The sequence below is a fragment of the Ciconia boyciana genome, chromosome 1 (genome assembly GCF_034638445.1).
Source record: "Ciconia boyciana chromosome 1, ASM3463844v1, whole genome shotgun sequence".
Lineage (NCBI taxonomy): Eukaryota > Metazoa > Chordata > Aves > Ciconiiformes > Ciconiidae > Ciconia > Ciconia boyciana.
The window spans coordinates 102,339,533-102,604,568 of record NC_132934.1 but is presented as its reverse complement, the minus strand read 5'-3'; the positions used below and the strand labels follow the sequence as shown (position 1 = coordinate 102,604,568).

The following is a 265,036-nucleotide window of genomic DNA, read 5'->3' as shown; positions in this document are numbered from 1 at the left end:
TATTAGTTCTATTTCTTAATGGATGGAGTGCAAATTCAAGACCAATTAGTCAATATCATTGGATTAGAATAATTCTTTAGTGGCCAGTGTGACTTTAAACAAGCGCTTTATTTCTTCTTTAATAACCTCCTTCCCCTCTTCTGCATGTGGAAGATAGAATTTCGGTGCATAACAGTCTCTCCCCAAAAAATGATGGGGGGGGAGCATTGGAGTTATGAAGAGCTGCACTACGTGAATTAAAGGTGTAACAGTCTCGAAGGTTTGCTCATAATCTGTCAATTCCAGCCATGAGGAATTTGAGTGGTCATTCAAGGCAAAAAAGCAGACTTTCTATGGCTTGGAAGAAATGCAGTGGCAAATTTATCTATCTGTTAACGTTGTTTTAGAGGCACAGACTATATACATTGAGGACAACTACAACATAGATATTTTTTTTTCCTTTGCATCAGTTTTCTGTATAAAAAAAAATGCATGTCCCTCAAACTTACAGACTGAGGAGGAGTGTAGGTGTTATGTTTTTTTTTTCTTTTTGAAAGGAGTATCAAATTCTAACTGATATATTAATCTGCAGATATAATTTCACAAGTTTAGTCAGGCTGGGTAGATACCAGTCATAATTATTTGAGGGCACATAAAAACCAGGAGACTGATGTATCACTAGGAACTTAGATGTTCCATTTTATGGAACTACAAGTCTTGGACTAGTCCCCAAAAAGTTGTCTGTTGTCTGAGCCTCATCCTTAGTCCATGTGTCTTTAAGCAACTGATTCTCAGAAATAAGAGCTTGCTTTTTTTTTTTAGTTATCTCTACATTTTGTTCCAACAGAGGTCCAGTTGTGAAATACTATTTCCATAGCAACTAACTGTGAGAAGACACTTTTCATTCCTTGTAGGAACTGAAACTCAAAATTAGGTAGTTCATTCTTTTGGGTAATAGGGAAAAAAAAACCCACAACCAAACCAACCAAACAAAACCCAAAACCCAACCAAAATAAGAGGTCAACACATTTATGAATAAACTCGAGCATGGTGATCCATATGCCAAAAAAAGCTAATTGCTGGTTTAGTTGGAAACCTGTTACAGTTGCTGTATGGCCAGTTGAGGCCCTTCTTCCAATATTACAGGATCACAACCATTTTGATGCCTCTTACCTAACAGTTTGCCTATATCACTGAATTTTCTTGAATTTTCTGTATTTCATTCCTTTGAGGCTGTTTTTCTACCTGCTAAATTTCACCAGATAAGGGACAATATACCTCTTAAGAATGAGATTTACCAATGAAGCATCTGGGAATGTTATAACAGAGTTAAGAGTGTCTATTTAGTAGTGGTAAAGGCTTCTCTGCATTGGAATAGAGTTGTTTGAGTTTTAAGTTTCTTAACTGACAGCCATTGCTGCATTGACATTTCAGAACACACAGAACTGTAATCTTTGAATTATTTTCAGAGGTCAGTGTTGCAATAAACGTTTCGCGTTTCAGTTCTTACAAAGAAGATAATTCATTATTATTAAAATATTTATTCAGTATCAGTGTAAATACAAAAACCTAAGAGCATTTGTTACTATGCTTAAGGTATTATATATCTTCAAGACTGAGATAAAGAATCTGAGCAGAAATGGAGAAATACAGAGTTAGGGTTCCATGGCATGTCTATACCTTATCACCTGTAACTTAAAATAGTATGTAAACTGTAGAAGACCTACAGCTGTAGACCAGCTCACATGCTGTAGGCAGTGGGCTGTTAACTAGAGCAATAACTGTCTTACTGTAATACCAACAACTTGTGATGTGTTTTGTAGTGAAAACTGTAAGATCTATATAATGAAAATGACTACCCTAACTTGATGTAGCCCATTTAATACTATTATTCTGCATATATTGAGGGGAATCCCTAACAGCCATTGGAGGATGATAGAAAATTCTTTCATTTTGGAGCTCTGCTTCCCTGGCTGTTTTGCTATTTGAAACTGTTTGATTTCTTGAAAAATAAATTGGGCTTAACAAACACAATACAGTAATGCTTCTCTCCTTTAATGGAAAAGTAAAGATGAGGGAAAGATGGTGACTTACACCTTAGCACACTTCTTAAGTGCAAGGAATAGTACTGGTAAGGCAGAAACTGTGGGTCAAAATCAGAACAAAATTCTCCCGATTTGCATGACAAAATTCTCAAGGGGAAATAAAAACAAGTAAAGGCAGAATAGCTCTTGAGCAGAGTTTGAGTAATGCAGCCTGGGAGCTTTAAACATGTACTTTCCACATGGTAAAGAGTAACTAACTTAATATTCTCTGCATATGGGTGTATAGGTATCATACAAATTGAACTGTCTACAGAGTTGTATTTGTAAAGGAGACATCTAACAGATTTTATCAGACGTGACTTTCTGTCCTCCTATTAGTGTAGCTTACTCAGTGCCATGATGGTAATGGGTAAAAGTCATCCTGGCTTTGCATATGCATTAGTTAATAGGTATTTTTGTTCTTGTTATATGACTAAGTAGATGAATTGTGTGTTACTACTCTCTACTACAAAGGTTTTGGCTAGGAGAACAGTTGTCTGAGGGTCATGAAAACACAATGGACTGTGGTGACAACTTTGCTGATCTAGTCTATGACATCAGTATATTAACGTGTGTGATCTCATACTCCTGTTACATTCTATTCAAAGAATATATAAGTGATATTGAAAAATAAAGCATGTTCATGTAGAGTAAGCAGAAGTTACTGCTTCTGTGTAGTAGAAGCTATGAATTCAACTGTTACTTGTGCACTTCTGGCTTGTCCACCGTCTCCTTTCAATACACTGTAGAAACTAGGTATGCGGAAGAAGTTCCTATTGACCAGTTTCTCTGCCCTAGCTAATACTCTTATCAGTACCTTGTATTCTGATTTAGCAGAAATGTTCTCTTAAATATATACCTATATACTGTAGATACAGTAATACCTGGTTTTAATGTCTTTAATTTGAAATCTGTTTTGGAAGGCTGATCTTACCAGTAAAGATCAAGGTGAAGAAGGCATTTAGTCCTTTGACCCTCTCCTTGTCCTTTACGACCAGGTGCCCATTCCCATTCAGGTGCACCCACGGAAGTCCTTGTTGCCCTTCATGTGCTTCACCAGATTTAGCTTTGGGTGGGCTTTGGCTTTCCTAACCCCATACCTGCACATTCACACAGCATCTCTGTCTTTCTCCCAGAACACTTGTCCCTGCTTCTACCTCCTGTATGTTTCCTTTTTATGTCTGAGTTGTTTTGTCAGAAGCTCTTTGGTCAACCTCTGCTTGTTTTCCTGTTTATCTTGGAGGAGGTGATACTTGAAAAAGCAACAAGTTTGCCTGGACCACCTTCTCTTCAGGACCATGGGATTCTTCCAAGCAGATCTCTGAACAGGCCTAAGACTGCTTTCCTGAGGTCCAGGGTTATGTGATCTTGCTTTTTGCTTTTTTCCTTTCTCTTAGGATCCCAACTCCACTATCTCATGGTTACTGAAGCTACGTTTGCCCCCTAGATTTCACATCCCTGACCAGTTCTTTCTTTATGAGGTTCAGCAGAGAGCGCCTCCCCTCCTTGACTCCTCAGTCATTTGTATGAGGAGTGTCAGACTTCTTCCAGTTGTCTGAAGAAGGCTTCATGTACTTCTTCCTGATAAGGCTGTCTACAGCAGGCACCCACTAGAATCACCTGTGCTGATCTGCCCTCTATTCCTGAGCTGTGAGCTCCTGACTGGCTTATTGTCCATCTGCAGGCAGAGCTCTGTGTGTTCCAGCTGCTCTCTCACATAAAGAGCAACTCTCCCTTCTCACCTCCCAGGTGTGAGAAAACAAGCTGGACAGTAAGTGATGTGTGGGAAGGGAAGCCTAGTAATCTCTCTACTATTGAGGCGGTAGGCTCAACACTTGTGCCAGTTTCAAGATCTGCATTTTAACTAGTTAAGTTATCAGAGAGTGTTTGCTGTGTCTAAAGTAAGATTAATCTTTTTACATCTTTATCAATATGTCAGTTATCAAAATCTTAAACGATTGAAGGAAGGCAGTAATTTGGTGGGGATTTTCTGGGTGGAGGGTCTGTCAAATATTAGGTGTTGGATTTTGCTGTTCGCGTGCATGTCAAACTGGAGGAAGCAGTGCTGTGATCCTTGATCAAATGGCACAGTTGATATTCATTCCACTGGGTGTGTTCTTTGTCAGCCACCTAGGGTGAGGTCCATGCTGAGTCATACCCAAATAGAAAACTTGCTTCCATTTCAGGGACTCTGGGTCTTGAGCTGTCACAGTCAGATGGTGCTGTGCTGAGGGTCAGGTTGTTCCAAATAAAAATTTGTGTTGGGTGAATGAAAACCTGTATTCAAGGAAGCCCTGTCTGGATTTCCTTGCAAAATAGCTGTAGTTTTCTGTTCCTGATACCTTTTAAAAAACCTGCATAATTAATACAGAGGGACTGTGCTTTTTGACCTGTTAGTTGAATTAAAAAGTGCTAATCCTTTCCCCTAGCAAGAATTTCAAACTTTCCCCAAAACTTAAGTGATTCAAGTATATGTGTGAAACTGAGTTTTTAATTTCTGGTTGATAGATAGTGGTATATGTAGCTGACTGCAAAGGCTTTAACATCTTTCCATTTGGCAGAGTAAATGTACTGTGGTGGGGCAGGGGAATAACAAGTTTGTTACCTAGTTTCTGCCCTCTTGATATCTTCTGCAGGATTATCATCCCTCACTTCCACCCTAGAATGAGCTGACAGTTAATTTTTATTGCAGCGATTCAGTGAAATGAAGAAATCTGCAAACACTTTTATTAGTCTAACCCTGTATTATCTCTGTTCCCTCACTTTTCCTTGGTTCTGTCTTAGAAGCTTCCACAAGCTTCTCTAATTACCATTTTCAAATAATTCCCCTCACTCCCTAGTGAACAGGTGAAAGGCAGGAGAGAGAAGTTCTAAATTCCCTTATGTTGAGCTATAATAAATTTAGTACTAGTTCCAACGCATCCCAGAATTAATCTTGACGGTTTGCTCATTGTACTGTGAACTTCTTCAGATAGAAGACTGCCTTGATGTCTTTCCTGGAACAGATGATACAAATAAATAGAAAAGTAGTGCTGTTACTCTAGCAACAAGAATTGTGAGATTAACTCTTGTCTGTCTGATCAGTTCTGAACTGTGCATTATACTGAATCCTGTTAATATGCAGTGGCAGTGCTGGCTTTTGTGTCTGTATAATACTGGAAATACTTCTCCAAAGTCCTGAGAAGAGTGAGGAAGGCAGTGAGAGCAGACCTTGGGTTATGTGGGAAATGGGTAGGGGTGGAATCCCTGGGGGGGCAGCTCTGAAGATTAAAGGAGCTCATTAAGGTTGGCAGTTCATTAAGAACAGCATCTTCCAAATGCAAGAACAGTCCAGGAGTGCAGGTAGATCTATCAGGAGACTGCTTTGTCTTTACAGGGAACTCATGGCTGCACCCTAGTCCTAGTGCAGTATATGGGAGGTAGAAGCAGGTGTGGGGTACAAAGGAAGAATCCACAAACACTGGCCAGGCATGTAGGGATGTTTTTTGGAAAGCCAAAGCTCACCTGGAGTTGATGCTTGCAAGGGATCAAAGTCAACAATAAGAGTTTTGGTGACTTTGTTAGCAGTAAAAGACTGAACAAGGAAAAAGTGGTCCTGTTGCTGAATAGTGTGAGTGATTTAGTAACATGGCTGGAGTAACACAGATAAGACTGAGGTGCTTGGTACCTTCTTTGTTTCAGTCTTTACTAATAAGGTGTCTCAGATCTCTCTACTCAGGAAGGGTTCAGGGGGGAGAACACCAGTGGTGGATGAAGATCAAGTCAGGGATCAGCTGGGAGATCTTGACCCATACAAGTCCATAGGGCGAGATGGGCTGCATCTGAGGATGCTGAGAAAGCTGCCTGATATCTTTGCAAGGCTGTTCTTTTACCTTTGAAAGATCACAGAGTGTGAAAAGTCCACCGCAATGGAAGGCAAATGTTGCACCCATCTGCCAAAAGGACAATCTAGGAAACCATAGACTGCTCAGCTCCACTGAACTCCTTGGAAAAACTGTGGAGTGAGTCCTTGGAACAAGTTTTTGGGTATGTGAAGGAGAAGAGGGAGACTGGGAACAGTCAGCATGGATTTGCCAAGGCTAAATCATGCCTGACCAGCCTGAATGCTTTCCATGATAGGCTTGTGAATAAATGGAGAGCAGTAGTGGTCATTTACCTTGACTTTAGCAAGGCTTTCAATATGGTCTCTCACAGTATGCTTGTATCCAAGTTGGGATGTTACAGTCTAGATGGGTGGACAACTAGATGGGTAAAAATCTGGTCAAACTCTACGTGGAGGCCAGTAGCAAGTTGGGGTACTGTTTACTGGCCTGTTTAGTGTCTTTAGCAATGACCTGGAGAAGGTGATGGAGTTCACTCTTGCCTGCAGAAAATGCCAAATTGGAGAGACCAGCTGATACGCTCGAGGGCAGGACTGACATACAGAGGGACCTAAACAGGCTGGATGGGTGGGCTAATAGGAACCTTATGAAATGCAGCAACGTCCTGCACCTAGGAAGGAAGAACCCCTTGCAACAGTACAGCCAGAACTGGCAGGAAAGCAACTCTGCTGAGAAGAAAGCCCAAAACTAAGAAGTGAACAACAAAAAAAAAAGGGTATTTGGAAGGTGAAATAGGAACAAGGGTGTTAATGAGAATACTTGCCTTGCAAGGTGTATCAGCGGACTGAGAATCCTGACTCCTCTTTATCTTCATGCTTCTCCTGCATTGTGGTGATCTGTGTCTCCAGTTAGGTCACTTAACTTCTGTCTCATCACTCTGTCACTCATAAATAATAGCAATTTGCTTGCAACATTCAGTAGTCCTTTGAGTTCCTTGGATGAAAAGTGCCTAGATAGCTGTTAAGAGTTATTCCTAAGTGACTGGTATTAGGAACAAATAACATTTTTTTTCCCCCAGTAAGCCATATAGTATATTGCCTTCAGAATGTTACAAGCAAGTAAAAATGTTAATGTGAATGGAAACAATTAAATCTGGGAAGTGAAGGAGCAGTGTACTGGGGAGATGTTCCTCCCCTTTAAATACAAGAGGGAAATGTATTATAGTCCTGGTTAATGTAAATGCTTTGAGCAGTGCTGGGTGAGCCAATTTTTCAAATTGTGTGCAAGATTTCTGTCCTGCCTGCTTTTCATTAGGTTGCTAGACTGATGAAGTGGACTTCTTTGCTTCCTTCATATGCTTCATTATAGAGTAAATGGCCTGTTGCAGGTTGCTGAGGTAGAGAGGTCAGAAGGAAAAACGGGTAATTTTTAAATATCCTCTTGGTATGCTTGCGAAAACAAATTTTGTGAAGTAATGATGTATCGAAATCTTACTGTGTGTGTTATTCCACCTCGGGTAACAGATCTCAGCAGTCCTGCAGATGGGAAAATGGTTTGGTGAGGGCTTAAATCCTTGTCTTCTGGTTCTTCCTGTTCATGCACAGATAAAGCTTGTATGTACATATTCTTCCTTGTGAAAGTTGAACATAACTAAACAGTAATTTACTATAGGCTGTGTAAAGGGTAAAATAGGAATTTACTTTTCTGCCTGGTCATTCATTTTCTGCCTACTTCTCACCTTTTGAGGGAAGTGAATATTGAAGATGGATATACATACATTAATTCTTTGGTATTAAGTATTGCTAGCTTTCCCCATCTTCCCCCCAAATACATTAGTGCTTCTTTAATTTTGTTTAAAGTTGTGGGTATACTACAGGTTCTTGGAGTTATTCCTGCTTTAAAAGACAAACAAGATACACAAGTAATTAATTCAGTCACAGGAAAACCTTGGAGTAAGCTAGGAATTTGAACATGTGTATTTCTGTCTGACTGAGTTTAACAAATTGGTTGAGGAAAAACACATGTAACATTCTGATAAATATACAACTTCCAAAATGTTAGTCTTATAAAAAAAAAGAAAAAAATTATAAGCAACAGTGAAATATCTCAGCCGTCTCTCTATGTGCTATCACTTAGTTTATTTCCCAGTGTAGAACTGAGCTTAGCATTGCAGAACGTAAGTAGTTCTGCTTTAATGGTTGTCAAGTTTGACTTTCTCACTTTTTCTCTGCTAGTTCTTATGGAACCTGCTTACAGAGAATTTAATTCATGGTTTTGAGGGTCATTATGTAATCTCTTCTGTATTTTGTGGCTGGTTTCTTCAGATAACTTAATGCAGATTTGCTAATCTGCATCTTTCTGAATGGTTAAAATGACCAATGTGCAAATGTTACTTCAAGACTTCAGCTGACAAGCAGCAATTAAGCTTCACATGTCATAAGAGTGAAGAGTATGGGATAGGTAACACAGTGCTAAAATGCTTTGGAGGCCAGAGCCAGTTTCTGGCCATAAATACTTCTGATAATTCTCAAGTCCTTTTGCTGGTCTTTCCAATTAAGATCCTTGATGAGAATTCACACTATTATCCCTCAGCAGAAGCCCTCTTCAGCCCCAGGGTATAGGTGTTTGTGAGGGAACGCAGAGTGCTGACTAATGTCTGTAACATTTATAAAAGAAATAGCTTTTGTTTCACAGTAAAAACTTGTTACAATGCTAATTAGATAATTCCTACTATACTTGCTTGTTACAAAAGAGAATAAAACATGTATCAGCTCTGTTTCTGAGCTATGCACCTAACTTTTTATCTGCCTCCAGCTTCTGCATGCAAAATTCTTTTTTAGTCATCCATTTTTGCAATGTTTTGTCATGCATCTAAACTAAGCATGGGAATAAGTCCTCAGAATGTCTTGCTGAGTTGCATTTTAGGTTGTTCATTGCCAGAGAGATTTGGGGTTGTATGTACTTTGTAAAGAACTCTGGTTGTTGGTCTTTGCAGGTGTTATTAGTACAAATGAATAATTATATTTGAAGTACCATGTAAAACAAAGGCAGCCAGAAAGCAAGCCAGAATAACAATTCTGGTAGTCTGATTTGCATAGTTCAAAATCTAGAAAATGCTGCCCATGTGTAGGAGGATTGCTAGTTCTTCTTTAAAGTTATATTTTGGATTTTTGTTACAGATTTAAAAGTAACTACTTGGGGGTAAAGGGTATGTGGGAGGCATTGCAGTGAGTTTCTGAAACTCCTGAAGTCGAAGATGCAACAGAGAGCTTTGAAAGGATAAATGTTGTAGTGTAAGCCATTTATTGAACATGTCTCTTTTTTAAAAACAAAACAAAAACCAAACAGCTCTTGATTAGTTTTAATACCTTATTGATAGTCTTTTGGATAAAGACAGTCCATTCTCTTCCAAAGATAAGATACTAGTGATGGGAGTTTTCTCCACATTTCCACGTTTTGCACATACAGCGCTTCTGATTAAATGGTTACAATTTTTAATAAAAAGGTACTTTTCCTCCTTTTCGCCCTTTCTTCTTTCTTCTTTTTATTAAAGCGGCACTTGCCATGTACATGCTCTCACACTGTCATTTTTTTCAGAAGCAGCAGCAGGAGCAATGGACTATTTCTGACTTGTCCATGTAACAGTCAGGAGGAAAGGATAACGTAATGAAAATTAGTATTCAGGAACTCTCTGAGCTGGAACTCATAAGTTGACTGAATCTGACAGTATATAGGCTCCTAGACTGTTTCTAGATCTTATCAGCTGCCAATTACAAATCCATCTAACTTCTTACCTTATCTATTCCATTAGTATGCATTGTTGTTCCAAACAGGAGACTTCCACTGGTCCTCTGTGAATTTTTTCCATACTTTTATTTATATGTGCATGTATAATATATACAAAGAACACATTTAATGTCCTTAAAAATCAGCTTGCTTTGGTCTGCATAAAATAATTTCTATACTAGACAATGCTGTAAGCTGTGACATTTGCGTAACACCATAAACAAGACCACCCTTCCTTGATGACTTGCAGTTAGTGACCTTGAAGTCTTCTGTGGATCTGGGGATACAGCAGCAACTCTGTTCTCCAAGTAGACCTGACTGGCTTCTTTTTTCAGAAAGTGGGAAGTCTAGAAGACTGGTTATTTTTGAATGGGTGAAACAGTGCTTCACATGCATTTTTCTGCTATGAGGTTATGTATTAGTACTCATTGTACGTTAAGCACTTCTTTCCAGGGAGACAAGGATATTGTCTCCCAGAACTTGAAGGCAGAGCCATTAGCTTTCATTTTATTATTCCAAAAAACCTTCTTGCAGTAAGAAAGAGGGATTAATTTCTTTTCTACAGTGGTGTCTGTGCCTCAGCAAATCCTGAAGATGTCATTGGCCTCCTGCTTCTTTCTTCATTCATCTGCAACATCTTCCTCTGCTCCCTGATTCCTTGTAGCCATCTCATTGGGGGGTTCCTTTCTATCTTCTTGCTTCCTAAAACATTGTTCAGGAGTAGAGATGTTAATTAAAACCAGCTAGAAGTTTTACTGAAGAGGTTTTGTGCTAGAATAGTTTTAGACTGCTCTGGAAGTGCAGTCTGACTGCAGACTGACCTGGAAGTGTACCAAACTGAACTCTCTAAATTAAGTCTTGCTGGTGATGCAAGAGGTGTGTGAGCTACTTTTTTTTCCATAGTGTGTATGTAGAGAAAGGGTGACTGGTGTATCTTTTCTCATCCCACTTTTCTTCCAATGGTCTGTTCCCATCATGAGAATAAACAAAAGGTTTCTATCTTGGAGGGATAACTCTGAATGGTGATTTAGGCTAGCAAGGACAGAAGGCTAGCAAGGGCAGAAACAGCTATAGGGACTCAGAGAAATGAGAAACAGTCTGGGCTTTGCTTATCAAGTAGCTGTGCATGCTTAACTGACTTGGGCTTGCTAATTCAGTTCCAAGGTTTCAATGTTTGGGTTCTACCCCAGAGACCACAAAGGTGTCTTGTAATACTGGGCATATTCTGTGAGAAGAGATGGGAGCCACTAGGGTAGAAACTGAAAGGAGAAAGCAGTGCACAGTTTCCTTGATTTCTTTTTTCTCCTGTGCTTTTCACTCCATATGTTGATGCTGGAGGGAGAACATAAACCCTTTGTAAGTTCCATTCACTTTTCTAGAGAAAGGTACTTACGTCATCTCATAGTCCTTGTCCGCCCGACAGCAGCAGCAATAGGCTAAAATACCAATAACTATAATTGCAGCAACAGCTCCACCAATGATGCCAGCGTAAAGAGCAATGTTCATGGATGCTATACGGGAAGAAAAGAGTTATCCCTTTGCAGTGTGAATGATATCAAATGCAATCAGCACAATCACTGGACTTCAAATCCCACTACCAGATGTCAGATTGCACTACCACATCCAGACTGAGTGGAAGCCACATTTATTTGACTACAGCAACAGGAATTAATTCTGTGCTGGGTAGCTGATAAGTCTGCAGGAGCAATTAGTTAGATAAAGATAGGGAGGAGCCCCTGGATCTGAACAACTGCTGTACTTTGTCAATAAAGTTTAGTTTCAAACTTTGAGGACTCAGGCCTGTCTCACTCTACGCATTTTTTTGTCATCTGTGAACTAACCCTGAGTTAGTGAGTGCTCTATGAGCATGTAAACGAATGCAGAGAATCTGTCTTAAAGGTAAAAAAAGTGTGCTGCTTTTTTTTTTTTTTTTAGAATTTTATACTTCTATCTGCATTGCCTCTGTTAATCCTTTGCCACTTAGCTAGGGTACTTTCTCTGGTACTGCTCTTCTGGTAAGCAACCCCGTCTCTTACGTGGCACAACGCTGACCGTCATGTTGCAAAATTCCTTTCCCACAGTGTTTGTTGAAGTGCAGATGTAAAACCCAGAGGTATCTGCCGAGATGTTCTTCAGAGTTATTTGTTCCCCTGTTGTGAAACACAAATCCAGTCCAAAAAAGAAAAGAATTGAAGCAGGGAAGGAAGTGGGGACAGCAGCCCTTCAATTCTAGCCCAGGGTAGTGGGAGTGATGAGAAGTTATTAAAGCTGATGGATTACTCTGTCTTGCTCGGGAGCTGCCATGCTAGTCCCTAGGTTTTAGTGTGATCTGTGGGAGGACAAACCGAAGTGTGCTGTTTTGATTACAGGGAACATGGGGCATTTGAACATTCCTTTTAGAAAGAAAATTGTAGGTGGAGGGTAAAGAAGTATGTGTCCTTAGTGAAAGCTTTTTTTTTTGCACTGCATTTTGCTGCAAAATAGAAGGTGGCCCAAACCAGCATCTGGCTTTGAGAACTGGCCACCTGATGAATTAACTTGTCAAACAACAAAAAGCTCTTCAATCCTCCAGCTCTTAGGATTTCAGATCTGAATTGTTTAGCAATGGGGGAAATAGCTTTCTAGTCCTAGAGAGACCATGCAGGCTGTGAAAATAAATGAAGGACAAGAAATACAGTGACATGGCATTGTTATGACACTGATGTTTTCTGTCCAACCCAACAGAGCTCAGAACCATATACTGAAGCTTAGCTCTCTATGCTCAAGCAGTCAGTTTTTGTTTGTTACATTTCTAGCTGACATTTGTGAGTGTGGTCCATGCTTTTTACTTGTGATCTACTGATAACGGTCTAGATTCCTGCTCTAAAAGCAAAAGGCTCTGAATACTTTTCAGTGACTTTCCTGTTTTATTTTCCCTGTGATCTCTCACTTCTTTCCAGACCACTCGTGGGATTGAGATTCTGTTTAGTCTCTGCTGGCGCCTAGCGCCAGATAGTAAAAGAGCATGGTTTGGGGGTTTTTTGTTTGGTTGGTTTTTTTTTTTGGTTTTTTTTTAGTCTCTCCATACTGTCTGTGCTTATTTCCTTCTTTTTTTTTTTTTTTTCAGTGTGATGTTTATAGCTCTCAGAGTTGCAGTCTATTGCCGGACTGTAAATCCTCCTATATTAAATCAAAAGTACTTGACTGGTGAGTCAAATCGGGAAAAATGCGAGTCAGATACTATCAATATTGGAGCGGCTCCTAAGGGGATCCTGCACGCTCTGCAGCACTGGGACTTGCTTAGCACAGAAAGAAATTGCTTGTAGCCACAGTAGGGTGCCCAGCCAGCTTGGGGCAGAAGGGGACAGTCGGCACACAACTCGGACATCAGTGCTCTGATGAAAACAGAAATGAGGTGGAAATGGATCAGAAGAGACTCCTGTCCCAGGGAAGAACAGGATGATGGCAGAAGCAGGCGGCAGCTGCTGCTATAAGACGACAAATCCCGGTATGTTCAGGGCCGTGCGTGATGCGTTGGCACCGCTTAGTGGCCAGTCAAATGAATAAGGTTTGTGTCCCTGGTGACATTTTATCTTTTGCATAATTTATGCAAGAATCGGCAAGCGAGTGTTGAATATCCTATCGAGTCTGATCATAGTTAGTTTACCTCCTTAGCAATGCGACAGTAACTTAAACCAAAACGGGTAGGTGCAGATACTCAGTCTTTCTGGAGCTGAACATACCAGGAAGAAACAAAGTTGTTAAACGGAATAACTCGGAGTTCTCTGTCACTACTACACCTCAAAGACTATTAAACCCTCATTTCTGTGTAAATAGTTCTATGAAATGTCCTGTCACGGAAATTCAGTTCCTTTTTTTTTTTTTCAGATTCTGACTTAAAATAAAAGCAAATAAAATATTGCAGCCTGTGTGACAGTCCTAAAGAACCAGAAGCCTCTTTTATGCTCAAAGCAGGAATGGTGTAACTCCTTCTGATACCACCTTCCTCTAGGTGAGGAGTCATCTCTGGAAGGAAAGTGGCTTCCAGAGCCAACTTTTGTTTGCCTTCACCACAGAAAGTGACCTGGTCATTGTTGAGGGAGCTGGCATATAAAGACACACCAGTTAGAAACCTCAATGTTATTCCTCATGTTATGGCCCCCTTACATCCAGCAACTGAGAAGTAATTGTTTCTGGCTGCTTCCAGAGTGAGCCAGCTTTCTCACCAGGTGAGAGCTGAAGCAAAAAATCTTATTGACCATTTTTACTTCAGGTAACAGTCCTTTTCCGCCTGCTAAGTTAGTCGTGAGTGTGTCTTGTATCAAACGACAACTTTTCAAAATCCTGGTCAGAGAACTTCCTAGAAAAAGCCTTAAGTGTGTTTTTTGTATTTGCATTTCAAAATATTTCCAATCCTGATCTACAGAGAGCTCAAAGACTTGATGTCTTTGAATTTCCCATACCTTCTGTTGTTTGTAGTACACGGGGCTCATTTTGTACATTGAAGCTTTGCCAGGTATATCTGGGCTTTGGGGAGCCCTCATGAGAAATGCAGGTCAGATTGATTGTCTGTCCATATTCTGCTGTCCCCAAAATCTTGCATTCTGGCTTGGATGGTGCAACTGAAGGAAGAAAAAAGCGAAGAATTTTATTAATCAGAAGTAGTGTTTTATTTCAACCCATCTCCTGCACCTGTGGTTTTTATTCTTGCTAAACAGAGGCTGGTCTTGCACCTACCACCTTCTCAACAGAACTGGAGTGAACTTGTCTGTAATTTGTTTCTCCCTTCCTGGCACTGATCAGCCAAGAAGGAATTGTAAGATGCTTTTTGGGATATGTCTAATAGAGTTGGGTAACTCCACCTTTGATAACTGGAGTATGACAAGCCACAAGGGGAATGAGGAATGCCCTGGAATGAGGCAAGGGTTATTAGGAAAATGAACTATACAACTCTAAAGACTATTTTCTACAGTTGGGTATCTAAGGGAGTTGGGTGCTCTAAGCCTTCCAACCTACTTCCATAGGAGTAGGAAAAGACCACAGATGGAATTGTGGATGATGACTTCCTGGAAAGTTTTTTTTCTGTTAAAAAATCTATTGTATAAACCAACGTGGATATTAGAGGAAGGACAGCGTTTTATCTAATGGGTCTGGTGTTGTCTCCATCATGCTTACCAAGGACTAAAAGAGCCAAGGTTGCAGTCTGCCTGGGGGGGTCATTTCGTAGACGAACGTTGCATGCATATGTCCCGTTGTCTTCCATGGTCACTGCATTGATTGTGATACTGATGTCCCTTTTGTTTACATCACCACTAAACTGTATACGGTTTTCATAGCCCTTGCCATACTGTACAAGTCCATCAAAATACCTAGTGACAACATCATCCTGATAGAGAGGGAGGGAAAATGATCAATCTTCTGTGTGAGTCTACAACCTAACTCAATGGATTAGCCCACTCTTAAGAGAAGAGCAGCTTGGAAAAGAGGGCCTTAAGCTGCCCCAGTTTGCCAAAAAGCCAAGAAAAACATAGAAATTCAAAAGGGTCTGCGTTTCTGTCTGGAATCCCCTTCCACCTTATCTGAAGTCAGAGACAACTGATTTCTTTTGCTGGGGCTTACTCACCTTTCCTCTCCATGACAGGACACCATGAGACTTGTCTGAGATCCATATGTCAATCAAATTCCCCTATGATTACACAAACTCCCTTGCTTTTGTCCAGCAAGAAGCTTCAGAGAAGAAAGCCTTGACAGTTACTGCAAGGAGATCTTCAAAGGCTGCTTCCTCTCTCACTAATTCCCAAGAAGTCAAGGAGAACTTTAGAGGTCTCTCTACCTTCAAATACTCCACATGAATGTAGGAGACCTCAAGAATCTCTCCATGTACTATTATCATCTATTTAAAACTTTTTATACAGTATCAATGATATGTATATATATAAATATATATGTATAATATATATACTTAAAATATACATATCTTTTTATAAAGTATCTGAGTATTTTACATATGCTAATAGACGTAAACCCACAGTACATACAGTGATGTATCCTCAATACACAGATGCAAGACCAAGAGAGAGAAAAGAGAAGGATGGGGGCTTGCCTAGCATCATGCAATAGATTTGGGATAAATTGCATCTAGAATCAGAGCTTCTGTTTGCATAGTTCTGAGATTAAAGAAAGTCTTGAAGGAATCTTTTTCTTCCAGGACACATTCCCACCCACAGTTCTGCTTCCATCTCTCCTTCCACCCCCCTCTTGGATGCCCTATTGTATTCTTTATGCAACTTGATTTACCACGCTATTGATTTTCCTCCAGTAAACAATGTCTCCTGAGGCAATAGAAGCGTCTGTTTTAAAATTGCAGCGGAGAGTAACATTGTTCCCTCGTGCCACCTGTATTTCCTTGGCAGGTGCTTCCACAATCAGGGCATGAGCAGTCACTAGAACTAGAAAGAGAATAAATTCTGCAGTCAGCAAAATTAACGATGTCTGGATTCCACGTTTTGTCTCTTTGGCTTTCTTACATGCCACAATAACCCCACATCCCCTCTGTCATCCTTGACATTCCCCACTGAGCAAGAGGTGATGTATGGTGTGGCTGATTGACTATAGAAAGCTGCTGCACAGGATGGCTAAGAGCTAAACTCTGCTTTCCGTTCCTTGCTTCCCTCTTCTTCACCTGGACATACATTGCCATGGAGTTTATAAAGATATATTTCTTTTTTTCTGAGCCCTCTTTCAGTGTGACTGACATCCTTTGACAGTTCTAAATGTACAGAGGGAGACAGATAAACAGATAATACAAGTGCATCAGCAGTCTTAAGGATTCAGGCTAAACTAACAAATTGATATTGTCAAATTTCAGGGATCAGAAAAACTGTCAAATAATGTGCCTCAATCCAAGTCCATAGAGAAGTGACATTTTGTGCTAGGGAATCAAAACCTGTTCATGTAATGCCCTGAAAAGAGAAAAACCTAGAAAAGCAAAGAGAGCTTGAAAGAAACAAGAGAAGAATAGCTATTCGTTTTTAAAAATGAGTAGGGTAGTAGTCACCTTTCTCCAAGAACTGTAGCTCCTGCCTGTGGAGCACAGGAATAGCTGAGAGTTGAATAAAACAGAAATCCCTCTGTTCCCTGGTGAAGCATGCAGGGCACAAGGTAGGTGTTTCTTGTACGCTGTATTCCATTTGACTTGATGCTTAATTTGTCATACCCCAGCATTAGCTAGTGTTAGGTCTTAGTTATTCTCAGAATTGGGCTGGAAGTTTACCTCTGCCCTGCCATAGATGACCTTCATGCCTGTGGAAACCTATGTTTAAAAACACCTGCTTTCTCCTTACAGTTTGTGTGGGGGTTTGTTTGGGTTTTTTTATGGCACCAAACTGAATCATTTGAAAAAAATCTAAGTCTAAAACCAGTGAAAGAGAGTGCAGGGAGGCAAGAAAGGGAATGCTGCTCAGAGGCACTCCCATGGCAAACAGGGGCATGGTCCAGTAAGGAGGAAAGTGGAGGGGGACAGAGATGTATGCTCTTCCTGTGAGGGGCATGCTGTGTGTGGTGGTGAAGGTTTGTGTCTGAAAGGACCAGGCTGAGTCAGTGTTCTCCAGAGAGGATTTGACTGAAAAGTTGCCATCTAGCAAGCTTTGGGTCCTCATTCTGCCACATCTCTGTCCCGATTAGATCCATAAGGAAATGTAATGTGTAAGGGAGAGAACAAAGGATATCTAGATTCCACCCTGAGTTGCAATTGTGAATACATGCTTTTTTAGTCAGGAAAAGACCACAGCCACATGCATTAGGTCAATAAAAGTAAGCCATTGGCAAGTTGAGCACTACCAAATCCTTGACTATAACAGCAGTGAATGACAGTGTCCCTTAGAAAATAACAGGCTAATAACAGGATAATAACAGGGACCCAAAAGGTTGTGTTGTCGCTGTGCTAGGAACCTGCTGGTAACAATTCAGGTACTTGCACAGGGTAATATGGGACAGTTGGCACAGGGATCTGCTCCCCCTCAGGAGAGGCAGCTTCCCAGATCCAGTCTGTTCTCCATAGCAAATGGTCCTTCAAGTCTCTTCTTAGGAATGGCCTATACTTACAGAACTGCTGCATCTTCCCTCTCCTGAGAGGAGTTTGATGGGACTTTTCACAGCAGCCAAACCTTTCCCTCCCCTGCACCCCTCTTTCCTTGCTGCCAGGCAGGGATGCCTTCCCTTTCCACAGCTGTCTTCAGAAGCAGCTGCAGACATTTTCAGCAGGAGTACAAAGACTGCCTTCTGCTCTTGTTAGCATCTGGTAAGGAGAGGCGTCTGAGTGACCAGAGCAGGATGCTTCTAGCCGAAGTTCCCACCTTTCTGTGTTCCCTGTCCCATAACCGAGTTGTTCTGTGGTCTTGCACAGTTAATTAGTTAAGCGTGCGTTTTAGCCTCTTCCTCTGTGACATGGCGGTAGTGGTTTCTGTTCTCTTGGGGATTAATTCATTTACAGCTGCTGACAGCTATGAGAAGGAAACCAGCAGGGCAAAGTACTTCTAGCATGGTTTTATTGCAGCCACTCCCAGGTCTTTCCCTGCTCTGGAGCACCCAGTGCAAGAGCCCCAGGTGTTTGCATAGCCCCAGGGCTCTTTCTCACTGTGTTTTTCATCGTGCTCTCTATAGGAGAGACACCTATGAAAGCTTTCTCGTTGCCTGCCTCAACTGGCTAGAAACACTTTCCTGCATTTAGGTAAAAAGCACCACTATCTGTACTAGGAGATGGAGCAAAACCCATTTCCTCATCCTTTTGCCACTCAGAAACTGGTTCCACCAGGCCGGGGTTCACTGACAGGTCATTAACTCAGCCCTGAGGCAGAGAAGAGACGGCCCAACCCTAAGGCTTCCCCTCACAAGTGCTTTTCCTTCTTCCAACTGGACGGCTCAAATCCTACAATAAGCGAGATCTTTGTTTTTTTCCAAACATGTCTTCAGTGCAGAGTCAGCTGAACTAAAGCTGAACTAAACACTGTGTAGAAGAGTCACAGCCTGTAACAAGCAAGACTGCTTATTCATCTGTTGCTCTCACCCTAATGCCCGACTTCTCCTGATGCTCTCCTGTTTTTCACCCATGACTTCTCTTTCTGTCTCCCACTCCTCCCTTGTTAGGGCTCCTTCTGGCTCTCAGGAAAGCTGCACGGTTTCATTCTGGATCGCCATGTACTCACTCTGATTTCCTCCTTCCTCCTTCTCACCACATTTCACTTCTTCATAAAGTCACCAACAGCCAACTAGTCACAGTCAGCATATCTGAAATTGGGGTTTATTCTTCAGGGTTGGGGTTTTTTTCTGAGAGGAAACAGAATCTATTCAAAGTACAGCTGAAGGGAGGAGAGGGCCAGTTCTGAAAGAACTTCAGAAAAGGAGAGAGGGCGAATAGCCTATATAGTACTAGAGGGATGGTGTCACCTAGATTTAAGCCTTAGGATTACTTTTTTGTGTGTTATTAATTAGTATGTCTATAGCATTTTAAGAAATTGAGAAATGTTTTCTCTCCCTCTGTTCAACTTAAACATTTGTACTTGTACAAACGAAGAAGAAAATCAAAGTGACGTGTCTACTTTCACATTCCTTACTAAGTGTTAATCAAAACAGAATAAAGGGCAATTAATAGAGCTGGAAACAATTAGAGGAATATTTTGTTTGCTGAAAAAAATTGAGATTCTGATCAATCAAAAGTATTATTGCTGTTTTGTCTTGGTGTATTTGGCTAGTGAGAAAAGTAGGAAAAGTGGAAATGTGTTACTTCACTTTTACAAGGAAATGCTCCAACTTTTAATTCCTCAATACTTTACTTCAGAATTTAGCTGAAATTTAATTCCAAAGTGGGAGAGGGGAAACCTCTTAAACGTGAAATTTGCATTAAAAGTAAATATTTTGTTTGATCCAGAATAACCATTAGGGGCTTTTCCTTCAGCAAGTACATGGTACCAGTTACACAACTGCAGTGAAAAGCTGTACAGCAGAAGATGTCAGCCCGTGCTGAGATCCTGATGCAGCTCATTCAGGGCAGCTTTGGCATCCCAACACGGCACTGCCATGGGCTGTGCAGTTTCTCCACTCTAGTGCAGTGCAAGAATCTACTATACCTTCTCAAAAAAATTTTTACAGGCCAGTATTTTAACAGCGAATTACTATTTGAGTCCTGTCCAAACAGGCAAGAAGAGCTTCACCCAACATACATATTTCTGTTCTGAAAAGTTTCCCATCTATAATTTGGATAGCATGAAAGGTGAGAATAGTGAAAAAGAAGAATGAATACCAATAGCATTACACAATTTACATAATGATCATCAAATCATGACCCAAGTCACATTTGTTGCATATGGACCACATCCACTTTGTCTAATTACGTTAAACTTTGTGAATTTCCTTCTTGTGGGTCTTATTGTTGTAGTGAGGTTTTCAGGATTTTTCGTAAAAAACCCCAAGCAATTTCCATGTCTTTAGCTTGCTTTGAAGCCTGGCAGAAGGTGTAGGAGCATTGGTATGAGAAGACAAGACAGGTCAAAAAGCAGTGGAACTGAGACTGCAGGCTCTGCAAGGCAGGATAAGAAGGGCAAATCTGTGATGAAGGCCAAGGGCGAGCTGGCTGATTTATATGCGTTAGTAGGGATTGTTGTGCATCCCCTTGACATGAATAATATATAGAGATCACAAGTTGTATTGGAGTACATATAAACAGTAGGATTTAAACTTACGGAGATGTATGCTACATGCAGATTTATGTATAAAAGAATAAAACCCAAGGGCTTTACTTTTCCACTTTCAGTTGAGGAAGTTCCTTCTTCAGAGATAAGCATTCTATTTACCAGAAGCTATTAAAACTGTTTTTAAAAAATATTTTCCAGCCTCATGAGGAATAGCATTCTTTTCCTCTTCCTAACACTGTCTTGCGGCTTTATGAGATGCCTGTGAGTCTGGACATTCAGCACAGAGATGGTAAACACACCTGCCTGATCATAAACATGAAGGAACTTTTACTAAACAAAAAAGAAACACACAATGTCCATTGGAATACTGGGACTTTGTAGTGCTGTTTCCTTCTACCTAACCCTTGAGGACATAACCAAATTAGTACTCACTTGCACTGAAAAAGAACAGCCCAAGTCTTTTCATTGCCGTCTTCCTCATCTCTCCTTTGTTTCACCTCAAGGTGCTCTTCTTTGTAATCTCTAGGTGGCTGGGTAAGTAATTGGCTTTAGCCGAAGGGCTGCTTCACCATGGCATCACAGGGTCACTTCCTCAGTCTCTTTTAAAGTACTTCTCTGGTCTGCCACTCCCCTCCCAGGCAGAATGACAAGCCAGATCACCAGTAGGCTTTGACATCGCTTGCTGCTCTCTGCCTAGGAGCAGAGAGGAGACTTGTGAACTCCTTCCCCAGTTGTGAACTTTCTTCCCCAATTAAACTTCTCCAACACGCAGGTACTTAAAGCGAGAGAAGAGGCAAAGTGAAGGGTGCGGTGACTGGGTGTGTACAATACAACAATTGGAGTAATGCATGTGATGACATGTAACTAGGGGAGGATAAGCTTCACTTCCTCTTAAATATTTATTAAGGGAGCTTAGGGCCAGAGTTTAAAAGGTATTGAAGTATTTCACAATGCAGGCAGCTTCCCACATCCAGGCTTTAAAGAACTGAGGTGCTTAACTCCACTTACTTTAACTACCTGTAAGAATATGTAATTTATGAGAATTTGATGACTAATGGGCTATCTAAATATAAGTGAGATGCATCTCAACCAGGTTCTTATGCTCTTATGCCTACTGTTCAGCTGTCCCACTGCGTGGCTTGCACAACAGCTGTATGTACCAAAGGTACTTTTTACCTTTCCGCTGAAAAAGGCTGTTAGATAAACTGATCAATGGCTTGTAGCATGCTAGCTACGTATCTGCCGAGGCATGCGCGGTGAAAGTCCAGCCACTGCTCACGGATTCTGGATAGGCACTTGGAAAGCACAAATAACTGCTACTATAACTGACTGAAGAATAAAAGGAGGACTGATGGCAGCTCAGGCAAATATCTGACATTACATTTAATTGAGTGCAGCTGGCTAGCATGTCTTTTAAACTCTTCACTGTCAATAGGCAGCAAGGGATGTCTCCATCTGGGATAGTAATCTATGCTCTATTTCTAGCCATTTGAGAGACAAAGTCACTTTTAGGGTGTGAGTGATCAATTTAGGCATCTTAGATGGGGACTTCATGTCTTCAGACATCATTTTCAGATGAAATGAATCATAGTCGCAATGCAGTGATAATACTGATGAACTCTGTTTTGATTATTGAAGGAGGCTACTTCAAAAGTGAGTGTCTACACCAAAGACAGCTGTGTTTAGTCCAGTAAAGTGGATCTGGATCTTGATCTTGTGCTGACCCCATACTTGCATGGTAAGCCTGCCCAAAGCCATGCTAAAGACCGCCTTTTTGTCTATATGGCTGTTGTTCAAAACACTTCCAAGACAATGAAACTTATGAGTGACTGAAAATCCAATCCCTCTGATAGAAAGGACAATCTATACTTCTGTGCTTGATATATAACCTCAGTTATCTTCCAACAAACTGCTAGCACAAAGCAAATTAAAGCACATCAGAGTACAGAAACTGTATTCTTTGGCAATCATCCAAGTGAGGACAGCCAGTAGAAAAATTCATCCTGCTGTATGCGTCTCTTCTTTGACAGGCTGCAGGCATTAGGAGATGGCAAGGACCCTGCAAAGAGAGGAGAGCCTTTTTCCAAAAACAGCTTTCTATCCTCTAAATGCTAACTAGAAATGACTTAAGATGTAAACAAAACTGGAGCAAGGTCAGTAGTCTCCTTTCTCCTCTTTGGAGCCCACAAGGATGAGGTTCCCCACAAGGATGAGGTTCTTAAATATTTACCTCCGTTGAAGACTTTAAGATCTTTGTGACATTATCCCACAGCCTCCAGGGAGAGACATGTAGGATCTTTACTCTAGCCTCCACACTTCTGATTTTGCTCCCATTTAATATTTTAACTGAATCTGATGGACAGAGATAGTGACAGAAATGCCATCACTGTACTGTTAATTCTCAGTTCTGTACATAACAGCTTTGAGTATTCACCGAAAGAACTTGGTTACAGTCCCTGACATACACTGTACCAACTTGGTAAGCTTACCATTATTCTCTTCACAGAAATAAGACTATCACTATAATGTATACAACTTCTCTTCTCCCCAATAATTTCAAAACCTACTTGACTGATTTCAGCTAAATTTGACAGATGAATAGTAACCTTAAAGATGGGAAGTTCCTTTCAGTCTCATAAAAATCAGCTATCCCAATCAGTTGGGATAAGAGAGAAGTCTAAGTTAATGGTACCTCTTAGGCATTAATCATTGTCTTCCATTCCAAGAATCTGTGGTTGCACAACTGACGCACCTAACTGTGGTCTGTCTCATCTCTTGCGCAGCCAGGCAGATAGGGAAATACGGTACAATGAGAAGTCACAGGGGGGAAGAGCTGATGACTTCGTGAGGGATGTTTATCGTGCTGGGGCACCTGGACTGCAGGACACATGTCCATTGGAAACCAGGCTTGTTAATCCCACTGCTTGTGGAAATACATGGGGTTTAGTCTGTTTTCTTAACTTCAGCAACTGGCTAGTAAAAACGCCACAATAGAGAGAACTTGCAGAGTTAAGCTGAAAACAGTGCCTATAACAATAGTTCCTCAAATACCTAAAGCAGGTCTGAGCTTAGTAACCTTACTGTCTAAAAGATGGTATGCAGATTAAGCACTGCATCTTAACCCTGAAACAAATGCACTATTTTCACACAAATTTGTTATTTAACTGTAAAAGTAACAAGGTGCATCCTCTCCAAGTATATTGGCATGTGTCTTGTTCCACTGCGCTGGGGAGGGAGGGACAGGCACTGGATCTCATCTCACGGTCCATAACTTGGACAGGCTGCCTTAACTGGTGTCCATGCAGAAATACTGGTGTGGAAACGATTCACTGTGGGAACAGTTTTACCCTGCCTCTATCAGCCACTCAGTTGCATTACAAGTAAGTAAGTTGGCACTGAGATTGATAATGTTCTGTTGTTTTGGAGACTTAGCTAAATAAGTCTGGTTTCCTAGGTATCATAAGGAACATATACTTCAACACCTGATACTTACATAAATCTGATATTGAGACACTTGTTTAGATGCACTTTATTTAGTGCTTTTGTTAGTTATTTAGGCCTAGATTGGAAAAGGTATTTAGGCACTTATATCCTTTTACTTTTCCCTGACAGCTCTCATTGGGAGCTTTAGGAGCTTTTGATAAATGCAGGAGACAAATATATAGTTTCCCCATGAGAAGTCAGTAGAGCTGCCCAAACAGAAAGACTGGGACAGCTGGCAATTTTAAGAGGTTTTAATTTTGTTTCTGGGTTGACTTTCTTTCCCTGTCTAGTGTGAGCTGCCAAAACTCACAGGCATTGGCACCACAGCTAAAAGAAGTGCCATAGGTACTGGCAACACTGCCAAAGCTTTGCCATGGCCCTACTTAGGCTGACGCAGGCCTATGTCTTAGCACAGGCTGACACACATTGACTTCTTAATGACTCACCCATGGGCAATGCAAACCCTTAAAGTCTTATTTTTGCTGATGGCTGAAGCTCTGGAGAATCTTTTTGCTGATATATAGGATTTTTAGGGGATATTGTTAGCTTATTTAAATGAAACTGCCATCGACAAGAAAAGCTTTACTACGAAACTAGGCTGGCTTTATTGTCTTGCCAACAATACACACTCTGATAAGGCTCACCTATAAAAGCCATTGAGGATTAATGCATAGGTAGCATAGCGCTAACACTATAAATGATAGTAACTCCTGTTAAGACAGAGGAAGAGGAACCTTCCACCAAGATCCCATCTTTCCCACCCAAGAAGACGCCATCTGGCCATGTTCAGTTCAGGTTCATCTACGAATAGATATATTAATCACCAATGACAGATGCCCAACCACTTACTATTTGCTGTGTTTGCATGTGCATACATTCATTAGCAAAGATTTCTAGCATCCTTGCCTCTGTTCTGCATGGTCATCTTGATCCCATAAAGCAACTTGTAACAAGCAGTGAGGAAGAGCTGCCAGGCTGCCTGCTGCCTGTGTATTCTCCACAAGTCTGCAGCATATGCGATCCTGTCTACATCTCTACATGTGAACAGTTGCGGTGGGCATGGCAGGGCTTTCAGGTCTAGCCATCATCCCCTGTTGCAGCTGTATCCTAAAGATTCACAAACAGGATTTTCAGAAGCAGCTCAGTGACTTAAAAGCATCAGTTTTTATTGGGTGTCAATGGTATATGTGCTCCCACAACATTCAGGTCCTTTGAAAACTCTGTTCTCCAATAATAAGAGAGTCCATAGGCAAATGTCTTTAGATCACTTCCTGCCTCAAATAGCAGTAATTAACAAGAGCACATGTGGCACTGCATTGCAGAAGTGGCTAAAAATTGCATTGCCCAGAGGAGGCAGCTGTAGGATCGACATAATGAATCCTCTTTTGGTACATGAAACTGTTAGGATCTCTTCAAACCTGTAATCAGTAATCCATTTCTCCCCTTGATATCACACTCAAGATTCAATATACCACTTTCTCTTGTTCCTGCTTGTTCACCCCAGTAACTGTATTAACACAAGTCTAGGCTATGAGCACACAAAGACTTGAGTTGTCCTGTTTCATGGCTCTTCCCTGCCATGATGTGGCATCCCTGCAGATGTGGCCCCATCCCCATGTGGGGGTGCAGCACTCAAGTAAGAAGGAAGGGGTGTATGCAGGCCCTGCCCAGCATGATGCAGCAGCAAAGGTATCTGTGGTATGAGATAGATAGCTCGGTTCTCTTTTCCACTTCCTTTCTTGTTTGCTTGGTGGTTTGCAAAAGGAATCAACAGTGGCATGTCACTGCATGACTCGGAACTGGAGCCCCCAATACAGGTAAATAGCACTTAGGCTTTCATCTGGTTCTGCCTCAGACCAGCCTGGCCCATGAGCTTTGCACGGGAGTCAAGAGATGGGAACTGGAGGTTTCCTCTTTGAAAAGGCATCGGATGAGACATAGTGTACCTCAGTCCTAGCTCTTCCAAGAACAAAAATCAGCTAATCATACAATCATAGAACCACAGAATGGTTTGGGTCAGAAGGGACCTTTAAAGATCATCTACTTCAACCTTGTGCCATGAGCAGGGATTTCTTCCACTAGACCAGGTTGCTCAAAACCCCATCCAACCTGACCTTGAACACTTCAATGATGCGGCATCCACAACTTCTCTGGGCAACCTCTTCCCAGTGTCTCACCACCCTCATTGTAAAGAATTTCTTCCTTCTATCTAATCTAGATCTACCCTCTTAGTTTAAAATCATTGCCCCTTGTCCTGTCACTACAGGCCCTGGTAAAAAGTCTCTCTCCGTCCTTTCTTATAAGTCCCCTTTAAGTACTGGACAGCCACAATGGAACCTGCTCTTCTTGAGTCTGAACAACACCAACTCTCTCAGCCTTTCTTCACAGGACAGGTGTTTTAGCCCACTGATCATTTTGGTGGCCCTCCTCTGGACCCACTCCAACAGGTCCATGTCTTGTGCTGGGGGCTCCAGAGCTGGATGCAGTACTCCAGGTGGGGTCTTACCAGAGCAGAGTAGAGGGGCAGAATCACCTCCCTTGACCTGTTGGCCACGCTTCTTCTGATGCAGCCCAGGATACAATTGGCTTTCTGGGCTGCAAGCACACATTGCCGGCTCACGTCCAATCTTTCATCTACCAGTATCCCCAAGTCCTTCTCTGCAGGGCTGCTCTCAATCCCTTCATCCTCCAGTCTGTACTGATATTGGGGATTGCCCCAACCCAGGGGCAGGACCTTGCACTTGGCCTTGTTGAACTTCATGATGTTCACATGGGCGCACTCCTCAAGCCTGTCAGAGTCCCTCTGGATGGCATCCCTTCCCTCTGGCGAATCAACTGCACCACTCAGCTTGGTGTCATCTGCAAACTTGCCGAGGGTGCACTCAGTCCCAATGTCTATGTCATTAATGAAGATATTGGACAGTACTGGTCCCAATACGGACCCCTGAGGGACATCACTTGTTACTGATCTCCATTTGGACACTTAAGCCATTGACTGTAACTGGATGCAGCCATCCAGCCAATTCCTTATCCATCAAATAACCATCCATCAAATCCATCTCTCTGCAATTCAGAGGTAAGAATGTTGTGGGGGGCCATATCAAAGACCTTACAGAAGTCTAGGTAGTTGATAGGTAGCTTGCTTCCAGTAAGCTTTGAGTGGCTCATCCTGCACCACATTTCCCAAGGACATCAGAGGTCATCCCACCATTTCAAGTTGCACCTGGTGGTGTCCCAGTTGCCTGGAGGCTCCCTGCAGGTGGAGGTCCAGCCGCACTGGCTCTGGGCTCTTCTCTGGACTCCTTCTGCAACTGGGAAATGTCAGAGGATCCAGCCCACAGCGGGGAAGGAGTTAAGTGCTTGACCAGCTGCCGTCTATGAGGCACTGAATTCTTTCCCCGTGCAATCCAGCAGCCAGCGTCAGGACAACGCTATATTTAGAAAGCTGATAAAGGTTTGGTGCCAACAGTTGTCCTGCCCCTTGATGAAGAAGCCGCAGAGAGAGCAAGAGGCGGCAGCTGATTTCTCTCCCCCCAGTACCGTTCCCTGCCAGGTTTCCTGTCCTCTTCACTGGACTCCTTTGCCGTGCCTCCGGCAGGGACCCCCAGCAGAGTCATCCAGGCACAGGGGTAAGTGCCCTTTCCTTGCTCCCCTGCCGCCCTGCTCGCTGCCCCGTGAGCGGCAGCCGCTCCTCAGCCCTCTTGGTGGCATGTGGCTGCGGTCCTCCTGTCTGAGGCCGGCTGCTGGCGCCCTTCGGAGCCACCACCAGCTGTTGTGGCATGGCGAGGCAGGAGTCGCTCCGGCTGGACCCGGGTAGGGGGCGGCTGCTGCGTTCTCATGCTCCTAACCAAGCTATGGCCCCCTCGCTCTCCCGCACCCAGGGCGGGCACTGCAGCCTCCCCACAAACGATTACAAGGACAAAGTCCTGAGGCTTAAAGTGCCTTCGGCCTTGAGCTTTAGGAGCGTTTCATTTTGGGGAGGCGAGGTCTCATGTTTCTTGCCCCCGACGCTCCTTCCAGTCCGGCTCTGGCTGTGTACAGCCCCTTCCAGCCACCACGCACGGGCTGAGTCAGCCGGGGGGGATAGAGTTTCTGCCCTGCCACCCCTTCCTTCCTGGCCTTCTTGCACGCTTACTCACAGGCAAGAAGGGCATCGGCACTCGCTGGGCACCAGCCAGGGAGCTGCACGAGGCCTCAGGAAGGGCAGGCACCCTGGCAGAGGAGCCAGTGCAGCTGGCTTGCAGCAAGGGCTGCTCACAGGGTTGTGGGAGCAAGATGTGGGAGCCCCTTCTGCCATACCCCACTTGCCACCACCACCCCATGGCCAGGGGATGGCCTCCCGTGCAGACCTCTGTAATGGCCCTCCCTCCTGCTGTGCTCCCCTTGTAGCGGATCCTCACGCAGCTGCTATGGCCAGTGGCAGAGATTCGGACAGCGAGCAGGTGGTGCCCGATGAGGAGGACAAGGGACCAGATGTGAAGGCTGTGCAGGCCCACTATCTCCGCAGCCCCTCGCCCAGCCGGTGAGTACGCTTGCTGTAGGTGCTGCCATGGCCTCCCGGTAGCACGTGGTAGATCAAGTTGCTTTCCCTCCTCTTCCACCGCCTCCTCTCCGCACAGGCACTTGGATCAAGCATGGAGCCCAGGGCTTCCCTCCCCTCTGGGGGCAGGGGTTAATGTGCCAGCGGGGAGAGAGACTGCAGAGGCAGGACTCACATGCTGATATCCATCCTGCTGACAGTGTATGTGCACACGGGGGGGATAAATGGCAGAAAGCATTACTATGGGGTGATATCGTTGCTCTTCCCTGTCTCATCCTCTCATGTCCACCCCCACTCTGAAACTTCTAATCCGGATTTCAACTCTTCCCAAATTCAGCCCCGTCTTTCTGTCCATTATAAGGACCTGTGGGGTTTTTTACGTTGCTATTAGCCTTTCCCAGCCCCAGAAAGACTGAGGGTCTTCGGATTTGCATTTGGTTCAGAGCCATCTTTAGCTACAGGCTTCAGGCACTGAACAGGAGGCTGTCACAGCGCAAGCAGAAATGGAGTTACCTCAAGCAAAGCAAGCATGATTTGATGTGTTTTCTCCTAATACAAGGAAAAATACATCCCTTTGTACTCTTTTCTTAAAGCAAAATGCTCTGCTGGGCTTTCTATACACTTTGAGATGCTTTAGCTGAAGGCAGGGAGTACGGATGGAGTTTGAAAAGAACCTGCCCCAGCGGCCTTCAACAAGTAGGAGGTTATGAAATGTTTTCCATTAACTGTGGGGCACTGCAGAAAAATGAAGACAGAGTGCTTATTTCATTTAACTGCATGCATTTAAAAATTGTTTAGGAAGTTCACTGAGCTCATGAAAAGTAAAATTATGTATTGAACTTGGTAAATCACTCTCCTACTGCTCATCAGTCACTCAAAACGAACAGAAGCACCTCTCCAGTTTATTCCCTTCCCTTCCCTTCCCTTCCCTTCCCTTCCCTTCCCTTCCCTTCCCTTCCCTTCCCTTCCCTTCCCTTCCCTTCCCTTCCCTTCCCTTCCCTTCCCTTCCCTTCCCTTCCCTTCCCTTCCCTTCCCTTCCCTTCCCTTCCCTTCCCTTCCTTTCCCTTCCTTTTTTTTCTCCTTTTTTTCTCCTTTTTTTCTTGCTGTCAATGCCAAAAGCAGTGATGAAAATGGCAAGGTACTTCCCAACCAGAACGAGGCCCTTGAAGCATCCAGGCTTGGGCAGTTCTGCACCTGTGTGTTTCATGGATGCTTGGGGCAGCTACAGGTAAAATGTTTTGAGCCTGCAGTGGCATATTATTACCAACTGTTATCTTTTTATTGAGCTTGGAGGCAACCTTTACAGCAAAAGGAATTTAAGGCAGGGCATAGCTGCAAATTTGTGTCAGCTCCTATAAATGAGACTGAGACTCCCCTTGCTCATGTTATAAACTCCTTTGAAGAGCTAGAAAAGGATTACTTTCAGTCACAGTTGACAAGTGCTGGAACCCAACTAAATGACCTAGACGAGCCCATAAGTGGTTTCCGATGGCTGTGCCCTCCATTTTGATTCTGGAGAATGAAAGCAGTTTAGCTCTCCAGACACTTTGCTGCACCCTGACTGCACATTAGTCACCCTCCCTCTCCTGCTGTAATTAAACAAAACCAAACAATGTGTTGTAAGTACTGCAAGCCTGCATTGCCAAATAGCTTCTGTGATGGCAGCAAACTTGTCCTAATGATCTGTACCATCTATTTGGAAGGAAATGTAAAGGGCGTGCATCACGGAAAAAGCTCTGTAAAATATTTTGTTAAGATAGTCTAAATAAGAAGAGAAGATTTACTTGGACTGTACAGGTGGACCCAGATGGAAATATATTTGTTTTCAAGATTGTGGCCTTTTTTGCTTAACAAAAACTTACGTAAATTACGCTGTGTCAAATAACTTCCTTCAAAGGTGTTTGTGGGTTTCATAGTTGTTTCTGGCCTGCAGTTAGACACCACTATGTGAGTGGAGAGACTGACCACAGATTCATGGTATGAAGTGACCAATGTACTGAGTACTGAGGGAGAGATTCAAAGGCTTCAATCTTAATGCTTGCATTGCAGCTTGTGATACTCAAAGGATGCTTGTAGGCAATTAGCGAACAGAAAAAAAACCCAACAGTTTTCTAGCATAATCTGTTTTGAATTGTTCAATAAATTGTAGTTAGGATAATGTTTATGTCTCAGTGAGAGCTACTTGTGAGACTATTCCTTGTGATCCATCCCCCTCCCAGTCTCAAACCAGACACTGCTCTTCTCTACCCAAAAACTCCTCCACCAGTCCATTCTCTTGCACTCCCAGTGCACTGCAGCTCCTCCCCATCTGACCTGTCTACATCCTGCAAACACTGGACACCAAGGCATATTTGAAGCCTGGAGCACCACGCTGGAGAGCAGGGTGGGGGTGAGGGCTGGGAGAAGAGCTGGGGCTTCCCTTCTACCATCAAAGGATCCTCACTGCTCCAGTTCCCTGCTGCTGTCTTCTAGAATGGGTGAAAAGGGCTAGAGTCCTGGAGTTGGGATTCCAGTGGAGGGCATTTGCCTAATAGGCAGTGTGATTGGTTGGCAGGTATTCAGTGATATCGGACACTGATACAGAGAGCATCTTTATGGAGCCAATCCATCTGTCATCTGCTGTGGCTGCCAAACAAATCATCAATGAAGGTAAGAGGAGGAAGGGTAAAATAACTGCATAAGTAATAGAGACTTGAGTTGCCCTTGTTTTGCCTTTCTCATCCAGAGATCTTAAAATTATAAAAAAGCCTTTATGAGAAAACCCCACCTGAGGCAGAGGTGAAAAACACAACGAAATAACAATTTACAGAAAGGTTTGGTGACTTCCTTTGAAGTTGTGCACTGAATCTGTGGCAGAATCATGTACCGCAGTGGTGAATACAGTTTGATTGCTGGTTGCTTGCTGCAACAAACTGAATAGAATAGAATAGAATAGAATAGAATAGAATAGAATAGAATAGAATGGAATGGAATGGAATGGAATGGAATAGAATGGAATAGAATAGAATAGGAGTAGAGTAGAATAGAATAGAATAGAATATTTCAGTTGAATATAATATATATTTAATAATAATATATATTTAATATATGGAATATATTTCAACAATAATCTAATCCAACTGCGTGACCAATTCAGGGATGACCAAAAGTTAAAGCAAATTATTAAGGGCATTGTCCAAGTGCCTCTTAAACACTGACAGGCTTGGGGCATCGACCACCTCTCTAGGAAGCCTGTTCCAGTGTTTGACCACCCTCTCAGTAAAGAAATGCTTCCTGATGTCCAGTCCGAACCTCCCCTGGTGCAGCTTTGAACCATTCCCACACGTCCTGTCACCGGATACCAGGGAGAAGAGCTCAGCACCTCCCTCTCCACTTCCCCTCCTCAGGAAGCTGTAGAGAGCAACTGCATTCTTCTGGGGCTAGAATGAGTGTGCCCTTAACTCCCAGGCCTTTGGCCACTGTGGCTCTCTGGACTGAGAGGACAGTGCAATATGCTTTTCCCATTACTAACTACCTTGAGGCTGCAGATAAGCATGTACACGCACACATTGTAGACAGGACAGTGTGATGTTACTGGGGAAAAAAGCAAGCCACAAGGCTTGTCCCAGGAACAAAGAATGATAGGTCATATATTTGCTTTGTGTTTACATGCTTTTAGTTACAATGTCAGTTTATTCCAGAACTGAAGACAAAGGACGCCAAGGTAGATTCAGTGTGTCCCAGGACGTTAGAGTCTGCGCAGCAGTTGATGGTGGAAGACCTGTACAACCGAGTTAAGGAAAAGATTGATGACACCAGCTTGTTTAACACGCCGTGTGTGATGGACTTGCAGAGGGCACTTGTGAAGGACAGGCTGGAGACCCCCAGGGATGCTGTAGATGAAGTCTGGCCTAATGTCTTCATAGCAGAAAAGTGAGTGTCAGCTTTTGTTATCAAGTTGCACAAGATTCCCAGTGCAGGGTCAGATGGAACCACTGAAGGCGTAACATATACTATATGCATCTCATACCTTTCATCCCTAGAGAGCTCCAAAGTTTTTAGGAATATGCTCACAAAGATCTCTGTGCACTGAAAAGTAAATACTTCTGGAACAGAATCAGCAGCTTAACCTATGTTAACCTATGTTATTTTGACACTTCGACAATTTAGGAGAAGAAAAGGTAAATGAGCCCAAATTACACTGTTCTGATTGGAATTTGGCCCTGAAATTGGGACTAAAGTCTTTGTTATGTAAAATAAAGTTAAAAAAAAAATGCCGTAGCAAATATCGAGTGGAAATGGTTAGGTCTTCTGTACCATGGCTCAGCTGTCTGAGACACCTGTGCAAGTGACCAGAACAGAATTAGAAGGGGATATAGTGTAAAGCATCAATTACGGAGTGATAAAAATCGAGAAATAAGTAATTGAGAATAAGCCTGAACCTGGGATAGCAGGATGAGCTTAAAATCAAGCTGGAGTGGACATTGAGCATGATGCAGGTCTACTGGTGAGTGCAGGCTTCTCATTTTCTTTTCCTGGTGAGTATTGGAAAGAAATACCTGTAGAACTCTCAAAGGACATTAAGGTCTGAGTGGAGCCGCATTTTGGATGAGAAACACAGACTGGGAGCTCTGTAGTGCTTGTAGCAGACAGCTTCTTTCCTACCTGAAATAGGAGCACCGATATCTAACCTTTTTCTTTATTTTCTGAAGAAGTGTTGCAGTGAATAAAAGCCGTTTGAAGAGACTGGGGATCACGCATGTCTTGAACGCAGCTCATGGTACAGGTGTATACACAGGACCAGGTTTCTACAACGGTCTGAATATCCAGTACCTGGGCATTGAAGTGGATGATTTTCCAGATATGGATATCTCCAAACACTTCCGCCCAGCTGCAGAGTTCCTTGATGAAGCACTGCTGACTTACAGGGGTAAGAGAAGATTACAGTGGTTCCAGAATGCTTGGGAATTAATGGGTGGAAGCATTACTCTGATAAACAGCCGATAACACATTTGTAATTGGGTAGAAGGCAGATACTTTGTTCTTTGCATCCAGTTACGGTGAACACTTCTTGCCCATTTCTGCCATGCCTCCATTCAAAACAGGAGGGGGCAAACTGGTGAGAGGAGACAGCTGCCAGCAGCCCCTGCTGCAAGCCCCATGTCTTTGGACTCAAACTGGCTGTGAGCCACCTCCCTCAGCTGCTTTGAAAGTACCCTACTATTGCAAAGAGGTGAAGCCCTGCTCCAATAAATATATATTTTTATATTGATGTTATATAATATAATACTATATATATGATATATTGCTGTACACTGCGAGCTTCAGTTTTGCCAGGATGCTCACTACAAAAGAACAGGCTGATTTACTAGAACAGTCCAAACAGCTGGGTTGAACGCCTGGATGTCTACACCCAAGCTACTGCATAATTTGCTGGACTGCAATTCCATGGCAACTGTTATTCTGTGGACCTCCAGTGCATACTGGCCATTTTGTTGCAGCTTCAGTGGACAGCTAGAAATACCTTTATGGAGTTTAATATGAAAATGATCACCACAATCAGGGATATCACTGATATTCTTCATATATGTATTCAGTGCATTTAATTGTTGTAGAGAGATGACAGGTTACCTCCTAGTAGAAGTGACCGTAAGAAAAGTGAGAAGTTTTGTTAGTATGCAAGAAAAGTTGAGCCAATTTTAATAGCTCACCACCAACAACACGAGGAAGGACACTCTACCCATCTATGTTCTTCCTCATAACTCCCATTGCTACCCTTGGCACAGCACAGATGCTTACTGCTGCTGGCATTCATCGACCCTTCAACTCACTAACCCAGCAAAAACAACAGCCCAGCAGGGAAGAGCTGGTTTTCCATTGGGTTAGTGAGCTGAACTGGCTCATTAAAGGGCCCGGTGAGTACCAGACCTGACACAGGAAAGGATGCACAAAGACAGAGGAGCCTTGAAAGAAAGCAGAGGAATGCGATCTCCTCCTTTCGGTGAGGCGTTAGGCTTTACAGGCTGTTAAAACACTTGGAAGGCAACTGAGACTTTTGATACTAAGAAAGGTGTAAAAGACATTTTGGGATTGTAGGAATAGGTACATTAGGTAAATACTTGTGGTAACATATCAGCAGTCAGAAAAGTGGTGGTTGAACTGGCTTCATTAAGTTTCAGTGCAAACAGTTTGATTAAACTGGAGTTTATCACACATTTAGAAACAGTCATTTAAGTTACTTGCAGGCTAGCAAAGCCTCATTTAAGCTCTCTTCATATTTACAAGCTTTTCTTTAACTGTAATTGTCTATAAAAGTAACTTTAAAAAAACAATTCTTCTGTGCCAAAGCTTAGTTTTGTGCAAGAGGTGGTTTCTGTGTAAATGCCATGAAATAAAGCAGATCCACCGCTTTGATTCTAGCTCTTGCAGTCACTATTTACAGAACGGTGGGTCCCGGTAGTTTGGAGCAGCTGTATCAGTTTGTCAGAGTCAAAATCAGCTCTCTTCTGCTAGTTGCTTGGTTCTGCTGTTCTGAGATATACTATGATTGTGGCCTCCAGCCAGTCTACATGTAACTGTTTGAATGTACCTTGCAAAACAGCAGATCTGGATTCTGGTAAAAATAGAATTAAATTAATATAAAATTTTATTTAAGTCCTATAACGTGTCTTATAAAAAAACTAAGTTATTTGCTTATCTTCCTGATACCTTCCTGGAGGCTAATGCTAATATCTCCCTTTTTACATATGGGGAAACTGAAGCACGGAAAGCTTAAATGTCTTACCCTACATCAGCCAGCAAGTCAAGAATACTGTATCACTTTCTAATACCTATTATAAACTTTTTTATTATTTGGGGAAGTGAAGTGTATAGGTGAAAATACAAATATTATTTAGATTGTTTTAAAATGTGCCTGCCCACAGCTTTTGAAACTAATGTGGTTTTTATTCATATGTATCTAGATTTTTATTATGACAAAGCTAACAAATATTTAGTATTGGTTTCAGTCACCGAAGCATATAATCTAATTTTTAACACTATTCAGAGAATGCCTTTGTGCTACATATCAAAGCAACCTCTCTATGTTATTGGAAATAGCTAATTACTTTTATATTCAATATCTGTAGGCAAAATCCTTGTCAGCAGTGAAATGGGAATCAGTCGCTCAGCTGTGCTGGTGGCTGCTTACCTGATGATCTACCACCATATGACCATTCTGGAGGCTCTGATGACTCTAAGAAAGAAGCGTGCCATTTACCCCAATGATGGCTTTCTGAAACAGCTAAGGGAGCTCAACGAGCAATTGCTGGAGGAACGAGAGTTGGACCATACTGGAGATGAAGAAGTCACTCCTAGTCAAAGTCCTGTTGTCAATGCAGGGACTTCTTCCCGGCTGTCTGGAGTTGGGGACTCAGAAAGCATCATGGGAGCCAAAGCCCACTCCATCACAGTAGAAGAAGAGGACACCAGCAGCCTGCTGGGTAGTCTTATGAGCTCTTCATCAGCAGGAAAAACTAGCTGGGTTTCCAAACACTCCGCCCTCATCAGTGAGGAGGAAGAGGAACAGTTGTATGAGGAATGGAGGAAGAAACAAGGCCTGCCTGCAAAGGAACCAGGAGTTAACCATGGAAGAACATCTCCAAAGCTTCTGGATCAGGAAGGGGAACAATCTGAGGAGGATGTGGAACAGAGGATCCATGACTGGCAGCGCAGAAATGAGAAATACCAAATGGAGGGTCCACCCAGGGAGGAGGTCCACCCAGGAGATTCCAGCATGGGAGGAAGACCTTACCCATCAGGTGAATTCAGTGATGTTGAGAGCGTGAGCAGTTTTGAGATCCGAACCCTAAAGCAACAGCTGGAAGCCAGTAGCTTTAGCAGGATGAGGAGGAGCCGCACAGGCTCTATGTCTTCAGAGAGCACTTGGGACATGTGGAACCAGAGGCTTCTGGAGATTGAGAAGGAAGCTGCTCAGAGGTATCGTTCTAAGAATAAAACTGGTGGGGAGAGACAGTCCCCAGAAACAGGAAGAAACGAGAGGGATGTGGACGAGGAGAGCGTCTTTTCAGACAGTAGCTCCTTTTACAATTTCTGCCAAAAGAACAAAGACAAGCTGACTCCTCTAGAAAGGTGGAAGGTCAAGAGGATCCAGTTTGGCTTTCACAAGAAGGATTTAGAATCATCATCATCTTCTGCACCATCTCCAGCAGAAGATGGCAGCCAGGCAGGCGGGGAGGGGAGAGAAGGGAAGAGTTTGTCAGATATTAACCTGACTGCTTACCAGGCTTGGAAAATGAAGCAGCAGAAGAAGGTGGGCAGTGAAAGCAAGGAGGAATTTGTGGAGTTTGCCAAAAGTGAGGATTCTGCTTCAGCCAAAAAGAAGCAGAGGCGTGTAGAGCTCCTTGAACATTCAAAGAAAATTTTAGAAGAAAGCCAGTCCATGTGCAGCTGGGAGACAGACAGTATGATGAGTGGGAGTATCCCACTGTCAGCTTTCTGGCCCTCAGCACCTTCTGCAAGCGGTGCCGAGGATGCAGCTTCTGCACTGAGCATGCAGACAAATCATTCGTCTTTATCACAGACCAGGAGCAGCATGGGGGCAATGCAGCCTCAGATGCCAAGTATACCCCTTCCCAATCTCCCAGTTGGCCCAGGTGACACAATATCCATGGCAAGCATTCAGAACTGGATCGCTAACGTGGTCAGTGAAACCATTGCTCAAAAACAAAATGAGATCATCATGCTGTCCCGTCCATCGTCTGCAATGGCCTCCAGTGTAATGTCAGGAGACCTTAGCAGGCGTGTAGATGATGATAAGGTTTCTCTTCTCAGTGCTCAGAGTGGCTCATCTCTTGCTACCTCTCAGCTTCGCCAGCAGGATATGCACAGGGCTGAGTCTCAGTCTGTCCTGTCTTGCAATACCTCAGTGAGCGCAAGGACAGAAGGAACTCATTCAAACATGAAGACAACACAGACAAGCAAGCCACTGTACAGCCTCTTTGCTGATGATGTTGACCTAAAGAAACTCAGGAGGAAGGAGAAGGAGATGCAAATGGAAATGAGAGAGAAAATGTCAGATTATCAAATTGAAAAGGTGATCAGAGACAATAAACGTAGCACTTTATTTAAAAAAAAGATGACCAAAGGAGAGGAAAATGAAATAGAAGATGACAGAGACAGTACAACAAACAGCCTCAGGCGCCCCTTGCAAGCAGATCTTGACAGAACTGATACAGTCTTTGATCTGTCCAGTCAACCTGCGAACACAGGTGCGACGAAGTCAGAGATAGAGACTGATATTACCAAGTGGCTCAGTGGCCTGAAAGCAGAAAGAGAACCACCATCATATTATGATCAAAGTGAGAAGGCTAGAGAGAAATACAGCAGATCATCCAAAGTTAGAGAGATGGATTCTGAAACATCCAGTTACAGATTCTCCAGATCCCAAAGAGAAGAGCTAGACAGCTGTTCTTCCTATGAGTCAAAAGGAGATTCACTGAGAACCATGTCAAGATTTTCCTCTGCTTCTGCAAAAGAGGACAAAAAGATGTATAAGTTCACAAGGTCAAGGGTCAGTGAGACAACAAGTTCCAGAGAAAAGAGCCCAGAGCTGCATGTTTTCAGCCGAACACCTGAACCATCCTTTGACTCTGAATCCCCTGAACCATCTACACAGAGTCGAGTTAGATCTCATCACGTGGAGGCGTGTGAAGAGGAGGCCAGGTCAGACACATCAGAATTTGGAGCTAAGAGAAAGTTCACCCAGAGCTTTTCAAAGTCTGAAGAGGATGGAAAGAAGGAGGCAAAAGTGGAACAAAGTGAAGAAAGATTTGCATCTAGACAGTTCTCTCAGTACAGGCGAAGCATGCGTAAAGAAGAGGAAGAAGAGATGGATGATGATGCCATTATCGCTGCTTGGAGGAGCCGACTAGAAGAAACTACAGCAAAGCTCCGGCGGAGAAGGGAAGAGTGACCAAGATCAGATTATAGGAGCACAAGCAGAGCCACAGAGTCCCTGAATCAGTCATCATTATATTTCTGATAATCCTTTGTGGTTTGTAGGGCATTTCCTGCAGATAGTTCTCTTCTTAATCAAAAGCAATAAAGGGAAGAGGTCAAGTTTTGGAAGTGTTTGTGGTTTGTCTGAAAGAAGATGCTAGTATGAAATGATCAATGTAGGTAGGAACACAATGTTAGAAGCCATTAGGAGCCAGATGATGTTTCAGCAGCAAAAGCAAGTAATGGTGGCATCTCAATTCAAAAGACCAATCACATCCCATTTTGGTTATTTCAATTTCCTAGTCTCGTTAAAGACTGGACATATATTTTCTAGGATCTTTTTGATCATAAATGGAAGAAGTCAACAGCCTTTTCTAGGAACTTGAAGAATGTTCCTCTCTTAATCAGTTTTACTTTATACCACTGAGAAGATACTGCCAGGTAGGCTCCATTTTCTGCACCAGTCTTATGAATGTCTACAGAAATAAGAGAGTTCAGGGAAATACATGTACTGTTTTACTTCACTAAGTAGCAGAAGCAAAGTGAAATACTAGAAGAAAGAAGATGCCTCCTTCTTTTTAGAAGTTCAATGCAATAATGAATGTATTCCTGTGGTACCATTGTTTTCTATTAGATGGAGTCATCTCTGTTCCAGTATGGTTGGTTCCTGCTAATAATTTTGGGTCAACAAAGGAAAAATGCAGTAATATTAACAGTCATCTAAAAATTATGTTCTGATGTAGTTAAAGAGACGGCATTAAGGTTAGGATTAGCGTTAGGTTAGGATGGGTTTCTGAAGTACTGACTTCAGTTCGTTTTATGTATGCAGCTCAGCTAAGTCTCCAATTTTATGTCTATAGTCAGATTGTCATGTATTAATTTTCAACATGATTGCCTTAAAAGAAAAGAGTGATACACAAACTGACCTCATCATAAAATGATGTATAACTAAAGCATTGGTATAAGGCACCATGCACCTAAGGACATATTGTATGTCTGTTGAATGTGGTACTTGGAAGCTCGTTTTTAGGAGATGGTAGGTTTAGTTGGCGTGTTACAGTTAACGTGTTGTTTGTATCATGAGCTTCAGAGCCCACTTTTCAGAGTGAGTGGAAGGAGTACAGTCTCCATGTTAACTGAGTACACCAAGTTAAGAGCTTCAGGTCTTTCCATGCCCTGTAGAGCCTCGTGAGCTTGTGTGACACGACCTGCCAGGCCTGCCACAGCATCACCTGTGTGGCTCATATGATGCTGTGTCTTGGACACATCAAAGCACCCAACTCTTTGTCACCAGTCAACATCTTCCACCTCTCTCTTATAAACACCTAGGCCAGTTTCTCCTGATTTCTACTCTGGAATTATCTATTCCCTCTTCTGTACAGACTGTATTTTGAAATAACAAAACCCTCTGGCAGAGCTCAGTATAAAACAACAATGGAGGGATGATGCAGTATTGCTCTCTCACAGGAAGTTTTGTCTTTCTTTTTCTTGTCATCTTTTCTCCCTCCCACTGTGATGCTTAGAGCTCACTATTACTATTATGCTAGTACCTCTCCCTATGTTAATTGTGTAATAGAGACAGTAAGCTCCACAGGGCAAGGGCCTGGTCTTTGTCCTTGTCTGTATGATGCCACGCACATCAGCTATGCTATCTAAATAATGGTTACCGATAACAAAATGCAGCTGCCAATTTTCCTAAACTTAGAATCATTTCTCTCAACTATAACTCACTGATTAGACATTATCTCTGCTTCTCTGAAGATAAAGATGACTCTTTCTGACAGCCAGGACTAGGGTAAATGATAGCTACTTATTGTCAGGTGAATGGAGTCTCAAAATCAGGTGATTGAACAATAACGGGTAGAAAAATAAGAGAAAGAACGTATTTTACTTGTGTGGGGTTTTTTGGGGTTTTTTTTTTTTGAGTAAACTTAGATTACATTTTTGAAGTACGTGGTCTTGTTAATGTTTCAGGCATCCAGAGATGCTATAAGGCCTATAATGCAATTCTACTATAATATAATATATAATACAATGCATCCCTTATTTCTGCATACTTCTGTGAGTTGGTTTTTTTTTTTTAAAGTAGTGGAATTCCAGGCTTTGATCCACATCTGAGATTTTATATTGAATTTCTGCAATGTGTGTTAGGATAGGCATTTTCCTCTTTTCTTCATCCCTGGTCAAGTTGCTCTGTGGAAAACAGCTCTGCACATGCATATTTGGAACTTGCTTTAATTTCAGTCTAGAAAAGGTCTTCTGTTTTGATGGATCAAAGTGGAAGTGTGCAATACCTTCTGGTACTGAATTTACTTTTTTATCAAAGGCTGGTTCCCTCTGAAAAATCTCTCTCCCGCTTCCTATGGCTGGCTGCTGTTCTCAACAGAAATGTCTGTCCTTTGCAGTACTGTAGGGGGCATCTTACACTGTAAAAGATGAGCATTATATGATGTAGTAATTGGTTTCATTTTGCACTGTACAGCACAGCCTTTGTTTGGGTAGCATTTTGATTTAAACAGTAATCTAGGTCTGCTGCACAAATAAATTATTCAAGACTGAGGGGCAGAATATGGTTCTATAACAAGCCTGAGCCAAACCATCCTGATAGTGAGTTTTGACCCTTCTGGGAAAGGGTTAAGTGGGTTCTGCTGACTCACTGAGATAGGTGGCTTATTAGTTCACTTGTGTAAAAGGGAGATAAAAATGGTTTGCTGAGGAGAGACCATCTAAGATGCTGGCTGAGCAGTCATGAGGGAGAAGCCTTAGAAACAGCTGAACTTTATTTTCTTATTGCTTATATCCTTGTTAATAAAGCCAAACCCCCAAAGCAATAAGGGGGTGGGGATCATTTTGGACTCCATTCAGTGTACGGCCTGTGCTTGAAAGCGAGATGGGAAAGGCTCCAGCTCACAGGTATAAATTACATGAAACAGTGACATAAAGACCTTGCATGGTGAAAATATTAAAGCATTCAGTCATAAGACCAATAACCAGGAGAGACAGAAATGGAGAGGTTGAAGGCAGGCTAGAAAGTCAGGTTTTAAGATGAGAATTTAGAAAGAGATAGGGAATCAGTGGAAGGGGAGAGGTCTGCACAGATTGTTTCAGGTGACCAGAGCTGCAGAGTGAATGGTTTTTCAGCAATGACACTGGTCTGACACTAGATTAAAAGAGTAGATAAGTACCCAAATTTACCTAGGAAGGATTTTTCAGCAAAGATGCACTGGGACTGAAATTTTTGCTCAGCCTCAGTTTGCTGCTGTAGGCAGGAGGGGGGGTTTTTTGGCATTGTGTAGTGGAAGGTGAAAGTGCAAGGAGCATCCATACAGTCAGTTAAGAATATAAACACAGGAACATCAGAAAGGCTATATGGGGTCAGACCAAAGGTCCATCTGGCTCAATATCCTGTCTCTGACAGAGAACAACAGTTAATACCTAGGGAAGAATATAAGAGCAGTGATATAAGTGATATTTCCCCAGCATGATCTTCCAGCTTCTAATCATTTGCAACTCAAGGACTTCCTGAGGCAGATGTGGTATTTTTGTATTTAATAGCCCTGGATAGATTTTCCTTCTGTGGAGGTGCCTAGTCATTTTTGAGCTATAGCCATTATAGCCTTGTACCTGCTAGCCTCCGTGATCTCTTGTGGCAAGAAGTCCCACAACTTACTCTACACTGAACACTAAGCCATCTCCTTTTTGTCTGTTCTGAACCCTCTGCCCACTAGCCTCCTTTGATGCCAAAATAATCTCTAGTTAGTACCTACATGCCACACAAGATTTTACCCACCTCTATCGTTAGGACCCATCCTTAGCTCTCTGTTTTTCAGCCTGAGTTACTCATTCCGCATATGGGAGCTGCTCCATGTCTCTGATTATCCTGACCATTCTTCTCCACACCCTTTCCAGTTCTGCTTTGTCACATTTGAGATGAGGGACCAAATCCTCACACAGTATTCAGGGTGCAGGTGTGGCAGGGATTTATCCTGTGGCATAATGACCTTCTTTTTTCTGTTCTCTCTTCTTTCCCTGTTAACTCCTAGCAGTTTGCATGCTTTTTTGGCTTGTTGCTGAGCACCAAGGTGACATTTTCATGGAACTATTTATTATATCCACAAGATCTTGTTGCTGGATGGCAATGGTAATCATTTTATATGTTAAGTTTTCTTATGTGTAATTATTAGCCTTGAATTTCATCTGCCATCTTAGTGCTCAGTCTCTCAGTCTCATTAAGTCCTTCTGCATTTTTTCGCAGCTGGCCTCTCATTTCTACTACTCTGTTTCCTTAACGTTCTTTGAACAATGTAGAAACTCAGGGTATGTGGGAAGCAAAGAAGTTAAGGAGGGATACATGAGAGAGAAACCCATTTGATGTTGGTCTGAGTGAAGTAAGAAGTAAGAAAGTGATGAAAGCTGGAGAGCTAGGAGATAAGTGTTCAAAAAGAGATCTGAAGACAATAGGCAAATTAAGAAGGGGACCTGCATTGGATGGAGACAGTAAGGTACATATATAAGCTGCAGAGGCTAATGCAAAATATTAATTTGTTTAGATATATATAAAAATCTGGGGAAAGCTTATGGGGCAACCTCTGTGGGAAGGAAGGAGATGGTGGGATTTACAGAAATTACAGGTTTGTGAGAAATGTGAAGGGGACTGTGAGAAATGGAAAGGATGAGAGACATTAGCGGGACATAGATGATAAACTGACATCTGTGCTAGACTGGGAATTCAATGTGGCAGAAGCAAGTTTGGAAGGAAGTGGAAATGTGCCAGAAATAAGTTATTCCTAGTGTAACAGCTGCATTCTGTGTCTTAATACTGATAGGTGTGGGGCCATGGCCCATTTCCCCCCATCCAGGATTTTCAGGGCAATTTGATTTATTGCATGCGGCACTACTTTAGACTGGATAATTTTAAAAGGAGTTTAGCACCATTTCATTCTTTTAGAGCTCCTTGAGAAACGCTTACACAATAGCTGTAGTGGAGAGCTAGGTGAATTATGAGACAAAAAGTTTTACTTGGAGATGATTATGTTGCATTGCCTGCCTTTTCTTAAAGGGTTTGGCTGGAACGCATTCAATATAGACATTATAACATGAAAACACAGTATCCATGACCTTTCTAAATTTATAGACAATCCAACAGAGATGCAGAAAGCATGTGATTAATATAGTCCAGGCTTGGAAACAGACACTTCATGCGCATGTACTCCAGCAAAATCTCTTTGAGTGCTACCTACCTATTCTCTGGAATTTCACTTGTCATTTAGAAAAATGAAAGTGGCTTAAATCTCTGTTTGTTCTAATTGTGAAGAAAACTTTCAAAATTGGAACTATGTGTAACAAATAAACAGTTCTCTAGAGAGGTGGGAGCATAGCTCTAAATGGTGTGTGACTTGCCCCAGTCATCTCAGCCAGGTGCTAACTTATTTGCCCAGGAGTAATAATTTAAATGCCAATAAGATTTGTTACATTGTTCTTCTTGTAAAAAATGGAGAGAGGTTCAGAGTAGGTGTATTTAGGTTGTGTATTGCCAATACCAGCATAACCTACTTAAATGAACACCCTGTCATTTTGGCTACCCCTAGGAACAGAAATTTTTTTGACATGGAAGAATCCTATCCTTTTTTTTTTTTCTAGACTGCCTTTTGTTCTTTGGTACATTTCAATGTATTCAGGAGCTGATTTTGTGTTGCTTCCATCTATCCCTCTGTTACAACCATTCAGTAGCTTCTGAGCTCAGTGTTTTCCTGTGACTGCTGTTCCTCTGCCACAGGGTGCACATGCACATACACACAAGCACACACACACACCCAGATGTAAAGTGTAAACATTATTTGTGACTTATAAAAGCAGGCAACAATATGAATTCAGTTCTTCCCAGGACCAACATGTTAAAGTAAATGTTGGGATGTCTATGCCACGCTATCCAGGTGTGGCGATGTGAAAATTGTCTTAGAGAGCAGGAGAAGGTACATCCTGTCTGGGCTTTGAACCCTCCCCTCTCAATTACATTTCAAAGATTTGATTTGCGTGTATCTTTAAAATAGACAAATTTAATCCTTACACAAGAGTGTAACTGCTTCCACATATGACTCATACCTGCAGGCAGATTGGTTTACTTATAGTTAAGATATGTATGCCTTGGCAGACACAAATGGGTATAATGGAAAACCAGCTTAATTGTTAACTATGGAGAGAACAATGTCTCTACATAATCAATCAATCAATCAATCAATCACTTATTCTTTTCCAGTGCACCCTTCATGCCAACATGCCTGAATGCTTTACAGTCATTAAATTAAATCAAAGAACACACCATGGAATGGACAAGGCCAGATCAATAAATCTTAAAACCTGATACAAACTTACCAAGGACTCTGCACAAGTAACCATGAAAGGAAGGATGACTCCATTCAGAAGGGCATGTGCGTGGGCGTAAAACTGAACCAAGACGTAGGTGATGCTAGTTAGAAGAGAGGAACATATAAAGAAACTGATCATTTTTATAGCATCACCCAACTACCAACAACATCTACCTGGAGCTCAATGTCTTAAGAGTCTTTTTGGACTTCTGAGTGATATTAGAAAATAACCATGGTGGCAAGAACTGTTTACAACTGGCCAGACAGCTATATGCTTCAGGTCACATACTGCCAGGAACATGCCTTATTTTAGAGATTTGCCTATTTGTGATCTCTGCATTTGATTATTGCAGGGCACCACATCAAAGAAAGATACAGCACACACCAGCTGGTATTAAACAATGTGTGACTGGTCTGTCTTCATGGACCATCCCAGCAATTTGATCTTTGCAATGACTCTGTACTGAACTCAGATCCAGTCAAAAGCCGTCTGTTAGTTTGGCAGAACATCTCTTCCTCCTTGATTGAGAGGAGAGCTTTATGAAACCACAATAGCCTTTATGAAACTACCAGTTAATGGGGAGCTTTGACAATTTTGCCCATAGAAATTTCCCGGTAGCTGTCATAACCTATGAAGGTTCATTCCCAGAGCAGATAAAATGACCACAGGCCTAACTACATTCAAAACTAAACACAAACCCCAGTTCTTCAACTTAAACTTCCCTCCCTCAGTAATTTTGCAAGGCATGTGCTCCTTAGTCTGTGAATTGGATCAAAAGTATTGCCTAAAGGCAAAGGGTCAGAGGAGATTCCACATATGAAAAGCAGGACGCCCTCAAAAGGGTGCAACCTCAGTTGCTGAACAGATACCACAAATAGGATGGATAAAAGCCCACATGAGACTCTGGTATGTGAGCAAGCAGAAGCTGACAGTTGCCCCTCAGGAATACAGTATAAAGCTTTCAGTTCAGCAGGAGACGTGATCTGAAAGTCTGCTTCCTGGGAGCAATCACACCTGAACTGTTGCATGGTGCTGCAGTTGCATAATTTAATAGTTGTCACGTTTCATCCCAAGGTGAGTGTTCTTGGTGGTAGTGTACATATAAAATTTGTAAGTCATTAGGGATAAAAGGATCTATGCAAGAAAAGGTCAGACATTATCTTCATGACTGGCAGAAGGGGTCCATATTGAAACAAAGAAGGTGTTTGATTTTCTTTTGAACATGGGCAGATGATTCAGACCCACATGCCCTTCATACGCTCTGTCTCTCCCCTTCCCATCTCCTCTCTTTTGAAACAGATTTAAGTCCATCTACTTTTATATTTTCAAACAAAACCCATAAAAGGGCCATAAATATCATGACTCGCTAAAATGAAAGCTGTTTTCCTCTCTTCCCAGGAGACTCCTGCCTGAGAGAGAGACAGAAAGAGTTCACCTCTCTGAAAATTTCCTCCTCTGTTGAAGTAAAGCTGGTATCTAAGAGCAGTCTTCAAGGCTTTGTTCTTATCATCTTGACCTGGCTTTGTACTGGCTTCTCTCTGTATTGCTTGTGGAAGTGTGAAGGACGGGGCTAGGGGAACGAGTTTTGGCTATCACTGGCAGAGCAAGGGTCATGCTTGGAAAGGGATTTCATTGTGGTTTCAGAAAATGTTATAAACTCAGTGCACCGGCAAAAAGAATGAATAAACTTATTCCCCTCCTGGATCAGACCAGTGATCCACCCCTTCTGTCTCTGATGTTGGCCAGAACCAGATGCATCTCAGAAGGTATAAAGAAAGTTTAAGTGGGTAATTATGGAATAACCGGCCCTGAGTAAAATTTTCTCCCCGCCTGGCCCAAAGCCCTCCTTCATCGCTTTTCCTTGGCTAGAGTTCAAGTCTATGCCCTGAAGCATGATGGCTTCTTTCCCTTCCAAACTGCTTTTCATCCTGGCCTGTCTAATGTAGCTGCCTATGACAGTGTTGTGATGGGATGTATAGGTCTTGTCCATTGAGAGTCTGTGGCAGATCATAGCCTTATTGGAAAGAGAGGCAGAGAGGTGAAGAGAAGGTGAGGGAGGAGAGCATAAACTCAGATGAAATATCCATCAGGAAGATGGAAAGAAGAGTGAGTGGCTGAGAAACTAATTGCTGCCTGGTGACCTGGGCTGTGGAGATAGCTTGCAAGTGAGCATTTTTGCTTTTCAGAGATTTCAGCCTGGAGCATGCTAGGAAAGTCAGCTCTTGGTTGAAACTACTGTTCTTCAATACTTCCCCTTATATATATTTTTTTAAAGCTGTAGAAGTATGAGAGTAGTCCTGAGAAAACTATTCTATTATATTCTGAGGGAGCTTTTTCTTCCACTGAAGTTCACTACTCATTTCTGAAAAGGTATTGGAGTAATCTGGAGCTACTAGACATTGAACACCGATGAAAATCAGGCTATTTTTCTACTGCCTGAAAAGGATTTAGGAACCCAAAGTCAGATATTCCTGTCTAGGTCCTCGTCCCTATCTTATAAACAGAGGTGGCTGCTCATACTCCTGAGTAGAGCAAAGAGTCTATCTGAAAGCATTGCAAAGGTTACCAGCTTCTGTGGGTTTGTTTGATCATTGCCTAGTGCATCAACATTTATGTGACAGAATGCCAGATGCCGCAATGCAAGGGTTGGAATTGTCGGACACATACAGGCTCTTGACTTTTTAGATGTTGTCAACATTATCTCCAGTGATAGCACTTTACCACAGAAAGTATTAACAAAGTTCCAGGGAATGCTTAGTGTACTTTCTAGCTGGATACTTTCTGTAGGATGCAGGTTGAATGACAGCTTTCACTTATTTGTCCAGGACTTCAACAGCTCCTAGGGAGAGGGAGAGAAGACCTAGGTCTTGGATCGTATCCAAGCCTCCGTAATGATTAGCTTCACTCCCACAGTATCCAGTTTCCCATAGTCCTTTCCCTCAAAAGTGCTGCAAAGTGACCCAGTGCTTTCCGAGTGATGGGTGTTGAAATCTCACCCCATCTCCTGGATGCCACACCGAGGTGTTCAAAGCATCCTGCTGGTGTTGGTTCAGCACAGGGGATTGTTCATTAAGAAAACTGACTATATTATTTATACTGGGAACAGCTGCAGTGAGCAGTTCAGTGGCAGTGTTCAAAGCTCTGTAATCTACCGTTAGTTGCCACTTGCCATTAGGTTTCTTTACTGACCATAAAGGAGAATTGTAGGGGAAATAAGATGTGACAATGATTCCCATTCTTCTAGCTCCTTTATCAATTCAGTAACAGAACAAATTGCATCAGAACATAATCTGTATTGTGGAATATTAACTAGCTTGCTATGGGGTAAAGCAGCAGCTGTTTGCAACAGACTAACAGTCAGGGATGCATTTGTAGGAGGTAAACTGTGGGGCAAAGAGGGTGGTGTCCCTATTTCCCATTTTCCCCACAAGTCCACCCATGACTGACCCTTCAATACATCCATACCCAACACATTACAGGAACCTAAAAGCTTACAGGCGGATTGTCTGTCCATTAGACAGAATTAGTTTAGCCCTGACCAGTGGGTGGTTAGTGATTTTCCCATTAACGCCTACAATAGAAACTAACTGCTTGCCAAGCGGAAGCTGTCATTTGTAAGTGTCCTCACCTACCGTCGATATTTGGGCCTCTGTGTCAATGAGGAAAGTTGAAAGGTAGCAATCATTAACTGCGACCATCATCTTGGGACGGGGAGCCTCAGCAGTGGGAGTAGCAGCAGCCAGTACTGCTACTGAACCAAGCCCCGACCCTAGTTTCCTGCATATTCACGGTCTAGGTTTAGTGCTGATAGATTTGGGTATATTCCTGAGCTCACTTCCCTTGCATCCGCTGGCTCCCTAGTCGTTATCCTTTTAAACCATACGGTGTTACCTCCGTCTCCTGACACAGGTCCTGGAGGTCTATCACGAGAAGTGAATGAGGGAAACCAGGCCAGCTGCTGCAGAAGGGGAGTTGGCAGCCCATTGAACTGACTGGGAGAGGGCCCCTTCTCTAAACACACCTTCCATCATCTCTTACCCTCAGTAGTAATGGAGGGCGTTTCCCAATTTCCCCTTTTTGTTTTTGTCGTTTGCATGGAGACAGGCTGTCTCTTTTCTTTTACATTTACTTTAGCTAAGGTTCTCCCCTGGTTTTTATCCTGTGGGGCATATAGTGGTAAATCTGCCAGCATACATTGAAGGACCTCTTGGAAAGTAATACTGTTTAAGGCTGTCTTAATGGCCAAAGCTAAAGATTTCAACACTCCCTCAGCCCCCTTTATTACAGGTCGGAAGTGTACAGGCTCCCAAATCACCTCCCAGGGATGCAGTTCTGTGGGAGGGTGTTGTCCAGCACCCAGGGCAATGGGCGCTGGTCTTTCTAATTCAGCTAGAATTGCAGTTTTCAGCAGGGCAGTTTGCAGACTGGCTGCCGAGTTCCAGGGCCATGCACTTTCCCCCCCACGGTCCGTGGGATGCATAGTACATCCCCAGCGCAAAGCGCAAGTCCATAAGGTAATGGTAATTTGGGTAATATGAACAATACTGGACCTAATGCCAATGATCGAGCTTCAGCTGGGGTAAGGTGGAGCTGGTTGGCTCTGGCTGTCCAGATCCATGCTAGCCAGTCCACGGGTGTTTTCCTTGCGTTAGCTTGGCATCTCTCCTCCAGACCTCTTAACTCTAGGGCAGTAAACCCGGCTGTGGAGGGAGGTGGGTTTTGTGCCGCTGCAGGTGTAGTCTGTTGTTCAGTCTTCATTACTGGTGCCAAGAGAGCAGGGGGCAGACAATCATCCTCACTATCACCTCGCCCTGAGGGGAGGGCTTGCAGGTCTGCTTGTTTCCAGATATCCCCATCCCAATCATCATCATACATGGCATAATAAACTTTAACCGGTTCTACTGTAGTAGCTTCCAACAACCTCCTCCTGCGCTCTTCAGCTTCTGCAATGATCTGGGGTTGAAGTTTTGATTCAAGCACTCTATTTTGCATTTCTAACTGCTTACACTTTACTTCCCAAATATTCTTTCCATTTTCCTTTTCCTCATTTTCCTTTTTCAGCCTTACATTGTCCCCTTTCAACTCATCAGTCATACCTGTTGCTGCTCTATGACAACTGCCTAGTAGCCACCACATAGCATCTTTCCTTTTTCCCTTCTTTAACTTACAAGAAGCCCGCATCTGGCAAACTCCTGCCAAATATGATCAGCATCCGTGCAGTGGCTCTCAACCCAGGACAAATCCTACTTGGGATTTCGCCATCCCTCTTTCTCAAATTTTTCTCCCAGTTGTTGCCACTCAGTATCCAGTTTTTCATAGCACAGACAAGCAGACACGCGAACAAGATCTTTACACTGATACCAAACCGATTGCCTCAACAGGCATGGCAGAGCACCTTGTGCTTGCCAACAGAGCATGTCCAAGAGACATCCCACTTCTGACACCAATAAAACCTCCCGGTCTGTTTGGATCTCTCAAATTCACAGGAAACTGCCAGACAAAAGATAATGCCTGCCAGAGGCACCAATTTGCAGGTAATCGTGGCTGCATAATGGCCCTTCAGCTCTTCCTGGCCACCTGTCCTGCCTACCTGGTGCTCTGGCTTTGACCTAATGGCGCTGCTCCCAGCATACATCAGGCCTTAGCATGAGCTGGCTTAGCCAAAATCTAAGCAGGAGTTGAGTGAACAGTCACAGAAAGGCCAGGGTCTCAAACAAAAAAAAAAGAAGAAAGCAAGGGGTTATTGTTATTTATCAGAAAGTGTAGTGATGGGACAAGAGGTAACCATTTTAAACTGAAAGAAGGTAGATTTAGATTAGGTATTACAAAGAAATTATTTACTGAGGGTGGTGAGGCACTGGAACAGGTTGCCCAGAGAAGTTGTGGATGCCTCATCCCTGGAAGTGTTCAAGGCCAGGTTGGCTGGGGCTTTGAACAACTTGGTCTAGTGGAAGGCGTTCCTACCCATAGCAGGGGGTTGGAACTAGATTATCTTTAAGGTCCCTTCCAACCCAAACCATTCTGTGATTCTATGAAGACAAAGTAAACCAATATGTAATTTCTCATTTAAGCTCATTTCTCCTTCACAACAAAAAAGAATCACAATTGTGAGATAGTATCATACTGTAAAGAACGGAAAACCCGGCTGACTCTTTGAAAGCGTCTCCTTTGCTAACTCCCGTGGATCAGCTTAGTAAACCATCCTTTTGATCTGTATTTATCCTTCTTAACACTGAGGAGCAATACTGTTTTTCCCATAGGCTCACTGGAGTGGCAGCTGGGACACTGCTTTCCAGCAGTAGATCTCTGGCAGAACTTTGTGTCTTCTGCTTTCTCAGGTGACTGATGCCTGGGCCTTCTCAGTGCTGGCTAGCAGATTTTTCCCCCCCACTGGCTACAAGAGATGCTAGAAAGCCAGGGATTTAATGCTGGCTAATTCTTACACCACATTTTCTCTGGGTGAGGCTATCTTATGCAGATACTTGGGTGAGGCTTTTGCTCAAACAATCTAACAGGCGATCTGTAACATGGCAGAGCTGTTACCCTTTTAAGCTGCTATTTACAAGTTCAGACAACTAAGTGTTTTCTTCTAATCCCATAACATAGTGCCACTGCCTGGTATGGATGGGGTGATAAGAACATTTAACTGAACTGTTCTCATATGTGTGTCCACAGCTTGGTCTGATGACAGTCACACACTGTAAAATAATCCCTCACCTCATCATCAAATCTCTCTTCTGTCCCCAATTAAGTCCCCTCTATAATTCCATTTTTTGCCATGTTGACAACAGTATAGCTACTGCAAGTGTATAGAAATTGTAAATAACTTGCCTATTATTTTTCCTAGTCACCTTTCTCCTTGTCTCTCCTTCAGTTATGAATGCCTTGGAGAAGAGATCATCCTTGCTTAGTGCCTAGAAATTCCTTAGCTCTTAGGGGGAGCTATAGTAAATAAAAAAATGATGCTATATTATATTTTCACTACAAAAAAAAAGAGCCCTGTTATAACCTGATTTGGTGTGATTAGACTGTAAATAGGCCATAAACAGTCAAAGGGAAAATAACCTACAGTATTCACACCCTTGAGAGACTGTGTAGTGGTAATCGCTGTTCTTCCCTGCTGTTCAAAATATTTTCCAAGTGTCCCCGAAACTGCATTGGCAGCAGAATGTGGCCCAATTCAAGGGCTTTAATGGTACTTCTAAGTAGAAATCATTTTTCTCCTAGAAATTTTCAGTGAAATACTCTCTATTTTGCAAAAAAAAAATCATAGCTGTTCACTGCAAAAGCACTAGAAAAAGGCAGAGACCATCAAAATGTTTCTGACAACAACTCGGTTCTGTGTTTTAAAAAATTTAGTCCAATTAAGGAAAAAGTACAAATGTTGAATTTCAAAAATAGGCATTTTCTACCTGAAGATGCCAAAGATTTTTTTCAGTGTTGGTTGCTGAAGTTAATAGGGAACATAACCTCCACTTTATTCATGGGGAAACAGAAACAGACATTTGTTTGCCTTCAGCTCATTTTTTCCCTTTTCCCCAAGAATTGTTACACTTTCCTTGCCACACAGAGAACCAGTGTTTTAAACTGATGGTTTAGTTTACCTTTAAGACCACAAATCTTCACAGAGAGCATGGCCACCTCTGCCTGTTGTAATGCTACAGAAGAGCTCTGCCTGAGATCCGTTTCTGACCTTGATACAGGGAGATGCTGTGCTTTTCCTGCCCTTCGTGGAGAGCATCTGTTTCATCTGATATCCATGCTCAACACTTCCAGATATTTCCCCTTTATGACCTTTTATTTCTCAGCATGCTTTTGGGCTTAGTAATAGCTAAGGATATAGTTATTTACTGTTGCTCCATTAGTATCTAGAGGTCTTAACTAGGACCAGGACCCCATTGCAGTATGTACTGCATGCAGCACAATTCAAGATGTTCTCACCCTAAAAGACTTACAAATTAAATGAACAAAACAGACACAGGCTGGGAGAAAGTGATTGCATCTGTCAGTGTATTTGAGACATAGAAACTGAGCTCAGTGTCATACAGGAATGCTGCAGCAGAGGAAGTCTGCGGAAAATTTCAAAACATCAGGCTAAATTCGTGTCGCTAACAAAGTCATTCTCCCTGAGCAATCACTCAGCTCTATGTGGCACAGTTAAGTACTCTCTGGCCTCCAAAGAGCACAAGCATGACTATCTAAACTGGTGATTAAGGTGTTCACCTGAGAGGGGCAGACATGTTTCAGGCCTTTTTCCAGTGTATATGCAATGTGAAAGAGTTAAGCGTTCATCAGTGCAGGCTTTTCCCCTCCCAAGTCACTGTTCCTGAGTGCTACTCTACGAAGTTGTGCTTCGCCTTTCTGGTCCAAAGAATACTTAAATAATCAGTTCAAAAGGATATAGTCAATGTGAGACTCTTTCACTCCAGAATAACCAACAGCACACGGAAAGAGCCTGCTGCCTCCTCAGATACAGATTCAGGTTCTCTCAGTGAGTTAAAGCACTCTCTCTCATCTTCTGAGATGGCCTGAACATGGAGCTACTGCATTGAAAAAGGCCACTCCCTGCTTTTTGTCATCTGTTGCTTATGGGCTATGTCTTGTCTGTGCATAAGGGTTGGTGTAAGAACCAAAGGTAAAGTTCAGCGCAGGCTAGAAAGAAGTGCTTCGTAGTTTCATGTTTATGACTAATCCAGTATGATTGCAGACCGCTGCCAGAAGTGGTGGTCCCGTCTCCCTCACCTTGCCTTCCCCAGCCTCCAGGCAGCACATTGACATCACACTGCTTACGTCAGATCTAGCAATGACCTGAGTAGGGGGCTTGTCAGTCAGATCAACTTGTTGATTTGACAGAAAATTAATCTTTTTTTAGAGGTGGGGGCATGGTGCCAAAGACTACCCTGTGGACACTCAAATCGCTATCTCCAAGATAAAGGCATCAGTAGGACTCTACCTCAGTGGGAATCCTCAAATATACCAGTGTAAGTGGTAAGACCAGTAAGACTCCACCTTAAGACTGGAGCAGACCCAGTCTTTGGCGTTTCTTACTGATTTTATAAAGAGATTCCCCATTCATTGTGGTGGTTTTAGGACAGTTACATAAGGAAGCCAGGTACCTAACAGAGAACTGCAGGATTGGTAGGCTCTTAGGAGTCCCTAAAAGCTAGATATGCTGCACTGAATTTGACAGTACCTAGATCATCTTTTGGATCTGGGTCACACTGTGATGGTGCATGTGGTTTCAAATATAAATACAGGCCATCACATGGATGGGGCATACATTCCTGGCAAAACTTGCAGCTTTACCTATGTTTTTCTGTTTGAGAAATTATTCATAAACAATCAGAGTGGTTCTGGCTCTGTGTGGCAGATTGCACTCGAGCATGCAGCAGCCTTCTAGCTGAAAGCTAGGCTAAATCACCCACTGGAAGTACAAGCCTTCTTTACTATTTAACACTTCCTTAGCATTTAACAGCAAAACTGAGCAAAGCACCAGCTTTTATTTTTGCTTTGTCCTACTCACTCTCCCAAGGCTCAAAAGATTGCAAATGCCTCTGGAGTATCAAAGCTTCAAATCCAATGTAGACTGGTTATTATTCCCTTCAGCTGTGAGCATGGCAGTCACGGAGATGGGATGAATGCTCCGCATCTAGATCATTTAAAACCAGAGTTTAGTATAAATTCTGTCACTTTGTAACCTGACTTTTAGTTTGGAAAGTAGTCGGCTGACAACACAGGGCAATGCAATCCCCTATGCCTCTGCTGGACTTGCGCATGATAAGAGATCATCTTGTAACCTCACAGTGCTGGCTGGAATGGGAGGGCCATTGTGATTTTAGGTGAGATTATAGACAACTGGCAGAAAAACCTGCTCTGAGGGAAATGTCTTGCCAAGATTTATGCAGGCAGTGACAGGATTAGAAAGATACTGCATGTGGCACATTACAGCGGACACATGAAGAGTCTCCTATTCCCTTATTCTACCACACGGACTGAGTTACACACTCTAAAAATCATGGTCCTTGCACGAAGGAGCAAAATAAAATACTGTTTGGCTTAAATATATTCCTGCTTGTGACTGTAAATTAAATCTGTTATCTTTCATATTTCTTTTGTTCTGCTGCTTTTATCTTTGTGGAAATTTTCCTTGGTGACTCCTCTGTCATCAGTCTGGCCCTGACAGGTGAAAATCATAAACTCTTCTAATGTCACAAGCTCTAGGAACACGTCCTTGGTATCCTCCCATCTTGGCTGGCAGCAACGTGGAGTTACAGAACCCCAACTAGAGCGCACTGGTACATTGGCTTTTCCTGCCCTCTCCTGCACAATTATTTTGCGGAAAGCTATGAATCTAGGCCACAGAAACTATATTCATAACATCTGCTATTTAAGCCTCTCACTCAGGTTCTTTCCTTGCAGTGGGAACTGACATACTGTCAAAGCTGACAGCACTATTCCAGTTTATTGCACCAGAAGACCTGGCCTTTTCTTTCCTCCCATCTCCTGAGCTCGGCTGCTCCCATTGTATGAACGCTGGCTCACTCCTGTCCTTAATAAAATCTCCATGCTCCATATGCTCCCCCAGCCGCACTTTGAATAGTGCTTCCAGAGTCTTCCTCACTGCTGACATCGGGTGCATGCACAGCTCTGTAATGTCCCGACAGCCCTTTTCAAACACTGGCTTTTAATCAGGTGCTCTGTTTTACCAGCACTTCCTTCTCTCACAGGGTGCCTTTGAAGCGAGGCTGCCGATAGTGGTGGGGTTCCTTCTCCGCTGCCCTTTTTTGTCGTTTCCATACAGGATTCTAGGACAGAATTTCATAGCTTTTCAGATGCTCTGATTTTTTTTTTTCCCTGTGTCGTGATCCTAATTTTCTTCAGGATTTCTTCTTCCTCTCCTGGGAAATTTGTCTCTATTTCTGGCATCTGTCCTTCCTAACCCTTCCCACTTTTTTTCCCTTCCAAAGACAGGGGAAAAGAATCCATTTAATATTTTTCTGTAGTAACGTCTATCTCATCTGTCAATAAATTACCCTTTGCCATCTCTGGGAGACCCCTTTGTCTCCCTTCACTGACCTTATTCTGTACCTTGCCTGGTTTTTTTTAAGGGAGGATGCAATATCCCTGGGCTGTCATTCCATGAAGAACAGCTGTCATTCCTCCCATAGTGTATGCATATGTGTTTGAGGAGGGAGGGGAAAGGGAGGGGGGAATTAGGGGAAGACAGGGAGCTGCCATTGGGAAATATGATCGTCCTATTCACAGTGGTGAATGTTTTTTCATTCATGATATTCAGCTGCTATTCTGCGTCTTTCTTGCAGTGGTTTTAGACATTCATTTTCTGATTAACAGAAATCTATCAGTCATATATCTGAAATGTAACTACAAGAATATTTATTAAACACAGTTTAAAAAGTCATTATGTATGCATTTTATAAATTCCTAATTTCTTCACAGTCTCTGCAACTGTGAATGCTATCTCACTGTCAGAGCTGCAGTCTGATACTACAAGAGTAGGATTCAGGAATCATATCTGTGGCTAAAAACCACATGACTTTTTTCCATATATTTTCAATGTTACAAATTGAAATGCTCACTGAGAGGGTTAAAGAGCATGGTATAGTCCTGCATGCTGTGCAGACCTGCATGAAGAAGAGACAGACCCATGCAGCCAACAATTCCTGCCCTTTCCTTACTCCTCATTGCACTGTTTGAAGGACTGCAGACTCCCAGGGAAGTCATCACAGAGCACTCCCTGTGTATCTCATGGTCCAAGGGCTGCTTTGTGCTGGTCACATGTAGCACAGCTACACGTTCCCTTCTTCCTGCCCCTGCTCCCCCACACAATCTAATCATAGATTAGTACAGTTTGGAAAAGCAAATTCTGGCTTTGATCAAATTTTACCAGTATCTTTAAAGAAATAAAAGAACTAAAAGAAATCCATTGAAGATGCCCTCACCTTTGTAGCATCTGGTAATTACACTACCTAATGCATTTATTCTCACAATATGGATGTGAAATAAGGAAATGCAGTTATTATCTATGATGTAGGTGTGCATTAGAGACACACCAAAGTGACCTGAAGGTACAAAACATAGCACATGCTGGGGCCCTCATTCTCCAAGCATCCGAGTCAAAAACCTGCTGGAACACACCACGACTCTTGTTTGATCCACCCTTGGGGTTTCCTTTGTTTGGAAACCAGCAACAGGCACCATGGGTCTGTCACAGGCCAGATCCAGGCATGGCCAAACCAAGGGCATTCCCCTGGACCTGTGAGCTCAGAGGTGTTCCAAGGCCCCAGATTAGCCAACGCTAGAGAGACTGAAGAGCTCATGCCAAATCAAAAGGGTTGTCTAGGTGTGACGTATGTATCAAACTCGTCACTTCCTTGTCCTGTGCTAGCAGGACATCATCAGAACATCTTTTATCTTAAAAGCACTACACTACCTATTTTACAACTGCTTTGTGACTGACGTCCGCTCTGGCCCTTTCTCATCTGACAGCTCTGACTCACAGTCTCTGTTGGATTTAGCTGCCCTAACTGAAAAGGTAACCCATCTCCACAGCTAGAGGTAATAAAATCTTTAGCCACCACAGCAAAATGCATTGATATGATCTTGAATTAAATCACTCACTTCTGCAGTTCTCAGTCCAGGATATCACAGTAAATTGGTATCAGTTGAAATCAGATTTACATTAGTGCATCAGGCTACGAGCTGGAACAGTTAGCAGTGGACACACTATTCATTCCGCCACCTCTTCTTTGGGTTAGCTACCTCCAGCACCTTAGTAATGCAGGCAGCTAAAGACGGTAATATCTCAAACTTCTCCAGGGTGAATCATTAGGGCTTGGGAACCACAGCCCTTACTTCCCTGGGAATTAAGATCACGGTGCTGGAAACAGTCTCGTGCCTTTAGGGACTAAGGCTCTGTCTGCATATGGAAACAGGGTTTTCAAATGTGTCCTCCTACTGGTAACACCAACCCTGCTCCAGCACCAGGAACAATGCTGGGAGTCTACCGAAGAATGGCTCCTGGCTACTGCCATCTTCAGGACTATCCCATGTTAATTATTCAGGTCTTTTGTAAAAAGACACCTGTGGCAACTGGCAGAGTATCTGCACAAACATTACCAGCCTTGAGGCTGAGAAACTGTTAAATAGCCTTAGTAATAGAATATTAAAACCTTGATGATGAGTGAGCGTGGGTGGAATAATTGCCTGCTCAGAAAGAGGTGCCTTTTTCTCATTCCATTCCTGTAGTTGAATCCTTATCTCCTGGATAAATAAAAACAAACCTCCCCAGTTATTATTGTTCTTGTTCACCTTTTGACTCTTGATTAGATTTACCACAGATACATCCCTTTGGCAATGAAAGTGGAATCAACACATTTCTGATGCACTCCAGTGGAATTCTCACCCCTGCTCCACCTCAGACGTCAAGCTCCTCGTTTTCTGAATGGCTGTTAATTACCCGTCCTTCTAGCTCATGTCTGAGATACACCTTTCTGAGTGATCACTTGCTCTGATCAACAGACTGTTCTGTACCACTTTGAGTCTTTATCTTATTTTTAATCCTCAGCACTTGGAGCCAGACCTGATACCTCTCCGAAGAGAGAAACTCACGGTGATAGCTGCCTCACTCGGGCTGCTTCTCCTTTCTATGTTTTTCAGTGTTTTCCCAGATGAGGCCCCAGGATTATTGCAAACCAGTCCCAGGAAGAAATGCTGCTCAATTAGGCGAAAAGCAACTTGAAGGAAAAAAGGAGTAGAGCCAGCAAATTGCTTGAGATAACAATCTCCCCCCACCCGTGTGTCTCTGTAACTAAGAGGATTAGCTGAACTTTCTGTGTCACACCAAAACTGACAATAAGCAACAGTGACTTCCCCCCGCTGGCACTTGTACCTTCACATGTTTCATTTTCTTGCCCATACTACTGCCTTGCCCCTTGCTGATTGTATGACAAACTTGAGGATGAACATGATGGCTCTTTCCTTTCCTTCAAGATTTATGACTCAAAGCCAAACAAAACCCAACTCTAGTTATTACATGCTCTGTTTCCTCCTAACAACAACTCACTTTTAACAGTATAAGCTAACCAAGGAAAGATGGAAATATGGTCTACTTGATCCCACCTGATCTATCTGCTGTTTTGCAGAGACACAAACAGCAGCCTCAGGTCTGCTACCATGGGAGTAGGCATAAAGATGTCCCTTGGGAGCAGGACCAAATCTACAGAATATATAAAGCAGAAGTCCCATCAAAATTCAGAGTGACTAAGGCTCCATTGTAGATACAGCACTGCTAGCAAGGAGCTGGATGTAAGGAGTTCCTCCAGTAAACCAATTCCTTTTTGCTGAGCTGTGGAGAACATCACTTTAAACCAGGTGAGCAACTCCTTTCCATGAGCCTGCTGCAGAACTTGTATGAAGAGAAGAAATTTGTTCTAGAAGACAAGACAAGACAAAGGAGGAGTATTCTCCCATCAACACAAGCTCCCTGCCCTTCTCCGTCCTGAGTTTCCATGGAAGACCACAGCAGAAGGTGGTGGAAAGATGAAAGGTGAATGTCTGTGACACCTGAAGGGCCACATGCAGGCACACTGAGCAAGTAAGCAGCTGTGCCACAGTAAGGAAGGAAGCAGAAAGCAAGAGGACACAGGAGAAACAGAAATATTTTCACATTGATGTAAAGTAGATAGCAACACTTAAAAAAGGAATGTTGTGATAAAACAAATTGGGATGTGGGACTCAGGTGATTGCCACCAGGGTAGGGATTGAGGGAAAATGTTGGCAGAGCGAAGTCTGCAAGAAGTATTGCGGTTGAGTCATAAAATGCATGGGATTTGCCAGTTTTTGTGAAGTGTTTTACTGAACTAGGCATCTGTGCTGCATACTGTCTCATTGAGACACAACTCCCTGAACCTAAATTAAATCACTATGGCATTTCTGCCATGTTAAACGGTGTGAGCAGGTACTCTCAGGCCACATAAATTCAGCAAAGTAGTGGTTTGGGGGTCCCCGTACAGCTTTATTTGCGATCAAAGGGTACGGTGTTGTGGGGGAGAAATACCTCCAGACAGATTTAGACTTTTACTCCAAAAATCTGTTCAGATGGAGGCATTGTAAAAAATGCCCAGTGTATTGCCATGGGGTAAGACTGCCTTGTCACTCTATAGCAACCCCTGTCTCGCCTATATGGAGCAGCAGCTTTAGTTCAAAGGGATCTAGGTCCATTCTCTTTCCCCATTTACATGAAATGGGACTAGAGTGGAGCGTGGCAGCCTTTTAACAGTGCCCCACAGCATTGCAAGAGTTCAGCCTAGAGAGTGAAGGACACCGTGTCCAATTGAAATTACAGAGGAATTTAGGGTAGGCAGAATGTAATTACACAATTGGAATTTAAACTGTGAAATTAAAAGGAAATATTCAAGGATGAAGGGGCAGAGAGAATCCCTAATCTCCAGCCAGGCTAGGCTGTGTGCCAGAAAAGTCCCTTTCTGAAGAGGGAATAAGCAAAGAGCCTGTCCTGGAAGAAAGGGAGGTAGAGAATAAAGACAATGTTTTCAAAAGCACCCTAACTCCAGCTGTGTGCTTGTTTCATAGGCTATGTCTATTCTACAGAAAACCTTGCGGTTGCTGAAAGGTGTCAGATGTGTCCCTCTTGGCCCCTTCTTCACTGAGGTCAAAAACAATTTGGTTCCTCATGTAAGCAGCACCAAAGCATTCCCAAGGTCTACAGCAGAAAGCGTGCTGTACGTCTGGTTGAAAAAAGGAGTTCAGCCCTCTTTTTCATATAGGCACAAAGCAGAGTTTGTCCTTCTATATGGGGTCTGCCAGACTGCAGCCACTCTCGCTGTAATATCTGAGCATTTCTCAAGTCTTAGTTAATAATCTTCAGAACAAAAAATATTATGTATTTTTAAGGATTCCCTTGTGGTAAGGGGAGGCAGAGAAAACCACTGAAAACAGTCCTGTGGCAGTTTTGAGTGGCAACTTGAATCAGGCTATTGCAAATCCCAGCCCCAAGAGATCTGAATCAAGTTATAGGACCCCATTGTCATCCCTCTCAGAGCAGAGAGACAGGTAAAGATGGAGCCGCCCTTGTGGATCTCTGGGAGAGGAAAGACAACAACCTGAACAGGGTCTTTCAATCAAGGTACAAGAGAGAGAATCGGGGGCTCCTCTTCTTGGGCTGCCCAGCCACACATGCAACTGAAGACAAGTTACTTAATTTCTCTGCCTTAGTTTACTATTCCTAAAAAAGCACAGTGATAATTTCCTGAATCTTCTAAGCTGGTGATTGGTAAGAGGTAATTGATTAAAATTGGAAGGCGCTCAGATGCTGCATTGATGACAACCATTGAAATGCACACAAAAAATTGAGCTAGAAAAAGTAAGTGCACCCAAAGCAGCAGAGAGTGAGAAGCAGATTGAAAAACCCACCTGAAAAGATAAGTGTCCTCTTAGTGATTACCTCTCCCTTTCCTGAGGATGTGTGAAGGTTCTGAATTACAGGTTTTTTTAAAATATGAAAATGAAAACTGTGTTTCTTTTCATCTGTGCTCCATTTCTTGTCTCCAAAAAAGCAGTTAGCTGCACCCGGGAGGGGCAGAATATTATGAGATGGTACAACTTTCCTGCTACCGTTTCATTAGCTGGGAGATTCAGAGGATCTGTGACAACTCTCAGAAATAAGAGATTTGGGCTCATCCTTTCTCCAATCCAGAGACAACAAAAGAGGGACAGAAACAGAGCTAGAAAGCAATCTGGTCAAAGCAGCCAGAGGAGTGTGTAGGTGAAAATAACAGCCTATATATGCAATGGACAGACTCCATTCCTCTTCTGCTGTTGGTGCTCAGCGCTCACAAGGCACGTAGGAAGGAGCTCTGATGAGGGGGCAGAGCATAATACTGGAAAGAGAAGGTACTAGTGGGTCCCAAGCCTCGGGGGCGAGGGTGGACTGTCTCCTCCACACTTGGGAAGAGGAGGAGGGCAGGGAGCAACACAGGAGAGAAAGGAAAAACAGCTTTGTGGTTCAAGTACTGAACTGCACAGCCTCAGAGCACCTAGACCCAGGTCCGGGTCCCACTAATGTCTCTGCTGTGACACTGGAGGAACTATGCATGGTCTTTATATTGCTTTTCTTCACTTCCTCCCTCAATCAATGAGCTACTAATCCTGTTTTTCCCTTGTTCTTTGCCTGCCATCTCTCTAAATTGCAAGCTTTTTGAGACACGGACTGTCTTTTGCTGTTCGTATCTGTAGCATGTTAAAAAAATGAGACATAAAAAAATGAATCTCTTAACTATTACAGACTGTAACAGAGACACTGCTGGTCTCTCTGTAAGGGTGTGTATTACACATGAAAAATGGTAAACAGACAGAGACATGAAGGTAAGTTTAATTAAAGGTGAGACAATCCGAGCAGTCTGAAAGTGAAAGGAATGGAGAGGTTTGGGGAGGTACGCACAAAAGCATAAGGGGCAAAGAACCACTGTTTTGAGGTGGAAGTCTCCGTTGCAGTACCTGGAGGACAAAAGGGAAAGCTGAAGCAAACATGACTCTAGAGGAGAGAAATCTGATGGGAAGAAAACTTGACAGAGAGAAGGGACATTGTGCGAGAAAAGCAGCATCTGGGATTCACATCTGAGCGGCACAGTGGAATTGGAGCAGAGCAGATAAGTTTGCTCTTAATTTCTCTATACACTAGAGCTGTGTGAGGAAAATGGCAATTTCCTTCCCAATGTGTTGTTTACTTAAATACTGCAATTTGTGTTTCTTTTGCTCCCTGCCTCCCCACCTTAAAAAGAAAAAAAGTCTCTGAAACACTACCAAATTAATTCTAGCAGGAGATAGAACATTCAGAAAGTAATATAGCCATCGTAGAAAATTTGGGGTTACAAGCACAAGTAGAGCAGGCCAAGGAAGTCTAGGAATCAAGGAGGTATCTGGATCAAAATCAAAACAACAGACACAGATATACTGCAGAGCTTTAAAAGATCCTGAAATCCTATTTCTTCCCTTTAAAGGTGTGTTGATTTTGAACACTGTATTGTTTTTCACTGCCAGAAAATATTTGTAAAGCAAAATCCCTGTGAGAGGTGATTCTATGAGGCTGACAAGCCCAGTCAGAAAACAGAAACACGGCATCCCGCAAGGCACTCGCTGCTTTCGGCTCTGTTTCAGCAGAGGATGTAAGTGTGTTCTTAACCACCAGTGTGAGTGAGCCCAGTCTCGATCACTGCAGCCAAACTCAGTTTCTCACTTAAGTCTTTTTGTGAAATGAATCTAGAGTGTTCAGCTTCTCATAGGACTAAGCTTTGTATCATCTTTGTGTCCAATTATCTCAAATTTCAAGTATTTCCAGCAAGTTGCTCACAAGTAAGACACCAGTCAGGCACTGTGGGGCAAGTAACATCAAATAGTAAGTTCACAGAAATCACAAGCTGTTTGCAGAAAACTCACAACTGAAATAGAGGTAAAATTTATCTGATAAATTATTCATCACTAATGATTTGGCCAGCTTTCCTGGATATATAGCCACAGGGATGTATGACACCTTAGGGAAGGCATCAGATAGAGATGCATTCAAACTAAACTAGAGAAGAGCATGCAGACATAGGTCCAGAGCAATCTTTAAAAAGAGAGGGAGAGCAGCTGTGTGGCCTAACAGAATGAAGTTCTCTTTATAGCTGGTCAATTAGAAAACACAGAGCAGGTTAGTAACTACCAGTAAAAAACCTAATAACTATTTGTTTTCAGGCAGCTTTTCTTTGGCAGCTGTGGGTTCTAGCTAACTGCAGAAGCGGAGCAAGAGCAAAGGCTAAATCAGGTGTGGTAATGGGAGCAAATTCTCCCTGGTGAGAAGCTGCTACTATCAGGGAGGAGGTTACTAGGAAGTAGCATGCAGGACTGAGAAGAGTCTACGGGTGAGATGGGGAGATATAGGAGAGAATATTCAGCATAGGCAGGATTAGAGCTGTGCAGAGTCTTAATCCAGGCAGCCCTTTCTCTACACCTTTATCTGTCATGGTGCAGCCACTGTGTGCTGCAGTGCTGGTATAACCTGGCCATAAAACTGGATTAACTGGCCCGCGAGGATCACGGCTGAACAGAAGAGGAGCACAACAATATACCTTTGTTTACATGTTCACTTCTGCGAGTTAAGCACAGATCTTTGTGAGACAAAGTGCTTAATTACTGGTATGCAATATCATCAAATGAATGTGCAAGAGTAGAATTAGTGTTAGGAGAAGGTTTTTTGCTCTTTCATAGCGCAGTCCATTTCTACTAATGTTTTTCTGCAGTATCAAGAGGCTATTTTATAGTATGGAAAAAAAATCCCATTACCAGACGCACTTATTTTTAAATAAAAATGTCAAAATTACCTTTCTGATTCAGCCCTTGGAGAGAAACCCTGCTGTCTCCCTCCCTCCCTCAGCCTTTCCTTTTTGGATCTTCCCTGCCAATGAAAAAATCTAGCGACTGCCTCTGATATGACTCGTAATTTCTTCAGCAACAGCATGCAAGAACGGATTCTTGCCAGTTTCTTTTATTCCACAAGGTTTTGATCCCCAGAAGAAAATCCAGCTTGGACTCTGACCCATAGAAGTTAATGACTCTTGGAAAACACTAAGACCGAGCCCTTAATGAACGCTATTCTATACCACCTTCTGTTTCTTCTTTTTCTTTTTATGGATGTACATTACAAAGCTCAGGGATAATGTGTATTTATGCAATATTCAGGATAAGAATATAAACAAGTTTTATTTTTACTCTGCCAAATTTGTCAAGAATCAGCAAAGTTTTGCCACTCTGCCTGTTTAGCTGATTGCTTGTCCTGATTTGGAAGTTTCAAATGTAAAGCTAATTTTATTTGTTGGTCCCTCTAGTCTCTTATTATTTACTCTACTGCCTTTTAACGAGGGAGGCATGAAGCCCGACTCCCTCTTCCTTTCAGATTAGTCAAATTTGATGTGCAAAGTGGAAGAGGATACAGTATTTCAGAGACACCCCACGAGCCTTGTACTGCCTAGAACAAGGGGCACATTACAGTGGGTTTCTTAACAGAGAATCACTTCCTTGCAATTGCTCTTTTCTGAAGGAAAACCGGACCACCACTCACGCACCTTCCTCCACACACAACTGCAGGTCCCGTTATTTCATTTTCTCTGTATGCAATTCCTTTTTATTCATAGGGGAGTAATTTTGCTTGGAGCTTGGGGAGTACCTGTCGTGCAGACGCAGTTACGAGAGGTATTTTCACACCACTTGCAGATACAGCTCTTTTCAAAATGCCCTTTCAGCTAACGGTTGTATTTGAAGATGTTGTCACGTAGTTATCTCTCCTTTACTACCACGATTAACTATTTGCGCTACTCCCTGTCGGTCTGGCGGCTGAACAGTTAACGAATGCTGTACGAGACAGGGCTGGAAATACCCCCTTTACTGGGAGCGGCTCCTCCCCGCCGCCGTTAACCCGTAGTGGCCTTCGCTCCGCGAAGAAGCCCCCGGCGCCGCGGGACGACGACGACGGCGGGGGGACGGCGGCCGCCCCGCTCAGCCAGCGGCGGGCAGCCCGGCACCGCGGGGGAAGGGGGGCAGGACGTCCTGTCCTCCCGCCCTGCGCCATTCGCCACCCCCGGCCACAGCCCGGGGGGCGCGGGCCAGGCTGCGTCCCCCTCCCCGCTCCCGCCGACAGCCCCAGTGCGCAAGCGCCCGCGCCCCCTCCCCCCAGCACAGCGGCGCGCGGGCCCGGGGGATGGGGGACAACTGAAACGCTGGTGCGCGCGGCGCGACGGTTTACACGTTAACGAGCCCTCAGCCCGAGGTGAAGGGAAGGCAGCCGCGCGCCTGCGCAGTGCCGCGCGAAATCTGGCCGGGGGGGGCGAGGGAGCGAGGCTGCTCACTCGGCGCATGCGCGGCGGCGCACCTCACGCTCGACGGGAAAGCAGCCGGGGAGGGCGAGGGAGGAGGAGAGGGAAGCTTGCGCAGGCGCAGAGCGAGGCCGCGGCGCGGCCGGTTGGCGGCTGCGCAGTAGGGCGGCGGGGGGAGGGGGTGCGCGGCGGGGGGAGGGGAGGAGGAGGGGAGGAGGGAGGGGGGCCGGGAGCGAGGGAGGGTTTATCGGGCGGCCGATTTTGGTTAAAATATTCAAAATGGCGGACGGAGGAGCAGCGAGTCAAGATGAGAGTTCGGCGGCGGCGGTGGCGGCAGCGGCAGGTAATCATTACTGCATTTTACATATTCATATTCATACTCGCACACGCGGCCCCCCCGCCGCCCGCCCGCCCCGCTTAGCATAATTTATTAGTACTCAGGATTATTATAATTAACGGCACAGGAGGGAGCGGGGGGGGGGGGGGAAGAAGGAAAGCAGCCTCCCCGTGCGGGGAGACACACACACACACACGCTCCCTCCCTCGCCCGCCCGCTCCCTCACACGGAGCCGCACTCGCACCCGCCCGCACGCCGGGGCACCGGCGCCGGGGCAGGCAGCGGGGCGATGGGGGGCGGCGGCGCGGGCGGCGGCGGCGGCGCAACGGCGAGGCGGTGGGGTCGGGGTGGGGAGTCGGCGGCGGGGGGGGGGGAAGCCAGGAGGGGGAGGCATCCTCGCACCCAAAAGCGGTTGGAGGTGGCTAGCCGCCACCCGGCCGGGCTCCCCCCCGGCCCGCACGCCCACAATAAAAGCCGCTTTGCATATTCATGGCGGGGGGGGATGCTGCTGGAGCGGTCCCGTCGGGGGCCGCGGGAGGGGGCACGGCCCGCTGGGCTGGGGGTAGGCGGGCGGCCCCCCGAGTGGGGCAGCGTCCCCCAGCCGGCGCGGCGGCGGCAGGACGGAGGGGGACGAGGGTGCTGGCCCCTCAGTGGGGCCGGGTGAGGGAGAAAGACTTGGTTTCCTCATCTCTCCTCTCATTACCCCCCCCGCCCTCCCCCGCATCGCCCCCAGCCAGGGTTATTTCCCCAGAGCCTGGGGCCTGCAGGCATGGGGTGGATGGGTGCGGATGGCCTCGGGGAGCAGTAGGACGAGAGCGTGGTTTGGCTTTTTATTTAAAGCTTCTCCCCTCCCTTCCCCCCTCGCAAAGGGTGGGTTCAGTGTGGGGTGACTTGGGGGGTGTGCGGGCAGAGTTTCTCCGTGCCCCTCTCCGACGGGAGAGGCCGCGTGTTTGCACCCCCGAAGGCTGGATTTGCCCCGGCGGTGTTTGCCCTCCTCCCCCTTTGCCTTCCTGCTTCCACAGCCTCGAGGGCTTGGGGGGAGCAGGGTCCTGCGGCCCCGGGGCAGGCCCCCTGGGTGCCGGGCACCAGACTCGCGTCCCCTCGCCCAGGGTGCCGGGGCAGGGTGGATGGTGGTGCCGGCAGCCCCGGTGGGCTGGCACTGGGGGTGCGGGTCCCGTCCCTCTCCCTCTCTCGCTCTCTCTCCCCCTCTCCTTCTCATTTGAATAATGTCTAATTCGGGGAGGTTTATATTATTGAAATGGCCGCCTGGCTTTCCCCGCCTCTCATGTTTAGTAATTCAGACCTTTAATAACAGCCACTCAGAGCCCAACGCCGTGTTTATATTTTACATTCGCCCCATGTGCTTTTGTGGTTCAATATGATTCTTCTTTCTCGCTCTCTCGCTTTTTTAAAATTTTCTTGGCAACCCACAGGGCCCCGAGATCAAACCCAGGCTGTGTGAGGAGAGGAGGGGGGAGAGCTAGGCCCTGGCTCCTCTGGCAGGCGCCTAGGCCTCACTCTCTGCTGCTTGATTTATTTACTAATAACCAAAATGACCCCCCCCCCCCCCCCCCCCATTCCCACTCCACCCCTGCCAGCAAAAACAAAACCCTCCTGGGGCTTGAGCAGCATCAGATCTGCTCATAGATTCTCAAACACTCATGTCTTTTAAATAAGGAGCTTATTTTTAATTTATAGCAACTCAAGACTGTAAAGCTGTTCCTTTCATATCTGCTTTTCAGAGGCTTGGGCATTTTTGGTCCCTTTGTCCTTGATTCTTTTCCTTAAAGGAGAGTTGCTTCTAATTTACGTTTCCGGGCACTGAGAGAGCTATAGAAGACACACTCAAAATCTGAACAGCTTTCCTCCTCCCTCTGAACACAAACAGAATTGAATACATTGAAGATAATCTTATTCACCTTCTTTTTGCTTAGCGTGGATGCAGTTTAACAGTGCAGTGTGTCAGATGCTTTTGTCGCTGCTTGTATCTTTGACTGTTCTGGGTTAGGTGTTTTTTTTCCTTTCATTTAGATTTGGCTTTCAAGACAGAAGATACTACTAGGCAGTACAGGGTCTAGAAAGGAAGATAAGTTTTCTGTGATTGTGTCATAAGAACACTAAGTGAAAATTGAAATTAATCCTCTTAAATTGTCAGGAGTAATTCAGTTTTAAACCAGATATTAGTCTACTTAGAAAGAAAACAAATGGACTACTTTATTAGAAAGAGGCAGTAATTTAAAAAAAAATATTCATGCAGGGATGGGTTTCAGATAAAACTGTGTAGATTTTCATTAGTGACCATTGTTTTCACCCTGTGGAGAAAAAGGACCTAACAGCAGGGTACTTCAAAGTAGCTGTGCCACATTAGCATGTAAACATCTTTGAAACATGACTAGGAAGAGAGTGCACATACAAATGCAGGCAGTGTATTTTGTAGTTTGGTTCTAAATTTAATTTGTCACAAAATACTATGCTGCAGCTAATGAAAAGCATTTTGATTTCAAAAATAATGACTGAGATTATTTATCCTTTTTCTTCACCCTTGGTGAAGACAGGTCTTGAATACTAGAAGAAAAAAAATCTGTAGAAGCGATAATGAGACTGTTCAGGTGACTGACTGTTTCACAGACCAACAGCACAAGGCTGGCTGGACAAAAAGCAGTAATATGATTTCATGCCTTAAATAGCATGTTTTTGCACTCGCTTCACAAGATGTGGTCAAGCCGATGATGTCATTGGCCAGAGGACAAGGTGCAGTTAATTTGATTTATTGACCTGGGGTGAGGTGTAGCACTGAAACCTTCTCATAGGGAAACCATTTATCTGAGGACAATTTCCTTTATAGCAGCAATTTAACCACTGCTGAGACTGTAGATATTTTATCCAGCATGATAAAAATGTACATTGCATCTTGCAAACAAAATTTCTTTGTTGCTGACGTTTTAGTAATTTTTATAGAATGGAATACTGGACAGTGGCCTTATGCAGTCTTATGGTCGAGCTGGGATTTATAACTCTGAATTCAGGTATTTACATGCCAAAATACAGAGGTATTTCTCTCAAACATATATTTGTGTGCCCGTGTTGCAGCTTAAAATTTTATTGGAACATGATGCGATAGAAGTGTTTCTTTACCAGTGAAGCCCATAGGCAACATGTTTGTAGGAAGCCCCTTTTCCCAAACCCTGGCATTGCCTTCACTTGTCGGAAGGTGCCGAGACTAGTGCATGGGTATTACTCCTCAGTCTTGAGTAAGGACTTTTATGTTAGTTTATCACTGATGAGTGTCAGATTTTAAGCTTCTTCTTGGACCTTCTCTATCAGTGGTGGGTGGGAGAGTAAAATAAACTTTTTTATTTCCTGTGGACTACCTGGCTTGTGGTGAGGGTGGAGGGTTGTGCTACTGTTCCAGTGCTTCCTAATTCTTACCAGGGGAATATGTTATCCTATTTTGGCTGTCCTTTCAGCTTTTATTTTATTAGGGACAGAAGGAAGAAGGCTTGTCCTCTCTATGAAATAGTTCCATTGCTGGATTATCTCTGCTCAGTTATCAAGGTGGCTCTGCCTTTTTCCTCTTTTTCTTTTTTCTTTTTCAAAACTGACCAAAACTTACCAGTCTAACAGCTGGTTGGAAAATAGGCTAAGCTGTGTCAGTGGCCGTGCTGCTGCATGTGGAGCAGAATTGGGAAGATGTGTGTCAGTATGGTGATTTCACAACTAGCGGAGCTAGAGCTTACTCCTCACTTCCTAGAAGAGAAGGGGGGAGAATCTGAGCTTCCTGCCCTGTCATTTTAAGAGGAAAAAATCTCAGGTTTGCTGTCACTAACAATTTCTCATAGATTAGCCTGCAGTAATAATTCAAACAAGTAAGTGTTAATACTGACTTCCTGATGCTGAATGTGGATAGCTTCTGAATGCTTGTCTTAGCAAGCAATGGTGATGATGTCTGGAGTTGCCTCACTTGACGGAATCAGTGAGGTAGCTTTCAACTTGGTCTGTCCATTAAACCTAGGAAGCACCAGCATATTCTGTGTTAGGAGTCTCTTATGCGGTGTGAAGAAGTGTTGTTCCTACTTCTGCTCGATTGTAATAATGTATTCCCCAGAAAAATGAGTTTTTGAATACCATTGTCACTTAAATAATCTTTGTCAAATTTCAAGTGGTAAATTCCACATTTAGGGTAGCACATTTTTGCTGTTTTCCGTATGCTCAGATGTGTGAGGATGCAAAGAATTTTGGGGTAAATGTTTTGTCCATGCTGTCCAGAATGTTTTTGTTTGATTGATCTGTCATCCAGCTTCTTTCTATTAGATAGTGTTCATCTCCTCCACAGGCATGTTGGTTTTCTCTCCTGGTTCTCTGGCAAATTTGCAGTAGTTTTTTGTAGCATGCAATAAGTTTTCATTTGCTTTCCTCAAATTTTGGCTCCTGTGGATTTTAAGCCTTCAAAACAGATTACAGCATTTTTAATGTGCAAATCTAGTCAGTTAATTTTCTTACCTTTTTTCCAGCATTATTTTCTATTCCCCTCAAACTGCTGTTGCCCGCAGGACAATAATCTTGATACTGATATTTTATACAGCTGACAATTAGGCAGCCTCTGCTACTTGCACTTACAGCTTTATTATTTTTATCTTGATAGAATCGGTGACAGTCCTGGCAAATGACTGTCTTTTATGACATACATATTTTCAGTCTCTGTGACAAAGCTGCTGTCAAAAGAAGGTGTTGAACAAAATTAAGTATGACTTGAGTGTCCCAAATGTGATATGCTTGGTTTGGGTGCTTAAGCTAGTATGTGAATGAGAGACCATCTCATGTTGCTGGATAGACTTACAGTGCTGGCTGTTTACTACTGCAGAGATTTGCTTCTGTGTTGACAAATTTTCCACCCCTTTTCCTATTGTGCTACACTGTTATACAGGGCAAGTTAAGCTTGGGATTTGTTGGACTGAGTGCGGGAGATAAATCTAAGGAATGATACTGGTCTTGGTTAGTGAGTATTAAGTAATTTCATGTATTTCCCTTGAAACTGATGATTGCTGATCTGAGAAAAAACATGTACATAGATGTATTTTCCTTTCTATAGTTCTTTGCATTAAATTTCTTGAATTGTGTGAATAGGCCCTCATGCTGCTTCGTGCGCACTTATTTTTCTATGTAGAAAAGGAAATAATTACTTAAGATCTCCCCTTAAGATGTCAGTATTATTCCTTTCCCTAGTTTCTTATTTCACAACTAGCTAGGAAATATCCACATTTGTTAACATAACTGTATTATAAATTATTAGCTCTATAGTGCATTACAAAGTCTTTGCAAAAGGAGTTTTTTATAGACTGCTAGTGGCTAATTAAATTAGTTTAGGGTTAATAAACAACACCATTGAGTGATGAAGTGTTGGTTTGGTATAGAGGATTTACTGGGTTCCAATCCTGAGTTAGCACCAGTTTTGCTTGCTTTGCTGTTCTGGGCTAAATCCATGTAATGGGAATTATAGAGAACATTTTCACAGGGGTGTTGCTGGGGGAATAATTAGCTAATGTTTTGTAGTATTTCTGAAGGTAAGAATACTGTGATTCTTCTGCTTTTACATGTAATCATCCAAGCTTATGCCCAGGTTAAACTTTGCTTAGGGTGTTTCAGTGCTGGTACAGTTCATGTACTCTCATCAGTGATGAAGGCCTCCTGTTGTAAAGGCACAGATTACTGTCAGTTCTAACTACAATGTGATGTAGAGCTGCTGTAGAGTATGCAGTTCAATGACAGTTTAAATCAGCCCGAGCCTGTCCTCATCTCCCTGTGTGTTCCTGCCCCCTTCTCTGTACTGGTGCAGATGTTTGCCCGATTCCTTTGCTGAGCTAGTTCAGGGAATTAAATTGGCAGAAAACAAGCCTTGCCAAAAATAATGAATAGTTTTTTTGTTGGTTTAGCTCTCTGAACTGGCTTACAATGAGATTAGGCAAATAGCAGTACCAATCAAGGAAGGGAACAAGAAGCAGACGTGTTGACCCAAGTCTTCTCATAATTTCATTCTCTCTGATGGCTTTCCTGTTGGCATAAATGGGGAGTCATGTTCTCAGCCATGTGATCCTACCACTTACTTGGCACTCGTCCTAGCACTTACTGGTTTCCAGGATGCTCTAGCTTAACTTGCTAACCTGGTGGAAAACTAGCCCCAGATAATTTTAGATCTTTGGTTTGTGAGTTGAAATTGGCTCAACAGAGGCCTTCAAGTGCAAGAGAGAGGGTAGAACCATGTGAAAGTGGAGGAAGGGGAAAGAAGGAAGATAAATGAATCTTCCTCTTTTCAAAAGCAGCAGCAAGCATTCTGGTTAGCTTAGTTGTATTATATAGCTTTGCTTTTAGATTGACATAAACCACTGTGAAACCACAGTTGATTGAGTTGATGAACTCCAGTTGATCTAAAATGGTACTGGCCCAAGGGAAGCGATGGGAATATATATAGCCATGGGCACTATACTGGGCCTCCTATTCTAGCAGCAGGCTGTACATAGATCACTGAATTCAGTGATGAAACTGCACCTAAGTAAAAGTGTAGCTTAGAAACCAATAGATGCTGAAAATTTGGCGTGGTTTGTGCTGTCATAGGTATGATTGCATTAATGGTAGCCACGCCAGAAACTCTTAAATAAAAATTGTGGATGAGACCTTTAAGTGACTCCCATTATTTTAGTGCTGCTTACAGTGAGACACTTCTCTAAAAAACACTGTGGCTTAAAAGGACATATTGGCAAAAGTACTTGGGAAATTACAGACACCGTTACTTCTGCTAAATTTTGGACTGATACCCCTGTAAAGCAACCTTTAAAAAAAAAAAACCCACCAAAAAACCCCAAGTGTAACTGCTTCAGCCATTTAACACGATCACTCTGAGACAGATTTATCTTTTCTATAAATCGTGACATTGTGACAAGGAACCTTTTGCTCATCATTACTTTTATTTTTTTTCTTCCCAGAAATCAGATTTGGCTGTATAGAAATGAAGTAGCATATATACCATGTTTGACACTGTATGACAGGGCATGAAGTTTTAGAAAAGAAACACATGAACAGCTAAGTTACTAAAATAGTAAATACAGTTGAAGACTTAAAAATAAGTGTAGAAAGACCTGTTGAATCAGGCTGGAGATGTAGCTTTCTTCTTTTTTCCCCTCCTTTTCTTTAAAAGCTGTTAGGAAGCCACCATCCTTCTTGTAGGAAGCTCCTTTGCTATTTGTTCTCTTTTTCCTTTTGATGATTCAGTTTTATTTGAAAAATACCATGTGACTTAGTAATTTGTGCCTTACCATACCCGTGTGAAGTTGTAGCTTTATACTACTTGGATATAGCTGAGGAGGAGGAGTATACAGTGAATACAGGTAGAAATGACTCAGATGTTTGAATCACTCATTTCTACATTATTAGTTAATGCAGTCTACTGAATGAGAAATGAGATTCAAGTTTCTTCCAGGAATCCTGTTGCAAATATGCCTTTCTAATTATTCATAATTTTGTTTCTTACCTGCTGATCTTTAGTAGGTTATCACTTTTATTTGAATTTTCAAATGTAGCTTTAAATACGTATTTGAATTTGCTTATTTCTAAGGCTGTAGAGATATGGATATGCCAGGAAATGCTCTCTCCCCTCCCTACCAGCTCCTCCGGGAGTGTTTCCCACCCTGTCCTCCAATGCATGTACACATACCTGCATGCACACATGCTTTGGAAAAAGTACCAGAAAGTTTGGGCTGGGGACAGTTTCTTCTAGCTCTGATTGTAGTGGTAGAAGACATTACTGCTTCTGACTGTTGGAGTTTCCTGTTCCCCTGCATCTATTGGTGCATCTTCCCATTTGGGTACTGTCTAAGCCATTTCAGTTAAAATTAGCTGGGTTAGTAAAGGCTGTGATCTAAGCTGCTTAAAGTAGCCCAGATAATTCTGATTGAAATCTATGAGTGAGAGATCCTCTGAGTTGCTTTGTCATCATACCTGAGGGTACAGTTCATGTTACACTTAATCCAATGTAAGGGTGGGCTGCTGCCAAAAAGAAATGGGAACAGAAGCAGGAAGAGTATTGGGCCGTCACTTTCTGGACTATTGTCTGTTTTGACAAAGCCTGTGTAAAACTGTGTCCTAGCTTCTGGCAGAAATGGGTTGGGATTGTGTGCAAAAACTGGAGGTAGGAGGGCAAAGGGAGCAGTAACTTTCCACTTGTAACGTTTGTTTCTGAATGAGGGTGTCTGTTCTCAGTGTTAAAGACATGGTACTTTTCAGGCCTTATTGAACTTTCCAGTGGTACTTTTCTGTTTTTATTGAGTTTATGTTGACCTGAACTACCCACTGTAAATTGTTATGAGTATTTCCAGTATCTCAAGCGAAGCATGCAATTTACAAGTCATTTCCCTTAAACGTCATTTCCCTTAAACGGACTTTATCATAAGGTTATCTTTACTAGCTGTTCCATTTCAGTCAGAATATAGTTACTTTTGATGGCTTATGGCAACAAAGCTTAGCTAAACTTGGGAATTTAGGAATATCTTTCAGAACAGTTGAGAACTTACACTTCTGTATATTTATTTAGTCCGAGGCCTAGTAGCTTCTGACTTCGAATCAGTCGCATTGTCTCACATGGCAAGTTGTTTGAATCACATAATTGCTAACCTTTGTCCAACTATTATTTTACTGCCAGCATAGCTTCTCTAGTTAGGATGGGTGTACCAAGGTAAGGAGGAAGCTGTCAGCTGCCAGGCTGCACTGCTGCCTCTCCGGTTTTGCCAACCACTGCCCTAGAAAGACATGTTGAAGTAGCAGCAGTTGTAGGGCAGACTTTTAGTCAAAGCTCTCAAATGAAGACATATTGGGGAAAAGTGTAAACTGGAAACCTGATCATTTTCCAAAGTTGATTTTACTCAGTTTTGCAAAAAAATCTTCTAAAGTTGCAGAAATTTTTCATGTATCTGGTTTTAAAATAACCTTTGCTGCTTACCCTTTTTCTTTTTTCAGTGTGTACAAGGTTGTACAAAGAAGGGCTAAGCAGTCTGTTGCATGTTCTTCACTGCTGGCTCAGGCAAGCGCTGAGCTGCAAATTCTTGGCATTTGGGAATGTAATCAAAGGAACTATCCCTCTCCTTGCCCTGTTTTTACTCTCTTTCCTAGGTGACTGCTGTTGGAGGAGGGAGGGTCAGGTAGATCCTTGGTCTGAGCCGATATGGCAATTTTAGTATTCTCTTTCAAACAAAAAGAAAAACACCTTCCCACTTATTTCTCAGTCCATCTTAAGTTTTGTATGTGGTTCTTTTCTTATCCTAAAGTGCTCAGGAGCACCATCAAAGAGTTCAGGAAAGATGATGTTCCTTGTCTGCTCTGCACATTTCTAGTTCTGGAAAACAACCAAGGGGTTGCTCCAAGGGCTTTCCTCCTAATTTCTAGTTCCCTACCAGGGAACTAGAGAACTGGAAGCTCCTTTTGCTCTCTTTCTTTGTGAAGATAAGAGGGTGGGTGTTAAAAATTCAGCCTCTGTTACTACTTCATGGAAAAGATCCACAACTGAGTGGATTCTCAACTCCTTAAGACCCACTGAGGGTCTTGAGCGTGTTTGAGAATTATCCTACAGACAGGGAGTGCAGAAAACTGTATAATTTTTGAGCTTATTTTATTTCAAGACTATTCCTTTTCTCATTACAGTGGGAGACAATGGCATTGTAAATAATATTTCCTCTCCGTTCTGAGAGAAAAATGCTGTGTTTTATCATGATAGGATTTAATTTGGTTTGGAACCTAGTTGCAACATGGTTGCACCTTATATGGTTCAGTTCAGTGGTGCAGAAGGGACTTGTTCCAAATATACTAAGGACTGACTAAAGCCCAGTGCCCTAAAACTTCCTGAGAACGTGCTTCAGCCATGCCTGTGTTGGGAAAAACTACTTCATTAGTATCATTCTCAACATAGTTAAAACTGAAAATGAATCCAGGCATGTCTTGTAACACATTTTAATAGTATCTGTATTAAACATAACTATTTATAAACTAACAGCTAAATTTAAAGGGTATAGCATTGTATTTAAGTGCTTATACACTTAAGTTTTCTGTGATTGTGGATGATGAACTCTGCAACAGTGGAAAGGATTTGCTATATGGAAGTTTGAATAAAGGCATAAAGAGTTAGAATAGTTATCTGACATCTTGAATCCCCTAGCCTTTTCTCAACTTGGTTTGCTGGGGGAGAGAGGAGGGACAGGTAGCGTTTCTTTGTGTTGTGGTATCTCTAGTCAGGTTTGCAAGTGTTGTGGGCACCTCTAAAGATCCTAGCAGAAAATTTTCAGTTGTTGCTTCTGTTATAATATTGATAAATTAATAATACAAGAAAAAATACCATGTACAAAGGTGGGCCAGCACTTATATCTTCTCATTCCCCTATCTAGTGTTAACATAAGCAAAAGGTAGACTTAACAGAAGGAGTGTTGGGGAAAACCTAATTCAGCAAGTTCATTTTAAAGTTATATAAAAAGCTATATAAGTTATATAAAGTTATGTAAGTTATATAAAGTCTTGAGACCATCCATGATTTTCTGTGTGCACTCAGAGGAGACACATTAGTTCCTTAAGGGATCAGTTAATCTGTCAGTCTTTCAAAAGCAAAATTAACTGCAGGCACGGTGGTATTTTTTTCATTACTTAATGAAGTGGTGATTTCATATTGTGTGGGTTAGAGCTGGAAATGCTGTGTTTACTAATGAGGAAGGGAATGTCATTGCCATTTGTCCTGTATTTACATCACAAATAGGTCTGTGAATTGTATAATACAGACACTTTGAGAAATTTATTCTCAAAATTGCAGAGAAGTTGAACTCTGCATTTTTAACATAACTTGCATGAGGTTTTATCAACTTGCTTCTTTCAGTTTTCTGAGTTTGTGGCAGTTGTATTAACTGTATTTGTTGTACTAGGATATATGCTTGTATAAACAAGTTGTTATCACCTAAGGTAGCATTTGTTCCTAAGATTTTTAAAAACATGTGGAAGATTGTTCATTTCTTTACTTTCCAGTGGCAGAGAGTAGATTGACACGCTCAACAATTTCCTTAGAATGTGTTGTCAACTATATTCCTTTCCCGACTACACTTCATATTGCAGAAGGTTAGTTAAACTGGGGATTTTCATGGTGTCATCATTCAAGTAGTGATCATCATTCTTGGTTGTGTGAAATATTAGGAGACCAGTGTAGGCAGAAACATATGGGATACAGCTGTCTGCTAATCATCTGTATCTGAAACTCCTTTTATTGTTTGTTTGTATTCTCTACTTTGTTTAATACTCGTTTGTTGAGAATGTCTTTATAAAGAGAGTGGAGACTGGAGAGGCAGGTTACTTCAGTAGTTCTGTCCTTTGGTTTTGGTGTAATTGGTGTACTTGATAGCAATAGAGAAAGTGTCCAACAAAGGTACGAAGCCAATCTAGAAATGTAGTGCTGTTGTTTAATTGGTAACTAGGGCAGTTTTGTTTTCTTAGAAGCTGAAAAAAATCCATCAATGCATCCTGAAACTGTTTAGACACATTGACTAATTACATATGGTTGTGTGGAAGTGTTCTCTGGTCCAGCAATAACTTATGGATTGCTCTAAGAACCATTGAGGTAGCAAATAAGTACACTTTATACTTTACTATATAGTGTGCTCTGTTTAAAATTTGATTTGAAACAATTTTTTTGGTGCTAATCAACTGTAAGGTTGAACTGTGAAACACTAGCTGATATTACTGACATACAGCTCTGACTTTTTTTTTATTCAGCAAGTTAATATGAAGAAGTTGATTTTTCAGGTGTTTTCCTTCATGTGCCTTTGTAATACTGAGTGATTTATTTCAACAGATATTTGAGATTGCAACATCAAATGTGGCATTTGTGCATTTAATACTTAACCATTAGTCACAAACCTCATTATGACCTGATAACTTGTCAACTGCTTAGCTTTTTTATTTTTGTAAAGATTTAATTTCTGAAGCTTTTATATTTGTGAATGGTGAGGAGCTGGGAATAGCAGGTATTCCATATGTAAAAGAGGACTGTTTAGAAGAAAAGGGATGACATTTTTAGGGCTGTTCTCAGAGCTGCAGATTTGAAGCATTGCATTTAGTGAGTACATGAAAAACACACGACTGGCGTTTGAAGGCCCTGCTGGGACAGTCCTTAAACAAAAGGAGTTGTGGGCTTTAAGTGTGGAATATGTTCCTTATCAATTAGTTCTGCTGCTTGTGACAGTTCCAATTTGACTATCTGGCTGGCTTGTTGGAATAAGAACTGGAAAATATTTTTTTTCCTTTGGAGTTTTTGCCCTCTGTTTCGTGTCTGAACAGAGGTTTGTTGTATATGGCTGCAGTCATATGCATAGGAGAGGAAAGCACAAAGAGAAGAGTTACTCTGTACTGGAAAAATTGAGGAACACTGTGGAAGAAAACCATCACTTTTTCAATTAGACTCTTTATCACGTGTATACTTTATCAGACCTCCTTATGTGTGCCTGAGTGTTTAAAAAGTCTCACACTAGGTGAACAAAATAAGAGGTATTGAAAAGGCAATTTACTTACAGTAATATCTTATTTCCTGTGTTGTTGACTAGATTTGTGTTTGAATAAGAACATTTCTTTTGTGGCAGCACAGGTACTCCTTGATTCTGCAGTGAAGGCAGTATTCTGTGCTTGATACTAGGTAGTTGCCATGGCAACAATTATGATGTCATGAATTCAGTACAGTGACTTCACTGCAGTGTATTTTATCTTTATTCTCAGTTTTCTTCAGCTCTTGCTAGCAAACCAGAAAGCATCTACGTGTGATACTGTGACTTGCTTATTACGTGATAACGATGACTAATATGATCCAGATCTCTCTCTCAAAGTAAACCTAACTGCTGCTTACCTTTAAATTCACCCCCAGAGTCTGGGAAGCTGAGACCTTGCATTTTTATTTATCTGGACCTGCTTCAGCTATACTAGCCCAAAAAGTTTGCTGATAGGAATGAAGAGGAAAATACTTTTTTTTTTTAATCACTCAGATGTGATTCTTTTCAGCTGAGAGAAATGTATGTACTTTTAAAACTGAAAATGTGAGAGTAGCAGTGTCCTGTTACATCTCTTCTCCCAGAATAATTTGTTCAATTTGGGCTTGCCTTTCTTAGTCCTGTTCTTTTCCGAAGCAGGTGAAATGTTTTCTTAGTCTCTTTTCAAGGGTTTGTTGACCCGCAAATTGTACCAGGAAACTTCCTGTCCATCAGCCTTTGGAAATGGTCAGCTGTTTTCTGCTCTCTGAGCACTTCCATTTATCACCAGGTTGTGCACCTCCATTTCACAGGTAGCAGAGCTGACTGTTCAGTGCATACTCTTAACCCTGTCCTTCATTGCCTTCTGATAGTCAAAGAGAAGTATTTAGCATTTTTCCTATATTTTTAGAGTGATATGACTTCCAAATTTAGCCCCAGTAAAAATGCCAATAAAAACATTGAGTTTAACTAGCCTGCATTTCTTTTGTTGACATAACTCTGTCTGTTTAGAGCTGGCTTATTGGCTTAACTCAAAGGTTCCATGAGACTTCTGGGCCATCTGACTTTACATTATCAGTGAATAGTGCAAAGTGTGTTAAAGTGGTATGCCAGGTATTTTTTGTAAGGCTTTTTTTGGCCTTGGCAAGTAAAATGTTCTTCACCTTTGGCTTAGTTTGACAAAGGTGGTTTCTATGTATAGGTAGGGCCTAAGTATGTTGTTGTAAGTATGCTGAAAGCCTTTCTAATAACAGGAGAAAATGTAGGATGTGCTGATATCTTCCTGTGGCTTACTGCTGCAGTGATCATTTGCATGAAATTGTATTGAGCATATATCCATTTAGGTGAGGTTAGAATTAAATGACCTCTTCACATTTTTCTTCCTCTGAAGAAAGATGGAGACTTGAAAAGCACCCACTAGCAAGTGGGAGGATGTCATGGACAGCATGTAAGGAAGATGAAAAACATAACAGGAAAATCAAAGTTACAGTTGTCTTTCAGCAGAAAATTAAAAAATATCCTGTGTAGCCTGTCATTTAGGATAAGCATATCATGGAAGTTGAATTCTGGCATGCTGCAACTGGAGTTAAGAATATGTGATAGATGTTTTTGTTAATGAGCTACTAACAGGGAGCAAACTGCAAAATACTGTTGCAGGTACTGTTCCCATTACCTAAGTGCAGAGATCCTGTGCTTGAAGATTTGCTGGTTTATGTTGGTAACAGCTGTGCTTAGAATTAGTAGGTTTTTTCTTTAATTAGCATAAATGTACTATTGATGGGATAGCTTGTGTTAAATTGTCTAAATGCTTCTTCAAAACTGTAAACGCTTTTATCTTACTATAATGCCTGTGCACGTGAAGGGTTTTACTAATTTAAGAGTACTGGTATGATTTGATTGCTAAAGCTTTTGGTCTTTGTGATCCTCAGAGTACCCTTTTGTAATGTAGGTGGGGTTTTTTGTTTCTGTTCATTTCTAAACATTGAGGGTTTTCTAAACTTGAAGGTTTTCAAGGTGCAAACGGACAGGGTGCTAGAGAATCTAATCTAGGCTCCCTTTCCCACAAAAGGTTGGACCAGGTGAGCTTCTGAGGTCTCTTCCAGCCTGGACTAGTCCAGGATTCTAGGATTAAGCTGTTGGAAGGAATAAGAGCTTTCTTAATGGCAAACTGACATAACTGTGCATGAAAAATTGCTCACTCAAAACTCTAACTTTTTAGTCATGTGGAGATTAGATCATTCAGTTCCCAGCAGTGTTCGTATGAACGAGTGTTGCATTTAGAAATATTATTATGGCAGTTAATACCAGACTGAATATATATGGAATTTAAAGCTCTGGACTGCAGGTGTCTTGGTAATGCAAATTCTTCTGAAGAAGTGAAAGGGGAGTGTATAAGTTTTTTTTGAATGCTTAGGAAAAGTGATCACCCCTACAAAACTTCAGTGTGTGAAAACGAAAAGAAACTTGGAATGGAAAAAGCAAAAATAAGGTTTACTATGCGAGTCCCTTATTCTCTTTTATGAATGGATGGACATATGGCCCTATCTGCAGTATATAGATCAGAAAGGAACCTACTGCACTTCTTCAGACTTAATATTTAAGAGAAATGGGATGATGGTGCTACAGCCCCCAACCGTTTTCTTTTAGAATTATTACATGAAATACCTTAAACTTTCAGTGCTGTCTCTTATTCCAGTCCAGATTCTTCTGTGAGAACCGGTTATGTTCTTGCCCACTGGGACTCAAAATAAATAAGCTAATTGGAATTACCTCAGTGCTGTTGCTTCTACTTAAAAATACAGCATAAAAACAAGGTAGTACATTAGTGCCTAGTTCACATTACAGGCTTCTACATGCTTTGTTTATACAGAGAGACTAGAACCTATCTTACAAGTTATTACCAATACTGGTGGTGCATGAAAGAATGGCAAAGTAATTAGCTTGCATTTCAGGATACAGTGGCAGATAGTAGCTTTAGTTTGTGTTTATTCAGGGGCTAGGACTGATGGTGGTGGTCTGGTACTTTTTTGGCTGCAGCTTTGAAGACTTTTTCTCCAGGTCAGCAGCTTCAACAGAATTTCAGTGAAGAGAGTTAAAATGCTTGGATGGGTCACTTTGCAGTGCCTACTTCACAGCCCAGAAACAAATTTGGTTCAGAATTGGATTGTGTGAAAGAGGAGTTAACAGAAGAAAGTGGAGGCTTGAACGGCTGCTTGCTACTTATAGAAAGGTTAGGAGGCTGGAAATGCCAGAGAGGTGCTTCAGGGACAGTACCTGGTGAAAAGCTGAGCTTCTAAACTTGGTCCTGCTCAGGGGTCCCTTCTGACATATTAACCTATCAACGGGTTCATCTGTCATCATTCTGAATATCAGGTGACCTAACCCACCAGTCCTTTGCTGCTTCCAGTCTGCTGGGGAAGGCTATGAACAGCATCACAGGTAGAGACACCTCTTTAGATGTGTCCTGTCCTCTAATAAAAACTCTGTCTTTAGAGGACAGGGTTTTATTGGCTTCATAAATTGCTATGTCTCTTGCAAAGACCTATATAGAAAATTCTATATATCACCTTTCAAAGCAGTAAGGGTTTGAAATTTAATGTTTTGAAAGCAATCAGGAGAATCTTCATCAGTACAGGAGGGCTGGCCTTAACAAGCATATATTAAAATTGTTATAGATGAGCTTTGGAGAAAACATACTGCATTAATTGGGAGCCATGTGAAAACCTCCATGACAAATTTGTAAATGGAGATGGGTGATTTCCCCCCCACACCTAGGTCCACGATTGGGAGTGCTGTGGGATGCCAGGGTGACATGGTTATCTTGGCCTCAGCAGGCTGCCTGGCTCCCTTTTTCTGCAGCTCTGATTCAGATTACCCAGCAGTCCTTGTGCTTTGCTATGATCAAACGATACATCCCTCATGGAAAAATGTGCTACTCAAAGCTCTGTGTGGCTCCTGTAGCCAACTTGATCTATACAATGGGAAATAGGAAAGCCTTCTTTATCTGATTAAACAGCCGACTTTGGCATGAAATCTCCTTTTTAATATCAACTTGCTGGAAGTGCTGTGACAATAAAAATGCCTTTTTATTTTCCTCTTGTTGGGAAAGCAAAAAAATTGACACTTCCTCGTTTCATGTATTACTGCCAGCATGTTCTCTGACATTCTTTGAGTTTAATCATCAGATGCGATACCCTGGTTGTACTCAAGCGCATAACTTTTCCACTCACTATTAACTGCCAGCATCTGTGCTACATGAGGGTTTTTTCATGGTGACCTCAACTATTGTTTCTTCTTGCTTGCTATATTGGTGTTAAATGAATTGGTAATAAAATGAATTGATAATAAAATGAATCATGTTTCAACAGGAATCATTAAATTGCAGACATTGAATCATCAGTTTGGGAAATTACTGTGCCTGCTTTAATAGTGAAACATTATTTGCACATAGAAATCTAGAAATACAGTATATTTTCTTTGAAAAATGGGGATACTTTTTCAGCAGTTCCTTGACAAAGAACTTCCCTGTCCTTCTTTTGGCGCTAAGTTGTGATTTTACTGAAACAGAAACATACCATTAGCGGTTGAAGTGCTGTGTTACCATGCATATTATTTTGTCCCAAAGCACAGCAGAAGGTACTGTGCTTAAGGCACAAACTTGAAGAAATGAACTGTCCTAATATCCCACCTGAATAGAAAGAAAAAGTGAAGGTTTGCTATAACCCTTTTGGAATTTTCAAGGCTGTTTGTAAATGGTGTTAGGATAAACACCTTTCTGAGTCCTGAATTCCTCTTTAAAAACAAATGTAAATTTTGGGAAATAACTTTCCCATTAAGATACATGAATGGTATTTTAAAAGTAAAATATATACACGGTTAACAAGAAGTTTGATAAAGTTGTCTGTATAAATAAAAAAATAAATAAAAGCAGGTTAACCCCCCACCCCACCCCCCCGAGCTTTATGAATGTATCCCAAACTAATTTGAACCTACTGAGACTTACCTACTGAGGCTCCCTCTACAGTCAGTGTAGGTGATAGCTCAGGTGGTCAAGTCTGACTTTCGTTCCAAATAGTAGACATGAAGCAGTGCTCCTTGTGTATCCAGATTACCATGCATAATAAGCACATCTTAATGAACTTTCAAAGATTAGTCTATATTCTGTATTACTGTAAATGAAAGCCACTGGCAATAGCTTTGCAGAAGATGGCTCCATTTAATTATGTTAGGTGATCCAATTTTTTAAAGCACTGCATTTGCAGCAAAATGTGGGCTGCCTCTGTAGTAAATGGAGAGAAGGAAAGGTTAATTTCAGTAACCTAACAACAGCTTTTATGATTAAACTTGTTGGTTTCTGCCTTTGCTTTCTCTAGATAATTTTGGGTTTTGGGGGCTTGGGAAAGAATATATTTTTATGCCCTTTTCCTTTTGATGTCTTGCTTAGGATTCTTTCCTTGTTTACCAAATACACACATGCTTACTTCTGTTGCAGTGCTATGGTGGAGAAAAGATTTGGGGGAAAGGGAGAGGAAGCACAAAGGCAGGGGAATAAGCCATGAAGAAGTGTTGAGAAAGATATAGCAGGAAAAGAACAGCTCTGTAGGAAAAGAATACTCTGCATATTCTTTATAAATAGTGCGTCATGCGGGTCAACTTCACATCTATGCCTATGGTGTAGTAGATATAGAGAGATACTTGTCTGGTTGTAATTGCAAAGTATTGTTGGAGCAAATGCTTCTTGAGAGAAAAGTCACAAACTGTGAAGAAGAAATCTTAGGATCAGTGGACTTACTCTTTAGTCATTCAGCTATCTATTAATGCATGTAATTAAAAAAGAGCAGTTGGAGTAGGTGCAGTGTTCAAGTAATGCAACCTCAAGATTTTACGCAGAGATTGGCATTTCATCTGGCTCCCCAAATTTGTGGTGTTTGCATTGGCTTCTGCTTCTCAGATAGCATTGATTGAGTAGCAAAAAATGTTGTTTACAGTAAACACTCTTTCATATGTAGACAGCAACAATTAATTATAGGGTGGGGATGATAAACATAAAAGGTTGATACCTAGTCAGACGGGACAAAAGTATCCTTGAAATGTTCTCTCTAAAACAGTTGTCCACAGCCCTTGCAGCAGAGATAAACAACATGTGTTGGACTCTGAGAGGATCACAAGGTTCCATATGTGATTTCTAGGGATGATTTCAGTTCTGAGAGCATGTAGAGCATTGTGCATGTGACACATCTTTTTCAAGAGAAAGGAATTCCCTTTACCATCATGTCTTACTAAATGCACATACATAATAATAGTTTTGTTCTTCGATCCAGAATGAAATTAAAATCTAGACACTAAACAACTCAACTGGTTGAGCTCAGTTAGTGGGTTTGTATTTTAATTTGTGCAGTGTCTACAACAGGGAGAAGACATACAGGCTTTGTAGGAAGAACATGGATGTCTGATATTTTCTCTTCCAGAACGTTTGCTTGAGAAGCCGTATTGGATTTACTTCCTTTTTATATTTAAAAAAGATTTCCTGAATACTTGACTGTTTAAATACTAGTATAATGTGCCGCTGCAGAGGCGTTTTCCTTTCATATTGCTTTCATTCAATAAGATGCGCATTTTTTCTGTATAAATGAACGCATATTCAGTAGTGCAATTGATGAATTCTCATCTTCTTTTCTTCCTGCTGTACCAGGTGTCAGTGCTTTTAGTTGTGTGATCAGAATTTTCTAATGAGGGGAGGAAACTCTAAGAACTGGTTTGAAATCACTTTTCAAGTTCCAAAAAGAAAAAAGAAAGCAAAGCCATCTTAAAATTAACAGCTGGAGTATTTTATTCTTTATGGCCTTTCAGAAGGCAAAGAATAGAGGTGGATTTTTTTGGGGGGGCTTGTATGAGTGAAACCTTACACAGCTTTCTTCCCATTTTTCTCTCATGTTCACCCCTCATCTTTATCACAGAAATGTAATTCCTCTTCTGATGACTTTCCTCTGAGGTTTGTCCTCTGTGACGTAAACTTAGTTTGGTTGACACAATCTCTGATTCTGTTCAGTTTTGCTCTTTTTTTTCCCCCATGTGTCACCTTATTTTTGGTTAAATAATTTTAATGATCTTTTTAGAGAGAGTGTCTCAATTTTTTTTTTCCTGAAGCCCAAGTAAATTGAATGCAAAAATAAAGCCATGCCAAGTGTTTGCAGGATGCTTAGGACAGAGTAGTGCCTGCACAAGGGCACTCCAACCCACCCTGTGAATAAAAAGCTTGAGTGAGATGTATTGCTAGGCTTCAATTATTGTTTTCTTTTGGCAATTGGGGGATTGGGGGTGGGGTTGACCACATTTAAATAATAATTTGAATATTTTGGTTTGGGCTCCTTTTTTTTTGTGCAAATGTTTCTACCAGGATTGTCAGTAATTCTTTTTTTTCCCTTTCCCCTCTTTCTCCTCCAAACCCACAAGACAGAAGTGAGAAAGTCCTTAACCATCCAGGCTTGCAGGTTGATAGATGAAAAACTTTGTATCTGAAGTGACTGGCTCCTGACCTTGCTCATTGGTTGTGAGAGCCATTGACTCTTTCACCTATGATCTGGAAGAGAGCGGAACAGTGCTAGATCAGAACACCTGGATAAGTTCTTTGCTTGAAATACATTGTTTTCTCTAAAAAGTACCAGGAGAGCTTGTTTCCAGCTACAGGATACCTGTATCCCATTTGGAGTGACTTGACTTTGTAGGCAGTAATGGGGTCCACTTGGACAACACTGGGATATAGCGCTTCTGCTAGGCAACTCTGATTTTTACATAGTGAGTCACTGAGTGGTTAAGGCAGATGATGGCCTTCGTATATATAGTTTCTTTTCCTAAACCCAGTATTTTTTATGACTTTGAGCAGCAGCATTGATGTGTGTTCTACTTATAACTGAGTAAAAAGTGTTTTGAAATGGGAATTGGGACAGGAAGCTGCGTAATACCTGGTGTCACTTCTAGACACACAAAAGTTCTCCAGACACAGGTTGGTCAGATAAGGATAGATGGTACTGTTACAGAGACTCAAGCACAGGAAAAAAACCCATGCTATCCAGGCTGCTTGTGGCATTGATGCTTCCAGTGAGCAGAAACAAATGTTTGGCATACAAAGTCTTATGACTGTTTGACTTGAAAAGGTAGTCCAAGTTTACAGTAATAAAAGCCTATTTTGTATTTATTGTGTTCTAGTAAGGAAGTTTTTTGCCCTTAGAAGGTCTCTGTAGGAATAGAGAGTCTGTAAATGCATTATAAGTTGGGATTGTAAACTGGCAGCACAGTGCAAAGCTGCAGTTGAGTGCTAGAAACTTACATTTGTTAGTAGAAACAGATTTTCATATGTCTTTGCTGCAAAATGGGGCATTCTGATATTTAAAACAGTAATTTTGAAATGCCCTTCCCTGGTTTTTCAGATGATGGCAGTTAGATCACCTTTCAATTGAGTAGCAATTCAGAGGTACTCTCTACCTTCCTGAAGTCTTGAATGTGAAGCTAACATGGGAAGAAAGTACTCTGCTTGTTAGAAGTCTTATGTGTGACATGCTTTAATTCAAGGTAAAACTGAATGGACAAATATTGAGAAATGATACGGCCCTTCTGAACTTTCTTCCTGAGAACCCAGCTCTTGGTGCCTGCTGTTCTGTCTCAAGGCTACCATGATCCTCATCTGCAAAGGAGAAGAAATGAGTACTCTTTCTGAACTCTTCTTCCACTTCATGGAGTGTTAGCTGTTCTGTGGAAAGACTGCTTGCCCTTACACAACAAATATCTTATTTAATGTGTTGTTTAAGAGCAACTGAGGGAAAATTGTATCACAAGGTAAAGAATTGTCCTTTTATGAAGCAGCCGTCGTTCCAATTACTTTGTTTCATTTTAGAATGGGGAACTTGTCATGATAAAAGGTAGACAGCTTTGGCTTCCTTTAGCACTATGAAATGAACAGGTCTAATCCAGCAACAATGTTAAGTACACAGTTGCTCTTCACCTGAAAGGAGAATGTATTTTTACCTGTAATATCTCAAATTAATTTAATGACATCGTGACAGTAACGTAGGGTCTAGGAACGCTATTATAATTCACTCATAGTTAAAAACTTATTTTGGCATGTAGATCTTGGGGAACAGCATGTCTGTTCTTCCGGATTCTGGTGAAACTTGAAGATCTATATGAATGAAAGAATAAAAGCTGTTATGGGGATGAATAGGGATAGTTAAAGATTCCTTTGTAGCACTGTACAACAGTACTAGCCATGACAAGAAGCTGGATGTTAGCTTTTCCAAATCAGAAGTTTGGTGTGCTTTTGGAAATTTGTTGAAAGCCAAAAAATGCAGTCTTTCAAAGGGGTATAATAAAACAACGGTCTTGGCATTGTCTTTCTGCTTTCCAAGTCAGAGGCTTCCAGGTCTCTGAGCTTTGATCTTGGAGCCAGCAATGGAGAGGCACTGCCTATTGCAGCAGCACTGCAACTCTTGGCATCTAGCCATCATCACCAAATTTTAATTTTATTGTTCTTTAGGGATTCTTTTGTCTCAACTGAAATTCCTTGAGGGGGTTTGTTTCATAAGTATTAGCAGATTTTCCCCTTTTCCCTTGAACAAAATTCTGCCCTGAGGCGTTGCTGTTTCTTCCCTACATTAAGGTTGCATGCGTTTACTTTGCGCACATTCAGCTAAAGGTATTTCATATACATAATGTACTTGCTATTTAACATTTTGGATATTGTAAGTGAGATAGGAAATAAGAAAACCATTTCAATGGAATAAATAACATGCTGTTAACTGAGGAGCAAAGAAATAAGATACAGAATATGTATTAAAAGAAATGGTTTGTAATATTGTTTTGGCAACAAATTTGTGTGTTGACAGAGCAAGGGAAACTTTGAGATACTGGGTTCCATAGCAAAGCAAAACATAAAATGAAATAAAATCCTTAAAATGAGGGTTGATTACCAAGTAAAACATTAGTATGCTGCTTTTAAATATGTTAATGTGAGTAAATTCAGAGAACTGAGGTTAGGACTGCAGAGATTTTCACTGGTTTATACTGCCTCCAAATGGCATCCTAAGCAAGTTTCCTAGCTTACATGTTCCTCAGTTTCTCAAGCTGTAGGGTTTGATTTGCTTTCACTTCTTTCAAGTAAAAAAAAAAAACCCCGAACAAACAAACAAAACCCCAAATGATCAGAAACTTTTCTGCCTTGTTGGGTGCTTGAGGTTTTAATGTTTGGGATATATTTTGCGATCATGAGATAAAATATACTGAAAAAATGTACAGTGATAGATAATTAATTTTTCCCTTCTTCCCCTAATATTTCAATTAAGTATTGCTGGAGTAAGTAATCCCTAATGTTGTCCCACTGACAAAAGATATTTCTGAGTGGGTATGGCTCAATACACAAAGGTATGTCCCTTTACTTTTCCTGCCCAAGAAATAGCAAGTGTCTTGAATTTAATTTTTAGATTCAGATTTTTTCTCTGAATTCTCAGTCTGCTTTATATTATTCAATATTCAATCTGTAGTTTTCATTTCAATTGTAGCATTATTCAAGCTACAATAACCCTTTGCAGTCGTTGGCTTTTATTGCAGTGTCTGTTCAGGCTTCGGTCTTCTGATTGCTGTCAAATATCTGCATTGTGCTGTTTGGTTAGCTTTGGATAGTTCTCTTGGGTATTTTGGAGCTCACTAACACTTAAAGATCACAGATGTAGTAATCCAGCACTGATGACAGGAATCTTTTTGTTTTGAATTCTCAAAAATAAGAATTAGTAAGAATAGGAAAGTATGGCTACCAAGAAAGCTTTGGCTCTGTTACGTCAGCTTCCTGAAAAAGAAATGCCATACAGATAGAAAAGCTATTGTAGCAGAATGCTTTTCTGACCGAATTAATAGTGAATGCTCTTAAAAGCATCCTTCGTTATTAACCCAAATCAGTTGCTAATACATGGGGACACCTAAGCGAGGAGCCACCAATAGTGCATTGCAAAAGGTGAGTAATTGTCAGAAGGGCTTAAGGAATGCTCTTCCTAGGTGGCATTTGTAAACTGCCTGGTATGAGCTGCTGCTTTTGTGAAGCAATAATCATGTATCTGTGATATCTTAATCAGTTGCTGTTAAGGTGATGTCATGTTCGCTATTGCCATTTTGGTATAGTAAAATAAGATAGAATAAATTGAGAGGAAATGAGTCAGTCTTTGTTTAAATACCCATTAGTGCGCGATGCACAAAGCCTTGTTATGAGGGAAGTTGTTCCCTCTACTCTAGTTTCCTTTATGAGTCTCCTGGCTTCTCTAAAATAAGCATAAAGGGTGTTTTTAGTTGCCATGGAAGTGGCAAGACAAGAGGTAGACTCTTCTAGTGGAGTAATTTTAAAGGGCGTGTCAGGGAGATAGTGTTCTTCCAGTACAAAAAATAGAATGTGTTGTTATCAAGACATGGTAAAACAATATATAGTTCTTATAGCACCATTTAACTGAAGCTTTTGGATTACACTGAAGCCATAGGTCTCAAGGCTACCGTTTTCATAAGCTTCATCTGACTGTTTGGGACAGGGACACGGTTCCTTGTTTTTCTGCCTTATCAGATTTGAGAAGCTTACGTAAACTCCTCAGCAGAGTTTGAGACTACTCCACAAGTTGTACTCCGTATGGACCAAACCTTACCTTATTTGGGGTACAGAAGTGCTATGTAATCCTATGTTTGTGTAAGCGGTAGTGTGTATCTCTCTCATTCAAACAATAGCTTCTCTTTCTCCAGCACCAGCAGCTGCTGTGAGAGAAGGATGAGAAGGCCAAAAATAAAAAGGGAGGGCTTACAGCTCACAAAGCTGGAGGTGGGTGGCAGTGTTGGCTTAGGGAGAACTGATACAGCAACTGCCCTGTGTACTTCTACTTCCTTAGTGTCAGTAGCAAGTCTATCTGGATAAGAATATGCATATAAGAAAAGCTGAGCTGCCTAGGCAGCATTTCCTTCTTTAAGAGACATTCTTACATTATGGAAAAAGTTGCAAAGATGGGAATAGCCATTGACCACTTGTTTGACCACACTGTTTTTTATATTGACTTTTGAACTGACAAATCTTGGAAGAAGAAGTAACTAAATTGGCTTAATATTGCTGCAGAATCTCATGATCATTCAGGACTTGCTAATTAACAAAGTGTCAGAAAATGGAAGCAGGTAGAGCAAGTGTAAGTGTGCTTCTGTTCAGCTGCAAAAAAGGGCAGATTATATCCCCCAAATCTGCCTCCATGGAACATACTGTTTTATAAAACAGTATCGTGAGAGTGGGTGGAAAAGACATGCATCTATCAGGTAAACTCAGTTTGACACAGGCACGTATATAAATATCTTGGGGTGCTAAAGTAAGCAGTGATAGGATTTGTCATGTTGCAGGGTCTTGTACCAACCAAGTTGAAGGTTTTGTATTTTGGAATTTGATGAAGATGTCACTTTTTTTTTTTCCCCTCTTGATGGTCTTTTCTTGAGGATGGGTTTTATCTATACTATGGCTCCTGTAAGCACACTGGCTTTTAAATCCTACAGAAATGTTACCTCTAGTGCAGTTTCATGTTACAGTTTATCTGATATCTGGCCCCTGCTGAAAGGGATCCCCTTGCCTTTGACTGTTAGTTTTTATACCTTTCCTCCCCAAGTGTTTTGTTTTGTAATTGGACAATTAAAATATAGCTGGCTTAATTTGCTGATTGAGTGGAAACTATCCCTCTTTTCAGGGTTGATTTTCCTCCCTATCCGCTAGGGGAACCAATTCTCCTGATGCTGCATAGTAACTATCTAACAGAGGGAAGCAGTGGGAGCATTTGCTCTTTGGGGAAATCTTGTCCCTTCACATCATCTTTGTGCAGTTAACTCGCAGCCTGGCTTATCTGTTTTGGGGAACTGTGGCACCAGTATGATGCCCTTAGTTCTGTGGTGATTGTTTTTTTTTTAAACTGGCACAAGTGTGGGTTGCTGCTGACAGGCAGGATCTCGTGTTTCCATGCCCATCCAGTGTTCCTTTTATTTGTGCTGCCACCTGCCCACCACCAAGCTTCTGCTAGATCGATTCTTGCTGCTACTTGCTAGGCAAGTGCAGTGGTAAGGTCGAGTGTACAGGCATCAGGAGAGGATGGAAAGTCAAGAACTTTGTGTAATAACCCGTATTTACTTCAGTTTATAATGGTGCTGTTTCTGGTCTGCTTGAGGTTCTCGCTAAAGAAGCAATCTGATATTTGTAAAGTATCTTTGGAATGAAGAAATGTTTTGCCTGATTGTGTCCAGTTCTGGTTTGATTTTGTAGTTTTGCTTTTTCTATAGACAGCAGTAGGAAGCCTAGAGTTCATACTCATTCATCTTTTTGGGGCTGTGGTTTGATTAGGAAAGAATATCAGGAAAGTAAAAAGAGGATGAGAATGTGGAGGGATTATTATTATTATTATTATTGGTTTTTTTACTTCTTACTGTGGGTCTAGTATAGCCCTGAAATCTAATGTGTCTTAAAGTAAAATAAAAAAATCAGAGCAATTACCTGTTTTTGGTAGCATGGCAACATTTCTGGAGGCATTCTCTGAAGTATTCCCAGTGGATGTGCACAATTAAGGGAAGTAAGTAGTTTAAGATAGAATATGTAATCTACATAGCGACTTCTAGAATAGAAAGCCTCTAAGTAGACAGGTGATTGCTGCGCACATCACAGGAGAATCAAGACTGTATGAAAGCTATTTATACAATATACATATTCCCTGTCTGAAAGCTAAGTGAGCATATGCCTGGAAGCTGCACTAACAAAATAAACAGATGAGATTTCTTTGTAACTTTAAAATAATACAACTGCTGCCTCCAGTCAGTGTCATGATGAATGACTTCTCTTTTGTGATCTGTATGCTGGATTAATGCAGTGTATTTTATTTGGGTTGCTTTATAAACTATTTCTCGATGACTGGTTCAAGTGTGGTATATGACTATGCTTGTTGCCCCAAATATTAAGTGATAGCTACACTCTGGAAGTATCTTTTCTTCAGAAGCTGTGCTTAACACCTTGTTCTCCAGTGTGCATGTGATAAAATGATTCAGGACCAATCTACTGAAGGAGTGGTTTGACTCTTCTGTCAGTCAATGCTATCATGATAGGTGTTGGTTGTCTAGTATTTGGGATTTTCTATGCATATACTTGACATGTTCTGTGGTGTAAAGCTAGTTTTTAATTTTTCTTTTGGCTGAGAATTGTCAGAAGTTGGTTGTTGGAACTGTTAGCCTTAAACCAGAAGGAGGATTTTATACAAATTGAATCTCTTATTGCAGGAAAGAATTATTTTTTAACTTTGTTTCTTTAGTGGTGTGTCTTTGTTTCCAGTTCCTGATTGACTTCATAATCTTTTGGTTGATTTTGACCAATTTGACAGAAAGGCAGATGTATTTGGAAATTTTTCTGCAAGTTCCATGAAACTGAGCCAGGGGAGGAGAGGGATCCTAGGAATGCTCTGAGAAGATGACAGTAAGATGGACTCATGTTACGGGCGTTGAAGAGTTAACATAAATAAATCCATCCTTAAAAATGTCGCAAACATAAGAAAAGCTTTGGTCAAACATAATATATGAAAACTTAGCAGACAAGCCAGTGTTCACAGAATGGCCTGTTTAAGACGGTCAAAACTCTGGGTTTTGGCGGAATAAAAGTAATTTTAACATGTTTGTGTGTGTGGTTGTTTTTTTTAAATATATGAGAATTCTCAGAAACAGCCAGAAGTCTTTGTAGTCATTAATATATTTGCTTTGCCAGCTGTAGGAGCTTAAGTGCTGTCCAGCATGACCAGATACTTATGACTGCAGTTCTCTTCAGGTATGTGTGAGATTTTTGGGTGGCAAAGGTAAACTTCCTCTTGCAAAGAAACAAGTGTGGGGGCAAACAAGATCCAAGAGAAGGCAGCAGAATCTTTGGATTCAACTCTTCTACGCTTACCCAAAGTTATGTTAGTAATGGTCTCAAATACTTTACATTTCTGTAATTAGTACATCAGAAGTATTGTAGTGCCGTCTGCTTTGTATGGCTGTAACACTGTCAGTATTCAAAATGTTTTATACATTTAATACTCAAAGACACTCCTGGTGCACAAAACATTGAATTTTTATCTTCAATTACTTAAATTTCTCTGTAAGCTCTTTACTTCTATGTTTTTTGCTTCTACTCAGTTTCTATAATATGAAATATGTTCAGTCTAACTTGTGAACTCGACGTACTAGGTACAGGTTCTGTAATTCTCACTGGTGGAATTCGCCCACTTAAAAAAAAAAAAAAAAAAAAAAACACACCAAAACCCAAACCATAATTACTTCAGAAAACACAGTTCTTAATCATAGAAAACAAGCTTGTGATAAAGAAACATTTCTACCAGTTTTATTTCATGGTGTTGCCCAGGTTACCTTACAGGTAGTGTAATAGGTTACAAATATGCTGCCAATGTGAGACAGAAACCTCTCTGTAGAGCACAAAGACAACTAAAATCTATATCAGTGGCTGCACTGGCAATCTGCTGGGGACTTACTTGCTTGTCAGTTTATAAGCATGTATTTTTGTATAATTTGCGTAGTCTAATTGTGCCTTTGGACTTTCAAATAAAATTAACCTTGTGCAGGCTCATTAAAATACATATCCTTAAAAATGGAGGTACTTTATAGTCCTATTTGAAAAAGCAAGAAAAGTTTTTTAAGTTATGGAATGAATTTAAAAATTTTGATTTAGGGTATCTTTTTTTGTTCAGATGAAGAAAAGATCTGTTCTCAAATTAGAATAGTCAAGTAATGAAAAGAGCATTGTCAAGTAGGAAAGTTACATTATGGATTTACTGTTACTTTCTGCACTCTGGAAATAGTGTGCTATAGGTAGACACTTATGTTGTCAGAATATGTAAATCAGGAAGGAGATGGGTTAATTGTCGATAAGGGACAACTTAAGATCCTTATGCATTAAAAATCTTTTATTGAATTAAAACAATTATTAATAATTTATTGTGATATTGACACATAAATCTCTACGTTTTGCAATCTCATGTTTTATTATGAATACTATTGGCAAGCATTTTCAGTATATACATCAGAGATCAAAATACACAAAGGAATATATAAATTATGTGTAAGTAGTTGATGCACAGTATTGAGGGGAGGAGGTGGTCTAGCAGACAAAAAAGATGCTTGAGAAAAGTGCAGTCTGCAGTTTATGAATTATTTCATATAAATATTGCCTATGGCATGGATATTTAAAGAGGGTGAAAAGCTGAATATATTACGAGAGCTAGTATTAACTGCCGTTAGCAAGCTATTGGAGCATGCTCAAGCAATTCAAAGAGGAGGGGACTGAACTTGGAAGCCTGTCTCAGATACATCCTAATGTTTTTTCTGTAGATAACCAAGTTGAAGCCACTTTGTCTTTTGAAGAATTAATGTGTTGATTCTTGCCATAAGTAATGATAAAGAATTATTCAGAAAATGGTGACTCTTGAACAGTTTGCACAGAGCAGCCTTACGTTGCGCTGGAGAGATGCAGTGGGTATCCATCTGTGAGCTCACCCCCCCCAGGTGGCGCTGGCTGTGCTGATGCTCGTGCCGCTGTCCGAGCTGGAATCGCTGTGCTGGCAGTTCGGAGAGGGCTGTATGGAAAATGTATGCCTTTCAGGTGACTACTGGAAACCAGATGTTTTTGATAAGATTTTGATAAATGTATTGGGATCTATTGAGAATAAGATTTAACATGAAAATAAATAAAAAGCACCCAGGGGAGTAATTCTATTTTATTTATATTCCTTAGCTCAGATAGATTTATTTTTTAAAAAAATTTTTCTTCCATTCCTTTCTTCTAGCTTTCTTAATAAGAGCATTGGACAATTTATCCCCATGATGAAATTATACGAAATGTTTTCTGCCCTTTTTTTGAATCTAAAACCTTCAGCAATGCATACAGCACAACTGAATTTTCAAAGGAAAACTCTTTGAAGTCCTTCTTTCTTTCTTCTTTCTTTGTGTCTCTGTCTCCCCCTTTCTCCATCTCTCCCCCCTCCTTCTTCTCTGTCTGTCAAGTTCAAGAGCAGCTCAGATGCCATGAATTAAGTGAAGCACAAAAGGGGAAAAGGAGACCCTTTTGAAGAACAAAGGCCTCCCATTAGGCTGCCGTGTTCTTTCTCTGACCAAAATTGCTCCCTACATGGTTTTTATTGCTGTCCACATGCTTGGCACATAAGGTAAATACAGTAGGACCCTCGTTACCTCACACTCTCTCTTCCTCTTCCTTCTTCAATAAATGTTTTGTCTCTTTGATGTCCCTAGTAATTCTTATACTGATTGTTCCCACCCTCATAAAAGCCCCAGGGGTAGTCATGGTGGTGGATAGCATTAGATACTGTGTAAATGCTTCCAGAAAAGAAGACAAACTGCAGCCAAAGAATTTATTTCAGGTGGAAGAGAATGGGAAGGAAATACAGATGTTTTCTTTTCTTCTCAACATGTTGCCTCTGTGCCCCAGCTACACTTACATATCTCAGGGGAGTTCATAATTTCTTCCTGTTTGTTTCAAAAACAAACAAGGAAATAGGGCTAAATCAGAGTTATGAGGAAATGCATGCCACAAGACTTTAAATCTATAGAAATAGTCTCTTAAGCCTTCTTGACTATTTATTTTTCTTTATGTTTTGGACAGCTATCTATTCCAGAATTCTGGTGAAAAGTACCAGCTAAGGTTCAGACCTAGATAGGTTTAAAATGTGAACTTTGTAGTGCGCACCTTTTGAAAAGAAATCAGTCAGGCCCTTCTTATTGAAGAGAAGTTTAAAAATAGCACTGAAGTGTATGCATGCATATACAAAAACTTAAACCAGTGTAAAACACTATCTTAAACCTAAAATTGCAACTAAACTTTTTAGTACTTAAATAACAAAATTTGCTGATAGTTTAAAAGGCATCTTTTGGGGAGTTGATTTTTGTGGCAGAGTCTTGAAAGATGAAAATAATTGATGTGGGATAGCATAATTCATGCCTAAGTTGTCTGGAAACTGTAAAGCATGCAAGTAGTTATTGGAATTTGGGATTTATGTTCTCCCAACTTCTACTTCTTTCCAAATAAATGATTTTCAAGGATATCTATTTGGTTTGGTATTTGTGCTTGCTTTCATCTTCTAGTTCTGCATTTTCACTGACATGAAGTATTTTTATTAGCTTGTGTAGCACAGTTAAATATGTAATGATTAACAGAAAATGCCCCACTATTTTCATTTTTGGAACTGTTTCTTAATGCTACCACCTCACCTCCTGGAATTTATGCTTTTATGAGCATATACTGTTATGAACATAGTAATTCCAGAGAAAATGTCAACAAGGCTACTTAAAGAAATAACAATGACTCTTATCAGTCTATTTTGTAGATTACGAGGCAAGGAAAATCCACCTTGAAATCTGACTTTTCATGGCAAGTTTGATTCCGCTTCCCCTGCCCCCCCAATTGATCATGTTGTGTAAGAAATTTTGCAATAAATGTTATTGATTGTAATCAGTCAAATTTTTCTTCGCTCTGTGAGCAAGGTTTTACACACCCCCTTCCCTGCAAAGGAATTAGACTCACTTCCCCATCCACTTGTAATTGGCCTACTTAGCTTCCTGCTGTGTGGGGAGGGAGGTGATGCCAGCATTTAATGAACTTTCAGTATATAATTGGTTTATTTTGATTCATATTTTATGCAAGAATGGATTGTCTAAAATGGAATCTGTAACTTCAGGTTTTCTGGTAGAATACTGTGTGGGTAGCAGTAGTACATCTACTTGTGGTAGATGTGGATGCTGTGATTAATGGCAGTGGCTACAGCTGCCTGAGCATGGAAGATGAACCTTTGTTCTGTCTTCCCCCTCCCCCTTACCATGCACCATTTGTCATGTACCCTCTCCTGTTGTCATTTAACCTATGTCCTCTTACTCCATCATGGAGCTGTACCTGTAGTCATCTTCCCCAGCCTCACAAATCTGAGCCAAACCCTGCCTCCCCATCTGCCTGTGGGGATGTTCTGCTTGCTGATCAGAGTGAATTTTGGCTGACACTGGGAGCAGATCTTCACCCTGGTCTTGAGCAGCACATGCAGGTCTCGACTGTGCCAGGATGGCTGCAGCAGCTGCTGGAAGTAGAACAGTGGGTGAGGAGATGCAGCTGCCACATCCATGGTTTAGCTACAACAACTGTTGATTTGTGTTAACTACCAATCACTAGCATGGAGATGCTTTTGTTGGGAATTGTGCTTTATACTGAGTGTAATGCACATACCACCACTGACAAGTCTGTGAACCACTGGACTGAAAGGCTCCATGTTGAGTAGAATAAGAGGAAGAGTTTCTGAGGTAGGTGGGGCTTTATCATGCAATTTAGTAATATGATTTTAATACTACTTGGAATTTCCTTAAAGATGAAAAGGAACTTAGATATAAATACATTTTACCGACACAATAAACAGTGAGTGGCAGCTTCTGAGTACTCCTTCCAACACTAATAGGAGAATGATTTTCCCAGGAACATCTTGTTGATAACTTGTGTTTTTAAATTCCATCAGATTATATTCTTCGTCATCTTTTTTCTTTAAGAACACATAATGTACACCCAGAAGAGACCACTGTAAATTTTCAATCGTATGTCTGCACAAAACAGACTTAGGGCCTGAATTTTGAGTTTTATTTGGTAATTTCTGTATAAAGACCAGTGACATAGTAGAAGAAAAGACTTGGTGGCTTCCATTGAAGACTTCTTGAAATAAGTAATGAAAGAACATATGAGCAAGAGGCTTAGTTTTAATTACTCAAAACTATGTTCCGTACTTACATAGGAACTGCAAATTTTCAACAATAGTACCTCGTGCCTTGAGGCAGAGCCCCACAATGGAAAACACTTATATTGCTACTCTTGAAATAAGCTGAACATTTTTAAGAAGTGGTGGTGTCTTCAGAATGATTTTGCACCACCATGTTGGCACTTGCAAAACCAGATTTCAGTTGAGATCCATGGCGTAGCTTCCAAAAGCACTGAATGTGACATGCAGAGATACGAATCTTTAAACCAGCTGAAATACACCTAGATCTGCTCTTGTGAAGGGTTGTGAGTATGGGACTAGTGGAACTGCGGGTTTCCAGATAAAAAATTTAGATGGCTTTATGAATGTTAACGCTACCCTCCAAGACTGGTGCATGAGAGATCCTGTTTCTCCTGCCTTCAGATGTGTACTTCTGCCAGCTCTGTTATCATTCACCTCTGAGCTGCTATGGCTGAAATGTATCCTACAAGAAAAGAAAAATCTTACTCAGAGCAGCAAGATCTTGCCGCCCTCATGACAACACAGTCCCTCAAGTTGATTGAGAAATGTAGATATGGAGGAGGGAAAGGGTCAACTGTTCAAATGGCAGCCCCCATTCCTGAGGTAATGGTGAGGTCACAGGGTGCTGTCAGCAGGTGGCTATGCTGTCACCAAATGCCTCTCTAGCCTCCATGCCAGTTTTTTGATCTAAACTCCTGTGACTCCCTGGAAGAGACTTTTAAAATAGGTTTTTGGTTTTCAAGTTTTTTAATTTGAGCACAGCTCTTGTGAAGGTTGTCACTTTGCCACTACATTTTCAAGATCTCAGCATTCTTGTATGTTTGTGATATCCTGAATGCTCCTTAGTGTAAGCCAAGCCACCACATGCAACTCAGCCCTACAGATTGAATATTTGCTGCTTTGATTAAAAGGGTTTTCTATATCTAAAACTTTCTCCTGTAGTGTGAAAATGGAATTTCTTTTGTATTGACACTGCCAAAAGTTTCTCAGGCTTGTCTTCATTTTGAACGCTTAGTCATTCAGGAAAGACTTGCTTATCAGAGCTCTGAAATGCTAGGTTGGTTATTCTAGTCATTGAGATTCTCACAGGGTCGGTCCGGGATAAGTGGTCCATTACATCATCTGCTCCTTCCCAAAGGGCCAATATTTCTTACTAGATTCCTAGTAGAGCTTTCAAGCTGTGTAACTATTCTTATCCTCATCACACAAAATGTAAAATTTATTGAGTTTAAAACAAATACAGTTTTCTGCTTTTTTATTCTTTGGTTTGCAGACAACAACGCTTTGAACTGTAGCTAGCATTCTGAGTTCTCTGCCACTGGAACGAGCTCTTTTTCACTAGCTTGCTTTAGGTGATAATATGGAGATTATCCTTTTTATGTTTAAATTCCTTGTTTCTTGTACTTAGCATTTTTTTCAGGCAGCAGCATAAAATGGAAACTTTTGCAAAAAGATTGCATTGCACGTTGGATTTTGAACACTAAGTAAAACTTCCAAAGTTTATTACCATTCTGCTGCGTGTTAAAATCAGTCTCTTATCAGGCTTGTGAAGAGGAGGTTTTGTGTACTGACACTTGATGTTTTCCTTTCTAAGGGCAAAACAAAATGTTAATTTAATTAGAAATTGGTGTAGCAAAATCCATTCAACCACATTCAGTAGAGAGTCCTCTTTGGTGGGTGAATTTTTCAGGCTATAGTGATTTAGGAAAGGACTACCTGTCTGTTTTGCCATGACAGCTTGGGCTGTCCTGACTGGACATTAGAAAAAAGACAGGACTTCACATACAAACAAATTACCTTATGGGTATCTATTTACTCTAAAGGGCATACAGTAACTGTCCATGTATAAGAATGGTCAACACCTTTTTGACTGTAATCTGCTTTTATTAAGGACAAAGCTAATCTGAATTATTTTGTACAGCTGCAAGTACACAGCTATTTAACACAGGTTATTGACGGACTATAACTTGTGGTGCTGGAGAGTTGGCTTTTTTTTTTTTGCATACCGTCTCCTGGATTAGAACAAAAGAATCATTGTGTTTTGCATGTGTTTCTGTTTCTAGAGTCATCAGGAATATGAAGATAGGTTCATCACCTTGACTGGTCATGGGGGTGCTGGCTTCTGCCCCCAGCTCTGTTGTGGGTTTTTTGGGGTTGGTTTGGTGTCATCCATCCGTCGTGTGTCCTGTGTGTCGTCGTCCCGTCCGTCCCCGTCCCCCCTCCCCCCCCCCGACCTTGGTCAGGATGTTTCATTATAGCATCCCTTTCTCCTTCTTTTTATCGCCCCCCCATCCCCCCCTTTTATTGTTTGAGAGAGACAGTGGCAACCAGTTCTGGAGCTTTTGGACATAATTGATAAAATTAGTCCTGATTTTTTATTGTCAGTTTGGGTTCTTTTGTCTCTAGTCACTTGACTATCTGATCTCAACAATACTTGGCCATGCTTTTCAGGTCTGAGTGGTCTCTGAAAATTACAGCAATGCACAGTCAACCATCCCAATTCAGATTACTGGAGTCAAATCCAGGGACCTATTCTCAAGATTGCATACTTTGTTTTAAAGTGAAACATATAGTTGTTGTTTCTTCCAAAAAAACCCACCCCAACCTAATCCACAAACCAAAACAAAAAAAAACCCCAAACAACAACAGAAACAAAAACCCCTGCTATAACAAAAAAACCTCCACCAACTCTAATTCTTCATCTTTGATGTTTATTTTCCTTATCAGTTCTCACTGACACAGTCTTAGGTTATTCTTACTCATTACAACCTATTTGGTTTCATCAGCCTTCCGGGTTTTTTTTGTGCTGCACATCTGAATGTAGAGATTTTTAAAGACTTATCTTGCATTCAGAACTATTTCTAGCTCATCTTCTCTGTTCTGGGACTGGAATCAAGCCACATGTCTCTGGTTTAGATCATTGTCACTGCAGCTGCATGAGAGCCTCATGATCTTTCCTCACAATATCCTGTGAGGCAGGAAGGATTTTTACAGATAGTAAACTGAGGCACCAAGTGCAAGTCTATAAAGATATTTAGATATGGTACTTCTCTCTTGTTGTGGAATTACCTTGTTAAAGGTACCATCAGGGTCAGATTGGTACCTAATTATCTCTTGTGGATTTTCTCATGACTTGCTCATGTGTTAGAAACGGGGAAGTCTGAAACCAGGTCTCCTATGCCCAAAGTTAATACAGGGAGCATTATAGAGATTTTTTTTTTTTTTTCCCCTTTCTTGATAGATCAGGATTTTAATCTTCTAGGAATATTATTAACCCTTCCACTAGAATTTCTTGCTAAAAGCAACAATAGTAGCAAAGAAAGCCATGAAGTCTATATTCTGATTAGATCTCTTCCTTTTTCTGCTTACCATGACACAGTAGTCTTTCCAGATAGGATGGGACTACTGCCATATTCTAAACTCCTTTAAGTTGGATCCTTCCTTCTACATATCTCCCTGTCTTTACTTCATTTTTGGACCAGAAGTCTATTATGTTGATTTTTGGATGTGTGTGTAGTGTCAGAATTCAGGAAGACCCGTTCTCAGGAGGAGGTTTTAGATGTAGAGCACTTATTAAAATGTAGCTCTAAGCTGTTACCTAGAGAGATGTAAGGTGTCTACACTTATCTGTTCTCCGTGGTTTACGTTTAGGGAATGTCCCCCTCCCACATTTTTTCTAAATGACTTACATATTTGCATGAGCATATATTGTAATGTTGTGTTGAAGTAACTATTGGTATTCTTGGTGAGGTCTAGAGAGTTGTATAGATGACTTTCGCACTTTGGGAGCTGCTGCGTGGAATTCACTGTCTAGGATTAAGCACTGTGATCCCGGATTCTGTTTCTGGGCATAGTACCGACATTGGAAGACAGTAGTCCTGCAGTATGCAATTTTATATTAAAGCCTCATGGATATCTTCCATGTCTGTACTTGGAGAGCTTAATTAACAGAAGTAATTACTGTTCCAGATAGATCTACATTTCCCGATGTGCATTAACATACGGTTTAAGAAAGTAGCAAGGAAATGAAGCTGTCATGTTTGTGGCTGCTTATCAGCTGTTAAGTCTAAACGCTCAGCTCTCCATGGGAGCTATGGGCATGGCCCAAACAGTTCTTTTCCCCAGAAGGCATAATTTTCTCAGCTGAGAGAACACAGGTTTCCTAAACAGAGAATCACTGCTGACAATCCACTTAAAGAAATTACAGTTAGTGAGCAAAAATCCCTGTCTTCTGGCTTACCAGCACACACTGAACACTGGCGTGATCCTAGGCAACTGAAAAGTAGCATTCGCGGTTGTGCTTGCCATTAGGAGAAACACGTATGCTTTCTTCTTGCAGCCCTTTCTGAGAGGCCAGTCTGCTTTTTCTTTCACTTGTCTTGTAGCCAGAGTGTGGCTTGCTTTGTCTTCCTTCGGAAAATTGCTGCCGCTGTTGGCTGCGCGGGTTTGTTCTGCGAATGCAGGCTAGGAGTCTCGGGAGGAGAGAGAGGGGCTTGCAGTTCTAATCTCTCCTTGCCTTGCCTCTGGTCAGGCAGCCGATTGTTTTTCTGGTTTTGTTCCTCCGGGTGGCATCTGTCTTCAGGAAAAATTTCCTTACAGCAAAGTGTAGACTGCTGAACTGTGGCTGTCTCAGTATTGCTGTTTCTGACTGCTACACTGAATTAATTATGTGAGCAGTTATGATGTAGGTGCTCGAAATGTTTGTGGCTGTTCAAAATGGAAGGGTTGTTCTTAAATGAATTTCTTTCTCTGTAGCCTTTTTTTGTTTGTTTTTACTTTTACTCTTTTTTTACTTTTTCCTGAATAATAAGATTTCATATTTCAAATGTATAAAAATTGTTTTTGTGCCACTTGGGATGCCTTTCCTATTTGTTAATGTCTTTTGTGATCTTATTGTCAATATTGGAAGTGGTTCACATGCCTACACAGCATTTCACTCCCGCCTTTTAAGCTTTACCTCACCTTAACTTTCTAGTTGTATGTTCTTGTTTAATACTAATCAACTGTTTCTTTGTTGTTCAACGTGTTATATTTTAACTCTGTATAATTGACTCAGTATTACTTGAAGGTTTCTCTTAAAGTCCTGTTTTAAAGGACTGGAAAACAGTGTTCTTTAAAAGATTGGGTTAAAATTACTTGATGTACAGAATTAAAAATACGTGAACGATGTGGCTGTACACAGACAGATGTTGCAAGATCATCATGAGCCTGACAGAGCCTAGAAGGGATTCTGCTCTTGCTAGGTAAAGACTTGAACAAATACATGGGACTTGCAGTGTTCCCCCAAAGGCCAAAAGAAATGAATTCTCTCAAATCAGAATGTGATTTCTCTGGAAGAGTTTGCTCCACTGAGAACACCACCTTCTCAGCATCTCCTGGGACTTGAACCATAAAGGTCTTTGGTTCAAAGCAAGCTGGAGTTTGCACAGGGCAAGAGTAGAGAAATAATTAATCTGGTGAAGACTGCAGAGCTCAGTTATCTTGTGTTTCATGGAGAAAATGTGCATATGTGGTTGTATTCTGTGCTGAGTTACCTTATTGTTTTATGTTGAAATATTCTGGTATCAATAAGGGGAGAGCTTTAAATGTTCACTTTTTTTTGGTTGTTTCATTTTTAAGAAATTAAGGTTTTCTGGGCTGGGATAGTGATTTATGCCATTCATACCTGTAAGACTGAAGCTCTTCATAATATAAAAATCAACTCATGTCATGGCAAACAATTTTCCAATGCAAAACAAATGTGTATTATACAGTGTTTGTATTGCTTTGCCTACAGTAAGCTACTGAGATGCCTCTGCTGCTCAACAGTTTTACTAGTCAGTGGCAGAGTAAAGTTAATAGGACTTGCAGGTAGTCGGAACCTATTTAGGTATCAAACAGAAAAGTAGCATCACTTTCATGCTCTCTTTTTGTTCAAACAAGTTTTAACTAAAGACACAAGTTAAACGTATGCTGTATACAAATGGGCAAAATGCTATTAAAATAACAGAAATATTTCTTAGTGTTTACTGGCTGTGTAAAATATACAGTGTAATGTATTGTAGTCTGCCTTTACAGGTAACAACTGTATTTTTTCAGGTGACAATTGAACACAAGTGAACTGTTGTGCAGCAGATACTTGAGGCATTATTGTGACAGCTTTGCCTACTCCACTCCTGCTAAATTTATGTAAACTGCACTGAAATCTAGATTTTGTGGAAATATGTGTGCTGAAGTTTCCAATATTGTTTCTTCAGATGTGTTTTGAGCTTGTCTGATGTGCATAGAAGTTCCAAGTGCCAGTACTGCTTTAAAACGAAAATTAATTTTTTTTGCATTTCGGCATGTGCTGTTTAAAAAGGTGTGTTGCTCCAAATAAAGGAAGGGGACTCTCTTATTCCATTTGAGAGCATTTCTTGAGGAGGAACCTGTAAAAATGCTGCTTGTGTAAATTTCCTCCTCTTCATGGGCAAGGTGGGGAAGTAGGGAGGAACGGAAGTTGGAACTTGACAATGGATATTTCTGTGTAACTAATAAAATTACTCTTCAGGTCACCAGGGCTGCAGAGTCAGCTGTTGTGTCCAGTGGATTTTGATTAAATTGGAGCGCAACATTTTCTTTTCCCCTTTGTGTGATTCTGGCTCTTTGAGGCATGCCCTCCTAGAGCATGTACTGTTTCAGCCCTTATTTCAAGCATTTCTATTCTTTGTACCTGCTTTGAGCCCTGGGAATTTTTTCCTTATACCTTGACCTTGGTGTACGATGCATTTGTGAAGCTAATGAGGTAGATTTAAGAGAATGGCCTGTCCCTCAAATTGAGGGTGAGAGGCTATTAAATAAACACACAGCGTATTACAGAATGGGAGAGAACAGAAAGAGATATTTAAGAGGAGGGCAAATATGCCTTTACATAGTTTATAGGTGGCAGGGAAAAAGATGATGTACTGACAAAAGGTCATACTTTCTTTGGGAATATATTTTTGTTGTTTCTTAACCTGTTTACAATCTCTAATTCAGATTTTATACTAAAAGCCTATGAGCTTTATTAAACCTCATAGTTTGGCAGGATTTTTTGGGGAGGTGGATGTTTAAGCCTGGTTTCCAAAGAACATTGAGATTATTTGATTATGCTGACTGTTAATCCCATCTCTTACAATTTTTTTCCATCTGCTGTCCAGTTGGTCATGTTTGTTAGCGGCATGGAAGTTTCAAGGAGACTAGGTTCTTACACATTCTCCAGTAGGTGGTCAGGTAGAAGAAACTCTGCTATCATTCTCATGAAAGGAAAGAATTCAGTAAGAATATGAGACTAATCAGTTATTGGAAAATGAATGCAGAGGAGAGACCTTTATAAATACACTTATTGCAGAAGTTCAGTAGATCAGAGAAACTCGTTCTTAATCTATTGTGTATATACAACATGCCCTTAAGGTAGGCAAGTCTTTTGTATGGTGAACTGTACAGTTACTTTTAACCTCTATCGATTCTTTAAACCTGCTCCTGGGAGACTGTACAAATAATCGTACTGGTAGAACTGAGGGAGTAGAGCAGGGGTGGGAACAAGTGCAGGGGCATAGAATTTGATTCAGAAGACATGGGTTGCCAAAAGAAATGCTTGCCAAAAAGATGGCTTCTCTGCCACATGGATTGTTGTTCTGAGGTGATGCAGATTTTAAGCTTTTCTGGAAACTAGGACATGCAGAACAGCTTTTTTGTAGGCGGAGTCTCTGATATATCAAAAGGGACAAACTCTTGCTTTAATCATAATCCGGTTAAAAAAACCCCCAAAGTACAACAACTACAAGATACAAATACTTCAGAAAAGAACGTTTGCTAGTTTTGTTGCCCATTAAATTACATTGCTACTGCCTGTGCGTTAGCAAAATTTCTATCTTGTGTCGTTTCAAGGGGAAAAAAGTTTTGGACAACTTTTTACCAAAATGTGAAAATGGTATTTATCCACCATATTTTCTTGGAAGCTTTTGTTCCGAGAAAGTAGATAGTATGTAAATAGATTAAGAGCTTAAGGAAAACTCTGAAGTTGAGCAGTGCTGTGCCAGCTTTTTTTCTGTGAACTTCCTCTATTAGAATGTTACACATATCAGATTCTAGTTCAACCTAAAATAAATGTGTTTATAGTATTGTGGGCTCTATCTTGTTCTTCACTATCATGGTAGGTAGTAGAACTATCCTAGAAAAAATGAAAAGTTTATGGATGTCTTTTCATTATCAGTTGCTGGTAAGAGAGTTGATAGAACTCAGCCTTGTGTTATTTTGCAGTCAGAGCAGTATATCAACTAATTTTTAACACGCTTATCTATCAACTGTTGATCAATAAAACCTAACTAGTAATTCTAAGAGATGAGCTGTCCTGAGTCAGTAGAGACAAAACACATCTTGATACTGTAGCAATGTCTTCTGTGGCTTTCTCTTGACATTGATGCATTGAATTTTACACATTGTCTTGTATTTGAAGGAAGCTGAAAACATAAGAGTGCAAGTGTGTTTTGCAGTGTAAGACTTTTGGGTGGTCACAGTCCAATGCTTTATTTAAGAGGAAAGCTAATGTTATAGCATGCAATCACTAACGTAGTGGAGAAGGTAGCAGTTGGCTACCAGTAGCAGTGATGGTGACTCGAGTGACTCCTACATATGTGTATCTGATGACAATATTATTTTTTAGGCACTTTACTGGTATAACCATACACTGCTTTTTCTGAAAGAGAAGTGTATATACTGAAGTTATGGTTCCAAGCATAGCTAAGCCGACATAACAGTTCTCTGAAGCTGAAATGGGACTACCCTTACTCCTTACCTTCAGCCTCATCATCTTGCCTTTACTCCTCTTCTCTTGGACATTCTGGCAAGTTACATACCCTTCTGGAAGAGGCTCACTAGTGACAAAGCCAGCACAACATAGCCAGTAACAGTGGGAAATCCAAGTGAGGAGTGTGGCCTCCTTTTAACAGTCGTAAGCCATCACATTGCTGTACCCTGTCTCTTCACCCTCATGCTGAAGGTGTAACACAAACCTTGTGTTCCATGCCACTGGAAGGACAGACCACTTCCCATTTCTCTCCCACTCCTTCATGATTCAGCCTCTGTCCTTGTGTCTGTTTTCAGTCTTTGACTTCCACACATAGCTGATTTAACTTGAAAGAAAAATAATTTTCTGTTGGCTTTTTATCAAGTTAATTTTCTTCTGGATTGCCAAGTCAAACTGTCTTTCCCTCTGGTTAGGTGAGCACCAGGGCCAGTGTGAGGGAAGAGGTAGAGCCACCTTGTTGTGACTGAGAGAAGGAAAGAAAATGAGGCCTTTCTATTTCAGTGGTGGATAGTCATTAGATTGGATTGCTTATAAAATCGAAATGTATTGTGAGGCTGTGGTTTAAACAATTTAAATCAAACTAGATTGATTCTGTTCAGTCCCACCCTCAGTAGCATTTGCTTCATTGCCCTTGTCTGATTCTGTAGTCATCCAGGTTGGGGAGCTGAGCTGCTGAAATTCTTTTTCAGAAGGGTTGATTTTCTGCTGCCCAATTCTCTGAGCTTGCTAATCTCGCCAGCTGTGGGGTAGCTAAGTGCTAGTATGACCCCATAGGAGGTATGGCCAGGGAAAAAGGGGGTTGGCCTACAACTTTGTGAGCTTTGATTGTTTTCACTATCACTTTAATAAAATGTTTCAACTACTTCTACATCCGTATAAATTATGTAGATCAGATAATTGACTACATAATGCTAACAAGGGGGAGATGTTACATGAGTTAGAGTAAGACAATGTTTCTTCAGTCCTGAGGAAGATTGAGTTACGGTGAGAATAGTCAGGAATTTGTGAAAAGTATGAATCAACAAAGGAGATAAAGGGGACTCTAATGGGTAGAAGGTACTTGACTGGGGCTTCTGGGAGTCAATATGAGATGTTGTTCTTGGTATGTTCCTGGCAATCATGTTCCCATGGTGATAGGAAAGCGCTCAGTTATCTGCCTCTTGTGCTGGACTTGTATTGGACAGATGGAAATCAAAATACAGATCTTATACTTTTTGCATAATTAACATTTGCATCTCACTGCTGTGAGATGTAACTGAGGCCAAAAGATTAACAGGATCAGGAAAGAAAAGGGATTATTCATTTACAGTACATTATGTTAGGTTAAATGAAAGCTTTGTAAAGCTTTTGTAAAGAATTGAAAAACCATTATACAACAGGGAACAAATAAAGTGCTAACCAAAGGGGATTAGGAAGAAACTTCTCTGGTAAGTAGGCTATTCCATGGGTGTCCACTGTGAGGTTTCTTGTACCTAGTATTAATCAGAGTTAAGCAAATTTTAGGTTAGGTGATTCATCTCTCCGCAACAATTTTTAAGACCACTTAAACAGATGCTATCTGTTGATTTGAATAGAAATGTGTAGCTTGAAAGACTGCTTAGGGAAGCAAAGTTTAAATTTAGTTATGCACGAGATCTCTTTCCAGAAGAGAGAGCCTCTGGAGAAAGGATATGGTCTAGCATAATCAAAGTGTAACCAGAAACCTAACAAAGAAATAGCAAGGACGATTATTTGCAGTAGGCGTGTATGGTGAAAATTGTAACTGAGGAGGAGCATTTGGAATGTCAAATCTGTGCTGGGGAGCTCAGTGGTATTAACATTACCAATTAGAGAATTTTAACATATCTCTGATTTCAAGTGTGATAATATAATAAAAATCTATTAGTAAAAATTGGTATTGAGAACAAATAAGGTGAGCTCAGCAGCAATAAAAAGGGCCCTTAATATGATACGTATATTTCTGTAATTAGGCAGGGCAAAAGCCTAAAAAATTAATTATTAATTTGACTGTTAATTTAGTAGTCAAACTGATGATTCATTGCACAGGTAGGATTGATTAGCTGAAGTAATGCTGTAAGATTCCCAGCTTTCACAGTGAAGTAAAATTTGAAAGAGGAATTGCAAGGAACGCTCTTTGCAGGGGCTTCCCGATCTTGGAGCCTACCTGTTGACTATTGCAGCCAAATAATCTCTGAGAGAACAGATCTCAGTGAAATGCACAAATACTGATGGCTTATATTTTTAAAATAATATAAAAATGAGGGAAATAAAAGAATAAAATCAGTGATGATGACTCATTTAAATTGTACCTCTGCTACCTGGTATCTGCTTTCTGTCAACAAAAGCTGCTTGACAGACAAGTAACTACCCATACTCTGCTATTTAAAAAGATACTATAGATTTTAAAAAAATTTATTAAAAAATAAACATAGTAAATATTACATGGCTTTCTGCCTTCCAGTGAGGCAAAGAGGAGTCCAAATGGGGGTCTGGTCTTCAGTATCTTTCTGCTGGCTTGGGAGACCAGGAGTTCCAGCTACAGCTTCATCAATTTGCTCACTGTACTCTCCTTCTGAAATAGCAGTCTGTTTTTTCTCCGAGATGGTTATGTCCTGGTTAGCAAATAAGGAGGACAGGCAGTAGCATGGTTTGGGAAGCATTGTCTGATGTAGTCACGTGGATTGACAATATTTACCTTTCTGAAGCTGTTGGAATACAAGTACACAAAGAACTGTCTGGAACAATACCCTGATCTATTTTTCCTGATGCTATTTAGCCAGCTGATAAAGCTTAAGCAATGACAATAAATGCCTCCATTGCAAAATTTACATATAACGCTTGTTATATGATTATGATTGTATGATGAAGGATGAATATTTCTGCAGATAGGATTTCATGAGGGAAAGTGAACCACCATAGCAGCTTGCTGTCAAAAGAAGCAGCACCTTTCCCCCTGCTTCTTTCTTAGCAACTTCTTGTGCTAGTTAAACACCTCTGTCGCCTTTATCAGGCCATTTATAATTTATTAGCAATGCCAAAAATCCACACCAACCCCTCAAAAAAGAGGAAATGGTGAGATTTCCATGCCCCCCCCCCCCTTTTGGTGGGAGCCAGCTGTTAGGTTGACTGACCAGCCCATGGAGCTGTAGTTCACAGGCACTTTTTGAAATGTGCAAGGGTGACAGCCTATGTTCTGACATGGATCACTAGTATGTTTGCACACTTCTTAACCTGTTTTAAGGGATCCTCCACCCCCCTGCCCCATCCCTTCCCCGCAAGCTTACTGAGGTGAGCTGGCATGACTGAGAACTACCTTGTTTGCTCATTAGGAAAGGGGTCATAACATGTTCTTAACTCTAACATCAGGGTCACAAGTAAGAATGCAGTCTTTGAACTTGGCTGGATACTGACCTGCTTTTAAGTGGCCTTAAGTGTTTCCGAAAAACAGAGAGAAAATGCCATTCCCAAAGTAAACGGGAATGGGGAGGGAGAGGAATGCTTGAGATTGTGAGTTGGATTTCTAAAATCTGCAGGATGAGGCAGCTTGCATTTATTAATTTACAATGACTGGAAAGGAATCTCTCTAATTTGTTGATGTTATGTATTTGTTGATGTCAGTAAATCTTAAGTGGCCAAGGAAGCTGCAGAGAGGGGGTGGAAAAAGAGTGAGTCAATAATGTGAAAAAATGGGGCAGGTTTATTTCAAAAGCTAGAGGCCAGTTGCACTTACTTGAGTGACTAGATAATTTTATTTGCTGATAGACAATTTTTGGTCAATAAAAATAATCTAATGTCAATTTATACAATTTTCTGGGGTAGGAGAGAAAGTATTTTCAGATGAATTTGCTGTAAGCTTTTTCAATTCTTGTTAAGATTAAAGCTTTGGTTTGTAATTGTATTGATAAAATGCACTCTTTTATAATGTAGCTGATTTAGAATGGCTTACTTCATTGATTACCAAATTAAAGTGATACAAAATCAATAGTAACACATACTAAAAGGATTAAGGACAGGATAACTGAAAAATCTCAATATAGTTGTTAATGGAAAGTCAAAATCTACTAGCTGTGTCTTTTTCTTCAGCAAGTACTCTTCTGTATCTGCCAGTGATCAGGAAGAAATACAGAATCTTCATTGGTAGAGCTTTCAGAGGATGCAAATAGTGGTGGAATTGTAACTATCAGATCAGTTACTACAGAGAGATCGAAGATTCACCAGTTTTTCTGGGAAATGAACCATGTATTTTAATTTAGCCAAATACAGTGTCTGCTAAACATCTAGCAAGAGAGATGTAGGTTCCATTTTTGGAAGAGGAGCCTGTGCTCTGAAACACATTGAGTCTAAAAATGAATTGAATTGTGATGAATTACAATCTGGAAATGGCTTTTGGAGTAAGACTGTACCAATGATAACAATTACAATACTTGAATTATAAATACAGTTGAGTAGCACCTTATGGTGCTACTAGGAAATTTGTAACATCAGAAGAGTTGCTAACAAAGCCAGAGATGTTTCTGAGAAGAGTTGTGATGGATTCAGAGTGTGAAAAACCTGTCAAACTGAACTTAAAATTCAGAATCTTTGGTTAAACCAAGTTGGACCAAGTGAACAGTGACTTGCTCACAGTACGTGAGGGGACTTCTGTTTAAGGAAGCCTCTTTAGCCAGCCGAAGGTGAGTAACAAGATCCAGTTGCTGGAAACTGATCCTAGGTGATTTCAGTCTTAAAGCATGCCTTATACTTATAAAAAAGGGTCTTCAAGTTAACAGCTAAAGCTAAGAAAATGGTATAGCTCCATCTCTTGGAGTGTGTTAATCAGAATACAGTGTTTTTAATCTAATCCATCACCTGCAAGTTGAGGCCTAAGTTACGCAGGAGAGTTTAACGGCCTCCTTTTATTACAAAAATGCTATGCTTGTCTCCAAGTCTCTTCAGAAGTCAAAACCTTCACTCCTCCCTGCTACCCTCTCTCTTCCTCTGCCTCCCCCATTTAAGTTCTTTATAAGCAAGTACTGTGTGTAGGGTTAGTGCTGATCTGGCCAAATGACATTCTAATTACATATGGGCAATCTCATTGCAAGTTTGTCCTCAGCATCCATCAACTGTCATGAATAGAAACCACAGCAGAGATAAGAGCTGTAGAGGACAGAATCAATATGTGCTTAAATCCTCTGTATTTTTGAGATGTACAAAACCTGCCTCTTTGTTGGTATAAAAGATACATGTGAGTGAGAGTGTGTGTGTGTGCATGCATGCATATTTGCATTTGGAGTGTCTCCTCCTTAACACCTGACATTAAATATTTATTTGTTATACCAGTATTAGCTGGTACTACACTTGAAATTCTTTCAAAATGACATGTTCACTTCCAGTGTAAAATATCTTCATTTTTCAGCTTCTCAAATTCCAGACTCTGCCACCTGTATGCCCATTTCATTTCTTTCTGCAAATTGTGTAAACCTATTGCTTGCAATACAGACCAAGAGCCTTTGGTTTTTAATTCTTTGGCTTTTATTAACGTACGATGGACTGTTAATGTTAATATGATGTGGTTCTTAAAGTGCAAATTATGCCAGGCCTGTAGGGGAATACTAACTTTTTTTTTTTCTTCTAATGAATTGTGAAATTTTTTTTTCAATTGAGTGGGCTTACAGTCATCATTTTTAACACTAAATGGCATGTTTCACTTGCCCAGTGGTTGTACCCTGTTAAAGCTTTCTGTGTTTCCCTGGTCATTTTAATGCCACCAGCTCAGCTGTTTCTTTGAAGTGCTGCTGATTAGTCTGAAAAGAAATTTGGAAGGGAATGCAGAAAGGGTAAAGAAGAAAACTAAAACTACTTAAGCAAATGAGCAGCTTTCGAGTTAGTGATGGATTAAGGCTAGTTCCCACAGGTGGGGTAATGGGTAAAGCTCACAGGTGTACAATGTCTTATATATGTTGATGGATGAGTAAAATTTATAGCTAACTTCTATTATGCACATTAAACTGTTCGTGTTTGCTTGTATTTCCTCTTTCATAAATGTATATTCTCATATGAGACAGCTGGCATGATGGTGGCCTCTTGTGTAGTTAGAAGCTGAATGTTCCTGGGTAAGCTTGCCTTGCTGTCCTTGAAAAATAGGGATTGCTTGCAGAGAGATGGTTAAGCCAGGTACAAGGACAGGCTTTTTGTAAAGTCAGCACAAAGAGAACTGCCTGATACTGAGTCTATTTCTTATCAACCGCCTGCTCTTTTGGAAACAGATAAGCATCATGTTGTTATTTTTATGTTAGCCAGATTTCATAAGGAAGGAGAGGTTTGTGTCATTTCTGTCTGACTTTTTCTTTCCGCTCTCCCTCATAAACAGTTGTCCAATTTTAACCAAATTGAACAAATTATGCTGTTTGAATGATACTAAGCTCCTGAAACTTTCCTTTCTCCTTTTCCTGAAACTGGTGAATAAGTTAGAGAAAAGATCCTGACTTTACGTGCAGTAGTATAGGCACTCTTAACACTCCAGGTATGAGATCTTTCATGTTATGATTTTTCATGGAAATATCTACTGTATTTTCATGCTCAACAAGTAGTCAAAAAGCAAATTAAATGCTAGGAGAAGAACAGAGTGCAAAGCAATATAAGAAAAAATACCATTGTGCCACAATCCATTACTGCTTCTTTCTCCTGGGTACTGTACTGTGTAGCTCTTCTACCCCTACATGAAAAAATTGTAGAAAAGCAGCATTAGGAATCATTGTACGGAAGCCGTTCACACTTTTTATGAACAACTGTGTAGGCTAGAGATTATCATCCTAGAAAAGACAGAACTAAAGGGGGGATATGGCAGAAGTCAGTGAAGTATCATGGAGGGGTGAATAGAGGCTTACAGTTCACAGTGTCTTTTTGTGCAAGAATTAGGGGAAATTGAAGTAGTGATACAGAAGAAGGTAGATTCAAAACAAAATAAAAAAGAATGTTCTTCAATGTCTACTTAAGCCATGGGACTCCTTGCTGCAGGCTGGCTCCTAAAAGTTTACAGGGGTTCAACAGGATGTTAATCTGGTTTCATGGGAGAGAAAAATCCATTGAGGGTTACTTATCAACATCCTCTGCCCCAAAAAAAGTCTTTGAGTTGTAACTGGGGAGGGGGGGGGGGGCAGTGTCTTATGTACCTTCTGTGTTCCTGCACTCTTGCCTAAGCATCAGCTTTTGGTTCCTGCTTCCCAGCTAGCCATAGGATATTAGCTGGGATACACGGGCCCTTTTCCCTAAGCCTATAGGGCTGTTCTTGCTTGAAAGCACAGTCTGAGTACAGGAGAGGTGTCTTGTTTGTGGCCATGCAAAAGGAAAAGCAGAGAAAGCATAGTCCTTATCTGTATTGCTTATCTGGGCAGTTGACCAACAAGTACATACCTACGGTCAGTCAGTACACCTGTGGTTCCAAATTAGCCCCAGTGCCTTCTCCTTGTTGTTTAGCCAGCAGATATGGAAGGGGACACAGTGAGAAGGCTGGGGTGAAGCATAAAGGAGAAGAGTTGCGGGCATGGATGTAGGTGAAAGGAGTGAGCTATGTGTGCAGGATGCAGAAAGGAGTGGAATGAATAGAAGGTGGGATGCATGTTTGTAGGTAAGGAAAAAAGGATAGGATTTGTACATGATGAACAATTGTTTGTCAGTCGCAGGGTGACTAGATTTCTAGAATGAGACTTAGAAAGCTGGTATAGAAAGACTACAGTTAAAATTTGAAATATTACAAAGCACTTATCAGAGAGTTACTGTCTTGTGGAAGTCTTATAACTTGACCAGAAGGATTTGTATTTGGGTTTCTGACTTATCTCTGTCAGCTGTATATTCTTGATTGCGATTTACAGAATGACAGGCATTTTCTAAATGGTGTAGTGTTTCTTAAACTTCAGTACCTTGCAGCAGAAGAGAGAAGCCATTTCCTTCGCAGGCATCACCTCCTGTAAATAACAGATACTCACTTTACGTGCTGAGCAGTTGCTGAAATAGGAGCATATCCAGAGTTTTATTTTGCTGTATTAATCAAGGAAAAATGGATGTGATTTTTAGTAGATGTTTCCTTTACAAGGTGCCGTAATTGGTGTTTCACTCGCTGAGTGTTTAAACTCTGTAGCCAATATGAAGCAGATACAACCTCTTTCTCATGGCCAGCTGTGCAAGTTGCTATGGGAACTCGGTGGGGACTATCTGCAGATTACTGCTCTGGGGACCACACCTGGCTTATTTGCATTCAATTTAAGTTGGGGAAAATTCAAAAGAAGAAAAGAGGAGTGTAGGCTAGCCGGTAGGCAGGCAAAAAAGGGCTTGTCATTTTGAGACTGTCACATTGGATGGAAAAGCTGCTCGTATTCCTGTTTCTTGCAGTCTCATGCACGGTTCTGAATTTTGTAGCCTTTTTCAGCTGCATTTTGCCAGCGTTGTGAGGCTTGTTGGAAATGTAATGTCACAGAGGGGTTTTTTGGTATTATTGCCTCTAACATAGTTAAATCCCAGAGAATTTGTTAACTTTCTCTGCATTTTTAATGAATAATCTCTCGGTGATGGTGAGGGATTGTGAAGGCAGTATGGAAATACAGGTCATTCTTTTAAAATGGCATGTTAGTTCAACTCAGTGCAATATTAAAATGTCAGTGCAATATTGAGTGTTGCTGGAGAGCTTAGCTTGATTTTTTACTGAATTGCTCTTCTTTCAGTGGTAACTGTGACTTCCTAAGGTGGCTGTGGAACAATTTTCATTCAAGTCAGCAGCAGTGGTCAGCTGGCAGCTCTCAGGCTGTTTGTGGCTGTATTTTTGGGGATGATGGTGTCCTGGCACTTAAGCGCTTTACTTCTTTCTTGCTTGTTCATTCTCACTACATCAAGCTGCCTTTTGACCAAGACTGGACAAAAGTGATTAAAACAGCACTGTATGCCGACTTGCTCTTTATGCTATTTCTTCCATTGGGCTGACAAACTGCCTTGGTACCTTTCTGCAGGAATGTCTTACAGGAACATGTAAACTGTTTTCAGAGCGTTAGGCTTAGAAGCTTTGAGAAATCTGAGATCACCACCTCAGTACTTTTTAATTTATTTATCTCTCTCTCTCAAAACATACTATATACACTATAGTATATATGTTTTTATATAACACACATAAAGCATGTATAAATAGATATAAGGTATATAAGTTTGTATTTAAAACATATAAAGTTCATATATGTAAAATAATTCTGAGGTTAATGGGTGGTTGTCTACCTGTAAACATTTTCAGTTCTGATCTATTGTAATGTCACTGGAGCCTTGGTCTCCCTTGAAGATTCAAGTTTTCAGCCTGTTGTGCTGCTGTAGACCAATATACGGGCTTTTTATATAGATGCGTCAGACATTTAAAAGGTGTACTTTTTGTTTATTTGCTATAGTTTGGTCTACTATGATATTATAGGGTTATTAGTAGTTATTTTTAAATTCTTTTGTGAACAATTCCTTGAATTTGGGGTTTAGCACTCTAAGCCAGGTCTATGCTAAACTGCTTACTGGTATAATCGTAGCTGTTACTCTGCTGCTGCTTCTGTTAGTTTCTCGTCAAGGCTCCCCATTTTCTTTACTTTCAAAACCTTGTATTTCTAATGCCCTCTTCAACACATCTGATGAAAATAAGTTATTATATAGTTAAGCCTTACAACGTAGGAATCACATTTCCATTTTTGAGCATGGAAATGGTGTGTGTGAGGAGACCAGAAATCAAAAAGAGTGTTCTCAAGAGTGGAATTGGAGGGGTATGTGCATATGTAAGTATACTAATTGATACGCATTGTCAACATTAGGGCTGAGAGTCAGTGTCGCAAAGAGAGAATAAATAGTTGTTGTGAGATTTTAATTTCTTCTATTTGTCACATAAGTTGTGTGGTAGAGGTCATAAGATGAATATGTAACATACGGGTGGATTTAAGCTGTAGACAATAGAAGTTTTCAGGTAATACTGCTGCTGAAACAGTCTTGCCCAGTTGTTTGTTCCTGCCTCCTTGCTGCCTTTGTGCTTCAACAGGGTAAACATTTCTCCCCTTGGATTAAGAAACAGATTTGGGTTAGCATTTCCTCCTTGTGATCGGAGTGGTTTTAACACAGATCACTTCCCTTGTGTAGTTCTGTATGTGACAGCGCAAGAGGGGAGGCAGTACAGCAGCGGGGATGAGTGGGGTGCAGCTATGGCCCTCCTGATGGCTTTTTGCTGACTCAGCGTTCATGGCCCATGGCCATAGTACTGACAGGCATTTATTTAGGGTCCTAAATTAAGTGTCCTATTTTTAATTTTTGGTTTCTCTGTGAAAATGGTGAGATAGGCATATATGAAACTTGTGTTTTATTGAGGAATTGGCAACTAAGAATTAAAGTATTCTGGGTATCACTTCTTAAAATTTTTTTTGTTAAGCCTTTTGACCTAATTTTTTCAGTTGACTTCTTTTGCCCTGTAATTTGCGACTAGATCGTTGAATTCTTTTGAGAGTATTCTGTGTCTGTCAACCTAACAATTCCAATCAAAATAAGTTACAGAAAGTGGGGCAGTGTGGAAAAGTTTACCTCTGCTCCAGTTCGTTGGAGAAATAAACAAGACGTTCCTGTCTTCAGTGGTGTGTGTCCATGGACCTGCAAATAAAATGTGCATGTCTTTCCAGCAAATCCTCTGCAAACACAGCCACAGGTGGTAGTCATACTGCATGCACTTCAGCATTGCTGCTAGTAAACCTGTTCTTGTGGTTATTTCCTGGAAAAGCTAATCGAAGCCTTTTCTGCTTTAGCACAGCATAGCTGCTAAAATGGGCAAAACTGTGCTTGTGAACAGTTCCTGGAAAAACTCATGTAGGTAATACTTTTATATGTGCAGTTACGCTGTGGTTTTCACTTTCTACTGTTCCTAAATTATCATAAGTTAAAGACCCGGGTGCCCAGGAACTTTGTATTTTTATTTTTTTCTGACTGGTAGCAAATGCAGTCTTAGGTTAGCTCTGACCATCCGAAATGATAGATACTTGGACAGGTGTGCTGATGGAATCGGTGGCTGCAGTGTGCATAACTGTTTCTTTCTTCAGATCTTGCATCTGGCAATTTTTTGTTCAATTTGTAACATACAAAACAGCTTGTCTGGAATTTGGCCTTTTCCTCTTTGAGATCAAATAATTTAAGCTTCAGAAAGAAGCATTCTCATGACATGTCTTGTGGTTCCTACAGGTGTTAATAGTGTCTGGATCAGAGTGCTGAGGGCATTAAAGCAATATCCTCCTTCAGATTTGAGATAGTTATTAAGGAAGAGAGAGCAAAAGCAGTTTCTGCAAAGGATGGTGATAACAGCAGTGCAACTTTGATTCATACCTGAACTGTAGAGGTTTTGCATGTGCTTTCTTCTATTAATTTGTCAACTGGTCTAATGCTAACTAGAGCTAAATACTATTTCTCCTGTTGATCTTGATGTATCCAGTTGGCTTCAGTGGAAATCATAATAAACTTAAATCTATGACTTCTATTCATGTATTTTGAGTGTGACCTGTAGTGTATTTAATGACAAGTGGCATGAAGACTCTGGGATTCAAACTGAACTGAATTGTATGGTTAAGTCATACTGAATTAGTCTATTCTTTGTAGAGCCCCTATTCATCAGGCTAGACTAGTAATTACTACTTTGTCAAAGTAGAGAACAGCGAAAACACCATGTTTGCATAAGGCATTATGTTTTGATTTACAGGTGAGTTTAAAAATAATGTTTTGAAGTTCTGAGGACCTCTCCCTGTTATGTGGATGGACATGGGGAGGCAAATCTAATGCTTTTGGAATGCACATACGGTGATGTTTCCTAAATGTAATAGGTCGTGCAACTGCTAAAACAAATACTGCTGTTCAATATTTGAACTTGGCATAAGTAGCCTTCATACGTTGTCAGATCAATTGTGTTGTGATTTACCTATTAGAGAATATTTATTTTACTCAACTACTTGGTATTTTTAATGTGTATTGCAATAACAATTTGAAACTAGCAATATTTATGCCATCTTCATTGCTTGGGGTTTTGGTAGCATGAACTGCGTTTACCTTTTCCATTCAAATGTGTGCACAGTTTCAGTAGTCACTGCATATGTGGAAGACATGTTCCCATAAATGTCATCCCAGCACACGACTAGTAAGAGATGACCACTTTAGTTCCAGGGGATACATAAGCATGGGCTGATATTCCCTGCCAGGGGAAGTTTGGGGGTCACCCCACTCCTCATGGTGGCTGGCGCCTGGCAGTGCTCCAGGTTCTCCAACTGCCCCAAGCTGCAGCATCCCGTAAAAGCTTGCAAGCTTTCAAGGTGGTGGGAGGTTTTTTTGTTGTTTTGTTTGGTTGGTTTTTGTTTCAGTACTGCTGTTACATACACCTGTGCCCTTAGATTGCTTCTTTTTTTTCTTATTCTGATAAATTTTGAAGTTTTACTGATCATGTTCTTCAGCACTCCCCTGTGTTTTGTTCAAGTAACTTCACATCAATCTTCATTTCAGTCTTTCTCTACTTTGTGTCCTGCAGTACTTTTTTGAAAAGTAATGTGAGACATGCAAATCTTGTAAAAGTAATAAAATATAAGAGTTGTTTACTAATAAAACAATATACATCTGCTCCAGGTGTTCAATACTTGTCAGTGTGAAGTGAAACATGAGTGCTTAAATCAGGAGGTGTAAAGGCCCTAACGTTTGCTACTCTTCAAAATATTCCATGATTTCTAAGTAAATGTTATGACAGTTTCATGGATCAAAGTTGTGGTTTTGAACAACAAAGGTTGACTGCACTGAATTTATATCCTTTGCTTTTGGAAAGAAAACATTGAACAGAATGAAAGAAAAACTTCTATGTAAATATAATATGGATCCTTTCTTATGTGCTATGGCTTGTAGGCAGTAAGGGGAGGGCAAAACTGTTCAGATGATGCACCAGAATGATAGAATTGGCCATGAGTTTCAAATAAGGCTCAGTTTGCTTGTGAAAGCTATAATGCTGTAATTTTCAAATAAGGGTATTTATTTTCTTTTCTCTCCTGGCACTCCCCCTCCTCTTTTTTCCCCTCCTCATATGGTGGTACTGTAGTTTGTCATGACCACAGTTTTTTTACTATAAAAAAATTACTTGAACCATGATAGCTGCTACCTTCTGTGGACAAAAATAAGTGAGACTTAAAAAACCAAACCCACAAACAAACCTCTTTATATTAATGTGTGAGGTGCTTATGAGTATTTGCTGTCCTGCACTGATAAGATGAATTAGCATTCCTCCTTAGCTGTCTGCATACTTAATTTTCTTCAAAAAAGGTACAGGAAAGAATTTTGAAAGACATTTTGTGTGGTGGAAAGTTTGAAAGGATAGTTGTGATTTGAGTTTGTGAGAGAGAAGTAAAATTAGATGTAGACTAAAATTCCAATTCATAGCAATTGCATAATGACCGGTAATTGTAAAACAGGCCAATCTTATTTGACTTTTCCAGACAACTGCTCTTAGGCTTTCAGAGCAAACTTAGCAATTTTCAGATAAAATCAATTTTTTTAGCCAAAGTCGAAGGTGGTGGCTAAAATTAGAGCTTAGTTTGCAGCCATAACTATGAACAGGTGTCTGTCTGTCTGTTCGTAATTACTCTAAGAGGATTGTGCCAACTTTAACAACAGTTTATTTTGTTGAAGTACGTGATTTTTATAATTTTTTCTATAGCACACTGGAGTCCTGTTTGATGAAATTTTTATTAGGTTTCACTTAGCTTGTGGGATGGAGACTTGGAAATGTCTTGAGTTAAAATGTAGTAGCTCTGTGCAATGTCAGGTTAGGTCCTGACTGGCGTGGCATATAGAAAGCAGCCTTACTCTCAGTGTTGCCAGTGTTCATTGATGTTGTGCTTAGTCATGCACTATTTTCAAAGCTTTGGTGACCAGTCTTCTTCAGTGGTCCTTCAAGATAAAATATACTAGACACTAATACACTAATGAAGGAAGTATGCTAATATGTTACAATTAATACCATATTTGCTTTCCTTGTATCATTCCAAGTACACCATTCAAAAGGGAAGTAATGAGTTGTTGGCTTATTGGGTAATCTTGCCATGTTATATCAGAAAGCATGCCCATGAAGTTTTCAAAGGTCACGTTTGTCACAGGCCTGGCTAGTGGCAGAAATTTCCTAGCTGTCATTGAGAGTATGTAGTAAATGACATTGTGCTAATATATGGAAACATATGTATATAAAAATGAAGATTCTTTTCTGCCACAAAGGTGTGGAATAGAATAATTTTGATAACAGCTTTGCCTTTTATCCCTTTAATTCTGCCTCATTAGTATTGTTTAAAAAAAAAAAAAGTCCGACTGACTATCTGAAGATAAGGTTTTAAACATCCTTTCCCCCTACTTCGTAGCAACTTTCACTATCTATAACACTTAGTTACAATAGATGACATTGGAGAATAATTTTGTGGAGATTAGTCAGTCAATTGGGCATAATAAATGGAAAAAAAACAGGAGGAGAAATAAGAGAAGATGCAAAAGGAGATCTAACCAAGAGTTGCACAACCTGCAGAGGAAAATGAGGTTCCCTTTCCAAAAAGTAGGTATTAAAGTATCAAGTATAATAATTAGAACTGAATAAAGTGATGTATTGGTGGGACAAACAGCAAAGCAAAAGCATTCATTTGAAATGGGAAGGTATGGAAGACACGTAAAGAGTGAAGAGGAGAATGGGGTAGAAAGAGTTTCCTGAAGTCTTATCTGCAGACTCTGAAGTGTTTGACTGAAGAACATCTGCCTTTGTCATACCTGGCTCCATGTTAGTGGCTTAGTTCCTTTGGTTTTAAGGAAAAGTATGAATAGAATTATGGGGGAAAAATCATCAATGTAAGAATTGCAGAATTGGGTGAAGAGGAGAGAAACAATTTTTGAGATGTCTGTAGTTGCGTGGGGTGTGGAGAGTTTTTTGCACTGATGATCACAGGGTGCACCACTTTCTCTTGTTAGAGGTGCCTTTGGAGGAAAATTGAAACGTTGTGTGCAAAGCCCAGAGTCTTATTTTGCTTAAATGTGAGTACCAGAACTATGAGTTTGGTTCACGGTGTTAAGTAACTTTTAATGTAAGAATCCAGAAAGAAAAGAATGGCCAATGATGTGGCAGAACCTAAACAGAAAGTTAAGCTAGCATATTCTGCCATTGGTTTTGAAGCAGTGTGGTATGCACTGTTCCTCTCCAGACTTTCCTACTTGTGTCTTCGGGCCTCCTTCAGAAGCCTACCAGATAAATAGTTGCAGTGTGCGGCCTAAATGAAACAATGGGGGGTTTTTTTGGCCAGAAATTAAGAACTTGCATAAAAGGGAAGATAATAAAATTGGCAAAGAATGAAGTGGTCAGTGGAAGAATGGTAGGGTGTTTTTGGTTTTGTGGGGGTTTTTTTTGTTTGTTTTGTTTTGTTTTTGCCAATTGTTAGTTTGAAAAGTCAATGTATAAGGTTTTATTTCAATTAGCCGGTTAGTGGAAGTTACACTTCAAATGAACACTTGTGGGGGTTGGCCTTTGTAAGGCAGATTGGTTGGCACAGTCAGGAATGGGAAGAAAACTTCTGCCTTGTCCTTGTTAGCTGTCAGTCCAACATTGATAGTATGGACGATGAGTAGCACCAGCATACTTGCTAACACTGCTTCAGGTACATCCTTCCCTGGCCTTTATTTGCTTGCTGTTTGCTTGTTCTGTTGTTTGGTACAAGTCATCCATCGCTACACACGTGCCTGCTTTTAACGGTCACTTCCTGTGGTCGTGCACTTTTGATGCTGCACCTGTGTTCAACCAGCTGAACACAGACTCTCATTTGAGAAGGATCCTAAAGATAACACTGCTGTCCTCTTACTGTGCTTCTGGCTGCCTCAGCTCAGCCACTACTTAAACTGGCACTTGCTTTGTGAAGTGCTTGGCTTGTTACACCGTTTGTGTCCAGACTCTTCTGATGAAGCAAAGGGGTTATCTCCCAGTGCACTCCAAAAGCATGTATGGAAGAGTGAAGTTTACTGAAGGTCTGCAAACCATGAAGACGTGCCTCAAGAGGTCTCAATGGGACACGTGAATGAGTAGAAAACCAAGTTGGAAACAAGGTATTAGGAGAACCTATTCAGTACACGCAGTTGTTTCCCTGCAGTTGGGAGCACCTTCCCTTCTTGCAATCTCTTTCAAGTGCAGATCACTCATGTTAAATATATAGCAGGGAACGTCTTGTGTTAAGTAGAGATATGAACCTGAACAGAAGAAGAGGTCAAGCGTAGAAATAAATTTCAGTCAGTACTGGATGATTGAGAAGTCCCTTTTCTCTCACTCCCTCTTGTTTGGAGAGGCGGTGCTTGAATTCACTTCAGAAATGAGGAGAAGAAAAGTACAGCTAGCTTTTTTTTTTTAAAGAAAAAAGAAAGAAAAAAACTACTTTAAATTTGCATTAACATCTGGAAGTGGGTGGCTCAATCCTGTAGTCACCTGCATCATCACATTATCTTTTCCTGATCAGAATATGTAATATTAAGTGTTGTGATGTCCACATTACACTTGAATTTTTATATAAATGTTCTTACTGTTTAGGACACTAGTATTTGAGTGGTAAACAAACTATTTGAAATGGTTTAATCTAGCCTCATAGTTCATCAGGACACTGAGTTCTGTGGAATATTGATTCCTCTGCAGACCAAAGCCTCTTCCCAGTTCTCCAGTCCTTCAGCATACTATGATCACAGCAGCAAGTGTGTTCTGGTTATCATTGAGTGGTTCAAAGATGCAACCCGGGTGTAAAGTGTCCCTCTCAAAAACCGTAGCTCCGCAGTAAGCTTTGTTTAGCTATATTGTGAACGCTTGTGGAAAGGATTAGTAATAGATTTTTGTTTTTTTCTTGGAAGTCATTGGAAAGCAAAAGACTAAATCTATTTTGATTTCACTCGGGATAGATTAGTGGGTGTCAAATGTTACACAATACTTGACATATCCACTGCTGTTAAGTTGGCCGTGGCAAAGGGATTACCCGATAATGAATCACCAAGCTCTTTAGCCATTTAAAGGGAATCGTGCCGCTTCCTTGCCCTGGTGGTACTCTCTTTCCTGCCCAGGACCTTCTTGTGACAGTTTGTGTTTGAATGTGGAAAACTCCACGCAGATGTGCAAGCACCGGTTTGACAGCTTTGTGTTCAGCTTCTACCTTGCTAATTGTTTTCGTGGGATTATTTGGATTGTGTAGAATGCTTTTTCCAAATCCCCTTTATTACTGAAGTTATTGTTGCCAGCAGGAATAAGATTAAAGGTGCTTAAGTCTGTAGAGTTGTTTCTAATTTGTACGTGTCATTTCAGTGGCATTTGAACAGAACTCTGTCTCTTCCCCTCCTTGCTCCCCTGTGGTACTGTGCTTGAGTTAGGGCTGAGAAGCCAAGCTATTGGAAGAAAATTCATTTTGTTCCCTAATTATTATGCTGGCACTCGGGAGATAATTTTTCCCTTCATGCACTGCCAATTAATATGCAAATGAGCTGATAAATATTTATACCGTGATTTAAATTATGCAGGGAGCGCTTTCAGTGTACTCTGCAAATGAATTGTTCATGGACTTCAAAGTGCTGGCTGCTGTGCTAACGAGGGGAGATTTGCATAAGGCCCTAATCAGGCGCATACTGATTAAGCTTCATTATGGAAACTGCCAGCTGCAATCTTTGTTTCTATTTTATTACAAAAAGGGGAACTTTTCACGCTTCAGTCGCCTTGACAATGTCAGACACAGCTAGTAGGAGAGACTAAAACTCCACAGAGCAACTGAAGTTTCCCTGTTCAGTTGAAGATTGCTATGGTGTAACTGAAGTTGTATTTCTTCCCCCACCTCCCCACTCCCTTTCTTGTTCGGTGGAGAGCAGTAGTGTCGATTTGATAGAAATTGCCATTCTCCCTTTCCTTGGACTATCTGAACCTGTAAAGGATACCACAGCAATGCTGGACTGCAGCGACTACGTTCTAGGTGGGTACCAGCTCAGCTCTTTCTTATAAGCGTTTAATATGGAAATAGAGGCTGTGAGGTTGACTATGCATAGAGGCTTAATCACATATGCAGAGGCTAGAGAAGGTATTTGTAAGGCTGAAGCTCACCAGTGAATCGTCAGCAAGTAGCTGCCTGGAAGATAGATAGATAGATCTGTATCAGGGAAATACATGGTTTGGTTGTTTTTTTCTTCGTCTTTCCCTCACTCCAGGAGAACTCGTTTCCTCTGCACTAGAGAGATTTGCTGCTAGGCTTGGATGGTATTAATACAAACCTTTTGCTTTTAGGATTTCAATCTGAGAAGCATTTGGCTTCTAACAAACACTGGACTTGACTTGCATATCTGTGTGTTATGAATTTTAAAGCATTAAAATGAATGAGCGAGAGTCCCGGTCTCAAAGAATTTAGTTGCTGTATTGAACCATTCCCCAACAGAATGTACATGATGTCTGTGTATTTTTAATGTAACAACAAGGTTCATACGTAATAGAAAATAAGGTGGAGTCCACAGTGGTTGCCATTGATACCATTGCAAGCTGTGCCTAAGGTTACTGGGATAATAGATTTCCTGTGCTGAGATTCCATCAGGACTGCAGAACAGACATGCCATAATTTCTTATTCATGTCTTTTTTTTTTTTTAATAATAATGGACCATCCCAATTTTACGATAGGTTTTATTTATTTTCAAGGCTTTTTCCCCAAAGCTCAATGTATAGATTTTTTTTTTTCCTTACTATTCTTTTGATTCTGTTATATAAGTTCATGTAAGAACTTACATGTCAAAGTAAGAGAATATATTTTTGGATGTTAAATTTTAAAGCAGACATCTGAATATTTGTTTCTGAATATGAAGTGGTTTTTTGAACATGAATTTCTAGTGAATTCTTGACATGTTTTCCCTCACATTGAACTTTGGTTTTCCTATATGCATCAATGAATCATTTTTGCTGGTGCTGATGGAGTATTAGGCAGTTCCACTTTAATGGGTGGAAAGAAATAGTTAATGATATATTCCATGTTAAAATTTTCTGTGTCTTACTAGCTATGTACAGTCCCTAATACTCCAGGTTGGTCCAGTGTCTGCTGCTTCTTTCTTTTGAATACCTTTTGAAATGTTACTGAGGGTGCGTGAAAGCCTGGCACAGCACTGCCTTGCAACACCCTCAGCCCTGCTAGTGGAGTAGCAGTACTGAATGTATTCACTCCTGAGAGTTTGATTTCAATCATGCGCCTGCTGCTTTCGATTCTCCCTTCTGTGGAGTTGGTTTTTAGGTAATGTTGGCAGAAGTTGTAGCCCAGGGCCTTTATTTAAAACGCGGGTAAGATCTAAAGGAAAAAGAAAAGGTGAGGGCATTATGGTTTGGGTTTTTTTAGCCCACTTCATTTGTTTATTCTTTTAACTTTAAAGCAGAAATCATATGAGCATGCATAAACCAAATAAACTTTTTATTTGACATATAACGAATCCGTAGGTTTAGTATCCTGCGGATATATGTCTGTTTTGCTGGTAGCTGTTTTGTGCTTCACATGTATGTCATACCATTTGCAATGGAAATAGCGACATTGTTCTTGATGCTTTACATGCAGAAGGCCCACAGATTGAACAAGAAATAGTCAGCTGGTGAAATAATGGATGCTATCCTTCGTTTGAACCTGAGCAGTACCAGAAAGATATTTCTTCATCCAACTTGCTGCTTTTTTGCAATAGCACTGTTTGAGGTCTTTGTTAGAGATGAACCTGTACAATAAAATAGTCTTCATTTAGACATGCTTTTGGTAGTTGCATAAACTTTATGTGTATGTCTAGTACTAGGAAACACTGAAAACCTTTTTTATAAGGATTTATTTTGCAACATAGCCTGAAAGAAAAACATGTCTTGGTTGCTTTATGAAAAGAGGTCTGTACAGGTATGACTTTGTCCTGAGCAAACTTGCTGGTCATGCAGGAAGGTTTGTTGTATCAGCCTCCTCATACAGAGGGAACAGTCATTACCTTGCTTGGAATTCTGTGCACAGGACAGTTGTGTCCCCTCTCCGGGTTTAGTTCGTTTATTCTACCATTAGTATCCTGCATGGTGGCTCTTAATACTTCAGTTTCTGCAACCAACTAGCATAGGGGAGGCCCAGTGTTGTTTTTCTTGCAGGAGCTTTCTGAAGTGGTTCAGTGAATGGATCCCATGTTATTGAGAGATGATCTTCTCAACCTGTGCTCTTCCCTTCTGTGGTCAGTGCTATCACAAGCTCAGGTTATCCTTGTGCTCTGGGCTTAAAAAATACATCCTATGTCCAATAGCCCCATAAGTTAGCCTAGTTTCCACAACCAAATGCATTGGACTTCTAAGCCCTCTTTGCTCATTTGCCTGTTGGATGAGGAGTCTTCATGTTTGTGTCCAAAGAGAAGTCTCCCATTCAGTGTTCTCTGAACCTAAACTAATTTCAGGAGCCAGCTGTGTGTCAAGGAATGAACTAATGCTGTTTATCAAATGAACGTTGCTTATAATCACTTTAAATAAATGTGCTGTTGCCACAACAATAAACGCTGTTTAAGGTACATGCAACTTCTAGATAGAAACATACTTGTATTTGTTTTACACACAGATCTATCAGCAGGGAGTGACACATCAACGACAAACATTCTGTGCAGTCAATGGAACCCATGTTCTGTTTCTGGAGTGTGGATCTTACTATCCATATGTGGAAAATGACAAAATAAGGACCCAGGAAGCAATGGGTTCTGTAGCTGCAACCTTAGCAGAGCTCTGTCTTTCAAGACTGTGAACTCATAGCTTGAATCTACTAAGCAGAGGTTGTGAAAAAGGGGCAAAACTTGCTGCCTTTTTCTGAAGTGTGGGCCAGAGGCGCTCAGCTGGAAAGTTTCTCCTCACTCACTCCCCCTTTCAAAAAGCAGTTTAACACGTCTGTCTTTATACTAAGAGTAACATTGATAGTTAGCTCTCTTTTACATGTGGCTGACATTGGAAAGATTTAAGCGTAGGCATAGGAGCTTTCTGAGAAGAGGCTCTGGAGAGGTTGAGTTAACTTGTTGGGGGAAGATTCCTGTTTTTTACTGTCCTCTGGGTTTTCTAGGCCCTACTGGGTTCAACTGCAGCAGTTGTTTAAGTGGAAAATTACATTAGTTTTAAAAATATTGACACATCTTAAATTGTGTTTCCTAACTGCTTATTGGAGTTTTTCCAAGGTTGATGTCTCTTTTCTCTCACACATACTGCATTTCTAATTAGTTCCCTCCTCTTCCCACCCCGTGCTCCCAGCCAGGCTTCATCATGACTCCTGTTTTCAGGCCCTGTCCACATGCTTTGTTCCTCCTGGCTTGTGCTTGTGTTCCTCTGCTGCTGTCGTGTTCCTCTGCTGCTGTCGCCCCTGGTTCTGATAGCCTGAGGGTGGCACTGGTCTCTCTGGGCAGTAGCAGGTGATAGTACACGCCAATAGTCTGGCTTCTCATTTCCAACTCTCATAGACTGCCAAGCAGTGAAGTGTCTGGATGTTCTTGGAAATATCTGGAGGAAAGATGCAGCAGTTAATGCTGTTACTGTATTCTTCTTCAGCCCGTTGGTATTTTGGAAATCACTGCTTTGATGAAAGCACATGGCAGAGGTAACCTTTTAAGCACCTACCAAGAGAATATCCTGGAGTAAAGGGTTCATTTTGAGCTCATTGAACTTGCATTTAACTGGTTATGGGAATGGAAGAATGTGCTTAAGGATTTGCTTACGCTTCATTTTATGAACTGGTCTGTCTTGAGATTCTTTTTGTAATTTTGGGTTGTGATAATGTGGCACACTGAGGTCGGTAGCAAGGAATGAGGAGGTAATAAGCTGGAGAGCTGATGCTGTACACAGAACATCTGTATAGATTCCTATATAAGGAAACTATATTCTCTGTCTGCCATCTGGAGAGGCCCTCTGCGTTGCACTATATTCAGCTGACAAGCTTTGAAACCAAGAGCAGACTTTTCAATAGATTCATCCAGAGGGAGAAGGAAGAGGAATTATATTTGTATGGTTTTGCATGAATATATAGGAAATATAAAATAACTTGGTATCAGTGATATTCCTGTAAAATAAAAAAGCAGTATTAGAAAAATGGCATCTATTTAATTATAATGACTGAATTTCCTTTCTTGGGGTGGGGGTGGGTGGAACAACACAAGAATTATGTAGGCCATGGTGGTCAGACTTAATGTTTTTGAATCTTGATGTAGTCGTTGTTCCTCCCCCCCCCCCCCCCTTTTTCTTTCTTCTATGACTTTCATTGTACTGAAAATTAAGTTCCTACCTATCTTTGCCCTCCAGCATGCTGTTTTTTATTCCTTTTAACACCATATTTTCACGTATGGGAATAATGACATACAAAATTTTGAAACTATTTATCTGGAAGATTCAGTATTGTGTTCTGCTTCTGATCGTTCTTTTTGTGTTATAATCCAAATTAGTGTGAAGAACATATCAAATTCCTGATGTTCTGTATTTCCCTTCGACAGGAAGGTGTGAATAGATTTGGGGGTTTTTTTGCTGTATTAGTTTATCTTTATTTCTGTTTTAATGCAGACTCAAGAATGAACAATCCGTCAGAAACCAGTAAACCATCAATGGAGAGTGGGGATGGGAACACAGGTAAGAAATGATGAATTGGTGCACAGGTATTTTTCTGGTGGAATTGAATGGATATTAAAAGCAAAATTCCTTTACCAGTTTACAGGAATTAAAAAAAGAAAAACAAAACAAACACCCCGCCTACTGTTTTTAGAGACTTGGGAACACTTTTGTCTTGCCATTGACTGTACTGTATGCAGGGCATTATTCACACCTACTGTATCAGAGCACTACCCACACTTTGTATAAAAGATTCCCCTTTCCCACTTCCTCTATCTGTAATGTTTCTGATATTACGGAGGGTCTGGTGGCACTAGCTCTCCATAAGTAGTCTCATTTTTTCCTGGCAGAACATACTTTCAGCACCTCTAACTTCATCATTTATTTTTGGGTTGAAATTTTCCCTGGCAGATGTGGGCCACTGGCTGATCTTGTTTCCATTTTAGATTTCATTAAAGCTCTCACAACAGTTCTCAAGAACAAGGCAAAGGGAGGAAACATCATTTCTCAACATTTAAAAAAAAAAAAGTTAGCTGGCTTTTCTGTAATTGCTTTGTGTATTAGAACAGAAACTTGAAATTTGGCTGGGGAAGAATAGCCTTTGTGTCAGGGCCAATGTGCCTTTTGGTGCATCCTTAAGATGTGGCCAGGTTCTAAGCCATTGAAGAAGCTTGTTAAGGCATTATAACTCAATCATACTATCTCATGCTTTAATTCCTTTCTGGAGGTAATTTAATGTTCATTTTGGAAGCAAGAGAAATGACAGTTCTGAATGGAAAGTAAATAGTTTAACCTAACTCAGAATCTTCTTTGAGCTCAGAATAGCATTTGGGAAGAGAAAATTTTAATGAGAAGGAACTGGTTCTTGTTGCTTTGAGAGAAGTCTAGTTACCTTGTATGAGGAAAATTATTTTTCCTCCTCTTGGTTCAATAATAAGAGTTTCATTTTAAACTCTGGAGTTGTGATGAAATTAACAGTTTATTTCATTTTATGCTGCTGTCTCCTCACTCTTTGTGCAAGGCTTTAATACAGCTAAGAGTGACTGAATGTTCCTGATACTCATCCGAGAGGCTGGATGTTTTCTGCCAATGCATGGGGTCAGTCAAAAGGAATTCTGCTCACTTATTAATGTGTGTTTTGTTACTGGCATCTCAGTTTTTATAATTTGTGTTGTATTTGTGATAGGAGAGGTATCAATTCTTTTTATGTACAAAAATGATTTATTATGTATTTAATACTGGTTTAGGATGATATAAAATATTATTTCAAAAAACATATGGGCTGTAAATATTTCATAATCCTAAACAGCATCAAGAGAACAATGGTTTTAAATATTCCTATAGAACCTTGTAGCTGGAGAGTGTGTGTAAACTTCTGAGAAAATTTGGACTTCCTGCTCTGTATGACCAGTTCCCTGCGTATGCTTTCTCCAAAGAGTGCATTCTCAATGCACTTCCTTAAGTGCAGCTTTAACTAGCAGTTTCACCTAAACTGAGCTGTTAAAGAGAAGGACTTGGTTTATTCAAAGGTAGTCAATTACCACTGAAGTATTGCATCTGCTTCAGCAGAACCCTGGCTCTGCTCCCTTAGGCAAATATCTCATCAGTGTGAAGGTGGTGGTCATGGTATAAATAAACTGATGGATTGTAAAGCTGCGTGTACGTGCTTTCATCACAAAAGGGGATACAAAGTCTGTATTTTTTATACTCTAATACTAAGGTTAGTTATTACAAAAGTTTGACTCTTACTGGTGTTTGGACCTTTTGGAAACATTGCTTCTGTAATTTAAATGTTCCCAATCATTCCTTTCAGTTTTGTTTCCTGACTTTTTAAATCATGCAAACTAAAATAATCTAGAATTTTTGAGGACCCTTTGTTCTGCAGTCGTTGTTTTTTTTTTAAATATAGTGTTCATAAACCACTGGAGGTAGTGATTAATGGCATTCGTGATGTTCTTTGGGGGCTCAAGCATCAGTTGCATTAGTCGACTAGCAGATATTAAACCCTGAAAGGAATATTCACGGAATGTAACTTTAGGCTTCTGATCAGGGTACTTAGATTACGGTTCTGGGCTCTGTGCATACTTAGTGAAAAGAAGTCAGCTTTCAGCTCGGATGCTAAGGAACTGGAAGTGCCATTGGTTGTCTGGGGAGCATAGGCTCTGAACCAAAATGTATGAAGATGATTTTTACAAACACTCAGACTTCTTATTTTTGTAACTTTCTGTAACTATTTTCCAGTGACATTTGTAAATCACTTGACTCTGCTGTGTAAGCACTACTAGTCTATCTTTTGAACCCCAGTGGGTGTTTGTTTGCATTATTGCTGTTTTAAACCATAGTAAGCTGATGCAACTTGAAAATTTAAAAAAAAATTACTGTAGGGCGTGGAATTTACATTTGGCAGAGCTAGTGTTCTCGGGGAAAAAAAGTACGGTTGCCATTGGTAAAGATGACTTAACACCAGTAGTTCTCTGAGCTAACAGCTAAGTTTCATGGAAGTTAACAACAAATTAGGGTTTTGTATTTCTAACTCCGACTATTTAGGGAACATAGTAAAGTCCCCTGCATACATTGGTCACAATAAAATGCCTGAAACAGATTTTACCTTTAAAACTTTTGTGGTAACTGGACTCCACTTTTAAGCATCTGAAAAAACAATCCATATTTCCGACGAATTAAAAACAACAACAAAAACAGTCTTTATGAGTACAGGAGTTGTTGGATGGCTATTTTCACAAGAACATGAATTGATCAACTGGTTGACAGTATTGCAGAATCACACAAATCTTTTCCAACCTTCAGTTGTCAGTGGACAGTCTACTTAGTATCTACTGGAAAAAAGAGAGAAGTAAGAAGAGTGTCTTACAGTAAACGGATAGCCCTTTTGGTTTCCTTTCTATAGGTTGCAGCGTAAAATTTTCCAAAGCAGCTCAACCTTTTTTGTTTGTTTAATGCATATTCTTTTTTAAAAGCTGTGTGAATACAGTACTATGAAAGCCAAGGTTATGATGTCTATGGAAACTATAGTATTATGACATGCATTGACATGGCAGCAAAATAATGATTTTTGTTAGTGTAGTATTTGGAAGGTTTCTAAGGATTCTTGTTTGCATTGCTTCATTTCCAGAGATTGATTTTTCCAGTTTCCATAAGAAGAGAGCCTGTAGGAGAGTGGGAGAGGGACCATGAAATATTCTTTGACTGCTAAAATTCTGGGCAAATATCAATGCTAAACTTCTTATTAGTAATGTGGACAAGGAATCAACAATTTTTGAGTATTGGGGATATCTCTCTCTCTCAAGGCACACACGCAGAGAGAGAGTGAGCTGGGGAAATGTACTGCTGGTGCTGGAAGACATCTCCCAGAGCACAGTGCAGATACCCACTCAAGTTAGTTTTGAAATCTTCCTTCTCCTTGTTTGCCTTCCCTTCCTGAGTCCTTTCTTGCACCTTACTCCACATCTCCCCAGACCTGTAGTTCCTCACTCCTCTTCCTTTCTTATGCAGTTTGTGAACTCAGACTAAAGTCTGATTATGATCTTGGATTTTGAGAGCATGTTCTCCTGCTTGCAGGTGCAATTTACCTGGGCTGCTCCATTTGGTCATGCCTTTACCCTCTGCAGGTACAATTCCAAGACAGCATAAACTAATGCATGTTCAGGATGTCCTGGTACTTGGTGTTATGTTCCTTTCCCTGGAGAGGCACTGAGTGAGATGGTTCAAAGATTTGATTTGGCTGAAAATTAATTTGCACTTAGTATTAGTCTTCATCCAAACCAACTCCAGGAAGTAGCTAACCGCATGGCTGAATTTATGCCAGAATTTAAACATGCTTAAGTTGCATTGGGCTTGGACTATAAGGGTGAAATTTCATCCTACAGCTTGATTCAGTCTTAACAACTTGCTGAGATGGGGGAGGCTCATTTCCCTACTACCACATCTCTGACTTCCCCTGCTTTGCATTATGTGCTGCTTGCTGGACCCTAAGGTAAGTTAATTAATCTCACATAACTGGCAGAAAACTATCTTGGCCAAAAGAAAAAGGGAACAGTTCACATGAATAGTTTTCTACTCAGTTTGAAAGGTGAATTGGCTTACTGCTGTAACTACCAGAACTACCAGAAGGGGCAACGTAGTTGGAATGAAGAAGAAAAGGGAGATGGGAGATGGAGAGTTCCCACTCTTGGTTTTTTGGTATTGGTGAGCTGTTAGATCAGCTCTAGCAGTTATGGGAGCTGGGATGGAAATGGAGAAGACATAAATACTTGGGATTGGTAAAATCACAATACTTGTGATTGCATCTGCCACATCTATTAATCACCATGGGGGTTTGCATTTAACTCTTATCTTGAGCAGAAGTGGTGTTCTAGTCCTTTCATGTCCTTACAATGTGCTGACCTTCTGCTTCTGACAGCTCCATTTTCCAGTCTCCTTATCAGATTTCTTGGATTCCACAGGAGTGGTGTCACATCCTTATGAGCACCTTAAGAGCAAGGCCTCTCATATGCTGGACTCAAAGTTCATTTTCCCTGCTGTTCTTCAAAAGATGTAGGCATCCTGTGATAAATGCAAGCCACCTGTGTAGCATTCCATCCAAAACTAAGGCTGCATCCGAAGGGGAAGGGACACTGTAGTTCCAAATACCAAAGAAGCTTAAGATGCAAGTAGAACAGAGAGTGAACAGGTGTGATTTGGGGTTTTTTTGCTCCAAGTTTGGTTTTGGAGTTGGAGTCCTTCAAGGTTGAATTTAAAGAAAATGTTTTCTCTCAGTACCTGTCTAAACTGGTTTTTTGGACCCATGGAGATTTTAAGCTCAGTCTTGGAACTTGCTTTGTTCGAAACTATCAACCCTAGGAGGCTCATTTCAAATTTTCATGTTAAGAGTCAGCAGAAGTGCTAACTGGAGCATTTCTTCTGCACACGTGCACAGCAGTGCTCTTTTAATATGGTATTGTGATTTGAGGCTCTTTTTGGAAGGTGGTTAACTAGAACAGCTTCACCTATTTATTTAAGGTGAGGTTCCCAACTAGTCCTCTCAGAAATGGATAATTTTTTGACACCTGCAAGTTTCCAACTGAAATGAGGAATATCTGCCTTACAGTAGGTTTTCTTATCTGTGTTTTCTTTCCCACTTGGGGGTCCCTGACCACAGGTTGAAAACTGATTCAAAGCATCTGCTTAAATGAGGAGGTAGTAGATTGTTTCCTTTGAATTACAGTAGCTGTTTGTCAGGAATTATTTTTATATATTTACCCAATGATCTTTGCACTCCCTTTGGCCTTCTGCATTGAGAGAATTCTGCAGTTTACTGGAAAGAATGAAAATAGATTAGATTCTTCTAGCTCTTTCCAGCAGACCGTCTTATCTACCATTCTTTGGAGAAATGCAACCAAGTTGCATTCATTCAAGATAAATTCAGACCAGTGATAGTCCTTTCATTCACTTTGGATTAGAATTTTAGACTAATTAAGCAAAATAATTTTACGTAGTTTAAAATTTGAATATTTTTAACATGTCTGTGTATCTTTGGCTGCGCGTGTGTCTGTTAAGTTTGTAAACCCTGGCCCAAAGCATAGAATTAAAAAATAGAGAGTAGACCAACTCTTCCCCTACAGCACCTCCACCAAAGATATACCTTGGGTATATCTTACATGGGTGCTAGAAAGCTTGACTATCTACATGGTATTTAATTGAACAGCGACTCCATCTTTGGAAATTTTATCTGTGTAAGCTGTTTGTAGGTCAAAATAGCAATGTAAAATATAGGATAGTGTATTTTACTAATCAAATTTTATGTCTGCTTGCTTTTGCAGATGTTTCTAAGGAATAGCAAACCCCTGTTGTTTAACAACTGTGACTCTATTTTGCTTAGTAGATAACCTAGGTTTTTATGATGCAAAATGTAGATGATGGAAGGAATTTTGAAGTAGGAGTTAGTTGAACACCTGTCCATAGGCACTGAACAAAATCTGATTGTCACGAAAAGTGAACATGCAAGTCTAAAGCTGGTTTTACTTCATTTCAGTCACGCAGTTTTTAAGATTGCATCATCTGTTCTAGAAATGCCACACAGTCCGATACAGAGTCTCCCTTCTTCTTGTTAGCCACTGTAGGTAGTAATACTGAACATACAAAACCAGTTGTTGATAATCCCTAATGTTGATTTTATCATCTCCCCACAGAAGGATTCTTAAAAGTTTGTAGTTAATAGTTCCTCTTGGCAGAAGAGAATTCTGTGGTAGTGTCTTGTGGAAAAAATGTTTGGGATGGTGGGGTGGTTTTTTTGTTTGTTTGGTTTTCTTTTTTTTTTTTCCTTCTTCTCCTAAACAGATTATTTGGGGATAGTTAGGGGGTTTTCACATCTTCCGAGCTGTTTAGGAAGAAGACAACAAAAATGTAGGAAAATAATCAGTTTTTAGTTATATGAAGGCGGGTGAGAGCAAAAGCAAGCCCAGGCAGTTATCTTGTATAATGAGAGCTCTACACAAATATTCATGGAAATGTGGAGGTATCTTTTATCAAAAGAGTAAAACTGTGGCCCATAACTGCTGTGTATATATGGTACTTCTGTTTTCGTCAGTATTATTTTACCTGTCTTTAATGAAAGCTGACTTTATATGAACCTTGTTCTTGCTGCTCTCTGTAGTTGAAGATAGTCTTCAGCTGCTGCATAGGGAGCACATGGAGAATGGAAACACAGTTTAACCTTAGCAGCATGCACCCATTTGGTTCTCAAACCGTGGTAGAGAATGATGGGGTAATAGTGTACATAGAGTAGGTAAGATGATAGAAGCTAAAGAAAATATAATGTTGATTTTGTTCAGCTGACAAATGCTGTATTACTGAAGTCTGGAAGTGACACTGCTTCCCCACCCCTGCTTTCAGTAAAAAACTTCAATTCTTGTTACTCTCAGGGTATTTTTCTACTACGTAGTATTGAGAGAACAGCAGGAGACTTAGGAATATTAATTCTTATTCCATTTCATAAAAGTAATAACTAATAGTTCTTAATATCTCTCTTTCTCCAGGCACGCAAACAAATGGCCTGGACTTTCAAAAGCAGCCTGTGCCTGTCGGAGGAGCAATCTCTACAGCCCAGGCCCAGGCTTTCCTTGGGCACCTTCATCAGGTAAGAGAAGATCCATTTCAAAGTAAGGGAGACTTTGGGCAGGTATGAATGCAGCTGCTCTTGTATGTTTTGTGTTCTCTCTTTCTGTGAATGATGGGTAGTCATGTAAAGGAACATAGGGGTAGACCACATGCTTAAATAGTTTGGATGGGAAAAAGTTCTTATTGTCACACTTGCTTCATTGCATTAGGCTGCAGAATACATCAAGACAGGGTGAGACCTATTTGAGGGAACTAGAAAGCCCCTTTTTGGGGACTTGAGAATGCCTAAAGAATTTTTTTTTTTTTTTTAAACCTTAATGGAGATACCAAATTGAAAAGCAAGGTAAAATTTAATATTTTTTGTAAAGGATTGTATTAGCCCAACATCTGCCAAGGTTCTGAAACTGTCACTACCTAGTTAAGAAACCAGAAGTGGTGTTGAATGATAGTTAGCACTATGCTGCAGTCTTTCAAGCTCTGACACGTTAACTAGAAATAGAAAGTGATTGTACTTACTAAGCATAAGTGAGTTTGTGAGTTTTTAAATTTTTTTTTTTTTTAAAGTTATTTCAAGGACCTGTTTGTCAGATGATATTCAGGCTTCTCCTACTGTCCCTCTGTGCTGCTGCTGCTGTGTTTAGGGAATCAAAGCTGAACTTCAGATGTAGGCTGAAGCAAAATGGGGCATCCCTAGGTGAAGAGAAGTATAAGGGGCATTTTTTGTGTTTTTTTTATCTGTTCGCACTTGATGTATGAAAACAAATGTCCTAATTTCTTTCCCTTCCTCAGCACCAAGTTTAAACTTTAAAATACTGTACACATAATTGGCTGACCTTGAATGTTTGAGGTCTGAGGTTGCACAGTTATTGTGGTATAATTGACGTACTGAAGCTTTTATGCCCTCTTTTAAGAGCTCTGAACTGCCATTTTATTGTATGGAACGTTCCACACATCTTGTCACATAATTACAATTTTCCTAGTAGATTGGGTTATATAGGACTTACGGAGTGCCAGTGTTTGAATCTGCTGAACCAATAGCCTGTTGTAGGCTGCCTTTATGTGGAGAGAAGCTGACTAGTTTTCATGGGTTGTCTGTATGTGTTTAACACAGAGGCAGATACAGCTGTTCTGCAGAATTTTGAGTGTTTGTTTTAGTCCGTTTTCTATATAACTGTATTTAGCACAGTGCTTTATCTTGCTTTGGAAATGTATTTATTTAAACAGTTGTCAGGATCTTTATAACTTCATGTTTGATAAAGTGTGATTCATTTCTTGAAACTCTAGTTCAAAGGAAAATCTCAGCTATTCTTTTATGCACCTGCAGGTGTGTGGGAATCTATTGTCAAACTGTCCTCTTCTAGTGTGGCTGCTGTTAGTGGGGTGTTATTCAGCCTTAACACACAGTGCTTTCCTCCAGACTAATACAAAATATTAGGTTGTAGGCAACATTCGCGAACAGTTTAATTTCTAATTAGCAAATGTTTGTTGTGTGGTGGAAGGGGTGTCCAAATTGCATTCAAAGAGATTTTCAGAAATACACTGCCTGTACCTGAGTGAGATACATTTATAGTCTTTTATGTGTTGGGTTGTTTATTTATTTTTTTTTTTTAAAGTATTCTTTCTGAGTGTTTTTTGGATGGCAGGCTATTCTTGTTTAGGTTATCCTCTGCTATTAATTCATGTTAAAAGCTCAGATTACATCAACTGTGTCAAACTATATTTTGCTTGTGATGAGGAAGAGCTTTTCTGGGATTGTTTTCTTAGCTGTAGAACATGCTTAGTAAGTCTAAGAGCATGTCTTCATCTAGAGCAGTAGGAAATATTTCCAAGGTGACTCTTAAGGATTGCCTGTTTGAATGTTCGGTTATTCATTTCACGTACTGCAATTTAAATTAAAACTCTCCTTCCTATGCTTGCAGATATGTGGACTGTCTTTTGTGATGTGTATTATGTGGGGACATCTTTTTATAGAGGCAAGAGTGCTACATTTTGCTTTGCTTTATTGTATCCTTATGTGTTGCCTGGTTTTCAAATGAGCAGTGGTTTTCAAACATGGCCAGAGACGGAATTCACTACAGGCTGTAACTCTGACCTTTGAAAGTGTTGGTAATTAATTACATAGCATTCCTTCTTTATAGTAGGAGTGGTGGTAGAAATAAGGCAGGGCTGATTAAAATGGTCTTCAGTAAATGAAAATTTAGCATTTGTTTTACAGAGAAAATCCTTATTAGAGATAAAATAACAGTCTTTAAAGATCTCACTTTCTGAAGCATCATTGGTTTTTCTTCACTGCTAACCCCTAAGAACTTCTTTGGACCTGTTAATCACAAACATTGAATTCAAGTTTTGAGTATACCTGAATCAATACAGCCTTTGTAAAGTGTCTCCAGTCCTCTGTATTGAGATCTTCTTTTCAGTGACTAAGGACTGCAAATACTTGAATGGGTTGATTTGAGGAAGAGTGTTTATGCTGTGGGGTTTGTGCTATGCAGGTGACTGCTCCTCTGTTGTATAAGGAAGCAGGTGAATGCAGTGTACATATTTGGGGTAAGACCCATTCTGAAATATTAGAAGGATGATGATGAGTAGAGCTTAATGCCCTCCCCTGAAGCCTGGATTTTTTTATAGGAATAGTTAGCCTGTCCACCCCAAAATGCTCTGTTTCAACTCAACTTCATGATACTATCTAGATCCCTAGGCAGGAATACGTTCAGCAAGAGGTAAACAAATAATACTGTGGAAGAGTCTTACAGATTTTTTTTCAGCCTGGAGCACAACCCCTATTTCACTGATTTAGGTGTTAGAGGGGCATGCATTGTTCTTGGGGGAGTTTTTGTTGGGGTGCGGGTAGGGAGGTTGTTCTTTTTACACTGTTAAAGTTTTCTGTGGATTCTACATTATTTCATTCCCATTTTTGCACTGTGTTGTAGGTCCAGCTTGCTGGAACAAGTTTACAGGCTGCTGCTCAGTCCTTAAATGTACAGGTAAAAACAGTTTCCTTCTGCTGCTTGTCCTTTTCTCATTCCAAACAGTATTATGGTCCCATAAGAGATAGTTTTTAACCTATAATATGTTACTCTGTGTTTTCATTCTGTCTGGTCTTGCAGGTGATGGGTATGAAGTTATATTAGTTTTACAACATAAATCAGGTTCAGGATTGTAAGCATTCAGAAACTGGAGTTATTTAAAACATGCAGTGATTGTCATTTTATACTGAATTTCAGTCGGGTGTTGTATCATGAAAACTATAAAACTCCAGGAATATTTCATGTTCTTCCATTTATTCACTTATTTTAAACATCGCAAGTATTACTTTGCAATTTGTCCTTACTTCTGGTGGCTGAATATAGGAGTATGATGTAACATTAACTATGTAATGTGGCTAGTGTAGATTGCTTGTGTAAATAACACATAGTGATTTCAAAATAAGTCAGAGTAATTGTTGTTTAATAATGTACGTGAGACAACAAAGCTTTCAAACTTTTTTATGATGCTGAACACTTGCGTGTATCGGTTAACGTGCTACTTCCTCTCAGTACTATATTAAGGGGAAAGGGATGCAGTTTTATTGAAAACTGGTTTCAGTATTGCTTGTTATTAAAGAATGTAGGTAGTGCATTACATGAAATGCAATAGAATGTGGACCCACTTATACATAATAACAATTTGGAAAGAAGAGGAGGTATAGTGACCTTCCTTTCTAAGAGGAAGGGGGCAGAAAATTGCCTTGGTTGCCATGGTAAACTTCCATCCCTGAGAGAGATGTTGGCAAACAGGCTGTATCTCCAGTGCAGAATGTTTACAGTCCTGCGCTGTAATTATCGCTCAATGACTGGCAGAATTAATCAGAGCCTTTATGTTAATTAGCCTGCTCTGCAGTCCCCAAAACAGGTGGTGGAAAATATGCAAATCTATGCAGAATTTTAATGTTCTGCATAACCAGTTTTAATTATCATAAAACTCTCTCCCCCTCTTCATGCACTTGCATTTCCTCCCTCATGTCTTCATAATTTCTCCTGTTAAAAAAAAAAAACCAAACAAAAAACCAAACAAAAAACCCACCCAAAACAAAAAAAAACCCAAATCTTTTAAAATAAAGCAGTATTCAATTAAATAAATGATAATCTTTGATTATTTAAAAGCACTGTATATATTATGTATTTTGCTGTAGGTAGATAAACCTGTGAGGATTTCTCAAACAGGTTCTGTATAAGCCAACAGTATGATGACTTAGAGGCGCAGGATGCAGATATAGAAAATGGAAACACAATCTCCTTTCCCTCATTCCATTGTTCAAGATTTTAGGCAATGAATAATTTTAACAACCTTTTCTTTCTTTATGGTGAAAGGTAGTGTCAGCTCCAGTTGCATTGCATAAAATGAAATGAGACCTGAGAATAATGTCAAAGAGTTACAAAAGGCCTGAGAGTCTTTTTGTTTTGTTTAAACAGTATTACCTACAGACATGTTTGAGCAATCGTAGCTGAGATGGTGAGCACATAGAGCCATTGCTTAAACACACTCTTAAAATAAACCCAAGGGCTTTTTGTATGCAGATGAAAGATTTTTATTGTGCAGTGTTGAGATAGCAGTGTTATACATTAACATCTGTTTTACACTATAAAGAGTTGTATTTTTTTTTTGACTAGTCTAAATCTAATGAAGAATCTGGGGACTCTCAGCAGCCAAGCCAGCCTTCCCAGCAGCCTTCAGTGCAGGCGGCCATACCCCAGACCCAGCTCATGCTGGCCGGAGGACAGATCACTGGGGTAAGATTTACCCAAGTATACTGCAGTAAGCCTCCTGTCCAGCAAATGATGGCAGTATCTATGGCAGTCCTCATAGAACTGTCAGTGAAGGTGGTTATAATTTCTTTTAGCATAGGAAGAAACTTGAGTGAAAGAGGGGACAGAAAATATCTCCCTATAAAAATGCAGACTTTAATGTTTGTGTTTTGTTGCAAAGTATTTACTTCCCCCCCTCAAAAAACTTTTGGCTCTATTCTCAGTATCCGTCTTGACTCTGCAATGAAATTAAAACCTGGTGTGTGTACAAATAAGAAAGTCACTGATGTCATAAAGAGGAATTTTTTTTTTTTTTTCAAGTTTAAAATCATCAGACTAAATCTTATCAGATAGCTGGGTGAAGAACAAAAATGATGGGAACTGCTGACACTAATTCTTCCTCAGGCACATTTCAAGTAACTATATTAGTGCTTGCCTTAAGCCTATTCAACCCTTCTGTTTTAACCTACCAATTTTGAGTTTTTTAATTGCAAGGCTTTGGGAGTCATTATGGAATAACTGGTGTTTTAGGATTACTGGTGTTTCTGAATTGTTGTAAATGCTCTTTTTTTAAATGACTGAAAGCACGTTTTGTGAATGGGCTGGTTTGGTTAAAGAGTTTGCTTCCACGTAATCAGCTTTGCAGGTTTAAGAGTTTGCATGTTAATAAGGAATTTAGGGCAGTTGCTGCAACAATGTATTTATGATTTGAAGTATTAGGTTAGATCATCTCTACACTTGAATGAAATGATGTCTTAATTTCATGTTCAATTGTTAAATCTTCTCGTATGATAGTGTGCAAATAAACATCCTATTTAGTTTTTGGTTAATTACCTTTGAAAGTTTTAAAAGTTGAGACTGTTTTAATATGTTATTAAAACCCAGCATATCTTATTATTTTTCTCATTCTCAAAAAATATTGGTTTGTTTTAATTGATGATTGTCTGCAGTAGTGAAACATTCAAAACTCCAGGCCTATGCAGATATGGCTTGTAGTAAATATGGGCATCAAGATTCATTTACATGTAAAGGAGAGACTGCTGCCACCTGTTTCACAGAGATAATGCGTGTTTGGGAAAGGGAAGGGATGTAAACTTGCCAACTCTATTCTATTAAAAAAAAAAAAAAGCAGATGGGGAGACTTGGAGAGAAACAAATGGAGCTCATGTTCTTTACTTATATCTTAGGGCATAATGGAAATGATGGAATATGGCAGGGATTCATGCTAATGTGAAGCAGCTGGGGTGTTATCAGTTTGTTCAGTAGCCATAGCCAGCATTCCTGCTTCTCATTCATCTGGCTAATCACTTGCTGTTCTGCTGGGTGTAAATTTCCTTTCAATTTGCTTTGAAAATCCTGGCAATACTGATTCTTTTCTTTTGCTTGCTACTTAATTACCTTTTTCCTGAGCCTCCTGGTAGAGTTGTGAAGAAAACTTAGGAGTGAAGTTAGGTTCTGTAGGTTCCAGTAAGTGCAAATGTTTGCGTTCGTGCGGTTTGGTTTATGTCAGGTCTGTGGTAGGCTAGTTCCTACGCTGTGTTGAGTAGCCAGCTAACCTTACTTAAGGCCAGAGTCATTGGCTAGTGAATGGCTGAACTGTAGTAATAGTTCTAGGAATGTCTGGTTAATGTAACTAGTAATGAGTTAGCTAATGACTTTGTAGCTGAAGTGGGTCTTTCCATTATTAATGGCTGTGTTTTCTAATTATTTATAGCTCACGTTGACGCCAGCCCAGCAACAGTTATTGCTACAACAGGCGCAGGCACAGTTGCTGGCGGCTGCAGTGCAGCATTCAGCCAGTCAGCAGCACAGCGCTGCTGGTGCCACCATCTCGGCCTCTGCTGCAACGCCGATGACGCAGATCCCTCTATCTCAGCCAATACAGATTGCACAGGTGAGCCTTGAGGCTTGAGAGGGTGGAAAATAAAGAGGTTTGACTGATTGCATCATTCAAATAATATTTTTATTCCTTATTCAGTGAGTTTCTAGAGTCCTTGAGTACTGTTAGTCTTTCCTTACGCATCCTTAGCTGATGAGGTTGAAGTTGATAGTTTTAGCAAAGAATGCGTACCAGCTGTTCGTCAGTTCCACTGGGCTTCTGAGTTTGTTCCAGAATGTGACCAGATGCTGTATTTTCTGAATTTTCCTCCTTGTAGTTAGCTTGAGAAAGGAGAAAAAGGGGTATAGAAAGATGCCCATAGAAATGACACTTGTCAAGACCTGTATGGATGGGAATGGATACCTACGTATCACAAAGGATGCTTGTTAGATCCAAACAGGAAAATCATAGAGCTGAAGAAAGGCTGTTTGACTTGACACATTTGTGTGCCATTTTGGCTTGATGCTTAATGCTGAGTTCAGTGACAAAGAATGGGCTCTCTTGTGTGTCTAGAGAAAAACTCACCAGAATGAGTCTGGTGTCAGAATGTGTCCAGTTTTATGGTCTGCTGCTAAAGACCCATTAATTCTGAAGAACTGCTTGCCAAGGAAGTTCTGCTTACTAGGAGCAGCAAAGATCCTCCTGGTTCTTCCAGGACTGTCTTAATTCAGTGTGGGGAATGTAGCGCCACTGACTCTACGCTTAGCATATGTAGTGTGGAAACTCCTTAGACTTCTGGACGAGGGTAACCGAACGTACAGCATAGGTATCTTGAGTACTACTAGTAGGTGATTATGTTGCTGACGCTGAGGTCCATCTTTCCATAGATTAAGGTTCTCAGCATGAAATATTTCAGTTTGATTAGTCTAGCTGTCCAAAGTATGTTGGGTATGTAATCTCCAAAGTTGCTGCTACTTACAGTGAGCAGGTTCTTTAAAGACTGTCTGATACTTTCTGTTCAGACTATTTTCACTTGCATTCAGCTGGGATGAAGTGTCTAGAAAGTGAACATGAGGGCTGATTAAGTAAAAGAATGGAAATGTCGCAATTCTCTGTGAAGTCTATTGGTGAAATGTGCTATTCCTTTATTGTGCTAGTCCACTAGCTGAATAACAGCCTCATTGTGCTATCGGTTTCTTATTAGCTGAAGTGTCAAACTTCTGTGGTGGTGGTCTAAAAGTTCTGACCTCTCTGGCTGTCCTTACAGAGGCTAGAGTAATGCCATTTAAAAGGCCAGTACTGATGTTGCCCACAGACCCCTCACACTGAGTCTCTTGGTGCACTGTGATGAGCCATGTGACCAGATATTAATACTTCTCTTAGCAAAGGATCCCACTTCATTGTCATGATCTGGAGATGACTCAAGGATGTAGCATTCAAGGAAACTCCTAACTCCCAAGACCATCTCTGAATTTTGTTAAGCCTTTGTCTGTAGCCAATAATACAGACAGATTTCGAGAAAAGAATGGGAAGTGTCCTTGTCAAGGAAGCTGATGGTTAGCTTCTAACATCTCTCCATGCATCTGTCACAGAGTTCCCGTTTGATATTATATAAGTGATCCACAGGTGTGTGCCTCATCTTCCAGATGTGCAGCTGCTTAAGATAGCGAGGTCTGCTTTACTGAAGTGTGGAGCATTAAAATTTCATATTAATAAAATTTGTACCTTGAACTTTCTGGGTCTGCATTTGTCCAATATGCCACTCACTGAATTAGTGGATACTTTTGAAGGCATTGCTGCTCGTGTGCGAGATGTTGCTAATCCTGCTCTTCTGCTTCAGTGGGAAGCTATGAAAACGTGTGAAGCATTTACAATTATTAATTTAGTACTGGGTTTTTCTCCAGAACTTAGAAAATCTTCAGAGAAGTGTTGGAAGAGTTGAACAGATCAGGCATGTGCTGTCAAATAGGAGCTTGTGAAGTGAGCGTTGTCCGGTTTGTGCACGTGAATGAGCTAAAGGCTCTATGAAAAATAGCATGTGATCATGTAGTTGCCACCATGTAATGTGTGTTTGTAACACAAGGGGAACAAATTAAAGTTTCACTTGTTTTCTGGCATTTCTAATTACTTAAATGTTTGACTTTACAATTACTTTCTTTTAGGATAGGTTATTTTGATATATAAATGTAGCTTGGTTGAATCTTGTTAGCTGCTTCTTACAATGAAAGCGCAGGGCATAATTTGAGATACTTTATGGAAAACTTCTAGCATCTAGGTTTGTGGGTGGATAACACCATGCTTTTTGATCCATCTTGACAACGATTTATAAACAGCGCTCAGCTTTGTTTGCATTGCTATTGTAAACATATAGCTGATTACACAAATAGCTGAATGCTTGTTTTAATTGATGATTTTTGAATAATTGATTAACTGGCAGGTCTCTGCAGCAGGGAGATTACCATATTTATTTTAATTAACTAATTGCACAAGCATGACTTCTTTAATGTGCACTGCAGTTAACGTAAGGTATCTGCTGCAGCAGTCTGGTAAGGTGTTAGTGCTGCTGCTGGGCTGATGCTAAATTGTCAGTAAGGAGTTGTACCAAGTTTTGGAGTTCTTTGTAAACTTTACTTGTTTTCAGGATCCATGATCAGTGTTTATGTGATCTAAACCTCGAAATTACAGAGATGCTTAAGTTTGTACTGAAGTTGTAACTAGTGATGATGGCATTGAATTTAGAACTTTAGATGATTTAAAAAAAAAAAAAACAAAACCAAAAAGCTTTCTCATGTCAAGACATAGCACTTGGCAGATTATTCTGCCAAGGTAGGAGTTGGATTGTTTTGATCTTTCTAAATTGTTAGGCAGCACCAGAAGACATGCATGTTTCCCCAAAAGTCTTTCCATCTCTTTCTATGTGCTTGTGCTAGTATACAGATTTTACCGTTGAGAAAAAAAGATCAGTATAGGAAAACAAGTGTCGGGGTTGTTCACATGGTTGCTATTGGGAGATTTATTGTAATGCTACAATTAACTAAATAATAAAACTTTCCCAAGGTAGAAATAAAGTTGGATTTCAAATGAATTCAAGGGGCTGATAGGGCTATTTAAGAGTGATTAGCCTTGGAGGTATCGTTTCTATTCTGCATTACAGAACTGTATTTCTGTATTTAAACAAGACTCAGCCAAGATACCGTTTACCAAGGCAGATGCACAGAGTAAGATTGCTTATACCAGTTATCCCTGAGGCCTCAATTTAAAAACAGTTTTCTCATATTAAAGTGTAAGAACCTGATGACAAGAACTGTCATGTCTTATCTGGGTACCCTGTGTTATGAATACTATAGTCTTAAACAAAAAGCTCTCCTCCTTTGATCTTACAAATACACTGCCACTGTTTCTTTGTATTCTTTCTTGTATATAACTCCATCTCCTGTGGTGCCTCTTCAAATCATCTGAGATCTACTTGGTCATCTGTGGGGGATTCATTCGTTTGCTTTTAGTGGGGGAGGTCCTCAACCTATCTGTTTTTCTGTCCATACTTTTTCCTTCAAAAATTTCTTCCCAACTCTTCCTTTTGTGTTTCTACTTCTTCTCTTATCCACCTGTATGTTCGTCCTTCAGCCTCTCTTCATTTCTTTTTCTTCCACCCAGCGTTCACAGCCTTAGTCAGCTTGCCCTACTCTTTCTGTTTCTTCCTCTGAATCTAGTCCTCACATCCAATTCAGTATGAGCCCCTCTGTGCCGGAGGGTCTGCTCAATCTGCAAAGGTAACCAGTAGAGCATTGAATGAATAAATGAGTGGGGGCATGTCGCGTTGAGCTCAGGAAGTAAGAGTCTTTAGTAGCAGTTCTGACCAATGTAACTGTATGATATGAAGTCAGAAGAAACATGGAGTTCCTGGGAAAAACTGGAGCAGTTATCTCTCTCTCTCTCTTTCTCTCTCAGGAAGGAAATCGGCCTCAATTTTATAGGAATGGTTGCGGTACTTCTCAAATTTTTTGAAAGCAAACAATACTATCAACTTTAAAAATACTCTGCTCTGGGGGGCACTTTTCAAAATTTTACCATTCTCTTATAAAATGGAAGTTTACATTTCTTAAAGAGTCTTGCTTGGTCAATCCATCTGGTGTCTGTCTACCATATTATTACACTGTATGCTTTTGACTTAACATGAACAAGTTGCCTAAGTGATTGGTGGCCAGTGTCTTTGTAATGCGGGTTAAGTAGTCATTTTCTTATAATGCATGTCTATGGTCTCATAAATCAATGGACTCTATTTTTTTTTCCTCCCTAGCCTTCCTTTCCACCTACTGAGACTCCCCACCCCTCTTCCCCAGAAGGAGATTGTTGCAACTTTTAAGTCTTAGTTTAACAGTTTTAAAATAATGTAAGGTCATAGACAGATAACTATATTCCGCAAATAGCTGTATTGTGTAGACAAAAAGTTATCTTTGTCAGCCTGTCTTGACTGTCCGTCACCATTGCTAGCAGTTAATAGCCTTCCACATCTGCTGGCTGAGCAGCTTGTGAGTGCTCAGTAACCTGCATCAGTCAAAATGCATGGGGGCTGCTTTACTGGCCTTAAGAAGCAGGTCTTTGTTAGTTTGGCTCACTTTAACTCAAGCATGTTAGGAAGTATGTTAAAATGAGCAGCTCCATTCAAGCAGCTAGGTTGAGCACTATTTAGGAGCCAACTGGCATTGTTAACATATTCTGATACAGTTGGACCCAGAAGAGGGTATCTGTCGGCAAACAGGTACCCCGGTATCTGAGTAACTTATCTGAAATAGAGTTTTGGGAGGTTTTTTGTTTGCTTGGTTTGGTTTGTTTAATGGGAGGTTCTAAGTGTGGGAAATAGTTCAGGCTTTTATCCATGTGCTTGGCATGTATTTTGAAACAGCTTCTTCTCAGAAAGATGGAAAGATTCTACACATGTGTATAGATTGTTTTCATAGATTACTTCTGTTATGTTGGCTGGTTTTGTATTGTTCTTCAATTTTCAGATTTCAGTTACTCTTGTTATTGTCCTGTTTGGAGAAGATGAGAAGAAAAAAAGGCTAGTTTGGGGGGAATATTTTAAAGCAGTTCTCTGTTTTCATTCTCCAACTAAACAGCATGTTGAAGCATTTTTCTTGATGATTCAGTTTCTCAGAGATTAGCATTTACGCTGAAACCAGTCATTTAATTATAGAAAATTAATAGTTCTGGATGGTTTAAATACATAAAAGTAGGTTTCTACAATAGTGCAGTGTTTTGGGTTATTCCTTTTAACCTTAGTTGTAGCCATGTCTTCTAAGCTTATTGTAATTTGTTTCAGAACTAATCAAATAGATTTACTATTTGAGTTAGCTACTTCCCGAAATTTGACCTGAACAACCAGAGTGCGAACTAGGAATCTGTAACTTTTTGCTTTCTTGTTGCTGATTAGAATGGTAAATGCAGATTATTGTTGTTATAAACAAAAGTGGCTCGCAGCTAAAATGCTTGATTTGTCAACAATTGATTTTGTAGCAGAGTTGCATCCTCAAAAAATAAGTCTGAGAAATCTGGGTGCTGATAAGTCTAAAGTATTTGAAAACTTCTGCATTTGGGGGGGAAGGAGATTGATTTTTATTTTGTTTTAAAAGCAGAACAGTGCTGGAAATATTTTGCTGGGTTATTTGGTAAAAATTTTTGTGTGGTTTTATGAAGGACCGTGAAATTTAAATTGCCAGCCTAAAGGATATTCAGTAGCAGGACGGCTGTGCTTGACATCCACTTTTATCTCTGAATGTTAGAATGTAACTGGTTAATAGGAAATCTAGTTACATTGGGAGTCATGGCTGACTTAAATGTCTAACACACAGCTCTTTCTTTTCCTTTTTCTTTTTTTCTTTTTTTCTTTTTTTTTTTTTCCCTTCCCCTGTTTCCTTAAGGATTTGCAGCACTTGCAGCAGCTTCAGCAGCAGAATCTCAACCTGCAACAGTTTGTGTTGGTGCATCCAACAACCAACTTGCAGCCAGCACAGTTCATCATCTCACAAACACCGCAGGGGCAGCAGGGTAAGTGCTCCTTGCCAGAAAAGAAAATCATACATAGCTTTTTAGAGGAGAAGGTGAAACTGAGGTGGTTCATACACCTTCAGTAACTGTTGATATTTCCTAGGACAAATAACAGTATTGCAATTAGGAGACTCTAACAGGTTGTCCCTTTCTGGGTGTTAGACCTCAGCCTTGTCGAAGTTTGTGTAGCTCACTTCTCAAGGAGGATCAATCCAGAGATCATGTCATGGGAACATTTGTTAACAACAAGGCCTCTTGGGAAATACTGCAGCATCCAAATTTCTGGGTCAGGCTCTCAAGAAGGAAGCCTACTGGGAAGAGAACTTGGAGAAGACAACTCTCCAGAACTCAAAGGCAGAATCCTAGGAGGTGGAGGCCTGGAGGGTGTGTGGGCTGTCTGGATTAGGTCAATGCTAAAAGGGCTACAAAATTCTGAGACTGGAAAAAGATTACAAAATCAAGAGTCCTTGTGAGAGACAAGAAAAGTCCTTAAGCCTGAAGAGGGTACAGTGAATTTTGTCATAAACTGAAATAATAATTACACCTTGGGAAAGGAGTCAGAATGCTTGATTTTGTATAACAACTCTTGGAAATAATATTTTGGTGATATACTGGGTATGGCTTACATGCTAAAGGCAAACCAAGGCAGTGGTAGGTGGTAGTGTGCCAGACCAGTTAAGATGTTGCACAGGAGCTTTGCTCTAAGAACTAATGTGTTCAAGTTGCAATACATCACAGGACTGATTGCACCCTGTTTGATGCCCACAGAAAACTGCATTTAGCCATGGCCTCTTATACTGATATACTCCAATGGTCTTTCCCCCCCCCCTTTCTCTTCTACATGAACTCTACTCAGTTGTTCAGGTCTGGTAATCCAAAGATTCTTGCTCAGAAGGCAAATCCTGTTATGCTTGAAGAGTCCTCCAGAGCCTGGCTGTCCTATAAAGCAGCTCTTTGCACCTCATTTTCTTCTGTTCCTTTAAATTTTTTCATGCATCATTCCTTCTATATACTATGACTTGGATAGAACTGGCTTTCCATTGTGCTGAAGCTCTCTCACTGTCTGAATGCTCTCACATTTGAATAAAGGGTTAGTCAAAATTAACTTTCTTTTAATAGGACTTGATTTAGGAGAGCTTTTATACCAGCACTGGTAGAAAATGGCTAAAAGACTATTCATGGAGGCATTTAGTGATGTACTAGTGTCTTAAAATGAAGCAGAACTTAGAAGCTTAACATATTCTTCGAGAAGAAATCAAACTTCACCAAAACTTAGTTCAAGGAATCTTTAAAATAGGCTTTTTTTTTTTTTTTATAAATTCTTTTAAGGAAACAGCAAGCACAAAAGCATTGTTTTCAAAAACTCACTGGTATTGTCTGCCTGCATTTTTCAGCTAACTTCTGCTGGTTTTCTAAAATATCTCAGAAGATGCTTCACAAAAAAGGAAACTAACAGAAGCAAATTATATTCATCTCTCAAAATGCATTGTTTGCATTATTAGAAAGGAAAGGAAGGCTTTTTATTTGTTTGTTTAAAATCTTCTGAAGTAGAATAACTACCAGAAGAGGTTTTCATAGTATCTTTTCCAGGGGCCATCTGTGAAAATAATTTCTTCACTGCAATTTAAGACCTGCATATTGCTGTCATCAGTGACGCAGTGTGTATAGAAACACCATGTTTTACTGGTAATGTGCAGCCTGGACAACTGAATAGCTCAAAAATATAGGAAGATTTATATTCTGTATTCTGACCATAGGCCATTAGTGTGTGACAGCCTTCCAAACTGAAATGCTTGAATGGATCTAATTTTCTTCATGAGCACTCAATGATAAAGCAACATGTATGTCATAATACCCCTTATCTCACTTTTTGGTATGGCTTTTTGCAGTATTTCATGGTTATTGTTAGAAGATATCAAACAGTATGTTATTATTTATGAGAAAGATTGAGAAAGTATGGGGGTTTTTTTTGTTATTTGCTGTTGCAGATGACTTTTCCCATGTTGTTCTTGCCCTATTGTTCCATTAGTCAACTTCATAAAATAACAAATATTCTGAAGAAAATAGCATAGAGCTTTCTCTAAAACCAACGGTATTCAGATTTTTTGGATGCCTCATTGGTACTGCGTGCAGCTTTATATATATATGTATATATGTACACATTTAATAACTAAAATAAAAATTCAGATTATCTATTCTGGAAGAAATCTATTGCTTTACAGACTACACTACATATTTTGTACATGCCATGTCAGTAAATGAGAAACATTGTTTTTAATACAAGAGAATAGTTTTGAGGGAAATAAGTGAAGAATAGTATCTCTAAGCAAGATCATAGAAGACGGGTAAACATTTGGTAGAGAAAAGCTTCTTTTACTTGAAGAGGTGATGGGGTGCAGAGTAATGCAATCATCAGCCATCATATTTAGATTCTTGGAAGGGGTTGAAAGTCACGGCTTAGATCCAACTTCTGAAAAATTTTAGAAAATTCAATATGTAAAATATTAATCAACAATCAGGATGTTATTTTGCTATCTTTCTTCAACACACATTATAGATCACAGCAGCAGATGTGAAATTCTCCCCATAAATCCACTACCATATGTCTAATGTAGTCATCTTCCTTTTCCACATGATTTCTGGTTATTCAGTCGTTTACGTGAAACAAATTATAAAGTTCCTGTTTTTCATGGCTTGTAATAGGTAACATCATAACTGAAGGAATTGTTTCAAGCCTCAGCAGATATGCAGAAGTTTGAATGGAAATAGAAATTTGGAACAATTTCTTATTTGGAGCAATTATTGTCCCCATATTATTGTTAAAGTCACAGGCAGGAATGTAGCACCTTGTACAGTCTTTATACCTCTTGTATCTGTTCTTGTATCTAATAGATCCATCTCTAGAGTAATCAGTTCAACATCCTTTACTGCAATTATAGCTGCTGCTTAAAAATATTACCCTCATCAGATGACCTTTCGCCTTTCTACTCAAAAGATATTGCCTATAAAAATGGTATCGGTAAAAATCTGAATGGAGAGGGGAAATGGTGCTGCATTTCATTTAAATTAACCTTGCAAACAGAAGTTGTTAAGATCTGAGAAAAGACTGCATCATTGTCAAGGAGGTTTAGAAACAGTACTTATAAAGAAAGTATCCAGAAAGGCAAATGTGGAAGACAAGCTACTAATTAGCTTTAAACATTGAAACTGGGCCTACCTATTCTCAAGTTATTGCTGCTTATTATTAAAGACCTTTTTTATGATTTCATTTTTTTTATTGTAAAAATACCTGGGATGTTGACAGCAGGCTAAATCCAGTCCTGTTCTCTTCTTGCCTACTGATCCTACAGACTTTGAGACTTCACTTATATCATTAAAAAAAAACCAAACCACAAACCAAACACATTTTTAAAATGGGATAATGAATGTTAAAAGTTGCTACCTACCCTGCTGGCCTCTGGTACCATAAATCAGAGTGCAGCTCCCTCACCCAGTGTGAGGATGGAGGAAGATGCCTGAAGTTGCCTGTGTTTCTTCTCAAATGCATCAAATTTGTAATGGACAAGTGTTCATCTCATCTGAGATTGTGCACTTGCACTGCCCTTACAGGACTCTTCCTCATTTTGTTAATAATATGCTATGTGAACCAGGTGAAGGTGCTTTGATCCCCTCAATATGCAGATGAGGAGACCCAGCTCTTCATTGTCAAGAGGCTCTTAATGACAGCATATTTGCTGACACAGCAGTTGAATAAAATGTAGCTGACTCAAACTCATTCCCCAAATAAGAGGAGAGAGCTTGAAGTGGAATAAGGAAGAACTTGGAAGCAGTGATTTAAATGGTGACTTTTCCCCTGTGCTGCAAATACCCATTACCAAGATATGAATTAAATGCTTAATATTTACTCTCCTCTTTGAAATCAAGTCTTTGCTTCTAACCATCCAAACAGCATCAATGGGTAAAAGTATTGACTTTCATTGAAGTAGTGTGGCAGCACCTCTGCATGGATCCCTGAATTGGTACTCTTCAAAACTGCAGTTCACCAACTTCAGCACATTTACTTCAGGTTCCTAAACTGATCTTAAAGGGTATCTGGCTACTGCAAAAGATGTGGCAGCTTAGCATCTCAGTGGTACAGATTTGTAGGAATGCATAGGTTAGCACTTTCTCTCCTGTGTTGGATCTGAATATAACTCCAACTGCGAGTCCCCATTTTGGGAGATCTGGATTTGATAAAATGAGGTAGACCAAAGTGCCCAGAAGTTTCTTTGCATCAACAGTGATCAACAAAGTTGATCAAATGGCACTGTATGTAATATGTGGTATGACACCCTTCTTTCTTCCCTTTCAGTTGTTTCCAGTTAATCAAACTATGACATTGTAATGGCTTTGTCTTGCAAGCTAACTTCCAGGATATGTCTGTGAGAAGATGAACAGCTTTGGCAGAGAAAAAGCAGTCAAGTTCTTCTTAGATGAAAAAATTCACTCTTTTGGGAGATCAGTTAGGGATGAATTATGTATTATGCTTCTGGGCCAACTTTTTGAAAATTATGCTGAAAAAATCTGCACTGAATGTTTGTTTTATCTTTTATTTCATTTTAGACAGTAAGAACTGAACCCCAGATCAGTCCTTGGGGACTGTTGGCTGGCAGGAAGAGTTTTTTGGCTTGGGCCATTATTCATGCTACTCATAGACATTACAGGAAAAGTCCTGGATGATGGTAGATGCATTTACTTTAGCTATTAAAAAAAAATTAAATACCTCTGAAGCGTCATACTTTTGCATAAATCCTTATCTGTCTCCATGCAGTCATTCTTTCTGAGCATCATGTAGGTGATTTGTATGTAATATTTAATGCAATAATACCACTGGGCTCTTAGAACCCAAAGCAGAGGGTTAGAAATACTACCTCTGTAAATTTAAGTATACTAAGTACAGTATTAGTTCTTATAGATTCAAAAAATCATGGAAGGGAGCTCTAGAGGTTATGTGGTATTGCTCAAAGCAGGTCCAATTACAGCAGAATGCTCAGCGCCTTGGCCAGTTGAGTTTGAACGTCTCCAAGGATGGAGATTCTGGAACCTCTTCAAGCACCTGCCCCAATAGTTGACCACTCTTGTGGTTAAAAAAACAAAACAAAACAAACAAACAAACAAAAAACCCAACCCCAACATTTTATATATATATATAGTTTCCTTATATCTAGTTGGGGTTTTCCATGTTCCAACTTATGTCTGTTGCATCTCATTACTGTGCACCCTCAAGAACAGTCCATTTCTGTCTTTGAAGACAGCAATAGGATCTCACCTTAGTCTTCTCAGCCTTCTCAAGGCTGAACAAACCAGCTCACTTAACCATTCCTTGTATGGGTGTTCCAGCCTGTTAACCACCCTGGTGGGCCTTGAATCTACAAAATCCACAGTGTCACTGTGTCTTGTACTGGAAAACCCAAGGCTGAACACAGTACTCCAGATGTGGTCTCAAGTGCCAAATGGAGGGGGAAGAATCACAGCCTTTGACCTGCTGGCTGCGCTCTTGTGAATACAGCCCAGGATGTGGTTGACTGTCTTTATTGTAAGGGCTCACTGCTGGCTCATGTTCATCTTAATGTCCTCCAGGATGCCCAGGTCTTTCTAGCCAGCCAGTGCCCACCCTGTATTGCTTCACAGGGTTATTCCAGCCCCCATGCAGGATGTTGCATTTTCTTGCATTGATCTTCACGAGGTTCCATTTGTCCAGCCTGCCTAGACCCTGACTTCTGGCCTCTTGACCACTCCCCCAGTATTTGGTATTGTCGACAAACTTGCTGAGAATATATTTTGTCCCATCAGCCTTATTGGTAACAAAGATGTTAAACAGTATTGATCTAGTATGAGTCTCTAAGGAAACCACAAAGTTTGAAACACCATTGTCTCAGCAGTTGCCCGAAAGATGCAGTTTGGACTTACACTGTGTTGAAAAGGCTGTGCTATGTGCCCTATAAGTTAAGTCACTGAAGTTATGTTAAACCAAAGTGGAGACCAGTAGTTTCTTCTCAGAAAAAGAAATGAAGGTGAAGCTTAGACTAGTACAAGTCATGTCTGAGAAGAGCAAAACTGCAGCTGCCCACCCATGGAAGCCAACAAGAGTCCAAAGCATGTGCATGGCAACTGTCTGAAAAGGCTGTACATCAGTGGAAGAGATGCATACTTTGCCAAAACAGTTCAGCTGCTGTCCCCATCCCCTGATCATTATTTCAGTCAGCTGCAGGTTGAACTAACTTGTTCTTTCTCCAGTTTCTGCCTGAGACACCTTGTATCAGTATTTCCTAAATAGGATAAAATGATGTAAAAACTGAGTAGATTAAACATGTTCAGAATATTTTATAGTGTCCTTCAGTGATGATTACTTCAGAACGTATGAGTGAGAATAAAATGAGGAAGAGTGCAGTCATCTTGTGCTCTTCAGCAAAAGTGTTATTGCCAGAAAATCATCCTCTGGGATTTCTTTGAGGACAAAAAATCACAAAAGGACAGTCCTAATTACTCTGATTACAGTCATAAGATGAGTCAGTAATTTGTGATCAATGGTGTTACTAGTGGACTAGAGGTCAAATGTGGTCACTGTCAGCTGCCTATTTTTTGTTTCATTGTTGGTCAGCCGCTCTATAGTGTCAGCATGATGGCTTGCCCCTTTCTATTTCAAGGTGTTAGTTAAAATTCACTGTCACTAAATGAAGGTCAAAACCTCTTCACTTAGAGGTGACTGTTCACTAATTAATATCTAGATTTGGGCAGCTGAAATCCTCTTTCAAGTGAACAAATATTTGCATTGTAAAAAGCACTGTGTAACTGTAGTAGGTGGCTGTCTTGGAAGTTCCTTAAGCTGATTCGTTCCCTTGCTGTGTCTTTTCAAAAACACAGCTGGAACATGTTGATTATGTGGTGCAAAGCAAATTTACATAGTTGTCTATGCTGTGCTATTATGTTGCATAAGCAGCTGGCTTTATTCTCTACGTCTTCAGCATTTTGATGGCAACACATTCCTTTTAAAATACATATTCAACACTTAGTAAAAAAAAAAAAAAACCAAAACAAAAAAAAAACCCCAAAACCCAGCAAAAAACAAAACAAAAAACCAACAAACCAAAAGTAACAGTAATATTACTGTCAGAAGACAATTCTTCTGTAGTTGTGTATCCCTCACTGAGGATACATTTTCTCCTTCCTACCCATGGTAGTCCTCTTTTTATGTCTTCTGTGGCCTTAACTTCGCATGAAACATCCAGTTTCTCACTCAGTATTTATCAAGTCCTAAATTCCTGTGTCCCCTACCTGTATTCTGCTAAGAAGTAGCTGGCTATGAGTGGTGTGCTCTGACCACCCAGCTGATGAGCCAGAACAGACCATGTTGAACTCAAATTACAGAATTTAAGTGGTACTTACTTAGTGTTCTGTCCTCTGAGTGACCATAGTGTCCATCTGTTGTTGTCATGCCATCTTTCCCCCCTGGTTTTAGGAACTTCGTGTACTGAAGATGCCTATTAAGTGTAGGTTTAATTAGCCAGGTTCTTAAATTATTATAGGGGAAATTGATCGTTGTAGCAGGAGTTACCTAAAGAATAACAGTAATATTTTTCACTATAAAATTGAGGGAGTTGACTAACTGTAGGTATATTTTTGTCATGGTTCTTAGCCCTTGGAAAAAAGGAAACATGAGGGGAAAAAAAAAATCAGATAGCTTCTAGTTAAATTATATAGATGCAAGCATATATCTCAATTTCCTGAGAGTTTTAATAAACCATACATATAGTGGACTGTAAGAGAATTTATTTTTAGAATGACAGCATATTGTGTGTATTGGTTGCATCAGTCCCAACTGTTCTTTAATGTTGTCACCTTTTCATAATAGCAGGGGTTTTCATATATTTAGTGTAATGTTTATTCTATTTGTGCAATTTAAGCAGTGTTCAGTATCTTACCTAAGCTTTAAGTTGTGATTACTTTTCCAAAGATTCCTTCTTTATTTCAGTCAGGAGGAGGTTATCCGGGCTTGTTTTGTCTTCTGGTGTGGTCTGCTTAAGTTTGCCAGAGGAAGCTGCCTTCTTGTTAGGCAGCTGGCATGGGGTGTATACAGAGAGGAAGAAGGGTGATCAAGGAGCCAAATTTGTGGTTTTGATTAGTATTCAGTTGGTGGATTAGATCTGATTAGTGTCCAGCTGTTTATTTTTATATGGCTCCCTAATTCTTGGTCAGCTGTTGGTTACAGGAGGAGGTTTACCCAAAATCTAGAAGCTGAAAGGGGCAATAAATGATTCCTGCGCACGGAACAGGGATAACTTAGATCATTACAAACTCTTTCTGCAGAGGAGACTAGTACAGACTTCTCTCTTTTACTCTTCTGTCACCACATATACTTCAGGAAAATGCAAGGGGATTTTGGACTGAAAAGTCCAAAGTCTGAAGATATCTATGCAGGGATGAAATTAAGGCTTGTGTCTCAAATTTCTGTAACTTTCATTATTTGGCAAGAACCTTGTCTCACCTCATTTCATGTTTTAGTCTTTTTAAATGACAAAGCGAACCCACCCTTTTCTCTCTCCAGGTCTCCTGCAAGCGCAGAATCTCTTAACGCAACTACCTCAGCAAAGCCAAGCCAACCTCCTGCAGTCTCAGCCAAGCATCACCCTTGCCTCGCAGGTCAGGCTTATTTCTACAGTTCATGAGTTGCTTTGAGGGGATTTAAACTATTGCAAATGAATGGACCCTTTGTATTAGTTACCAGAGTAGATACTGTAGCCATAATAGTGAGTTTGTCTTTCTAGATAGATTCAGTGTAGAGCTGAAGTATCAGTAACTTCAGTTTTGTAGTTTCCACCCTAATGTGCCTCTTTTCATGCATTTAATGTTCTAAATTTTTATTTTTAGCTGAAAATTTCCATGATTGATACCTTGAGTTAATGACACTAGAGCATCATTTGGTTTCTTGTAAGGCTTTCTTGAACAACCTACAAATTTGTGAAATTCAGAGGAGCAAGGTGTGGGCTACCTAAAAAGCTCAAACAGAGGATTACTGACAAGCATCTTTCTTTCTGAAGATCGCAGTGGTGATCTGTCTTTATTGTAGCCTAGTTGTTTTGTTATTATTGCAAAGTCATCGCCAGTCTTATTAGTTACCTTCTGTGAAAGTGAAGAGATTGTTAGAAATGCATTAAAATATTATGTTAGATATATGTTAAAATATTAAAGCTCTATGATTAAGCTTTCAGACTGTAAGAAAAGCAATTTTAAGGTTGCACGTGCCTGAAAATTTAATTTTGCTTCACTCTGGGTTTTACTGTGCAGTTTAGTTACATGACTGCATGCTGCTTCTCAAATACCATGTAATATCATATGGTATCTTCCTGTCCACTTGGTTACATATAAGAATTTTTTAGTCTGTAATAAGATGCCTGAGTCTATCAGAGTCTTAGAAAACTACATTTTCTATTATACCACCTATAGTATTTTTCATGCACCATGTGGAAAATGGTATTTGTCTCACCTCTGTAGTTCATTCCTCAGTTAGCAGCATGACTCCTTACTAAAGATTATACTTGTATTAAAAAAAAAGTCTCAAAACTACAAAGAGAAAATAAATTATATAAAGGGGGTGAAGTCAGTAAAGACATATTGCAGTAATTACCCAGTATGTTTAATGTAAATTAAAAAATATTAAAAACCTTTACAGTGTGACACATATATCTGCAATCCTAGAAAGATCATATACGATCACATTATTTCTCAAGTAATGGAATTATAGATCCTGACCTCCCTCTACCATCTGCTGTGCACTGCAAAATACTGCACCAGCTCAGGAGAAAAACAACATAAGGAGCTATGTAAAGACTCAGCTATATGTAGGCCCTTTCTTTTAGAACAGCCATTTCTGGACCTTTGCATAGACTTTGCATAGTACTGTAGTGTTGCATAGACTTGAGACTGTTCTTATTTGCCGTGAAGGAGTCTGTAGTTTCAGAACTGGGCATAGGACATAAAAGCATGAAGTCACCTTTACTTAAGAGCCTCAGCTGAACTGAATAGAATTTAACTGGAGTAAACAACTTGTCTCTGCATCTCAGTCCATCTATGGCATGCAAGAAGGTAGAGTTATGCACTCAAAACGTGTTTCCAATGTTCCTGTTGCACATAAAGCCTAAACTGTGCAATACCAGATCTTAATATATTTTGTTCACCTGTGAATATTTTCCATGATACTCAGGTTTTTTTCAGATTTTCAGATTTTTTTTTTTTTTTCAGATTTTTTCAGTATATTCATTCTTACTGTTGCAAGTATCAACAGAGGGGTTAGAGGGGGATCTATTTTTTTTTCTTACTGGAAGAGTTGAGTCAGTCACGGGAGACGGCATTAGAGGAAACTTGCCATGTTTGCTGCCCCTGTATGTGCTCACTGTTCCAAGATTAAATAGGAGACTTGACTCTCTTGGGCTGATGACAATCTGCTACCTCACACAAGCAGTAAATTCAATTTTAAAATGATTAAAAGGGGATGAATGCCAAGCTGTCTATAAATGATAGAACTATATCAAGTAAGAGTGTTAAGCCTTTCTTTGAGCAGCTTCTGTAGCAAGTGAAAGTTGTTGGTTATCTGCTGAACTGAACATCTCTTACTTTTCTTTAATTGGTTCTGACAGAGCCTTTAAAAGGCTGTCATACTAATAGAGTTTTCTGGATTGTGATTACTCGTTCTTGAGAGGAATGTAAATAAATTGGAGGAACTTTCAGATTGCTGGAAATGTCAAATTCATTGATATTTCTCACAGAAACCTCACATACCTTTTCTGAATTTAATTTTTGCTGATTATTCTTTTAAGTCTGATTTTCATCTTTTCCTTGCTCTCTATCTTAATAGCCAGCAACCCCAACACGCACAATAGCAGCGACCCCCATTCAGCCACTTCCACAGAGCCAGTCAACACCAAAGCGAATCGACACTCCCAGCTTGGAGGAGCCCAGTGACCTTGAGGAGCTTGAGCAGTTTGCCAAGACTTTCAAACAAAGACGGATCAAACTTGGATTCACTCAGGTGAGACTGTGTACCTTAGTGCTTGCCAGTATGGAATCTGAGGTCTCATCTTTCAAGTCTGGAGGGAGACTACAATTCCACCTTTTCCTAGGAGAACCTTCTTAAATAGGGTTATGCTCTGGCCTTTATGTAGGGGATTTCTAAGGAATGACAGAAAAAGCCATACATCCGTCTTACTTCCCTGTTGGTTTTAAAGCATAGCCATTTTCCCAGCAGGTACATGCATTTACCAGCTCCAGATGTCATTGCATGTGCACTATTCATTCTATAGGATGTAAAATGAATGGGACAAAGCACTTTAAAGCTGTCTTCAGAAGTACAAAGTTCCAGAAATCATACAGCACAATTAACTGCTCTGTGTGTTTAAAAAGTATGTCACAACTGTGGAGTTGCTTTGGATGTCAAAGGGTTTTTATCTCTCAAGCGTATTTTCCTATTAAACATCAATGATTTCTGTATTTAATGCTTTTGCTAAGGTTCCTAAACAAAACCTGAAAGGACTGTCACTTTGAAGCTCTCTCCTTACAGAGGTGAACTGGAGTTGTGGTTTGTTTTCGTTTGCTTAAAAGCTCAGAAATACCCATAGAGCAGAAGAAAAGTAATCTTGAACATAGTGAAAATGGTTGAATGGGGAGTACAATTAAAAGTACAAAGTGCATTTATGTGTTCCGTTATTCTGTTGAAGGGAAATGCTGCTTGGATCCAAGAGTTCTTTCTTATTAATATCCAAATGAATTTTTTCTCCCACAAAATTAAAATATATGTCCAGGTAAACAATTAAATTTGGCAGGAGTCTGTGGTAAGCATAGGCCTGTTTTTGCTAGAAGAAATAGCATGCAAAAATCAAAGTAGGTATTTAAAAGTCTGAGCTCAGAGCAGTCAATCCAACATATGTGATTTGTTGTTCCCCCCCCCCCCCCCAATAAGTAAATCTACTCTAGCTGAAAGTATGTGCTGAATTCAGATTTATTTTTCTGGCAAAGTCCTAGATGTTTGAAAAATCAGGGTTCATAATGAAAGTTCCTGGCAGCATCTTAATTATAACTCAAGAACAGAATGTTTTTCTTAAAATGAAGTGCATTTTGCTGGCATGCGTGCCTCCTTCCCTCCCTTCTTTCCACTAGAGGGAAGCACAGAAATACAAGTGATGGACACACACAAAAGCTAGAATAGAGCAGAACAGAATAGAATAAAATACAATAGCATCCCTATGGCCTGACTGAGGAGGTTCATGTAGATCTTTAGTTATTATGTTTAATCTGCCCTGCTGTGAGATGATTATAAAGGCTCAAATAGACTTCTAAATTTATGGGTTAACCCTTCTGTATTGACCCTGTTGTGAATTTTCATGGTGGGGAAAAATGAACACAAAAACCTGCTCAGGCTTACATTTCAGTATTTGCTTTTGACCTTAAAAAAGGGGAATCTTTAGAAAGTGATAAAATTGCATTTGATCATTCCTATCCTACTCTGAGTTTGTATGTATATAATTAGGCAGTTCTAATAACTTCTACCTAATTGCATAATTGGATGATAATTAGAGACCTCTATTACTTTGGTTTCCTATCGTTGGATAAATAGACTGCCTTTCAGAGGATAGAAGAAATTTATTTCTAGTGGTACTGTAAGCTTTTTCAGACTCACGCCACCCTTGCCTTTCAAAAATAATTGAAAGATTTAGTTTGCATTGCAAACTAATCACTTACTACATTCTGTCTTGTGAGCAAGATAACAGGTTTTGAACTTCAGCAGTTGTCTCTTCTCCCACCCCTAAAAGTGGGTGATGGATTTAAATCCTTTTGTTTAATTGTTTTCCTTAAAAATATATTCATGTTTGACATACAGAGACACAATGAGCATACTGCATCTTAGCATTATTGCAGGTATGTGACTGATTGGTCAGTACAGGTTCAAGCGATGTGAGCAAACATTTTAGACAATGTTATTTTTATTCTGTAAAAGGTATTACCTCTGCTAGCCCATCTGAGCTTCTTAACAGACCAGTACACACAACAATGATGTACTTTTTATAATTAGTTTCAGTTCAGTACCGGAGCTTCATTCAACCTACAGAGTAGATCAGATGTGTACAGTACCTTTATCCTCTAGTCCTTCCATCCTTTCAGTGTCCCATCCCAATATATAAAATTCTCATCCCAATATGTAAATTCCTTTGCCTACAGCTGAAATGCTGCCAATTTTTGGCATTGAAAACTATTGACAAAGAAATGGTTAACTATTCATTTTAAATCAGATGGCAAATGTTAGTAAGAACAACATAAATACCGGAATTAAATTTAGTCGGGGGACTGGAGCAAATTTCATAACTCTTTCCTGCCAAGACATAAATCAACTTATCTCTAAAATGGTTTACATAGGCAGGTTTTCTTCTTCATAAACCCACTAGAGCATCCATGTTACTTCTCTTGGAATGATTTATGAGTTTTAAAATGCACAGAACCCTGGCATATGGGTAGAGGTATAAATGTGAGTTCCCACATGTTTCCTCTGATTGAAGGGCATACAAACCAATTGTTCTGGTCCTCTTCTGGGAAGGAAATTGTTTCTTTACGCAACCTGCACAATTTACTAAGCTTACCAAAGGTTGTTTTCTTTCTTGCTTGGATGTGGCCACTCTGCATGCTGTTAGGATACTTGTGTCAAGCTGTGGTTGTGGATCTGACCTAAAAGGAAAGAAAGCAAGCTTTACGCACAGTCTAACTAACCCACTTGCAATTAAACTCCACTAACTATGCTCAAGCTTTTCAGTCTCTTCTTCTAGACTCTTCATTCTTCTTTGTGTTAAAAAATAAAAATCTAAATTAAACTACTTTAGACCAAATAGCATACTTAAATAATCACATTTTTTCAAAGGGCAGGACCTTCCAGCTTTAAAACAAAACAAGAAAACATTATGGTGTTTTTAATGGCCACAATCAAGAATGGACTGATTTTTTTTTTTTTTCAACAAGACTTTCCAAGTGTAAACTATATAGAGATGTGTATATAGAGAGATATTAGGATAAGCAGAATGTCAGATAGCTAGCTATAACTGAGTTTTGAGAAGCAGTAACAGATGTAAAGAGATGATCATCTGTATGTAAGTCTTCTGCATAGCTTTTTGGCAGATGGGTAATGGTAGTGAAGACTACAGTTGATCGTTATTTGAAATGGTTCAAATTCTTGTCTGCTTTGAATTGTGTATCTGTGGGGAGAAGGTTGGTTTGAACCTCAGAAGATACTAAAAGTTCAGATAAGAATATTTTTGCATCTATTTAAATGTGATATGTGTTCGTAGACATCTTTTCAAGAGTGTTTTTCTACTAATTTGAGAACATGAATTCACTGCATTTCTGCTTATTTGAACTTTTTGGTATCAAATATGCAGCTACTTAAATCTGCTCCTAAAGAGAGCTTGGCCTTTACTTATTTTAAAGAACTAAGAAAAAAATTACAAGTTAATACTCAGTGGAATGTTCTGCTTAGCGATAATGCAAAGAAGACAAAGCATCAGGGGTTTCCTGGAAAGAGTTACATGGTTAAACTGACTGAGGTTTGACATTTCTTTATGATTATTTGCTTTAGCATGAATCTTGGTAGTGCTGAGCAAGTTTCTGTGAAACTGAAATCCCATGCAGCAGTGGAGTCACTAAGAGAACACAAGAATGTGACAGGATTCCTTGCTTTGGAAGTGCCTATGTTAGTGAATCCCTTTTTTCTCTTTCTTTGTCCAGGGTGATGTTGGGCTCGCTATGGGCAAACTCTATGGAAATGACTTCAGCCAAACTACCATCTCTCGCTTTGAAGCCTTGAACCTCAGCTTTAAGAACATGTGCAAGTTAAAGCCACTTCTGGAAAAGTGGCTCAATGATGCAGGTGAATGAGTCTGTGTATTTCTTCACCAGCCTACCAAAATCAGTAGGATTCTGAAAAACCCTGAAAAACTGCTTCGTTTGTGCCCTTATGGTTCTATGAAGCCACCAATCTTTGTAACTGTCCATGGGACAAACAAGGGTGTAGGAATAAGTGTCCATACTTCCTTTTTCATGTGCCCATACGCATCTGAAATCGTTCCAATATGAACTTTCACGATTGTGTTCTGCAGCCAGCTGAATAATTGCATGGGGTGAGGTATAATATGTGTCATGGTTTTCCTCCTTCATGTATGTTAATGCATATAACTTCTAATCCTCTTCTAGCTTTCTTTTTCAGATATGTAGTAGAGAGAGGGTTGCATGGTTTGTTGTTTCAGTAGGCAGAGCTTATTGCATTCATCTCCTCCCACACCCCTATGTGTGTTCTTTTCATCTCTCTCCAAGGGTCTTTATAAACGCTCTCTTTCTCCCCATAGGAAGAGGTTTTTTGTGGGTTAGGTTTTGATTTTTCCTTCCAGAATTATTTTTTCCTGGGAGATAAGTTATTCATGATGCCAATATTAGTAGTGTTCCTTTTTTTTGGTTTTTGTTTTTTTGTTTTGTTTTGTTTTGTTTGGTTGGTTGGTTTTTTTGTTTGTTTGTTTGGTTTGGTTTTTTTGTTTTTTTGTTTGTTTTTTGTTTTTGGTTGGTTTTTGTTTGGTTTTTGTTGGGGGGTGTGTGTGTGTGTGTGTCCCCACCAGCAAAAGGAGCTTGGATGGTGGTGCTAGGTGTTAGGATAGAAAGTGTTTAAGAGTGCTGTCAGCCAGTTTTTTCTTCCAAGTGTACAACTGTACATAGTACAAAACTGATGGATCTGCTAAACAGATGGCAGGGACGGTGTGTGCCTTCCTATTTTTACCAAAATGAAGAGAGCTTTATGCTGACACCTACAGTATTCTGTGAAATTTTGAAAGTAATTGGATGCAGTGTTGAAAATTTGTCCTGCATTGAAACAAGGAAGTGTCATTCTGTTGTGCTGATGGGGTTATCTTTAGACAATCTAGATCTGTGATAGAAAACATAAAGAACTTCACACTCAGTGCTCTAGTCCACAGGCCAGTGGTCCCCAAACCTTCCAGCAACACTGGATGAGTCCAGTGCTGCAAGGAATGTCATAGTTTGCTTTTCCTGCTAGCCTGAAGAAGCACTTGGATCTGTAAAGTTAAGTTAAGGACTGCAAACAGTGTCATGGTCCTTCACAGCCTGGAAGCTGGGAACCATTGTCTTTGGCTCTGATTCAGTTTCGTGAAAATCTTTAGAACAAAGATTCAGATGACTTTAAAGGCTACTTTTAGGTAAAAGCAGGCAGGAGAAGCATACTGATGATCCCTTCCATTACGTTATGTTAGAGTGTTGGAGAATTTATTGTTACAGAACTCAGCTTGTTCTGTGGGGTTTTCAGGATGGAGACAGGTTTCAGCACATTTATGGGTGCCATACTGAAAAAAAAAAAATCTAGAAAATAATGAACTGAATGTACTTGCCCGTTTAAGCCTACCAGAATGGTTTTAGGCATTGTGAACTTTGACACCTGCTTATCACCCACAAACCCCAGTGCAGTGAGGGATCTCCAGCCATAATTAATCATTTTGTTTAAATTCCCTGCTGGAACCTGCCTGTTGGTTATTTTGCACTTTCTGCTACAAAGTGGGGTCAAGTGTATTCTCTCTTTGCTCTTCTGTGGAGCCAAAAAGACAGGATTAGGGGCTGACAGCTAGAGACCTAGTGAAGCTAAGGAGGGGGAGCTGCTAGCTGTGTAGGCTGTTCGGTAGAACTGCATAGCACTGGGTATGTGCTAAGATCTCCAGAGAGAAGAGGTTGAACACTGTGAAGCTGGCTATGAACTTCCTCTTCCTCTCATGTATTGCAGAATGGGTAAAAGAAATTTCAGGCTGCTCGGATTTTTTCATAATTGCCTGTCACTTACAGCTGTGGCTCATGGATATTGGTTACTGCTTTTTTTTTCTTTAAACTGTGACTTGCAGTGAATGAGTGTGGGATGGAACGAGATAAAGGAGACAGAAACTTTGTATAGGTATAAAAGGGATACTGTGGTCGCATACAGGAGCAGAGAGCGCCCTCTGGGCTTACTTGTAGCTTTTAAGTTTCAAGTATATGTTGTAATTTACAAGTACAACGATTCATGCATGTGATCTTCAGAAATCTCTATATATCTGGAATAGATACAGAGTGGGTTTTAACATACCTTGCACAGGTGTATAACAGTTGCATTAGACTGCACTGCATTCAAGTAGAATCTCCTGATTTGTGTTACTTTCTTTTTTCAGAAAACCTCTCATCTGATTCAACTCTCTCCAGCCCAAGTGCCCTGAATTCTCCAGGGCTGGGGATTGAAGGCTTGAACCGTAGGAGGAAGAAACGCACCAGCATAGAGACCAACATACGTGTGGCCTTAGAGAAGAGTTTCCTGGAGGTCAGTGATCCTGTTGTTCTGTTCAGCCTATAAAGAAATGGAGAAACTTTGCTTAACAATCATATCTATTAGAGTGGACCCATTACTGTGCTATTTAGGAAAGCGCTTGTACTGAACAAGGTGAATACAAAGGCTGTGCCAAGAAGCACACATCGATGTCTACTTCACTTTAAAAAAAAAAAAAGAACACAAAACCCCTCAGAACACTCATTGGTTCTTGCAGTTCACTGACTTTGTGATTTTGCATTCCAAGATACTGAGCCGTAGATCTAAGCTTGATATTCTACTCATCAAAAAGAAGAAAAAAAAGATTACCCTTTCTGAGGATGGATAAATGGGGTGACAGTCTAAACAGACATAATGTGAGGGTTTTAGCTGGCCATATGTTATTCGTGTTAGGCACTTTGTGCAGCTGTATGGGCAGATAGCCTCTGTAAGTAGCCAGTTCAATCTACCTGTCTTTCATTCTAGGTCTAGCCAACTTGGGGTTGATTTGGCTATTGCTAAAGTTAATCTCTCCTATTCCTTTTTGAGAGATTCTGAAAGAAAGATTTCCTTATCAAGGTCTAGAATTCCTTGAAAGATTAACTCACAAGTCAGATCCCTTCTCTCAAAAAGAAGCATGTGAGCTTAGTCTTCATCACCCATCTCTGAGGAACACAGCTTACTATAGGTAGAAATGTTCCTGTAACTAGGAAAATGGAGAGTAGAAGTATCTATTATGCTCTGTCTCTACTGTACCACTGACGAGATTCTGGATATAAATGGCCCATACAGATTTCTGCCTAGTGAAGAAGCAGCTATAATGTAAAACTGCAGAAGGTAATTTCACAGCTTTTCAAGTACTGTTTCCTTTTCTCAGAACCAAAAGCCTACCTCGGATGAGATCACCATGATAGCTGACCAGCTAAACATGGAGAAGGAGGTGATCCGCGTTTGGTTCTGTAACCGGCGCCAGAAGGAGAAAAGGATCAACCCACCCAGCAGTGGTGGAACCAGCAGCTCGCCCATCAAAGCAATTTTCCCTTGCCCAACCTCACTGGTAAGAATAAAGAAACTGTGTTGACAAAGATCACTGGAGGAGGTAGTTCTACTGTGCTCACTGTGGAAGTTGCACATGCTACACCTTTGTACAGCAGACTTGCATACTATGTAAGAGAGAATGCTTACAAATCAGGCACTAGTTAGGCCTTCCGTTTGGGTGTTTTATTTAGTCAGCTCGTGAGTAAATATTCTGACTAGCAAATTTGCAGTTGGGGTTATTGCTTTGAAAATATTCCAGATAGTAACTCCAGTTTATATCTGGACTTTCTCTCTTGTCCGAACTTATTTTGTAAAATAATAGTAATAAAAAAATGCTTAACAGCTCTACCTCTTCCCTCTTATTTTGGCTGCTCTGATAAGTAGATGAGCAGCAGTAAAATGTATCATTTGGAGAGTTAAGTCACACAAATCCAATGATAAAGTTGTCATTTTTAGTCAGGAATGATTTATGTAAAAAAAGATGTGGAACAAAGGAACGAGTTAGCTAATACTCATGTAATTAATTTCCCACACTTGTATTTGCCTCAGGTAAACACAAACTTCATGAAAATAAGAGTAACAAAACACATGCATCAAGGTTCCTTCAGCTCCTTTGCTACCAATGTCCATGGAGGTCTGTTTTCATAAATAGAAACAGTAGCTGTTAGATTTCATAGTAGCTATGCTAATAGGAACGTGGTGGAATTTATGTAGCCTGTAGCTGTCCTTTTGTAGTATTTATTCCACCCTCATCACTGTAGTAGCTAATATCTTCCATTAAATCATTAATTTTGGTGACGTGTCACTCTTTCCCCTCATCCTTGTCTCAGGATATGTGCATGCAACCTTTTGTTTCAGGGGAAGGGATGTGTTAAATGTACTTAGTCCTTTTTTTTTTTTTTCTTCCCCCAGTTGGAAAGCAAGGTTGCATGCCTTGCTATCAAAGCAGAACATAGTGAGATTTTATGATAGTGTGTTTTAGTAACCATGCAAGTGTACTCAGACTGCAACTTAAGAAAGCTTTCCTACATAAATTTCCCTTTTATTATAAACTGCCGTTATATGTAAAAAATTGAGATGTTAACCACAGTCTCCATTTTTTCAGTGATGTTTCACTAAGCATTTTCACTCATTGTAAGCTTCTCTTAAGACTGTGCTACCACTCAAATGGACGTTGCAGCCCTGCTGCCCCTAGCCCTCACTGTATAGTCAGTGATGCTTTGGTGATTCCTTGTGTCAGCTCTGGAGATTATGTGTCCATAGGATGACTAGGCTTAGTTTACTAGTTTGACTGCAAATTAACTATGTAAAAAGCAATAATGAATTTTCAGTAGGGCTGGATAACCAATCTGACTTGTAGCCTGGCTGCACAAGTGCTAGGGCTCTGAAGCACGATTGGAGGGGAATGCTCCTTTCGATGGCAGCCTACTTTTGCATTGGCTGAAGTCAGTTGTAACCACAGGGTTGGCTGTATTAATTCTAGGTCATTCACTGCCCTGAAATATGGATTGTGACCTTGGCCTTAACTGATCGGTGGACAGATAAAATACGATGTCTGGGCTGCATTTGTGGGAAGGCTACTATGTATCTAGCTCTTCTTTATTTCATACACTATTTGAGATGGGCAGAAAGCTTTTAGATCTGTCCCAGTTGCACCAGTCTTGTTTAAAATGCATGAAGCATTTGACTTCCTATAAGAGGATATGCAGCATGAGAAATTTCTCTGATAATAAACTTAAGGTAAGAGAGGGGAAAGGAGGAAGATTTTAGCCTATATCCTTGGCTATGGTCTCTTGGGCAATTCTGAAGGATTCATTTCTCTCATTGATGTATAATGGCCTTCAAATATTCCATTGGACACCATTTCTTGTCCATAAAAAGTCCTTTCTCTCCTTATATTTCATTTTTCTTCATAAGCTAGTTCCTCCAGCCTTAAATCTTTGGTGTTTTTTATCTGTAATGTCTTCAGTTTATTCTAGCTTTCCTGTAATAAGCTGTCCACAAGTAAAATTAGCTAATGTAATTTGAATGTTTTAAAATTCAGAGATCCTTCCTCTGGCACAAGGAAACTTACAAAGTAGAGGTTATAGTTTGGTTGAGTAAAAGTGAAATGTTATTCTGTTTATCCATGTAAACATATTACCCTAAATACCTTTGGTAATACCAGGGCATTTAAATAATTTTATCAGAAAAAGAGATTTGGAGCTGAAAAGATGTTTAAACAAGGAAAAAAAAAAGCATAAATAATATATTTTGTAACTCTTTCTACATGAGTGACTCTATTGAAACAAGATGCTGTCTTTGGAGGGAGGCAGAAAGGGAGGACTAACTTGCAGTCCTGAGACAGTATGGATGTAATGGATCTGTCTCCCTTCCAATACTGAATGATTAAGAATAAAGATATTGCTGGTAATTAGAGAAGGTACTGTGGTTGGTTCACTGAATGATAAAGTAATGGGAGTTACAAAACAGTTAGTTTATATGCAGTGTTTTTGATAACTTCCTCAGCTGAGGATGGGAAGAAAGAAATCCAAGTCTAGTAGCTAACTCTTTTTGTCTTTTAACAGTTGAGCAGTTGTATTCTTTTTTGACCTCCAGGTGGCAACCACGGCAAGCCTTGTGACTAGCAGTGCAGCTACAACCCTGACTGTCAATCCTGTGCTCCCTCTGACCAGTCCTGCTGTAACTAGTCTGTCAGTCACAGGTAAGGGCTGATTTCCCTTGCCCCCACATTAACATCTACCTTTTCCCCTTTTAAGCTCTTCAAAAGGTCATTCAGTATTGGTCACACTGGTATCCCAGGACATTCTTGTCGTTGTTCCTTGTTACTCCACTAGGAAACTTCAGTCTTTGTGACCGTTCAGTTGACTTTTCTGGGGATAAAATCACAGGTGATGCTGGAATGAAATATGCTATATTCCATTGCTAGCTTCTAGATTCTAGAGCTCCTCAGCCTTCTCTTGGAAGTGTCATTTCATTATAGTCTGAGCTTCTCATTTAGACTCTTGGTGCTTCTTGGTCCTACAGAAATGTGCATTTGTCTACTTTTCAGTTGGACGTGCAGTTCATTTCAGTTGGGTAGTGGTTTCTTTTCAGTCATATCTGTGTTTTGCACTGATCTAACCAGAATCAATCTTCTAGGCACAACAGAAACCACCTCCAACAACACGGCAACAGTAATTTCAACAGCACCTCCAGCTTCTTCAGCAGTGACATCACCCTCCCTGAGTCCTTCCCCTTCTGCCTCAGCCTCCACTTCAGAGGCATCCAGTGCCAGTGAGACCAGCACAACACAGACAACCTCCACGCCCTTGTCCTCCCCTCTTGGGACCAGCCAGGTGATGGTAACGGCATCAGGGTTGCAAACAGCGGCAGCAGCTGCGTTACAAGGAGCTGCACAGTTGCCTGCAAACGCAAGTCTTGCTGCCATGGCTGCTGCAGCAGGACTAAACCCAGGCTTGATGGCATCCTCGCAGTTTGCAGCTGGGTAAGGATGAATTTTTCACACCCTTTTAGGTGAGGTGACAGAAGAGGGAAGGAGAATTCTTGGGATAAGTTGTATGGGCTTTTATGTATCACTGTTTTCTGGTAGCTCACTTTGTGATTCTAGTGTCATTTATCTCAAATTCTGAAGGTTTACTTATAGATGGTAATTGGCCATTCAATGGACACAAACGTTGTTCTAATTTTACAGATGAAAAAGCTGTGTTGTAGCAATGTTGTGATTTGATAGGTCATCCATCCCACTGCAGAGCTTGTCTTAAGAGCTGCAACTTACCAGTGAATCATAGAATCTGTTCTACTAATTGTAAAATGGAGAGCTAGTCTAGACCCACTTCACACCTCTGTGTTCATTTCTCCATCATGAGCAAGAAGCTGTAAAAGATACATGATGATGTACTGTTGAAGTTTTAGTTTTAAAAATGTTGCTCTGAGAGATGACTTTGTTTCTTCAATTCCTTTTGATTTACATTTTTCTTATCTGAATTTGGGAGATGATGATAGCTCTCTAACGAGTGGCAGTTTGCCCAAAATACTTTACAAGAATATTTTACAGCAAAAATCAATACAAGTCATGTATTTATAGTGCCTGTACTTCAGGCATGTCACTAACCACACAGCTGAAAGGCAACATCTACTCAAGGCATCGTGAAGGAAAAACTAAAATAAACTAAAATTAGCCCTTAATCTCTGGTCTTTCCTCCCGTGCGCGCCGCCTGCCCCCACCCTCTCCCCCCCCCCCCCTTTTTTTTTTTTTTTGTAAATATGATGGTGTACTTCTGAGCAGTGACAACCTTTTCTTTAAAGTAACACTCCTTCCCTTTGTCTTTGTTTCTTCTTCCGCGATCTTGCTTCCTGCAGAGGTGCCTTACTCAGTCTCAATCCAGGGACATTAGGTGGTGCTCTCAGCCCGGCCTTGATGAGCAACAGTACACTGGCAACTATTCAGGGTCAGTAGTATTCTTTTTAATGCATCTCTGTCATACAACTTGAGTTTACGTGCTTTGTTTTTCTCTACCAAAAAAGAACACTGATTCCTCAGCAGTGGACGTAAAAGTTATAGGAGTAAAGGTTTTACAGAATTTAAATGCGCAAATACATCTTATGTATCATGGAGATAAGAGCAGGTACAACTTCAGAAAGGGGATTAGAACTGTGTATGATCTTGTAGAGATTTACAGGAGGCATTTAAGATATTGAATGTGATCTGGAATTTATTTTGTTATCCTCCCCCCCATTGGCATGTATCTCCAGCAGGTTAGAGATTTGCTTTTTATAGCTCTCCTAGCATAAGCTTGAGCAGAGTTGCCCTGTTTTGAGGTCTGTTAGGAGGGCAGTTCCAAGCAAGACTTGATCCTGAATTCTTGTCCTCATGTGTATTTAAAAAGAACCAGCAACAAACAATCTACCTCCTAAAGTCCTTATGTAGGACTTTACTCCTCTGAATAAGGATTTATGTATTTAAAGATTTATTTTGGAAGTGCCACGCAGCCAGAAGCTTCCACTGACTTTAGCAAGAGTTGTTCTCAGTTCATAGTGTGTCATCTGTAAAAAGTAGATTGTGCAAGTGCCTAAAGAGCTAGCTAACCTGTGTATTCAAATATCCTCTAAACTAGCTTAACAAATCTTGTTTCCAGGGTACAAGAAAGAACCATTTCGTAAAGTGTCACAGAAAAATTTAGGAGATCGTAATCTAAGGCAGACTGAACCCTGTAGACCAGTGAGAGTAAGTTGTAACAGTGGTTGTATGTCAACGTTTAAAATGTTATGCTCAAGGTTACATGACCTTCATCTTGTGATAGCTGTCATTTCATGTGAACACTCATCTCAACCCTTTCCAGTACAGGTTGCCTGAATGTACAGGTTTTCTGTGGCAGGAAACATAGACCAGTATTGCGCTTAAAGATCTGAAGAAAGGCATGACAGAATTGGTTTAGGAGCAGACGACAGAGGCATTTTAGTATCTGCAAGGTCTTGCCCACTCTTCATAAAGAGTTGTTTTTTTAAAAAACAACCTATGATGAGATGACTGTCGTCAGTGGTGTAGAGAGCACGCATATCAGAGAAAGGAAAATGCAGAGACCAGTTGCTTTTAGGCACATTTTGCATTGCTGCTTACTGCTAACGTTATCTCCTTCCTGCTCAATTTTCCCTTTTTTAGCTCTTGCATCTGGTGGCTCTCTTCCAATAACATCACTGGATGCAACTGGAAACTTGGTGTTTGCCAATGCTGGAGGTACTCCTAACATCGTAACTGCCCCTCTGTTCCTGAACCCTCAGAACCTTTCTCTGCTCACCAGCAACCCAGTTAGCTTGGTCTCTGCAGCTGCAGCCTCCGCAGGGGCCTCTGGACCAGTCGCCAGCCTTCACGCCACCTCCACCTCAGCCGAGTCCATCCAGAACTCTCTCCTCACGGTGGCCTCTGCAAGCGGGGCCACGTCCACCACCACTACTGCCTCCAAGGCACAGTGAGCCGGGCTGAGCTGTGCTGCCAGCAGCCTGTTTCACTGTGCGGTGGGATTGGCTGCCAGCGGGGTTTATAAACTGAAAATGTGATGGGCATCTTCTCGCCGTGTTGCTGGGGACAAGGGAGAGAAGGAAAAATATAAAAAACAAAAGCAAAACAGGAAGGATTTAAAGCTGGGACAGACATTTGCCTAATTTTATAATAAACACTGTCTTTTCAGGATCGCTTCATGGATCGGAGAACTTTCTAACCAAAAATGTAAAAAAAACAAAAAACAAAAAAAAACAAAAAAAAACCACAAAAAAAGTGAAAGGACTACTTATCATTTCCAGCAGTCACAATGACAAGTTAAGGTGGGTTATCAACTCAAACATAGGAAGGGGATTTCTTGTTTCTTTTTGGTCTAAATATCTTTCTTTTTTAATTATCATTTTATAGGTCTGTTGTACAGGCCATTATGTCATACAAGGTGTTTATAATCGTATCAATCATGTTGGGGGTTCCTTTCTTAACTGGTACAATTTAGGCAGGCCTGTATTACTGGTGTATCTCTATTATTATTATTATGATTATTATTATTATTATTTTTATATATATAGTTTGGACGCGTTTGTCTTTTGCTCCTGGATTATTTTCAGCGAGCTCCCACACCACGGGGGAGGGCGGGAGGGTGGAGAGGAAGAATGGAGCACAAATAGACTTTCTGTCCTAATCTTCTGGCAACGTTCTGAACAGTTTCCTCATCCTTGAATTTGTCTAATGGTTACTTGTAGGGGTCAGAAGAATTTATGTTCATCATTTGCGCAGGAAGCTCAGTGTAGCAGCAGAGATCATTGTGTGCAAACTTCCAGGCTGGTCTATGCTTTTTAAGCAGAGGTAGGAATTAGTTCCAAACTGCAGTTCTCCTTCTCTCAATTATTTAGACAAAATGGCCAAATTCTGCTCTTAGCTTTGTGTGCGTGGTTCCTTTTTACTTCAGAAGTGGGATTTGACCTCCCGAGTCTAGATTGTGTGACGTACGATGGCTCTTCTGTTCCATTGATTTGATTTTGCTGTTAAGAGCGCACACAAATATTTTAAAAATGTCAAGTTACCCAAGCTAATTGGCAGTATGTAAAGCAGCATTTACAGTCCTAGATTTCCACCAGATTAATTGGTACAGGATTTCAAAAGGTCAGATTCTCCCTATTCATAGCAATATTCCTCTTCCGTTAATTCTGATGCTTCCAATATTGTATTTAGAAAAACTTTCTAGTAGAAAAATGCTTCTGACTGCAAAACAGGGAAGCCAATGACATGAGAACAGAAGTTGCCATCGTTTATGCCAACACAGTAGAGCTGACTCTGGGGCTTTGCACATACCTGGGTGATCTCGTGTAGTCTCTGAGCTGTGATGCTGCTAGCTATGTAAAAATGGAAATAAGCATCTCTGACCAGAGCGTCAGGGCTTGCCTACCACTGTAACAATCTTTTCAAGTTGATTCTGATCCATGTAGCAAAGGATATGTACATGGATGGGGAAAAGTAACGAACTGTACAGAAGTTAGATCTGTATATTCTTAAATATACAATCTAGTATCTGAACCAAAAAAAAGATTTTTAAAAAGACTGGATCACTGCAATGCAGTTCACTTTGAACTTTCCATTCCTGATGGATTTAAAGGTTTCTGCCATGTATATAAAACTAAATTACTTCTAGCTAGTGAGGGTATTAGAAGAATCCCTTTCCCCCCACCCCCTTTTCTTTTGTCACCGGAGTGTCCTAAAATAATGAGCTGATGCAGCTATGTTCATTTTGTTGATGATTCAGGGGGATCCTGGAGCTTCACATCCAAGATCCAGAAGGCAGCAACTTTAAACTCTACATATGCTTTGGTTTGTGACCTGAGCATGTGGGATTTGCGTTTGCACTCAAGTGGCAGAACCCCTTATCTCTCCCTCCACCACCATGTTTTTGCTCTGTTCATCTCTAACTCTCCACCTTCCTGTTTTACTGAATATTTAAACCATTTATCCCTAAAACTTCAAAACTAGTGAACTGCAAGCAGGGAAACTAACAAATGTCCGTCCACCGTTTCTAATGTGTTTTTGATTTTTTTATGTTTTATTTTTTTAAAACTAAGCTTGAACCAAAGTCAATTTCTAGCAAGCTGCTGTACTAATGGACTAGTTTGTATAAGTGCAGTTCAGATGCAGAGAGGCGATAGATGCTACTGACAATTTCTTTTTCATTTGTCTTTTGTTTTTATTAATTTTATATAAAAGTTGCTGCTTGTTTTTAATCTTTTTTTTTTTGGTTGGTAATTTGTGTTATCCTTGGGGCAGACTCTTAACTTGATCTTAATTTTTTCTTTTGTTTGATGTGTAAATAGAATGGCAATGTCAGGGGATTGTTAATCCAACAGGTCCCACCCTCATCCCACCAGTATGGATAAATCTATTTTTGATGTGTCTCTATGACTTCAGGCTGTGCAGGAGACTTTTAGGGCTATGAATAATACTGTAGAAATGGAATCGGCCCACAGTAATAGCTTCAGAGCAGTAGAAGGTATAGCTGGGTGAGCTTCAGGGAGGTAGGGAAGAAGTGGAAGAGGAGATGCTGGTACCCACTATGTTGGTCTGGAGGCCATAGCATGGACTACAGTTTCTACCAAAGGAATGCAAGTCCCTGGGACTTGTGTTCAGTGAAGTAAGAGGATGGGGAAAACTGCAGCTGTAACGTTCATTGCTGACTCTGAAAGTTCCCGCTTACTTTCGCGCCTGTGCAAAAATACGATTTATCAGGAAGCTTTTTTTGTTAAAGGGGGGATACTACCGGTCTTTTCTCCGATGTATCCTCTACTCCCTAAGGGTTTTGTGGTGGGGTGGGGGGGCATGGTCCTTGCGTACATCTAGGAAACACAAAGAAAGGTGGGCCTTAAATCAGAGTAAAATCCTCTCTCCACAGTTCAAAGACTGTGCCATTAGCTGTCTGAATGAGTTTTCATGTCCCATTCTTGCTCGTTTGTGGTTGGGAGAGGGTCTTGTTAAGTACATATCTGGAACACTAATGCAGCTTGGATGGTTTATTTATTATAAAAATCTGCTTTTTTTCCTGACTACCTTTGCATTGGTCACATGGCTTTGGTGTGAGCACCTTATACCCCCTTACCCTCCTCCTCTCTACCCCATCACCTTCTCTGGGGCCCAGATTCCAGGGAATTTCTTAGCAAGTATTTTTCTGAGAGAAACTGGAAACTCAGAGTAGCCACATATCTAGAAAGGGCTTGGTTTTGCTTGCGGAAGCTGGCATAATACCCAAACAGCACATATCCCATGGTGTCTGTCACCAGTGTGCTCTGATTCATTGTCCTAAAACATCCCAATGACTGTCTGTCACTCCTAGAGTCTGCTTTTCATCCCTAGCAGTGTTTTGTCTCATGGATGCTGGCTACCTCCAGTGTTTAGGTGAAAAGCAGAAACCAGATTGGCAGCGGGTGTACATCTGCCTAGTTAGAGTGCATACGCTCCTTCAGAGCATGAAAGGAATATGAGATCATGTACTAGAACTTAGCAGAAGTTTCTTTTTTAAATCATAATCATGCTGACAGCAGAAATTGATGCATCTGAAAAGAGACAATAACAATTGTATGCAGACCTAGTAAATATGATCATGGTCTGAGTTCATGAGTGTTGAAAATGGCGAATTATTGTCCCAGTAGACACTGGGACATGCATTGTCACAAACTTGCTGACAGACCCAGGACATTTATTTAGCAGACAAATTTGTTTTTTTTCCTCCAATGACACAAAGTTACATCTCTGATTCCAGTGTCAGTGGGTTCATACAGTGAATGGAGATGATTTTCTGTTCTTTGCTCACAGTCTTAAATCCTTACTGTGCTTTCTAGGGGAAGATTTTCTGTGCAAATGATCATTCCTAGACAGTCTTCTAGCTGTATGCTGGTACATTTTCTCCTGTATTGATTTGTCAGCCAGGACCGGAAGGAATTTCATGGCATGTTAGAAAAGGATAATAGCATCTCTTTTTCAGAGCTCCATGTCTCTGTATTTAAAGATGTGTGGGTTGCTTTTCATAGTTGCAAGGATGCCAGAGGACATATGCAGGAAAAGAGAAGGTGAAAAACTCTCTCATTATGTCCAAGGACAGTTAGCTCAAAAAGCAAGAGATTTACAGACACACAAATACAGATATGCCCTGAAGGTCTAGAAGAACAATTTAGAAAATGGCTTCAGGATGAGGTGTTGTAGGCTGGCGATGAAATTCTTTCTGATGTTACGAAAATGTGTTCCAGCTTGGCTTTAGCACACTTGATCTACTCAGAACGCACTTTCTGTAGGCATCGTAGAATGAATCATGAACAGCTCATAGAACCTACACACAGATATGGCTGCTTACAAGAGTCAGATCTGTCTATTTAAATCTCCTTAAGAGGATTTATTTTGTTTCTGAGTTAGTGTGCAGTGTGTGTTAGTCTAAGTACATTTTATCATATTGCTCTGAGGTGGTGTGTATGTGCATGCACTCAAAACATTTTTGGGGTGATACCATGCTTGTTACATGCACAAGTACCTGATTTTTAAGAGTTGGGGTTTTTTTTCCAGCCCATAGGCTAGTGTTACTTCAGTTTTTCATTTTTCTTTGGGTAACTTGACATGACACATCATTGTTCTGCTACCTCTTAAGATCCTCTGCTTCAATAAATAGTTGTCAAAATGCAAGTTAAATTGAATTGAAAAGTCACTTTACCATGAATGGCAAATCTGTGCTTGGCTGAACCAGCAAGGAGAACACACTTTAAAGTTAGTTGGATCTTCATGTCGGAATGTGCTGCTGCTGTTGCTCAGTAGTTTTGTTTGAGTGCTAGTGAGGTTATGTTGTAGGAGAAAACTAAACTGCCAGAACATTAAGAGGAAGACATATATTCTGTTGGCTTGAATTATAGACCTTTTAGGACATCAGAAGCTTCAGGTTTGAATTTTATCTTTAAATGAACAGGCTGACAAAGATTTTCTGTGAAAACAGTATAGTTCCTGATGTATTTGGAGTTACAGCTTGTTATTTTTTTCTCCTTTTAGGTTAATCAGGGAGATGCAATACTGAGCAAAGAAGCTATGTGCTGATCTTAACACAGGAGAACAAACGTTCTCTAATAGTATGATAGCTTTTCATTTGAGCAAGAGCAATCCACTGACTCTACTTTTACCCCTTTTCTTACTTTAATTTTACATATTTTACAGTGAGCATTAAATGTAGACAAAAATTTTATACTTCTGATCTTTTGGTATCTTGCCAAAAACTTTTAGGATAATTAATTCCTTTAAAAAAAAAAAAAAAAAAAGGCATAGAAATAACCAGTTTTGCTCAGGAGGCAATAAGAGAATGGCTGTTACCAAAATATGTTTGAGAAAATTCTCCATGTGCATCCGTGCCAATGATTGTGTGAATAATAGAAAATTTATTTCTTTTACTTTTCTTGGAACTATAACCTAATGTTTTGGTTCGTTCTGATGTTTAAATGTCACTTCTGTAAGCCTTGCGGTGTTCTTTGGCTCATCACACGTTTCTGCAGTTGAGTTACTGAAGGAGACAGCAGTATTAGTTCGTTAGCTCTGCGCATTCCTGCAGAGCAACATTCTTCAAAACAGAAATTCCCTCTTTCTTTGTTATAAATGGAGCAGAACACCTGTTACAGCTGGAACCGTACCACAGATACTAAACCAAAACAACATCTGATTTACCTTAAATATCAATTGATATTTTCTTAGATAAAAAATTACTTTACAAAATGATCTTAGAGAGACAAGTAGTTTCTCATGGTCATTAGAGTGTTTTGGGACAGATGAAATAGTGTGTCTGGTCCAAACTTTCAATGATATGTGGTTTTAACCAGAAGTTTAAAATGTAGATCAGTTTATTGCCATGTTAACTTTATTAAGAGTCACTATTCCTGTTCTGCCTGAAACAGTTAAATGATGTTTATCCACAGGGCCTGGGTATACCTGTTGGATGTACACTTGACTGTTGCCTAGGGTGGAGTGTTACCAAAGGAGTAAGCTAACCCACTGCCTCCCACTGGGTTTATGGTTGTCAGACCTCACGTAGCCAGCTCAAATTCCTTTATGTTTTTGCAACCAATACCTCTTTTTACTTGTCCCTCCCTTTCCAAAATACTATAGCAATACAGAATTCAAGATACATACCTGGCAGGGGTTCTGCTCCTTTCAGACATTAAATCGCACTCCTGTTGCTGCTGAGGAGGCTTTGTTGTGAAGTTATTGACTCATGGTTTGCAATTTCTTAAAATGTTCATATCTTTTGTTCTGTGACCTGAACGGTACCTGGTTCCCTGTATGTCAGTGCAAGTAGTTTCAGTGGTTTTGGGACGATGGAAAGAGGCAATTCCTGTACTTGCATATCTTCACAGACAAACACACAGAGTAACGCATCAAAAAGAACTTGATCTTTTTTCAGCTTATCTATCTTAATCGGATCTGTCTGCCACTTCTCCTGGGACACTCTTAGTGGGTACATGCTCTGAGCTTTTACCCCCGTGGGATGCTGTTAGAAGGGTGTTTGGAAGCTTGCACTGGAACTACAAATAATTTAACTGTGGGAGAAGGGAAAAGACACCTTTTAGTTGAGTAGACAAATAAGTTCAGGATGTGGAACATACTAGGTACTTCTTTTCTGACCAAATTTGTAAAACCAAAGCAACTTCTGGGCTTTGTCTCGGGGCTGCTTTTAGCTCCATCTGCAATACCCTGCTAAGAACCATCCATAACTGGAATAATCTGGGCCCCCTCCCTCCTCCCCTCTCCCTCCTTCTTCCTTCCCCCGTCTTCCCTCAGCAAAAGGTAGCACCATACAGCTCTGAGAACAATACTTGTGGGTAGCAGCTGGCTTCTGGCACCTTCATAAAATACCTCAGCATAGCTTAGCATTGTCGCAGAACTGGTTTTAAACTGAAAAAATCAGAAGAGAAAAGCAAACTTTATAAATAGTGGAGATAATTCTAGCTGTAGAGTTTAGTTGAACTGATGTTTATTATGATTGATAAACATGATTATGCTGTATGTATTTGAGATCCTGTTTATAGGTTGCAACTTTATAGGGTTGGGTGGGGGTGGGTGGATGTTGGGGGCAGAGAAGGGGGTTGACTGTGTTAGAAGGAAAATGTTTGCTCATGAATTTTTTTCCTTGTATCTGTCTTGCCAAAGGAAACATTTTGTCGCTCCTGGGTTTGGGATTGTTGTTTGGTTGGTTTATCTGTGGTCTAATCTGCAGCACAGCACGTGGTGGCATGCAGGTTACTGATTGGGTTGCTGTTCAGGGTCCTTTCGAGTGTGCGCACACTTCCCTCCCTCTTGGCCTTTCCTTGCCCTTCGCTGGGATGTAAAGATGAGGCAACGCGTATCTGGGAGGCTCGGGGGAAAGAAGATGGCTGTACTGGGTTAGAATCAACCTAGGTGGTGTAAATCCGTTTCAGTTAGTTGAGTTGCTCCAGAGCTGAACTGGGTCCGTTGTGTTTAACTTCGGGGAGGGAGAAGAATGGTTGTCGCATCTTAATCTATCTGGGAGAGCAAAAGTGAAACAGGTTCCTTTTATCCCCCTTGTCTTGTTACTGAATGTAGGGCTTGTAGTGCTTGATAATAGGTGGAAAACTTTTTAAACACTTCCTTTTCTAATAGCAATGCTAATCCTGTCTAGACCAAAAACTATGAAAGAAAAAACCAAACTGAGAAGTGAAAGCTAACCTACTCCTAACACCTGGCTGGTATGCCTGAAAGGGTTGAAATACTGTGAGACAGTCGTGGGAGAGGAGCTTTGAGGGCTTGTTGGCGAGGGAGTGGGTTGTTCTCCTGGCATATGTCTTGGTGTTGCAGTGGGAGTAGCAGAAGAGCGCATGGTTATTGCCTTGGGAGGGTGTTGCAGCCCCCTCCAGCTGGACCCCAAGGCTCCCTTCTCATTTCCCTTCAAGGCCGATGGAGTGGGGGAAGAGGGGAGGGGTGTGCATGGGTGTGTGTGCAAGTGCGTGTGTGCGCAAGCGTGTGCGCCTGGCTGTGGTGGTGATCGGGAGAGGTGGGTTTCTAAAGGAGCTCAACTCCACTGGGGTGGGAGAATTCCCAGTGGCCTTGTAGGGAACCAAAGGCACTGATAAGTTGTCAGCTCTGCTGTTCTCAGAGCGGGTAAGAGGAAAAGCTGGGTGGGGTTTTTTGAGCTTTGGGTCAGTGTCCCTTTCTGTAAGGACCTCATCTCTTGTGGGCACTCCCACCTTTTCTGCATGGAGCTGCTTTGGCTCCGTGAAGACAAACGGTGTGGGGGGTTTGCCCAGTGCTGCAGGTCTTAGGCTGATGTTGGGATACAGTCAGGGAAAACTGTTTCTTTCCTTCGAATGTGGAAGCAGTGTAGTCCAAGGACAGAGTCTGTTCAACAGCTTTTGCGTATGGTCTTTCTCTTAAGGGAGGGACCTTGAAGACTCCTTTCTTTGCTCCCCAAAGTAGCCTTGTACATGTTCATGTATCGTGCTATTGGGCTGAGTTGTTTTATCAGTGAACTTGGTGAGCTCTTGTGAAGAAAGGGAGGGAGGAAGGGGGAGAGGTGGGTTGTCCAGCTACTCTTCCTCCGGACACCAATCGGGTTGCAGAACTTCACTGAAAGCTTTACTAATAGAATTGTTGTTCTGACATTATGTAAAAGTGGTATTAATATTGTGTGACTTTTCAAAGAGCTAGTTAGATTTATAGATAGGTAATAGGGATATTGAAGAAATGACTTCTCAAAGAAAAGAGCACTTGGAACAAAAGAAGTGGAAAACAAGGTGTGCTTTAAGGAAAACAAATCTGAGGAAGGAAATGAAACAGCTTGTGGGAGGCGAGGGAATATGATACCCTTTGGTGTTCCTTAGTGCTGCTGAGGCTCTGCCCCAGAACTGGAACATACCCCCTCTGCCTTATTTCATCTCTAGCAAACAGGACATTGTCAAGTAGCTCAGACCAAAATGCTGATCTGTCTTAAAACTGTGTCGGTCTGCTGGTGAATATTCTCCGGCAGAGCTTTACATAAAACCGTAAGATACTTAATTTCTCAAGTTAGCTTCCCCTTTCCTCCCAAAATTCTCTTATCTGTTGTAGGCCCCACTTCAGGATTCATACTGCCTTTGCTGAATTTTGTAGCAGCACCTACTTAAGCCCTATTCCCTGAATGTGATAACGTTGTGTGCGGACGAAGCCGGCATGTTGCGGTGCTATAGAAATCTGAAATTATTAAACAGAAGGAATCCTAAGACATTGGAAATGGCATGCCAAGGGGCAAATCGTGGAGATCGCACAACCCCCTTGAGAAACAATTTAGGAACGAGAGCACCCGTGACAGTGTCCTGAGAACAAGGCAGTTGAGACAAAACCTGTAGTTCTTCCCCCATTCACTCTCCATGTGTCGGCCTCTGTGACCCTGGTGCTCCCTGCACCCGAGCGAGTCCGAGGGGAAAACACAATGCAAAAGACTTGGAGATCAACGCCGCTCCCCGCGAGTTCCCGGGGAGCTGGACTGGGCCTCCCTGCCAGACGGGGAAGAAGGGAAGGGATCGCTGCAGAGCCGCCCACGGGTGGTTTGAAGAGGTCTGGAGCAGCGCTGGTCCCCATGGGGCGCCTGGCGTGCCAGTGGTCTGTGGGAAGGACCCGGGCAGTAGCTTCTTCGTCCCCACCAGTGCCGTTGTTCCATTTCCTTCCTCTGTGGTAGTATCTAAGGCTAGGTGTGAGTAGGTGTGGGGTGTTTATCCGCCACAGGTACAGGAGCTGTCGTATACCTCATTTCTAACTCGTAACTGAGTAACTTGCTTTAACTTTCTCCAAACCCTACAGAGTTGCCAAGTCTGCCCTCCCTCCTTTGATTAACGCTGAACTCTGGCCTATAGCACCCCGTGACCTGCAACCTGGGGAGTGACCCCCTAACGCCTCTGAATGTCGCTGCTTAAAAGCTACTGCAAAGTGAGGGCAAATTGCAATCTTATCTTATTTCCTTTGGTTACAAGGGGTCCTCTTGATTAGTCTGTGAATATCCACCCCCTCCCCTCCACTCTCCGCGGAAAAGGGCCGCCCGCTGCCTTTCCCCACCCCGGGGCAGCTGCCCCGGGGCTCTGCTGAACTCCAGGGCCTGGAGGCGCTCCCAGCCCAGTGCTGCGTACGTGCTACTTGCTTTTTAACATGACCAAAAAAAAAAAAAAAAAAGAAACAAAGAAATCTCCAAATATTTAATTTTCTTCTTTATTATTTGACAATCCTGTATCCCTTCCCTGCTCCCCAGCCTGGCCAGAAGCTGCATCCTTAACCCGGTCCATCTTTATTTGAATGTAGTTCCCCTACCCCCATGGGAAAGAGAAGCTTTGTCAGGTCACGGTGGCTGCTATAAGTCGGGAGGGGGCGGTTTCTTTGTTTTGTTTTGTTCTTTTAAAATTTCCAGCCAAAACCAAAGATTTCCTAATGATTGTATAAACTCAAAACAAACAAACAAACCAAAGACAAAGGGCATCTTCAGCACCAAGCCCACCTGTGAGGCCGGCCTGGCCGGGGCGAGGGTCTCCGCCAGCTGCCAGCCTGGGGGGCCAGCCCGGGCCCCGGCCCCGGGGCTGCCCCAGGCAAGGGGGTGCTGCCCCGGCCGGGCCTCCGAAACGCCCCGGGAAGAAACTCGCCGCCCCCGGGCGAAATCCGGGGCGCAGGCGCTGGGAGGGGGCGGCCAGGGGCTTCGCAGGTGGGTTGAGGAGCTGAAGACTTGGGTGCAGGATTGGCTGCTCTGCTGGGTGCTTTAACCCTCTGGGGGCTGGGTGATGTTGATTAATACACGCTGAGGTGCACTTCTGAGCTTCCCCCCTCCCCCGTCACTGCTTGGAAGAGGCTGTCCTGTTGTGAGAAATCCCTGAAAGAAGAAGAAGCAGCTTTTCGTTTCTCCTCTAGTTCCTTTTTTCTAGATTTCTTTTATTTTTGCAGCACCACTGTGCAACTATGCATTGTATTTCTCAACCTTTTATGCTAGGTAGATGCCTGTGACTTTTTAACTTTTGGGGGGGGGATTGCAAATGGAGGAACTTTTTACATGGATCTTTTTAATCTCAGTTGATTGGGGGGTGTTTGGTTCTAGGGTCATACAAGCTCTATCCCAAAGCAAAATCCAAATGTTAATATTATTAGCCTGATGCAGATACCAAAGATAATTTCTTTCCTGCAGAACCTTAGACTTGTGTATTAAGTACGATTACCCAGCACTTGCATTAGTCTAACCTCAGTAATTCCAAAGCTTAGATGTATATTTTGGTATATTTCTGGGATATTAAAAAATTGTCGTTTAAATTCTTGTTTGTTTCAGTGTAATGCTCTTAAAGTCATAGCATGGAGATAACTGAACTTGTCCTATTCTTAGTAGTTTGAAATAATAGTATTTTTGTATGTTTTGGGTGTGTCTATGTATGTATTAACATAACAGTTTTCACTGCCTAGGTGTTCATAAATAAAAAAAAAAAACAACTAAGGGTTTTTAAACTGTACATAATATTCCATGAGGAATTTCCACCAGACCGCCAATTTGGATTGCATTTTCACTGACGGCCGCTCCCAACTGGGATTCTTTCTTTCTTTTTAAAGAGACAGCATGTTCTTTTTTTTTCCCCATTGACCTGAGGTTCTTTCTCAGTGTAAAGGGGTTTTCACTGTTTTTAAGGGATGGGCCAAAGAGGAAGTAGCTTAAATTTTGTTTTAATTAATTAAGAGAAATTTTCAGTCTTAATTGTTTCTCCACTACTCTGTGCAACTGCCTGCTTACACTGGCTGGGAGGTTTTTTCTCTTGCCCTTCCTCATATACTGCATTTATACACTTCAGGTCAGCAGAACACTTGAAATCGAGGGCCATATGGGAGTACCCGTACCCAAACGCAACCCAAGCTTTTCTTGAGACTGAAATGTGAGAGTCCCACACATTTCAAAACCTTGCTGATCACACTAGGGGTGAGGAGGAAGGCGAAATGCTGTCTCTTTAAAGATGTCCTTATTATTATTATTATTATTATTATTAATATTATTATTATTATTTTCCCAGTGGTTGCCTACAGATAGCTGTAGGCATTGAGAGATTGTGTAGATTACAGTAAATCAGAATGAAAAGGTAGATTTTGTGTAGATGCATTTGTCTGCTGTAATTTTTTATATATATTAAACTTACTGTAATTGTACAGTTCATTTCTGTTGTAAACATCATTAAACCATTTTCCAAGTGTTTTAACATGTATGCACTTGTTTGTAGTTTTTTAAATGTGTCAGGGGAAGGCTAATTCCCTTTCCCCCTGCTGCATCAAACTGGGCCAGGAGATTGTGCGTTCATGCTTTTTGTCTTGTCAAAATGGAGGAGAGCCCAGGTCTTTTTGCACTCCGCTTGAAGCTTTTGTTCTACTTCTGTATTATCAACTCCTCTCCTAAAAGGAAAAAACAGCTTCAGTTGCTTCCTGAAGACAAAGAGAAGACTCAGCTCACACCTACGGTGAGTGTCTCCGAAACAAGCGTTGGATGCTTTTTGAAATCAAGATCCATTTATATATAAAGAGCATAAAGGTGATTATTTTTCCTAAGAATTTCTTCCCCATTGTTTAGTATTTTGGTTGGTATTTTATGACTGCTGAAACGTTTGACTTCTACATCTTGCAAATATGGTTATGATGAATTTTTTTTTTTTAAAACAGATATTTTCAGTACTCTTTGTTCTTGCATCAAGAACAAGAGTGCTTTGCAGTAGCAGTGTTACTGTAGTTTTCAGCTCAGCTGTTCAATGTATCATCCAGTTCTCTCAGATTTTTCTTGGCATTGCAGAGGAACAGTAAGGGATCTAGGAAATTCTTTACAAGAAACATTCATCGCCATGCATGGGATGTCTCAGTTTACTTTTTTTTGCACTAATTTAGTGTCTTTGAAATATTTTTCAAAAGCTACAAGCACCTACTGCAGATACAGTTTTACTGCTTAAGAAGTTAGGCACAGCCTTGTAGTTCACATAGCAGCAATTTCAGCAAGTTTTTCCGCTGCTAACCCAGTCCCTTAAGAAATGAACATGTAACCTCATCTCAGCAGTGCCCACAGAGGCAGCTCTTGTTCCCACAGTCTTGCTTTAGCTCTGCTCCCTCTGTTGGGACTGGTGGAATGAACTGGTCAGCTCCTGACCCAAGTTAAAATACCCTTTATTTTCCTGGGCTGTTTTTGTCCTTGCTGAGTTGCTTACAGGCTTCAATGCACAGTCTTGCAAGTCACTGGCAAAACTGAGGATGCAGCAGGAGGTATCCCGTTTATACTCGAGCTCACAGCATTTTTCCAACATCCCATCCCACCTCCCAGGATGTGTTTAGAAGCTCCTGTCGGAATACCATCCTCCTCAGCTTGCCAAGGAGATTACGCTGCTGGGCGTAAATTGATGAGCTTGTACCATTCCCACAGCTGTTCATCGCACACACACACAGGTCTTTGATGCTGACTTTATTAATTCATCAAAAATGCATTACGTTACTGAATCAGTATCTCTTTGGAATGATACCTGCACCATCTTTTATAGGTAACCTGATGATAGACTGGTTTGGAAATTGTATTTACATTGGCTTTTGTACTGTCTCTCTTGCCCAGAAATGAGTGTTTTGGTCTGTTTCTGACATTAGAATTACCGTACCAACTCTTACAAGGGGAGCCTGTTCTGCAGTGACAGTTTTAGGTGTTGCTAATGTGAGGGGGCAGAAGGCTCAGCCAAACCCTTCAGCCAAATGGGATTCTCCAGGGTGAGTTTTCCTGGCTTTTCCAGTATTAGTCTATGAGAGTCCAGTCTCCTTGTTTTCATTGTAACAGGGGTATCTTCTGCCTTCTGAGAAGTCTCTTATGCTGGTTACCTGGCTCTTGTTTAGCTCCAGGTGCTGGATGAGTAGCAATGCCATTGCTTGATCTTTTGTTGGAGCTTAGTGCTCATTTTCTTCATACTGGTGTTCAGCCTCTGTTCTTCACTACAGTAACATCACATCACTTTTTACAATTAAAGAATAAAGTCGTCCCCCACTGAAGCAGTTTTAAAAGGTAAATTTAAAGCAAAAAGTTTAGCTGGCCTATGTCAAATAGTCTAAAGATAAATAGTACAGGAGATAACTACAGCCCTATCTTTACAAGTTATTTAAATGCAATGAAACCATAATTACCTGTCTTGATACCCCTGGAAGGCAAGTAAGAGCTATGGAAACAGCTGTGTTACTAGGTGTGGTCTGGTCCCACAACACAAATCTTACAAAAATTAGCCTAATAACTACTATTATTGGAAACAACTTTACAGATATGTACATTTTAATAGCTAAAGCTTGCAGTTACACGATTCAAGAGGGAAGGGACTGACCAAGTCCAGACGTACTCCCTCTGTGCACCAACCAGAGTAGGTTGTTGCACTGAGAAAATACACGGTGCTTGTTTTGGATGAGAAAGGCTTTCCCTCCTGCCCAAAGCAGGTGGGCATCTCTCACCCTTGCCCATCCCCTCCATGACTCCCACTTAGCGGGGAGGCAAAGGCTGCATCTGGAGAGCATCGTAAGTGTCCTTGGTCGCTGTACTGAGTCCCTGAAAAAAAGACAAACAGGTGAGGTACCGGTGTGAGTGCTTAGTTCTCCCTAGCTGACTGGTCAGGAGCAGCGTGGCAGGGGCTCAGTAGCATAATTTTTTTTTTTTTTTTTTTTCCTGCAGAGGTTTTTACTCATGAGTGTTTCCTTAGTCTTTGCATGGTGTCAGTCAATAGCTGTCACTTACCTGAAGGCAAGATGCATCCTGAATAACTGTTACGAACGTATGACTGCAGTAACTCATCCTAACTGGTTATGCAGATCTTTAGAGTACATTTTATTTGCATAGTATTAAGAGCTAACTGATGCTAGAGTGAACTTCATCTACTAACTAAATGAACAGACATCAAATCACGAACTTTGTTCTCTGGATGACTTCTCTGTAATTTGGAAGTCAGATGCAACTCTGGGTAAGTTGGCAGCGGGGCTTCAGATGGCTGCGAACCCCTGGAAGCATCCCCTCACACCCCTTCCTGCAACACAGCAGTCCTGCCAGCCTGCTCTGGTGGGGGTAAATCAGTGTAACGTGTGAGTTACAGATCCCTGCTGCAGCCATGGAACCCACTAGTCCAGGAGCGGGGCAGTAGAAGATGTGGCAGAGTCGCAGGTCAGCCCAGGAGGCTGCCAGAGCAGAGGTAACTGGGGCTTCCTGGAGTGAGGATTTAGTAAGACACATGATGCCTGCTTGTAAAACTTCTGGCTACCCCTCACTCTGCTATGAATATTTAGTGGCATACTGAGTACACTGATAAGGTAGTGCTTCTTATCAGCTACCTGTGACAATCAGTAGAGCAGGTTTTGAAGAAAGGTACCATTAGCTACAAATAAGCCACCTTACAGGAAAACCCCCTGGCATGTGCTGCGTCAGAAGAACTTTTTAATACCTATTTTATTTTTGTCATTTTGAGGTGTTGGTAACAATGTACTGGCTTCTACAGAAAGTAAAAGGCATTTTGGAACAATTATGCATGGCAGCCCAAATAAGGCCTTATTGATGGACTCCTTGCAACACTGAAATCCCCCAGTGCACCAAAGGACTGGAGGTGCTGACCAGTTTGCAATCTGTACGCTGTATATAGTGAGATGGGCTGAACCACTGATGCTTTGAGTTACAACAGCTGTTTGGCAACCTGAAGGTTTCCATTTAAGCAATAAACAATTCGGAGACAGAACTGTATGCATCATCTGCCGCAGTCAAAAGGTGGTTCTCCAAGATGTAGGGCTGTGGAAATGGTTCCTACCAGAGCAGCCAAACAAGTGTTCCTGCCAGTTGTATTTAGAACATGCAGCCACTTTATCAAAGTACCAGCAGCGTGGTCTTTGCCCTAAATCTGAGTAACTATCCTCAGAAAGGTGCTTTGAAAGCTCTGCTTCGTCATGCATCGCTAGGTAACTAGAGGCTACAATTAAGTCATGAAGATAGATGAGGGGAGCAGGTGCTGGATGTGTTGCCTACCTGGTAGACACCTTCGTTCCCTTTGCCTCGCCGCCTCTGCTGCTTTGAGAAAGAAAAAGAAGCATAGATTAATGGGTGCTTTTCCCATTATGCAAAAGGAAGGGAACCCCTGACTTCCCCCACCCTGTACTGACGGTCACCCAGGATGCAGGAGGGAAAGCTCCTGCTAAGACTGGACCAACCCAGACACACTACAAGGGCTGTAGGTGAAAATTGTGAGGATTGGAAATAAAAAGGAAATTGTTTTCATTTGCTGACATATTTTCCTGTCATACTGTTATAATGCTGCTATTTCTTTGATTTACTGTATGTATAGAGATTTGGCAATGTTCCTATAGATGCCATTGTTTTATGCGGTGAAGGCACACCTGGAAGAAGTGGGGCTGTATTTTTTAAGTTGCTGCATGTCAGCTGGTGTCCGAGGGACTCCGCACCCTATTGGACAGACACGGATAAGTAATTCAATTCTCCAGCACACATTTGGTAAGCTGTCTAGATGTTCAAAGGAACTGCAGATAAGGCTGTCTGAGGACAAAGTCACGCAGGATTCGGTAAAATAGGTACTGGGACTGTCATGGTACAAGTAGAGCATACAAACAAGGTCACTCAGACCAGCCAGGTACAAAGAAAAACCTTCTGCTTGCTGCTGCATTCCCAGGGGTACGGGGAGCTGCCAGACAAAGCACCCAAGCTGTGCACGAGAGTGCTGTGTCCAGGTGAGAACCAGGGACAGCAGAGCTCACAGCCCCCTGGATGGAGGCTGGCACGTCAAGCCCACGGCTGGTCATAACTGCCCCGTGGCAACAGAGCACTGACTGTATCACAAACCTTTCACAAACATGTAGCAAAGAGTAGCGCCTGCCACAATTAAAATTGCAGCAGTCTGTTAAATGATCATATATCTAGAATGAGGCAAGGTTTTTGGTGGGTGTGTGTGTCCATCCCCAGTAATAGAAACAGTCATAAAAACATGGTGAGATTTCATATACTCGTAGCTTGTAAACTGAGCTTGAATGTGGCAGATAGGCATTAGAATAATAAAAAAGTGGAAGGGATTAAATGTCGGTGTTCCTTCAGCATTTCTCAGCACTAAACTTTGTTTTGAAATGCCCTTTTTTTCACTTTTCAGAGGGAAATGAAAGGTTATATTTAAGACACTTTGACATAAAATAGAACCTGTGTAGGTCACACCAATTTTTTGTTTTGCCATAAACAGTGTCCCCAGATGGTTTTTTTTCAACACAAACTTCCCTCCCCCAGCAGTTTGTGCACAGAGCTAAACCTATCTGTTTGCTGCTAGCTTTAGACATAACTGATCTGTTCCATCTTAAAAATTTGAGAGTGGAGGTGGGGGAAGGAGAATGTTTCCCCCATTACTTATCTGAAGACAGACACAAGGAGGAGCTTGCAAATGCTTACTTGTGCCTCTGAAGCAGACCAGTCTCGACAGCCCATAGAGGGGAAACCGTGAACCTCCAGCTCTGAATTGCTGTGGAGGAACACGCTCAACTAATGTGAGTTGCTGGGCCACAGACGTTGCAGTGCTTGAAACTAGACATTTCCTTCAACTATTCCTCACCCATCTCATGCCCTCTGCCTCCTCAGCTGGGGCAGCCAGCAGAATTTTTCTGTCCAAAAGTTGAAATATTTCCCCTTGACATTATTCAATCCGCCCAGGACACTGCTGGTGTACAGGCTGTGTTTCTAATACTGATGGGACAAAGCTTGCTGTCTGATCTCCACCTTGTTTTATGGCTACTGTAACTCTATAGCTACATGTCCTTCTTACTGCTGCACCAAACACACCAGTTACTACAGGAAATAGGTAACTGCTCTCAGCTGTGCCTGTAGGTGCTGTGCAACACGGGGACTTCCTTGTGCAAGGCAGCTACGTGCAGCTGGGGCTACTGCTCTGTAAGGGAGCGGCAATGAAGAACTTTTCATCCCAGGCATTCACCAGGAAGAAAAGTAGGACTCACCTCTCCCTTCATTCCAATTTCACTGTATGCCTCTCCCATCTTGTCCTTCTGCAGTGACTGCAAGCAGAGAAGGGAAAAGAGTCAGCGTGTTACAAGAAAAGCCAAGCCAGCCCCTGGGTGACTGCACTCCAAGCCTGTGCTTCTGGGGCTGCCTTGCCTTCAAAGCTTCAATATATTTCAGAGAAGAAGCGACAGTGGTGGGACTTGACCAATGTGCATTTAAGTAGATGCTATACATGGTCAAATCTGCTTAGCATATCAATACCACCTCATCTCCAAACACTTAAATGAATATAACTCTACCCTCAACCAAGCCATTGATCTAGATTAGTGCCAGGTACTACAATCAAAGCTCTCCAAAGAAAAGCTTTAAGCAGCATTTGTTCAGGAGACAAACCCAAACATGGAGCTGAGGCCCAGAGGAAAGGGAAGTCCGACACTGCAGGGTGAAGGTTAAGAAAGAGGAGCTCTTCCTTCCTCCATCTGGGTAAGCAGTTCCCAAATGCTTACAACCAGCTGTGGTCAGAGCATCTGATTCAATAACGATGAAGGCCAGTCTTGGAAACAAGCTCATTTCTCAGCAAGCACTGAACACCCAGAAAGAGCTGAGTTAAGACATGAGCTTTCACATTCATGTATCTATCCGTTGGAGCACAGACCACCACATTTAGCCGGAGTTAAATCAATTAAATCAGGATGCTCCTAAGCAGCCACTCTTAGATGCACTGGCATTTGGCCTTTGTCAGCGAGCAGTCAGAGAGGCTGGAGAACAAGCACATAAAATACTGCAGCATCAGTCACATGGGACGAAGGTTGGTTAATCACTAATGGCTAACATAAAGGGATCAGCAGGTATCTTGAGCCAAATTCTTTTCCCCATCTGCCAGTGTTTTTCTCCTATCACGGAGAAAGGAGAAGACATTTTCTAGCAAAAAGGGGGGGTAGAAGGGAAGAGAAGTCTTTGAAAGCAGCTGTTACATTTGAACCAAAGCTGAAATTGGGTAGGGGGAAAAAAAATCTCCTATGAAATAGAAACTCCTATTTCCAGCCATCCCTCCCTCTCCTCTCCCTCCAGCTCTCTCTACTCACAGTGTAGACGGTGTCCTGAGGGTTCTTTCTTCTCTGCTGTAAAACAAAAGCAGAAAGTTGCCCACGTGTTGCACTACCAGCATCCCGCACCACCTTGCATGTGCCTGTGCATTTGCTCTAAGGCACAGCTACAGCTCTGTGGACGAGCCGTACCCGTTACAGCCCCTCTTGCCTCCACCCATAAGGCTCTGTTAAGACAACTTGTTCTCTGGACAATTAATTTAACTTTAATAATTGATAACACTTAGCTCGTCTCTGCTCAGTCCCTACAGCTGTCACCTGCAGGCAAGCCCTACATGCTGATGCAGAAGGTTTCCCCTCCCTTTTTCTTTGAAACTGTTGGGCTCTGCAGCAGAAACAGTTGTTTTGGCTGCTGCTTTACTTTGTTGGCACTTGTTTGGCAGCATCACGTGCAGCAAGCTCTTGTGAAACACCCACTCCCGCCTTGCCTGCTCCACATCCGCCCCAAGACTGGGTCTCACTTCCTATTCTGGGTAGCTGCAAGCTCTCAGCAAAGTGATGGGAGGCGCAAGGGGCAAAGATCAAAGGGGCGGGGGAAGGTTTACTCTTGTCCCCGCCACGCTGCCAGCCACCTGAGTTACTACACAGATTTTGCCGTTCCCTCTCCAGGAAGGCACTGGTGCTTAGCAAACGCGTGATGAATGCCTGCATGTCTAAACAGCGGTTAGACATGAGAAGGAAGGAACCAGACTAAAAGAAAAATGTGCATGTGTGGGAGGAAGTTACCTGGTGTCTCCCGCCCAGCTCAGGGTCTGCACCTCGCTTTGCCCCCAGAACATCATATTCATCTCTGTGTCCACGAGACAGTTTCTGAAATGAGAAAGCAAGAAGCAGTGAGGGACAATATGATCATGAGAAAATCGATCTTGACTTAACACAGGAAAAGAAAGGGAACCCACTTTGGTGTCCAAATTCATGAGTATTATAACAGACTTAGAAATTATTTTACCCCTTAATGCAACTGTCAACAAAAATTTCTATGATTAAGCCATGGAAATGACAACAAGTGGTTTGTGCAGCACAAAACTGCAAGCCATTGCATCAAGAACCTTTCTTAAGTAGAAATGAGCTGAAAATGAGAGCACACAAGGGGGAGGGACTCTGACTTTCATGCTTTCTCTCCCACTGGTGGGTGAAGATCCATGAGCTTGGTTTTTCTTGCAGAACAGCTCGTCTAAATTTGCATCAAGTGGCTGTGGAAATTTTATGTGCAATACATTTCTTATCTGGGAAAGGTTACCTTGGAAGAGGGCAAAGGAGAGATTTCAGGTCAGAATAACACAGCTGACAGAGTGCTACTGAAAAGGTGACAGGCAACACTTCTTAAACTGAAAAAAAAACGCATTAGTGTTCATACATTACACAGTTAAACAGTAGAACTCATCGCAGGATGTGGCTATGGTCAAAAGCGTGAGAGAAAAAAAATTAAAATCAAAAGACAACTAGACATAGCAAAAATAGCTAGAGTTTAACGCTGCCGTGAGTGAGCAGTTTAGCTAGGAAGGACAGACAGGGTCTTGTCTCTGTCCTTTTTCACTGCCTGAAGAGCCACCTGATGCTGGCTACGATCAGGGCACAGTGGACGAGGTGCGCCTCTAGTACGATCTGGTACAACAGGTTTCATGCCGCAGGGCAACAGGAAAGCTCGGGGGACGGAGACAGCTGGGATGCAATGACTCAGGCTCCACATGCTCGATGACACAAGAGCTACAGTCGCCCAAAGGCAGCAACGCAGCATTCCTGGGCATTTGCCCTTTTTCCAGCCCACATCAAATAACACTGGCAACATGAGCAGTAGCATGCCTGTGAGTCGCCCAAGGAACAGCGATTGGCAAGACCTGCAAGCCAGCTGCAGAGGGCTGGGCACAAAGTTGGGGTGCGCATGTCATATATAACAGTCCAGTGGCTGCACACACACACACAGAGCTCTCGCAGGCATGTTACATGGCGCAGCACACTGAGCACTGCCTCTGAAACGGTCTGCGTTCCTGGTATACCTTCAGCTCAGTGGATCAAATCAGGAACCTACAGCCCATATATCTATCTAGCATCCAGCCAGACAAGTGACAACGGAAGCTGCCCTTGTCAGGTTTTATTTTTCCTCCTTAGAGCTGCTGTGCTGCACACCTGGGTATATCACTTTCATTAGCTGGTCATCAAGTTTTTCTGATCCACAGGCAATTCAGTATCTACAAGTGCCCCAAAAGGTCTGTCTGGGTAGCAGATTTGAAAACAAACAAACAAAAACCGGTAGTTACTTACATTATACACATCATCCTGGCCTGGTTGCAGCTGTGGTTCAGAGGCCTGGCTAAGCTGGAAGAGAGACCATACCATGAGCAGAGAGACAGTGGCTCCATTCAGTCCTTTCATTCCCTCTCTCCTAGAAGTTACTCTCCTCAGAAACAGGGCAACCCATAAGCAGCCAACCTGTGGCACTGATGGGGCTACAGGCAATACAAGCCACTGCTGCGTTGGCACTTTTATACACACGCCAGGTTGCTCTCAGCAGCCAGGCCATTTTACTTGCACATAACACCAGTTTGCTACTCAAAGTATCTGTGGGTTTTGGTTTGGTTTTTTTTTTTTCCCACCACTGCTTTTCTGTTCCTATTCTGTGCATATCATAATCCTGTGCTATTGAAAATAGCTCCATCAGGCTATAAAATCATAACTGCTGCCTGTGATAAGAAAACTGGGTATTTGGGGCTGCTAACAACCAAAAGCACCCCCCCCGAGACCCCAGCCCTCCAGCAAAAGTGCTGCCTGCAAAGTTCCTGGGTTTCCTCAACCTCAGAGGGCACAGGGGATCTCCACACTCCTTGGGAGCGGCACCTGGCTTGCAGGGCTGCGGTGCCATCATGGTAAGTTGGCATGAGTAGCAACTAACGAGGAGGTAAAGGATTTCCCTTCTGTAGCTACTCTTTGGCTCTGCTCCTCACAATATTTATGAGCAGTTAATTGCTGAGCCAAATTTTCAGGAAAAAAGGCCAGTTTTAGGCCAGTGAGAGCAGCTACTTTGTGTTCCAGTCCTTTCAAAAAACAGTGTCAAACTACATTCTGTATTGCTTCAACCTTCTTGAGTTATTATCATATGTTAAAATCTTTATTAAAAGCAACTTTCTAGATGGGTTTGTTTGTAGGTATAGGATAAACTTGACTTTGTTTCTTAAAATGGTGTTTGTAGTAATTACAAGTTACCTACCCCACCACTTTCCCTGTGAAAGTGCCATTATTGCTACTGAACCTTTGGTGGGGCCAGTAAATTACCAAGCATCCAACCCATGTTTCTTGCAACGGAGACTAAATGTTCATGTGCATCGTCCATATGGTCCATAAATAAAAATCTCACAACAGTGACGAGGCTGTGCCCTTGGCAAAAGCCTCCACAAACAATTTCTTCAGCCAGGAGGTGAGGTCAGAGATATGACACAGCTTGGAAGATTTATAAAAAAGTCCTAGGTTTGGGATAAGACAGAGGTCCCTTGGAAAATGCCCCACCAGCTTCTTGGTGCTTTATGGTGGCACTTCAGCTGCGGCGCCTCTGCTGCTTTTGGCTGCGAGACTCCCGCGTAACCACAGGCATGGCTTTCCCCTTCCTTCTGCTGCCCTCCCTCATGCAATAGCTTATTTGCTGCAGCTGAATGCTATGCATGTTACCAGCAAACAGCTAGGCACACCGGGAGGACAGCGAGTGCTCTCAGACCTAAAGGTGATGGCCGCTGCCTCTGACCAGGAGCCATTTCCAGCTCCAGCTCTACCCCTGCAGGGAGCCCCAGCAGGAGAAACCACACAAGTTTCTGCCCCCGCAGCAGCACGCTTAAGACACGTTCTGGGTGGGGGAGGAAGAGTGGCTGGCAAGCGCACTGTGGCTGCGGCAGCTCCCTGTGCCAGGTTCACACTCGTCCTTGGATGCTTTGCTGAGCCCTCCTTAACTACCGCGTTCTCGCCCCGCATCAGGCAAGGTGCATGGCTCCTGCTGGCAGGTACAGTGCATGCTCTGTGTGCCCCAGCAGCTCGTCCCTCTAGCAGCCTCCGAAAGACTTCCAGTCCCAGCACTTTCATCTGCAGTCAGGATTTACACTGGCAACAAAAAACGCTGCTTCTTCACCATTACCGAGTTCTGCTCATTTCCTCCAAACATCCCTCCCTCTCTCTGGGTTCAGCACTGGCTTTGCAGTCCTGAGAAATGATCCCACCAAAGAGCCGGTGGGGCACCAGCAGCAGCACATTATTACCCTGTCAGGGCTCCTGCTGGTGAGCTCAGCCACGACCTGCAAGAAGCAAGCTGAGATCCCAAGCATAGCAAGGCTTTTCTTCTGCAGGGAGGCTGAGCCAGATGTGCAGACGGCATCCAAGACACCTTTTGGCCTGCTTAGGCTTGGCTGAAAGCACCATTGCATTGGAGTGCCCTGTGCTGGGGAGAGGCAGACAGCTCCTCTCCTATGATTAGCAGAGCTCTCAGAGCATGTACATGTCTGGAAACATACATGCCTCCAACACATTACGTTATCTTCTTCCGTGGAAGTGCACTAAAGCCATTAAGTGTCTCCCTAGATGCTGAACAGCTGCTGGATGGTAACAACAGCCCATCCACTTGTGTCCGTCCTGTCCCCCGACTCCTCTCCTGTGGTTGTTGGGGTTATATAATCTGCATGATCACACTCATACTATCAAAGATGCCTGACTTCTTGAGACATTTTAATACATCCTTCGCAAGCTTGGCATTTATCCTGAATTTTCTGTATATCCCCTCCTCTGTTTCCAATGACAAAGCAGCAGAAGAAACCACATCACTGTTGATCAGGCACTTCCCAGCTACAATATCCAGAATCTCTGACTGCATCCATAACTGTAGCATCAATATACTCTCACATACTCTCTTCCTCTCCGTTCATGAGCCCTCAGAAAGAATTCCCCCAGATTGCTCAGGTTGGCACCAGCAAAGGAGGAAAGTAAAAAAAACAAAAAAAAAACAAAATAAAAAAATAAAAAGGTCTTATTCTAAGAGACATGCTTCCTCTCCACCCCCACTTTCCAGCTAAGCCCAGCTTGTTTACACCACCAAAGCCAAATGCATGTGTTTGGATAGACTGACCTTCACTTTCACAAAAAGGGCTGTCATGATGATTGCGTAAATGAAGAGGAATCCATCCAGTAAGTAGCAGAGTCTTGGGTCTGTCAGTCCAAGAATTGGTACAGCATCTGCACAGAAACATCAGATACATCAACAAACAAGATTTATATCACTGCGTGCTCGATGGCATAAATGCAGCAGTACCGCATGGTGCTTCACGAAAAAATAGCCAGTATGAGGGCAAGTCTGTCCGTTTGCAAAGGAGATGGAAATCTGAATAAGAATCATAGGATTAATGAGGTCAGAAGGGACCACTGCAGGTCCAACCCTTTCTCTAAACGGGGTCAGTTAGACCAGGCTGTCCAGGACCTCAGCCAGCCGAGTTAGAGTATCTCCAAGGTTGGAAATGTTTGCAACCTCCCTCAACCAATACAGGACATTTTACCTAGAGTTTCCCACCCGCACAGTCCAGGCTCTGTTCCCTGCAGCTCGCAGGCGTGGGTCAGGGAGAGAGCACAGGATCTGCATGGAGACAACCAAGGATCACTAACACTGCAGTTACTGCAAGAAAGCCTCACACAGAGCATTTGTTTTCTGGGAAAATCCAGCAGCATCTCCTGCAGGGATTCATTACTGGGCCTGGTTAGGGATTCCTTCATCAACTAAAATTTGTGTGTGAGAAAATACGTCCGTTTGGACAAAATTTTAGTGAAGGGCTTCTCAGGACAAAATTTTGTGTTAAACATAAAGAAAGACTGACACCACCATAGTCGGCTGGAGAGCCAGGCTGAAATCGCTACTCCACTTTATTCAGAAGAGGAATTTGAAGATGCATCTCCTGTATCCCAGGTTATACATTGTAACCGTAAAGCTGCAGTGTCTTCTCTGTGAGAGTTCTCCTGGGCTCCCAGTTTGGGGATGCTGGAGACCATTAATCATGAGAAGGGAACTATGGGCAGGAGAGACAGACTTTTAACCCCAGATGTCAGGAAACACCCATGAGATACCCATGAGACACCCTGATGTGCTTTCGGTTTGAGAGGAAAGTTTTAAACCTGAATTCCCTGCACAGGAACCTTAACTGGCTGCCTCTTGTTGGATAGATTGCCCCCAGAAGATTTTTGGGTTTTATTTGTTTTTAAAAGAAATGTTAAAACTTTTCTGAGGGAGAAAAATCTCCTACTGCCCTAATTGAGAGCTCAATAAAATTGTTACTCAGAAGATGTTGATGTGCATTTCCTAGTCAACATTGCATATGTTTATACCCTGACCATATCAAGCAGGCCACAGTAATATTGTTGGGTTTCAGCAGCTAAAACTGATGAAACTGCCCCTGTATCAGTTTGTAAACATATACTAAGTTCAAAAATGTAGCTAAAAAAAAAAAAATCAAAGCAATTCAGGCTGAGAAGCCTAAGTAACTATAGATCCAATATGCAGCTCCAGGTCCATCCCCAAAGGAAAAGCTGTATTGCACAGTTATTAAAAAAAAATAAAAAATAATCACTTAAAAATGAATCTGAGATGTGCTTTGTACAAAGAATTGGAGGGAGTTCAAAAGAGAAAGACAAGAATGATCAAGAGCCTGTGAAGCCCTTCGATGAAGATAAATTGAAAAGAATTGGTATGATTCATCTCCTTCCTAAGGTGAACAAAGTGTGCCAATTCTTATTAACCACATGTGACGGAGGGTAGTTGAACCACTTAGAGCAGTGCTTCAAGGTGCTGAGTTACTCCAGTGCTGAGAGCGGGACCATTCTGCGCACTGGGGTTTCTCCCTGGCTCATCGGGCCACGCTGACAATTTCATTAGAAGAAACTTGCAGATGACATGCAGGCAGTACGCACTCACCACCGTGAGGAAGTCTCCTTTGCAGAAATAAAGTTAATGATGATGGCCTGTCACGCTGCTCAAGTGTGCAATTTATATAAAGCATGACTGAAAAGCCGTGCCTGGATACTTGGTAATGTAATTGTAAATTCTCAAGCAGATGATGATACAATCACTGTTCCCACTGAGAGCCTAGCACAGCCAGGAAAAAAAACAACATTTCCAAACAGTCGATTTGTTTGCTTGTCTGAACTAGGAGTTCGCATTCATTTTTTTAAAATCATGTGTTTAGAAACAAAGCCATGGAAATAAATTAAGATTAAGATCCTAGATGGTTTTCCTTCTCCCCCTCTTATTTCTATTATTTAAAAAAAAAGGTTCAAAGCACTTTATAAACAATAACCTTCACCATATTTTTTTCAGGATTATAAGACCTCATATACATGGGGTAAATGGAGACAGAGAGATTAAGTTATTTGCCCAACATTGTATATTAAGCCAACAAACAAGCTGAGATTAGCCTCCCAGAGTTTTTCTTCTAAACAGTCACAGGACAATATTTTACGCCAGAGTAGGTTCAACACAAAACCAGCTTGAATCGCATTAGACTTGGTAGCTAAAATGCAGCATCGGGGAATACAGCTGTACAGCATCCAGAGGCAATTTGTTTCTAGCAGTAATTCAGCTGCTTTCACGCAGTGCAGCAGTCTGCCCCAGCGTACCCTGGCCTCGAGCTGGATGTGTCCAGAAGCAGCTCAGGGTTTTCCAGCACTGTGCTCAGAAATACAGTGTAAGGAAGCCAAGCAGCCCAGCACAGAGCAGCCAGAGCCAGGAAGCCTGGGGGTATCTGAGATGCTACTGAAGAAGGCTTTGGGGATCCTGGCCCTGACTCCCCTCTTCCAGTACCAAAGCAGGGCACGTTCATGCTGTTATCTCAAGGCCAGTATTTCTCCAGCACTAATAAACTCCCCAGACCAGGAGGAGCTCGAGCAGGAGATGTAGAGGACTATGGAGGAGAAGTCAAGAGTGCAGGGGACTTAGCTGTAGCTCCATGTCAGCCGTGGTCAACCTTGGCTGACTCTGTGGAGCTGCCCAAGTGCCTACACAGTGCTTATCTGGGGCAGCCTCGCCTCCAGCACCCCAGGTAATGGATTAAAGCTGTTCAATAAGGAAAATCCTGCTAGACATTGTCTAGCTGTGATGGTTCCAGGAAAAATATGTGTTGAGAAAATGATAAAGCCCAACGATTAGAAACAAACCAAGAAAATGAATTAGTTCATGTCTTTTCCTTCCTTAATATGTTTGATTTCTGTATTCTTTTAAAAAAAAAAGGTACAAAGCACTTTCTAAATAATAACCTTTGCAACAGCTTTCCAGATTAGAAAGCGAGAGAGAGAAAAAGACAAAAGATACAAAGCCTATTGAAACAAAGGTCAAAGAGATACGCAGCGTAATGAACAAGTACCAGTTAAAACAGTTAGCATCCATTCGTGTGAACAGGATCAGTTTAGGTTTTTAAATCGCTAGAGGAGGGGTTACTGCCTCTTCAATATTTGCACAACATGCAAAAACAGCAGGCCAGTCCCTTAGGCACCAACAAAATGTATTCTCTGCCCCTCATCGGCCCTGAGCCGTGGTTTGGGGGGCTGAGGCCAAGGTCACACCGCTGCAGTGGATGGGCTGATGATGGGAGCTGGGCAGAGCCAAGCCTGCCAGCCTTGAGGGATCAGTCACACTCAGCTGCCTCATGCAGAGCAAAGCACAAAAAATAAACATTTCATTTATAATTCCCACTCTGTTAACCTTGCAGTTTACCCAGTGCCTACTGTGAGTTGCACCGCATCTTTTCAATATGCATGTACCAGTGTTTTACCAGTCCGAGTTTCAGCAGTCCAGTAAAATACAGCAGGGCTTTAAAACAAGATGTCTAAGTACAGGCGTGTGGCACAGCTAATGTCAAGTCACAGGCTGGCAGGGAATACAGTTACGTTGCATTGTAAATGATGTCAAGCTTACTGCTTAAACATGGCTCAGACAAACAGCATCCCTCTCTCCAGGCATCAAAAAGGAGTTGAGTCACAAGTCGACATCTAAGTACACAAATACACAAGGGCTTAAGGATGAGGCCAAAGCGGTGCTCTTGCTCAGGAGGGAAGCAAGCTCTGAAGGAATAACAATTAGAAAGTTTGCACTTACCCTTGCTCACCACGTGCTCCTATGCAAGCAGCTGCACAGTCAGATCTCCTATTACACAGTGGGGATGACATTTACTCATAGACCACGAGGATGTTAAGAAAAAACAGAAACAACCTATGCAACTTACAGCGTTAGGTAATTACTATTTTTGTAGGAGTTTGTACAGGAGAAGCTATGGAAAGCTTTGTACAAGGAGCTGACACAGACTGAGTAAAGACTGGCAGAGCCATAGCAGATGAGGTGGCAGGAAAGGAAAGGAGACCAAGTCAGCAAGGGGAGCACTGCTGCATTTCATGACAAGGTTGCCAGCCCTTCTCAGTCCTAAACCCCAGCTGCCTGCTACGACATTTGGCACTCTTTCTCAAGCTGCACTTCTGGCGCTGAGAAGTTTCTTCCCAGCACCTCTTCCTTCCAAAGTCTCGACTTTTGTTCCCCTCTTCTCCTCTCCTCCCACCCAGCGATGCAGCCCTGCCCTCTTCCATGCCCAGGCACTCTCTCGTGCCGCTGCAGGTCTGTGCACACGCACGCCTGGACCCCGGGCTGGCACACCTTCCTCGTCCTGCTCCACACTCACGCCCCCAGAGCAGCACTGCCAGTGCCCCCGCAACAACCCACTGCGGCCTTTTGCTTTTTAAAGTGGAAGGTGGAGGAAGAAAAAAAAAACAACAACCAATTCACACCAACTGCTAGTGACAAGCAAGTGAGAAAAAACCCTCGGCAACAGACCGACAGCAACCCCAGTAGCTGAAGGGGAGGAAGCCCGGGGGCTGGTGAGGGAGGCCATGCTGCGGGTGCCCGCCTTGAGAGCGCTGCGTGGCAGTCTGCCCTGCGCAGTGTGGTTTTGGAGAGCAGCTTCAACCCGCCAGCTCAGGCCCAGCACCAGTTTTCCTGCATGCGGCCCCGGGTTTCTCTCCAGCCACCTACCCACCTGCTGCCTGCACACGCTGCCAGCCGCTCCCCTGCTCCAGGCTCAGAGACAGCCGGGGCATCCCAAAACCCACGTCCAGACACATCTACCCCGCTCCAAAACATGGCATGATCGGCAGATGCTGCACCCCAAGGCTGCCCGGGGCCCCGTCCACAGGGCTGGCCCCCACTGCCAGTTCAATGCAGCCAGTCCCAGCAGGGATCTGCTGAAGCGAATCACTGAAACACGGCCTGGAGCCTTGAAACACACTGGTGTATTTTTTTAAAATAGGATTTTCCCCCTCTGACATTTTTAGTGTGCATCTGGATTGAGTTAGACCATGATTCCTGGTAATAGTTTAAGAAACACAGACTGTAAAAGCTGAACTACTTGTAAATTCAGATCAAATCTGTCCACCATAAAATTTTCTCTCTCCCATGGCCCTCGTTAAGTGATTCATTTAGGAGTTTTATTTTTAGGGGTTACCAAAATTCAGTAATACAGTTATAAATGAAGAGTTTTATCTTCCCTAAAACTGAGTTTCTCAGTGAAGCCCATGAAAACCAGTCCCAGCATGAGAGATTTATTGATGCAACTGCAGTTACATACGAAGGTGGTGTTTAAAGGCAGAAACTGTAGTGCCTTCTCCCAACAACCAAGAGCTGCTGCAGCTACACGCCGGGGCGAAGCAGACAGCATTTCTCAGACATCACCGTCCTCCACCAGCAGCGATCCGAGGGACTCACGGTCACTGCATGCAATTCACCTTACTTCTACCCCTTATCTTCCAAAAACCTCTTGCTGCAGGTTTGTGTTTCCTGGCCCACCCCGGGGACAGACTTTCACAGCTGTGGGTGCCACCGCCACCACGCCGCACATCAGGCGCCCACCAGATTTTCTCTACAGAGGTTGAATGCAGGGAGAAGCTGGCCATGATGGATCTTGCCTCGCTGCCGCTGTCTGAAAGCAAGATGCTGAACCCAAGATAGCTGCCTGGGCTCAGAGCAGAAAGGGAAGAGAGACGAGCACCCCGCATGGTGCTTCACTTCAAGTGTATACAGGCTTGCATCTGAAGAGACAGCCTAGACTAAATGCCTAAAAGTTAGCCACCTAAAATTATGAAAGATAATCCTGTTCATAAAGAACATATCTATCCTGCGTTTTATTTATTTATATATTTCTATGTTTTTTACTCATAGATATAAATAATAAACAAACTTGGGACACTCCAAGACGGAAGAAGCAGGGGCCAAATCCTCCTTCCCTCGCAGAAGGAAGAGGCTCCTCCATGCCACTGTTTGGGCACATCAGTGGAAAAATCTGCGCAAAAACAACTGAGGGAAGAAAAGGCCTGGATTACACCAGGCATGGTGTATTAACAGATCTGATGTGCACAGTAGCCAGTTAACAGAAATGAGTGAAGCAAGGCGTCCCTTGCATCAAAGGAAGTATGTCAAGTCAGGAGGCTTCTCCCTTGATGTGGAGACTAAAGATAGTCCTGTTGATCATTAAATTATATTAAGATTACAGGGCCAAGTAACCCTTTCAACATAAAACTTCCCCACTACCATATCTGCAAAACCAAGACTCCCAAGGAAAGCCAGGAGGCTCCTACACAGGAAGATACAATAACCCCACCATAGCAAAATTCCATTGAGCTTGCTGCCTGAAAAGATTTCCAGGTTTGTCTTTTCATACCAGCCACTTGCCCTGCCAAAAAAGTCAAAAGCTGTTTATGTTACTAGGGTTTTTTTTCCTTACCGCCAGTTCCTTTAGCGCTGAGGAAGACTCTTGTATTTGTCATCAATACACCATCACGTATTTATGAAACGTGACCAAAAGCACAGCTCATGCCCATGAAGTTCAACATTATGGTTTGCTGTTGTCCTCAGCTTTAAAGCCAAGGAGCAAACTACTGATATGATCAGGATTCAGGTTACAATACCACACGTTAGGCAGCCAGAATAATTACATTTAAAAAAGGAAAGTATTTCAAGTCATTAACTTCCACTTTTTTATGCCAGAGAATGTTAGCAGTATGGAAACATGAGGTCAAGCTAAGGTGTTTTAGGATCCTCGTGAGCCCTTCATAGTCCTCCTAGGATCCCTTCCAGAGAGGCACTATCACAAAGTTCAAATAATGCAAGTTTCCTTCTGATTTATTTGGGAAGAAATAGATTCAAAAGAAGGAAAATATTATAATGCCACAAAGGGCCAAACATTTTCTATCACATCATGGAATAAAGACTCTAATAAAAAGTCCACAGTACTGTAACAGGAGCAAGACAGGAAGATCTCCAACAACAAATTTCTCTGTCTTATTTGTGGAAAGAGAACCTGGTGTGTGCAGAAAACAACAATAAATGGTCTACCTTTCCAGTCTGAAGGTGAAGAAGATTAACTTTGAACATATCATTAAATAACGCAATCTTTCACCCTCCAAATCCTTCCAGAGCCTCGTCAGAAACAGAAAGGAGGGAAGTGCCTTGCTCATCTCTGGAAGGGGACTCCTCACTTCGTCAAAACAGTCAGTCATTCTCAGAAAAAGCAACTGCTTTCACTTCTCAGTTTTGCAAAAACTTGGTGCAAAGGGCTTTCCTGAAGCAAGCCTGATGTTACCGCCTAGAGACAGCAAACCATGCATAGGGTTATTGCAGAACCTGAATATCCAACAAGCCCAGGTGACAGATGCAAGCCGTGCAGCTTTTTCAGCTTTTGTAGGGGTTTTAGATTAGACAGGTATTCTTTTACTAGACCCAGAAACTTCTGCTGTCCCTTCATCAGGGACAGCAGAAGTTTAATCTAGTTAATGCAAAAGATGTTCCCCGCTGTGAATTTTCTATTGTCTAATCCAATCTGGTGTTAAGTGCCCCAAGAGGCAAGACTTACTATTCAAATTGTTGTTTCTAGGTCACTTATCCCTTCCCTTCCTCTAGCAATTTTTTTTGTGCATCCCACAACAGTAGCTCACCCCAGACTGATTTACTATTAGGTGGCCTTTTCATGTTTAGCTTCCATCTACAACCCAATGCACATGATGGAGAGCTACTTAAAAGAATTCAGTCCACACATCTCGGCTCACTGGGAATCCCAAAGAGACTACATGCTGCAAGGCTGAAGAAAGAGACACTAAGTCAGATACAAGATGCTGTTGATCGCAATCAGATGTGTTTCTCTGTTCAGTGAGCACCTCACAAAAATGGCAGATGTTTCCCTAGCACTTTAAATTAGCACTTTGAAGTTAGACTTTACAAAAAGCAGTGGAAGTATGGTTATACTAAACAGCTTGCTGCTAGCTCACTGCCGATGGCTCCAGTAATCAAATATACTGATAACATGAACGGTTCCCATCTGGGAGACTTAAGGCACCCCCCACTCCCTTTTATCCTAGTTTCAGACTTCCAAGAGTCATTAAGCTTATGCTGGCTATCACTATTGGCGGGAAATGGCTTTCTGCTAGCTGGGTAATAACGGAATAGAAATATCTGTGCACAAAATATTCAGAGTTCATCAGCAAGCACAGACTAATTGGTGCGTTTTCTTCTTGTCTCAGTGTTAGTGCAGGGAGGGACTACTCTGATTTCATGGCTCATGTCAAACTAAGTGCAGACATGCACGAGCCCAACAAGAGACTTAAGAGGGCTGTTTTGTCTCAGACTGAGCTCAATTGCAACTCTCTTGATCAGCTGCAAGCAGAGAAGAAAATTAGGAAACTTTTCCATCACAACGATGCAAGCTGAGAGTGGAGGTGCTGGAGGGAGAATTGCAGCTACGAGGCTATTTACAGACATAAGTCAGCCCATGAGCAATTCCTTGTGTTGCAGCCAACATGGACCAAAGCTGTGACACTTACAGGAGCCATCCTTGATGTACAGTCAAAGCTGTGACCATACACTCATCACAGCGAATTCTGCTGGGATGAAACCAGTTTTCCTTTCCTTCCTCTAGGATCAATTTCCACCTAAGCTCACTGACAGCACCAGATCTAACCCATGCCAAAAGAGCCAGTGTCAGGAAGGGCACCAAACCCCCAGTAATGAAAGCCATCCATTGTTTTAGGTTAAGCCTACAGTAATATTTTGCAAAACCCAGGTGGCTGTCATCCAGGGTTTTCAACACATTCCTCATATAATGTTTTTCAGCAGATAAATATCATGACTGAATCATAAGGAAGGTAGACATATGCAAAGCTGCGGAAAGGTTGCAAGATTTACTTTAGCTCATCCAGCAGGACAACTGGGAGCAGACTGTTTTAAGACTTGCAAAGTCTCTAGATATTTTCATTGCAGTCCCTGTACAGACATCCACTTGTAAGAAGGCTTCTGAGCGTGAAGAAATTACTAGTGAAGCTTGGTGTCAAGCAGAGAAACAGTTAAATCATCTTACAGAGGCAGTGGTGGCCTCAGGTTATCAGGCAGGAAGAAGGTTATACTAGTGCCAACGCCCGAGGCTCCATACATTGTAGTAGCTACGCACCTTGCACCAAGGAGGGAGAGGTTTCAGAGCGGGCCTTCAGCCCCCTGCTACTGACCCACTTAATGGAGAGCCATGCGTGTCATATCCTGCCTCTGCTAGGAGACGCACAGACAAAAAAAACATGCAACAGCAGTTACGTACCGAGTAAAGAGAAAGGTTGATTAAGGACTTGGTTTAATATTAATTCCCTGCATATTCTTTCTGCAGCATTACTCACCAAAGCTTAGCAATAATAATAATAATACCATAGGGGAATATTCCACTAGGAAAACAACACTCTGAACATGAAGCATTTCACAGGCCTTAGAAAGAGCCAATGTGTGAGCTATCACAAAAAGGAAATATCACAATGGAGCCCTTCAGCAAAGGGTCTTGGAACAAACCCTAACTCCACGGACCCTCATGAATTCCCCTTGAGAAAAGAAGGAATTGCTTCTTCCAGCTCTGAAGTGTTCTTCCTCTAATTTGGAAGCGTTCACATTTTCATAGCATGTAGCAACTATACAGCTAAAAATTTATGGCAAAGTAAAATGCTGCTAAAGAGAAAGGGCGTTAGTCATGGATCTGCAAGTGGGGCACAGGGGCATGGCTTTACGTCCCCATTAACACCTCACTGCTGAGACCTGTGTTCCTCTGTCAAGTGGCTGGTATGCCTCCATCACTGCATTTTATTACAAGCCACCTGAGGGACTACACCCAATTTTAGAAAACCTTATCTCAGATTGCATTACAGCATAAGAAAAAAAAAAGGCTACATTTTAGGACATACCTTTTCATACATAGGTAGGAAATGGCAAATATGAAGAGCCTACATATAGATTTTGACTGAATTAAGGACTGTTAAAAAGCAATGCATTCCTGTGGGGGGTGGGAGAAATAGGAGGAAATTTCCTTATCTTTAATGATTTTACACAATACCTTTATTTTGCCACCCATAAGATACGAATAATGAAAGTAATATTTTAACTGCCAAAAATATTGAAGTGCTCTCAAAATCTCAGACACTAGGAGTTAGTACCTTCTTAATTGCTTCTCTGTGGAGAGGCAGACTTGTGGAAAAAGCAAAACAAGGAAAGAAAAAGGACCCCAAGCTCTCATCACAAAGAAAATTTCCTGTATATTTACAGTAAGAGTTCAAACCTTCCTATGTCAGTTTTTGTGACTGAGATGAAAGTAAACAATTATGCTTTACCGATATCTACAGTGCATGCAAGTAATATTAAAATTTATCATGTTAATTCCAGTATTCAATATATACATTAAAATATATCTCTACATCACCACTAACAAATGAGAAGTGTTAACAGAGGTGTCTGTTAGCCATCAAACTACTTTTACAAATATTAAGTAAAGTCTCCAGTCATGCCCATTATCTATTCTGGTAGTTAATTTCTATTGTATTAACAATATTTTTTCTAATTGTTCATTCGTCATAATAACTACTGTGCTGAAAGGGAATATGAGAGCTTCCAAGCAAAGTGATGTAAAACTAGTAAGAACACCAAATTTAAGAATATAATGGTGCAGGGTTGGGGGGTGGGGGGGAATCACAATTTCGGTTGTTGATGTATAATATGGGTATTAAAATCACATTTTTTGTAAAGCAGAAAATCCTCAGCATTGTAGGCTTTCTGGAAAAGCATTTATTTTTTGCAGTTTTAAATTTTTCAGTGTTCTATGTTGCTGACAGTCCAGATAACCACTCTGTATTTAAGCTTACATCACAGACCTTTTAATAACATAAAAACATTTTCCAAAACAGGCTCAACTTCACAGTTCATTTGCTAGTGATAATTAACAGATGATGTTGCACAAAGCTTTAGCGACCCTTCGCAATGCACTGGGTCAGCTTGTCTGAAAAGGACAGGCCAAATTCTGCACTCCCTCTATCCAGGAAATCTCCATCGATTCCCGCAAGCATTTAATGACAAAGTGACCGGCTCATGTTCTGCATGCCAAAGAAAGGATGGGATGACGATGCACTAAAGACCCTGAGATTTCATATAGTTCTTGAACGTGCTGGTTTCGGAGGGGCAGAAGAAGAAAGTATTTGAACATTAACACACCGGGATTTTTGCAGATCTTTTTTGTAAAGGAAAAAACATGGCAATATTCTACAGTAACAGTCAATCCACCAGAGTGAGTACCACCAGAGTTAGACATCAGTCCACCAAAATGAACACTGCACGATCTATTATTTTTATACCATCAAGCACATACGATGATAGAGATGGGATTTTAGAGGTTGATCTGTATTTGCATTAAAACTAAGAACAAGTTGAATTATAGACACGTAAAGTCAGCACAAACAGGGGGGAAAAAAGGGCTACTGAAATCACTCATCATAATAATTTGTATTCTCTGTTTTGTATCCCCAGATGCAAATCTCTGCTTCCTCTCCTCTCTCCGTTTTTATTCCTACACTATGAAAAAAAGTCCAGTATCTCTGAACACGCCTTAAACCTTCTCCCACCATCACGTCCCCACAGGTCACACAATGCCAGCCTTGCCCAGCGGTGGTAGTTGCTGTGGATGCCCATCAGCCGGCCAACGGCAGCCTAAACCAAACAGGTCCCTGCTGAGCTCGTGCTGCTCCCACGCAGGCACTGCCTTGAGTTTCTCTCTCCATCCAGCCATCAATTCTCATGAAACCTGGAGAAACTTAATTGCCTATTGAAAACCTTAACCCCTCTGTTAAATTTAGTGGAAATGGGCCAACTGATAAAGACAGCGACTGCATAAGGTTGATCTCATTAGGAAACTTGGCTGATAATGCGCATATTGCTATAAGCTACAATGCTGATCTTATTTGTGAAGCTTAGTATGCATACATCGCACTTTGTAAAGCATCTAGAAACAGAAGGGCCCTGTTCTGAAAAGCTCTGTCTAGGTCATGTAAATCAGTATAAGGAACCTGGAAAGATGAGCTATCATCAGTGATTGAAACTAATTTCATCTACAGCACTGAATTTACCCTATTGTTTTTTCGTCGGACTTTTTAATGAAACGATTTTCCAGAAACACCACACACAGAAATCCCACCTTGTTGTTTATTACTGGATTTTGTTTTGTTTTGTTTTTCTGGAGAAATGTCATAACTATTTCTAGAGCATTTAGATTCCTTGTATTGGTTCCTTGCATCTTAATGTAGACAAGTAGCTCAGCCGCTTACTGGATATAGTTTATTTAGAACAATTCTGTTCATACCTTCGAGTTTTAGAGCACATACCTGAAACAGCCACTTAAGATGGGATATTATGTTCTCGCTGGTTTTTCTCACTCAGATTAATTTTGTAAGTGTAGAATTATGCATTGCACTATCACTGCACTGATCTAATTGCTTGTCAATCTCATAGAACATGTTTCTTTTAAGGTCTTTAATGCTGCTTCTAAAATGGACGAAAACTTTCGAATTATATTTACTTTAAACACCCCCTCTCTCTACACAAAAAGCCTTATTGGGAAGCTTCCGAGATGTGCAGACAGATAAAAAGACTGCCTGGAAACTGTATTTGTTTACTTTTATGTGCAGCCGAGATGGAGTTAGAATGCAAAGGAAATTTATACGAGCTCCGTTTTTCGTAACACTGAGAGCTTAGCTAAGCTTTATTTGAAGCACAATGTTGGAAAGTGCAGTTACAGAACTGTTGGATGGGGTGAAAGATTGCCAAATGATCAAATGGCCACAGGAAATAAATTTTCTCCTAAACGTGAAAAGGATCCTTAGCAGTACATTTACTTTTGCTATGTACTCTCTATGAAAATCCTTCTTCTACTTCTATCCATTAAAATTTCTTCTCACCACAGAACTGTTTATTGTATATTGTACTACTTAAAATACATAACACAAAGCTGGGCTGCCCAGATAATGCATGGGCTTGTGTAAAACAAATTGATTAATCCATAATTCATTCACATCTGGACTTAGTGTGTATTCCTTATATGATAGAGGGGAAGAGGGAAAGTACTAGAGACAAATACTACTTCGAGGTGCTTTGCAGTAGCCTCATTTGTGCCTCCTGGAGTTTCTTGTATATGCAAGCATGGATTTAATCCCATTAAGCAAAGCGTTACCCACCAAATTAGCCATTAGATGTGCATTAATTATTTCAATCTATCCTTTGAAAACTGTTTGGAGAAGTTACCCTGTTTTTACAGACAAAAAAAGTAAAGCTATTCAAACTGATAGCACTCAAGAGGATTATATTCAGGTTTATTGCATCCAAATGGAGGAAAAAACACAAGTGAATGTAAATAAATGTCCCAGTTCTCTTCCCACTAAAGACCAGATTCTGTAATGAGGTGAATTCATTCTTCACACCATTGATTTCACCAGAACTCAGCACAGGCCATTTAATTCAATGAGAATAGGTTTAGTCCCAAAGCAGACACACACACCATCAAGGACACACCAGAAACATATAGTGATAAGCAATAATTAAGAGATAGATGCAAATGTTTTTTCTAACACAATATTCGTTATACAAGAAATCTTTACTTACTGTAACAAATTTAAGTTTGGGGAGCTATGATGGTATAATATTTTTTTCTGGAAAATAAAACTTTTCATTACTCTTTTCTTTAGATTTGCTGTATTCTACCCTGCTTTCAGAGTAACTTTACAGTTTGTTCTTCTGCAATTCATTTTCACATGCCTACACATCAGAAGTTAGCAAAAAATAGTTGCCTCTGAACCCTTCACTTTAAACAGTGCTATTTTTATAGAAATACACCCCAATGTTATATTTCTATTTTATCAACAAAAATTAGCAATGGTTGACTCAAAGTCCATTACAAGAGCTACATTAGAATTATTTACTACAAGGCAAAAAAAACCAGGAAGGACCAGATGGTTCTGCTCATGGCACAGGAACAAATATATGTATCTAACTCTCCAAACAACTTTGTTGAGGAAGAGCACAGCACATGCACAAGATACAAAGGTCTAAGAGAAAAGTCCATGTGCGTGAAGCAAAAGAAGTCTGGCTTTGTAACCTGCTCTACCTGATACTGTTTAGAATATAAAACTGATTCACAAAAATGATGGGGAAAAATTCACTATGTATTTGTCCTGTCAGTCAATTTTCAGCTTGGACATGACACAGAAAGTCATTACTTAAGAGATTCCATGCAGTCACCTGAAATTTCTAGGATATGGTGGCATCCACTGTCACATAGTGTTATTTTATCTAAATTAGATACATACATACAGATCTAGACACAGATATAGAGCAAACATTATTTTAAATTAAACAAATACATTGCATTTCATAGGCTGGAGAAAACACTGAAGAAAATGTCAACAGAGAAATAATAAGCAAAACTGCATAGACCTAAGATAATTTTATTTTACCAAACTAGTGCCGTAAGCCCCCTAAAGCCAAACTTCCCTGCTGCAAGCCTCATTCCCTCCCGGTGCCCCACCATTATGTATCTCGGTCTTGTGAGTTTATGATCAGAATACTTAAAGTCCCTAAAAAAAAAAAAAGTCCGACTACCTGGGACAGAGAAAGTTTCTGTTCAGGTATTTTATTACCATGCTAACAATCAGTGATCCAAACCCTACCGTTTAAAGACATAGTTTACCAGCTTGGAAGCAAAATTTCTTCTCTTTTCCCTATCACATTTCTAGCACTAACTATTATGATATTGGTAGCATATAAGGCAAAAAAATACTTAACAAATCCTAGGCAAAATTATTATGTAATCTTTAGGAGCAGTAAATGAATTACAGTTTTATGTTGAGATTTATAACCTAGGTAAAGCTAAATAAAGTATCACACTGAATACCCTGCTTCACTTAAAATTCTCATCTGACTACGGCTTAGAAATACCCTCTAGATAGGCTGTTCAGAGATTAGTATTTCTGCAGCTTTTAAGAGATAACATTAAATTCTGCAGCTGGTTATCCTATCTGCAGAATAACCCAATACCAGATATCAGGCACGATTAGAATTCACACACAACCAATTTGTAATTCAAGGCATAACTGAATAATTAAGATTTTTTAAAAATCATATTTCAAAGTTAGTTGTACTTTCAGCTTTTTATGAAGTGTCAGTAAATTATATTTTAAAACCAAAATAAACTCTATTTGAATTTATCCTAGCAGATTAGTGCAAGGGATTACATTTATCTGTTTGCATACAGACTCGCTTCTAATCAGGATCATATTCCTCTTTAGCAAACTCAGGGTAGATGAATGATCAAGTTCTACTAGCATACAAGCAGCTTAAATTTTACCATCAATGCAGTTACCTATTAGTGTTGAAATTAATAATAAAAGTGCTGATTAAAGTTATTAACACATGTGGGTCAACTTGTGAGCTCTTTTGACTTCCAGAAACCCTGACCGACTCTAGTAATTACCACAGAAATGTTTTGTGCTTATTCTAGTGTGGCTGATGACACCAGCATTTGCATGGAAAAATGTGTAGCCATTTTGTTCAATAATTACTCACTTTGCAACTGATGAAGCAAAATTAATATACTTATTTGCAGTCAGGAATTGTATTTTATTTTTATTATTGAGCAGAAGTGTAAGAGTGAAATAAGCCGATTCCACATGCTGCTTGCAATATTATAGGGAATTTGGCGTTACTCTCCCAGTCATTTGTATCCAAGTTCCTCAAATCGCAAATGCACTACTCTAAGTCAAAAGAGAAGAACCCTAGCAGTTTTAGCAAAATCATGTCTGACTTCATTGAAAAATATACTTTATAACTTTATTAGGTTACACAGGGATGGAAATCGATAGAACAAGCATTGAGGTGATTATAATGTGTTGAAATCAGAATGATCCTACCCAAACAACTTATGCACAAACTTCCCAAGTACTTGTCAAAAGGCCAAGAAACTGCATTTTATGCAGGCAATCTTAACGGTAGAAAAGGACAGAAAGCCATTAAACTGACTTCATTAAATTATTTTCTATAGTTACCTACAGACTGTTCAGTGTTCCTCCTATTCTTTAAAATTACTCTGTACTGTAAAATGTTAGACAAAATAGGACTTCTAAATACGAAAAAGCACTTGCACTTTAATGACATTCTCAGTGCTGATCAGAATAGTTCAGAGAGGAACAGAAAATGCAGAGCCATGACATCAGCCAAGGGCACCCTTTTATGCTTGCTGCCCCCCTGGGCATTGCACACTAGACGCTCTCCAGGCTGGTTTTAATAATAGCTTTATAGCCATAGTTAAGTAGAGAATGACTACTTTATTATCCTTTGCAGACAGATAAATCACATTTCTTACACCAATCCAACTTGCTCACCTCTATGTTACAGCTTCCCATCCTGACCACTAATCGTCCTTTTATTGGATTTTGTTAACAACGATAAGCTTCTATCCGTAGATACCGTATGATACTGTAGATACTTCTAGACTTCTAGACTTCTCTTTGCCCTTCTTTTATATTCTAGATATGCTGTACTTTGATCAGAAAGGATCAGATCTGTGTTTCAGTGTAGACCATACAAACCAGAGCTTGATGCCATACTTTCAGAAAACCAAACGTGTTTTCTTGCTCCAACACCTTGCTGCTGCATCCCAGTGCAGCCTCAGAAAATCCCCCATCATTTACGACAGAGAGCAGCTCTCCCTAGCATGCTGCGCGACACCAGTGTCAGGCCAGCCAGGCCATTTTGGAAACTCCTCAGGAACTATTTGCCCAGCAGATCACCCATGATTTTTCTGGTTTACTTTTGCCTGCCAATAGGCAGGACACGGGGTCAGCAAGGGAGGGAGCTTGCTCCCTGCGTCTGCTCACCTCCAGCACTGCACAACTTGCTGCGCTGCGCTCCATTGCCACAACACAGGCTGGCCTCTTCTTTTAGAAATCTCCATCCTCTTTGTCTCTTGGGTCAGGTTAATATCAGTAAGGGCATGTTATTTTTTGCTATTCCATTTCTTCAACCTTTCTTCCTTGTTCAAGACAACTGATTTCTGGCAGCCCTTATAGTATTTCCAAGACCCGGCTATGAAGCTGATTATGAAATGGCTTGAACATCCTTTTTACACAGATTTGTTCCCATGCTCTGAGAGAATCACAGAGGGCCATGCTTGCTTGTCTGACAGCAACCGCAATATCCATGTCCACCGAGTCCCTTTCACTTACAAGCTGCAGCAATGAAACAGAGCTCATGGTCCCTCATTCACACACACCCCAGCCCCTTTGAAGCCTCAAAGTGAGACATTACGCTTCCCTTAGACAGATACAAATCTACCCCCTACACACCCGCCCCAGCAAACACACATCTGAGACTTTTGTTAGCAAAGACAGGCAATACCAGGTGCGTCTGAGAAAGCACTTGCTCAAAGTAGCTGAAAGCTGCTGTAACCAAGCTAGAAATTGTTACCTCAAAATAAAGTAAGTGTAGGAGACGGCTTTGTAGTTTCAGGGCTCTTCAGCCTCTCTTTTTACAGGAGGCAATGCAAAAAGAAGTGCTTGACTAAAACTGGGCAACATCAACATCGTATTTTCCCTAAATTCACAGACATCCTTTTCCCAGACTTTGGACTTTAAGGAGACTGGACCAAGCAAGATCCTCTGAGAAACATCATGAATGATCAGATAGGTGAACCCACTGATGCAAGAAGCAGCAGTAATGTCTGGGATCAACGTCCCACCTCTGCTAAGTGTCAGACCCTGGAGAAAGACTGCACAGGTTTTCAACCAAACAAACATAGGCATAGCGCCAACCCCACTACGCAGCATGCTACAGCATACGCAGGGACTGGTTTTCCTTTGAAGTATCTGGCTCCAAAGAAAGCCCTTTCGACACCCTGAAGGCAATACGTATATGACGCAATCTTACACACCAACGCACTTTTTTTTTTAAGCAAGATGGTGGTGGCAAGAGGTTGTTTGTTTGTTTTCAAAACATGGCTGTCTTCGGAGGAGTTGTCGCATTCACCCATGAAACAGGACATGCCTGGAGAGCTCAGCAGAGAGAACCGAATGCCTCAACATCTAATGTCCTGGACCTCTGCTGCCTGAGCTGAAGACTTTGGCTCTCAGCACATCCCGGGAGCTTGGAGAAGAAAACCCCACTAAATGATCTTGTGTTGCACAGCCAGACTCAGAGTGCAAAAGGGCAGCGCGAGTGCAAATGCTGCCTGACAGGCTAAGACAGAAAGGGAAGGCTACAAGGCTGTTTTTTCTTCTTTTTTTATAAAAGGCAAAATACAGATCTCTTTTCAGAAGGCAGCTTTGACTCTGGAATTGAAAAATGAAATTGCCAGAGGGAAAAACAAATTCATATCCATATAGAGTAACCACTGATACACAAATTCTCTCTCCCTCTCTTTTATAAGAGGCACCAGAATAGCAGCATGAATTTTCTGAATATTTCTTGCCAACTCCCACTCCTTCATAATGAGCAACTGGAAGGTTTCAATCTGAATAATTGACTTTATAGATTTAGGGAAAAATAAGTCAAGTTTCTATGTGTCAAAGGGCAAAAAAGCCCTGTTTGTGTTCTCTGGAATATACTGTATTGGCTCCCATGAGCGAGCAACAAAACGCGGCTTCTGTCATTCAGAAGTCAGAATAAACATCCAGAAGTTTAAATTCAAGTCTTACAAGAATAGGCTATATCTTTCTTATAAGAAATACAAATTCTAGGTAACCACAAAATACAGCACTGTTTGCAGAGCTGCGGTATTTTAGAACTTCTGGTATTAGCTGCAATCAGAAATGCAAAGGCATCACAAAATATTTGTATTTGAAGATTTTCCGCTTATTCAAGAAGATTAAGCCACTTTGTTCCAAACATGTGGTGCAGTTGGAATAATCAAAATAAAAATCTATATTCAAGTTTTTACAAATATCTTAACTTCAACAACATTGGTTTTGCCTTTTCCCCATTATTTTGCATTTATGTTGCCTCAGAACATTCTGCTCCTATTGATAAGCCAGTGACAGATATACTGAAAGAAATACAGAGATATAATAGGATTCTACTCTGATGCCGTCTTCCAGAGCTGTAGAACTTGGCTAAATCAGCAATACTATCCAGTTTAAATGAGCTCCTCAAACTTTTTGGTTCACCCATTGTGAACCCAATGTGACCCAGTCACATTTTCTCTTCACTTAGGTATAACATGCTCGCTGTCTTTCCCCTTCATATAAACATACATGGAATACCATATACCAAGGGTATATACACACACATATATATATGAGGGCTGTGTGGTGTATCCATGTATGTGCGTATATATAGATATATCTACATACACTCACCCCAGCCATTTCTTCGCATTGCCTTGGTGGGTTACAGACCAGAGCAGGGAGGATGCTCAGCCAAACAAATCACTGGTGTGACACCAGTGACTTTCAGTCAGACAGATGCACGTGTGAAAGGAGCAAAAGGTTCAGTAATGAAGGGAGCCACCTGCCCTGCTTTGCCTGGTTGCAGGAGAGCCTCCCTGCCTCCCCCCTCACAAACAGGAGGGTGCCGGGGACTGCAGCGCAGAGAAAGCCGCACCACCTTTGAACGGGGTCTCAGCACAGAGTTCTCACCTCCCCCGGGGTTTCCTTCTGCAGGTCCCTTCCCCTTTGGGCTGCGCTGGAAGAGCAGGCCCATCACTAGCGTGAACCACCTTCAGCATCCACCCAGCCTGGCTTTACTGCTGTGTCACTCTTCCCTCCTTTCACATCAGCGTCCGGTAGGAGAGGAGTGGAAGGAGTTTGGGGAACAGCAATAAAAAGCTGGATAACAGCAGGAGAAAGAGTCAGAAAGCAGCTATGGAAAAGAAGAGTAAGCAGCTTTAAATGGATTCATAAAAACAGATAATATATTTTCCGCTTGCGTGGAGAGGGTACTGCAGATTCATTTATAATTTGCCTCCTGTATTTAAATGAAGAGACCTAGGCAATACAGACAAAACAGTGGAAAATTAAACTCTTTCATCTATTCAGCATTTTCTGTCCTGTTCTTGCTGGTGGTAATCACCCCTATCAGTGGGCAAGCCCTGCCTCCAGCTCAGGAAGCATCTCTGAACATGCCCATATAGCCAGGGGACAGCTAATGCCCAAGGTGCACAGTAAGGATACCAGTCGTGAAGAGGGACTGGGCTGTTCTCCCTGGCCAAAATCTGTAGTTTTCTGGGTGAGAGTGTGATGTTTTCTTGCATACAGTCTAGGCTTTGATGGTGCTCCTGGAGTGCCAACTAGATCGTGTCAGGGACAATGCTAACGCTTAGAACAACATGCACATGTTAGCACTCACACCTGTGTCCTAGCCCTGTCTAATTTGCTGTTTTGTATTTCAACACTCTCTTATCTGGGACATGTGTTATCAAAGGCAATCAAAAATGCTACAAACTACATTCATAGCTCCCACCCCAAGATCATGACAAAGAGAACACCATCCTCTGTTTTCTTTCTAACCAGAATCTTTGCCATCCACACTTTCAAGTTTTTCTGTCACTGAGAAGTTAAAAAACCAGTATATGTATTTTTCTGAAGAAAAAACCCTAAAGATAAGGGCAATTGCATGAACCCCAGCAGCCAAGGTTTGAAGAAAAATTATCACCTATTTGAGATAGGTGAGACATTAATGACAGGTCAGAAATGTATTCTTCAGAGGCTAAAAAAAATCAGGTTAATAAATGAACTCAGCATATGGTATCTTAGGCTACTAGAAAGTTTGCGTGGTGCTTTACAGAGAGTTGTGTTTAATTTCTTAACTGCATGGAGAAGAGAGCTCTAAAATCAGCTGATTGCTTCATTCTCTGAGAGTTTATTTATAATATTCCTAACTTCTGGGTACTTGTTAAAGCCCAGTCACCACAGTCACAGAAGCTAAGAAGTTAATCCATAAGCTGAAACCAAAGTCTCTGTGGGAGAGCATGTTGCGTGTCTCCTTCAAAATACCGCACTATGCTAGCCTAAAACTGCCTTGACAGATAGCAGAGCCTCAGACATCAAAAGTTAATTACAGGGTGCCAGAAAACAAGAAGATAAAGTACATAAACTACATAAAATACAGCCTGTTAATGTTGTAATAAAAAGGACTAACTTGTTAACGGGAGAGTAGACAAAAAGGACTTTAAATAATAAATTTTATTAAAAAAATATTTACACATTATTCCTCCACTTTCTTTTGATCTTAAAGTCTTCAGTTGTGAGCGCATATTATGTTGCACTTGGTATTTATACCACATTACCACGAGAACATTTTTCTTTACAGAAATAAGAACGTGTTAAATTTCATACTTGACGTGTTCATTTATGCTAAAAGAGAAGTAACTGCACAGAACCCAGATTACGTCCTCCTCAAAGCAGCAAACCGAAGCTCTAATTTAAACTGGTAAGTTAATTGCCTGCTTGAACATCCTTTTCAACCTTGAGATTAACCTGATAACTCACCCAAAAAAGCTGAAAAGCTGAATTATTTTGTCCCAGTGCACTCTGAAGAAAATGGTATGTGTGCTCTAAGTCACTCTAGTGATGGAAATTCATACATTCTGGTGTCCCAGACTGTTAGCTGAGTTTGCATGCTAAAAAGTTCAAGCTACGTTTATCAATGTGCTATAAATAAAAATGATGTTTTAATTGCTAACACTGCAGTTGTTTTTATTTTAAAGAAACAATATCTTAAGGCACTAATAAATGTGGCAAAAATACTGTTTTAATACTTCATGCTGCTAACATATCCATGGAGTTATTAAAAAAAAGAAAAGAAAAAAAAGGAAAGAAAAAGATCTGTCTTTGCTTAAATGCTCATAGAGCACAACAGGTCAGGGTACCTGTTTGGAGGAGATTACAACTTACAAGCATGTTCTTTCTGAAAAATTAAAAACAATATAATTTTTGTTGTTAACATTTTTGTTTGGTTTCCTGACATCTCAGAAGCAGAATTAAGACCATGTACATTTCCAAGTAATATTTCATTTTTAATTCTCATGAAGTTTTTTTTTTTTAAATATCAAACAATACATCTTTTCTAAATCAAAGAATTTTCTGGCTGTTATAAGGAAACTCTTTTGAAAAAAAAAAAAATCAAAACTGATAAAAGATTTCCAGTTAACTTCAGAAAAAAGTTTTTAAGTCTCACTATTTTGGGATCTCTTGTTCTGGTATGATTCAGTAACATCTCGTTGCTATACTGGTATTAAGAGGTCAGCATTTATCAGTTTAATTCACTACAATTATACATGAAACTTTGTAACAGCCTGAATTTTAAATTCAGTCTACGCAGTTCCAGATGGAAAAAATTCAATGACTGAATGGCAAGGAAATAACTTTTACTTAAAAACTTCTCTGGTTTAGTCAACAAGCATCTGCTCTGGGATATATACCACCTTTATCTCTATTGCACAGAACCATAACACTAGCCTTTAATCGAAAATACGAGTGACAGAGGCCTATCAGACTGCAGACTTGACCCAACTGGTTCACCGAAAAGTCAAAACTGAGTTTTCTGTGGCTTAGGTCTGCCTCGCAAGCACCAGCTCAGCTGCATGCTACCGTTTACGATAAAAGGCAACGGTGGACCCCACGGGAGTCAGCCTCACACGCGGAAACACACGAGTTCACAGAAGTCATCGTCTTTCTGACTCTACATGGGTTTTTCTTCTGCTTGTTTTCACTCCCTGCGGTGCAGCTACGTATGTTCCACTGCCCAAGCTGCTCCCCAGAGTCACAACCTGGTGATGCTGTGACACTCGGAGATGTTTACTGAACAGCTCTTGTCACCAACACTTTCTTCCACCTAAGTCTTATGGCCAACCTGTTTGCCAGTACACCCCTTCACACTACAGAAAAGCTTTCCAGCTCATCAGCATGTCTGCAAGTTTCAGATCAAAAACCAGAGGATGCAATGAGGTCAAGAAGAGACAGTGCAGGTGACCTTTAATAAGCATTCAGCAACTCCTAAAGCTACGTACACAGCGAGGACTCAAGCACCTGCTACAGAAGGGCAAGAAAACATTTGTAGAGGCCAGCAGGCATTAGCTACTGACAAAGTACAAGCAAATTTCGATGAATGTGGTGGAAACAGTAGAGCCACTAAATTCCTAACCCTATATGCTTTAAAAAAAAAGGTCAGGATTATATAAAGAATTAGATTGCATTCAGAAGTAAACAAAAACAAAAGCACAGGATACTTGAAAAAAAATATGACATATTGACAGTTCTGTAACAAACAGAACCGGGTAAATCTCTTTTGCAGCACTAAGTTTAGTTATGCAGATAGCGAGGCAGGGATTAATGTCAATCTTAGGCACTCTGACACAAAGCCAAGCTACTATCTTTCACCTATCCCCTTCCAACGTTTTCCTGCAAACTTATTATGTCTTCAGCACTGAAATACAGAGAAAAAAAAAATCACACATGCTGGTTTTGATTAAGGCTCTTGCCCTGCCCCCTCTGAATTTAGCAGCACGCTCAAGGAACAGGATCCAATGTCATTGTATTAATGATACTTGAGAGTTTCATATTTGATACCATTAATGAGACAGAAAGTGTTAAAAGGGAGGTTTGTTTAACCCTGGTGTGGACAGTTCAGATGGACAACATAGATATTTATTCAAACCTACATACTTACCTGCAAGGGAGGTACTGCTATCACAGCTTCATGCTCTGTGAAATTCAACCACCACAATCTTTGAGATGACTCCAGAGTTCTTTCTGGGATTCTGTGCTCATCCTCATCTAGTAAGCAAAACTTTAGGAAGGTCATTTCTACCTTTGCCTTAGAGGTCACAATCAAAGCAGTGTTTGAATTGCAGCTTGTCTCTAAACCACAGCTTGGCTTCCCAGGATCATTTCTAACATGAAGAGGGTGATATAAAGGTAACTTACTGGGCCATCATATCTACAATTCTCTCCTTAATCTTATGCTTTGCTGCTTATCCTCTGATGCTTTCCCTTTTGTTCCTACCTTGGCTGTCTCTGCAAGTAGTTTAACCTTTTACAGAATATTTGCCTCGTTCTCTCCTCCCCTTCTTTTCATCTTCCCCCTTCTCCCCTCTCCACATACATCTTACAGAAGAGCTCTCCAATATTAAATAATCCAATAATAAATTACAATCAAACTCAAAATGGGGCATCAATAACCACATAAGCCCATGTAACCACAAGAGGCCTGATTCTGAGTAACCATTGAGGTCTCACTGCTCTTACTCATCTCAATGGAATGTCTAGGTCCAATCCCCTCACAGTATCAGGCCAAAAGATTCACCTGCCGCTACCTTATAAATAATCTAATGAGTGTCTGATGACACCCATTGTATCTCAGAACTATCCCACCTCCCCTCATGTGGGGTGGCTTCTGCTTCCCTTTTCTTGACAACCATACTATAAATCCTTTGGAGTTACTCTGTTCTCCTTCACTTCTTCCCTAACAGTTCTCACAAGCTCTCTCCTGGTAAAAGAGAGGGGTTATAATGATTTCTCTTGGCACTTAGCTCTTCTTAGTCCCTCTGCAGGTACCCTGGACTTGTTTTCCTGCAGGACACCTGCACAGCAGCAGTCTTCCACAGCCTCGGTTTGTCCTTTACCCGGACAAAGTGTTTGCACACTGCATGGGGAGGAGGCACGTCTGACGTGCCGGAAATGTAACCATGCTGAGTTACGCACAGCTGCCTGACGGCTCATCTGAAATAAAGAGCTCTAAAACCTCTCTGCCTATGTCTGCCACGCTGTACTAGGATCTGAACAAACCAGGTACCTGACAGAAAAATTTTAGGAAGTTCCCAAAAACTATTCCAGTCTACTTGCTGTATTTCTACATGCAGAGAGAAACTTCACTGATAAAAGTCCTGTTGTTCAGAGCACAGAGGGAAAGATGCATATCAGATAACTAATGTTGCTTTTCCGTATGAAAAGAAGCCCTTATTTTAATGGCCATAATCGTAAAGACTTGCCCCAGAGCACAGCTTTGAGATGCATGTTATATGCTCTTGGAAAGCTTCAACAATATTAGAATACACTTATTTTTAGCATGCAGCATATTGAGATACTCTATATATCAATAATATATATTAAAGATAATATAAAATAGGTATCTAATATAAAAAGATACTATAATATATAATTATATACATTTATTACCTAAAATGCTTCTTTTATCTATATGGGGTTGGCCAAACTAGGAGGAAATAAGAAAACACTCTGTAATAGCTTATATTGTTTTAAAGCTTGGGTCACTGAAATTGCTTAGGATGTTTGAGTCATCGAAAGTTATCCAGTAGCAACAAATAGTTGGCAGCATTGCCAGAATTTAGGTGGTTTAAGTTACAAAAAAAATGCATGTGCACTATACCTAGCACTTGAACATACTATGAAAATTCAATCAAAGGTCTAATGTACCTGTAGTAAATGTTATCAGATCAAAAACTCTAATGTAGAGTATTTATTCAAAATAACTCAAATACAGCCATTTTATTCCCAGTGGCTGGGGGGGGATGGAAATCTAATTATTCTTTTCTCCCTTAGCTACTCAGGGAGTAGCTGTCTCCCAGGGGTATAGCTGGGCTTTTTACTGCAAAAAGCATAGTACTTAATGAAAAATAAATAATAAAAAAAAGCTTTATTTCCACTTAGCTGTAGGGTAAGTGGGAGGCAAAGCAAGTCAGTATCAGACTCAAAACAAGATTCTCTCTTCCAAGAGATAAAGCACTGAACTGTATTACCCTAACACTATAGAGACAAGGTGAAGAAAAATAAGTTTACAATCCAGAGACAATTAACACACAGAGACATAGCACGACAAAATTAAAAATAAAATGCATTTGGAGTTGTGCTGTTACAATGTGAAATGGATTACCAGCTGGGTCTACATCATCTTTTCTTATATATTTGCATTTTTAAACAAAAAACTGGCACAAGAATTGGTAATGAGTTTCATTGAATATATTCCAATTAAAACAGCAAAGTCTCTTAGAAAAAAAAACCCTAAAAAGCAGTTTCATGTGGGAGAAGGAAACAAGAGGAACATAGGAAAACACATGCAAAATGTCGGGTATATAGGAAGTAGGAGGATATGAGAACTGCTATGTAATTTCTTTTAAACAAACTCTTAATTCTACAAAATGCATTATCCTTCTGAATTGCATACCCAGTAATTCATGTCCCCATTTGTTTCTTTCTTTCAGCTGAGTCCCCAGCTCCTAGAATAAAGCTGTCACTTAAGCCAGCAGGTGCTTTCATTCCCGCCTCCAACCTACAACAGTTATGACAAGAGATTAAGAAAAACAGCTACCCCGGGCAGCCTGGGCTGGTGCGTAATGAACGGTTTAACCCTGGATAAATCTAATGACAAGTGTGGGTGGCTTTGATTGAAATGACAAGGCAGTTTGTCACCTGTTGCTCTGTCACAGAGATCAGCAGTGCTAACATTTTCTGCTGAGTTGAGGGAAAGCAGCCTGAAACTTGTGCATTTCGGAGGCTATGCACAAAAGACATTGAAAACAGAAGGGGTCAGCCTCAGTGTTGAAACACCTCTCTGGCCCTAAACAAGTCAGCAGTGGAAGAAATGTAGTTTCTAAGATGCTCTTGCAAGAAAACACCACTGTCACTGGAGATGGACAGAAAATTTAAAACAAAAACAAAAACAAAACCACAAACATATTGAGCTCTCTTGCTTTAAATTACCTAGAGACTTTTGATAGAGGTACTCAGCTATTCAGTTTACCTTCACATGAAACTCCCAATAGCAACCTGCTTTACTATAGGGGTTGTGTTTTGCTCATTGATGAGTGTTCACTGCCCATAAAATAACAGCAAGACTTGATTGCTACCGTAGATCATGCAATAGTTTTGAGGGCCCCAGCCCTCAATCATCACAGTTCTGGATGATACTGTTTGTGGTGTTACAGGTGTACCTGCTTAAATACAGCAGTTATCCCCAAAAGACTGCACATACCTCAATCCTGCAAAGACTTGTATTTCTGTTTAATCTTAGCTTCAATTAGTGCATTAAATTCTGGACTGTATGAGGTGCTACACAATCAGAATCCAAATAAACAAGTGACAAAGGCTGGTAAGGAGCACAGGCATAGAAAGAGGCACTGGCTGTTTAAGTTCACGTGGCAGATCAGTGAGAGTTCTGGATCCAAAACCACCACAAATGGGAAAGGTATGTGACAGCATCATATGACACCCAGCAGTGAGAGGCACCGTGGTTTTCCTGTATAAGAAGGGAATTAATATCACAACTTCAGACCCTGTGACATTATTGAACTTATTCGTTGTATGAATTTGAAGACTGTGGCCTTACCATGTTTTCATTTTCTACACCCACACAGAGCCTTCCTGAAAGCCCCTCTGGTTCTTGCCATTAACTTAGCCTGGCAAGTCTAACGGGGAAGACATTCAAAACATTTTCAGCCTCTGTGCCTGGAGAAAATTTATGGTGGTTCCTCTGCCTCCCACTCTCCCCACTCCTTTTCAACACCTTGGAAAACCCCTGCTGTTTTAAATTTGCATACCTTTTCAGTTATAGATGCCAACATTCTGAGGTAGTCAAATGTGCATCATCCTGCTGCTTTGCAAAGACCAGTAGCAGCCTTGCTGAGGGTTTGCGACCCAGCACTAATCCTAGGACATCTCGGTTGATGCAGACACACTATCCAGTCTCATAGCAATCTCCTGGGAACTCAAGACCTTATTACTGGTCTTCATATGTATTTTGCTTGGAACAAAAAGAAAATGTACTTCTCTATTAAGATGTTGCCAGAAATAAGAAATAAATCAAAACGGTGGATTGATACACTTTCCTTCCACTGAAGCCTTTAATTTAATACAGCAGTTGCAGTATTGCCATTTCAAGAGAAAAACAGACTCAAAGCAAAGAGATTTCCCTTCTGGCTGTAACACAGCAATCTGTCATTTTGCTACAGAAGAACACACTCATGGCAGTTTTTTTGGTGGTTATATTCATCTTGACCTCCTTCTAATGTCAGCTGTTGATGTTCAGCTCTTTCAAGGAAAAGCCAACTTTGCCGTTTCCATCTAACGGATGGTTGTTTAAGAGAAATCCTGCTGCCTTACTCTTGTGGTTTCCAGCACATCTTTAGCATTCCCAGTAACAAGGGTGGTATCATAGAAAAATATTATCTTTTTAACAACCAGTCTCAAATCTTGTATCTGATATCAGGTAAGACTTCCCTTTCCCAATGCCCTTTCTATCTTAACCTAAATGCTAACTGATGAATCTCATTCACTCCTTATCTCCATGTTTCTTTACACTTGTCCTTTTGGACTCTTCTGTATAGTAACCTTCCAGCATCCCCAGCATCCTGTTATGAAGTACTGAATGGATTTTAAACACGTTCTATGTCATACTGCTATGCCTGGGCCTTTGCATGCTGGATGTGGTACTTATATTCTGTCAATCAGATTTTGCTTTAGCTGATGATTTTTTTTTTTTTTTTTTAATTTGGTGGTTGTAAAGATATGTAGAGTATCTTACAAGTCATCTACTACATGCTTCAGCACTGCATTTATCTTCCAGTCCTTTTCATTCTTGTTGCAACAGCTTGTGTGGAGAGTTTTCTTATCTTAACATGCGTTTCTATTTATATAATTGTTTTTGTTCACAAATAGCAACATGAAACAACTTCCGCTTGCTTTAGCTGAAAACTCATAATCAAGGGTCCTGAAATATACTTTTGCATAAATAGTTTCTTGCCCGCTCTAGTCTGGTCTTCCATTCTATTAGTCCATCATTAATTCAGACATGGAAACATACTATAGCTAATCGCTAAAGCAATTGGCTAAATTGATTTACCCCATTAGAACAGAAATTACAGGAACATACTGCTTCAGAAGAGTAGTGTGAGGACCTATTAATGCTTATGAAGCACTTCAAATTTCTATAGAAATCATTAGATTAATGACAGTAATGTGGTTAGTGGCAAGTGCTGATTCACCAAAAGATTTTTAAAGTTTACACTGGGGGAGGAGGAGGTACTCATGAGATGATAATTGCTCAGCCCTGCTAGGAACACAGTTTATTCTGCAGTGTAGAGGGTGTCAAGCCACATTCCCAAATTATGTTACAGCCCAACCAAAATCAAAGGCTATCACATGATTCAGGGACAAGGTGAAGACACAATTCACAGTCCTGTCTACGCTGCAAGACCAAAATGTGTTAGCCACACTGTAATGACAACTATCAAAAAGCTGATTTTGCAACATAGCTCAACTGATTTTGCACAGTGGCTTCTTTCTGTCTGCTTTCACAAGAGTCCATCTACAGTGAGGCTTTTAGGAGACCTCCCATTCATATTCCAACACTGATACTTGTTGAGGTGCTAATAATTGTCAAAAGTCTGATGTAGCCAACCTAGACTAATTTCATACACTGGGGTGCAACACTTGCACAGTTGATGCTGGGTACAAAGGCAACATCTCATACATTGAACAACATGGTATTCAGGCCTCTGTCATTTCACAGCCCCACACAATCCACCCACCAGCAGTGGTCCACTTGGAGGAGAAGGAAAGTGACTGTGGCAATGACCTACACCTTGGGGTAAGCAATGTGAACAGGCCTCTCTGATAGAAAAAGACATATCAAAAATGTATTTCCTTATGGCAGAGCATCACCCTACTATTATCAGATGGCACAATGAATTAGACTTGTCTCCCTCCTTGTAGCCCAGTATGTCTCAGGCTTATGCATACAGCCAAGTAGATGGATGGTGCTGGTTTAATAGTTTCCTGTCTTGACTTCTTTCTCCTCTAAGAAACCAAACCATCAACACCTTTCCGGAGCTGACAGAATTGCCATGGTTGTGATCAACTGCCTAGATATCTTCTGTCATAAAATCAAACATTTTATTGAAGTAGTATCAAAATAAGTACAGAAAAACATTATGTTCTTTTTTTCATTTTGAATTCAACAGACAAGTTGTTTGTATTTAAGGGTAACTGCAGAGGCACTTATTGCTATGCTAGGATTTCAGACTTGTTATGATTCAGAAAACTGGGGTTTGATGTAAATTTTAGAGCCTGCATGTCACAGAGCTTTGTTATGTTCATACTTGTAAGCTGGCTAACAAAGGTCGTCAGCAACAAAAATTCAGAAATTAAACATATTCATGTCTTTACTGTCTGATGAATCCAAGCAAGAAGGCTGCTGAAAAAGCCCTTGCTTTAAATTTAGTTGCAACTACCATTGCTCTTCCCACACCACTGACAGTTCAGAGGTCCTGTATATGAATGGAATACACAGGGAGAAAAATCTTGTGTCTCACAATTCCATTAAAAAGATCTGTACTATTCCTTTCTCCACTCTCAGTTTTAAATTCTCCTGAAGCAGCAGTAGTTTTAATCAGTTATTTTTGCTTTATTATTTTCACAGCTAAAAATAAATTGCTACTGAAATACAGCATTAGATTCTAGAGAGTGGGACAGATGAAGCGAACCATAATAAAAAACCCTACTTCCACACCAAACAGAAGAACTGTTGGAGACAGAAATATCACAGGAAGGGATAGGTGTAGCTTTAGAGGAAGAAATTAATTGCTTACATAACCACTTTCACATATTCCTCTCATCTAAAATACACACTTTATTGAATGTACCTCACTAGATTATATGAACATCATCTGAATCAGAAAACCTAGTAAGCAGGTCAAATCATTACTTTATCCTTAGTAACAATCATTTAGTTCTTCTATTCTAAGTGCTTCCGCTATGAGGTTTGAGGAAAGCTGTTTTGATTCTTTGTATTTTCATTTCCCAATCTGTCCTTCAGGGATAATAAAGGAAATCTGACCATACAGAGAGACTGAGAGAATTTTGTTCTCTCTCAAAGCTTTCTTAGAGCAGGGAAATTACACATTTCTCTAAAATAATATCAAAAGGTGTTAGTCTTAGCAGGCTCTTGTTATTCAACAAATTCAATATTTTAAAGTCAGGAAGTTTGCTAGCCCTTAACATCCAATAATGTAATTCTAAAAGGTGACAGGCACACATACACAAAGCCTTTTTTTATGTTAGAAAATTGTACTGCATCTGATCTTATTTTTCAACAATTACGTTAACATTATGCTTCACAGATCGGGACAAATTGGATGTAATCAAACAGTATTTCACATTTCATTAATATTTGTGTTACCCAAGCAAAAACTCCTGTGGTTTAGTTAAGACCTGTATATCATTCTAATACACATACACATTAATGTATTCAGTTTAATTGTAGCAGTTCTTATTGAGACTATACATCTTGTGTGAACTAGATAAGGTGACTGCTCAGTTACCGTGATCTCAGATTTGTATTAAAAAATAGCAAGTTAATAAATAAGATGAATGAAAAATAAGAACACAAATAGGGTTTACAAGACTTCCTCCCAAGAAAGGGTGAATAAGGCACTTGTAAACTAGCTGACAGAATAAATATTGAAATTGTAATTTCATACTGGCAAGTTGAATTGGGACAGATGAATCTTTAATACATACATGGAACATCAAAGGAGAGAAGTTTGTGTTGCTCATTCAAAAAGTGACGTCAAATAGAGACCAGGTTGTAAGTTCAGCATGTCAGGTTGGAAGGATACCTGGGAATGACTGACTTGCACTGGACACATGCAAGACATTACATATGTGCATGTAGGAGAACATCCAGGGATATACACACAGTATGGTCAGAGAAAGACAAATATAATGAAACTTTTAAAAGTATTTATGAATTCACATTTCTGGATTTCCTGATTTCTGTTTGGATTTTCAAACCATTTAATAGCAGTCTTTACTATTACAGAAATGATAACAAATCTCAGATGTGTCACAGATGGGAAGGTAAATAACTAGAAAGATATACCCACACCTCTTGCTTATAAAAGATAAAATCCAGGTAGTACTCAGCAAGGGAAAGGAAGTAGGACAGAAACAGAGGAGGTCCCAGCAGCAATAGCACTCGCTGTCTTTGAAATAGTAATGTCAAGCTGAAAAAAGAAATATTCCATTATTCCTGGCACCAGCTGAGAAAACATTATTCCCCCCACCTTGGGCTGCATGTATGTAATAGTAGAACTTCACTTACTCACAGAAAACTGCTGTTTATCTGATAAAAGATGAAAGATTATCAATAGATTTTGTAATTCTTATATGTATATAGTGGTAAACAAACACTTGCTAAAGATCATCTTTGATCCTTATTAAATCTACATTTAAAAATGGCTTCAATAATGGAAGCAAAACACATTTTCATGCTAATATAACAAATAGCACATATTAACTTAATGGTTTTGCACAAATTTGCTTGTAACACATGCTTACAAACACATCCATGCATTTTTGTCCCACTCTCCACACATACACTTGTGCAATGTCAATAGCATCGGTGTTTGTATCTAGCCATTAACTTATATAGAATAAATATGTCTAATATGCTTGATTAAACATTGGGTATTCTTGTGTACCTCTCAAATATGTAGATAAGAACAAAGGAATGAGGAAGGTCTCTTTGGCAAACTCTTTTGCTCCTACAGCCAGCCATCTGAAAAAGTCCATTTCATAAACTCAAACTGCTCACAAGTAAGAATTCAGTTTCTACCCCTTTTTCACCAAGAATAACCTATGCCAAAACTATTCGGATAACGTGAATCCTTCTTGTGATCCCCCTAAAGTAATTCAGCAACCAGTTTATAGCTATTTTTTTCTAATGTGCACTCTCATTTTTATTTCATCCTCCCTTCTCCCAGTGTATTGTAGACAGCAGTCATGACCTGTCTCAAATCCTCTGCACGAATACACAAATGGATGTTCTTTTACGTGCTACGTACAGATGTTGAAGAGGCAATGTTTTGATGAGTTATATGTAAACTCCATTCAAAGTGCCACTTGCCTTTAGGGCTCTATTGTCAAATATTTAATGCTTTCCCCCATCCCTTCTTGGCTCGAGACCCCAAGACTGAAAGGCTTTGGAAAAAAAAAAAAATCTGAAGTAGCTTTCAGGCAATCTCACACCTCTCTGGTCCTCACATACAACACAGACAACAGGTAAGTGCCACGGACTAAGCCCTTTCCAAGCCACATTACAGATATTACCCTGTGTAAGCCAAAACACCCTGAACAAAAGCTCTGCTGAAGTATAGCTCCCTTTAGGCAACTTCACTTCTCAGAAGCCAAAGACCAGGGAGTTCAAGACCGAGGTGCTCTATTCAGAGCCTGAGGCAAAAGAGGCTACATACGCTGAGCAAATAAACTGCCGTCAATTCCCAAAGGAAGTCCTTGCCTTGATGCCTGGTTAATAGTTAATGCACAGGGCAAGTCCGCAGTAGCCAGGAGCTACCTGTGAGAAAAGCAGCATGCAGTTATAGGAAGACAGACAGCTGAGAGCTGAACTTCAACATCTACTGAAATAGCAAGAACTATTTCCATTAAAAATAATGTATGTTTTAATTAGTTTAAATGAGATATTTAGACATGACAGTCATCAGGTCCTAGCATAGGTGTTCTCGTGGGAGTAAAAGGTGGCTAGAATAATTGTTCAAATATATTCACAATCCCAACACTGCAGTCTCTAAACAATAACACTCAGATGCCAACCAGCTTAAACACCATCATGTTAAGAGCTGTACCAGCATGAACAGTGACAGCGGGCATGTGTTGCATGGAGTGCAATAGATGTTTTTCATCTCTAGAGCACATTTTCTAAAGAGCTCAGGATGCTTTGTAAGTGTGAAATAACACAGTCTGTACAGAACATTATTTTTTCCTCCCTCTCTCCACTCCAGGAAGACTAACAGCGTGTCCATAACTGAGCTTTTACTTTTTTGTTTCGCTCATCAGTTCAATTGAATCTAGAATGATAAAGGGTTTTTTTAAAGAGAGGGAAGGAAAAAGGTTGGCCATTTTCCCAATGCAAGCAAAGGCTGTCCTGTAAGCAGGAAGGGTCACTGTGAATGTAGCAGCAAATTAGACACAGCCATTATTTTAATTTCCTATATAAAAAATACATTACACTGGAAGATCTAAAGGATACTTGATAGATCTCAGTTTTCAAAACACCGTCGTGAAATAGGCAAATAAACCTCTTCGTTGATTAATCAAATACTAAAATAGCATATGGTCTTCGGGACCATGTGTGGTAACACTTTCTAAGCATTATTTGTATATCAACAACCGGATAAGCAATTTAAAGTTAACAAAAACAGCTAACACAGTGGCCCATCTTGATTAAGCTTGAACACTGGTTTATTGGAAAGCCTACACACATTCCAGTGGCTTTCTAAAGGTTACACGGTACAATTAAAAGCACAAAACCTGCGACCCCATTTTTCCATTTTCTTGCTTTATCTAAAAAATAGCACTGTTTCACCAAGGGGAGAAAGACTTTGTAGAGCAGTCAGGATGATGGGAATTGTCAGAATTATCTACAAATCCTTCAGACAAGATCCCAAAGTTCAAACTTCCCGATTTAAAAAGTTTCCATTCCATTCATATTGATTTTTCTTAGTATTGTAATAGCAATCTTCCTAATCAGATAGATTAAAAATCACCAGAAGATACTTTAAAAATATTCAGAACTGCAACAAAACAAGATAATGAGAACTTGAACAGAAAAACACTGAAAATGAAAACCTGCAAACAAAACTGCTTTAGGAATTAAACATTATTTAGCTGCAGACTTCAATAAAACCACTTTGTAAAATCATTTATACATGCAAATTGACAAATAAAAGCTAGGTGGTATAGCTACTAAGAGGCACTCTTTTCCTTCTAACTATGCATGAAGCTGAGCACTACTATGCTTTTATTATAGTATGATCCTGAAGCTTCAAAGGAGGTGAAGACCCCACAGAACCCAAAGGCACAGAATGAGAAACTTTCTCCTTTCCAAAACGTTTGTATATGCTACAGTCATTATGGAGGCAGCAGCGGCTCACAAAAACATCGCTAAATTTGTTTTCAACTAGCTGATAAGAGTGCATTTCCTTCAGCACAGATCTTCGTGTGAGCTGCAAAAACCTGGCTGAGCGGTTTGATAAATGCCCAAGCAGTTTGCCTGAAGTATAACTCCTGCTGACCCCACTGGGGAGCTGACTAAACAAGAGAGCTAATTTAAAGCTAGTTTAGGTATGTTTAAATAAGCGGCATTTACTAAAACACTGACATGACCTAATTAGAAGGGGAAAGTTTGACAGAAATTAAATACTACCCCCACATTACAGTTACAGCATGTAGACAGCACATTTAGAGGTGAAGCTACTTGCCAAATCTTTTTAAATACCTGAAGCCCTCCTTTCTGGCTCCAGATAATCCTTCTGTTCAAGAAAGCCCAGCACATGCACTGACCTTTCTCAGATTGCCTCTGATCGTATTTCATGTTGCTGACTCCCTCAGAACCCTGCATACCCTTAAGATTTAGTAGCCCAGGACCTTCTTCTAAATCTTCCAGTCCTGTATAATTACATGTGGCTTCAGAGGTAGCAGAATCATCAATATATAAGCATATATTATCAGTACTCATATTAATGTTATTCTTATATACCCATGCATAAGAGAACAGCACCACCTCTATGCCCCATTTTGCAGACAGTCTCACACACAGGAGCCTGCTTAGGGATTCTGGTCATGCTGAAATACAGTCGCTACTAAAAAACAATTTTTGCAAGGATGCATGGGGAAACTCTAAGATACATACTCCACCCTGTAGCACTGACCCTTACTATAAGGCTCTGCGAAACAGGCAAGAAAACCATTAAGCCTTCTGCAGAACAAAAATGCACGTACTCCATTAATTGACTGCAAAGGCTTAAACTGACTCTATAAAATACTACAACTGAAGTTGAGATTTATTTTCTTTTTTATTGTATAGGTTTATCAAGATAACGTTCATCAGAAACACTTCCCAGTACAAATTCTGATGGCATATTAATTAGGGAATGTTTCTAGACTCCCATTAGAACTTCACATCAAAACCAGCAAGTGTCTCTTGAATGGCTTAGCACATGGGAGTCCCATTCAAGCTCCTGCTCTGAGTCAGCCAGAATAAGGACTTGAATCTGGGTTTCCCTCTTCCCAAACACAGAACACTAATTGCTCACAGACTTTGTTTGGTGTTTCACAAAAGTACTTTGGAAGGGTTTTGTTTACCCCAGTGGAAAACAAGCAGGAAAAAAAAATCTTGCAAAGTTTTGCAGAAAGTTGCTTCCCTTTAAGCTCTATTTTAAACCTGATATTCGTTCTGCTAAAGCCATCATGGCTAACAAATAGACATTTGGCCCAAGATGTAAAAAGAAGAGCAAGAGAGAAAGGGGGCAAACCTGTTAGCTACTTCTTTGCAGCTGAGAAAGATAAAATCAGATAAAAACACCTTGGAAAAGATGTTACAATAAGATAGGGCTGAAGGTTCATATCTGTAGGTTCTTTAAGAGAGTTAAAAAAAAAAGAAAAAAGAAAAAAATTGTCTCAAGCCTGAAAATCTGCTGCTGCTTTTCCGTCAGAAGAGACATAGCTAACAGCAGCAACAAATGCATTATAGCTCTGCTGGGTTTTGAGGCAAGTAGTAAAATAACATCTGAGTTATTAGAAGAAAAGACATTAATTTAGCTGCATCAATAGACAGGAGAGGGAAAATTCCAGTTCTGACTAGTTCACATTAATACTAGAGACATCTGAAATTTAAAAGAGAATTCAAAACAAGGTAAGTTAAAGCTTCTGCTTCTAGAGAGAAGTAATTTTGTGATAATATCCTGGTTTTTTATCATTCAAGTCAAGGAGAAACACTTGGAGATACTATCAAAATGCACCCTTAGAAAAAAAGTCAAGTAACGAACCCAGTATGCATAACTTTTCACATTTCATTATATTTTAGGCAAGGCTTTTGCAAAAAACCACAACTCTTGAAGATCTGTAGTTATTTTCAAGCTTCTGGGGATGGACCATAATTTTGAAGTTACAAGCAGTCTTCATCTGAACTTTAGATCACATCTGAGACAGTATTGCTAATCATCTGGGAGATAGTTGCCTTAAAACAAATTACTCCAAGTTCTCTCGCAAACTTTCTGTATAAAGAAAATGGACAATGATGTGCTCTTTTCAATAAAATTATTCCTAATTTGGAAGGGAAAAAGAAATCCATATCCTCAGCAAACCGTATTGAGCTTGATGCAGAAAGTAGAGGCCATCCACCAAAACTGGAGATGAAAAAGCAATCACACCATGCAGTGGTTTGGGCTTTCAAGTGAGTGCATTTTACAGCTCACTGGCAGTCCACGGCCACCCATCTGTGCCTTGACCCACATGGGCCAGGTTACGGCACTGTGCTGTGGGTGCTAGCGTTCACTGCATAATTCAGCTCATATACAGCATGGTGTGCATGTGTAGGCAAAGCTCCCATCACCTCCTTACTCAAATAGAAGTGAGACCGAAAGCATAATTAAAACTGATTTTACTGAAAGAGATTTAGAGGGTTTGTTGTTTTTTTTCCCCCCCATTTTAGATGCTTATTCTGAGAAGCTAAATTCCAGAAAGCCTTTATGGCATATATTAGATGCTAATTTTTTAAATTAACTGGAATGGTGCTTGACCTTCTGCTTGAAATCCAGATGGGTTAACCTTGCTTATCTTCTCTGGTCCACTGGGGATAGTCATGCTCATGATACATGAATGCTCAGTTTTATATTTAAAAGATCAATAGTTTTGAGAAGTTAAAAGTTAGGCAACTTGTGATGGGGTATTACTCCCTTTCCTTCTCAGGAAAATGGTGGGTTTACCTCATTTACTTTCACCAATTCTCTTTAAGCTTACCACCTGCAAAGATTTAATTCTTATACTTTATTCATCAGAGTAACCGCTCAGCAAAACTTACGCAGAGAATTTACATATCCAGAGAGAGACTGAAAGAACCAGAAGCCCATTACTAATGAAGAGCATATTACAGGTAAATGAGGAGAAAAAATTGCAGGTAACAAACAAGCATGAGGTCAAATCTATTGCTTGTTGAAGCCTCCAAAATCAGTTAATTATCACACGGATTACTTTGGTTGTGTTGCATTTGTAACTCTTCAAATTCCAACAGACTATTAAGTACTGAACCAATATTAATAGCAAGAATTTTTGCATTTCCTGAGAAATATGAAAATAAAAAGTTATTAAAAAAATCAAACAGAAAAATGCATACTTACATTACTTCATACAGCACCACTCCTATACATCTCTCCTGAAAATCATTTATTACAAATTCCCTTAACAGGTTCTAGTCTATAATGACTAAGACTTTAAGAATAAGTTCACCTGTGCACACTAACTGAGTCAGGTATCATACCTTTAGGTAATAAACCATAAAATAACATAAAATAGCAAATGAATCCTGAAAATTAGCAGCAAGTTGTTAGGAAGAAATCTGTAGAATTGAAATAACATCCTTTAAAAAATTATCAAAAGAAACTAATTCGCTACAAGACATTTTATGAACATAGCAACTATACTCAGAGTAATTCACAGAAGCGTTTGCTTGCTTCTTAGAAACTGTCTTTAGTTTAGGTAGACTTTTTACAAGATAACAGTTATATAATATTTCTCTCTCTCTGTATCCTGTCTTCCTTCCTTCCAAATATGATTCTTAACACAACTTGCAAGACTTTATTCTACTTTTCAATCTTCAGAAATGCACCTGCATGCTTGCACAAAGTGCTGCTGAAGTTACCTTACTTACATAAAAGCCCAAAGTGATGATACTGTGCAAATCCACATCATGGAGAGAGAAACAGAGAGAGGGAAAGAGAGGGAGATGACTCCCCATAATTCCAGTAAGACTTCTTTCTTGCAATTGGTTTTACATGGCTGGACAGGAAACAATGTAAATTGCAACAACACATAGCAGATAGACACAGAAATGACTTCTCCTACCAAAGATTTCATGATGGGTTCTCTGACTGAAGCTTGCTGATATGCGACCGAAAAAGTTATCTAATATTATAGTAATTATACGGCTATAATGCATAATATGATATGAGTAAAAATTTTTCTTTGCAAAGGTTTAAAATTCTGCTGTATTAATTGTGAGCTGTAAGGGTTGGATTCCAGCTGTAATGGATTCCAGCCCGGGAATCCATTTTATGTATACTTTTTAAAGACATCATTCAAACCATTCAGCTATTTCTGAATGACAAAACAAACATTTGATAACTAGGAATGTGCAGTATCTAATGTTAGGAAGTTGATCTCTTTCACTGAAATTATGTTTGCCAAAAGTATTTAAAAAGTGATGTTGTCACACTATACCAAACTCTTGCTTCAAATTGATCTGCTAAGTAATAAATTATTGTATGTTAATTTTTAGTTTGAGCTGAATTTCTATATTAACTAATTCAAAATAAATGTTTTGCAAACAAAGTATCTAGTTAGTTTGGGCCCTGCTCCTATATACAGATGCCTGCGCAAAGAACCTCGATCCACTTGCAGGATCTGTGCAAGTACGAGGGTTTGCTCCCACCCATCTAATAGTTACCAACTGGACATTTTTCTGTTTTGCCCCTCCCAAGCCTCAGTTTGCTTTGTGAGGAGATATACACCATGGGGAAATGGAATGAATTTGCAATACATACTTATGCATTAAATATTTGGGAAGCATTTTTATAAATATCTGGCTCTGTTTATTTCAGATTTGGCTGTCGTGCAGATGACAGCAACAGTCTAAGTGAAATGAATGCAAAACACTGGATTTTGCTCCTGGCTGGAACAAACTCATTATAAAATCTGGATGAACAACCAGAAAAAGGGTTTTTTAGTCACATAGCTCTTTCCTTTATTCAATGGCCAATGTACACTTATTTGAAATAAACCACCACCCAAATTAGTATTCCCTCATTAATTTCCTGGATATCTCATCTTACCCCATTAGAAAAGTGTTTCAGTCCATGACTCTGACTTTTTTATTTAAAATAATAAAATTTGTTAATTTGTTTTTACGATTCAAATTTTGGGGCTGTTAGGAAAGCTTCTCTAAGTGTTCTCTGGTTCTAAATGTTTGATGTGCTTCTCTTTTTGACCAGGAAACTATTTTCAGTGCTTGCCAACCACAAGCATTGCAGCATCCTGAGGCAGGCTGGGCTATCATCCCCCCAAAATAGCAATTGCCTTAAAAAAAACAAGTTATAAGTGACAAGTTATATAGCTGGTTTGCTCTTTTTCCATTTCTGAAGCCATGCAGGCTTGCATTTTCAAGGTTTCCTTTACAAGCTAGAAAACTTGACTAGGAAACTAGAGAAATTTATTGATGGTGAAAGTTAAAATTTTCACCTAAGACAACAGCTTGAATTTTAAGTAAATCATATATGGTGAGATTTCTTAAAAAAAACCCACAAGTGTTGACAACTAGCCACCCTCTAGACTTATTCAGTGTGTCTTACTACAGTTTATGCTACCATTTGTTGAAAATTTTCCAACCTTTTTCCCCTGTCAGCTTCCATCAAATTCTAATTTGGTATATATTTCACCTCCATATTATCTGAGCTTTCAAAGAGTTATATTATCATTACGGCTTCTCCTTCACTTAAAAATATAACAAATTAAAAAATGTTCTGCTACTTAGAAAGAGTCAGGATATAGATGAAGTGTTCACTATAATAACATCCCATGAAAGAAATAGGTCAAATAGTACGAGCACTTCATCAGACTTCACAACCTGCTTGCCAGAAGCACAATGTTTAACATACTCTCACGTATCAAAAGTATGTGAAGATGGAAAACTCCAAACTTGCTGTTGTTCTTCTCATAAGACTTGACAGACATATTACAAAGTAGTGAGAACAAAATACATAAAGGGCTTCCAAAGGCTGATGGTTTATTCCTAGGAAACTTGTAGGGATTCAAATATATACCAATGAACCAATCTATATGGTTCAAAAATTGAGATGGCTTCTATCCCTTAAACACAACTTGCATAGACACCAGTGCTTGTGATCTGAGGCTTAGAAGCTAGCTATTTTCACTTCTGTTTTTAATAGCTAAATTGTCAAAGGACTGACAGAACTACATATCAGTAAGTCTAACTTTCACAAAGATGGATATATCCATTGTATGTGGCTAAATACATGCATTTCCACTGTCTTCTGAGATCTGTGCATTTGAGTGAGTAGACTGAAGAACTGCAAACTAAGCTTTTCATTTGCCTGCACATTTTATCTGTTATATATGAAGTTATAAATCAGTTGCATAGGACAAGGTGGAGTTAAATGCCTTAATTGTGTTCCTAAAAAAAGTCTGATTTGGACTGTCATACTTTAAAAGCTAAAAATACTATGTATGTTTTAAAGGAGCAGAAATGAATTTAATTTAGAAAACAATATTCAAAACCAGTCTTAAAATATTACATTATACAACAGTGCAAATCAGAAAAATCTGCAAAATTCCAGCTTCTCAAAGACTCTGGAATAACATAAATTGTTTTCTTAATGCTAAAAAGAAACATCAGTGAAACTTTAATTTAGCTGTTGACTGAAGTCATATCAGTAGAACAGTGGAAATCAACAATATGCATATGAGTACACATGCACATGGACAAAGCAAATACCTTTAACAGGATAAGTATTTTAAGTATTTTTAAGAAGTTGTATCTTCCATTCATGCCATCCTAAAAACGTACTCCATTTTCTTGCCAGAATAGCTGTTGCATCTTACAGTTCTACATACAATGACTTGGAGGAGGGGAGGGGGATTCGATGGTTAATCTGCAATTATGCAAGCAGGTATTTTTTTCTTTCTTTTTTAAAAGGGAGTTTGGTTACAGTTTGGAGCTAGTTAGGAAACAAATAATTTATTTATATATATATCTTTTTTTCCTTGCTTATGGGTTTACTCATGGTGCTAGTCACAGTTCAAGTTTATGTGAATAACAGAAAATGGCTGTCAAAAGCGTTCCTCACATGAACGTTCATTCATAAATCAAGTTCTTATCCCCTTTAAGCTGCTAGTGAACCTCCTATTTTTCCCCTACTTTGGCTTTTTATCCACATAGCCTTACTTAAGAACACACTTACACAGGAGAAATAGAAATATATTTTCAGATAGCTTTCTCTATTTTGTATATACTTCCCATCTAGCATACACGAAAACCCAAAAAGAATGCAATCATTAATTTGTTACTTCACTCACTAGGAATTTTGCTTGGAAGGGTTCAGATAGAAAGACCTTACTCTATAACAAGCATTAGAGAATTGAATATAGCACTGCAAGAGCTCAACAAATGTCCCTTTACAAAGAAAGGCTACATTTGCCTACATTTTGTTCCATTCGCTAATGTGCCAGTTCATAGTTTTTGCCATGAATTATTAATGAATCATTGTGAACAGGCAGGAGAAAAAGGAAATAAAACATGTAAAATTAAGCCTTTAGACTTTTTTTCCCCTAGGTGTAACAAGAATTCATCTAGGAGAACTTAAGACAGTGCATAAGGACATGGGGATGGTAGCCAAAATACTGTGTATTTAATTGTTTGGGTTTCCCAGATAGGTTTGTAAACAACGTTTAGTTTACAGATCTTGTAGTCTGCGGACCTGCTAAGTCATCTGATGAAAAGGAAGGAACAAATGAACCCTAAGACTCATTACCTGTCCATTTTATCTTCCTGTCCATGATTTTAAAAAGGCAGGCTCCTGGCATCATGGCACCCAATGGGCAGAAGAGACAGTTATGCAGAGCAGCAAAATATTGTGAAAATAAGCTGTGCAAGTAATATCTGACAAAGGCTGACATGTTTTAGTTTCCGCAGAGTTAGCAAAAAACAGGACACTGTCCAATTCTGTTTAGCAGACGATTCTGAGAAAAGTGATTTTGTAAAGAAGTGAAAAACAGGGAAGGGCTGTCCTTGAAGAACTCTTGCACGTATATTTATATACATGTGTGTTGTGTATTTGTAACAAATCAAAGTGTCATCTCGTCAGCCTTAAAAAAAAAAGGAGCAATTCTACAATATTGCCCACAGTACTGTTTTATTGCCATTAAAGCCTGTCATACTTCAGACTAAAAGCTCTATAAACTATATGAAGATTGTTGCCATTTTAATTGTGATATTTGGATAGAAGTCTTTTAATATTCTTATGTCTCAACAAACAACATGATTAATAAAGTCACCTGCTCAGAAATTCAAATTATTTATTTTTACGCAGTTTTTAATGGAGGGGTTATAGGAGAACCTCAGCTAAGCTTCCAGATATACTCTTCTGTACCTTTGAAGGGGGAAACACAGAAAACTAAATGTGTACATGATATGGCTTCCCTCTGTGATTGCTCAAAGGCAAGTTTGAGCATGCTGAAATTTGTGGTCTGCTGTCAATAATTCAAAATCCGCGTCAGAATTTGCAGCCCATCTCTAGAATTACTTGTTTTAAAACCATTTTTTCTCACGCCTGACATATTTACGTCAGTCCTCAAAAGATCAAAAGGAAAGGCTTTGCAAGTTCATCAGTTCCAAACTTGGTAGCATCTTTCAATTGACCATTTGAAGAATAAGCACAAAATGCATTATAGTGAAGTGGAATGAACTCACTGTAAGGTGGTATGCAGCTTATTGAATCTCTGTCCACTCTGAGCTTGTTTTAGGAAAAAAAAAAGTTCACTTCACTCTAAGAAGCTTGAAAATACTCCAGGCAGCAGCAGATCTTTGCTTTTGTTCATAGCTCTGAGCTGAAAAACCCATCTGTTTGGTCTCATCTTTGAACTAGATTCGTGATCATCTTACATTTTTGTTACTGTGTATTTTGCATCAATAATGTAGCAACAATTCCACAAGTTTTGTGCTACATTTCTTTTATTCTACTTATACTTTTAGGCTAAATACTACTATTCTTCGAACTATTACAGGTATCCAATAAAAAATGCTTCCCCTCAATCCACAGGTAACCATCTCCAAATCAATGCCAACGGTAGCCTGTCCAAAATTTGATCCCATGTATTTTTTGTGAGTGTGAATACCCCTAAGAGCTTTGCACCAAAGACATATGGCTAGCTTTACTCATCTGCAAACTGTATTACATATTTTGCAATAAAAGTTTTCTGCTAAAAATATACAAATAGGAGCCTGAACTACTGATATCTTGTGACAGATTAAAAGGAGAAAATGCAAAAAGATTTTTTGCGGACGCATTTTGACCTAAAGTAATTTCCGTATCCTTATAGCCCTATATGCATCTATGGATACAGAGCAATGTACAAAATATAAATACCAGAAGTATCATACTTAAGTACAGTATCAGAAAGGGAGAGAGGCCCCAGAGGTTGAATGGAAGATGAACAGAAGGCATGCCTACCACAGAGCATACAACTCTGCTTAAAATCCTCCTGAAACATAACCTCTACAAATTACCAGAACTGGTCCCACAGCATTAGCAAGTGGCTGCGAAACCCTTCTCTAATCTCCAGAAAACTTTCAAATAATAAGTCTGTGGCAGTAACCAAGGCTCTTCAGCATAAGTAAGGGCGGCATGTTAAGTACATTCAGGGTGTACATTGTGGGGGAAACTCTTCTAGAGAATTTTGCTTTAATACATGCTCAAACGTGGCCTACTAATATTGGCTGACTTCTCCAAACTCAGGCCGAGGGTGAGGCCTTCTCTGGATGTAAATTCAATTTTCTTGCGCTTTTGACCTAAAAACCTGCTAAGAAGTACCTTCTTCTCTCCCAAAATTAACGTGATTTTTGAAGATTCGTGCTTGCCAAAGCTCCTTCACTTTCTGCCCAAGTGGGGCCAGCGTATACACCACCATGAGTAAATATATAAAGGTAAACATTACTTCATTTTACACTGTGTCTAGCAGAGACAAGCATGAAGGCAGAGACACAAAATGAAGGACCCTATCCTTTTACTCATGACCTAAGCCCCCTCTTTCTAGCTTGCCTGGTATGCCGTTTACTGCAAACCAACCACCCAAATGTGCCATCACAAGCAACACAGCTCTAATTTTACTTAACTAAATTAAAAGCCTCTCTTGTGCAGATTACTGCAAGTGACTAAATTTTCATTATTGTATCAAATTTCCCCTTTTAAATTGCAAGGAAAGCTGCCCAGGTGAGGGCTGAGAGGCTTATTTAATTACAAGTTGTTCAGCTGTGGCAGTCACTCTGGCAGGAGAAGAGGAGGCCGCATCGACAGCAACGACTGTCCTCGCCTCCTCTTCCCAGCCCTCCAGAGCAGGGCAGTTCAACATGACAAGTCCTGCTGCCCTGTTCACAGGCGGACATGATTCCAGCCATGATTAGGAGGACAGACGTGGCTGAGGTCCTCATGCAGATACCCTCCCGCTATCAAAATGGTGGGGAATCCACCACAAGAAACAAAGTGCTCTTTCCTCAACAGAGCTTTAAAATGGCTCCTCGTAAAACAAAAGCCTGCCTTACCTGTCATGGGGAGCTGTGCCTGCAGGATGGCAAAGAGCGTAATTCTCCTCCACTTCATCTTGCTCGCCCGGGCGGTGCTGGGGAGCAGGAGGCTGCGGGCGAGGAGCGAGGAGGAGGAGAAGAGGTATCTCCACGGGCTTTGCTCGTCTGCCAGCCCCCGCAGGAAGCTCACCTCCTATGAGGGCTTTCGGAGTCCACCTGCCGGCAGCGGCATCGAAGCACGCGCCTTCCTCTGCCTCACAGCCTCTGAGGTCTGGGGTTTACGTTCTTGGTATTGATGTTTGGGGTTTCCTTTTGTACTTTTTTGTCTTTCTTTTCTCTTTGCAAGAGGGTTTTTGGTGGGGTTCTTTTCCAGTTTGTCTGGTGGTTCTTAGGATATCCCAGTCAGCAGCTGCTGATCTCTGTAAGGGGCCTAGAAAGGATATATGGAATCAAATTTGGCCTGACTTCAAAAGGGATACTATATAACTACGTCCAGTGTGCAGAATGGCACAAATGGAAGTTTAAAATTTTAAGTTATAGTCACTCTTGAACAAGTAGGTGGCTAAACTGGTAAAATGTAAAGTTCATTTCTAAATCTAATTGAAACATGGCCTTACCATGAGCAACTGAAAGTGGCTGCACTCTCAGGGCTATGGGGTGGCCAGCATCAGGGAGAGCTGGGCTCTGCCCGTCCTTGCAGACAGCGTCCACAGGACATAAAACACCAGCACAACTGGTGCTAGCTGGCTCATTTCAGTTGTACCTGTCTATGAAATGGAGATGCCTTTTGATGCAAACACATCGTTGTATCTCGATCTTTGTATTTCGAAAGAGTGCTGGCGCATGCAGAGCTCTGGAGCCATTTTGTCCTCTGAAGCCATTTTGTCCTCTGAGCCGCTGCAGCCCGTAGGGAGGAGAGCCTGTGTCATCTCTGCGGGAGAGCACAGCATGCATCTCCTCCTTGCTTGGCTTGAAACAACAAGCTTGGCAGCCTCTAGCTGCGCATGCCGCTCATACCTACTGAGTGGGCCACGAGATTCAACCTGCTTGCTGCTTGAAGCTGTCCTCTAGTGACAGATCCCAAGGCAGACCGGCACACCCCAGGAGTGGCATGAGTGGTTGGAAGGTGACTGCATTCTGGGAGCTAACAGGGCTTTTCAGCCCCACGTTGTAAGCTGGTCCGTTAACACAGTCCTCGGAGCAACACAAAACTGAGCAGGTCTGCCTGGCAGTCACGCTGGTGAAGGCTGGTTTCCCACCGGTCCACGTTCTCCATCCAGCACAATGACTGCAGTGCCTCCCACGCTGCACTAAGCCCCTGTTGCCCCCTTGGCTCTCCCGTGCCTGCCTCTGTGGGGCCAGGCGGCTGGGCACACAGCCCCGGGTAGCACATGTACGTGCTGACTGACTAACCCAGCAGCCCAGTGTGAAAGTGAAAATGCCCTGGTTTTTCTGCTGCTCTGAGGGGACTAATATCGCTGCAGCTAGCTACACAAAACCACGAGTAGAACAGGTTATGTTTGAGTCTCCTTTGTTTAGCTGGATTGATGTTGACCCCCCGGGTCAAAAGTGGTTGGGGTGGTGGTGAGCGGCAGGCTGAGCTGGGAGAATCACAACGCTTGTTTTCTTGCGAAGCCAAGCTAGCGATCGAATCAGGCAGTATTAAAGCAGTGCTCCACAGGCAGCGGTGGATAACCACACAGGCAACAGAATAAGCATGCTTTAGCAGTAACCCAGCAAATGTCACTCTGGAGAATGCTTCGCACGATGAGCTGGAAAAATACAGACTGATTTGGGTAAAAAATATTAAATAATTTCATTATGCTTTTACCTGAGGACCTTGCTGTGCTTTTCAAATTAGCCTTACTAAAGCCAGGACAGTTAAGCTTTTACAGATAAAGAAATCAAGTCTTAAGGGAGACAGGGAAAACAAGGCACTAGAACACAAAGAGCACCAGAAATCAGGGACACCTGCTAGTTGGGTTTTTTTGTTTTGTTTGTTTTTTTTAAATTGGTTTTCTTTATAACAAAAAACAAAACAAAACCCCAAACCAACTGAATTCTTAAATGCCTGAGAAAAAAAGCAAGGGGAGAGCCAAGGTGTGGTTAGGGGTACTTCCTCCTCAAGATTTCTCATTGCATTATTATTATTAAGAAGCAGCAGCAGCTAATAAAAGAATTCATTTAGGGCAATAGAGGGGAGAAGAACCCCAGCATAATGAGATGAAATTAAGAAAGGTGAAATCTGGAGTTTCACAAGAATCCTCCTGAGAAGGAGATATTAGACAGAAGTAATTTCTCCAGCAAAATGTTAGGGCATTTATATGAAAATCATACCGCTTGACACAGTGATGCCAACTCCCACTTTGTAAGAAATCTCACATTATTGTGCTCTTTTCAAATGTGAACAAATAAAAATTTTCACTTTTATTAGCAGAAATAAAAAGTCCATTTTAGACAACTGTGAATTAGAAAAGCTTGAAAACATGACTTAAATGCATGTTAAAGCCTAAAACTCAGCCTCCCCCCCATCAAAATACAACTGGCTCAACAGAAGATTGCTGAGTGTTTCCAATAGTAATACTATTAATACATTTCAGGATCGGGGCTTAGACTGGGAGGAAGCACAAGCAACTCAATGGATAATTATTTTTTTTCCCATTTCTAATTCATAGAATAGAGAGCGGAATGTGCATCCCCAGCAGGTACAGGAACAGGATTGGTAATAACTATTTCCCAATAGTATGAAGACAACTGGCAAGGTGGGAGTTATTGTGCATATAAGATGTAAGGATTTATAGTCTTTTGAAAGCAAAGTAAATTGAAGTTCTTGGAAGAACAAGACCAAGAAATTCATCACCTTGCTGTCTGGAGTAATGAAGGCTAATACACTGATACAACAGCATTATGCTTTTATTTAATTATTATATATTGCACCAGCCAATACCAAAATTATTAGTACTACTAGTACCAAAACCTAGCACTGCATGCCATTTTGTGATACCTAGACAGTACTGCTGAGCCTCCGCTCTCCCCCAGCCTTGGGGAGGGTTTCCTTTGTGGTTCTCCTACCCCAAAAGCTGCAAGGGAAGGCTGGAGATGGACTCTGACTCACCGCCAGGCAGAAGGCAAAGCACAGCCCATGAGAGCCACCATGCATTGAAGCTGAAACAGGTGTCCCTAGTCCTAGAAATGGCTGTGCTGGGGTACACGGTCTATATTCCAATGCAAGCCGGATAAAGCCCTTTCTGTCCACTTCCCCATGTACCAGAAGGTTGGCTGAAATAAGGAATTAGTGAGAGGAAAAAGACCCCTGCTCCCACTGAAGGCTGCCTAAATCTCACTGATGCCTTATCCAAAAGCTAAAATAATATCATACTAGTTATTGATATTTTTGGGTAACAGTATTTTCAGAGGAGCAAATGGCACTGCTCATCATTATTCTGCTGACCTCTGTCTCCTCCTGTTATTGATCATAGCTTCTCCCTCCGGCAGAAAGCCAGCAAATTATCACTTTGAATAAAGAGTTGAGGCCAAAGGTAAGGAAAAGGAATGAAGAGCTGTATAAGAAAGGGAGATTAATGGCAACAGGAGGCACACTGGGAGAACAGCAGTTGGGCCAGTGTGTTTTGATGTCTAGATAGGGAAAGGTCAGAGAAATAGAGTATATGGACTTCATTTAGAAGTGTGGGTAGAGTCAGAAAAAGGCTTTATATGACAGTGCCCCTAGAAATTCTCTCCTCCCCATCCCTCAGCTTTTGAAATAAGGCAAACTTATCATTATAATCTAAATACAATGAAAGTATACAAAAGAGCAATCATGCTTCTATTATGGGTTATTCTCACAACAAGCACGGCATGGGAGATGCAAATCACATGCAGTTGAGGAGTACAGAAAAAGATAAAGGGGAAGTGGTCTCTTCTCTAGGAAAAAGCTTTTCTGTGTTCATACAGCTTGCAATTACACGATGAGGAATGATTTTCTTAGAGTGTCACCTTCTTTTCAGCCTATTTGGTCCTTGCATCTCTAGGAACTACATAGCACAGTAAAAACTTCAGCACCTCCTGCCCACGTTGTGCATTAGGCAATCTCATCTGTGCATTTTTACCAACAGTTTAAACCATACTCATGTTTCAGTTTACTCACTTCAGTCTGATCGTAAGAACTTCGTTGACACTGGACTAGAAAAGAATGACAAACCAGCTGCTATTTTTCTCAATACAGACAAGGCCACAGTGGAGACATAAAACCCTTCCTGCTGGGTTAAGAAAAGCTCTCAGCTAGACTTGACTCTATCTAAACATACCGGTGAAGGAAAGTGCATTTCAAGAATTACCTGCACTGGGAAGACTGCAAGATTTGATCCATGGTTCCTGAAACAGAATGGGTCAGGGAATTGAGGTGGTCCTCAAGTACAACTCAGTTGTGTTTAATGCTAGTTAAGGTGCAGCTCATTATCTGTAAGGATAACATCTTTCATAAAATAGACAAGGTATGCATTCAATTGGTTCTGTGCATCAACATGCCATTCTTTCTCTGGACACAAGAAATCCTAAAATGGCTCTAATGCAAGAGGCTGATTCATCCCCAGAAGCATCTGCTTTTCATGCTTACTGGTTATGCTTTGACTGTACTATAAAAAAAAGCAACAAGGTTTGCAGTTTTAACAGGAAATAAATGAAAAATAAAAAACAAACCCACACCACAGTCAAGCTGAGGATTAAAAAAAAATAACTACACACTGCCCTCTGGCTCATATATTGCTACCACAGAGAGCTTGCCTGTAATCATCACTGCAGACTGCTGGGACTGAGAACAGGCCAGTTATCGTAAGTTCTCCTAAGCCTATTAGATACAGTTAGTACTTGCAGGCAAAATTAATACCTACATCACCTGATGGAGGGGCTGGACAACTTTAGAGACAGAAGAATCCAGACAGACTGCAGAGTCTTGCCCCTGATCCAGCAGGGAGTGACAGTTGTAGTGCCAGAACTAACTCAACAAGTATCAAAATAATTTTTTGAGATGTTCACACAAAGGTAATGGGTGTTAAATAAGCAACAATTTTCTCTGGTGAGCAAGCTGTAGCCCCCAGCAAGGCATGTCATTCACGCAGTAGACTTAATACACTGAAAAGAAAAAGTCTGCTGTTTACAGTGTGTAAGCCCACAACGTTTATTGACAAACTGTTGCAGACTGACAGTCCTACATTGCTTCACTGCATTTCAATGCACTGTAGTGCCTTACAGTGAAGCTTCGCTTTGCTATAATTGGGTTCAACTGTGCTAATCCCCTTGGAATGCAGCAATTAATACTTATTTAGTGATAATTGCTGCATTCCAAGAGGATTAGTCCCTGCCCTGCACTTTGGCCACCATTGCAAACGGAGAGCTGGAAAGAAGACAGTGTCTAACTACAGGTCTTGCTTTGCAGCTCCTAACAGGGAGACAAGAGAAGTTGGTCTCGCTACAACTGCTCCCCTCTGTGTGTGAAAATACTGCTTTTCCAAGGAAAAACCACTTGACTGTCACTACTCCTTGCAGCTGCATTGTGCAAATAGAAACCCTGCCACATCCAATGAGAAAAAAAAAGAAAACAGACACCTGTGCAGTACCATCAAGACAAACACAGCTATGAGTGTATGTTTCCTATGGGTGATGATAAAAAGGCCCTGAAGCAGCCTAAGAATGAATTCCTATTCATTATTTTGGGGTTTTTGTGACTAGCAGTCCCCTGTTCCCACTATGGTATTAAAATTTTCAGTGCAGCATGGGTTTTGGAAACCTATAAAGGAGATGTTAGTAGAAACTTAAAATGCACCCTCTCTGAATACTCAGTTTTGAGACTACTGAATGTGTAATGTCCAATTCTTTCCTCCCCAGTGAAGCCTTTATGACCTGCTCTGGATTTTTTTTTAATGCACTGGAGAGACCACTGTTTATGTCATATCTTAAGAAGGAAGCACAATGCTTCTCTTCCTTTAGGCTAGTCAAGCTACTCTCTCACATAATTAACATTTTCACCTGTTAATTGCAGGTTAATTTCCCGGACTACATTACAGCATATGTAAAAAAATTCTGGGACTTTACCACTAAACACACATTCTGGAAATGCTATTTTTAATTATAGAGCACCTTCAGTATTTTCTTGCATGGCTGTACAGACTAGAATTGATCAGTAAGGTTATGTCTTTCATGAATATAAAAGTATCATGAAGCCAGATTTTAAGACCTGTGACAAGTATCTTCATTCCCTTTATTTTCTTCCTCTCTTCACCCCTAACACATACCTCTTCTCCATTTTTCAAATGCTCATCTGGGGGAAAACTTAATTAAATGAACTGAAATTCATTCAAGCACTTAAATAAAAAATCCAATTCATGCTTGATTAGGCAACTGGTTTTGGCTAAATGACAACAGGAAAAAAACATTTGAGGTTCTTATAATCATATACTGCAGGTTTTGTGCAATTATTTATCTATTTCTTACCCCTAAACAATTGCTTCATTTCAATCTAGAAACAGTTACTTTTTAATACTGGGTGATGTTTAATAGGTTCCATTGGCGTAAAACATTCTAGAAATACAAAGTATCTTCAATGTTTTCACACAAATATACATGCTTACGTACCCAATTACATACATACTACCTCATATTTCTTGAAAGTCTGGCTTTCTTCATGTTTACACACACATACCCTCTGCACAGCTTTGTCAAGTTACTCCGTGTTTGTAGCAACCAGAAGTCATCCTGTTTTTAAAAAAGCATTCCTCTCATCTAAAGGTACTGAGATGATTTACAAGTATTTTACATTAATCCTGCAAACTGGTATCTATTTACATTTTTATAGATAAGGGGAAAAAAAAAGTAAGGGTGCAAAATGAATAAGGTTACAACCTGAGTCAGTGGCAGTAGCAAAAATAACGTGAAGTAGTTCTAGATCTGTATGGGTACACTGACAACATTATTGAGGTGGAGGGAGAGACTCCCTTCTCTTAACAAGACCTGCAGCAGTTGTTGGATCTGCCACCATAAGTGTGCCATCTCTTTTGTTTAAACTGGAGAAATTATATGCAAAAGTAAGCCTAACTGCTGCAGGAATCAGAAGCAAAGAGTAATGGGGAATTGTTAAGGCTTTTCTATCTAGGATATGAAGAGCTAGAGAAAAAAATAATTCAGAACAATCACTACAACTATCAGGTTCTTTGAGTAAAAAGAAAACATCCACTAACTAGTACAAAATTTCATCACTTCACATACTAATTGCATACCTGGTCTCAGTCAACCAGAAGACTCCAGGCAGCTCTGCAACCAGCACAATTAACAAAGCTCAAATTTTTAAAAAGTGCAACTTTTGTAGCTTTAATATACATGAACTGGGTTTTGTTTCCTCTCTTGAGGTCCCAATTGTCATGACATATATAGGAGCTTTGTAGCTTCAAGGTCAGAATACCTGTTCTGAATCTAAATCCAACTGAGTAAAAAAAAAATCTGACAAAAGCAAGTGTCCAGACAACACGTTACCCAAGCCTTGTTTCCATAGAAAACCGGGCTATGAAGAATATTAACCACTACAGCCAGAATGAATGACTCTTACACTCTAATCTTAAATACACTATAATATTCAACACAGAAACTCTGAGGCAGCCTCTAGACACAAAAGTTCTTAAGTCAAAAAGCCCTGGGAGCAACTCCAAGAGTTTTGTGTGAGAAGCTCATGGAGTGAGCTTCCCAGCAGGGAAAATACAATTGTTGGGGAGCACCAAGGGCCAGCTGCTCCACCAGAGCAGGGGAGCTGGCAGGGTCGCCCGGGCAGTGGCCTTGCCACCAAGATACACAGTCCCACAGTACCTGAGCAAGAAGAGCAGGTTGGATGACAGCAACCAGGGTCAAATACAGTTGAGGCAGGTTTGAGGTCATCAGTGGGACTAGACAAGCTGCAAGGGCCTAAGCTCCAGCACAGCCCCCAGGCAAACAGGAGAAGCTTCAAAGCAGGCTTTTCCCAGCCCTGCCTCACCACCCAAATATCTGCTATAGTCAGGGCTGGCCTCCAGTACAGGCAGCCTAAACCGCTGGAGAAGTCCAACAAGATTAATTAGCTGTTGGAAATTACAAATCAGAATCAGGTGGCTTAGTTCAGCTAACAATAAGCCTAAGCTAAAGCATCATCATGCTAATGAACACCCTCACTTTGGATTCTTATAGTTAGTAAGTACTGAGAGAAATAAACACTATCGAGTGTGGAGGTGGCTGCTCCCAGTCGATGTTCCGAGGCGTTCTATACCTGTCTCCATTTCCTTTACTAGAGTTTCTTAATTTAAAAACCTTTAAATCTTTTTCATGGATATTACTTCTGAGCACTCCATAGCACAAAATGATTACAAAACACAATAAAATGATGAATGCTTCTTTTTTAGCAGCTAGCAGGCTGATGTGTTTATGGAGGAAAACATTTATAATGTAAAGCATTGTAGAAAAAGAATTTGTTTGTATCATGCCCCCTGTAGTATGCTTGTCCAGCATCTTTGAGTTATGATGAATTCAATAACCAATTTTAAATATTAAACATTTAACAATCAACCCGAATGTAAGTCTATGGCACCCTCTTGTGTTCAACAATAATATAACAGGTTTTTTATTTTGAATCTTTCTAGATTCAGTGTGTGGTTATTCAGGAAAAACCTGTTGAAAACAAATTCATCCATTAAGTTATGACTAATATTTTTGTATTAATCTAATACTCTCATTGAGCTACCTCTATTTTATTGTGAAGATCACAGATACAACATTAAATAGCTAAGAAATTAATTCCAGATAGAACTGAATAAAGGATTAAACTAATACCTGATATACATAAGTTCTATTCTGTAATGATGTAGCATGTTGCAAGAATCTACTGGACATAAGTCTTACATTAAAACACAAGAAAGAAACTGAAAATCAAGAAGTAGAAACAGAAACATGTCAATGAGCAAGATTAGTAGACAAAGGAAAAACATGACTATAATGTTAGAGAGACAGGCTGAGATTATCCTAATTAGATTTCCAGCTAACAAACATCCTGTGACTTAGTGAGGTGCCTAAGGTTATCCTGTGTCTCAGATTCTTATCTGTGAATGGAGATACTTAACTTCCTGGGTATGGAGAGTGACTTCATTACTATTTACAATATGCTCAGATACGTCAATGGCGCCCAACAAGGGGCTCAAAGGGTTTGAGATAAAGACAAGTTTGATTGGAATGTGCTAGATCGAATTTATAGCTGTTATTGCTGTTTAGCTATTAATTGGCAGGCTCCTGTGCTTGCTGTGGGGCTTGCTTGCCTTAGTAGAGTCTAGTGCTCGTTAATGGCTGTTTTTTGCTTTCGCTGCTCACTGTGCTGCTGTACTGCTTATCATCTGACTCTGCTGTGCCTGGGAACATTTTGATAACAGCAATGGCCATGCGCCTGGGCTGGCAGATGGCCAGGGCATCACTGCTGTTTCTGTGCTGCTGTACTGGACAGGCTGGAACTCCAGTGTGAACTTGAGTTGAAGGGACTGTGACCTGTGGATGAGTCCACGCGGGAGCAGGACACCCCGGAGCATCTGCGGCCGTGGATAAGTCCACGCCAAAGCAGGTACATCTTGAAGCATCTGTGGCTGTGGTTATGTCTGTGCCGCAGCAGGTATACTTCTGAAGGGATTGTGGCCCAAGGATAAGTCCACGCTGGAGAAGGTACACCTCAAAGCATCTGTGGCTGTGGATAAGTCCATGCTGCAGCAGGTACACCTCGAAGTATCAGTGGCTGGGCATGAGGTCATGCTGGAGCACCTCAAAGCATGTGGCCTTGAGTAAGCCCACACAGAGCAGGTACACCCCTGGAGGCACTGCAGCCATGGGTAAGGGCGTGTTGGAGCATGTTTACTTCTGAAGGGACTGTGGCTGTGGGTGAGGCCACCCTGGAGCAGGTATATCTCTGAAGGCATTGTAGCCCATGGAGAAGGCCATGCTGGAACAGGTGTACCTCAGAGACTGTGGCTGTGGATAAGTCTATGCCACAGCAGGTATACCCCTGGAGAGAATGTGGCGCATAGATAAGACTCCACTTGGAGCAAGTACATCCCTAAGGGACTGCAGTCTGTGGGTAAGTCCAAGCCAGAGCAGGGGCAAGGTGAGGAGTTCATTGCAATGTTAAACCCGATGGTCTGGTCCAAAGGGACCAGGGGTGGAGATTGTAATGGAAATACCTTTAAATTGTTGTAACCCATGATTTGAGTTGCAAGTTATGGGAATTACTATAGCAGGAACTATGTGAACCAATGGAGGACAAGCCTTACAAGAAGCAGTGCAAGTGCAGCACTGACCCGACCTGAGCTGGCTTTGGTGCCCAATAACTCCACGCAACACACCATCTCTCCTGTCCTGAGTGACCACCATAACAGAGGGAGCCCAAAGTCATGGACTAAATTAAGTCAGTGGACATTTTGTGGACATTTATGGACATTTTACAGACATTTTACAGACATTTCACAGGGGTGGTCCATAGACTAAGGGAATTATATCTGCGTATTATATCAAAGGATGGGAAGAGAGGTGGTGGGTAATGAGAATGTATTGGATAGTGTGAGACCAGAGCATGACATAAATGGTATGTAATAAAAGGTGGAGAATGTGCTGGTTTTGGCTGGGACAGAGTTAATTTTCTTCATAGTCACTAGTATGTGGCTATGTTTTGGATTTGTGCTGAAAACAGTGTTGATAATACACAGATGTTTTAGTTGTTGCTAAGTAGAGCTTATACTAAATCAAGGACTTTTCAGCTTCCCATGCTCTGCCAGGTACACAAGGAGTTGGGAGGGGACACAGCTGGGACAGCTGACCCCAACTGACCACAGGGCTATTCCATACCATATGGTGTCATGCTCAGCATGTAAAGCTGGAGGAAGAAGAAGGAAGGGGGGGACATTTGGAGTGATGGCGTTTGTCTTCCCAAGTAACCACTACTCGTGACGGAGCCCTGCTTTCCTGGAGATGGCTGAACACCTGCCCGCCGATGGGAAGGAGTGAATTAATTCCTTGTTTTGCTTTGCTTGTGTGCCCAGCTTTTGCTTTCCCTATTAAACTGTCTTTATCTCAACCCACGATTTTTCTCACTTTTACTCTTCTGATTCTCTCCCCCATCCCACCGGGTGGGGGGAGTGAGCAAGTGGCTGTGTGGGGCTTAGTTGCCAGCTGGGGTTAAACCACGACAGCCAAGCATGCCATGGTAGAGGACACACATAGTCAGAAGTCTAAATGCTGACTCATTGTTTACAGAGATATGTTTAGAATTATTGATACCCTAGTCTGCTTTACATTCCACTTCTACATGCAAAAATCTCTTTATCCAAGTGTTCAATGAGATGCTAAGATATAACAACTCCAGATAGTTCTTCTCTGATTAACCCTCAAATCCACCTCTGTACCTGTAGCTTAAACATTTTGTCATTCACCACTTTCCAAAAGAAACAGCTGGCTGGGGTCCTCTCAAATTTCAAAGGTAAAGAGATTTGGATGATCTAAAATTGTTCCAATAAAATGCAGTAGTATTACAAAAATGTTTAAGATGAATTATTGCCAAAAAAAGCCCTCCCTCTCCCAATCAGAAAAGACTTGGGAATTGGTACCAATGGGAACATCAAGTCCAACAAGACAACCAGAAACAAAACAAGCTTTACTCTGTACCAAACCCTCAAATAAAAGTGATGCTTTTAAAGGTGTTGTACTAGTTTTGGCTGGAATAGAGTAAATTTTTTTCATAGTAGCTTATTTGGGGCTATGTTTTGAATTTGTGATGAAAACAGTGTTGATAACACACCAATGGTTTAGTTATTGCTTACACAATGTCAAGACCTTTTCTGCTTCTCACCCTGCCCCACCAGCAAGGAGGCTGGGGGTGCACAAGGAGCTGGGAGGGGGCACAGCTGGGACAGCTGACCCCAACTGACCAAAGGGCTATTCCATACCATATGATGTCATGCTCAGCATGTAAAGCTGGGGAAGAAGGAAGGAAGGGGGGGACATTTGGAGTGATGGTGCTTGTCTTCCCAAGTCACCGTTACGCATGATGGAGCCCTGCTTTCCTGGAGATGGCTGAACACCTGCCTGCTGATGATACAGTCATTTAGAAATGTAGAAGCCCTAGCCAGAAGAAATAATCAAATAAGGCTTCCTTGTATTCATTTCCACAAACTCCACTGTTATTATTTTATGTTCTATTTCACAGTATTAGACCCAGAAAAGGAAGTGAAACACAACGATGCTTATTTCATCCAAGGAGGGCAGGCCAGGTGTAATAGGGGTGTTTCAGCATCTATTCTAGCAAGCGTGAAAGACTCCAGAGCGACAATATAACAAGAACGCTGAAGAAAGGGTGCTTGTGTGAAAGAGAGGATGAGGGAGAGAAGTATTCTTGAACGTGCAATAAATAACACTCAACACTACTTGTCAAAAAATATTTTAATTTTAACAAAAGCCCAGCATCATCAGTCTCACACATCAGAAGTTATGGAGTGACATGTAATGCATTCAGGTGTCCCCATGGAAAGGATCAAGTCCATAACAGAGGATCATTTGAGTTTCCACAATTGTTATGCCTTATATAAAAATATTTTCCAACTTCATATTTAATGTCAGTGTTATGTGTTCAACATAAATTGTTTCCATACTGTAAGTGGTTTTGATCCTAAATTAACTTTCAAATAGTAGAACAGAATGGGTTTGATACAGTAACAAGTACCTTTTTTCCCCTTGTGGAGAAGGAAAACTTAATAAGTTACATCAAAAATACTTTCACAAATCATTCCAGTAGTTGAGAAAAGTAGTGATATAACAATGACATTAAGATGTAGAGAGGATTTGATATGACGAATTCCACTGTTCTATATACAGATCTCCCTCTAAGGAGTCTAAATTCTCACATTCTTTACTCTGTCAACTAGGTAATATTTGCTCATTGTAAAATCAACTTAATTGTTCATAATCCCTTTTGGATATTTGTGAACTTAGCACATGGGAGATGAGAGAGGATGTAAAAAGGTGTTAATTTATTTTTTGTGGTTGTGTGTGGCTTATTTTAACAGAGAATTAATTATGCACACCCTTCATTAATTTTCATTCTCTGCAAGTCATGAATCATCTGTGTCATACTGTATTGCTTCTTTCTCACTTCTGGGTTACTAACCCAAAATTGCTGTGTAAGGCTTCCAAAACAAAAAATCTGCTCAGTTCTACTGTTGAGGGAAATAAAAGCTGTTACATTGCCATTTGATCAGACTAACAAAGCAGAAGATTTCAGAATCCTAATCAGAAAACATATACCCTTTACAATATTCTCAATGAATTTATAAGCCACTAGTCTTCTTATACTAAAGTCTTATACTTTAGGTATTACCACCCTGCTGCTTTTTGAGTCAGGGCTTATAACCATTTCTAGCTGAAGAGTTACCAAGAACTTATCATGAGGTATACGTACACTCTGCATAAACACAATCGTATTCTATAGCACATTCAATATAGGTAACAAAATAGAAAAATGGCTCAAACAAGTGAGCGTATTAGCGTGCAAAGAAAATTCTTAACAGAATTTGGAAACTCAGCATATCATTTGCCATTGTAATACAAGCAATGCTTTCCATTCCACAGTCAGCTGAGCCATCCTGTAGTACTTTGCCATAAAGATATAAACTAAACTGGTATTAAAAATAAGATACAATTGGAGAGTGCTCACAAACAGATATTATTTAACTAAGGCATTGAAAGGTTTAGAACTGGACTAATTCTTTTGTTTCCAGTAAGCACAGCCTTTCTGAATGCAGACTGTCAACAGACATCTTTCCAGAATCACATCCAATGAATAAAATTCAGTTATGGCTTATGCACAAAGGTTTTTGAGTATGACGTGATTCAAGCTGTGCTAGTTAGTGAGAATCTACTTTGCTTCAGAAGGGTTATACAAGCTTATTAACAATGCAAGGTGTTTGATTTTTTGCATTATTAATTCAGCTCTAGAATACATAGAAAAAAACCTAATCTTTCATGAAACAGCCAAAGTAATTCATTTGTATATCAGCATCACCAAGGATCTTCTTCCACCTACAAGGAGTAAGAATAAGAGTGAAATTGAATGCCTAACTGTTGACTGCACTAAAATGTATTTGAAAGTTTTGGAAACTTAGTTTTATGTAGACAACAGAACACAATTTCTCTATACTTCAATATCATAGTGATAGATTCAAAAGCAATTTTGTTTCAAAAAATATTAAGCAATATTGCTGCAATGCCATTAATACAGCTTCATAAACGCTGAATAGTCTCACTACTTTTAACTATTAGACCAAAACATCATCTGTCTTGCAATTAATTTGGAGGGCAGTGACTGTGCCCATTCTATAGGAGTTCTTCCTCCCAAGAAACTGTATTTAAGCTGAGGTACAAGTGCAGTTAACCACAGATAGTTCTATAGATACTATACTTGATATTGTTAAGTAGGTGGATCCCCTATTCAAACGTATCTCGCGATTTCAGACACTGCATCCAATAGACTACTTAGGGAGAAGACATAAATGTGTATAAAAAATGGAGACAGTTAATATACATTGTTACTAAGAAGGAGAAATTTTACAGGTTCCAAATATAATGAGAGTTAAGCATGCAAAACTGAAGTACTTACTAAGGCTTGACGCTGTAATATTCTTCTGGTGTCACAATTTTCAATCCACCAAAGTAGTCCAGGACCCAAATGTTGGTGATGTTGAATTTGGCAAAGAACCAATTATGATCCTTAGGCCAACTTTCCATTTCAGGATGGCGACTGAATAATGCTTTTTTTGCTAAGGCCACTTCTGAATCATTCACCTAAACAATAACCAGCAAAATATTACAGTAAGATACAGTCATGTGAAGACAAATTTTAGCTAAAAAACCACTGCTGACTGCAGTGTGCTCTTTTCGGTTTAGCCATGTCTTGTCCCAAAGGACTCATTACTGTGGCAGAGTCCACTCATCTGCAGTGTGGTGTACAACTGTATAAGAGACAGACAAAATCCAAGGTAGTTGCTTTTAATACTAAATCAAAAGGGTGCTTTTAACAGTAAGCACAAGCAAGAAAGTACTTAATCAACATAAGAATAAATCTTTCAACAAATCACAAAACAGAGAAGTATGGATTCTTGCTGAATTATTACAATGCAATGTTTCAGGTGTAATTTTACCTCCTCTGCACCTGCTCACTCAAACAGACACAAACAGATCTGAGTGTGTTCAGATGCATGCAAAACACACACATACGCAAAAGGATTATATAACAGAATCTACAAGAGAAGGGAAGCTGAAATGTGTGACAGCACTTAATATACAATGTGCAAATGTTTAAAGGGTTAAATCAACAAGTTAGAGCTCTGGGTGTGGTACAAGAGGAAATAATTAAAATAAACAATTCCATTATTTATGAGAAACCCATGACAGCAGTTAAAGGATTGCTGGAGAGTACTGTACAAGTATCTGAGGTGTGAAAACACCAAATAAAAATTTAGACTATCATATAACAGAGTAATGATGATTAGTCCTCATCCTCAATCATTATCCTCAATAATGGGATTAAGATCTTCAATGATTAACACGTGCAGTTCTAAATTCCTTCCATGGGACACCAAAGTACTCGTGCACAGAAGAATCCTGCCCTGGCAGGAACGCCACCAGAAAATACAATGCACTTTTTCTGTCTCTAATACCTGTAACTTTATAGCTCAGGTTAATATTTACTTCAGTAAAGTTTCAGAAGCACATATGTCACACTGCATGGACCAAAGAATTTAACTGAGCAAAAGAGATTAAAAAAACTTTCACAATTCATTCACAAGAGAATTGTCTTAGACTTCTTAGTTTCAAAACAGGTCTAGAGGAATGAGGGAGATTTCCTTCATTACAATATTGACCTCCCAAGTTCCTTGCTAAAGACATGCCAACATAGCTCCTGCAAATATCAAGCGATAACTTCATTTTCCTGACACAAACTATGAGCTAGCCTTCTGGTATCACGGAACATAACATCTCTTCATATACTTTTGCACAGAAATTCTAACCTTTCTCTTCTCCATCCATTAAACAATACTATTTGATGCACGCAATCTTGCCCAGTGTCAGCTTTCAGCTACTTACCTTTACAATACTCCCACAGAAGATTATGTGGGCACAGAGGGGATTCTGGGGATCATATCTGTGCTTCTTGCAGTAAGGAGTCTGTGCCAAAGACACAGTTAAGGAGGCATTTGAGTTGATCTGAAATGCAAGCAGTGAGGTAAGAGGTTTACATATTTTTGCGAGAAAAATGCCATACACACCATATTTTCAGCTTTTAGTACTTTATTCAGCTCAGTATTACTGGTAAAAAGAACAAAGCTGTCATCGTCTTTTCCTAACTATATCTGAAAGCCTACTTGGATGAGCTCAGAATCTGAAAGAAAGCCCAGTTTAGAAGTGTGCTGAAGTTTGTTAGCATAAAATGCAAACCTCACAAAACCACACTCCTTAAAATTCTGAATTCAATACACAGTCTAGCTATTTCACATTCAAATGATGATATATTCCAATTTACATACATACAGGACAGTAGAGAAGACGAGGACATACAGTGAACTTCATTAAGTTAAATTCTGGTGGAAGGACAAAGGGTTACTGAAAGGTAACCGAGTTTCACAACTGTTGATGAAATTGGTTAAAACAAAAACAAATGACCCTCTCCCCTATCAAAACAAGCCTCCCCACTGCCCCCAAACTGGTCAGCTCTTTTGAAGTTTAAAGCGAATTTTAAAAGTTAGGTTTAAAAAATCCTAAATATTTAAGTAAGACACCTAACTTGAAGAATTAAAGAATCTGTATCCAATTGTTTTTCTAAAACTAATTTGGTGAACACAGCTTGGTGCAAAACAGGATTGCCTATTGCAGAACATCACATGCTAAAGTTCATTTTCTTGCAGCAAAGAAAGTTTATGTGCTTTGGGAAATTCCTTAAAAGAGTTCATCTCAAAAAGAAACTCCCAAAAGTCACTTGAGCACTATGCAGAGTACCGCTGAACTGATGAAACAGGAGCCACCACCTGACTCACAGCACTGGTAGGAAGTTGCTTAACTACAAAAGAGCTGACTCACGATTATTCAGCACTATCTCCTACCAGACCTCTGCCTTACACGTGACTATCACAGTCAAATGTTTCTGCCCTGTAACAGCAGAATAAGGATCCGATGGGGAGCCTTCTGAAGGAAAATGTTTATTAACAGTTTATACCATGATTTTTGTGTTATTCTCAAAACAAAAGGACACAGGAGGGTTGGAGAATGAGACACTATACAAGATAAATTAGGCTTTCTACAGCACTTAGATACATAAGTAAGCTATTTTAATGTAACAAACTAAAACCTGACAGGGAACAAACAAAAAAGGTTTACAGTAAAAAAAAGTCTAAAAAATGTTGTATTATTTGTTTTATTTGTTTTACTAATAGTGTACTAGTTAGTAGGACAAAAAGGTTCCCTTTAATAAAGGATGCATATGATCACTATTCCCCTAACTTTTTAGCCGACCCTCTCTTGCCCACAGCCAAGCAAAAGAGCTGAGACAAGGCCAATTACACACACTCAGAGCCTTCGCAGCCAGTCTGCCGCCTTCCTTTGTGCACTTGCCTTTATGGTAAGCTCCAGAGATGTAATTCCTGTTCTGCCAGTAGCCTGTATAGGAGCCCTCTTTGCTCAAGTCCCACACTACCAATTTTCAGTCCTTTTGATATTTTTTGTGACGTTCTCCCTGCTTAAATATTCTGTGGCCCCTCATTTCTCTACTCAGCCCTTCTGAAAACTTCAGCCACTTCCTCTACCAGAGTGCTGCTTAGCAATTTTTCAGACCACGATCAGCAGGAACTTCTTAGGAGGACTACTGAGTGTCAACACAGACAGCACCGCTTTATGTTTAGATGCTCAAGGGCTAATAACTGTCGCCAGGGCTCACGAATCAGCTGACATCCACGGCACAGGCAGTTAACACCGTTACGCTGCCTTCAGCAAATGCTGGTGTAAACCCTGACTCCTACAGAAGCAATTCCAACCACCACTTGCTACTGAGATGAAAAAGCATAGGTGACCAAGAAAAACATGACATCGCATTAGCAACCTGCATGCTTCCAAGCTGTAAGTCTCCATGACCGGGGTCACCGCTTACATTTGCGGTTTGCATATACCGGCGTCAGAGCTGATTTTGCAGGGACACCCCCCTTCCCCCGGCTGAGGGGGCAAAACCCCGCCTCGCCGTTGCCTGAGACGGCGCTTCCCGCGGCCCGGCTGCTCTCTCTCACCTCCAGGTCCTGCACGGAGATCTCCATGTCGGTCAGATAAAGGTAGGGGACGCCGCTGCCGCTGAACGGCCCGGGGGGCCCGTCGCTGAGGGAGAAGATGTTGGCGAACGGGTGGCCGCGCAGCCCCTCCTGCGCGGAGAGCGTGGCCAGCGCTCCCCAGTCGCAGTTGTGCAGCACGAAGCGCGCCATGCGCGCCGCCTCCTCCGGCGGCGGGATGGCCCCGCCGGCCGCCAGCAGCAGCACCGCCGTGCACAGGAGCAGCAACCGGCCCATCCCGCACCGGCCGCCAACCGCCACCGACTGCCGGGCAGCGCACGCACCCACCCCCACGCACACTGCCCCGCGCGGGGAGGGGCGGGCCCTCTCTGCTCTCCGCCAATCGGAACAACCCTGCCCGCTCTCCTTCACCAATGAGGGCGCGCCGGGGACAACCCCGCGAGTGGGAAATTAGCCTGTCCGCTGTCAGCCAATGGACTCGCGATGTCCGCTCCCTTCAGCCAATGAGAGCTGCTGGGAGGCGGCGACAATCCCCGCAGCTTCGTTCGTTGTAAACATCTCTTGACAGCCCTGCCTCGCCGTCGGGAGGGGAGGGAAAGGGGGCGGAGTCACTCTAGTACAGCAGCCAATGAAAGGCCTCTCAGAACTCTCTGCCAATTATGTTTCGCGGGCGGCCGTCAGGAGCGGCTTGGCCCCGCCCATGATGGGGGGGAGGGCAGAGGCGCGCGCAGGCCCAGTAGCGGCCGGCGGGTTTCCGCGCTCGTGGCCTGGCCGGGCCGTTGGGCTGCGGGGGGCGCTGACAGGACGTGGCTGGATCTGCCGGCTGCGGCTCCCGGCGCCGCATGTGCGGGTGGTCCGAGGCGGCCCACGGGCAGCTGAAGCAGAGCCAGTCCCGCAGAAGGGCTCTGCCCACCTTCTGGCACCTGCTTGCTTGGAGCAGACCTGTTTTGCAAGGTCTTGAGTGAGCCGGTATGGGTCATGGCGTCAGTACGGTACACAGCAGCCGTCCCCTGGCGTTGCCCCTGGTTTGCCTGGCCAGGGAAGTCAGTGAAATCCACAGGGTGGTTGTGGCACTATCGGCCCCATTGTCCCTGGCTACTGCTAAATCAATCTCAAAGGCTTGTTCTGTGCCATGACAAAGTGTTTGTGCCCCACCTTCCTTGAGGAAAACCTTGTCATTTAATTACAACAAGCAGGGTTTATCTGAAATTGTTTTGTACTGTAAAGCTCCTAGGATCATTTGCTGCTAGGCATAGTTCAAGTCTTGTCACTTGCAAACTGCAGGACGTATGTCAAAGCCATCCCTTCTGCAAGACTTGGTTTTGCTAGCTGAACAACCTCCTGGTCTTCAATGTATTCCTTACAGAAATAAATACTGAGATATACCTTATTTTATCCATCACCTTGTGCTCAGTCACCTTATAAAGGTTTCTATAAAGAAATGTTTTTAACTGGGGTAATATTGAGACTTGATTCAACTTTTCCTAAAAGATGGCGGATTTCCATTTTTCCACTTCAATCTTTCCAAGTATGTCTACACTATGTATACAGCAGTGTAGCACAGAGAAACCCCAATTAACTTTGTGTGACTACCATCTGCCCCCAGGTGCCCCATAGCACCCATGGCTTATAGCAGGCCAGACGAATCATTTTGGGCTGAATACAGGAGGGAATATACACCATACATCCATTCCCTACCACTTATGTACTGTCCTGTTGTTGTGTACAGGCAGAACAAAATAATTTTCCCTCCAGCATTCCCCTTGCCTGCAAGAGCGTGGGCAGAGCACCCTGCTTTTCTCCTGGCAATGCTCAGGAGAAACCTGTGTTTTGTTTTAACTAAAAAGAAAAAAAAAAGGAAAAAAAAAAAAAAGGCTGCTCTGAATCTCTGATGTACAACCACCCAGCTCGGGTAGGTAGCTGAGCTTGCGAGTAGCAACTGCTCCAGCAACAAAGCAATACAAGCAGCCTTGTTTGTGATACAGGACGAGTGATATTTCAGGGCAGAGTGCTAAGGAGAAAAGTGGCAAGAAATGGAGTGAGGTGTGAGAGAAAAGACTGCGCGAAAGGTTGTCTTTATGTATGTGGGATTATACAATATAATTAGATGAGGGGCAGGAGTGGAACGTGTTGAAGGGAAAAAGACAGGAGCCATTCCTGGAGTGAAAGAGTGGAGAGTGGAGACAGGAGTGAAAAGAGTATGGAAGAAAGGGACGAAAATGGTCTAGTGGAAACGGCTTAGGAAAGCGAAGGGGATGAGGAAGACAAAATGCAACAAACTTTTCATTAGAGATTTTTCTAGCTAAAACAGACAGAGACATTATAGCTTCCTCTTTTCTCTCCCTGCCAACATGTGCGTGCATACACAGAAACTGCTTGTTTCTCTCCGTTTGCCAGCAGTCCTGCCCTCTGAGAGCCTGGGGGGGGATCAGTATTTACTTGATGCAGTCAAAGGGACGAGTGGTAGAGGGAGGTGGGAGGAATGAGTGCGTGACTGATTTTACTGGCGAGCAGGAGAGTGTGACAGGGAGCAGACAGGAGGTGGTTGGTGGGGTCAGCACAGGAAAGAAGGGGTGCCATGGAGGGTATGTGGAAGTAACAACATGTGCCACAGGGAAAAAAAAAAGGATAGAAAGGAAAGAGGATAAAGGGGATGTGGGAAGCAGAGCTTGCAATTCTTTTTTCTTTTGTTTCAGAAAAAGAAAATGCAGAAAGGGCGAAAGCTTTTATGCTCTGGAGTTTAGATGTATGTATTTGCTGAACGTGGCCATCTCTCCTTCACCAGGAAGGGTGCGTATTACTGGAGCCACACAGCCCCTGCAGCAGGAGTGTCAAAGT

The 265,036-nt window shown here is 40.9% G+C and overlaps 5 protein-coding genes across 13 annotated transcripts; 2 read left to right on the top strand and 3 right to left on the bottom strand.

The window, feature by feature from the left end:
* Positions 1-10,247: 10,247 nt before the first annotated feature.
* On the bottom strand, positions 10,248-20,818 carry GPA33 (glycoprotein A33). Its single transcript, XM_072851572.1, has 7 exons — positions 20,770-20,818; positions 15,947-16,098; positions 14,825-15,035; positions 14,113-14,271; positions 11,707-11,820; positions 11,064-11,181; positions 10,248-10,372 (listed from the first exon to the last, which is right to left on the bottom strand). Exons 1-7 carry the CDS (start codon positions 20,816-20,818, stop codon positions 10,291-10,293), a joined length of 885 nt encoding a protein of 294 aa, XP_072707673.1. The 3' UTR covers positions 10,248-10,290.
* Positions 20,819-27,365: 6,547 nt separating this feature from the next.
* STYXL2 (serine/threonine/tyrosine interacting like 2) lies at positions 27,366-38,440 on the top strand. The gene is made up of 6 exons (XM_072851563.1): positions 27,366-27,449; positions 28,210-28,342; positions 30,915-31,009; positions 32,041-32,272; positions 33,052-33,269; positions 35,467-38,440. Exons 2-6 carry the CDS (start codon positions 28,230-28,232, stop codon positions 38,310-38,312), a joined length of 3,504 nt encoding a protein of 1,167 aa, XP_072707664.1. The 5' UTR covers positions 27,366-27,449; positions 28,210-28,229; the 3' UTR covers positions 38,313-38,440.
* A 27,378-nt stretch (positions 38,441-65,818) lies between these two features.
* On the top strand, positions 65,819-174,121 carry POU2F1 (POU class 2 homeobox 1). 5 transcript variants are annotated; one of them, XM_072885590.1, is made up of 17 exons: positions 65,855-65,929; positions 93,239-93,298; positions 129,690-129,755; positions 136,766-136,866; positions 139,778-139,831; positions 141,497-141,616; positions 143,346-143,525; positions 149,369-149,495; positions 158,080-158,174; positions 160,387-160,560; positions 164,295-164,436; positions 166,763-166,908; positions 167,771-167,950; positions 170,530-170,635; positions 171,073-171,418; positions 172,294-172,382; positions 173,594-174,121. In XM_072885590.1, exons 3-17 carry the CDS (start codon positions 129,698-129,700, stop codon positions 173,902-173,904), a joined length of 2,229 nt encoding a protein of 742 aa, XP_072741691.1. In that variant the 5' UTR covers positions 65,855-65,929; positions 93,239-93,298; positions 129,690-129,697; the 3' UTR covers positions 173,905-174,121. The 5 variants fall into 5 exon arrangements, with proteins under 5 accessions (XP_072741680.1, XP_072741669.1, XP_072741700.1 ...); XM_072885579.1 differs by lacking the exon at positions 93,239-93,298 and having other exon boundaries at positions 65,819-65,929; positions 149,378-149,495; XM_072885568.1 differs by lacking the exon at positions 93,239-93,298 and having other exon boundaries at positions 65,819-65,929.
* Positions 174,122-186,893: 12,772 nt separating this feature from the next.
* On the bottom strand, positions 186,894-245,596 carry CD247 (CD247 molecule). Of its 4 annotated transcripts, none has more exons than XM_072885523.1 (9): positions 244,600-245,596; positions 243,855-244,266; positions 198,162-198,268; positions 195,326-195,379; positions 193,790-193,873; positions 193,043-193,078; positions 191,954-192,010; positions 189,975-190,016; positions 186,896-188,519 (listed from the first exon to the last, which is right to left on the bottom strand). In XM_072885523.1, the coding sequence occupies exons 2-9, from the start codon at positions 243,910-243,912 to the stop codon at positions 188,454-188,456; spliced, it is 504 nt and encodes a 167-aa protein (XP_072741624.1). In that variant the 5' UTR covers positions 243,913-244,266; positions 244,600-245,596; the 3' UTR covers positions 186,896-188,453. The 4 variants fall into 4 exon arrangements, with proteins under 4 accessions (XP_072741653.1, XP_072741624.1, XP_072741634.1 ...); XM_072885533.1 differs by lacking the exon at positions 244,600-245,596 and adding an exon at positions 244,454-244,520; XM_072885542.1 differs by having other exon boundaries at positions 186,898-188,519; positions 189,975-190,013.
* A 10,702-nt stretch (positions 245,597-256,298) lies between these two features.
* CREG1 (cellular repressor of E1A stimulated genes 1) lies at positions 256,299-262,522 on the bottom strand. Of its 2 annotated transcripts, XM_072885502.1 has the most exons (4): positions 262,202-262,521; positions 260,016-260,135; positions 258,529-258,713; positions 256,299-257,951 (listed from the first exon to the last, which is right to left on the bottom strand). In XM_072885502.1, coding segments are annotated over exons 1-4 (579 nt in total). In that variant the 5' UTR covers positions 262,475-262,521; the 3' UTR covers positions 256,299-257,950. The 2 variants fall into 2 exon arrangements, with proteins under 2 accessions (XP_072741603.1, XP_072741611.1); XM_072885510.1 differs by lacking the exon at positions 256,299-257,951 and having other exon boundaries at positions 258,528-258,713; positions 262,202-262,522.
* Positions 262,523-265,036: the final 2,514 nt, after the last annotated feature.

Excerpts from the sequence above, each read along its gene's own strand:
- GPA33 (XM_072851572.1), bottom strand. The coding sequence starts at position 20,818 with ATGAGGAAGACGGCAATGAAAAGACTTGGGCTGTTCTTTTTCAGTGCA. Across the intron at positions 15,036-15,946 it reads GGAGGAAAATCAATAGCGTG|GATGATGTTGTCACTAGGTA; the intron begins GTAAATCAAGTT and ends CCTCTCTATCAG. Across the intron at positions 10,373-11,063 it reads GACAAGGACTATGAGATGAC|GAAGCAAGAAGATAGAAAGG; the intron begins GTAAGTACCTTT and ends ACAATGTTTTAG.
- POU2F1 (XM_072885568.1), top strand. The coding sequence starts at position 65,866 with ATGGCGGACGGAGGAGCAGCGAGTCAAGATGAGAGTTCGGCGGCGGCG. Across the intron at positions 141,617-143,345 it reads CCGGAGGACAGATCACTGGG|CTCACGTTGACGCCAGCCCA; the intron begins GTAAGATTTACC and ends AATTATTTATAG. Across the intron at positions 143,526-149,368 it reads AGCCAATACAGATTGCACAG|GATTTGCAGCACTTGCAGCA; the intron begins GTGAGCCTTGAG and ends TGTTTCCTTAAG.
- CREG1 (XM_072885510.1), bottom strand. The coding sequence starts at position 262,474 with ATGGGCCGGTTGCTGCTCCTGTGCACGGCGGTGCTGCTGCTGGCGGCC. Across the intron at positions 260,136-262,201 it reads TCTCCGTGCAGGACCTGGAG|ATCAACTCAAATGCCTCCTT; the intron begins GTGAGAGAGAGC and ends CTTGCATTTCAG. Across the intron at positions 258,714-260,015 it reads TCTGTGGGAGTATTGTAAAG|GTGAATGATTCAGAAGTGGC; the intron begins GTAAGTAGCTGA and ends GTTATTGTTTAG.
- CD247 (XM_072885523.1), bottom strand. The coding sequence starts at position 243,912 with ATGAAGTGGAGGAGAATTACGCTCTTTGCCATCCTGCAGGCACAGCTC. Across the intron at positions 195,380-198,161 it reads CCCTTTTTGTGAAAGTGAAG|CTTAGCCAGGCCTCTGAACC; the intron begins GTCAGTCTATCC and ends TCTCTCTTCCAG. Across the intron at positions 192,011-193,042 it reads CTCAGGACACCGTCTACACT|TCACTGCAGAAGGACAAGAT; the intron begins GTGAGTAGAGAG and ends CTCTGCTTGCAG.
- STYXL2 (XM_072851563.1), top strand. The coding sequence starts at position 28,230 with ATGGCCAGTGGCAGAGATTCGGACAGCGAGCAGGTGGTGCCCGATGAG. Across the intron at positions 31,010-32,040 it reads CAAACAAATCATCAATGAAG|AACTGAAGACAAAGGACGCC; the intron begins GTAAGAGGAGGA and ends AGTTTATTCCAG. Across the intron at positions 33,270-35,466 it reads AGCACTGCTGACTTACAGGG|GCAAAATCCTTGTCAGCAGT; the intron begins GTAAGAGAAGAT and ends CAATATCTGTAG.